The sequence below is a fragment of the Hevea brasiliensis genome, chromosome 15 (genome assembly GCF_030052815.1).
Source record: "Hevea brasiliensis isolate MT/VB/25A 57/8 chromosome 15, ASM3005281v1, whole genome shotgun sequence".
Classification (NCBI taxonomy): domain Eukaryota; kingdom Viridiplantae; phylum Streptophyta; class Magnoliopsida; order Malpighiales; family Euphorbiaceae; genus Hevea; species Hevea brasiliensis.
In genome coordinates this window covers 3,765,201-4,053,558 of record NC_079507.1, presented here as the reverse complement: position 1 = coordinate 4,053,558, position 288,358 = coordinate 3,765,201, and the positions used below count along the sequence as shown (strand labels likewise).

The following is a 288,358-nucleotide window of genomic DNA, read 5'->3' as shown; positions in this document are numbered from 1 at the left end:
TAAATTTCGCCCTCGAAATTTACCCAGTGTAAATAGTCGAGGAGCTACTACCTCTTTATTTCTTCACCTTTCCGTGTTATTCTACTTCACTTTCTCCTTAGTCTCAATCCTATCCTCAAACAGTTATGTACTCATCCTTTTTCATCTTAAATATAGTCTCCTTCTTATTTCCATTCGCTATCTCATTGTCTCTTCACTCTCTTATTCCATACCCTAACCTAAAATAAACAGGAAATACAGATCTGCAATAGTGTCACCTCGACTCTTATGAATGCAATGCATGATATGCAGTCTATCTAGGTCCAGAAACGCCTAAACCGCGCTCTGATACCACTAAATGTGACACCCCTCACCCGACTACAGTGTAGCAGAGCAAGTTATGCCACTCAGTGTGCCGGAGCACTCTATTTTATCTTAATTCATTTTTATCATAGTTTTGAATATAACTTGTGAAATATAATTCATTTATTGAAATTGTAATTTATTTGAGGTTCCGAAAATTTTATAGAAAATCCGGTAGAGTACCGGCTAAAAATGGTGAAAACAGTTCTTCGGAACCTGTAAAAAACACTTCCTATATTCATATTCCATCATCTCAACTCCATTTATCAAATTCTCAACATTTTTCACCATTCAGTTCTCAATCATCCATCACATGTGATAATCAAGTATAAATCACAAATAAACATTCTCTTTTCTATTTACAAACACAATTCTCATTATTTACATGATCATCAAAATACATTACATAAATTCAAATACATATGAGAAAATAAAAATTAGTTACAAAATACTAAAATGACACCTAGTGTCCTACCAATGCACTGTAGAAGTTGAGGTGACATGAACACTATGCAGAACTATGAACTGCCTTACCGAATCTGTGGTCTATTGGGCCCTCTGTCCAAATCTTCAGTACCTACGCGTTGCAAAAGCGACGCGCTAAGCATAAAGCTTAGTGGTGCCAATAATACAAGAAAATATAATATGCAAATAAAAACAATAATTTCCTTGCTATTGTGTTCATAAGAAATGAGTAATTACTAACTTATTGTTTAGTCGAGGGCTAATCATGTTTTATGATATTAACTTCTTCATGCATTTCGTTAATTATTTTTTTCATGATCTTGAGCTTCTTTGTATTTTTGGTAATCATTCCTGATACTTAATTTTCGTATTTTCTTTAATAATCAGTTCAATCACAGTTATACTTTTCCATACCCAAGTAACCTATACTGGATGACTGGACTGGATAACGGGTCGTTGGCACTGGACACCGCGGTGCCTCGGGCCGTCATACCATGGGACGCAGAACATCAACCATGTATGCAGTCAGTATGGCTAAAAAGCCATGATATCACATAATCGGGCATAAAAGCCATGCATACGGGCATAAAAGCCATGAATACGGGCATAAAGCCATGAATACAGGCATAAAGCCTTTCGCAAGATCTTGCTAAAAAAATACCCTATTGGCATGCCAAACTATCCAAACCAATCTTGTTAGGTATACTAGGGCATTTGATACTTTAAAATTCTTCAATCTTTGAATTTCAACTTTTGGTGTCACTATTCATTTCATTGGTCAACAAAAAAGTTGACTTTTGCATAGAAAATATGTACATTGACTTTGGCACTTCAAACATACCACATTTTTCATTTAAAACTTGTTGGCATTAAGCATTAATACCATTTCTAAGCTTTAACCAAGGGAAACAAAATTTTCAGTTTTTGAAACATAACTTTACTATTCCATTAAGCACTGTTGCAGTGGGAATTTGAGGAAATGGTAAACATGAAAGTTGTTCCTTATTTTGTCTAGTTGAATTTCCTTTTTTGAATCACTCCATTTGGAGTTTTGTAGCTCAAGTTATGACCAAAATAAGTTTACTGTTCACGTGCACTGTTCATGCTGAGATTTTGGGTCTGGCAGATTTTTGGTCCAACTTTGGTCAATAATTTGATCAAGTTAAGTTCATAATTTGGTCTAACTTTCTTCATATGAAATGTTCTACCATACCTTAGGTTTCCATCGGTTCAAGAATCGCCTAAATCCGAGTTTTCTAGAGAGAGTTATAGCCATCCAAACATTACTGCTCAAGTGAAAATCTACAGAGTTGCAGGTTTGATAACTTAACTTTGCCCAATAATTTGAATGGGTTAATGGCATAATTTGAGGTGATGTTCTTCATGAAAGTTGTTTGTCTATATCCTATCTTGCTGCTGTAAAAATTTCAGGTCAATTTGACCATTCTACAGTGAGTTATGGCCAAATGCACAGTTACTGTTCATTTGGTCATTTCTGCATCTTTGGTTGCGAGTATCTGGATTGGGGCCAACTTTTGGTCCTCTTGCTTTGGTCTTTTGGGCATGGTTTCTTCAGAAAAAAATGTGCCATTATAAGCCTAGTTTCATGTCCAATTGGCCAAACACCAATTGAACCTACACAGCCAAAGTTATGGCAGTCCAATTGGACTGAAATTTGATCACCTATTTGCACTCACAAGGCAGCATACTCATTCACTTTGCCATGCTACATTTCAGTCCAAATTATGGTCAACTTACCTAAAATGGTCACTAATTGACCATTAAAATGTTCTCTAACAATTTCCTAAGCTAAATTCAAGTTTCACTCCCAAACCCTAGCTCATTTTCAAGGATTACACCAATTACCTTAGTTAGCACACCAATTCATCATACATATATATATATATATATATATATACCTTAAACATCATCTTTAGTCCACTCTAAATCCATCAAAAACACTTAATCTTGTTCCTCCCTAGGGCTGCCAAAATTCATTGTATACATACACATAAATTCCATTCATTTAATTCACAAATTCTTGCTTATTTTAGGTCTCTAATCATGGAAAGAGAAAGATGTATGCATAATAGGCACTAACCTTTTTGAAACCAACCTTGAGCTTGTTATTCTTCAAGATTTCCCCTAGAATCATAATAATCATAATCAATTATAACTTCACTTTCCTAAATTAAATATCCAATAAAAATTGAACAGCATTTCCCCTTAAATTGGACTAAACTCCTATCATAAATCTTAAATCCACAACCACCCATTAATACCCAATCTGGCAGCTTGTGCATTCAAATTTATATATAATGATCTAACCGTTAGATAAATCCCAAATTTTAACCATATATTCAAGACATCCCTATACAATATCAGTAAAAAGTTTAGCATCAAATATTCTCTATATCATGAGATATCAAAACATTCATTCAACCCTTCAAAATCTGAATTGTTGCAGATATCAGTCTTACTGAGACAGCTCATGCAAAACAATTTATATCTCATAAACCACAAGTCTAAAATTCACCAAATTTTAACCCAGCAGCCTCAACATCCCAAATATCATTTTTACCAAATTTCATAATTTTATAAGCATCCTAACTATTTATTTTTCTCAAATTTCAGTAGCCAAAATTCAGAATTCAACCTACAGACAGCCTGTGTTCAACAATATATTTCTCCAAATCCAACCGTTAAACAATCACCAAATTTTAACCATAACTTCCACACATACATACCTCAAACATATCCAAAAAATCAGCCATAGATGTTGAGCCAAACTCACCTGGACGGAAGAGAAACATGCTGCCCTGCTGAACCCCTTTTTCTGCTACTGTTCATCTCCTTCTCCTTCTTCCTTTCTTTCTTTCTTTTCCTTTTCTCTCTCTTTCTCTCTTATTCCAGCCCGTATGAAGACGGAAACTGCTGGTTTCCTTTGTTTTTTTTATCTCATTTTAAGTCATTTTTATCTCTTTTTATTGGTTTGTCAAATGGTGATTGGAGGGGGGGCTTTTAAATGACATCACCATATGTCATAATTAAGCATTTTCCTTCATTTTCTTTTCTTCTTTTCTCTACTCATTTTCAATTCAATTTTTAGCAATATTTATTCATATTTTAGATCATTATAATTATTTACTTAACTGGACAAGTCGCCCAAAAATCACCTCTGAAGGCGAAATGACCAAAATGCCCTCCGTTTGGCTTAACGGGTCAAAATTGTCTGTACCGATTGAAAAATTTTTCTAATTATTTTCTTGGCATTCTAATGCGATAGGAACCTCAATGACCCTTCTCTGGAGTCCCAAAAATTATTTTATGAAATTTTTCCCGGGTCTAGGGCTCCTAGTTGCGAGAACCGCAACTTACCTCTGGTTACCCATCACTTGGGCACCGGCTCATTTGACTTAGTTGTATTTTATTTCTAAAATTTTTCCTAAATTTTTCTTATTAATATTTGAGTTAATTATGGTTCCTCACTTTAGTTTAAATATTTTTCCGGACGTTCTAGCTGTCCGGACCGACACCGGTCACCAGAATAGTAGACTGTGCAGAATTACTACAGTGAGGGTGTTACACAATTTACTAAATATAGTGTTGCCAATTCATACACAACTTAAGCCATAATATAAATTTTCCGATCAATGCCGTGTTGTACACCACGAAAAAGCAATCTACAACCCCACTAATCGAAATCAATGAGGGAGGTGGCTAGCTAGCTAATGAGTACTCATCCGATCTACAACCTCAACTGGTAAACCAGAGAGGGTGGAAAATAATCGATCTCACCCCATAAATGGAGGAGGAATAATAAGACACTGTCACGCTAAGTGTGAATCAAAAATCAATTTCAACATTTTATTCAAATAATTCATGAGAAATCAAATAAATTTCGAAAGTCATAATTTCATTCACAAGGTGGCAACACAATTCATGATTAACATCAAATTTTCATAAATCATACTAAATTAATTTTTCAATGACAAAATGCTCAAATAAGGTTTATTGTGCACAAACCTGACGTGAGTCGCCTCTAAGCCTTGACTCAGTCTCTCAGACCTTGCAAGTCTTTTTCAGCTGAAACACAAAATTTATAGTGTTTCAGTATCTTTACTTCATAACAATTCTAATAACTAATTCCAATATGTTTAAACTTATATTCTTGCAAATTTTCATGTTGAGGTTACTATTCATGGTACTATTCAAGTCAAAACATTGACTTTCTTATACTTAAAAGGTATGGGAACTCCAACTATACTCACATACCACATTTTGGTCACCAATTTTGTTGGTTTTGGTTGTTTTCTTAAAACTTAGGTCTTTTAGGCAAAATTGTAAATTTTTAGTTTTAGTGTCTTATGTTGCACTATTCCATTGATCACTTTGCTGTTAGAATTTGGCTAAGTGTTCTTCATAGAAATTGTTTCTTATTGTCTTAATTTTATTCCCCTCTTTGAATCACTCCAATTGAAGTTTTGTAGCTCAAGTTATAGCCATTTGAATCATGGCTGCCGGATTGGACTTACCCAGATTTTCTGGGCAAATTCTGGTTCTGGCAGTTTTAGGTCACCAAATTTTGGGTGGCCAAATGATTTGGTTAAGGGCATAATTTGGGTTTGTTTTCTTCATAAAAGTTGTAGGTCTATATCTCAGCTTTCTACTGGTAAACTTTCAGGTCATTTAGACCTGCCTAGCCCAAGTTATGGCTCATTTGGTCATTTTTGTACAGGTCAAATTGCCTAAGTCCGGATTTGGTCAATTTATTCACTAGGTTTTGGTCACTTTTTGGGCATGATTCCAAAATGAAAAATGTGTTATTTTGTGTCTAGTTTCATTCCCAATTGGCCTCACACCAATTGGGCTTGTAAATTTTTAGTTTTGGTCCCTAAAATAGACCTGGGTCATGCTGCTTGCATACTGCCCACATTCAATCCGAATCTCCACTCACTTCCAACACTTTCAACATACACCAATTGGTCACAAATGACCATTTCTCACCTTAAACAAGGCCAAACACACCTTTTGACCACTTCTCCAAATTTTTGTCTTCCAAACCCTAGGTCCAAACCATATTTCACTAATTTGTTACATTTAATTAACTCAACACACATTAACATACTCTTTCATCTCATTCAAGCATTCTAACAAGTTTAATTCAATCAAATTCATACATTCCCACATCAAATCCTAGCTGGCCGAACTCCATAACTAGCCCTCCAAAGTTGTTTTCATTTCATTTTAAGTTAACTTCTAAGTTCATTCATGCATTTAAACATAATAATTCAACTAGAAATCAAAAGTTTAGCTTACTAACCTCACTTTGAATTTTTACCTCTTCAAAACTTCTTCCTTTCTTCTTCTTTTTGTTGTCAAGTTCTCTATCAAAGCTTGAATTCAAGATTTAATGATGGAAGTTTAGATTTCTATGGTGGGATTTAGGGTTTGATCAAGCTCAAAATGAGCTTCCATGGAGTTTCTAGAGAGAGATGAAGGAGAGAGTGAGGACGGCAAGATTGGGAAGGAAGATGACAATGTTTTTTTTTTTAATTTTTGTATATTTATCTTGTTTTTTGACTTAGTCAATTTTCATTTAATTAATTATTCTTTTATTGCATCATGCATGATGTCACGAGGGTGAGGTAATAATTCATTTTCTTCTTTTTCTTTTTTTTTATTTTTTCTTTATTTTTCTTTAGTTCTTTAATTTAATTCCCAATTCTGAAATTTTCTTTTCTCCTATTTTATTTGACAATTAGGTTAAGAGTCAGCTCTCGGGGTCAATTGACCAAATTGCCCCTCGCCGGTTCGACCCGGTTTGTAAATAATTTAATATTTCTTCCGGATCCCTGATCTAATTATTTGACAGGCTTAACAGTTCTTTTTCATAATTTTCTCTTTTTCATTGTGTTCACAATAGTCTTAAGGACCGCAGTGTCACATTTTACGATTCGAAATTTGAGTTTAAATCGACTTCGCAATCTTTCCCGAGAAGGTCACCCATCGCTGTGACTCTCGGCTCGTTTAATTTGTTATGTTCTGTTTTTCTTATTTATACTTAACTAATTGGAAATTACCAATTATTTGTGTTCAGGGCTTATCTAGTTGTTTTAAGTGTAGTTCTAATCCCCTTAATTATCCAGACCGACACTGGTCACTGGAATAGTGAAATATACCAGGCTATGCAAATAGGGGTGTTACAAGTTATGTCTGTTGGCTTTGAGGTTGTGGCTAGTTTGACTCAGTTATTTCTAAGCATTTTCTTTGATCACATTTCATCTGAAGGTCGACCCAATATACCATTTTTCTCATAAATGGTGGCTCATATTTTTATCCTACCTTAGTCTTAAAGAACCTCTATGTGCTTTGTTGGGTTGATTTATTAATGTTATAGTGTTTAGTGTCTTAAGTGTTGTGTTGCCAATACTATCTTTTGTAGACAAGCCAAGGAGCAGGAGATTGTCTTAATTGTCTATGCAAACGATATTGTGATTACAGGATATGATATTAAAGGCATTCAAGCACTATATAGATGTTAAGGCCCTTTGCTAGGGATCACATTATAGGTCTATGGATAGAATATGGCGGTTGGTTTGAAGTCTGTAGGGAGAATGTAACAAGTTTTTTCTTCTTACCAACTATGAATGCTAACTTATGGGTTCATTAGAGAGCATGCAAAAATCTCAAGTTGGAAGGGCATTCAAATTAATTTGGAATTCTAGGAATGTATATGTGTACATATGATTAGTGTTTAATCAATATAACAACTACATATTTGTTTTCTCTGTCTTTGTTTATTTTGATGGTCTTTTCATCCTAGATTGCATATCTATTTTGCTGAATTTTGTTCTTTGTGAAACTTGTTTTCCTTATCATGATCCTCCTTGTCTTCCGTTCTTCCTTATTTTCTTGAATTTTTCATTGATTCTCTGTATTTTTTGGGGAATAGTTTGATTTGGAAGGAAGTAGAAAATGGTCTTTTTATCTAAAGGAAAATAAATTGCTTCAATAATAAAAATTACTTTTTGGGTCATCTCTTGCAACATAGTTATTTTATATAATTTTGGTTTTACTTTATGAACAAGGACTCAGTGATCAACCATTTTCAGGACCTGATATTAGTGGATTTTTTGGCAATGCAACACCCAAGCTTTTTGGAAGGTGGATGGATGTTAGTGCAATGTTTCCTTTTTGCCATGGGCATTCTAAAAAAGGCTTTTTTGACCATGAGCCATAGTCTATTGGAGAAGAGGTTTATCCTATACACTAGCAATTTGATAGTAACCATCTTCAGATTTCCTACTGATATGTATGTTGATATTTCATTTATTAAGCAAAGCTTAGAGTTGATTTCCTACTGATACGTATGTGTTTGCGCCTATCTTATCTCTTTTAAATTTTCTATATTGCTTTTCAAGTTTATCCTAATTATCTTATTCTGTTGGCAACTATGTGATGAACTAACTTCAGTTTCAACTTCCAATAGTGTGAAGAAGTTTGCCGTCAGACATTGAAGAGATGTTATCGCTTTATACCACACTTATATACTCAGAGTTTTATGCTCCTCATATAATGGGTACACCAGTGATAACTCCTTCCTTCTTTACTGGTATGTGATTGTGCTCATGCTCTTGAATAATCCCATTTCATTTGAATGAGTTTGGAAAAAATATGTTCTTTTCAATACTTAATGTACACAAACTGGTTGTGCAGATCTAAAAAATCCTAGCTTAGGGAACACTGAAAATTCCTACTTTTTGGGTCCACTTCTTATTTATGTAAGGTTTTGCTCTCTTTATTCTGAGATAAATCACTAGGTTATAACACAAACGTGTATGTGCTTTGTTGACTTTATATCAATGCACATAATGTGGGTTGGTTTATAAGGTTTTTTTTTTTATTTTTTATTTTTTATAAACTAATACTTATAGCTACGTGACATAAGGACCATTGTGCACTATAATGGTAAGAGCTTAGGTTTTCAACGAAATTTTTGTGATGATAAGGACTTATAGTACTTTTTGTAAGGAGTGTTGCTGTGTTGCATATAAGAGAAAGGAAAAAGGCTGATAAGTAGCTTATTCTAAGTTAATTATGGCAAGCATAGTTGTAGTTATTTATGTTTTGTTTTAAAACAAGCTGTAAAATATACATCTAAAATTGTAAAGTGAGAATTCATTAATTGATTAATAGAGAATTCACCTTTATTCTTCCCTTTCTCCTCCTCTTTTTCCTACACTCATCTCCCTTAATTCCTTAGGACTAATTTTTCATTCCTAACATGTTTCTAGAATTTCCTTTTGGGTCTTACTTGCCATTCCCATAATTGTAACCACCTCTTTTTTTCCCCAATATTACCACACATTAGGGCTAATCAAATCTCCAATCTTCGTGCTGCACGTTAGGGGTAATCAAATGAAAAGAGCAAGAATTGAAAAAATGAAATTGACAAAAAATGGTTAGATGAGCCAGTTAGATTAGATAATAGTCATGGTTTTTCATTTTAGGTTTTTGGCTATGGATTTCAATTTAAGAATCCATTAATTAACCAGTGAAGAAGTGAGACAAATAGATCTATGTGATTGGAAAATAACAAATTGATGGGGGAATTTCAGAGGACTATAATTCTACTAGTTATGATGTATGATAGTATGGCAGAAATGAGGATGTCAAGATGAATGTGTGAAAAATACAATAATAGAGATGGTAAGGAATGAATTGATGTGCATAAACGTAAAAGTGGCAGAATAGGAAAAACAGCGAGAATGGACTACCTAGGGAGAAGCATAGGAAGTAAAGGGTTCCCAATACTAATACTTGTAGGATTACAAATACTCTATATATACTTGTCTTATAGGTATTTTGAGGAGAATTTTTCTATGATTGACAATTGATTTGAGTATTAACAAAAAAGAGGAAACAAAAAAATAAAGGGAAATTACTATAAAGTATAAACCCCCTTTTTTATCATTATAAACCCCCTTCACATTATGTAAAATTTGCATTCACATTTTTGTTTATGGAAAGTGAATCAAGTAGTCCATTTTAGTCCTTTGATTACATTTTAGTCCATCACTTTTTATGTAAAAAAACTTTAGTCCCTTGCTATTCGATTTTTCAGTGATGAAAAAGTAATTTTATTTGAAAACTCAAGGACTAAAATTCAATTCAAAATAAAATATTAGGGATAAATTTTATAATATTTTAAGTGAATGAGAAATTTTTAAGAAATTTAAAAGAGGACTATTTAATTCAATTTTGAAAATGCAAGGACATAAGTTTGAATATTGGTAAAAGTTAGGGAGATCTTTTGTAATTTTCCCAAAAACAAAATAAATATTAGCATTATAATGTACAAAATAAATAAAGACCATATGTAAGAACCCTAGTGTAGGGTTTATCCTAATTAGGATGTGCAAAATTCTAGCTAGAATGTGCATTCAACCTTGGTAGTCTTGTGCACTTTAAACAGCCTAGTTATGGTTTTGCTCATTCTGGGGGCCTGAACCTTGTCCTCTAGTAATTTGTATAGCTTAATGAAAGGCAAAATAACCTTCCTACTCTACTTCTCTCTCTCTCTCTCCCTCTCCCTCTCTCTCTCTCTCTGTGTGCAAGTGCATTGAGTTTTAACGGTAAAAAAAACCTTTTTAGAAAATCACCATTTTAGATATTGTTAAAAAAAGTTGTTTGAACAAAAATTATTCAAAAAAAGCTATTTTATTTTGATGCTCTCATGAAGAACATATTAAATAATTTTCAATGAATTTTAATGCTCTCTAACTAAATATTCAAGAAAATGTTTTTTTCAATGATAGCTCTAACAACAATGTTAAATATACTCTATATATACTTGTCTTCTATTTATTTTGAGTAGAATTTTTTTATATTTAACAATTGAATTGAGTATTGATAAAATTGAGAATTTATTTCTCATTCCTCTTTGTTCTGTTATTTCTATATCACTTAGTCAATAAAAAAAAAAGGAACTAAAAAATAAAGGAAAAATTAGCAAAAGCCCCCTTGGCATTATGTAAAATTTACATTCATAATAACTTCTTAGTTCCTCATATTCAATTTTTTTAGGGAAGAAAATGTAATTTGATTTGAAAACTCAAGGACTAAAATGTGATTCAAAATAAAATCTTAGGGACTAAAGTATATGATATTTTAAGTGAAAGACTAAAGTGTTATGAAATTCAAACATTGAGGACTATTTAATTCAATTTTAAAGAAGCAAAGACATAGGTGTGAATATCTATGTAGCATGGAAATGGAAACGCGGACACGGGGAAATGCAGAAACAGCATTTTAAAAAATATAGGAAATGGAAACGTGGAGGAAACGTGTAAATATAACAAATATTAGAGTGTATATATATATCATGAAAGATGTTCAATAATAAATAAAGTCCAAATCAACATTCAAATTCAACCATAAAGATACATATTTAAAAGTTTAATACTTATAAGAAATAAACATTAACTACAACACATTCAAATGTTTAAAAAAGAAAAGATAATGAAATTTATGACATTTCCTCTACTTCACTTTCTCCTTCTCCATACTTGTAGTTGCATTTTCATTAAAAAAAAAAAAAAAAAAGCAGACTCTTAACTTTGGTTCATCCAATGAAAGGTTGGCAAATTCAAGAACTCCCACATCTTCCATACTCCCAAATTGATCACCACCAACATCTCACAATTTTGTCTTCTCATCATAATATTGGGAGGAGTTTCTCGACAGAAGATGAAGATTATTATGGATAAAAACTAAGTTCTCTGCACGTTTTGGAGTTAATTTATTCCTTCTACATGAATGAATGAAGGAATAAGTACTCTAATTTCTTTCACAACAAGAGGAGGAAGTAGGTTGTCCAAGCACTTTAAAAGCCAACCTTTAAAGTAAAGGTTCATTGGAACTAAAACATGCCCACCACTTCCTAGGATCTATAGCATACATACTTTCAATAGAATCAAGATCTGCAAAAGGCCCACTTTTCAAAGAAAAATTTGCAAATTCATCGTTTGCTCTAATTCATTAGAAAAATCCTCTTAAAGCATTTAATTCTTTCAGTTGATACTTCTCCATCCATATGAGGAGGCACTCTACCTTCTCCCTCTTGAAGCCATTTTCAACTATAAAATCTTTAAAAATAAGAAAATAAATTTAGGAAATAAAAAAAATTATAACAAGAAGATGAGTGTGTAAGTTAGAAATTTACCTTGGATTTAATGAATAAGCCAAACATTGAAGGAAAGTGTTGCTCTTTGCCCAACGATCAATAAGAATTCGACGAACCACATAATAGAAAGGAGAAAACCTATATGCTTGCTTTCTTTCATGATCAAAAATAACTTTCTTCACCTTTTCAATCATAGAATCTCACAGCTCATAAATCAAATAAAGGCATGGTATGTCTGTGTCATAAACTCTGATCATGTCATAAATGGGCCCAGTAAAAGCAAAGATGTAACCAACATTTTCCCACCAATCCTCATCCACCACTTTATAATGAACAAATCTAGCTTTGCCTTGGTCATCTTCTCGGTATTGTGCCCATTGATCACTTATAACCATTGCTTCTAAAGCACGCCTAATGAGTTTAAATCTTTTAAACATCACAACAATATAAGCAAAACGAGTGTCAGCAACTGAAAGCAATTTCAAAGGGCTAAACCGATTATAAATTGCAAGCCTCATGGAATGATTCATTATAAAATTCTTGATTTGCAAAACGTCCCTATGGATTTCAGTGATCCAGTGACACACATCATAAGTTTCTTGATTAGTTTCCAAATTTTTTGTTGCACCTATATTCTTCAAAGCAAAATTAAGAGTGTGCACAACACAATGAGTCTAATAAATATGTGAAAACATTCCCTCAATGATTTCTCCAGCACCTTTACAATTTGAAGCATTATCAGTAATGACTTGTAGCACTTTTTGTTGACCCACCTCATCAAAGTAGCAATAAATTGCTTATCTTTCACTTCACCAGAACAATCTACAGATTTGATAAACATGAGGCAAGACTCAGAAACAACAAAAAAATTAATCAAAGGCCTCCTCTGGGGATCACTCCATCCATCACTCACAATACTAACACTCTTTTCTAATCAAGTGCTTTTAATTGGTTCAAGCAACCTCTCTACGTTTGCTTTCTCTTGCTGAAGTAATGTGGTTCTCAATTTGTTATAACCACCCAAAGCATGATTAGCAGCAAAAGAATAAGAACTCACATAATAGGGGTTTCTAGCAAAATTAAAAGGTAGACCCCCCTAGTGTATCTGCATCCAATTGAGCTTTAGTTTGCAAGTCAAAAGCTCTACCAAGAGGAGAATCATTAACTCTTCCTTTCTTCAAAGCTGCTGAAATACTTGATTTAGTTATATTCAATGAAGGAACAGAAGTTATACTAATAGGCAAAGGAACTCGCCTAGATTATGAATTGGTAATTCTATTTGTTGCCTCATCCTCCTGTTTCCTCATTTCAGAAATACTATCATTCATCACTTTTTTACACACACCAATCCCTTTTCCAGTGATTTTCAATAAATAAGCCATCACTCTAGTATAAGTCTCTTGCTTTTCTTATCCACAAAAATTGCATATCCATTTACAATGACCCCCTCCTCCTCCAATTTTCTCAAGTTTAGTTACATATCTCCACAAAGGTTTAAATTCTTCCTCCCTAGTTTTCGAAGAAGTGGCACTCGTGCTATTTGCTCGGGTAGAATTAGAGTTCAAAGAATCCATTCAAATATTATCCTATCAAAATGACAAAAAGAAAATAAAATTTCATATAATTTACAAATTATTTAAACAAATTATATACTAAGGATTAAAGCACAATACAAATTATATATTAAAAGATTAAAGAATTAAATAATAGAATTGAATAAATTGACTATAAAAATTATTATGAAAAATTTTAATATTAATATATAATATAACGATACATTAGAACAAATTATATTAAACACATTATATATAAATTATTACAAAAATATAAAATATATTAATATAAAATACAAATTTTGAATGTTGGAATTTTTATTTATTTATCATTAATTAGAATTTAAACTTGAAATTTTATAATTTTAAAAATAATTTTAAAAATATATTTACATCTGTCCTTAATTTTTCCTTGAAAACTTTGATTGTAAAAATATGGCAAATCTCGAAAATTTTTAGTGAATTTGAGAGAAAAAAAATTTTTATCTTCCTTTTAAAAAAAAAATATTTATGATAACTCTTCAAATTTGGTTTGAGAAAAATCTAATTATGGAATATACATTTAGAGAAAAAAAATGATATTAAATGTGATAAATTTATGATTAATTAATGGAATAAAATTGTAATTAATTAATGAAAGTTGCTTAATAAAATTGTTTCACAAAGAAATTAAAAAAGGAAAATAATAAATTAAATGATAAGGGGAATAATAAATTAAATAATAATAAATTAATCAAATAATAGCTATATAAACCTAAATACCTAAATGTGATGGGGAATGAGAAAAGAGTGCACGATTGGGAATAAGAAAGGAGAACCAGAAAAGCCAATTGACAGAGCAGGCAAAGTGCAGATAAAAAGAAAAGAAGAAAAAGGGAGATGCCATCTTTACCTGTGATGTTGTCGTTTCTCCCCTTTTGCTTCTTTTTCTTCTTCTTCTTCTATTGATGAGGATGGATAGGGCAAATCAGAGAATGAATAGGACAGACCAGAGAGAAAAGAAGAGAAAGCAAGATGCAATGCTTACCTGCGATGCTGTTGTTGAAGGTCTGATCCTCCCCTTATTCTTCTTTTTTTTCTTCTTCTTTTTCTATTGATCTTGATTGTGAATGTGAAGTGGTGCAATTTGTTTACGATTTTAACCTACTCATTTTCCTTTTTTTTTTTAAATTTTCTTTAAAGAAACGTGTTTTTGTCGTCGGAAATGCATTTCCAATTTTCAATATTTTCGGAAATGGCCCGGAAACGTTTCACAGCCATGTCAAGTTGTTTCCTCATCAAAAATGTTTTCGACACTGGGAAACGTGACCCAGTGCCATTTATGTGCTTCATAGGTGAATATTGATAAATGTCAAGGATATTTTAGTAATTTTTCCAAAAATAAAATATTTATTGGCATTTGTTTACACAGTAGAAATGAGGATTATATGTAAGAACCCTTGCATAGGGTTATATATTATGAACTGATTAGGATGTATAAGATTCCAGCCAGTGTGTCCTATCAACCTTGGCAGTCTTGTGCACGTTGGATTGCTTAGTTGTAGTTTTGCTCATGTTGGAAGCCTGAACCTCGTCCTCTAGTAATTTGTATGGTAGAAAGAAAGGAAACATAATATTTCTACTCTAGTTCTCTCTCTCTCTCTCTCTCTCTCTCTCTCTCTCTCTCTCTCTCTTTGTACAAGTGCATCATTCTGTGTTGTTCAGCCAAAAAAGTGATGTCTGAACTATTTCTTAGTTATAAGGCAAGCGAAAGGTGTATTATTTGAAGATGATGGTGATGGACATTGTGAAAAATAGAACAGAAGAAGAATATTGAGAATGATTGAAGAGCTTGATTATTCTCTCAAGCCAATGGTGTCAATTTATAATCTGCACAGGACAACTAAATAGGAAATACAATCCTAATTAAATACATAATTATAGCCATGATTCTAGTACCTAAACATATTCGCACAATTACTACAGATACACATATCCTATCTATTTATGGTACATATCTTAAAATTCCCCCTCAAGCTGGAGCATACAAATCATATGTTCCAAGCTTGTTACAAACATATTCAATCTGAGAGCCTCTGAGAGACTTTGTCAAGATATCTGCTAATTGGTCATTTGAGCTAAAAAAGCTAGTGGCAATACACCCAGATTCAATCTTTTGTTTGATGAAATGACAGTTCACCTCTATATGTTTCGTTCTCTCATGAAACAATAGATTAGAGGCAATGTGAAGTGCAGTTTGAATGTCACAGATTAGTTACATTTGTTTAAGTTCCCCATACTTTAACTCTTGGAGAAGTTGTTTCAACCGTATAAGTTCACAAGTTGCCAAAGCCATAGCTCGATATTCTGCTTCTACACTTGACCTAGTAGCCACATCTTGCTTCTTACTTTTCCAAGAAATCAAATTACCTCCAATCATAATGCAATATCCTAAAGTAGACCGACTGTCTGAAGGAGAACCTGCCCAATCTGCATCTAGTAACCAATAATCTGTGAATGACCCTTGTTTTCATATAATAGGCCTTGTCCTGGAGCTCCTTTAATATATTTGAGTATTCGAATAACTGCATCCCAATGACTACTACATGGTGCTTGAAGGAATTGACTGACCACACCTATAGCAAATGAGATGTTTGGGCGTGTGATTGTAAGATAATTGAGTTTTCCATTAAATCTCTGGTACTTACCAGGATCCTCCAATGGCTCCCCCTGTCCAAGAACAACTTTGACATTTGGATCCATAGGAGTATCTGTGTATCTATAGTCTAACATGCCCGTCTCTGTCAGTATATTCAAAGCATATTTCCTTTGAGAAATGGTGATACTTGTCTTGGATTGTGCCACTTCAATCCCCAAGAAATACTTTAGCTTCCCGAGATCCTTAGTCTGAAAATGACTAGATAAGTGTTGTTTGAGTTTTGAGATCCCAACATGATCATTTCTTATAATAACAATGTCATCGATATAAACAACGAGATAAATGCACTTATCATGGCCATTATGGTGGAAAAATACTGAATGGTCAGCTTCACTATGAGACATTCCAAATTGTTGGACTACAGTACTGAACCGTCCAAACCATGCTCTTGGAGATTGTTTCAAGCCATATAAAGACTGTTGTAGGCGACACACCAAGCCAGACTCCCCCTGAGTAACAAACCCCGGTGGTTGCTCCATATAAACTTCCTCAGTTGGCTTGCCATGTAAAAAGGCATTCTTGATATCCAGTTGATGAAGTGGCCAGTAATGGATGGTAGTTAAGGAAATAAGAAGGCGAACCGAGACAATCTTAGCCACGGGAGAGAAGGTATCACTGTAATCGAGGCCAAAGATCTGAGTATAGCCCTTTGCAATAAGGTGAGCTTTAAGTCTAGCAATCTGGCCATCAGGCCCCACCTTGACTATATAAACCTATTGACAGCCAACAGTAGTTTTGCCCTTCGGTAGTGGCACCAAATCCCAAGTGCCATTGTTATGAAGAGCAGTCATCTCTTCAACCATTGCATTACACCATCCTAGATGTTCCAAAGCTTCTCTAACAGTCTTAGGTACATATACATTAGATAAAGTGGTGATAAAAGCATAGTAGAAAGGAGACAAATAATGATAACTCACAAAATTATAAATAGGATGAGGATTTCGAGACGAATGAATACCTTTTCGGATGGCAATGGGAGGAGTAGCATCATCTGTTAAGGCGAGACCGGAATAGGTGAAGATGAAGGAAGGCGAGAGTCACTAGGAGCTGGTGTTATACTTGTATCAAGCAAAGGAGCATCAATGGTGTTAGTGGGAGGATAAGGACAACGTGAGTAGATGTGTAGAGGCGGTGGAGTGATTGGTGGTGGAAAAAGAGTAGGAACTGGTAAAGCGGTGGGAATAAAAAACTTGGATGCAGTGTTGGAGGAAAAATAGGGAGATATTTCAAAGAAGATTACATCAACTGACACAAAGTATTTATTTGTAAGTGGATTGTACCATTTATAACCTTTTGAAAGTCTAGAATATCGCAAAAAGACACATTATATTGATTTGGGCTGAAGTTTGTCTTTGTCAGGAGTGTGATCATGAACAAAACAAATACAACCAAATACATGCAGGGACAACTGATGGGCATCTTAGTCGGGAAACAAAATAGAATGAGGACTTTGATTCTGCAAAATAGAAAAAGGCATTCGGTTAATTAAGTAACAAGCAGTAAGAATATCATCTCCCCAAAAACAAAGAGGAACATTATGGTGAATGAGTAAAGTGCAGGCAGTCTCAACTAGATGACGATTCTTTCGTTCAGCAACCCCATTTTGTTGAGGGGTATAATCACATGAAGTTTGGTGAGTAATACCCTGAGAAAATAAGAAATGAGTAAAAAGAGTAGACAAATATTCTTGTGCATTGTCATTATGAAGTATTTTAATAGAAACACCAAATTGATTACGTATTTCAGCAGAGAATTTTTGAAATATAGAGAATAATTCAGAACGAGTCTTCATTAAAAATAACCAAGTGCAACGAGAATAATCATCAACAAAAGTAAAAAAATAATGAAATCCTAAAGTTATACTGACACGACTTGGACCCCAAATGTCTGAATGGACAATTTCAAACACGTACTTAGCCCTATTATTGACTCGCTTAGGAAAGGAAACACGATTTTGTTTCCCAAGTTGACAGGACTCACATTCAAAAGAAGATAAATTAAAAAGACTAGAAACTAATTTTTGCAATTTGGCAAAACTCGGATGACCTAGACGATTGTGAAAAAGATCAACGGAAGTGGTAGAGGCAAGAGCAACTAGAGAATTTGAAGTAGAAAGATGGTACAACCCTTGTGACTCACATCCTACTCCAATCATCTTCCCCGTACTCTGGTCCTGCACAATAATAGAGTCAGCTGTAAAGATGACAGAACAATTGAGATTTTTAGTAATTTACTAATAGAGATTAAATTATATAGGCATTCTGGAGTGAATAAAACTTTAGTTAAAGGAATAGATGAAAAGATTTGTACTTCTCCTATGCCCTTAACTAAAGTCTGTGAACCATTAGCTAAAGTAACTTTAGACAAAACCAGAGGAGAAACTAAAGATGAGAAAAGACTTTTGTTACCAGATATATGATCAAAAGCACCAGAGTCTAGGATCCAAGGACTGGTGAGCAAAGACTGTGTTAGACAAGCAAAGGAATTACCAGAATGAGCACTGCTAGAAGATTGCTGTTTGGCTATTTGATATTGCAAATACTCCTTGTAATCAGCTCCAGCTAATAGGATAGCATCTGACACCTGATCCTTTCCATCAGGTAATGGAAGAATACCATTTTCATCAGATTGAGCCATATGAGCAGTTGATCGGCCCACATTATTTGTTTGTGATTACTCTTTATCACAATAAGTGCAATGGAGCCTTTTCCCTTGCCTCTCTGATAAGTACCCTGTCTCGATTGGTTTCCACTTTGTGCAGCTAAAACTGAAGATTCAATTTCGAAGAAATTATTCTTATTGAGTGACATGCGTAGAAGCCTAGCAGACACATCCTCTAAAGTGGGAACAACCGGACTAGTTAATATCTGGTCTCTAACAGAACCAAGGTCAGGTCTTAGCCCAATCAATGCCAAAACCATGAAGAACCTATCCCGCTGTTGCTCAGAAGTATTATCAGTACATGGCATGATAGAATTAAATTCATCTTTCAGTGATTCTACCTGTGCCAAATAACTAGACATATCTTATTGATTTTGTTGCAGATGAATCATATCTGATACTACCTTATAAATACGCTGCACATCATTTATATATAAGGTTTTTGCCTTAGTCCATACATTGCAATAGGTTTTACAAGACTGAAAAATATTAAGTAATTTTGGGTTTAGAGAATGCCACAAGAGACCATATAATTGAGCATCAATCTTAGTCCAATTAGCTCTATTTGTTAAAGCTATGTCTATTGTCACACCCTACCCCTCTGTAAGGCATAACATGATCCCGTAGTATACCTAATGAATTACCAAACTTCGCCTACTGATAACCTATTAAATACACTACAAGGGATTTTAAACATTTTTTTACTTCTTTTTACAGTGGTGAGCACTATTTACAGGTGTTAAAAAATTTTTAACTGAAGTGAAACCAGATAATACATTTGAAGAATTAATAATTTTTGTAAAAATTTTGGCAGAGTACCATCTGTATTTTGAATAAAACAGTTCTTCAAAAACCTGTAAAAAAGCACTTCTTATATTTTATTCAATCCCCAAACTCCAATGTTCAATCAACACAATATGTTTCTCAACATTTGCCAACTCAAATCCACAATAATTTTTTCAGTGTTTTCAAAACCTGAGATAAAAGAAATACATCACAAATTTTACAAGCCAAAATAATTTATAAATTTAGTTTACAACTTTAATGTATAATTTTAATATACAATTTTAATTTATAACTGCTCAAAATCAAGAACAATTTATACATACAGTGAACATACATTACAACACAAAATACAACATATGGTATACTCAATATATCCGATGAACTCTCAATGTAGCACTAGCAGCCTAGTCTGCTGCCCTATCAGTCTGTCTACCTGCGATAGCAATGAAAAGCTATCGCTGAGCCAATGTCTCAGTGGTGCACAACATTAATAAAATGCAACTTAAAATCATAAATTATAAGTCATATAAATAGTGGATACTTAAAACCATAGTTAAATTCAAAGACAGTGAATGTCATAAAGAATTTAAAGTCCATTTCACAATATCACAATAAATATCAATAAATCACACACACAGCTTAATCATGTTCCAAAGTTCAATTCATCCCAAAAGCCGATGGCTAGTGAGGAATAACATAGCTAGCTAGTAAATATATGAGTACTCATCCTATTCGTCCTCAACAGGCACACACCTCAACACTTCAGCCAGAGGGGGAATTCAAAGTCAATTCATCCCACTAGACAAGCTAGCGAGGAATTCAATCAATATACATGATAGCTGTGGTTTCAAACCATTTACAATGTTTTTCAAGCAATAAGTATCCATCAAATATCATTAAGACAATTTTTCACAATTTAAACAATAACAGACAAATAGTCATAATTTATTTCAATTGAAAAATTCAAAAGAAATAACTGTTGTGCACAAACCTCTGAAGCATAGCTTTTTGGCCCTGACTCAGTGTTTCCTTCCCCTTCCCTGAGTCTTTGTTAACTGAAACACACAATTTGAAGTGTTTCAATACTCATTTAAACTGTCTCTAACAATAAGGCTTAATAATTAATTTATTGAATTCTATTCTTTTCCTTAGTCAACCTAAATTGTTGACCCTCGATGCACTCTAGGTGAATTAGGTTTAATGTTACCAATATGTCACATTTTATAGCCCTTTAGTGTTAGTATATGTTACCAATTTCATTTCCAAGTATATTGCATTTTATTGTAATTTGTCGGATTTCGGTATGCTAATTTGACCTAGCCGGATGACCTAGTTTCCTCGGTTTTTGGGTTTCAGTCCAAACTACAAACTTGTAAGTCTATGTCTTATTGCACGCGATACAAAATTTCAGGTCATTCTGAGTTGTGTAGACCAAGTTATGGTCAATTTCCCAATGCTGGACAGAATGCACCAAAATGGTAACTTTAGGTCATTTTTAGGTCACTTTTGGTTCGGCTAGTTTTTGGATCTGAACTTGTGCAAGCTATTTGGCTTGGTTCTGGCCATTTCTGGGCTTTGGTGTCTTCATTAGAATTGTAGATATATGTCTAAACTATTCATGGTAAAAATTTCAGGTCAATTGGACCTATTTGGGGTGAGTTATGGCCAAAACACTAATTACTGCCCAAATGGTCAATTTTCAGGCTTTCAAGTCACTAATTCGGATTTGGTCATTTTTCAAGTCACCTTCTAGGCAGAATTTTAGTAAGCTTCCTTCATGAAAGTTGGCACTTTTTGTGCCTAGTTTCACCTCCAATTGGTCTCATACCAATTGGAGTCACACACTTAAGGTTCTAAGCCAAAACATATACTGCCCTACTACACATTGTTCATCCTTTACCAATTACACATTCAATACTTACCAAGTTAACTCTCCCATGCCAATTCTGGTTGTACCATACCATTAACACATTTTACTTCACATTTTTGGTTATTTTGGTAGCTTGTAACCACTCTCAACATACACACTATAATACAGAATTTTCCAAAGTCCCATTTACAACAATTCAACCACATGAACATACCTCATTTCCATGTCTAAACCCTAACAATTAAACACACACACATGTTGCCACCATAAGCAACATAATTCAACAAACCATTCCATGAAACTTAAACACTTCAATCTTCTTTATGAGGCTGCCACAAGTTTACACATACCCATCAACCTCCATTTGCAATTTTCAAGCTTACAAATCAAACCTTACACATGGAATTCAACTACAATAAAATCAACGTTTAAATCATCATTCAAACCACTATTTACATGCAAGAATAAGCTATTCATAGTGAGGCTCCATGGCTGCCAAAATATACATCTCCATTAATTCATCAAACATCAAAACTTCTTCCACAAATCAATTCACCACAACATCCATTCAAAGTTTAATGAAACAAGAATAAAAAATACACACTTACCACTTTTGAAGTTCTTCAAAACCTCACCAAAACTTAACTTTCTTGCTGCCTATCTACTGCCCAAGTTGTATATAACAACTTTAGTGAAGAGACCTAGAAGGATTGATGGCTTGATGATGGTGGTTTTGCCCATGCATGGTGGACGGCCATGGATGGAAGCTTGGGAGAAATGGGTTCGGCAATGGAGAAGGATAGATGAGGAAGAAGGCTGTTAGTGGAGGTGGTTGTCCCAAGTTTGATTATGTGTCAAATGTATTAAGTTAGTGGAGCACTAATTGAATAAAAGTATATTTTAATGTTAAACTTTCCAATTTTCTACATTTTCCTCCTATCTTTTACTATTTAGATTAGGTACCACTATTTTAATTTTTCTTGACATTTTCCAAGTGTAATATCATTTATTTTTAATGGACATTTAGGTCAAAAAAAAAAAAACTCAAGATGTCAAATGACCACAATGCCCCTGTTCGGGTTGCATTCCTAATTTTTCGGTAACACCAAGTTTTGTCGTTTTCTCGATTTCTCGTTTTTCTTTGTACTAATTATTTAATTTTTCTTTGATATTTCTAATGATATTTATACTTCAATAAGTCTTTAATTATGTCTTAAAAATATTTTCCAGGATTCCCCGCGGTCCAAGGCTAGTTAACGTCCACGCCGTAACTTCCCGATGCGGTCACCCATCGCTAGGGTTCTTGGCTTGTTTAACTTGGTTACATTTCATTGCTATCATTTTTCCTTTGTTTTTCTTGTATTTTCTTTTCTTGTATTTCATTATTTTATGTCTCCTCACTAATATTTAAGTGTAGTTCGAGGCATCCTAGCTATCCGGACAACACTGGTCACAGGAACAGTAGAACGCACTACCGAACATAGGGTTATTACAATTCTCCCCCCCTTAAAATAAAATTTGTCTCTAAATTTTACCTGACATCAGTTTCTGAACAGCTGTGGGTGCTGTCTCCTCATGTTCTCTTCACGTTCCCAAGTAGCTTCCTGGCCTGAATGATAGTTCCATAGCACTTTAACCAGGTGTATCTGTTCGTTCCTCAGCTGCTTCACCTCATATGCCAGAATTTCTATGGGTTCTTCCTCATATGAGAGGTCTGGATTTACCTCAATCTCTTCAACTGATAGTACATGAGATGGGTCAGATATGTACCTCCTTAACATGGACACATGGAAGACACTGTGTATCCTTTCTAGCTCTGGAGGTAATGCTAACCGAAGGACCCACTCTTTCCAGAACCTCATATGGTCCGATGAAACGAGGACTCAGTTTCCCCTTTCTGCCAAATCTCATAATCCTCTTCCAAGGAGAAACTTTGAGGAATACCTTATCACCCACTACATATTCAATATCTCTTCTCTTCATATAAACATAGGACTTCTGAAGGTTTGATGCAGCTTTAAGTCGATCTCTGATCAATCTAATCTTTTCCTCTGTCTGCTGAAAAATTTATGGCCCAATCATCTTCCTTTCACCTACTTCATCCAAACATAAGGGAGTTCTGCACTTCCTGCCATACAAAGCTTCATATGGAGGCATCCCAATGCTTGATTGGTAGCTGTTGTTATAAGCAAACTCAATCAAAGGCAAGTGTATATCCCAACTACCTTCAAACTCAATCACACAAGCCCGTAGCATATCCTCCAATATCTGAATTATCCTTTCAGACTAGCCATCTGTCTGTGAGTGGAATGCTGTGCTGAAGATCAATCTAGTTCCTAGGGCTCTCTGAAGACTACCCCAGAATCTAGAAGTGAACCTAGGATCTCTGTTAGATACAATCGATACTGGCACTCCATACAGTTTTATAATTTCATTTATATACAATCTGGCCAATCTCTCCAAACTATAGTCCATCTGGATTGGCAAGAAATGAGCAGACTTGGTCAGTCTGTCAACTATAACCCATACTGCATCATGACTATTCTGTGTCCTCGGAAGTCCCATAACAAAATCCATAGTTATCCGTTCCCATTTCCACTCTGGTACTGGCAATGGATGTAACAAACCAGCTGGAACTTGATGTTCTGCCTTTACTTGCTGACAAGTTAGGCATTTAGAGACAAAATCAGCTACATCCCTTTTCATACCTATCTACCAGTAATGCTCTTTCAGCCCTCTGTACATTTTAGTTCCACCAGGATGCATAGCAAAAGAAGACTCATGTGCTTCTTTCATAATGATCTGTCTCAAGCTAACATCATTAGGAATGCACATTCTGCCCTTATGTAGTAATAAACCATCATCTCTCACAGAAAATTCAGGTTTCTTGCCCTGCTGGACTTCTTTCAGTAGCTTCTGATATTTTTCATCACTTTGAGCAGCCATTTTGACCTGATCAATCAACACTGGCTGTACATGCCATGCAACTACTGTCTGTCCTTCATCATCAATCTCCAAACTGGCATGTTGTGCTTTCAACTCATGTACCATGGACAAAGGAGAAACTCTGAGACTTGCCATAGTCTTGCGACTTAAGGCGTCAGCCACCACATTTGCTTTCCTTGGCTGATAGTCTATTAAACAATCATAGTCTTTAATCAGTTCTAACCATCTCCTCTACCTCAAATTCAATTCCTTCTGAGTGCCCAAATACTTCAAGCTCTTGTGATCTATGTAAATGTAGCATTTCTCCCCATACAAATAGTGTCTCCAGATCTTCAGAGCAAAAACAATAGCTGCAAGCTCCAAATTATGCGTCGGATAGTTCCTCTCATGCGGTTTCAGCTAGCGTGATCCATAAGCAATGACATTCCGATCTTGCATCAGTACATAGCCTAACCCATTGTGAGAAGCATCACTATAAACTGTGTATTCTTTACCCAGTGTAGGAAAAGTAAGGACTGGAGCTTCAGTCAAACACCTTTTCAACTCATCAAAACTCTACTGGCATTTATCTATCCACTGAAATTTGACATCTTTCCAAAGCAGCTTAGTCAGTGAAGAAGCTAACATAGAAAACCCTTTCACAAACCGGCGGTAATATCCAACTAAACTCAGAAAACTGCGAATCTCTGTGATATTCCTGGGCAGCTTCCAATTAAGGATAGCTTCTACCTTGCTGGAATCTACTTTGATCCCTTCAACTGACACAACATGTCCTAAGAAGGAGATTTCTTTTAGCCAAAATTCACATTTCGACAATTTGGCGTATAGCTGTTTCTCCCTTAAAGTCTGCAGTATAATATGCAGATATCTGTCATGCTCCTCTGTATTCCTCGAATATATCAAAATATCATCAATAAACACCACCATAAATTGGTTGAGATATGGTCTGAAGATAGTGTTCATCAGATCCATAAAAGCAGTTGGAGCATTTGTTAACCCGAATGGCATTACTAGAAACTCGTAGTGGCCATATCGAGTTCTGAAAGCAGTCTTTGGAATACTCTACTCTTGCACTTTCAACTGATAATAACCATATCACAAATCAATTTTGGAGAATACAGCTGCACTCTTCAACTGATCAAACAGATCATCAATGCGAGGCAATGGATATCTGTTCTTTATTGTCACCTTATTCAATTGCTGGTAGTCAATACATAAGCAGAGAGTGCTATCTTTCTTCTTAACAAACAATACTAGCACTTCCCAATATGACACACTAGGGCGGATGAAGCCCTTTCCAAGTAGTTCTTGCAACTGTACCTTCAACTCCTTCAACTCTGCTGGTGCCATTCTGTATGGTGTTATGGAGATTGGATCCACACCAGGCATAACATTAATCTCAAACTGCACCTCTCTTTCTGGAGATAATCCTAGCAATTCATCAGGAAATACATCTAGAAAGTCATATACTGTAGGGATATCCCTCAATGCTGGACTCCCCACTTGGGTGTCTACCACATGTGCCAAGTATGCTTCACACCCCCTTTCTGATCATTTTTCTGGCTAGTGCAGCTGAAATGATGTTTGATGGCAATAGCTGCCTCTCCCCATGTATTACCATATCACTGTACTGAGGGAGACCAAAAGTGACTGTCTTCAGTCTACAGTCAATCATGGCGTGATGCCTGGCTAACCAATTCATGCCCAAGATGATATCATAATCTCTGAAGGGCATTTCAATGAGATCAGATAGAAAAGTATGTCCTTGGATCACCAAAGGACAATCCCTATACATTCTATTAACCCTGACCTCTTATCCTAATGAACTTGTTACTAGCACCTCAAAGTCCATTTTTGTACATGGAACAGCAATGCAATCAATAATGCTAGCACTCACATAAGAATGGGTAGAACCCAGATCAAATAACATAAATACATCTTGATTAAAAGTTGAAAAGGTACCAGCCACAACATCAAATGTCTTAGCCTCTTCTCTCTATCTCATTGCGTAGACTCTGACTGGAGCACTACCTTGCTCTGCTTGATTCACTGTGCCTTGGCTGCCTGCTGGACTACCTCTACCCCTGCCTCTACCTCTGCTAGGTGATTGTAAACCTCTGGTGGCAGGATTCTGAACTGACCCTTAAGCAGTAGTAGGAGGTGGCCCAACTCTACGAGTACTGGTGCAGTCTTTGGCAAAGTGCCCTATGCCTCTATAGTTATAACAGGCTCCTATGGCCTTATAGCACACCCCACCATGATTTCTTCCATAAGTTTCACATTGGCGGGGAGGATAGGAACTTCTGGTACTATGCTGACTAGATAGAGGAGGTTTCTGTCCCGAATATCTTCCCCTACCGGACTTCTTACCACCCCGGTTGTGTCCCCCAAAGTTTTTCCTCTTTCCAGTAGGACCACTGGAACTCTATTCTATTGACTTTCCTTCTCTTTCTGTCTTCTCTGATTTCTTTTTTTCAGGGACCGTTTCAGATTCAATTCTTTCTAATTCTAGTGCTTGAGAAATAAGCTCAGAGAAGTTACTATGTTTGAATCCGACCACTTGTAATCTGATACTAGGCTTCAAGCTGGCTTCAAACCTTTTACATCTCTCCCTACTGGTAGAAAGTAGACTTACTACATAATGGCTCAGGTGGGAAAATTCCCTTTCATATTCAGCCACTGATCTACTCCCCTGTTTTAGACTTAGGAACTCTTACAGCTTCTGGTCCACATAAGCATCAGGGACATATTTTTGTCTAAACTCCCATAGAAAATCATTCCATGTTAGCACAGAAGGTTCTACCAGACTATGGGGAATGGTTTTCCACCAGTCATATGCATTCCCCTATAGCAGAGACACTGAATATTCAAATCTAAGCTCCTCTGTACAATATAGCTTCTTGAACACCCTATCCATTCTCTCTAACAATTGTTCTGCCTCTAGAGGATTTACTGTCCCCTCCCCATATTTAATCAGCTTGTCATACTGCCTAGCTGAAGACTGTGGTTGTATCACTGGTGTCTGTAGTGGGACTTGAGTAGGCATGTTACCAGCCATTTGTTGGAACATTGCAGCCATCTGCTGAGAGAACTAAGCAGGGAACTACGATACTGAGGGGGCTGGTGCGGCTGATCCACTAACATTGTGTAGGGCTGTGGCATCCCCTTGTACCTCAGCCTTTATCGATTGATCGACTGAACGACCACCCTCTTCCATGGTCAATTCGAGGATCTTAGACCTCCTGAACAAATAACACAAGGAGATTTCCTCCTGTTAGTGCACATTTATAATGTAATGTACTGTATGTATCAAACAATGACATTGAGCAATTGTACTATAAAGAAAGAATATTCAAATTACAGGTGAAAACAGAATTTAAAACCTGGCTCTGATACCACTAAAACATGTCACACCCTGCCCCTCTGTAAGGCATAACATGATCCTGTAGTATACCTAATGAATTATCAAACTTCGCCTACTGATAATCCATTAAATACACTACAAGGGATTTTAAACCTTTTTTTACTTCTTTTTACAGTGGTGAGCACTATTTACAGGTATTTTTTAACTGAAGTGAAACCAGATAATACATTTGAAGAATTAATAATTTTTGTAAAAATTTTGGCAGAGTGCTATCTGTATTTTGAATAAAACAGTTCTTCAAAAACCTAAAAAAAAGCACTTCCTATATTTTATTCAATCCCCAAACTCCAATGTTCAATCAACACAATATGTTTCTCAACATTTGTCAACTCAAATCCAGAATAATTTTTCCAGTGTTTTCAAAAGCAGAGATAAAAGAAATACATCACAAATTTTACAAGCCAAAATAATTACAAATTTAGTTTACAACTTTAATGTACAATTTTAATATACAATTTTAATTTACAACTGCTCAAAACCAAAAACAATATATACATACAATGAACATACATTACAATATAAAATGCAAAATATAGTATACTCAATATACCCGATGAACTCTCAATGTAGCACTAGCAGCCTAGTCTGTTGCCCTATCAGTCTATCTACCTGCGACAGCAATGAAAAGCTATCACTGAGTGAATGTCTCAGTGGTGCACAACATTAACAAAATGCAACTTAAAATCATAAATCATAAGTCATATAAATAGTGGATACTTAAAACCATAGTTAAATTCAAAGACAGTGAATGTCATAAAGAATTTAAAGTCCATTTCACAATATCACAATAAATATCAATAAATCACACACACAGCTTAATCATGTTCCAAAGTTCAATTCATCCCAAAAGTCGATGGCTAGTGAGGAATAACATAGCTAGCTAGCAAATATAACCTTCTTCTCATGCATAGACGCACGAAAAAACAGGATGAATAGCAGATTTTGGAGGCAAATCTAGGTGATAAGTCACCTTCCCAACTCTTGCCAAAATTCTTTATGGCCCATAAAACTTAGCAGGCAGCTCAAGGACTTGTCTTACATCAATTTAAGTTTGCCTGTATAGCTGGAGCTTCAAATAAACCCAATCCCCAACACCAAACTCCCTATCAGTCCTCCTTTTGTCAGCCTGCTGTGTCATTCTGTTCTAGGCCACTTGTCAATTCTCTTTCAATAGATGCTTAAGCTGCTGCCTCTCTTTTAATAACTTCCTTACAGCTCCTACTAATGAATCAACTGAAGAATCTTCATGAAATGTGGAAGGAGCATACCCATACAATGCATCAAATGGAGTCATTTGAATAGCATTGTGAGAAGATGAATAGTACCACCATTTTGCCATAGGCAACCAAGACCTCTAATTAGTGGGCTTTAAATGGACCATGCCTTAAATTGGTTTTAACTCCCACATGCATTTTGTCTCTCAGAACACGTAATCCCATTTTTCACCTAACACCCAGAAACAGCATCCTTATCCAATGATAGCCTCTTAATTAAATCAGAGGCTCTCCCATAAATAGCAATCAACTTTTTGCATCCAAGTAAGAATTACCACTGAATACATAGAATAAAAGTGGGTACCCACATCAATAGACCTCCTGGATAAAGCATCTGCCACCTTATTTTTAATACCCTTCCTGTATAGCATTTTATAATCCAGTTCCAACAACTTGACATACCTCTTTGCTGCAGATTATTATTTAACTGTACAAAAGTGGCATTAATTTCGGAGTGTCCACCAAAGTGAGATTTGTGATAAAGAGCCAGTAGATGCTCTTTTAAATTCCTATTACTCCCTACATACAACTTATCCTTATAAAGCAAGAGGCTATCCTTATAAGAGTACCCAGGATGAGCCTGCTTATCTATTGAAAGATGAGATATTAATTCTGCTGCTTTAGGATCCCCATCATAATTGTGAGACAATTGAGTCATCCAAGTAGAGTGCAAGGAGGCATGAAAAGTGTAATTCAACATCTGCTACTGCAGGTTTTCTAGACAAAGCATCAGCAACTTTGTTATCTACACCCTTTCTACACAAAATCTTATATTGCAACCCTAATAATTTAGAAACACCCCTTCATTGCGAGTTGGTATGCAATATTTGCTCCATCAAGTGCTTAATACTGTCATGGTCAGTCTTAATAAAAAATGGACCTTACTCCAAGTAATATCTATACTTGGAGACAACAAAAGTAATGGCCGACAACTCCCTCTCACAAACTGACAAGGCCTTTGTTTTGGGACCAAATGCCTTAGAGAAATATGCAATGGGATGCCCTTTCTGTTGCAAGACTGCCTCCATCCTAGAACCACTAGCATCTATTTCAAAAGTAAATGGCTTAGAGAAATCAGGAAGTGCTAATACTGGTGCTTGAAACATGATTGTTCTAAGATTATCAAATGCATATTGAACTGCATCAGTCCATTGGAAAGCATCCTTTTTTAACATATCAGTAAGAGGTTTACTGATTATACCATAATTGTGGACAAATTTTCCATAATACCTTCTCAATTCTTTCACTGATTTAGGGGTTGGCCAATATGTAACAGCTTGAATCTTGGCAGGGTCTGTGGCAACTCCCTTTCCAGATATATTAAGGCCCAAATAATCTATCTCAGTTTTGCTAAATGGACACTTACTGAGTTTGGCATACGGCTGTTGTTGTTTTAACACTTCAAACACTAATTCCAAGTTTTGCAAATGTTATTCCCATGATGAGCTATATATGAGGATATCATCAAAGAATACTGACACAAACTTCCTCAAATAGGGTTGAAATATGTGATTCATAAGAGCCTGAAAAGTGGCAGGGGCATTTGTTAGCCCAAAGGGCATAACAGTAAATTCATAATGCCCATGATGGGTCCTAAAGGTTGTTTTATGAATATCAAGTGGACTCATCCTAATTTGGTGGTAACCTGTCTTTAAATCAATCTTAGAAAAGATTAAAGCACCATGAAGCTCATTTAAAGGATCATCAATTATTGGAATTGGGAACTTGTCTTTAATAGTGAGGTCCTTTAACTTTCTATAGTCAATGCAAAACCTCCAAGAACCATCCTTTTTCATACAAGAAGTCTTGGAGAAGAATAAGGAAAGGTGTTGGGTTGTATGACCTCATTTTGTAACATTTCATCCGCCAATTTCTCTATTTCTGCTTTCTGAAAATGATGGTACCTATAGGGCCTAATATTCACAGGTTCTGCTGTTGGTACAAAGGGAATAGAATGACTGTGACTTCTAATTGGTGGTAAGGTCTTTGGATCTTCAAAAATACACTGATACTTATTTAATAGATTCTTTAATTCAACTGAATTAGTATCAGGAGTATTTGAAACAACATTACCTACTGCAGTAATTTGAATGCAGTTAAAGGTGATCGAGATAGTTCCACACAGAATAAAGGAGTTTGAAAATCCTTCCCTTGCTTTTGTAAGAGCTGCTGATAACTCAAACAATTCAGTAGCTTGGATTGAAACCCCATATCACTAACTCCCTGCAATATTATCTCCTTCCCATCCTTCTTGAAACTAATTTTAAAATACTGGAAATCAAATAAAATGGGATTAAAGTGTTTAAGCCAATCAACTCCAGGGATCATATCAAAATTGCCCATTTCTAACAATCTGAAGTCAAAGCTGAAAGGATATTGATGAATCTTTTAGCTAAATGCTGGCAAATACAAGTACTAACAATTTTTCTACCATCTGCTACCTTAAAAAAAAATTGCAGTTACTTGTACAAATGGAACTTTCAATTCCCTAGCTACTTTGGTATCCAAGAAGAATGCTACTTCCACTGTCCACCAGAATTAGGAAAATTCCCTGTTTTGAAACTTGCCAATAACCCTAATAGTTTCAGCCTTTTGAATTCCCTTCTAAGCATGAACTGAAAGAGTTATTGCCTTATCATTGTCGGGTAGTACATCTCCCTGCATTGCATCATGCCATTCTTCCTCCTCTTCTTCGTTTCCCTACAATAGGAAAATTTCTCTTTCCTTCTTAGTCACTTGCAAGGACATTAATGTTTTCTGTTTACATTGATGGCCAAGGTTGTATTTTTCTCCACACTTAAAGCAGGGTTTGGATTGCTTAATTGAATTTGGATTAGTGGAATTAATGGAATTAGTCTTAGTGACGGCTGATTTATAGAAGATTGACTGGTAGTAGGTAAGGTTTTCTGCACAGAATTTGATTGTTTTGAATTGGAATTCTGGTCTATCATTGGAGGTTTGGGAGCATAGGGATAACTTTGAAAAGGTTGATTAAATTTATAGGTGAGAGGTGCTGAAGGTGAGAAAGTGTTAGATCTGACATTAGCTTGGTAGAGTCTAGAGTAAGGAGTGGGTTTCTTGGTAGAATTTATGAGTTGTTCTTGCAATCTTGCAACCTCAATAGCTTGAGAAAGATTAACTGGTTTCATCATTTTAACCATGGGTCTAATGTCATTCCTTGATCCACTAATAATTCTTGACAAAAAAAAAAAAGGAAGCTTCCCCTAGGTTAGGCATAACTCTTTCCAACCTGATTCTCAATCTTCAAATCTATCTCGATACTCTTCAAGAGCACTTTCTTGCCTTAATCTCATAAATTCTTCAACTACATCTCCTAATCCTTCATCCCCACACGTGCAACACAATTCCTTCTCAAAATCTTCTCTAAGAATGATCTCTATCACCCTTACCCCAATTATGATATGCATCAACTCTTTCTATCAAGAATAAACTTGCTATTCCCTTCCTCAGGAACGCCATACATCTCAAAATACTTACTACATTTCCTTAGCCAAGCCCTAGGTTCTTTGCCATTAAAAGCAATCAATTTAACTTTTGGGAAAATCTTGGACATACCTTTTGCATCCATTACAGATCCAGAGCTATTGTTATCACCTTTCTGAGTTACATTATTGTTCTCCTTTGATGTGGGAATAATTCCCCTTCCCCCAATAGTGGCAACAGAGGCACCAGCTTCCTTATTGTCACCCTGATGCATTCCTCTGCTTTTTTTAAGTAGATTTCCCCCAATTTTGGATCACAATTCTTCCAGAAGAACATTTCTGGTATCAATTTTACCTCTTTGAACTCCTTATTGCACACTTTGCTTAATTTCTTCTTTTAATTCCTTCTTATTCCTTCTGGTTTACTCTTGCAAAGCCTTAATAACTTCCTCTAAATTAGAGATCCTTGATTCCTGAGTAAATGCTCCAGATCTAGTCACCTTCACAGTGTTTCGAATCTAAAAAGAAAGCTAATCCCTCATGCAACTTAGCTCTGATATCAAATTGTTATGGACCAGATCTGATACAATCTATAGATAGAGATTGGAACTCAAAGCAGAGAAGAAAAGATGAGATGAGAAGAGAATAGAAGAGTAAGAGAGAAATGTATTATGTTATTGATTCTTGGAATGCCTTATTACAGAAGTTCGCTCCTTCATACAAGAGCAGTGTAACTGCATCATAACAGAATGGCATAATGGCCTACAACAGATTCTGTTGCTAGTAAAGTATCTTTCCCTCCAATTCCTTAATTACCCAAGACTAACACTACTTATCATTATTCCTCTTTCTTCCCCTATAGTATGTAACTGATCACTAGCGAGATGGTCATCTTTATTAATACTTCGAAGGTACACACGCATCGCTTTACACAAGTTGCTCCAGAAGTTTGTTACGTGATTTTCTTCATCACGTAAATCACATCCGCTATGATAGATTAACTTTCTGTCATTCTATATGAGACTACCACAGCTAACTAAAGCATCACTTAATTCTTCACCAGGCTACCAAGAAACACAAACCCAAAGTACACAAATAGAAACCCAAGAATCGAATCGAATCAAGCGTAAAAATGCATAAGCTAGAGAGAGCAGCACCAAAAATAGTATGAAATAAAACCTGTAGTCACAAAGGATGAGCAGGAGCACTTTCAAGAAGTCACCAAATGGGGCAGTAGCACACTAGGGTGGCGTCCCCTCTTCAAGTCAACGAAGTAGGGGGAAGTCGGAGCGAAAACGATCACCGAAAACAGCCTCACGTGTCGAATTATGGGGTGAGGTCAATGGAATAAAAAGGGCACATGAAGGCCATATGTTCTTCCAGGCGCTGAATTCTAGGGGAAGGCCAGTTGATGGCCAGCGGTGCTTCTAGGGTAGGACATGAGAACAAAAGATCATCTTATATGGGGGACCTTATTTCACATTGGGTTTGGTACACACAGATAGAGTTTGAAGACATAGGACTCTTGAGAGATTTCAAATCAGAGAACTGAAATTCTCAAAGATAAAAATATGCCTATACACTTAGCTATACAAGGAATACATAATAATTAGGAATATATAGTTGACTTTCCCTAACAGCTCTTAAGCATTGTTTTGGTGAGAATAAGCAGCTGATGCATTTCGTCATATAGCTACTGTTCTTCATGAAATGAGTGAACATGTCATTGGTTTCGATAGGGTGAGAGATGATGATGATACTTGTTCTGACTTTGGTCTCATTTTCTAACAGGAAATTGCCTAATACGGTTTGTAGTTTAATGCATCCATAATCATAAGCATAAATAAAGTCATTACGAAACTGTCATTAATTTGCAAGCACTTATTCTAGTGATTTGATATAATATGGTATTCTTGTGGTTCCACAATCCAAACAAGCTTCTATTTGAATACACTGTAGTGTTTCTGCCTTTGAGGAGGCTTGCTTTGTTGTTTTTTTTCATATGGTGAATAATTGAACTACTTGTTTTGAAAACCTGAAGTGTTTGCTTGTGTAAAGATTAATGTACAAGAGTAGTGCCTGATTTGGAAATGAATAGGCGTATGAATTTGGAAGATAAAGATTTTAAGATCTCTGTGTTATCTTCTACTCATTGCATGGTATTCAAGAGGCATGATTATTCAATTGTGTAAATTTTGATGTTGTGGCTATAAACACCCAGGGAGAGAATTTATTTACTCCTTGCATTTTCATTTTTTCCCCTCTTTTTATTAATGGGAATCTTTTAAATCTTTTTTTTTCTATATAACATGGAAGGACATGGTGATTTTATTTTATATGATTGTGGTTGCATTAAACTGTATTATGAAATTTACTGTTAGAAAGTGATTATGTTTATAGCATTTCGTTTGTTATAATTTCGTTTAATTTAACACAATTGTGAAATAAACTTTGCAGGGAATTTTGGTGGTGACCAAATGGAGATTTAAGCAACAATTGGTTAGAAATAGATCTACTATTTTGTATGTAGGTCAGAGCACATGCAACTTCATTCCACATATTGACATACATGCAAATTCATGTATATCTGATGGAGTCTTTCTTTAATATTTTGTTTTGAAGCTGGCTTTGTGTTTTAGTTGTTGCTTTGTAGGACTCTTGTAGTTGTTCCAACCATGAAAATGGTTTTAGTTTGAAATTTCTTGGACTTGGATTAATTTATTTTTATTTTTATTTTCTTGGCATTTCATAGCAGTTGGACTAACATTTTCAATGATGTTTATTCCCTATCTACAATCTAATAAGACATTAGTTTGAATTGTTGCCTGAGTTCCATTGATGGCACCTAGTGATTCTAAATTAGGCAATCGAGAAAAAGTTTCATCTCTTGATCGTAAATTAAGATAGCACTAGCAAAGTAATTTTGGGTTGTAGTCAGGGCAACGTATTTAGAGATTCCCAGCGCCATACATTCACCTTACAAATCCCTTTTGTATTCATTAAAAAAAGTCTTCCATATCCAAACCAAATTAGGAAGTTTATGGCATGATCCACATCCAAATATAAGCAGTTTCATTTTAAAAATATAGGTTTTCACGTGGAACACAGATTCATATGGTTATGGTTCTGATACTGTACCCTTGTATCAATCACATCATGGGGTGCTAGCAATTCTTCCAAGTGGTGGAGTTCTTGCTGACAACATACGATGTTGTGAGGTAAAGAGTTAGCAAAACTGTTTAAAAATCTTTAAGCTCACTCCTATATCTTTACCTACCTATTTTATCGCCAAAGCATATTGATTTTAAGAAGGAATCAATTGTTCAATTCATTATTTCAGCCTCATATCTTGTTATTACATTTGGTCTGTTTGCTTTACACACTATTGTCTTGAAATCTTTATCTCATGCAATTGGTAATTTACTTGACCCTTTTAGCTTTTTCTCTTTAAATCTAATTTGTCCTCTTTTAGTGACTTTTTTAGTGTGCATATTGTGTTGGGATTATTGTTAGATTTACATTCATATTTCAGTAGATATGCAATATATAGCTTATGCAATATATAGTTTGCAATCATCACTCTACTAGAAAAATCCATTGTAAACAAAATAGATTATAGAGTCAGCAATAAGGGGTGGGAATTTAGGGGACAAAAGAAAGAATGAAAGGAAGATAACTGTGGATATCTACTACCTTACTATGTATAGCATCACCACTCCCTTAGTTTTCAACTATCTTTTTTTGATAAATGTTATGTGCGACAAATAAGACCTCTTTGTTTATGTTTCAGCCCTTCCCTCTCTGATTGGCAATGAGATTTATGGTTTATATATATATATATATATATTGCATGTGAAGTGCAGGAGAAGTTCGTAAACTTCAAGAGACAGCTAATTGCAGGCCTATAGTAAGTTTAGTAGCTTATAAAGTTATGTGCGCAATCTTTAAGCTCATGAAATGCTGTTTGTATGGAACATTTGCTTTCCGTTACTATTTCTCAAAGTTCTATTTAGAATAAGGGTGTTTGTAAGCAAAACCTTAAAAGTGCTATTGAATGGGGTTCTACGGGTCTAGTAGTAGCACTAGCTTTGTAAGCAAGCTATCTAAACTATGGCCAATCCATAATCTTTTGGCCATCGTGTATCAAAATTTTTGCCTTCTGATACAATATTTCTTGTTTTGGAATTGGGTATTTGTAATCGCAATGAAATGGCTCTATCTTTGTTGTAATAGCCATAATAGTTTTTACTCGCAACGACAAAAGGGATGTGCAATGGTTGGGTAGTAGAGGAAACAAAGAAGAGAAGGTGGAGAGAGAGAGAGAGAGAGAGAGAGAGAGGGAGTTGGGGGGGGGGGTGTATTAGGTGGCGTACCATAAAAGTGGTATATGGGTGGATTAGGTAGTTATAGGTTGGAGTGTAAATATCCGGTCTAACTATTTATTTTCCATTTAAAATTTGTATGGATACCTATATCAATGTAACCCAAACAAACTCCAGTCTACCCATTTATGCATTTGGTGATAGATTAGTAGTAGTAGTGGCAACACCTATTTATTAGTTTATTTTTGTTCATTTAATTTAATACCCATTAGTAGGGGTGTACTGTTTCGGTTCCAGTTCAAGCTTTACCTTGCAACCGGAGCCAAACTAAAATTCGGTATGGTTTTTTGGTTCAATTCATTAATATTTCGGTTTCAATTCAATTTAGTTATCGATTCTTTAGTTCCAGATCTATTTTGTACAGTTTTGATTCTTAAAACAATTTTATGCTTTTTTTTTATATAAAAAATTATACATGAATTAGCATTTAGGGCGTATTTAATATTGCTATTGGAACTACTGTTGAGAAAATCACTTTTTTAAATATATTAATTTGAGAGTATTAAAAAATAATTTAAAATCAAATTTGATAAGTTTCAATTATAAAAACATTAAAATAATAAAATAGCCTGTTCCAAACTATTTTTTTAATAGTATCTAAAATGATGATTTTATTTATAAAAGCGATTTCGGTCCCCCAAATGCGATGCCAAACAGGAACTTAAGCTCTAAAATTAGTTTGGTTATTAAAACACAATATATTATTTAACATACCTTTTAGCTATTTTTAAATTTATAATCTTTAACTATATGATCCACATCTATTTTAGAATTATGCATATTATATAATATTTGAGATTAAGGCTTAGTTATATATAATATAGTAGTACACGTATATCATATAATATACTTTTTAGCTATTTTTTAATTATGTAATCTTTAATTATAAGATAAATATAAAACTAAGAATTAAGCATATATATATATATATATATATATATATATATATATATATATATATATATATATATAGTCGTATAAATATATAATTATATTGCAAATATATAATACATTCTAAAAAATCATAGAAAAACATGTATAAAATTAGTTTTTGGTGGGGGACCCTAAAAACCATGCATAGCCTTACCTATTAGTACTCTTTTATAATGGATTAATAATTTGCCACCTTTACACTGAGAAAGCAAAGGGCATTACACTACAAGAATTTTAGAAAAAATTTATATTCAAACAGTAATTGGTTAGGTATAGAAATTGCTTCCTTGACTTCGCAACAAGTTGAGATAAAATTCCAATAAAATAATATTGATTTTTGCACTTTCCTGAGCACTTGAAGTTTGTTAACCAAGTTATCCCCAATTAAATAAGGCGCTAGTCTCATTATTAGATTATTCTTAATTTTGAGAAATTATTCAATATACACGGCATACATACATTACCTAGAATATATGTATATGTATGAAGGGGGGAATATTAGGATTGCTCAAGATCACCTTTATGACTTATATTATTTATGAAAATACCAATAAAAATATATCTATTGTGACAAATGTATGTATTTTTCACTAATAACTTAAATAATAGAGAAAAATTCATCACTAATTACCTTTAGTGATAGCATATCCGTCACTAATACTTTCAGCAACGAGAAGTTATGATATACAAATTTGTTACTAATAATTTTAAGGATTACATATGCTCATTGATACTTTCAGCAATGAGGAAATTATTCTACACAAAATCATCACTAATAATTTTTAGCAACAATTTATGTATCATTAAATCTATAAATAATTTTAATTGCTAATATTACTATAATTGATATAAATTAAAATTTTAAAATTATTTTAATACTAATTCTACTTATACCAAAAATCATATTATGATTATATCTTCCTAATTCTATAATCTTATTAATTCATTAAAAGTTAGTTAGTCTATTCTAATATAAATAATAAACAACTTTAATGAATTTAATTTTCACTAATTTATTTTTTTAATATTCTAAATATTTACATACTTATTATATTATTATAAAATTACTATTAAAAAATTAACTATTTAGTACACATAATTATAAAACTATTATTAAAAATTAACTATTTAAGTAATAATTTTTTTTTATTTATATCAATAGACATAAAATTCTAATCCTATTCAGTGACAAATATTTTACTTATTTTAATTTTGTAGCTTTTAAAAAAAAAAAAAGAAATTAGTAATAGACATGTATTATTTTGTATGTCACAAGTATCATAAGAGGGTAGTTATATGTGAATGCGATCACTATAATTTTGTTATTATTACTAATATCAAATAATATCTTTACAAATTCAATATATTTACATAGGCTAAGATATGTTGATCTTCCTATTTCTTTTATTTTTAATAGTGATATGTCCAATAATATTTGGAATTATTAATATCATTTTTACATAAAAAAGTGCATTTTATATGTGATAGTATGATATTTAATTTTCTTAGACCTACTTAGTTTAAATTTAAATTAATTATAATTTACTAATATCCTTATGCACATGAACATATTTTTTATTTTTTAATTTATTAGTAAATCTTAATTAGATTGTTAATTTTCAGCATAAGGCTACAAGAAAATCTAATTATGTTTTTGCATAATATATGTGAGAACTTACATTTATTATTACTTTACTTTAATTTTTAAATATCTTCATCCATTTAAATTTTTAAAACTTATTATTGTATTTTTTATTATATTACATTTAATTTTATAATTAATTTAATATTACATGTTAATAAAATAACATATAATTTTTATAAAATATGATTCAACTAAAAAATTCTTAAATTAATAAATCTTTTATTTATATAATCAATTAAAATAATATTAAAATTAATAAAAAGTAATAGCATATATAAAAAGTAATAGAAAGTTATATAAAAAAATAAATAATGTGGAAGTAGCGGAAGAAACAAATTAGTTAACATATATATAATAAAAATATATCATTATTCATAAAAAGTAATCTTGTGACACCCCTCACCCGTCTACAGTATAGCCGAGCAAGGTATGTCACACTATAGACGAGTGAGAGGTGTCACATTTAGTGGTATCAGAGCACGGTTTAGGCGTTTCTAGGTCTAGATAGAGTCCATACTATGCATTGTATTTATAAGAGTTGAGGTGACACTAATACAGATCTATTTGTTTTGGTTATTTTGGTTAGGATATGGACCCAACTTCGCAGAGAGCAGTTGAGGAGGAGGTAGAGAGTCATGCTCCACCCGCGGCTGAAACTGGAGGCAGGGGGAAACCTGCTCCACCAGTACCAGAAGTGCCTGCACAGTCTCTGCAGGCTATGTTTCAGCAAATGACAGAACACCACCTCCATAGCAGAAATCTTATCTGGAAAAGATCAGAAAGTTTGGAGCTGTGGATTTCCTGAGTAAGAAATAAGATGAACCAGTGGTAGCTAAGAACTGGTTAGATAGAACCGGAAGGGTACTGAAGCAACTCCACTGCACCCCAGAGCAGAACCTGGAGGGCGTTGTGTCCCTACTCCAAGATGATGCATATCAGTGGTGGGACACAGTAACCAGTGAGATGCAGCCAGATCAGGTGACATGGAACTTCTTTCTTGCAGAATTTCAAAAGAAGTATGTGGGCAGTGTGTATTTAGAAGAGAGAAGAAGAGAATTCATCAGTTTGCAGCAGAGAAAGTTGTCAGTGGTAGAGTATGAGAGAGAATTCATCAGATTGAGCTGCTATGGAAGAGAAATAGTCCCTAATAAGGCTGAGAGGTGTAGGCAATTTAAAGAAGGGCTAAACGATAATATCAAATTAATGGTTACAGCCTTGGGGATTACAGACTTTGCAAAGTTAGTTGAAACTGTACTAAAGGTTGAAAAAGTTAGAATTAATGAGTAGAATAGAAGGGATAGATAGTAAAAGAGAGGTCCGGGTCAAACTAGTTCATCTTCTGCACCCAATAAGAGGTTCAAAGGTCCTCCTGCTCAGAGTCTTAGTCGGGCACCAGGTCAGGGTCAGTCATAGAGGCCCAGGCCACAGTTTACACTTGGAAGAGGTCAGTCCACACCATCAGTGGGCAGCTCTCTAGGGATAGTGTATAGGGGACCAGCCCCTATAGCCTCTACAGTGTGCCCACATTGTCTGAGGTGGCACAAAAGCGAGTGTTGGAGAGTAATTGGAGGATGCTTCCAGTGCGGGTCCATAAATCTTTAGATCAAAGATTGCCCCCAGAGGACTATTACATCTGCTCCGGCATGAGCTGACAGACCTGCCCCTGCAGCTCTAAGGGGTAAAAGACCGGGTAAGGCTGAGGCAGTCGGTACTTCACAGAGGCCTACATCAGAGTGAGTAGAGAGACCAGAGGCCAGAGTACTAGCCAGAGCCTATGCCATAAGGGCTCAGGAGGAGCAGGATGCTCCAGATATCATCAGGGGTATGTTCTCCCTCTACAACACATCTGTGCATGCATTGGTAGATCCACGATCCACCCATTCATATATCTGCATTAAGCTACCCGTAGAAAGGGTGATACAAGTAGAGGAAAGTGACCAAGATATTCTAGTCACTAATCCACTAGGCCACAGCATGGTAGTGAATAAGGTGTATAAAGGTTGCCCATTGAGGATTCAGGGGCATGCGTTCTTAGTATACTTAATTGAATTGTCTTTCCACAAATTCGATATGATCTTGGGAATGGATTGGTTGTCACGTCATCAGGCAATAGTTGATTGTAAACTAAAGAGGATTTCTCTGAAAACTTCTGAGAATGAAGAAATAACAATTATGGGTGAAAGGACAGACTTTTTGTGCAATGTCATCTCAGCCACTGTTGCTCAGAAATTGATGAGAAAAGGCTACGAAGCCTATTTGGCACATATGGTTGATACTAAGCAGGCTAAGCTTGACTTGTCTAACATATCCACAGTAGGTGACTTCTTTGAGGTATTTTCTGAAGAATTGCCTAGTTTGCCACCAGAAAGGGAAGTTGAATTTGCCATTTAGATAATACCGCGTACAGCTCCGATCTCAATTGCTCCTTATAGGATGGTACCCACTGAATTGAAGGAGTTGAAAATCCAGTTGAAAGAATTACTGGACAAGGGGTTTATATGCCACAATGTGTTACCATGAGAAGCTCCAGTGCTGTTCGTAAATAAGAAGGATGGGACTTTGAGGCTATGTATTGATTACCAACAGTTGAACAAAGTGACTATGAAAAACAAGTATCCATTGCCTAGAATTAACAATCTGTTTGATCAGTTGAAGGGAGCATGCATATTTTCTAAGATTGATCTCAGATTAGGGTATCATCAGCTAAGGGTAAAGGATGCAGATGTGCCTAAGACTGCATTCAGAACCTGGTAGGGGCACTATGAATTCCTGGTGATGCCGTTTGGGTTAACAAATGCACCAGTAGCTTTCATGGACCTTATGAACTGCATCTTCCATCCATACCTAGATCGGTTTGTAGTGTTCTTCATTGATGACATCCTGGTGTATTCCAAGGATAAATCAGAACATAACGAGCATTTGAGGATTATTCTGCAGACTTTAAAAGAAAAGAAACTGTATGCTAAGTTATCTAAGTGTGAATTCTGGTTGAGTGAGATTGCATTCCTTGGACACATAGTATCAGCTGATGGGATTAGAGTGGATCCAAAGAAGATAGAAGCAGTGATGGAATGGAAGCCTCCCAGAAATGCAACTAAGGTCAGAAGTTTCTTAGGGCTAGCTGGGTATTACAGAAGGTTTGTGAAGGGGTTTTCTTTTATAGCTGCTCCAATGACCAAGTTGCTACACAAGAATGTGAAATTTTATTGGAATGACAAATGTCAAGCCAGTTTTGAGAGGCTGAAGGCTATGTTGACAGAGGCACCAGTGTTAACACAGCCAGTGTTAGGAAAGGACTACGTGGTCTACAGTGATGCCTCACATAATGGGTTAGGATGTGTTTTAATGTAAGAGGGTAAAGTGGTCACCTATGCTTCCAGACAACTAAGGCCACATGAAAAGAACTACCCTACCCATGATCTTGAACTAGCAGGAATCATTTTTGCACTGAAGATATGGAGGCACTACTTGTATGGTGAAAAGTGCTACATATACACAGATCACAAAAGTCTGAAATATTTGCCAACCCAGAAGGAGCTCAACCTTAGACAAAGAAGATGGATTAAGTTCCTGAAGGATTATGACTGTATAATTGACTACCACCCTGAGAAGGCAAACGTAGTTGCTAATGCTTTGAGCAGAAAGTCCATTGCAATTTTGAGGTCTTTGAATGACTGTTTATGCTTAGCTTATGATAGAGCTATTTTGGCTGAGTTGTAAGTGAAGCCAAATTTGTTACAACAAATACAAGATGGGCAGAAGATAGATGAGAAACTAATAGCTGTTATGGGTAAGATCACAGAAGGAAAGGAGAATGAAAATGAAATACAAGAGAATGGGTGCTTGTACTATAAGGAAAGAGTATGTGTACCAGATGATGGGGGATTGAAGACAAGTATTCTAAAAGAAGCACACAGCAGTGTTTATGCTATGCACCTAGGAAGCACAAAAATGTACCATGATCTGAAGCCTCACTACTGGTGGCCTAATATGAAGAAGGAAATAGCTGGCTATATAACTAGATGCTTGACATGTCAGCAAGTCAAGGCAGAACATCAAGTTCCATCGACTTTGTTACAGCCTATAAACATACTTGAATAGAAATGGGACCGGGTCACTATGGATTTTGTCAGTGGTCTACCTCTCACCTAGAAGAAACATGATGCAATATGGGTGATAGTGGATAGGTTGATCAAGTCAGCACATTTTTTGCCAGTCAGAACTAACTACTCACTGGAGAAGCTAGCAGAATTGTATATCAGTGAAATAGTTAGACTGCATGGAATCCCACTTTCTATCATATCTGATAAAGACCCAAGGTTCACATCCAGATTTTGGAAGAAGTTGCAAGAAGCCTTGGGCACACAACTCCATTTTAGCATGGCTTTTCATCCTCAAATGGATGGACAGTCAGAATGAGTAATCCAGGTAAACATTGAAGCCTATTAAATTAGTACAAATATTGAATTGAAATGATAATAATAGCATGCAATATGTGATAGGTCCTTGAGGATATGCCAAGGAGTTGTGTTATTGAGTTTGAGGGAAGTTGGGATAGATACCTCCTACTGGCAGAATTCACATACAACAATAGCTATCAAGCTAGCATACAAATGGCTCCCTATGAAGCACTGTATGGGAGGAAGTGCAGAACACCAATGTGTTAGACTGAGTTGGGTGAAGATAAGCTCGTGGGACCAAACTTGGTAAAACAGACAGAGGAGAAGGTGAAACTGATAAAGGCCAACTTGAAAATTGCCTCAGATCGACAGAAGCCTTATGCCGACTTAAAGAGAAAGGACATTGAATATAAAGTTGGCGATAAGGTGTTCCTCAAAGTATCACCGTGGAAGAAAGTATTGAAGTTCGGAGAAAGGGTAAGTTAAGCCCTAGATTAATTGGCCCATATGAAATTATTGAACATATGGGTCCACTGGCCTATCGGCTAGCTTTACCACCAGAGTTGAACAAGATTCATAATGTGTTTCATGTATCCATGCTGAGAAGTTGCAAATCAGATCCTTCACATGTCATTTCCATGGAAGAAATAGAAATACAATCGGATTTGACATATGAAGAGGAACCGATAAGGATTCTAGCTCGGGAAGTGAAAGAACTACAGAACAAGCGATCCCATTGGTGAAAGTGCTTTGGAGATACCACAACACTGAGGAGGCAACTTGGGAAAGTGAAGAGACGATGAGGCAACAATTCCCTCAATTGTTTGCATCAGATATATTTCGAGGATAAAATTTTAATTAGAGGGGAAGAGCTGTAACACCCTCACTTTAGCTAGTCCGTACATTCGACTCTTCCGGTGACTAATGCAGGTCTAGACAGCCAGAATGCCTGGAACTATATTTAGACTAGGGTGAGGAGTCATAAATAACCCAAATAATAGTAAGAAAAATTAAGGAAAAATTTTAGAAATGAAATACACTAAGGTTAAATGAGCCATAGCTCCGGCAATGGGTGACCCTAACGGGAAGCTACTGTGAGGACAACTAGCAATCCTAAACCTGTGGGGAACCCTATGAAATAATTTTTAGGACTCCAGGGAAGGATTATGGAGGTTTCAATGACAATAGATTGCTAAGAAACCACAAGAAAAATTAAATCAATCGGTACAGACAATTTTAGCTCGTTAAGCTAAACGAAGGGCATTTTGGTCATTTCACCTTTGGAGACGATTTTTGACCAACTTGTCCATTTAAGTAAGTGAATTATATGACATAAAATATAAAAAAATATTGTTAAAAATTTAATTAAAAATGAGTAGAAAAGAAAAGAACAGAAAAAAATGAAATTAAAAACCTAATTATGACATCATGCACATGCAAGCATGATGCAATAAAAATGTGTTAGCTAATCAAAGCTTAACAAGCATATTTAAACTTTATTAAAAAGAAGAAAACAAGTCAAAATTGAAAAAAAAGCCATTAGCCACCCTCTTCACCTTCTTGGCCGAACCATAGAGAGAGAGAGTTCCACCATTGTTATCCCATTAAAGCTTCATCTTTCATTTGGTTACACCTTAAAACCCCTTATTCCTTTCAATAAAAATTATCCTTACACCTTGGGCAAGCTTAAGGAAGCAAAAATTTAACGAAAACTTGAAGATTGGCAAGCTCAAGTTGGGACTCAAGAGAGGTTAGTGCCATATTCAAGTTCTTTCCTTTCTTTAACCCTTGCTAGTGAAGTGAATTAAGTTAAATTCTTATGAAATTAAAAGAAGGTGATGAACAGTTGAAGGATCAATTTTCGGCAACCAAGAGAAGGTTAGGGTTTTGATGGTTTAATTGAAATTAAGTTTGTATATTAATGTTAATGGATGTGTATATATGAATTAGAATTGAAATTTTATGAGTTTATATGAGATTAAGAATTGGATCAATTAGGGTTTGTGACTAAATTGGGGATTTTATGCCATGAGGGTTGATTGGTGTTCTAATGGTCAATTAGTGACCATTTGAGGTGAATTGACCATAATTTAGAATGATTTGTGGCATTGGATGTGAATTAGGTGCTGTCCCAATTGTGCCATAATTTCTGGACTTGAGTCCAGTAGGTTTGGGCAGCCCTAACTGGACTCGTGTAGCTCCAATTGGTGCAAGACCAATAGGAGGTGAAATTTGACACATAATACCACATTTTTTGTGAAGAAACCCTGCCCAGAAAACTAACTTAAGTTGACCTAAAAATTGCCTTAATCCGGGTAACCAACATGCTGGCCCTGGAAAAATGATCAAATGAATAGTATTTGTTCAAATGGTCATAACTCAGTGTAGAAATGTCCAATTGACCTGATTTTTATATCAATGGAAAGCTTAGACAATTTAGAACAACTTTCATGGGGAAAATAAACCCAAATTCTGGCTATAACCCACTTGAATTACTAGCCAAAATCAGGACACCAAAACTGCCAAAATCAAATTCTGCCCAGAAATTCTGGGTAATGACCAATTCGGCTAGCCATGGGAAAAATGGCATAACTTGAGCTACAAAACTCCAAATGGAGTGATTCAAAAAGAGAATTAAAGCAGACACAATAAGGAATAACTTTGATGAAGAGAGTATAGCTAAATTTTCACTGTAGAAAGATCTAATGAAACAGTGAACTTAGGTGACCCAAAACTGAGAATTTGAGATAATGTCCATTGGGCTTAGAATTGAATTTGGCAACCAATACCAACACATATAATGTTCAAAATGTGGTATGTTGGTGTTATTAGAACTAACATACCTATTGTTTATGAAAAAGTCAACATTTTAGTTGACTAGTAAAGTGAATAGTAACTACTAAATATCAAATACAAAGAATTACACAATTAACTTTGTAACATGCCCTAATATGCCTAGTATGATTGGTTTGGATATGTTGGTATGCCAATAGGATTCTGATAGCAGTACTGCATATGACATCATGCCATTCTGTGATTTATGGCTCTTGTGGCCATTCTGCAATACTATGGCTTTTGGCCATTCTGATACTCTTGATTTTACTTGACCTTATGCCTGATGCTCATTACGGCTTATTAGCTGTTCTGTTGGATACCTAGAGAGACTTTGTGACCGATAGTGTGATGGCCTAAGGTACTTGATACCCAGTGCCAGTTTACCTGTTTATCCAGTCCGGTCAATTTGCATAGGTTACTTGGGCAACTAAATTAAGTTTTAATAAATTGTTATCAAATAATGAACATAAAAAGTACCAAGTTAATAATATTATTATTATTTACCAAAATTTCTATTTGCATAAATTATCAACAAGAGACCTGCATATTTAATTATTTCAGTTTATTTTATTTTATATTGGCACCACTAAGCTGTATTGCTTAGCGCATCGCTGTTTGCCATGCATAGGTACTGAAGACACCGATAGAGAGGTCAGCAGACCTTAAACTGGGTGAGCGTCATGATCTGTATAGAGTCCAGTGTCACCTCCACTACTGTGCATCTTGGTAGGACTATTAGGCTTTCTTTTGTATTTTGTATTTTACATTTTGTAATAGATGTTAGTTTTTGTTTTATACATTATAAACTCATGTAAATATATGTCACTGTAACTATCTGTAAACTTTATTAATCAATAAAATCTGAGTATTTCTTTATGAATTGAGCTTGAGTATGATATGAAATAAATTGTGTTTTGAAATATTAAGATTATTCAGAAATTGTGAAATTGTGTTGGTGGTTGACTGGAATTGATGATATGATTATATTTGAAGTGTTTTTAACAGGTTCAGAAGAAGTGTTTTTCTAATTTATAGTCGAAACTCTGCTGGATTTTCTATAAAATTTGCAAAAATTCAACTTAATCAAAATTTTAAATAAAGGACATAAATGGTATGAATTTCACATAAAAGCCTTTTTAATCAATAAATGAAGAACTAGTCATTGCAATAAGATAAGATAAGGTGCTCCGACACACTGTGTCATGCCTTGCTTGGCTACACTGTAGACGAGTGAGGGGTGTTGCAAATCTAATGAAAAAAAAAAAATTTGTTATCATGATGATTAGTAGATAACTTACATTTTAAGTAAAATAACTTCTTAGTCCTTCACTATTATATTTTAAGGAATGAAAAGTTTATTTTTCTCGAAAACTCAAGGACTAAAATGTAATTCAAAATTTTAGGGACTCGAGTTTATAATATTTTAAGTAAAAGACAAAGGTGTTATGAAATTAAAAAGTTAAGGTCTATTTAATTCAATTTTGAAAATGCAAGGACAGAGGTGTGAATATTGATAAATGTCAAGAGAGATTTTTTGTAATTTTCCCAAAAATAATAATAGTAATTGGCATTATAATGTATAATAGAAATAGGGAGGGTTTAGACTGATTAGGATATACAAGATTCCTGCTAGTATGTCTATTCAACCTTAGCAGTCTTTTGCACTTTGATTTGCCTAATTATAGTTTTGCTCATGCTAGGGTCCCGGACCTCTTGCTCTAGTTATTTGTATAGCAGAAGGAAAGGCAACATAATTTTCCTACTCTGCTTCAGTCTCTATCACTCTCTCTGCAATTGCATGATTCTGTGTTGGTCAGCTGGCAAAGGGATGTCTAAATCATTTCTTATGTACAAAGCAAGCTAAAGAAATATTATTTGAAGATGATGGTGATGGATATGAATTCACCAAGGGTGGATATTTGGTTACACATTATGCTACTAAACGTCGATATTCAGTTGTTATTGTTAGAGTTTCTAAAGCAGAAGGGTGATGGAAGAGGCCCAAAAGATACTTACAAGTGCTATTATTGCTTGGTGGAGGTGCAATAGTACATCCCTTTTTACTCAAGGGACATTGGCTTAAATGATGTGAATTTTACACAAAGACTATTTAAATCCAAAATGAGTATTTAGAAAATATGATAAAATCAGATAAGGTGCTCCGACACTCCGTGTGGTACGCCTTGCTAGGCTATACTATAGACAGGTGAGGGGTGTTACAATTAGTGGTATCAGAGCACGGTTTAGTCATTTCTGGGTCTAGATAGATTACATACCATGCATTGCATTTGTAAGTGTTGAGGTGACTCTAATGCAGATCTATTATTTTGGTTATTTTGATTAGAATATGGACTCAATCTCATAACGACCAGTAGATGAAGAAGTGGAGAGTCATGCTCCACCTATGACTAAGGCTGGAGACAGGGGAGAACCTGCTCCACCAGCACTAGAGGTACCTACACAGCCTCCACAGGCCATGTATCAGAAAATGACCGAATTCTTTAGATAAATGGCAAGAGTTATGCCACCACCACCACCTCCACAGCAGAAATCTCATTTGGAGAAGCTCAAAAAGTTTGGAGCTGTGGATTTCCTGGGTAAGAGAGAAGATGACTCGGTGGCAACTGAGAACTGGTTGGACAAAATAGGAAGGGTCCTAAAACAACTTCTCTGCATCCCAAAGCAGAACCTGGAAGGTGTTGTATCCCTGCTTCAAGGTGATGCATACAAGTGGTGAGACACAGTATCCAGTGAGGTGCAGCCAGAACAGATAACCTGGGACTTCTTTCTCATAGAGTTAAGAAAGAAGTATGTGGGTAGTGTATATCTGGAAGAGAGAAGAAGAGAATTCATCAGTCTACGATAGAGACAGTTGACAGTGGTAGAGTATGAAAGAGAGTTTGTCAGACTGAGCTGATATGGGCGAGAAATAGTTCCTAATGAGGCTGATAGGTGTAGGAGATTTGAAGAAGGGTTGAATGATAATATCAAGATTATGATAATAGCTTTGGGGATTACATACTTCGCAAAATTGGTTGAAGTTGCACTGAAGGTTGAGAGGGTCAGAGTAAGTGAACAGAGCAGGAAAGATAGGCAGCATAAGAGGGAAGTTGGAGTGGGGCAGTCAAGTATACCAACTGATAATAAGAAGCTTAAAGGTTCACCAGACCAGACACAGGGCCAGAGAGGCCAGTTTAGGATATCTGTAGCTAGCTCCCCGGGCACAGTAACAAGGGGATCAGCCCCAGTGCCAAAATGTAGGCACTTTGGTAGGAGACATAGAGGGGAATATCGACTGTTAAAGGGAGAGTGTTTCATGTGTGGGGCTACGGATCACTTCATAATATATTGCCCCCAGAGGAGTGATTTACAGCTCCAGTACAAGCTGATAGACTTGCCCCCACAATGCAAGGGGGTAGAAGATCTTGTAAAGCAGAGACAGCTGAGATTTCACATAAGGCTATTTCTGAGACGGTCGAAAGGCCTAAAGTCAGGGTGACACCAGGGGTGTATGCCGTAGAGGCTAGAGAGGAGCCGAACCTAAATATTGATGAAACAACACAAGGAAGTGGAGAAGCAAGGAAGTAACAGATCCCTCTACCATTTACATCAGATAAATTTCAAGGACAAAATTTTTATTTAGAGGGGAAGAATTGTAACGCCCTCACTTTACGTAGTCCATATATTCTACTACTTTGGTGACTTATGGCTGTCTAGACAAGTCAGGATGTCTGAAACTACATTTAAATGATAGTAAGCAAGCATAAAATGATGGAACAAATAATAAGAAAATAGAAGAAAAATTAAGGAAAAATAAAAGAGATGAAATGTAACTAGGTTAAACGAGCCCAAATCGTAGCGATGGGTGACCACATCAGAAAGTTACGGAGAAAACAATTGCCTACCCCAGGACTGCGGGAATCCTAGAAAATAATTTTCGAGACCTAATTAAAGGTCTACTGAGGTATAAATGACATTAAAAATATCAAAGAAAATTTAGTTAATTGGTACAAATAAAAACGAAAATTTAAGAGAATGCTGGATCAGGGATTTAATCTTTGTTATTGAAAAATTTGAAATGCAACCCGAAGAGGGGCATTTTGGTCATTTGACACCTAGAGTTGACTTTTGACCTAAATGTCCATTAAAAATAAGTGGTGTTAAATTTTAAAAATCACATGAAAAATGAAATTATATATGTACTGTAATTAAGGGAAATAAAGGGGGTATAATTAGAAATACTAAAACTTGATTATTATAATAATATTACCATTATTAGTGGGGGTATAAATATACATGTTAAGGCAGATTTCTCCACTAACCAACTCATTTCCTTCAAGCTTCCAATAATGGCTGATTGATCACTCCCAATTCTCCATGGAAAATTTTCCATGCAAAGCTTAATTCTCTCCCATTTTCAACATAAAACCATAAATTCTCTTCATTAAACTTCGTCCACACCTCTTGGGAAGGAGATAGGCAGCAAAAAGAAGGAGATATGGTGAGGTTTTATAAAGCTCAAAAAAAAGGTTAGTGTCCAATTTCCCTTCCTTGCTTAGTTAAACTTTGAATTAAGGTTATGGTGAGTCGAATTGTTGAGAAATTGGGAGAATTAGATGAGTATTTGATGGGCTCAAATTCGACAGCAATGGAAGACTATGAGAGTTTGCTTAATTCTACATGTAAATGATGAAGGAATGGAAGCGTGAAAAACACAAGATTATACCATTGAATTCAAAAATTTTCACCTAGGGTCACATGCACCATGCAAGATTTATTTTTATCTATTTGATTTCAATGATAAACAACATATTAAAACTCTTTTAATATGTTTTTGGATCTGTATTTGCCATTTAAGATTTTAAAATTAATCAGATTAATTTTAGAACCCTAGATTAAATCAAGAATGATTACACTAACCTCTTGATGCACTGCAGCGTGTCTGCGCCTTTGAGATTCGTCTTCAGGACACCAAATGTTGTCCCTCTAGCTTGTCCACACCAAGAACACCTATGGCAGCCCTCAAACAGCCTCTAAAGCTTTTTCTATTAATTAGAAATTCAAGTTCTGCCTTTTAAGAGATTAGAGATGTAAACAGGACACTAGAAACAATTTCTAGTGTTCTTAATTCAAGAGATTGATGGCTAATCTCTTTGAATTGATGAGAGATGAAGAAGAATAGCTGGAGAGCCTCAAAGTGGCGTGACAAATGAGAGGAGAGGCTGCTGGTTGCTTTTTCTTTTCATAACAACACTTAAATAGCTAGGTTAACACATTAAACACTTGCCACATGTCACCTTTTGATTAGCTCTAGGTTTAAGTGACCCAATCACATTGTGCCAAGTGTCAAACCTATATTTAATCTTGATTTTAATCATCTTACATGATTAAAAAACATTTGGCAAGCTTATGTGTAATCCCATGTATCACCATCTCATGGTGCCACGTGTCACACTGTGAAATGACCAAAATGCCCCTGTGTCTTAATTTTGAGTTCTTAACCCAAAATAATTATTTTCTTCTTCTAATTAATTTATATCAAATATAAATTAATTAATTAATCTCTATTAATTAATTTCTCATCAATTAAATTCATATTTAAACACTTTAAATATAAATTTAATTTATACTACACCTCCAATAATCTAGATTTGGTTTCAAGTCATGCTAGGGACTTTGCAATTTAATTGCAAACCAAACCTATTTAATTAATCAATTAAACTCTTTAATTAATTAATTAAATCATATTTAAATAGGTGATAACTTGTGTATGTGTGTGACTTACTAGGCTCATCACTAATTGGCAATGAGACATGATATCAACTCTTAATATCATCAGAACTCTTTCTTACCATAAATGATTTCTCTAAATCATTTTATGAACCTCATAGACCATGGTTAACACCTAGCATAGCATGCCATGGCCACCCAATTAGTAATAAGGTTTACCTTAAATGAACCTAAAATCATATGTTACCATGCACTAGAATTACTCTGTTACAAAATCCCAACTCAAGCTGGAGTCATGGTTTATGTCAAACTCCTTTTGCTATGAATATTATGTTCTCTTTTAATCCCAGTTCTTGATTAAAAAGATTTTCTCATCAGAAACTCTTTTCTGAATAAATCTATCTGTCTGGCCAGAACTTGACACATCAAGAACAATTAAATGAACATAGGATTTTATCTCTATTTACTTAGAGGATTCCATCTTGATCAACACCTACCTCCATATATAACTAGTAGGAGCCAACACATGCCCATATACCCATACATAGTACAAGTATGAAAGCAGTATCAAACTCAAACTACCTATATACAAGATAATTTGTGCTATCTCAGTCTAAAGATTATATGCACTGATATGATTTATGACAAAACATTGACAAGAGTAAACTCCATGTGCTTATCATAAGTGTCACTGGTTCGGCCTACTTATCATTTATAAGTGCCTATCATGTTTGTTATATGGCATGAGACTCACCATTCCATCTTATTTATATCTCATATAAATAACTTGGGAACAAACATGAATACAATCTTTCTGGATAAGTCATGTCCTTATTATGAAGTATCCTCGATTGTGAACCTATTTATGATACTTTGTGCTAGAAATATTGTCACTCATATTCTTAACAACTTAAGAATAAAATTTCTAACAAAATATCAATGGACCTTTTCTATTACACATAAATATATTATGTAAACGGAAAAGTGGAAATGCCTTTTATTAATAAAAATATGTACAAGATACATACTAAATGATATGCTCTAGGGCATACTACTAACAATCTCCCACTAGCACTAGAGCCATTCATTATAATATCTTAGACCTATCTTCTCAAGATGTCGGTCTAACTGACTCTGTGACATAGGCTTAGTGAATGGATCAGCTAGATTTTCAGCTGATGCTATTTTCTGCATGGCTACATCGCCTCGCCCAACTATTTCTCTGATAATGTGGCAGCACCTTTCTATGTGTTTGGATTTCTGGTGAGACCTTGGTTCCTTAGCTCGTATGTTGCTCCATTATTGTCACGCGGTGTAGTGGGCTGGCGACTCAATGAAAGGAACTCTGTAAGTTACATCACGAACTTCTTTATCCAAAGCGACTTCCTTTGCGACATCGATGCGACAATATACTCGACCTCGATGAGTGGAATCTGCGATGCGTGCTCTGTTTGGAACTCTTCCAACTGACTGCACCTCCATTACAAATGAACACATATCCAGAGGTAGACTTTCTATCATCGATATCTGATTGGAAGTCAGAATCAGTATAACCATCTAATTGCAAGTCTCCACCTCCATAAATCAAGAATAAATCCTTAGTTCTTCTCAAGTACTTAAGGATATTCTTGACTGCTATCCAGTGTTCTAAACCTGAAATTGATACCTGCTAGTCAAACTAACAACATATGCGATATCTGGCCTAGTACACAACATTGCATACATTAAACTTCCAATAGCCGAAGCATATGGAATCCTGGCCATCTTATCTCTTTCTTCGGGTGTCTTTGGAGACATCTCTTTAGAAAGATGGATACCATGTCTCACTGGTAACAATCCTCTCTTGGAATCAAGCATGTTAAACCTCTTTAACACCTTTTCCAAGTATAGACTTTGGGATAAACCAATTATTCTTTTCGCTCTATCTCTATAGATGCGAATCCCAAGAATATAGGTTGCCTCCCCTAAGTCTTTCATGGAGAATGTATTTGACAACCATACCTTTATAGTTGTCAACATACCTGTGTCATTACCTATCAACAGTATGTCATCCACATATAAGACAAGGAAAGTGATAGCATTGTCACTAACCTTCTTATATACACATGGCTCATCCTCATTTTTGATAAAACCAAAGGATTTAATGGCTTCATCAAAACGGATGTTCCAACTCCTCGAAGCTTGTTTCAACCCATAAATGGATCGCTTTAGCTTGCATACCTTGGAACCATCTTGGGATTCAAATCCCCTAGGTTGTTCCATGAAAATGTTTTCTTCAATGTATCCATTGAGAAAAGTCGCTTTTGACATCCATCCGCCAAATCTCATAATCATAGTATGCACTATTGCTAATAAAATCCTAATTGATTTAAGCATGGCAACAAAGTAGAAAGTCTCCTCATAGTCGATTCCTTGCCTTTGGTGAAACCCTTTCGCTACTAGCCTTGCCTTATAGGTCTCTACCTTTCCATCAGAACCAATTTTCTTCTTGAAAACCCATTTGTTCCCTATAGGTACAATACCTTCAGGTGGGTCAACAAGATCCCAAACTTGATTCTTATACATGGAATCAATCTCGGATTTCATAGCATCAATCCATTTTGAAGAGTCTATATCGATATAGCTTCTTCATAAGTAAGTGGATCATCTCCATGATCTACTTTTTCATGAGTAGACAACTCTTGTTCTTCTTCATGAAGAAAACCATATCTCACCGGTGGGTGAGATACCACAGTTGTTCTACGAGGAGCGACTTTAGATGTTTCATCAATGGGTATAGGTTGACTAGATGGATCTATATCCATCGATGCATTGGTTGGTAAGAATTCTCCTATTCTAACTATATTTGCCTTCCTTTTCATCCTTATTGAACATACTGTTGTTCAAGTAATGTGGCATCTCTACTTATCACAACCTTTTTGTGAAGTAGGCAAATAAAATAATATCCAAAACTATCTTTTGGATATCCAACAAATTGACCTTTTACGATCTGGTCTCCAATTTATCGGTGTTGACTTTTTGATATAAGTGGACAACCCCAAATCTTAACATGCTTAAGACTTGGTTTTCTTCCATGCCATATCTCATAAGGTGTGGAAGAAAGCGATTTTGATGGAATCCTATTCGGAATATACAAAGTCGATTCTAATGCAAATCCCCAAAGAAGATTGGCATATCAGTATAGCTCATCATACTACGTACCATATCCAATAGGGTACGATTTCTCCTTTCAGATACACCATTCAGTTGTGGCATTCCTGGAGGAGTCAGCTGAGAAACAATGCCATGCTCTCTCAAGTATTCATCAAATTCAGTACTCAAATATTCACCTCCACGATCTGATCGAAGAGCTTTAATACTTTTTCCTGTTTGATTTTCTACTTCAGATTTAAATTTCTTAAACTTTTCAAAGGATTCATGTTTGTATTTCATCAAATACAAATACCCAAACCTTGATTTATCATCAGTAAAGGTAATAAAATAATGAAAGCCCCCTCTAGCCATTTCTTTAAACGGACCACATACATCACTATGTATTAGTTCCAAAATATTTTCAGCTCTTAGCCCTTGTCCAACAAAGGGTGATCTAGTCATTTTGCCCTGAAGGCAAGATTCACAAGTTGGAGTAGGCTCAGAGCCCAATGAGGATAGAATCTCCATTTTCTCCAATTTTGCAATCCTATCTTCTGCAACATGACATAACCTTAAGTGCCAAATATATTTTGAACTTGAGTTGGTTTTTACCATGGCATTGTATTCTTTTAGATCACTTGCATTCAATTTGTGTTTGTCATTATTATCCAAATAATAAAGACCATCATTCATATAACCCGAACCATCATTCATATAACCCGAACCAACATATTTATTTCCAAAATAAATATTGCAAACATCATCTGTGAACTGAAATTCATAGCCATTTCTAGTCAAACTAGATATAGAAATGATGTTCTTAAAAGCATCAGGTACATATAAAATATTATCCAAACACAAAACATGTCCAAACATGTAAAAAGATTTAGATCCTATGGCTAAAGCTTCAACAGTTGAGCCATTGCCAATCCGGACTCTAATATCTTGAGAACGCAAGCTGCTACTATTTGCTAGTTCCTGCATATCATTAGAAATGTGAGAATTGGCACCAGTATCTAAAACCCAAGCTGTAGATGAACTATGAGTATCATCATAATCTAAATAACAAGATATGGACATACCTTCCGAAGGTGTATCCTTCTTGTCCTTCAGAGAAGCAAGATACTCTGGGCAGTTCCTTTTCCAGTGCCCATCCTTTTGGCAGTGGAAACACTTTCCTTTGCCTCCATCAGCTTTAGTCTTCCTTTTCTGTTTAGCTATTTTCTTGGAAGGACCAGGAATCTGAGGTTTCTTTTTCTTATTGCCCTTCTTCTTGTTGGACTTTCCAGCAGAAGAAGATGCAACCAAAGCTACCTCTTTTCCTTTCTTGCCTGGCATATTCTTTTGGGCAATAACCAGCATGTTGAGTAAACCAGCTAAGGTACATTCCTGTTTAGTCATATGGAAATTTGTCACAAAATTCCCAAAAGACTGAGGAAGGGACTGAAGGATCAAATCCATTTGTAGTTGGAAATCAAAGTTGAAGTCAAGATGTCCCAACTGCTCAATCAGCCGAATCATCTTGTGGACATGATCCCCAACATTCTGTCCCTCAGACATCCTCATACGGAATAGCTTTCTAGATATCTCATACCTAGCATTCCTGCTGTGCTCACCATACAACTCTTGTAGGTGAAGGAGGATCTCACTCGCACTCTGCATGTTCTCATGTTGCTTCTGTAACTCATTACTCATGGAAGCAAGCATGTAACACTTAGCTCTCATATCATGCTCCTTCCACTTGTCCAAAGTTTCATGTTCCTCTTGTGTGGCCTCTGGAGGTAAGGGACCAGGAACATTTGAATCTAGAACATATCCTATATGTTCAAGGTTCAGGACAAGTTTCAAATTTCTTAGGCAATCGCATGATTAGGTCTGTCAACCTGTTGTGATCAAGTATGCTTGCAAGGAGATTGGATGGTGGTGGTTGTTTTGTGCTCATTTTTATCAGAAAATTAACTGCAGAAAATAACCAGATTAATTAGTAAATGTATCATGTAATTAACCAAAATGATTATGGTCTTTTAATCAAATTGGTCCTCCCACTAACTTAGCGAATCCTACACTTCCAAAGTAGGAAACGGAAATCCTAGTTGGAAGGATTTCTAGTGGGTGATTGAATTCTTATAATTCTATTGATCATCCTCAGGTACATCCATTATTGGAATTACAATAAACTATAAGTGAGCAACTCCTTGCCCATCACATCTCATGTGAGGTTCAATCCTTTACCTAGCCCCTAATGCTCAAAATCTCAGGTACATCCATTATTGACTTATCTTGCATTAGTTAAGTTGATCCCATTGAGTCAGTAATTATGCAAATAATTTTAATGTCCTCAGGTACATCCAATATTGGCCACCAAACCATTTACATATTTACAACATCTCATGCTTAATAATTATTCTTAAGAAAATCTCTTAAATTAATTGCATCTCATGCAACTATTTAAAATTTCTTAAAATAATTGCCCCAATGAAGGGCTTATGTTATAATTACTTTAATTATAGCATTTCCAACTTAATCATTTGTTTGGAAGATTTTATAGCCATCCTAATTACTATTAAGGTCTCACTTTGCACATTATCCATTTAGCATGCATATATCATATAATTGCATACATTCCCATACATCTCATGCATTCATGGATAAGCGATAAATATGGTATGATCATGGACTTTCTAAGGGATTCAATTGAGCCACCAAGAATTGAATCGGGCATTCCTAGGTGCATTTCATTCATTCATTTTACAAGAGTTACTGAAGGAGTACATAATCAACACTTGATCTTGAATTCCTCCTTTGGTCCCACCAATGCTCTTGACCTCCTTGAACTTCTTGCAATCCAATATTACATAGTAATCCTTGGCATACCAAGGCGAATTTACAAGAACTTAAATAAATGAAATTACAACCCAAAAAATATTACAAACTTAATAATACATGCCCAAAATAAATTAAAATAAATTAATTAATTTACAATCCCAAAGAAACATAAAAGAAATAAATCCAATCACATTGGTCTTTTATAGTCCATGATCATCCATCATGCATATCACTATTCAACAATTAAATAAAACATACATACTTAAATTAAATTGAATATCTCATATTCAACTTAAAAATCCAGATTTGAATATGATTCAAATAAATTTAAAAATTCAGATTTGAATCTCATTCAAACAAATTTAAAAATTCAGATTTGAATCACATTCAAACAACTTCAAAAATTCAGATTTGAATCACATTCAAACATTTTTTAAAAAATCAGATTTGAATCACATTCAAATATTTTTTAAAAAATCAGATCTGAATTTTATTGAATCAATTTTAAAAAAATCAGATTTAAATATGATTCAAACAACTTTAAAAATTCAAATTTGAATCACATTCAAACAACTTTAAAAAATTCAGATTTGAATCACATTCAAATAATTTTTAAAATTCTGATTTGAATCATAATTTAATTGTGCAATAAAAATTCTAATTAAAAAATTTAATTAGACATAAGATAAGCTTTTAGATCATACAACAATTGTAAATTAAAAAGCAAACCTTGCGCCACCATGAAGAAGCATTGTTGCCGCCACCTATGGTGGCTTCACCTTGTGTGCCGCCACACATCCATTGCAACCAGCAATGGATCAATCATCTCATGATCAAATCACACAATTAAATCATATAATCAACAATCTAAATGGAAAATATAGTGGCTCTGATACCAATTGAAAGAACGGAAGCGTGAAAAACACAAGATTATACCATTGAATTCAAAAATTTTCACCTAGGGTCACATGCACCATGCAAGATTTATTTTTATCTATTTGATTTCAACGATAAACAACATATTAAAACTCTTTTAATATGTTTTTGGATTTGAATTTGCCATTTAAGATTTTAAAATTAATCAGATTAATTTTAGAACCCTAGATTAAATCAAGAACGATTACACTAACCTCTTAATGCACTGCAGCGTGTCTGCACCTTTGAGATTCGTCTTCAGGACACCAAATGTTGTCCCTCTAGCTTGTCCACACCAAGAACACCTATGGCAGCCCTTGAACAGCCTCTAAAGCTTTTTCTATTAATTAGAAATTCAAGTTCTGCCTTTTAAGAGATTAGAGATGTAAATAGGACACTAGAAACAATTTCTAGTGTTCTTAATTCAAGAGATTGATGGCTAATCTCTTTGAATTAATGAGAGATGAAGAAGAATAGCTGGAGAGCCTCCAAGTGGTGTGACAAATGAGAGGAGAGGCTGCTGGTTGCTTTTTCTTTTCATAACAACACTTAAATAGCTAGGTTAACACATTAAACCCTTGCCACATGTCACCTTTTGATTAGCTCTAGGTTTAAGTGACCCAATCACATTGTGCCAAGTGTCAAACCTATATTTAATCTTGATTTTAATCATCTTACATGATTAAAAAACATTTGGCAAGCTTATGTGTAATCCCATGTGTCACCATCTCATGGTGCCACGTGTCACACTGTGAAATGACCAAAATGCCCCTGTGTCTTAATTTTGAGTTCTTAACCCAAAATAATTATTTTCTTCTTATTATTAATTTATATCAAATATAAATTAATTAATTAATCTCTATTAATTAATTTCTCATTAATTAAATTCATATTTAAACACTTTAAATATAAATTTAATTTATACTACACATCCAATAATCTAGATTTGGTTTCAAGTCATGCTAGGGACTTTGCAATTTAATTGCAAACCAAACCTATTTAATTAATTAATTAAACTCTTTAATTAATTAATTAAATCATATTTAAATAGGTGATAACTTGTGTATGTGTGTGACTTACTAGGCTCATCACTAATTGGCAATGAGACATGATATCAACTCTTAATATCATCAGAACTCTTTCTTACCATAAATGATTTCTCTAAATCATTTTATGAACCTCATAGACCATGGTTAACACCTAGCATAGCATGCCATGGCCACCCAATTAGTAATAAGGTTTACCTTAAATGAACCTAAAATCATATGTTACCATGCACTAGAATCTCTCTGTTACAAAATCCCAACTCAAGCTGGAGTCATGGTTTATGTCAAACTCCTTTTGCTATGAATATTATGTTCTCTTTTAATTCCAGTTCTTGATTAAAAAGATTTTCTCATCAGAAACTCTTTTACGAATAAATCTATCTGTCTGGCAGAACTTGAAACATCAAGAACAATTAAATGAACATAGGATTTTATCTCTATTAACTTAGAGGAACAGATTCCATCTTGATCAACACCTACCTCCATATATAACTAGTAGGAGTCAACACATGCCCATATACGCATACATAGTACAAGTATGAAAGTAGTATCAAACTCAAACTACCTATATACAAGATAACTGTGCTATCTCAGGTCTAAAGATTATATGCACTGATATGATTTATGACAAAACATTGACAAGAGTAAACTCCATGTGCTTGTCATAAGTGTCACTGGTTCGGCCTACTTATCATTTATAAGTGCCTATCATGTTTGTTATATGGCATGAGACTCACCATTCCATCTTATTTATATCTCATATAAATAACTTGGGAACAAACATGAATACAATCTTTCTGGATAAGTCATGTCCTTATTATGAAGTATCCTCGATTGTGAACCTATTTATGATACTTTGTGCTAGAAATATTGTCACTCATATTCTTAACAACTTAAGAATAAAATTTCTAACAAAATATCAATGGACCTTTTCTATTACACATAAATATATTATGTAAACGGAAAAGTGGAAATGCCTTTTATTAATAAAAATATGTACAAGATACATACTAAATGATATGCTCTAGGGCATACTACTAACAAATGATGATTAGGCATGTAGATTTAAGTAAATAAATGTATTAGAGTTTATTGGCATGTGTGTGTTTGAAATGACAATTGAATTAGGGCTTTGAACAATTATTAAAGACTTTGGACAATTGAGCTTAAATGTGGTAGCCTTGAGGTACTTAAGGGATTGGTAATTCCATGAATTCTAATGTTGAATTATGGTGTTGATAGATTAGTGGAAGTGTATGGTAAGTTATTAGTTGAAATTTCATGTATTAACTAATTGTTTGCAAGTATATATTGTTGACCTTGACTTTGTGATTTAGGGTTCTATATTGATTATTGAGGACTTGTGTAAACTGATGGGAATTGACCAATTTGAGACTTGATGAATGAAATTAGAAGTGCTATGTATGTAATTTGTAGTTTGGGAGAAGGAGGAATACAAATTTGGAAGTGCAATTTTCTATGCAAGTTGAGTTTTGTTGAACGTAGTATACACTTTGAGCCATAGCTGACGTTATATGACCCCAATTGGTATGAGGCCAATTGGAGGTAAAATTAGACCTATAATGGACCAACTTTCATGTAGAAACCTTGCCAAAATTCTGCCTAAAAAGTGACCGAAAAATTTACCTAATCCGAATTGGCAATTGTAAACCCAGAATTTTGAGCAAATGAATAGTATTCATTCATTTGGCCATATCTCACTGTAGACAGGTCCAAATGACCTTAAATTTATACCATTGAAAAGCTTAGACATAGGGTTACAACTTTTGTGAAGATCACAGAACCCAGAAATATCATTAACCAAGTCAAATTGCTTGCCCAAATTAGGGTACCAAATTTGTTCAGAATGAAAATGTCCAGAATTGCCTTTGTTTAGGCAGTCTGTCCAGCTTTACTAAAAAGACCATAACTTGGTCTATAGAACTCCAAATGACATGAAATCAATGCCAAAATTTCAATAAGACATAGACCTACAAAATTGCTATTTTGACTAGAACTCAGAAAGCAAGGGAAGTAGGACATTTAGCTAGGTCAAAATAGCATACCAAATCTGAAAAATTGAAATACATTGTAATAAGCCTTGAAATGAATTTGGCAATAAAAGCCAACATTTTAAGAATGCAAAATGTGACATGTTGGTACTAATAGAACCAACTTATCTATTGAGTATGAAAAGTCAACATTTTGGTTGACTAGTGAAATGAACAGTAACCAATAAAAATTAGTGAAATGCACAGTAACCAATAAAAAATTAAATATAAAGAATTATACATCAAACTTTGTAATATGCCCTAGTATTGCCTAGTATGATTGGTTTGAATAGGTTGGCATGCTAATAGGGTTCTGATAGTAGTACTGCATATAGCTTCATGCCATTCTGTGTTTTATGGCCTATTATTCCATTCTGTGATATGATAGCCTACGGTTATACTGATTTTGTTGTTATACTTGGCTTTATGCCTGATTGCTTATATGGCTTATTAGCCATTCTGTCTGCACACCGGGAGACACTTTGTGACTGATGGTGTGACGGCTCGAGGTACTTGGTACCCAATGCCAGTTTACCTATTTATCCAGTCTGGTCAGTCGCATAGGTTACTCGGACAACTAAATTAAGTGCAATTAAATTCAGTCTAAATGAGTTATTACTAAATAAGGATATAAAAAGTATTAAATTAATAATCTTATTAAAGATTACTGAAATATTAGTCTGCAAAAGATATTGATAATAAAATTGCATAAACATTTATTTTATTCTATTTTAGTTTATTTCTATTTTATATTGACACCACTAAGCAGTATTGCTTAGCGCATAGCTTTTTGCTACGTGTAAGTACTAGAGACACAGCTAGGGAGCCCAGTAGACCACAGGCCAAGTGATTAGGCAGATCTCCAGGAGTCCAGAGTCACCTGCACTACATTGCATATATTGTAGGACATTAGGTGGATTTTGTATTCTGTATTTTGTAGTAGTTTTGGGGTTTTGCCACGCACTTTGTAAAATTATGAAACTTAAAGTTTATGTAATATTTGTATATTTTGTAATTAAATAATATTGAATATTTTTTGTATGTATTTGAGATTATTATGGATTGTATGAGACTGTGGAATTAATGTGACTGAATTATTAAGATTTTAATAATCTGTTGAGAATTTTTGAGTAATTTTGATACTGTGTTGAGAAATATTGAGTTTGAGAATTTGGAATATTATATTAAAATTGTTTTTGACCAGTGTATAAGAACTGTTTGTCCAAATTACAGCTGGCACTCTGCCGGATTTTCGTTAAAAATTGCGCAAACTCAGTTTTATCAAAGTTTGCAATAATAACAAAAAATGATGTGAATTTTACACAAAGACTATTTAAATCTAAAATGAGTATTTAGAAAATATGATAAAATCAGATAAGGTGCTCCGACACTCCGTGTGGCATGCCTTGCTCGGCTACACTGTAGACGAGTGAGGGGTGTTACAGATTTTACTTGTTGTTGCTGGATCTTTAGGATTCCTCCTTTCTTATATATTATAGTGGATTCTCTTATTAAAATGGCAAATGTAAAATATTATCTCTCTTTCTTCTCTTTTTATAGGATAGTTACTAAATCAATTTTTTTTGTAAATAAATTTACTGATGAATACTAAACTTCAAATATTCCTATATATCAATTGTGAACTTTTAAGTAATGTCATGTTCTTCGCTCATTGTTCAATGCAGAAAGTTCTAAGCATATTCCAGATGTTGAAGAGGTTTCAGGACCAAAGGGCACAGAGCTTTCTGGAATCCCTACTGAACTGAAATGTGGTGATTGGATTGTTAAAATGGTTCCCTGGATTGAGGGTAGAATTATTTCCATGGGGCACCTTCCTTCAGGTAATGATCATATTTTGGTGAGAGCAGTAGAGGCACAAATTTTAATTGTATCTTTCTGTTCATGTGAGACTATACATTCATTCATCTTGTTTTAATGGCAATCAATCAATGGCATTATATTCCGATCCATTTAGAAATCTTCACGAATTTTGAGATTGATAAAATTAAGAATTTCTTGTCTCGGTATTATTTAATTATACATCATATGATGAGAGGTATTTGATTCCTATTTTATTGATGATGACAATAGGAACACAATGGCTTCATAGTAGGATTGGGATTGATGGATATGAAGAATATAGTTGTACTGAGTACCCGTTAGCAGGATTCTATGAAGAATACAAGATTGTTGAGTAAGTTGCTATGAATATCTTTTTTCTAATGCAAACATGATTTTGAAATGCATTTTTTTTCTATTACTTATTTCTACGTAATGAACATGGCTATCTATGTGATAAGTTGAAGCATGTGAGGTAATTACTGATGAAAGTCATGATATACTATTGTACAAGGGAATTATTTTTAGATTGGTGGCATAGGCAACAAGAAGGTGAAGGAAAAAATAAAATAAAATTAAGCAATCAGGAAGCTTGGAATTAAAGGAGGGGTTTTAAGTAACGGAGTTGGAAATGGTTTCGAACTTGGAAACAACATAGTGGAATCAGGTTGAATCATTCCAAAACAAACCAAATGACCCACTAATCTCATGAATTTTTTTAAAAACTATCAACAAGATGACTTATATTTAAATTTAAATTACTGGTGTAAAACTTTTTGTAAATTGGTGATGTTTTTGTTTTGCCTCACACTATATTTCCTTCTTCCTTTGAAATTGTTATCCTCCTTCCCTTAGAAGATAATCAAACTTATGCTTGAAAATAATTACAATATGCCCCCCTTGCTCCTGCTTTATGTTATGTAGTTGCTACACATTTAGACATCTATTCAATTTCACTTGAACGTGTAATGCATCTATGCACTTCCTTATAATGAAAAAAGTAAACATGTAAAAGAAAGTCTGATATACCTCATTTTGCTTCTGCATGTTAATCTTTATTATTTAATAAATCTTTTTTTTAAATGACCTTTTCATCCTTATCAATCAAGGAATAACATCTGAAATCATAAGTGTACTTGCTTTTATAGTCAAGTCCTAAAAGTTTTTTTTTCTTAATATAAATTTTAACAATTAAGTCCTTTTATTTCAAAAATTGTTCACTATTAATCTTATCCATTAATTGAACGCCAAAGGTACACATTCTCTCTCTCTCTCTCTCTCTCTTTTTTTTTTTCAATCCTAATACTTGTAAAAAGTACTTTTTTTTCTAGTTTTGTATTCCCTCCCCCCTTCCTCTTTTCTTGTTCAATTTGTAAGAGAGAAATTTCAGTAATTCTTGAAAATCATATAAAATGATCATGGCCAATTTAGTGATGGAATGCATTAATGTATAAGACAAGATAATATAGCAACAACAATTGACCAAAAGTCTTTAATTTCTGTATAATGCTAATAAATATAAAATATTTTTCTATTATTTTCCTTTGACCAAAAAAATAAAATGTTTTGCAGTGTTTGATAAATAATAAATATTATATTTTGGGAAGAAACTATTATGAAATAATTGATGCATACAACTAAGAGTAATTTGAGATAAATTATTATTGAGTTCTTGTAGTTTGTCATAATTAATGATCATGTCCCTATGGTTTAAAAACTCAACAATTTGCCTTTAATCAATGATTTCATCCATCCCTTCTATTTAACTTGAGTTTTGCGATAAGTCAAGCCAACCAAATGAGAGATTTTCTCTCTCTCTCTCTCTCTCTCTCTCTCTCTCTCTCTCCATCCTCTGTTTCATGACCTGCCCCAACACCCCCCCCCCCCACCTACTACTTCCCAACCATTGTTTTAATTAAATGTAACAGCCTCTATTTACAATTGTCGTGGGATACCGTTTGGTCATATGCTTGCAGAGGGTGTTTGGATTAGCTTATAAGTACTTAATATTTATATTCTAATATGAGCTTATAAGTATTTAAAATTGTAAGCAGTTATTTGTTTGGTTAGAGTGTTTATAAATGGCTAATAAGTAGCTAACATACTAAGTAAAAAAATCCACATAATCGACCATAACTAGTATGAGATGAGAACTTGGTCGTTCTTAATGTTATTATTGTTGTTATATGATACATGCTAGAAACAGTGTGAATTATTTTTTCAAATTATATATACCTATATATATTTATATATATAGTCATGAGGCAAAATAAAACTTATAAAATTTAAAAGTTTATTTTTAAAAAACTTTTTCTTATATTTAAAGTCTAAAAATTTTAAGAATAATAGCTTCAAAAATCATCAGGTGTTTTATATACTTTTGTTTTTATTTTATTTATCATTTTATTAGTATATGTGAACTAATTTAAAAAACAATAAAAACTAATTTATCAATCAACTTATTTATTAATAGTTGAAATAAAATTATAATTAATTAAAAATTTTATTATTCACATTATATATATATGTCAAATTATGTTACAATGATAAAAAAAACAATAATTTTTGCATCAAGCGAGGAAAATAATTAGTTTTAGTTATAATTATGTAAACTTCACAATTAAAAAAAAAGGTTATATTTTCATTCAAGTCAGCTGTCATGTAAATGAATTTCAATTTCGATTATTGAATAAATTTATATGTAACTTTTGAAATTATGATAAATTACTAAATTTAAAATATTTGAAAATAATTAAAATTTCACATAGATTTTTGTTTTTCATTAAGCCCTTTCTTTATGCTTATTTCAATCCTATTTTTTAAAAGCCAATAAAAATAAAAATATGTTGGAAATATATAAGTATGGAATTTCCATATCGAAAAAAGATGGGATGAGTGAGAAATATATAAGTGTGAATAATTCATACACCTATTGCCTTGGGTTGGATGTGGTGTCAAGTCCATGAATGTATTCTTTTATATGGAAGATTAGGAAAAATTCTTCCCAGAGATCTCTAACAAGTGCTATTAGATGCATTCTTTTACTTAAAAAAAAAAGATTTGAAATCTTAATTTTTCTCTAATTTTTTTTAAAATTATTAGTAGGTGGAGAATGGGGTATACACATTATCATCCTTAGGCCAAGTTTAGATAACATATCAAACTCCGAATCAGGAAAAGTTATTATAATATTTTGAAGCCTTCGCTTGTTTTATAGAAGATAATTTATATCAAATAAAAAATATTTTTCAAGCGGACATTAATAATAATAATAATAAATTTTAATATATATTAGTATGATATAAAGAAATGATATATTATTAATATATTGAAAGACCTTAAGGCTTATTCATGAAGGGTTGCCCGAGTAGTAATGCGCATTTAAACCTTATACTTGGACACAGGTTTGAGTAGTGGAGTCACTATTTATGGGATGGCTTTAACATAATTACACCCAGCCAAAGGTGGGTTGTGTGTTTGGGGGGGGTGGTGGGTGGTAGGGGTGGGTTGTTGTGAAGAAGAAGACCTTGAGGCTTAATCTGATAAGAGTTGATTAAAGCAACAAGATTGATTGGTTAAGATGATAAAAAGGTTGAGACATTTTACAACATGACTAATGAATATAAAGTTCTTTTTGCCTAAGAAGTGATTCAATCATTTGATTAGGTTGAGTTTTCTTGTTTTTAGTATTAAGGATGCTTTATTAATTTTAAATATTTTTACAAATTAAAAAGAAATGTCTCATTGTCTTGCCTAATTTGATTCATTGGTTAAAGGCATAATACTCACATGGTAAATGCTAAGTTTTAGTCCCTACTTTCACATTTTTTGAAAACAAAAATTCCCATTATAAATTTTACATAATTAATTTATAGATCACATTGAAGATAAATTTGAAAACATAATGAGAATGAATCACATATTCTCATTCTTATTCCTAGGCCTTGTTTACTCTACTTTCACTTTTTAGGAAGTAACTTACCCTTATGAGTGTAAACAAGTTACTCCTGTGAAGTGAAAGAAATTGCTTCATTGACTTCTCAAGAAGTTGAGATAAAATGCCAATCAAATGAAATTGATTTTAACAGTTTTCTAGGAGCCTGAAGTTTGATAACTAAATTATGCCCAATCGAACAAGGTCCTAGTCTCATGATTGGGTTATTCTTAATTCCGAGAAATTATTTAGTATGCTCAATGTCATGCATTACTTAGAATATATATAAAAGTATGAAGGGAGGAACATTAGCACTGCCTAAAATCCCCTTTATGATTTATATTATTTATGAAAATACTAATAAAAATATATCTCTAGCGACAAATGTATGTATTTGTCACTGATAACATAAATAGCGAAGAAAAATTCGTTGCTAATTGCCTATATTGACAACATATTCATCGCTAATACTTTCAGCAATGAGAAGTTATTATGTATAAATTTATTGCTAAAACTTTTAAGGATGACATATTCGTCACTAATACTTTCAGCAATGAGAAAATTATTCTATACAAATTCATCACTAATAATTTTTAGCGACAACTTATCTTTCGCTAAATAATTTCAATTGTTAATATTACTATAATTAATATAAATTGAAATTTTAAAATTATTTTAATAGTTATTCTACTTATATAGAAAATCATATTATAATTATATATTCTTATTCTTAATTCTATAAGTATTATTAATTCATTAAAAATTATTTAGGTTATTCTAATAAAATTAATAAACAACTTTAAACATTGAATTTAATTTCCACTAATTTATTTTTTTAATTATTCTAAATATTTACATACTTATTATATTAAACTATAAAATCACTTTTAAAAAATTAACTATTTAGTTAACATAATTATAAAATTATTATTAAAAATTAACTATTCAAGTAAATATTTTTTTATATCAATAGATATGAAATTCTAATCTTATTCAGTGACAAATATTTTATTTATTATAAATTTGTAGTTTTTAAAAAAAAAAATAATAATAATAGATAATTATTATTTTGTATGTCACAAGTACTATTAGAGGGTAGTTATATGTGAATGTAATCACTGTGATTTTATTATTATTGACAATATCAAATGATATCTTTACAAATTTAATAATATTTATAGAGGCTAAGATATATTGATTTTCCTATTTCTTTCATTTTTAATATTGATACATTCAATAACATTTGGAATTATTAATATCATTTTTGCATAAAAAAGTGTATTTTACATGTGATGATATGATATTTTAATTTTTTTTGATCTACGTAGTTTAGATTTAGATTAATTATAATTGATTAATATCCTTATGTGCATGAATATATTTTTTATTTTTAATTTATTAGTAAGTCTTAGCTAGGTTGTTGATTTTGAGCATAAAACTATAAGAAAATCTAGTTATATTTTTACATAATATATGTGAGAACTTACATCTATTATTACTGTAACATCCCCACTGTACGTATTCTGTACGTTCTATTACTCCAGTGGCCAAATAACAGTCCAGGCAAAGTCAAGATGTCTGGAACTACACTTCGGTGATGGTGAACAGACATATAATGATGAAATAAATAAAAAAAAATAAAAGAAAAATCAAAGAAAAATGAAAGAGAGAAAATGAAGCTAAGTTAAACGAGTCGGCAACGCAGCGATGGGTGACCGTACTAGAAATGCCGTTGCCAACCCCAGGACCGCGGGAAACACTCTGAATCTAATTTTGAGGCATAAATAAAGGTTTATTGAAATATAATTGACACTAGAAATATCAAATAAAAATTAGTAAATTAGTACAAAGAAAAATGAAAAATCGAGAAATAAACAAAAATCGGTGTTATCGAAAAATTGGGAATATAACCCGAAGTGGGGTATTTTGGTCATTTGACACCTAGAGTTGCCTTTTGACCTCAATCTCCATTAAAAATAAATGATATTACACTTTATAAATGTCATGAAAAATTAAATGGTGATACATTAGGTAAATAGTGAAAGAATTGAGCTAAAGGTGCAAATAATGAAAGTTTAACTAATTAAACAATTAATTTAGAGTTAGTGCTCCACTAACTCAAGCCTTGGGACATTTATCTAAGCCATTAGTGGGCAGAAACCACTTCATCTTCAACCTTTGACAAACCAGCCGAATTTCCACAATGGAAGAACTCCATTGCCGCACCTTGCTCTACCTCCATGCAAGCATGTTCTAGCCATCCTTTCCACTTCTTTCCTTCATTAAAGCTTGCATACTCACCTTGGGGAAGATATTGGCAACAAGAAAAGCAAGATTTGGTGAAGTTTTAATAAGCTTCAAAAGTGGTAAGTGTCCAAAACCTCTCCCTTGCTTTAGTAAACCTTGTGTTTAGGTTGAAGTGAGTATTTTGGTGAAGAGAAATGAAAGAAATAGTGAGAAATGGACTTGTTTTGGCATCCATGAACCTTTGTTGAGCTTGAGTTATTTTTACATCTAATGAATGGAAATGAAGGTTGATTAATTCAAATGAAAGTTGTAGTAAGTTTGTATCTAAGTATGTGCATGTAGTGTTTGAATTAAGGGTGTGAAATGGAACCTTGATGCCTTGAGCAAACTGCCATGTTTGGCAACCCCTAATAGCATGAATTTGTGTGTGAACATGTAGTTATTAATGAAATATGCTAATGTTAAATTGTGGGCAGCAAGTGTAAGTGACATTGAAGTATGATTATGTTGAAGTGTATGTGTAATATTGATATTGAGATATGTTGAATTTTGGTAGAAGTGAGTGTTGAACTTAATGGTGAATTGTGTGCATTGAGCAATTGAATATTCTGCCCAAAAATTGTTGCTGGAATTGTGTACAATATATATATATATATATATATATATATATATATATGGAAGTGTTATTGATTGAATATTGAAGTAATAAGGAGGAGAAGGAATATCAAATTGGAAGTGTATGTGCTTTGTGCAGGTTGTGTATTGAAGGCAGTACCTAAATTAGGCCATAAGTGACAAACTGTGAACCCAATTGGTATGAGGCCAATGGGGGGTGAAACTAGACACCAAATAGGCCAACTTTCGTGTAGAGATGTTGCCAAAATTCTGCCTAGAAACTAACATTAAAAATTACCAAATCCGGATTAGCAACCTTGCAACCCAGATTTTTGGCCATATGAACAGTAGTTCTTGGGATGACCATAACTCACTCAAAACAGGTCCAATTGACCTAAAATTTTTACCATGGTTAGTTTAGACATAGATCTACAATTCTTATGAAGACACAAAATCCCAGAAATGGCCAGAACCAAGTCAAATGGCTTGCACAAATTCGGGTACAAAAACTGCCGAACCAAAAGTGACGTAAAATTGACCAAATTTTGCACTAAAGGTGCAATCTGTCCAACTTTAGTAAATTGACCATATCTTGGTCTACACAACTCAGAATGACCTGAAATTTTGCCCCGCGTGCAATAAGACATAGAGCTACAATTTTTCTTCTTTGACCAGAAGCTAAAAACCAAGAGAAATAGGACTTTAAGCTAAACCAATCTAGCATACAAAAATTAAGAATTTGACATTTTACATACAATGATGCTTGAAGCATTTTGGCAATGAATGCCAACCTGTAAAAATGGTAAATTGCACTATATTGGCAGCATATTGAGATATAAATTGTGACATATTGATGCTAGAAATAACTTATCCATATTACCTAAAAAGGTCAACATATGCATTGACTTGTGAATTATATAATAGTTAGTAAACTCTAAAAATTGAAGAATTAAACAATTAATTTATAATGTGCCCTGGTTTGCCTAGTTGACTAGTATGGATAGGTTGGCATGCCAATAGGATTCTGACAGCTGTTCTGTAAATGGCTTCATGCCATACTATGTTTCTACGGCTTATTATGCCGCACTATGACTTTAATAGCCTACGTCTATACATATTGTGTATTTATTCTTGGCTTATCGCCAGATTGACTATATGGCTTCTTAGCCACATTATTTACACACCGTTAGACACTTTGTGACCGATGGTGTGACGGCCCAAGGTACTAGGTACCCAGTGCCAGTATATCCGTTTATCCAGTCTGGTCAGTATATAGGCTACATGGGCAATAATTCAAGTAGTATTAAATTCAAATACATAAATCCACTCTACTGACATACAGTACCACTAAAAATTCGTAAACACTTTATTTACTTTATTTTAGTGTATATTTCTTTATATTTGGCACCATTAAGCAAAATCGCTTAGCGCGTTGCTTTTGTAACGCGTAGGTATTGGAGACATAGCTGGGGAGCCCAGCAGACCGACGACCGGGTGAGACATCAGATCTCCACAGGAGTCCAGAGTCATCTGCACTGCATTGCATACATGGTAGGACTTAGGATATCTTGTATTTTGTACTTTTGTTGTATATTTGAAATTCAGCCCTATACTTTGTAATGTTATGAAAGCTCTAAAGTTTGTAATATCTTGTACATATTAAATAACATGGAGATTTTCTGGATATATTTAAATTATTATGGACTGTATTATGGAACTGTTTAATGACTGTAAAAGTCTATTGACTTTACTGAGAAATAGAGACTGTGAAATATTTGAGATTTTGATATCATCATATTAAACTGTTTTCAACAGGTTTGGAAGGACAGTTTGTCCTAAATATAAACGGCACCTTGCCAAATTTTTATTACCAGTCTTGAAACACTGATTTTATCAAAGTATGACAATAGTATCAACATGATATGAATATTACATAAAAGACTTCTTAAAATCAAATTGAGTTCAAAAAATGAAATAATCACAGACTAGGTGTTCCGGTACGCCGTGCAGCACGCCTTGCTCGGCTATACTGTAGACGGGTGAGGGGTGTTACATTTAGTGGTATCAGAGCACGGTTTAGGCATTTCTGGACCTAGATAGTTTGCATATCATGCATTGCATTGTAAGTGTTAAGATGACTCTAATGCAGATCTTTTGATTAGTTTTGTTATTTTGATCAGAATATGGACTCCACATCGTAGAGAGTGGTCGATGAGGAAGTGGAAAGTCATGCTCCATCTATGACTGAACCAGGAGACAGGAGGGAACCTGCTCCACCAGTACCAGGTGCACCAGCCACATTTTAGCAAATGGCTAAGTTCTTTAGACAGATGGCAAGTGTTATGCCACCACCTCCACATCAAAAATCTCATATGGAGAGACTCAGGAAGTTTGGAGCAGTGGATTTTCTGGGCAAAGGGGAAGATGATTCTATCACAGCTAAAAACTGGTTGGACAGAGCTGGAAGAGTCTTGAAACAACTTCATTGTACTCCAGAGCAGAATTTGGAAGCTGTTGTATCACTACTACAAGATGATGCATACCAGTGGTGGGATACAATAACTAGTGAGGTGCCACCAGAACAGATAACTTGGGATTTCTTTCTCACTGAGTTCAGAAAGAAGTATGTGGGCAGTGTATACTTGGAAGAGAAGAGAAGGGAGTTTATTACCCTACGCTAGAGACAGCTGACAGTGGCTGAATATGAAAGAGAATTTGTCAGACTGAGCTGCTATGGGTGGAAAATAGTCCCTAATGAGGCAGAGAGATGCAAGAGATTTGAGGAAGGACTCAATGATAACATTAAAGTAATAATTACAGCCTTGGGGATTACAAAGTTTACCAAGTTAGTGGAAGCTGCACTGAAGGTTGAAAAAGTTAGAATGAATGAGTAGAACAGAAGGGACAGACAGAAGAAAAGAGGTCAGGGTCAGACCGGTACATCTTCTGCCCCTAGTAAGAAATTCAAAGGTTCGCCTACTCAGAGTTTCAGTAGAGCACCAAGTCAGGGTCAGTCACAGAGGCCCAAATCTCAGTTTGCACCAAGGAGAGGCCAGTCCACCCCTTCAATGGCTAGCTCTCCAGGGACAGGGTACAAGGGACCAGCCCTAACAGTATCTGTTGCTTGCCCACATTGCCAAAAATGGCATAAGGGTGAATGTTGGAGGCTGACAGGTGCTTGTTTACGATGTGGATCTACAGACCACCTAGTCCGAGATTGTCCTCGCAGAACTGCTACATCCACTCCAAAGATCAATCGATAGGCCCGCCTCCACTCCAAGGGGTAGAAGGTCGGGTAAGGCCGAGGCGGCAGACTTCACGTAAACCCGTGTCGAGTGCGTGGAGAGAGCGTATGCGTAAAACCAGCCAAAGCCTATGCTATAAGGGCACAGGAGGAACAGGATGCTCCAGATGTCATCAAGGGTACGTTCCTCCTTTATAATACTTTTGTGCATGCATTAGTGGATCCTGGATCTACTCATTCACATATTTGTAGCAAGTTGCCCGTAGAAAAGGAAATACCAGTGGAGGAAAGTGACCAAGACATCCTGGTCACAAATCCGCTAGGCCACAGTGTGGTAGTAAACAAAGTGTATAAGGGCTGTCCATTGAAGATTAAAGGGAAAGAGTTCTCAGCAGACTTAATCGAACTGCCTTTCCATGAGTTTGATGTGATTTTGGGAATGGATTGGTTATCCCATCATCAGGCAATAGTAGATGGTAAATTGAAGAGAATCTCTCTGAAAACTGCTGAGAACGAAGAAATAATAGTAGTGGGTAAAAGGATAGATTTCTTGTCTAATGTCATCTCAGCTACAGTTGCAAGGAGATGGTTGAGAAAAGGGTGTGAAGCCTATCTGGCACACGTGGTTGACACTAGGCAGGGTAAACTTAACTTGTCTGACATACCCACAGTAAGGGATTTCTCTGAGGTATTTCCTGAGGAATTGCCTAGTTTACCACCAGAAATGGAAGTTGAATTTGCTATTGAGATTATGTCGGGTACAGCTCCCATTTCAATTGCTCCGTATAGGATGGCACCTGCTGAATTGAAAGAGTTAAAAATCCAGCTGCAAGAATTACTAGATAAGGGGTTCATACGCCCTAGTGTGTCACCTTGGGGAGCTCCGGTACTGTTTGTAAAGAAGAAAGATGGGACATTGAGGTTATGTGTTGACTACGAGCAGTTAAACAGAGCAACAGTGAAGAACAAGTATCTGTTGCCTAGAATTGACTATCTGTTTGATCAGTTGAAGGGAGCCGATGTGTTTTCTAAGATTGATCTGAGATCAGGGTATCATCAGCTAAGGGTTAAGGATGCAGATGTGCCTAAGACTGCATTTAGAACCCGGTATGGGCATTATGAATTCCTAGTGATGCCATTTGGGTTAACAAACGCTCCAGCAGCATTCATGGACCTTATGAACCGTATCTTCCATCCATACTTAGATCAGTTCATAATGGTCTTCATTGATGACATCCTGGTGTATTCCAAGGATAAAGCAGAACATGATGAGCATTTAAGAATTGTTCTGCAGATTTTAAAAGAGAAGAAATTATATGCTAAATTGTCCAAGTGTGAGTTCTGGTTGAATGAGATTGCATTCCTTGGACATGTAGTATCAGCTGAAGGGATTAGAGTGGATCCCAAGAAGATTGAAGCAGTGATGGAATGGAAGCCTCCCAGAAATACAACTGAGATCAGAAGTTTCTTGGGGTTAGCTGGATATTATAGAAGATTTGTAAAGGGATTTTCCCTGATAGCTGCTCCAATGACCAAATTACTACACAAGAATATGAAATTTGACTGGAATGATAAGTGTCAAGCCAATTTTGAGAGGCTGAAGGCTATGTTGACAGAGGCACCAGTGTTAACACAACTAATGTCTGGAAAAGACTTTGTAGTCTACAGTGATGCCTCACACAATGGGTTAGGGTGTGTACTCATGCAAGAAGGGAAAGTGGTCGCATATGCTTCTAGGCAGTTAAGGCCACATGAAAAGAATTACCCTACTCATGATTTAGAGTTAGCAGCAATTATCTTCGCATTGAAGATATGGAGGCATTACTTGTATGGAGAAAAATGCTACATATACATAGACCATAAGAGTCTAAAGTATCTGCCAACCCAGAAGGAACTTAATTTGAGACAAAGGCGATGGATTGAATTTCTAAAAGATTATGATTGTGTAATTGACTATCACCCTGGGAAGGCAAATGTAGTCGCTGATGCTTTAAGCAAAAAATCTATTGTAGCATTAAGATCTCTGAATGCCCAATTGTCCTTAACTCATGATGGAGTTATTTTGGCTGAGTTGCAAGTGAAGCCGAATCTGTTACAACCTATACAGGATGGGCAGAAGGCAGATGGGAAATTAATGGCTGTTATGGGCAAAATCACTGAGGGGAAGGAAACTGAATATGAAGTGAAAGAAAATGGGTGCCTGTACTATAAAGAAAGAGTGTGTGTTCCAGATGATAAAGAACTGAAAACTAGTATTCTGAAAGAAGCACATAACAGTGTGTATGCTATGCACCCAGGAAGCACAAAAATGTACCATGACCTGAAACTCTGATACTGGTGGTCAGGTATGAAGAAGGACATAGTTGACTATGTAACTAGATGCTTGACATGTCAGCAAGTCAAAGCAGAATATCAAGTTCCATTAGGTTTGTTACAGCCCATAAACATACCTGAATGGAAATGGGACCGAGTCACTATGGACTTTGTCAGTGGTCTACCTCTCACTCAGAAGAAGCATGATGCAGTATGGGTGATTGTGGATAGGTTGACCAAATCAGCACATTTTCTGCCAGTTAGAACTGACTACTCACTGGAAAAGCTAGCAGAATTATACATCAGTGAGATAGTTAGACTACATGGAATTCCACTTTCCATTATATCTGATAAAAACCCGAGGTTTACATCTAGATTTTGGAAGAAATTACAAGAATCCTTGGGCACACAACTCCATTTTAGTATGGCTTTTCATCCTTAGACGGATGGACAGTCAGAAAGAATAATCCAGGTAAATTTTGAAACTCATTGAGTTATTGTAAACAATAATTGAACTGATAATGATAATAATAACCGAACATATGTGATAGGTCCTCGAGGATATGCTGAGAAGTTGTGTTATTGAGTTTGAGGGAAGTTGGGACAAATACCTTCCACTGGCAGAATTTGCATATAATAATAGTTATCAAGCTAGCATACAAATGGCACCCTATGAAGCACTGTATGGGAGAAAATGTAGAACACCTGTATGTTGGACTGAATTGGGTGAAGATAAGCTAGTGGGGCCAGACCTGATAAAACAGACAGAGGAAAAGGTAAAACTGATAAAGGCCAATTTGAAAGTTGCCTCAGATCGATAGAAATCCTATGCTGACTTGAGGAGAAAAGACATTGAGTATGAAGTTGGCGAGAAAGTATTTCTCAAAGTATCACCGTGGAAGAAAGTGTTGAGATTCGGGAAAAAGGGAAAATTAAGCCCTAGGTTCATTGGCCCATATGAAATTATTGAACGTGTGGGACCAGTAGCCTACAGATTAGCCTTACCATCTGAGCTGGATAAGATACATAATGTGTTCCATGTCTCGATGCTCAGAAGATACAGATCAGATCCTTCACATGTCATCTCAGCAGAAGAAATTGTGGCACAACCTGACCTGACATATGAAGAAGAACCAATTAAAATCTTAGCACGAGAGGAAGAGCTCAGAAATAAGACAATTCCACTAGTAAAAATCCTATGGAGACACCACAACACGGAAGAGGCAACATGGGAGAGCCAGGAGACAATGAGGCAACAGTTCCCTCAGTTCTTCACATCAGGTAAATTTCGAGGACGAAATTTTTATTTAGAGGGGAAGAGTTGTAACATCCCCACTGTACGTATTCTATACATTCTATTGCTCCAGTGGCCAAATAACAGTCCAGGCAAGTCAGGATGTCTGGAACTACACTTCGGTGATGGTGAACAGATATATAATGATGAAATAAATAAAAAGAAAATACAAGAAAAATCAAAGAAAAATGAAAGAGAGAAAATGAAGCTAAGTTAAACGAGCCGGCACCGCAGCGATGGTGACCGCACTGGAAAGGCCGTTGCCAACCCCAGGACAGCGGGGAACCCTCTGAATCTAATTTTGAGGCATAAATAAAGGTTTATTGAAATGTAATTGACACTAGAAATATCAAGAAAAATTAGTAAATTAGTACAAAGAAAAATGAAAAATCGAGAAACATATAAAAATCGGTGTTACCGAAAAATCGAGAATATAACCCGAAGTGGGGTATTTTGGTCATTTGACACCTAGAGTTGCCTTTTGACCTCAATCTCCATTAAAAATAAATGATATTACACTTTATAAATGTCATGAACAATTAAATGGTGATACATTAGGTAAATAGTGAAAGAATTGAGCAAAAGGTGCAAATAATGAAAGTTTAACTAATTAAACATTTAATTTAGAGTTAGTGCTCCACTAACTCAAGCCTTGAGACATTGATCTAAGCCATTAGTGGGCAGAAACCACTTCATCTTCAACCTTCCACAAACCAGCCAAATTTCCACCATGGAAGAACTCCATTGCCGCACCTTGCTCTACCTCCATGCAAGCATGTTCTAGCCATCCTTTCCACTTCTTTCCTTCATTAAAGCTTGCATACTCATCTTGGGGAAGATATTGGCAACAAGAAAAGCAAGATTTGGTGAAGTTTTGATAAGCTTCAAAAGTGGTAAGTGTCCAAAACCTCTCCCTTGCTTTAGTAAACCTTGTGTTTAGGTTGAGGTGAGTATTTTGGTGAAGAGAAATGAAAGAAATAGTGAGAAATGGACTTGTCCATTTTTAGCAGCCATGAACCTTTGTTGAGCTTGAGTTATTTTTACTTCTAATGAATGGAAATGAAGGTTGATTAATTCAAATGAAAGTTGTAGTAAGTTTGTATCTAAGTATGTGCATGTAGTGTTTGAATTAAGGGTGTGAAATGGAACCTTGATGCCTTGAGCAAACTGCCATGTTTGGCAGCCCCTAATAGCATGAATTTGTGTGTGAACATGTAGTTATTAATGAAATATGCTAATGTTAAATTATGGGCAGCAAGTGTAAGTGACATTGAAGTATAATTATGTTGAAGTGTATGTGTAATATTGATATTGAGATGTGTTGAATTTTGGTGGAAGTGAGTGTTGAACTTAATGGTGAATTGTGTGCATTGAGCAATTGAATATTCTGCCCAAAAATTGTTTCTGGAATTGTGTACAATATATATATATATGGAAGTGTTATTGATTGAATATTGAAGTAATGAGGAGGAGAAGGAATATCAAATTGGAAGTGTATGTGCTTTGTGCAGGTTGTGTATTGAAGGCAGTACCTAAATTAGGCCATAAGTGACAAACTGTGAACCCAATTGGTATGAGGCCAATGGGGGGGTGAAACTAGACACCAAATAGGCCAACTTTCATGTAGAAATATTGCCAAAATTCTGCCTAGAAACTGACATTAAAAATGACCAAATCTGGATTAGCAACCTTGCAACCCAGATTTTTGACCATATGAATAGTTGTCCTTGGGATGACCTTAACTCACTCAAAACAGGTCCAATTGACCTGAAAGTTTTACCATGGTTACTTAAGACATAGATCTACAATTCTTATGAAGACACCAAAGCCTAGAAATGGCCAGAACCAAGTCAAATGGCTTGCAAAATTTCGGGTACAAAAACTGTCGAACCAAAAGTGACCTAAAATTGACCAAATTTTGCACTAAAGGTGCAATCTGTCCAACTTTAGTAAATTGACCATATCTTGGTCTATACAACTCAGAATGACCTGAAATTTTGCCCTGCGTGCAATAAGACATAGAGCTATAATTTTTCTTCTTTTGACCAGAAGCTAAAAACCAAGAGAAATAGGACTTTAAGCTAGACCAATCTAGCATATAAAAATTAAGAATTTGACATTTTACATACAATGATGTTTGAAGCATTTTGGCAATGAATGCCAACTTGTAAAAATGGTAAATTGCACTATATTGGCAGCATATTGAGATATAAATTGTGACATATTGATTCTAGAAACAACTTATCCATATTACCTAAAAAGGTCAACATATGCATTGACTTGTGAATTATATAATAGTTAGTAAACTCCAAAAATTAAAGAATTAAACAATTAATTTATAATGTGCCCTGGTTTGCCTAGTTGACTAGTATGGATAGGTTGGCATGCCAATAGGATTCTGACAGCTGTTCTGTAAATGGCTTCATGTCATACTGTGTTTCTACGGCTTATTATGCCGCACTGTGACTTTAATAGCCTACGGCTATACATATTGTGTATTTATTCTTGGCTTATCGCCAGATTGACTATATGGCTTCTTAGCCACATTATTTGCACACCGGGAGACACTTTGTGACCGATGGTGTGACGGCCCGAGGTACTAGGTACCCAATGCCAATATATCTGTTTATCCAATCTGGTCAGTATATAGGCTACATGGGCAGTAATTCAAGTACTATTAAATTCAAATACATAAATCCACTCTACTGACATACAGCACCACCAAAAATTCGTAAACACTTTATTTACTTTATTTTAGTGTATATTTCTTTATATTTGGCACCACTAAGCAAAATTGCTTAGCGCGTTGCTTTTGTAACGCGTAGGTATTGGAGAAACAGCTGGGGAGCCCAGCAGACCAACGATCGGGTGAGACATCAGATCTGCACAGGAGTCCAGAGTCATCTGCACTGCATTGCATACATGGTAGGACTTAGGATATCTTGTATTTTGTACTTTTGTTGTATATTTGAAATTCAGCCCTGTACTTTGTAATGTTATGAAAGCTCTAAAGTTTGTAATATCTTGTACATATTAAATAACATGGAGATTTTCTGGATATATTTAAATTATTATGGACTGTATTATGAAACTATTTAATGACTGTAAAAGTCTATTGGCTTTACTGAGAAATAGAGACTGTGAAATATTTGAGATTTTGATATCATCATATTAAACTGTTTTCAACAGGTTTGGAAGGACAGTTTATCCTAAATATAGACGGCACCTTGCCAAATTTTTATTACCAGTCTTGAAACACTGATTTTATTTAAGTATGACAATAGTATCAGCATGATATGAATATTACATAAAAGACTTCTTAAAATCAAATTGAGTTTAAGAAATGAAATAATCACAGACTAGGTGTTCCAGCACGCCGTGTAGCACGCCTTGCTCGGCTATACTGTAGACGGGTGAGGGGTGTTACATTTACTTTATTTTAATTTTTAAAATCTTTGCCTATTTATATTTTTAGAACTTATTATTATATTTTTTATTAGATTACATTTAAGTTTATAATTAAGTTAATATTATATGTTAATAAAATAATACATAACTTTCATAAAAATATGATCTAATTAAAAATTCTTAAATTAATAAATATTTTATTTATATAATCAATTAAACTAATATTAAAATTAATATTTTAATTTAAATAATTAAATATAATATTATAAAAATATTACAACATATATAAAAAATAACAAAAAATCATATAAAAAAATTAAATTACAAATTTTTATAATGTGGACATAGCAAAAGAAATAAATAAGTTGACACACACACCCACACTCACACACACGCACATATATATATATATAAAAGTGTCATCCTGATTAGTAAATGAATAATAATGACAAATAAAACATAAAAATAAAAGAAAATACATGTAAAATCAACATTAAAAGCTTATTTTGATATGCATCCATAAATAATTTCGTTTCCTTGCTATTATTACTTTTTTTTATTATATTTTTATAGTCGATGCTATTTAATTTTTTAAGTTTTTAGACTCAAAAGTCTCTTTGTAATATTATAAGAAATCAAAAATAAAAAATCTACAGAAACGTAAACAAAATTTGAGAATTAAGACTTATAAAATTTAATAGAAATAATTAAAAATAGAGTAAATCAAATAACAATTTGAAAGCTGAAGAAAGTTTGATAGTTTTCAAATAACACAAAATGTTTATTATATAAAAGTAAAATGAGAAAAAAATTAAAAATAAAATTAATTCAATCATTGAATAATTTTAATTTAAAATAAAATTACACCATTAATTTTGAATAAGTTTAGCCATTTATTGGTCATAGATCATCGGTCATCCTATTCCTTCATGTATTCCTACTTTTGAATGTCTTCTAGGAAAGCAGATTATCAAACTTGAGGTTGGCCTTTCCCATATTTCTAACCTTTAGTTGTTAAATTTAAAATTTCATTCCTTTTTATTGTCTCTAATTGTATTTATATGCTTGTAGCATCTTTAATACTAATGATGTTTTTTTCCCCTGGTTCAGCCTCCTAATGGTACCTCCTCCTATGGAACTGGGGAAGTTGGTGGACCGCTTGTGTGGACAGGGAAGCGAGCAAGTCATTTTAATTTGTTTGCCATTTCCACTCTGAATTTACATCACACTCTTATAGAGTTCTCAAAAGAACTCTAGTATTTAGAGATTCCTAGCACCATATGCCCAAAACTCCCTTTCTACATTCATTTAAAAAAATCTTCCAAATCCAAACCTAATTAGGAAGTCTATGGCATGATCCACAACATCTAAATATAAGTAGTTTCATCTTAAAAATGTAGGTTTCACGTGGAACACAGATTCATTTGATTATGGTCCTGAAACTATATCCTTGTATCAATCACATCCTTGGGTGCTAGCTATTCTTCCAAATGGAAAGGCACTAGAAGTTCTTGCTGACACCACACAATGTTGTGAGGTAATGAGAATTACAACAAACTGTTTAAAAATCTTTAAGCTCACTGTTATATCTAATTTACTGTCAACAATCTATAGCCAGCAGATTGATTTGACAAAGGAATCAATTATTCAATTCATTCCTTCAGCCTCATATCCTGTCATTACATTTGGTCCATTTGCTTCACCCATTGTTGTCCTGAAATCTTTATCTCATGCATTTGGTAATTTACTTGATGCTTTTAGCCTTTTCTCTTTGAATCTAATTATTTCCTCTTGCACTAAATTTTTTTGTGCACATGTTGTGTTGGGTTTGTTGTTAGATTTACGTTCATACTTCATCAGACATACAATATATAGCCTATGGAATGAATTTTAACCTTTGAAAATTGACTGATGAATATTTGAATGTCTTATTTTGCTCTTAATGAATGAATGTTAAGTGTGAAAATATATGTTTGCTTCATGCATTTATATCAGTTTGCAGTCATCACTGTACTAGAAAGTCCTTGTCGACAAGATGGGTTATAGAGTTTGCAATAAGGGAATGGGAAATTAGAGGACAAAAGAAGTAATGAAAGGAAGATAACTACAGGTATCTACCACCTTATTGTGTATGGCATCACCACTCCCTTGGTTTTTAACTATCTTTGTTTGATAAAATGTTATGTGTTACAAATAAGACTTCTGTGCTTATTATTCTGCCCTTCCCTCTCTAATTGGCAATGAGAATTGTGGAAAGGCTATCCTTTTTAGTAGTTTTATTAAATATATATATATTTTTTTTTTGTGTTGTGCGGGAGAAGTTTGTAAAACTTCAAGGGACAGTTAATTGAAGGCCTACAGTGAGTTCAGTAGCTTGTAAAGCTATATGCACAACCTTCAAGCGCATAAAATGTTGTTTGTGGAGAACATTTGCTTTCCTTTGCTATTTCTAAGAGTTCTGTCTAAAAAAAGCGAGTTTGTGTGCAAAACCTTGAAAGTACGATTGAATGGGGTTCTATGGGCATAGTAGCATTCATCAATGTTGTAGGTAGGATGTGCATTATTCGGTTATAACTAAATAACTGAATTGTACCGATAAAATTCGGTTATTTTGGTGAGAATAAGTTCGGTTCGGTTTAAATTTTAATTAATAATGATAAAAACTTTGGATTTTAAGTCATCAATCCGGTTACCTTTGATTTGGTAACTAAACTAATCGAAATAACCCAATTTATATTCATTAAAATTTTGTTAATAATATAATTTATAATTATTATTTTTATTATTTTATAGTAATATTTAACTTACAATATTTTCTTATATATTAAATCATATTTATTGTCTTTTTTTAAATAAAAAAGGATTGTAAATATATTTTTATTAATATTTAATTAATTAATTGATAATATAAAATTTATATTTTATTTTTTTATTAATTCGGTTTTATAACCGATAATCAATTAAATATTTTCAGTTTCAGTTAATTTTGGTTTTTCTCTTAATTATGATTGGGATTGATTAGGTTAATAATTTTAGAGTCGGTTAACAATTCAATTAGTTGAAAATTTAGTTTGGTTAATCGAATGCTCACCCCTAGTTATAGGAAGGCTTCTAAACTATGGCCAATACATAATCTGTTGGCCAATGTATACAAGAATTTAACCTTTTGACATGACATTTCTTGTTTTGGAATTAGGTATTTATAATCACAATGAAATGGTTCTTTATTTGTTGTAATAGCCATAATAGTTGCTACTCACAATGACAAAAGGGATGAGAAATAGTTAGGTAGTGCATGAAGTCGAGAAGAGAAGTGGGAGAAAAGAAGGGGGGGAGGGGGGGGGGGGGGGGGGCGGTGGTGTTGTTTGGTGGCATACCATAGAAGTGGCATATAAGTGGCTTAGGTAGTTATGGGCTAGGGTGTAAATGATCAGTCTAACAATTCATTCTCCATTTAAATTTGTGTGGATGCCTATATCAATGTCATCCAAACAAACTCTAATCTACCCATTTATGCAATTGGTGATAGATTAGTAGTGGTGGGGGCAGCACCTATTGATTGTTTTTTTATTCATTTAATACCCATTAGTATGTTCCACTCTTAGTTCGAGCTCTATCTTGGAACTTAAATTTCAATTCGATTCATCGATGTTTTGGTTCTGATTTAGTTCAGTTTTCGGTTCTTCAGTTTCAATTCAGTTATGTACATTTCTAGTTCTTGAAACAATTTTATGTCATTTTTCCGATACAAGTCATTCTTAAATTAGCATTTAAGCTCTAAAATTGATTTAGTTATTAATATACAATGTATCATATAACACAACTTTTAGCTATTTTTAAATTATATAACCCTAATCTATAAGGTTTATATATATTTGGGATTAAAGCTTAGTTGCTATATATAATGTAGTTGTACATTTGTATCATAGAGTATACCTTTTAACTGCTTTTTAATTATGTAATTTTTATCTATAAGATACATGTAAACTTAAAAATTATAAGGTGATTTAATGTATTTATAATTGTGAGGAATAGTGTTTTCATTGATTACATAAGAGGTTTACACACCAACGCCCACACTCACACACACACAAACACACACACACATATGTATATATATCTCTTATACTATCTAGGAATTCTACAATAGGTAGGAATCCTTCTTTAATTAGGATATCCTATACAGATCGACCTCTATAACACTCCCCCTCAAGTTGGAGCAAAGATATTTATCATTCCAAACTTGTTACATAAGTAGTCAACCCAAGCTCCATTCAGAGCTTTTGTAAATATATCTCCTTATTGCTTTCCTATTTTAATGTGCCGTGTTGAGATGATCTCTTGTTGAAGGTTTTTACGGACAAAATGGCAATCAATCTCAATATGCTTGGTCCCTTCATGAAATAGAGAATTAGAAGTAATATGAAGGGTAGCTTGATTATCCCACCACAATTGTGCAGGCAAAGAGGTCTTAAGGCCAACCTCATCTAATAATTAAAGTATCCACATTATCTTATACACTGATTATACTATAGCTCTGTATTCTGATTCAGCGTTACATCAAGAGACTACACTCTGCTTTTTACTTCTCTAAGACACCAAATTACCTCCAATAAATACATAATACACAATAGTTGATCTTCTTTCAGCCTTAGATCTTGCTTAGTTTTCATCTTAAAAACACTCAATATTCAAATGCCCATGATTACTAAATAACAATCCTCTCTCTTATGCTCCCTTAAAATAACACAAGATTTGTCCTAAAGCTTCCTAATAAGCATCAGTTGGGGAAGACAAACTGACTCACCAAATTGATTGAATATGTAATATTAAAACGAGTTACTGTAAGTTAGTTCAATTTACCCACTAGCCTCTTATACTTTTCTGGATTTTCAAACAACTTACCATTCTGTGTTACAAGTTGCAAATTTGGGATCATTGGTGCACTGTAAGGCTTAACACCTAATTTTCCTATTTCTATCAATAGATTAAGAACATACTTTTGTTGAGACAAGAAGATACCTTTCTTACTTCTCATAACTTCAATATCCAAAAAATACTTTAGCAAGCCCATCTTTTTTTTTTTTTTTATATTGGACTTGAATGAAGTGTTTAATGGATGAAATGCCTGCAGAATCACTTCTAGTGGTAACAATATCATCCATTTACACTACCAGTAAGTCTAGGGTAGCTTCAGATTGTCTATAGAATATTGAATGATTGCATGTACTTTTCTACATACCAATCTCTTTTACTTCTTCATTTATCTTTCAAACCAAGCTCGAGGACTTTGTTTCAAGCCATAAAGCAAACTTTACCCAACTTTCCTAGATCAATAAATCTTAGTGGTTGCTCCTTATACACCTCCTCTTAAAGATCAACGAGAAGAAATGCATTCTTGATATCTAACTGATGCAAAGGCCAATCATATGTAGCTAGTAGAGAGATAAACAATTGAATGTCTTTTGGCTATAAGATGTGCTTTTAATCTGGCTATAGAACCATCAGGATTCATTTTCACTTTAAATACCCATTTGCAACCAATAACTTGAAGGAACGGAAGCGTGAAAAACACAAGATTATACCATTGAATTCAAAAATTTTCACCTAGGGTCACATGCACCATGCAAGATTTATTTTTATCTATTTGATTTCAATGATAAACAACATATTAAAACTCTTTTAATATGTTTTTGGATCTGTATTTGTCATTTAAGATTTTAAAATTAATCAGATTAATTTTAGAACCCTAGATTAAATCAAGAACGATTACACTAACCTCTTGATGTACTGCAGCGTGTCTGCGCCTTTGAGATTCATCTTCAGGACACCAAATGTTGTCCCTCTAGCTTGTCCACACCAAGAACACCTATGGCAGCCCTTGAACAGCCTCTAAAGCTTTTTCTATTAATTAGAAATTCAAGTTCTGCCTTTTAAGAGATTAGAGATGTAAACAGGATACTAGAAACAATTTCTAGTGTTCTTAATTCAAGAGATTGATGGCTAATCTCTTTGAATTGATGAGAGATGAAGAAGAATAGTTGGAGAGCCTCAAAGTGGCGTGACAAATGAGAGGAGAGGCTGCTGGTTGCTTTTTCTTTTCATAACAACACTTAAATAGCTAGGTTAACACATTAAACCCTTGCCACATGTCACCTTTTGATTAGCTCTAGGTTTAAGTGACCCAATCACATTGTGCCAAGTGTCAAACCTATATTTAATCTTGATTTTAATCATCTTACATGATTAAAAAACATTTGGCAAGCTTATGTGTAATCCCATATGTCACCATCTCATGGTGCCACGTGTCACACTGTGAAATGACCAAAATGCCCCTGTGTCTTAATTTTGAGTTCTTAACCCAAAACAATTATTTTCTTCTTCTAATTAATTTATATCAAATATAAATTAATTAATTAATCTCTATTAATTAATTTCTCATCAATTAAATTCATATTTAAACACTTTAAATATAAATTTAATTTATACTACACATCCAATAATCTAGATTTGGTTTCAAGTCATGCTAGGGACTTTGCAATTTAATTGCAAACCAAACCTATTTAATTAATCAATTAAACTCTTTAATTAATTAATTAAATCATATTTAAATAGGTGATAACTTGTGTATGTGTGTGACTTACTAGACTCATCACTAATTGGCAATGAGACATGATATCAACTCTTAATATCATCAGAACTCTTTCTTACCATAAATGATTTCTCTAAATCATTTTATGAACCTCATAGACCATGGTTAACACCTAGCATAGCATGCCATGGCCACCCAATTAGTAATAAGATTTACCTTAAATGAACCTATAATCATATGTTACCATGCACTAGAATCTCTCTGTTACAAAATCCCAACTCAAGCTGGAGTCATAGTTTATGTCAAACTCCTTTTGCTATGAATATTATGTTCTCTTTTAATTCCAGTTCTTGATTAAAAGATTTTTCTCATCGAAACTCTTTTACGAATAAATCTATTTGTCTGGCCAGAACTTGAAACATCAAGAACAATTAAATGAACATAGGATTTTATCTCTATTTACTTAGAGGAACAGATTCCATCTTGATCAACACCTACCTCCATATATAACTAGTAGGAGCCAACACATGCCCATATACCCATACATAGTACAAGTATGAAAGCGATTATCAAACTCAAACTACCTATATACAAGATAATCTGCTATCTCAGTCTAAAGATTATATGCAATCGATATGATTTATGATAAAACATTGACAAGAGTAAACTCCATGTGCTTGTCATAAGTGTCACTGGTTCGGCCTACTTATCATTTATAAGTGCCTATCATGTTTGTTATATGGCATGAGACTCACCATTCCATCTTATTTATATCTCATATAAATAACTTGGGAACAAACATGAATACAATCTTTCTGGATAAGTCATGTCCTTATTATGAAGTATCCTCGATTGTGAACCTATTTATGATACTTTGTGCTAGAAATATTGTCACTCATATTCTTAACAACTTAAGAATAATATTTCTAACAAAATATCAATGGACCTTTTCTATTACACATAAATATATTATGTAAACGGAAAAGTGGAAATGCCTTTTATTAATAAAAATATGTACAAGATACATACTAAATGATATGCTCTAGGGCATACTACTAACAATCTCCCACTAGCACTAGAGCCATTCATTACAATATCTTAGACCTATCTTCTCAAGATGTCGGTCTAACTGAGTCTGTGACATAGGCTTAGTGAATGGATCAGCTGGATTTTCAGCTGATGCTATTTTCTGCATGGCTATATCGCCTTGCCCAACTATATCTCTGATAATGTGGTAGTGCCTTTCTATGTGTTTGGATTTTGGGTGAGACCTTAGTTCCTTAGCCTGTATGACTGCTCCATTATTGTCACAGTGTAGTGGAACTGCTGACTCAATGGAAGTAACTAATATAAGTTCTATCACGAACTTCTTTATCCAAACAGCTTCCTTTGCAGCATCTGATGCAGCAATATACTCAGCCTCTGTAGTGGAATCTGCAGTCGTGCTCTGTTTGGACACTTCCAACTGACTGCACCTCCATTACAAATGAACACATATCCAGAGGTAGACTTTCTATCATCGATATCTGATTGAAATCAGAATTAGTATAACCATCCAATTGCAAGTCTCCACCTCCATAAATCAAGAATAATTCCTTAGTTCTTCTCAAGTACTTAAGGACATTCTTGATGACTATCCAAAGGTTCCAAACCTGGATTGGATTGATACCTGCTAGTCAAACTAACAGCATATGCGATATCTGGCCTAGTACACAACATTGCATACATTAAACTTCCAATAGCCGAAGCATATGGAATCTTGGCCATCTTATCTCTTTCTTCGGGTGTCTTTGGAGACATCTCTTTAGAAAGATGGATACCATGTCTCACTGGTAACAATCCTCTCTTGGAATCAAGCATGTTAAACCTCTTTAACACCTTTTCCAAGTATAGACTTTGGGATAAACCTATTATTCTTTTCGCTCTATCTCTATAGATGCGAATCCCAAGAATATAGGTTGCTTCCCCTAAGTCTTTCAAGGAGAATGTATTGGACAACCATACCTTTATAGTCGTCAACATACCTGTGTCATTACCCATCAACAGTATGTCATCCACATATAAGACAAGGAAAGTGATAGCACTGTCACTAACCTTCTTATATACACATGGCTCATCCTCATTTTTGATAAAACCAAAGGATTTAATAGCTTCATCAAAATAGATGTTCCAACTCCTCGAAGCTTGTTTCAACCCATAAATGGATCGCTTTAGCTTGCATACCTTGGAACCATCTTGGGATTCAAAACCCCTAGGTTGTTCCATGAAAATGTTTTCTTCAATGTATCCATTAAGAAAAGCTGTTTTGACATCCATCTGCCAAATCTCATAATCATAGTATGCAGCTATTGCTAATAAAATCCTAATTGATTTAAGCATGGCAACAGGCGAGAAAGTCTCCTCATAGTCGATTCCTTGCATTTGGCGAAACCCTTTCGCTACTAGCCTTGCCTTATAGGTCTCTACCTTTCCATCAGAACCAATTTTCTTCTTGAAAACCTATTTGTTCCCTATAGGTACAATACCTTCAGGTGGGTCAACAAAATCCCAAACTTGATTCTTATACATGGAATCAATCTCGGATTTCATAGCATCAATCCATTTTGAAGAGTCTATATCTGATATAGCTTCTTCATAGGTAAGTGGATCATCTCCATGATCTACTTCTTCATGAGTAGACAACTCTTGTTCTTCTTCATGAAGAAAACCATACATCACTGGTGGGTGAGATACCCTGGTTGTTCTACGAGGAACAGCTGTAGATGTTTCATCAATGGGTATAGGTTGACTAGATGGATCTATATCCATCCGATGCATTGGTTGGTCAGAATTCTCCAATTCTAACTCTATTTGCCTTCCTTTGCCTCCTTCTTAAACAAACTGTTGTTCAAGAAATGTGGCATCTCTACTTATCACAACCTTTTGTGAAGTAGGCAAATAAAAATAATATCCAAAACTATCTTTTGGATATCCAACAAATCGACCTTTTTCTGATCTAGTCTCCAATTTATCAGTGTTCAGCTTTTTGATATAAGCTGGACAACCCCAAATCTTAACATGCTTAAGACTTGGTTTTCTTCCATGCCATATCTCATAAGGTGTGGAAGAAACTGATTTTGATGGAATCCTATTCAGAATATTCAAAGCTGATTCTAATGCAAATCCCCAAAAGAAGATTGGCATATCAGTATAGCTCATCATACTACGTACCATATCTAATAGGGTACGATTTCTCCTTTCAGAAACACCATTCAGTTGTGGCGTTCCTGGAGGAGTCAGTTGAGAAACAATGCCATGCTCTCTCAAGTATTCATTAAAATTCAGTACTCAAATATTCACCTCCACGATCTTATCGAAGAGCTTTAATACTCTTTCCTGTTTGATTTTCTACTTCAGATTTAAATTCTTTGAACTTTTCAAAAAATTCATGTTTGTATTTCATCAAATACAAATACCCAAACCTTGATTTATCATCAGTAAAGGTAATAAAATAATGAAAACCGCCTCTAGCCATTTCCTTAAATGGTCCACATACATCACTATGTATTAACTCCAAAATATTTTCAGCCCTTAGCCCTTGTCCAATAAAGGGTGATCTAGTCATTTTTCCCTGAAGGCAAGATTCACTAGTTGGAGTAGGCTCAGAGCCCAATGAGAATAAAATCCCCATTTTCTCCAATTTTGCAATCCTATCTTCTGCAATATGACATAACCTTAAGTGCCAAAAATATTTTGAACTTGAGTTGGTTTTCACCATGGCATTGCATTCTTTTAGATTGCTATACTCTGGGCAGTGGAAACACTTTCTTACTGGTCATGGAAACACTTTCTGTTGGTAATGGAAACACTTTCCTGTGCCTTTATCAGCTTTGGTCTTCCTTTTCTGTTTAGCTATTTTCTTGGAAGGACCAGGAATCTAAGGTTTCTTTTTCTTATTGCCCTTCTTCTTGTTGGACTTTTCAGCAGAAGAAGATGCAACCAAAGCTACCTCTTTTCCTTTATTGCCTGGCATATTCTTTTGGGCAATAACCAGCATGTTGAGTAAACCAGTTAAGGTGCATTCCTGTTTAGTCATATGGAAATTTGTCACAAAATTCCCAAAAGACTCGTGAAGGGATCAAGGATCAAATCCGTTTGCGCTTGAAAATCCATGTTGAAGTCAAGATGTTCCAACCGCTCAATCACCGAATCATCTTGTGGACATGATCCCCAACATTACATCCCTCAGACATCCTCATACGGAATAGCTGTCTAGATATCTCATACCTAGCATTCCTGCTGTGCTCACCATACAACTCTTGTAGGTGAAGGAGGATCTCACTCGCACTCTGCATGTTCTCATGTTGCTTCTGTGACTCATTACTCATAAAAGCAAGCATGTAACACTTAGCTCTCATATCATGCTCCTTCCACTTGTCCAAAGTTTCATGTTCCTCTTTTGCGGCCTCTGGAGGTAAGGGACCAGGAACATTTGAATCTAGAACATATCCTATATGTTCAAGGTTCAGGACAAGTTTCAAATTTCTTAGCCAATCGCATGATTAGGTCCTGTCAACCTGTTGTGATCAAGTATGCTTGCAAGGATATTGGATGGTTGTGGTTGTTTTGTGCTCATTTTTATCAGAAAATTAACTGCAGAAAATAACCAGATTAATTAGTAAATGTATCATGTAATTAACCAAAATGATTATGGTCTTTTAATCAAATTGGTCCTCCCACTAACTTAGCGAATCCTACACTTCCAAAGTAGAAAACGGAAATCCTAGTTGGATGGATTTCTAGTGGGTGATTGAATTCTTATAATTCTATTGATCATCCTCAGGTACATCCATTATTGGAATTACAATAAACTATAAGTGAGCAACTCCTTGCCCATCACATCTCATGTGAGGTTCAATCCTTTACCTAGCCCCTAATGCTCAAAATCTCAGGTACATCCATTATTGACTTATCTTACATTAGTTAAGTTGATCCCATTGAGTCAGTAATTATGCAAATAATTTTAATGTCCTCAGGTACATCCAATATTGGCCACCAAACCATTTACATATTTACAACATCTCATGCTTAACAATTATTCTTAAGAAAATCTCTTAAATTAATTGCATCTCATGCAACTATTTAAAATTTCTTAAAATAATTGCCCCAATGGAGGGCTTATGTTATAATTACTTTAATTATAGCATTTCCAACTTAATCATTTGTTTGGAAGATTTTATAGCCATCCTAATTACTATTAAGGTCTCACTTTGCACATTATCCATTTAGCATGCATATATCATATAATTGCATACATTCCCATACATCTCATGCATTCATGGATAAGCAGTAAATATGGTATGATCATGGACTTTCTAAGGGATTCAATTCTGAGCCACCAAGAATTGAATCAGGGCATTCCTAGGTGCATTTCATTCATTCATTTTACAAGAGTTGCTGAAGGAGTACATAATCAACACTTGATCTTGAATTCCTCCCACTAGTCCCACCAATGCTCTTGACCTCCTTGAACTTCTTGCAATCCAATATTACATAGTAATCCTTGGCATACCAAGGCGAATTTACAAGAACTTAAATAAATGAAATTACAACCCAAAAAATATTACAAACTTAATAATACATACCCAAAATAAATTAAAATAAATTAATTAATTTACAATCCCAAAGAAACATAAAAGAAATAAATCCAATCACATTGGTCTTTTATAGTCCATGATCATCCATCATGCATATCACTATTTAATAATTAAATAAAACATACATACTTAAATTAAATTGAATATCTCATATTCAACTTAAAAATCCAGATTTGAATATGATTCAAATAAATTTAAAAATTCAGATTTGAATCTCATTCAAACAAATTTAAAAATTCAGATTTGAATCACATTCAAACAACTTCAAAAATTCAGATTTGAATCACATTCAAACATTTTTTAAAAAATCAGATTTGAATCACATTCAAATATTTTTTAAAAAATCAGATCTGAATTTTATTGAATCAATTTTAAAAAATCAGATTTAAATATGATTCAAACAACTTTAAAAATTCATATTTGAATCACATTCAAACAACTTTAAAAAAATTCAGATTTGAATCACATTTAAACAATTTTTAAAATTCTGATTTGAATCATAATTTAATTGTGTAATAAAAATTCTAATTAAACAATTTAATTAGACATAAGATAAGCTTTTAGATCATACAACAATTGTAAATTAAAAAGCAAACCTTGCGCCACCATGATGAAGCATTGTTACCGCCACCTATGGTGGCTTCACCTTGTGTGCCGCCACACATCCATTGCAACCAGCAATGGATCAATCATCTCATGATCAAATCACACAATTAAATCATATAATCAACAATCTAAATGGCAAATATAGTGGCTCTGATACCAATTGAAGGCAGGCGTGAAAAACACAAGATTATACCATTGAATTCAAAAATTTTCACCTAGGGTCACATGCACCATGCAAGATTTATTTTTATCTATTTGATTTCAATGATAAACAACATATTAAAACTCTTTTAATATGTTTTTGGATCTGTATTTGCCATTTAAGATTTTAAAATTAATCAGATTAATTTTAGAACCCTAGATTAAATCAAGAACGATTACACTAACCTCTTAATGTACTGCAGCGTGTCTGCGCCTTTGAGATTCGTCTTTAGGACACCAAATATTGTCCCTCTAGCTTGTCCACACCAAGAACACCTATGGCAGCCCTTGAACAGCCTCTAAAGCTTTTTCTATTAATTAGAAATTCAAGTTCTGCCTTTTAAGAGATTAGAGATGTAAACAGGACACTAGAAACAATTTCTAGTGTTCTTAATTCAAGAGATTGATGGCTAATCTCTTTGAATTGATGAGAGATGAAGAAGAATAGCTAGAGAGCCTCAAAGTGGCGTGACAAATGAGAGGAGAGGCTGCTGGTTGCTTTTTCTTTTCATAACAACACTTAAATAGCTAGGTTAACGCATTAAACCCTTGCCACATGTCACCTTTCGATTAGCTCTAGGTTTAAGTGACCCAATCACATTGTGCCAAGTGTCAAACCTATATTTAATCTTGATTTTAATCATCTTACATGATTAAAAAACATTTGGCAAGCTTATGTGTAATCCCATGTGTCACCATCTCATGGTGCCACGTGTCACACTGTGAAATGACCAAAATGCCCCTGTGTCTTAATTTTGAGTTCTTAACCCAAAACAATTATTTTCTTCTTCTAATTAATTTATATCAAATATAAATTAATTAATTAATCTCTATTAATTAATTTCTCATCAATTAAATTCATATTTAAACACTTTAAATATAAATTTAATTTATACTACACATCCAATAATCTAGATTTGGTTTCAAGTCATGCTAGGGACTTTGCAATTTAATTGCAAACCAAACCTATTTAATTAATCAATTAAACTCTTTAATTAATTAATTAAATCATATTTAAATAGGTGATAACTTGTGTATGTGTGTGACTTACTAGGCTCATCACTAATTGGCAATGAGACATGATATCAACTCTTAATATCATCAGAACTCTTTCTTACCATAAATGATTTCTCTAAATCATTTTATGAACCCCATAGACCATGGTTAACACCTAGCATAGCATGCCATGGCCACCCAATTAGTAATAAGATTTACCTTAAATGAACCTATAATCATATGTTACCATGCACTAGAATCTCTCTGTTACAAAATCCCAACTCAAGCTGGAGTCATGGTTTATGTCAAACTCCTTTTGCTATGAATATTATGTTCTCTTTTAATTCCAGTTCTTAATTAAAAGATTTTTCTCATCAGAAACTCTTTTCTGAATAAATCTATCTGTCCTGGCCAGGAACTTGAAACATCAAGAACAATTAAATGAACATAGGATTTTATCTCTATTTACTTAGAGGAACAGATTCCATCTTGATCAACACCTACCTCCATATATAACTAGTAGGAGCCAACACATGCCCATATACCCATACATAGTACAAGTATGAAAGCAGTATCAAACTCAAACTACCTATATACAAGATAACTGTGCTATCTCAGGTCTAAAGATTATATGCACTGATATGATTTATGACAAAACATTGACAAGAGTAAACTCCATGTGCTTGTCATAAGTGTCACTGGTTCGGCCTACTTATCATTTATAAGTGCCTATCATGTTTGTTATATGGCATGAGACTCACCATTCCATCTTATTTATATCTCATATAAATAACTTGGGAACAAACATGAATACAATCTTTCTAGATAAGTCATGTCCTTATTATGAAGTATCCTCGATTGTGAACCTATTTATGATACTTTGTGCTAGAAATATTGTCACTCATATTCTTAACAACTTAAGAATAATATTTCTAACAAAATATCAATGGACCTTTTCTATTACACATAAATAAATTATGTAAACGGAAAAGTGGAAATGCCTTTTATTAATAAAAATATGTACAAGATACATACTAAATGATATGCTCTAGGGCATACTACTAACATAACTTTCTTAACAATAGCCAAAGGCACTAGTTTTCATGTACCATTTGTATCTAAAGCCTCTATTTCTTCTTTCATAGTAACACACCAACCAGGATGAGATAATGTCTCAATAACAGTTTTAGGGATATGGATAGAATCCAAAGAAGTAATAAAACATCGAGGAGAGGACAAATGATCATAAGACACAAAAGAGGAAATAGGATAAGTAAATGTACATTTATCTTTACAGAGAGCAATGGGAAGATCTAGAGTAAGATCATGATCAGTGATAGTAATCGCATCTTTCGATGAAGAAATTGGTGGTCTAGAGCCTCTAATCTCCTCATGATTGGAAATGAAAAGGTTGTATATAATTCATATTATATATATATATATATATATAATTATACTAAAAGTATATAATATATCTAAAAAAATCATAGAAAAACATATATATAAAATCGGTTCTCGGTTGGGGACTCCTGAAAACCATACACAACTCTACCCATTAGTACCCTTTTATAATGGCTAAATAATTTGCCACCTTTACACTGATAGTATGAAGGGCAATACCATATAAGAATTTTAGAAAGAATTTATATTCAAACATTAATTGGTTGTGTGTTGGAAGGCAATATATATGTGTGTATAGTGCCTTGTTGATGGAGGGGGATGATTTTTTTTTCTTTTTGGGTGGGGGGAGGTTGGTTTACACTAGTGTTAGACTTAGGTTACTTCTCTCTCTCTCACCATAATTCCTCTTATAGCCTTAATTTCTAATTGCTTAAGAACCATAATGCTTTGTGGGCTTTCATTTAATCTGCCTTTAAATTTTAATACTAGTAAACATTTGTGACAAAATAAGTTCGGTCAAAATTTTTCTTGGTATGTAATTTTCCTCAATGCTTTTTGGTTAAACTTAAATAGAAGACTTGTATTTGCAAATTTTGTCATAGCATGACTACTAATAGACTAATAGTTGGTAGAAATGGTAAAGGGGGGAAGCCATGGGTTGAAATCCTAACATCATGTTAGACAAAGGTCATGGCATTTGTATCCAATTTTTAGAAAAAAAAGAAAAAAGAAAAAAGAATGGTGAGTTTACTCAAAGCATTAAACAATTACATTTGACAACTTGCGTAGTTTTATGTTATCAACAATGCCATTGGAGCTATAATTCTAGTAAGAGGGTTCGTGAGGTACCGTATTAATGCATTATGTCAATATGTTGGCCACTATGGGATCTCAAGCTAGATTGTTTTTTATTTATTTATAACTATGGAAAGTCAAGTTTTAATAGTTCCCTTTTGCAAAATTTTGTCTATTGCTTTTACTATAGGCCTTTGATAGTTAGACATCATATATCCTTTCTTCTTGTTGTTGAGCCTTTTGCATTTGTAGGTTGGCAAAACGTGCACGAAGAAGGGCATTCCTTGTGATGTCATATGGATAGACATTGACTAAATGGATGGTTTTCGCTATTTCACATGTGACCAGGCATGTTTCTCTCAGATCCTTTGGATGATAGATTTGTAACATCCTCACTTTAGCTAGTCCGTATAGTCTATTATTTCGGCGACCAATGTCAGTCCGAACAGCTAGAATGTTTGAAATTATAATTAGACTAGAGTGAGGAGTTATAAATAAACCAAATAATGCTCATAAAAATCAAAGAAAATTTTTAGGAATGAAATGCACTAAGGTTAAATGAGCCGAAACCTTAGTGATGAGTAACTCGAAGGGAAAGTGACGGTGAAGGCCATTAACAACCCTAGACCCGGGGAAAACTTCATTAAATAATTTTTGGGACCTCAGGGAAGGATTATTGGGGTTTCCATGACAATAGAATGTTAAGGAAACACAAGAAAAATTTAATCAATCGGTACTCACAATTTTAGCTCGTTAAGCCAAACGGAGGGCATTTTGGTCATTTCGTCTTCAGAGATGATTTTTGACCAACTTGTTCCATTAAATAAATAATTTATATGACATAAAATATGAATAAATATTGTTAAAAATTTAAATGAAATTAAGTAGACAAAAAAAAGGAAAGAAAATGAAGATAAATAGGATTTATTACTTCATGCTTATGTAAACATTAGGTAATTAAAATGTTTGGACCAATCAAAATAAAGAACCAACATAAAATATATTAAAAATAGAGAAAAGGAGGCAGAATTCTAGACATCCTCATCTTCTTCAAAACGTCCCATATGCTCTCCCTCACTCCTCCATTAACAAGCTTTCCAAACCTTCATTTCCCTAGTTTTCTTTCAACAAAAATCCTAAGTGTCAACACAAAACCTTGATATTTCTTCTTGGTGAAGCTCTTGGGAGCAAAAGGAAGTGTAAAGGAAGAACTCTAGCAAGTTTGAAATTTCCTCCATTAGAGGTTAGTGACTAAGAGATGTCTTATGGAATGTGCTAGAACAAAAAAGGGTATCTATTAGGTACATACAAGTGTTGAAAGATATGTATGAACGAACAACTACTATTGTGCTCATAGTGGGAGGGGACACAAGAGATTTTTAGATCTCAATTGGATTACAAAAAGGATCAGCCATAAGCTCTTACCTTTTTACATTAGTTTTAGATGAATTAATGAAACATATACAAGAGAATATTCCTTGGTGCATGATGTTTGCGGATGATATTGTTATGATAGATGAGACACGAGAAGGGGTCAATAGAAAGTTAGAACTTTGGAGAAGTACTCTAGAGTCAAAGGGTTTTAAGTTAAGTAGAACAAAGACAGAATACATGCATTGCAAGTTCAGTGAAGGCCAAACTGGTGATAGGGAAGGAGTTAGTTTGAATGGAGTAGTACTGTCCCAAAGTAATCATTTTAAATATCTAGGCTCAGTCCTTCAAGTAGATGGGGGATGTGGGGATGATGTTAGTCATAGGATTAAAGCCGAATGGTTGAAGTGGAGACGTGCCACGGGAGTTTTATGTGATCATAAGATTCCCAATAAGTTGAATGGAAAATTTTACCGTACAGCCATACAATCGGCTATGTTATATGGTAGTGAGTGTTGGGCACTGAAAGAGTCATATGCGTCTAAGATGAGAGTTGCAGAGATGAGAATATTAAGGTGGATGAGTGGCCATACTAGACTAGATAAAGTCCGTAATAAGAGTATTAGAGAAAAGGTAGGAGTGGTGCCAATTGAAGATAAGTTGAGAGAAGGGAGATTGAGGTAGTTTGGTCATGTGAAGCATAGACATACGGAGGCTCCAGTTAGACAAGTAGAACACATTAGGTTAGAGGATAGAAAGAAAAAAAGGGGTAGACCTAAATTGACTTGGAGGAGAGTAGTACAACATGACCTAGAAGCATTACACATTTCTGAGGATTTAACCCAAAATCATTTAGAGTGGAGAAAGAAAATCCATATAGCTGATCCCAAATTTTTCGGATAAAGGCTTAGTTGAGTTGAGTTGAGTTGAGAGGTTAGTGACTAAACTCACTCATTCTCTTTTGATTCATGTTAAAGGAGTGGAGTGGAATGTAAATTTGCATGAAAATTAAAACTATACCATCTGCAAGCTTTTCTTAAAATTTTGGCAGTTTTGGGATAGGTAGGGTTTGAAGATTTTCCTTGAATGGAAGTGGTACTCTAGCTGCCCTTAACATTAATCTATTGATTAGGAAGGTGAAATGCAAGTGAATGCAAAAATCTAGAATGGTGGAGCTAGGGTTTGGGTATGAAATTGAGATTTTGATCATGCAATGGTGAAAGCAAGTTTTAATGGTCAATTAGTGACCATTTAGTTATGTGTGAATGAGAATTGAAGTGGTTTGTTTAGTGAGAATTGAAGTTAGTTTTGCAGCCCTTGGTGACCTGCAAGACTAGGCATGAGTCCAGTAGGTTTGGGTAGCAATAACTAGAGTTGTAGAGGTTCAATTGGTGCAAGGCTAATTGGACATGAAACTAGACATATAATGGCACAACTTTGGTGAAGAAACCATGCCCAGAAAACCAAACCAAGTTGACCTAAAGATTGCCCTAATCTGGGTGACCTGCATTCTGCCTGGGCAAAATGACTAAATAAATAGTGTTTAGTCATTTGGTCATAACTCAGTGTAGAAAGGTCTAATTGGTCTGAAATTTTACCAAAAAATAGCTGAGACATATACCTACAACTTTCATGAAGAAACCTAACCCAAATTTTGACCACAACATATTCAAAAGGTGACTTGCAATCATTGCACAAAACACTGTAGATTTGGTCAGTCCAGAAAATCTGGGAAGTTAGCAATCAGGCCAGTCATGGTATTAGGCCATAACTTGAGCAAAAAAACTCCAAATGGAGTGATTCAAAAAAAGAAATGTAATTAGACAAAATAAGGAACAACTTTCGTGTTGACAATTTTTCCAAATTCCCACTGCAAAAATGACTAATATAACAGTAAATACAAGGCTTGAAATCTGAAAATTTTGAACAACTAACATTAAGTTTAGAAGTGGTATTGGCAACCAATACCAATAATTTTAGAATGCAAAATGTGGTATGTTGGGAGCATTAAAACCAATGTACCTATTGTCTATGCAAAAGTCAACATTTTTGTTGACTAATAAAATGAATAGTAACACCTAAATTTAAATTTCAAGAATTATATAAATTATGAGTGTAACATGCCCTAGTACACCTAGCAAGATTGGTTTGGATAGGTTGGCATGCCAATAGGGTTCTGTTAGTAGTACTGCATATGACTTCATGCCATTCTGTGTTTTATGGCCTCACGTGCCATTCTGTGTTATAATAGCCTTTGGCTATGTTGATTTAGTTGTTATACTTGGGTTTAATCCCTGATAATTATTACAGCTTATTAGTTGTTCTGTTGCACACCGGGAGACACAATGTGACCGATGGTGTGATGGTCTGAGGTACTTAGTACCCAGTGCCAATTTACCCGTTTATCCAGTCCAGTCGACTAGTATGGGTTACTCGGGCAATGATAATAAATCTTATCAAATTTTAATCGAATAATACTGCAATAAATGCCAGAAATTAAGTCTACCTAAAATGTAAACATACATTCTGCATATTTATGTTATTTTAGTTATTTTATTTTATATTGTCACCACTAAGCAGAATTGCTTAGCGCGTCGCTTTTGCCACGCGCAGGTACTGGAGACATAGCTGGGGAGTCCAGCAGACCTCATACCGGGTGAGCTTTCAAATTTGCACACAGAGTCCAGAGTCACCTCACATTTGTAGTGCATTGGTAGGACATTAGGCTACTTTTGGTCTTTTGTATTTTGTAAACTTTTGTAATGTATATTATAAACTCATGTAATTATGTTTTTGATGTAATTATTTATGAACCATGTTCAGTAATAAATTTGAGTATGATATGAAATGAGTTGAAATTTGAGGTAATGAAGTCATTTGAGAAATTATTGAAAATATGTTGGTGGTTGACTGAGATTGATATTATGATTATATTTGAAGTGTTTTTAATAGATTCATAATAACTATTTTTTCAATTTATAGTCGGCACTCTGCCGAATTTTCTATAAAATTTGCGAAAAATTCATATTAATCAAAATTATAAATAAATGAATTAAAAAGGGTAAATTGTAATGAAAATATGATTTGGTGCTCCGACACACTGTGTGGCATATCTTGCTTGGCTGCACTGCAGACGAGTAAGGGGTGTCACAAGATTCATCCTTAATTAAATTGAAATGTTAGGCTACTCTATGGTTAAATACTTCTCATTTTTTTTCCTTGAATAAGCTCAATGTGATCATTCTTTCCTTGCCTCATTGCTTTTTGCTACATATTCACTATTAGACAACACTGAAATTTACCGCTTATGGATGACCATTATTCAATTTTAGAATCAAGAATGACATTTTTATGTGGAGCATATTTAGTGGATTGCATTATCCTAATCTTGGTAGTCATGTCTATGGACCTAATTGAGTTCCTACAAATACAAATGCAAAACACAAATTCATATAGATATGTCATATACATATATGTTGAAAAGAAAGTTTATGATATTCCTTGTCACACCTTACCCATCTGTAAGGCATAACATGATCGCGTAGAATACCTAATGAACTACCAAATTTTACCTACCGATAACTCATTAAGTACCCTATAAGGGATTTTAAAACAATTTTCTTACTTTTATAAGTGGTGAGCATTTTCTAATAGCTATTAAAACATTTATTCGAAGTTTTAAGACTAGTAAAAATTTTTGTCCCATTTTATTTTTCTAAAAAATTTATAAAAATTTCGGCAGAGTGCCGTCTGTATTTTCAGAAAACAGTTCTTCAAATACCTATAAAAAGCACTTCCAAAGATTTGCCTCAACAACTTCATCAATTCCACAACCATCCCAACAAGTTTCAACATCATTTCTCAATTTCCAAAATTCAACAATCATCAAAATACTATTAATCAATTTCATTCAAATTAAAATAAAATACTTCCATTCATATTTCATTAAAGATAAAACAATTTATATACATCACTCTAAATATTTACATTAGGAAAAATCCAAACCAAAATTTATTACAAGCTTTATACAACTGCTCATGACCATGTTCTATATTTACATACATTACATACATCAAAATAAATTTTTACAATCACGGTATAAAATATACCCGATAAACTTTAGAGTAGGTAGCTCCTCAATCCTCAGCAGCTCACTCTGTTGGTCCTCTAGTCTCTATATCTGCGACATCAATAACAGCCATCGCTGAGTATTAGGACTCAGTGGTGCACAATATACTAAAATAATCTTTATGCATAATTTAAATCATATTTATTTAAAAATTAAACTGAACATGCGATATCAATACAAAACATTATTTACAAGATTTTAGTTCAAACAATTTTATTTCAAAGTCTCAAAACCATTCACATAAAAACACGCAGTTATATCATGCCATTCGAAACAAATATAATCTCAATAGCCAGAGGCTAAGGAGAAGTCACAACACAAGGCTAGCTAGCTCAAATATATGGGAACCCATTCTTTTTCTTCTTCTACTGGCACATACCTCAACACTTCAGCCAGAGAATGAATCAAAATTCGAAACTGATTTCTCCCACTAATCATGCTAGTGAGGTGTTCAAATATATGGTCATGACACTGTGGTTTCAAAACTTATCTTAATAATTTACTAAACATTTATTGCCATTTCAAACATACACAAATAAACTTTCAACAATCCAAAGCAAAAGCATAATACACATTTCATGCACTTTGTAAATGAATTTTAAAGCATATTGATGTTGTGCACAAACCTTAAGTGAATCGCCTCTTGGCCTTGACTCGATCTCTCAGGTTCTTTTCCGATATTTTTTTCCACTGAAACACACAGTTTCATAGTGTTTCAGTATAATAACTCATTATAAATCCAAAAATAAATTCAAATTCACTTATACCTAGCTTTAATATGCTAAACTTGGCATTCTTTAAATTTTGAATTTCGAGGTTTCTATTCACGACACTATTCAAGTCAATTTGTTGACTTTCTAAGGCTTAATAGATATGGGAATTCCAACTTCACCCACATACCACATTTTGGTTATTAAATTTGTTGGTTCTGGTTGTTTACTCAAATTCTAAGTCTTTTAGGCAAATTTGCAAATTTTCAGTTTTGGTATCTTATGTTGCACTACTCCATTGGTCATTTTGCTGTTAGAATTTGGCTAAGTTTTCTTCATAGAAATTGTTCCTTATTGTCTTCACTTTATTCTCCTTTTTGAATCTCTCCATTTAGAGGTTTGTAGCTCAAGTTATAGCCATTTGAATCATGGCAGCCGGATTAGCTTAACCCAGATTTTCTGGGCAAATTCTGGGTTCTGGCAGTTTTAGGTCACCAAATTTGGGTGACTAAATGACTTGGTTAAAGGCATAATTTGGGTTTATGTTCTGCATAAAAGTTTTAGTTCTATATCTCAACTTTCTACTGGTAAAATTTCAGGTCATTTAGACCAGCCTAGCTCAAGTTATGGCCAAATGAACAAACACTGTTCATTTGGTCATTTTTGTACAGGTCAGATTGCCTAAGTTCGGATTTGGTCAATTTGTTCACTAGGTTTTGGTCACTTTTTGAGCATGATTCCTAAATGAAAAATGTGTAATTTTGTGTCTAGTTTCATTCCCAATTGGCCTCACACCAATTAGGCTTGTAAATTTTCAGTTTTGGTCCCTGAAAGGGACCTTGGTCCTGCTGCCTGCATACTGCCCACATTCAATCCGAATCTCCTCTCACTTCCAACACTTCCAACATACCTCAATTGGTCACAAATGACTATTTCTCACCTCAAACAAGGTCAAACACCTCATTTAACAAATTCTCACATTTTTCCTCCCAAAACCCTAGGTGCCAAACCCTAATTTTCATGCACTTCAAATCTAATACATTCCAATCACCAATCCATAGCTTACATACATCATTTAACTTAAACAAACCTTCAAATACATCAAATTTACTCATTTTAAACCTTAACTTACTACTGGCCAAATTTACATTTAGTCCTCCAACAATTATTTTTGTTTCATTTTAAGCATATTCCTAAGTTCATTCAACTATAATAACCATTAATTCAACTAAAAAATTAAGTTTAGTTTACTAACCTTAGTGCAGAAAATTTTTCCTCTTCAAACCTCTTCTTTTCTTCCTTCTTTCTGCTTGGACCTTGTTTTCTAGTTGCCCAAACAATTTTTAACCTTGGCAAAACAGTTTTCTATGGTGGGGTTTTGAGATTTGCAAGCTCAAAGATGAGCTTTAATGGTGGATTATGGGTGAGGGAGAGGGAGAGAGAGGGACGGCAACTTGGTTGAAGAAGATATTTTTTTTTTAATTTTTTTTTCTTTATGACTTTTTAATCTTATGGAAGACCAATAATTATCCAAAATTTATTTTTTTTAATTAGTGTTTATTGCATCATGCATGATATCATGCATGATGTCATCACCTTTCACTTTTCCTTTTTCTTTTCTTTTTTTTCTATTTATTTTTCCATTAGTTCTTTAATTAAATTCCTGATTCCAAAATTTTCTTTTCTCTAATTTTATTTGATAGTTAGGTCAGGAGTCAACTCTAGGGGTCAATTGACCAAATTGTCCCTCACCGGTTAAACCCAATTTGCAAATAATTCAATATTTCTTCCGGATCCCTAACCTAATTATTTGACCGGGTTAACAATTCTTTTTCGTGATTTTCTCTTTTCCACTGTGTTTGCAATAGTCTTAAGGACCGCAGCATCACATTTTACGGTTCGAAATTTGAGTTTAAATAGACTTCGCAATCCTTCCCGAGAATGTCACCCATCGCTGTGACTCTCGGCTCGTTTAACTTCTTATGTTCTGTTTTTCTTATTTATACTTAACTAATTGACAATTACTAATTATTTGTGTTCAGAGCTTATCTAGTTGTCTTAAGTGTAGTTCTAATCCCCTTAATTGTCCGGACCGATACCGGTCACCGGAATAGTGAAATATACCAGGCTATGCAAATAGGGGTGTTACAATTCTCCCCCTCCCCCCCCTAAAATAAATTTCGTCTCGAAATTTTACCTGGTATCAGTCTCTAAACAGTTGTGGGTGCTGTCTCCTCATGTCCTCCTCTCGTTCCCAAGTAGCTTCTTGGCCCGAATGATGGTTCCACAGCACTTTCACTAACGGTATCTGCTTGTTCCATAGCTATTTCACCTCATAAGCCAGAATCTCTATCGGTTCTTCCTCATATGTGAGGTCTGGATTCACTTCAATTTCTTTTACTGGTAGTACATGAGATGGGTCTGATCGATACCTCCCCAACATAGACACATGGAAGAAATTATGTATCTTCTCCAACTCTAGAGGTAGTGCCAAACGATATGCCAAAGGATCCACTCTTTCCAAAACCTCATATGGCCCAATGAAATGAGGACTCAGTTTCCCCTTTCTGCCGAATCTCATAATCCTCTTCCAAGGGGAAACCTTGAGGAATACTTTCTCACCCACTGCATACTCAATATCCCTTCTCTTCAAATCAATATAGGACTTCTGATGGTCTGATGTAGTCTTAAGTCGATCTCTGATCATCCTGATCTTTTCCTTAGTTTGCTGAACAATTTCAGGCCCAATCATCTTCCTTTCACCTACTTCATCCCAACACAAGGGAGTTCTGCATTTTCTACCATACAAAGCTTCATATGGAGGCATCTCGATGCTTGATTGGTAGCTGTTAATGTAGGCAAACTCAATCAAAGGCAAGTGTGTGTCCCAACTACCCTCAAATTCAATCACACAAGCCCGTAGCATGTCCTCCAAGATCTGAATTACCCTCTCAGACTGGCCATTTGTCTGTGGGTGGAATGTAGTACTGAAGTTCAATCTAGTTCCTAGGGCTCTCTGAAGACTACCCCAGAATCTAGAAGTGAACCTAGGATCTCTGTCTGATACGATGGATACTGGAACTCCATGCGGTCTTACTATCTCATCAATGTACAACTTGGCCAATCTTTCTAAACTGTAGTCCATCCGAACTGGCAGAAAATGAGCAAACTTGGTCAGTCTATCAATAATGACCCATACTGCATTATGACTCTTCTGTGTCTTCGGAAGTCTCATAATAAAATCCATCGTTATTCTCTCCCATTTCCATTCTGGCACTAGTAGTGGATGTAACAAACCAACGGGTACTTGATGCTTTGCCTTCACATGCTGATAAGTTAGGCATTTGGAAACAAATTCTACCACATCTCTCTTCATACCCATCCACCAGTAATGCTCCTTTAGCCCTCTATACATTTTTGTGCCACCAGGGTGCATGGCAAAAGGAGACTCATGTGCTTCCTTCAAAATGATCTTTCTCAAATCAACATCATTAGGAATACACATTCTGCCCTGGTGTAGCAGTAGACCGTCATCTCTTATTGAGAATTCTGGTTTCTTGCCTTGTCTGACTTCTTCCAACAGCTTCTGATACCTTTCATCATTCTGAGCAGCCATTCTGATCTAATCAATCAACACTGACTGTACATGCCATGCAACTGTTGTCTGCCCTTCATCATTAATCTCTAAGCTGGCATGTAATGATCTTAACTCATGTACCATAGATAAAGGAGTAACCCATAGACTTGCCATAGTCTTGTGACTTAAGGCGTCAGCCACAACATTAGCTTTCCCTGGCTGATAGTTTATCAGATAATCATAGTCTTTTATCAACTCTAACCATCTCCTCTGTCTCAAATTCAACTCTTTCTGGGTGCCCAAATACTTCAAACTCTTATGATCTGTGTAGATGTAACACTTCTCCTCATACAAATAGTGTCTCCAGATCTTAAGAGCAAACACAATAGCTGTAAGCTCCAAATCATGTGTTGGATAATTCCTCTCATGCAGTTTCAGCTGGCGTGATGCATAGGCAATGACATTTCGATCTTGCATCAATACACAACCTAACCCATTGTGAGAAGCATCACTATAAACTGTGTATTCTTTACCCGAAGTAGGTAAAGTCAGGACTGGAGCCTCAGTCAAACACCTCTTCAATTCATCAAAACTCTGCTGGCATTTATCCGTCCACTAAAATTTCACATCTTTTCGAAGTAGCTTAATCAATGGAGATGCCAACATGGAGAATCCTTTCACAAATCAACGGTAATATCCAGCTAAACCCAAAAAACTGTGAATCTCCGTGATATTTCTGGGTGGCCTTCAATTAAGGATAGCTTCTATCTTACTTGGATCTACCTTGGTGCTCTCTACTGATACTACATGGCCCAAGAAAGATATTTCCTTCAGCCAAAATTCATACTTCGACAATTTGGCATATAGCTGTTTCTCCCTCAAAGTCTGCAGTACAATCTGCAGATGTCTATCATGCTCTTCTGCACTCCTCGAATAGACCAATATATCATCTATGAATATCACAACAAACTGATCGAGGTATGGTCTGAAGATAGTGTTCATCAGATCCATAAAAGCAGTCGGAGCATTAGTAAACCCGAATGGCATGACCAAGAACTCATAATGGCCATAGTAGGTTCTAAAGGCAATTTTAGGAATACTCTGCTCTTGTACTTTCAGCTGATAATAACCTGATCTCAGGTCAATTTTGGAGAACACAACTGCACCCCTCAACTGATCAAACAAGTCATCAATGGCGGGCAATGGATATCTATTCTTTATTGTCACCTTATTTAACTGGCGATAGTCAATGCATAACCGGAGAGTGCCATCTTTCTTCTTTACAAACAACACTGGCGTTCCCTAAGGTGACACACTAGGGTGGATAAAGCCCTTGTCAAGCAGCTCTTGCAATTGCACTTTCAACTCTTTTAGTTATGCTGGTTCCATTCTATATGGTGTTATGGAGATTGGGTCCATACCAGGCATACACATCAATCTCAAACTGCACTTCTCTTTCTGGAGGTAATCCTGGCAATTCATCAGGAAACACATCCGAAAAGTCACATACTGTAGGGATGTCCCTCAATGCTGGACTCCCTACTTGGGTGTCTATCACATGTGCCAAGTATGCTTCGCACCCCTTTCTGATCATCCTTCTGGCTAGTGCAGCTGAAATGATGTTTAATGGCAGTAAATGCCTCTCCCCATATATTACCACATCACCATACAGAGGGAGACCAAAAGTGACTGTCTTCAGTCTACAGTCAATCATGGCGTGATGCCTGGCTAACTAATCCATGCCTAAGAAAATATCATAATCTCTGAAAGGCATTTCAATCAAATCTGATAGAAAAACATGTCCTTGGATCACCAAAGGACAGTCTCTATAGATTATGTTGACCCAAACCTCTTATCCTAATGGACTAGTTACTAGCACTTCAAAACCCATTTTGACACACGGAACAGCAAGTGAACTGACTATGCTAGCACTAACATACGAGTGGGTTGAACCCGGATCAAACAACACAAATACTTCTTGATCAGGGATAGAGAATGTACCAGCTACAACATCAGAAGTCTCAGCCTCTTCTCGCTGTCTCATCGTATAAACTCTAGCTGAAGCACTTCCTTGTGCTGATTGACCAACAGTACCCTAACTGCCTGAAACAGTGCCTCTACCTCTGCCTCTTCCCCTGCCAACCGATTGTCAACCTCTGGGAGCAGGACTCTGAATAGATCCTTCTGCAGTCATAGGAGTTGGACCGAATCTAGGAGCACTAGTGCAGTCTTTTGCAATATGGACCTTGCCTCCACAGTTAAAGTAGGCTCCTATTGCCCAATAGCATTCTCCCCCATGAGTCTTGCCACAAGTCTCACAGAGGCGAGGAGGTTGTGAACCCTTGCTCGACTGCTGACCAGACCTAGGGAGTCTCTGTCCAGAGTATCTGCCCCTTCCAAATCTTCCACCTCGACCTCTGCTAGGTCCCCCAAATTTCTTCTGCTTTCCAGAGGTACCACTGGGACTTTGCTCTACTGACTTTTCCCCCTTATCTTTGTCTGATTTCTCAGCTTTCTCTGATTTTTCTTTTGCTGGGGTCGCTTATGATTCAATTCTTTCCAACTCAAGTGCCTGAGAGATGAGCTCTAAGAAATTACTATGTCTGAATCCCACAACTTGCATCCGTAGGCTGGGCTTCAAACTCGTCTCAAATCTCTTGCACCTTTCCTTGCTGGTAGAAAGGAGACTCCCAGCGTAGTGGCTTAAGCGGGAGAACTCCCTCTCATATTCTGCCACTATTCTGTTGCCTTGCTTCAAACTCAGAAATTCTTGTAGTTTCTAATCAACATATGCATCTGGGACGTATTTCTGTCTGAATTCTCTGATGAAGTCATACCAGGTCAATACTGGTGGTTCTGCCAAGCTGTGGGGGATCGTATTCCACCAATCATACACATCACCTTGCAGTAGCGATACTAAGTATTCAAATTTCAACTCATCTGGGCAGTACAGCTTCTTGAATACTCTGTCCATTCTCTCTAGCCACTGCTCTGCCTCTAAAGGGTCTATTGTACCCTTAAATTCCGTAGCCCCATACTTTAATAACTTATCATACTGTCTGGCTAGAGGCTGTGATTGTATCACAGGTGTCTGGGGTGGAGCATGAGCCGGCATACCCCAGCCATTTGTTGAAACATCGCAGTCATCTACTGTTCGAACTATGCAGGAAACTGCGGCATTTGCGAGGCTGGTGCCACTGACCCACTAACATTCTGTAAAGCTGAGGCTTCCCCTTATGCCTCAGCTTCAACAGATTGCTCAACTGAGTGATCCCCTTCTTCCATTTCAATCTGAAGTAGGATATCTCCAGAATAAATAACACAAGGAGATTTCCCTCTGTTAGTTCATATTTATGATGTAATGCACTGTATGTAACAAATAATGATATTGAGCAGTTGTACTTAGCAAAGAAAAGACACAAATTCACAAGTTAAAACATACTTTTAAAATTTGCTCTGATTCCACTAAAACATATCACACCTTACCCCTCTGTAAGGCATAACATGATCCCGTAGAATACCTAATGAACTACCGAACTTCACCTACCGATAAATCATTAAATACCCTACAAGGGATTTTAAAACAATTTTCTTACTTTTATAAGTTGTGAGCATTTTCTAATAGCTATTAAAATATTTATTCGAAGTTTTAAGACTAGTAAAAATTTTTGTCCCATTTTATTTTTCTGTAAATTTTATAAAAATTTTGGCAGAGTTCCATCTGTATTTTAAGAAAACAGTTCTTCAAATACCTGTAAAAAGCACTTCCAAAGATTTGTCTCAACAACTTCATCAATTCCACAACCATCCCAACAAGTTTCAACATCATTTCTCAATTTCCAAAATTTAACAATCATCAAAATACTATTAATTAATTTCATTCAAATTAAAATAAAATACTTCCATTCATATTTCATTAAAGATAAAATAATTTATATACATCACTCTAAATATTTATATTAAGAAAAATCCAAACCAAAATTTATTACAAGCTTTATACAGCTGCTCATGACCACGTTCTATATTTACATACATTACATACATCAAAATAAATTTTTACAATCAGGGTATAAAAGATACCTGATAAACTTCTGAGTAGGCAGCTCTTCAATCCTCAGCAGCTCACTTTGCTAGTCCTCTAGTCTCTATATCTGCGACAGCAATAACAGCCATCGCTGAGTACTAGGACTCAGTGGTGCACAATATACTAAAATAATCTTTATGTTGAATTCAAATTATATTTATTCAAAAATTAAACTGAACATGCAATATCAATACAAAACATGATTTATAAGATTTTAGTTCAAACAATTTTATTTCAAAGTCTCAAAACCATTTACATAAAAACACACAGTTATATCATACCATTCAAAACAAATATAATCTCAATAGCCAGAGGCTAAAGAGAAGTCACAACACAAGGCCAGTTAGCTCAAATATATGAGAACCCATTCTTTTTCTTCTTCTACTGGCACACACCTCAACACTTCAGCCAGAGAAGGAATCAAAATTCGAAACTGATTTCCCCCACTAGTCATAGTAGTGAGGTGTTCAAATATATGGTCATGACACTGTGGTTTCAAAACTTATCTTAACAATTTACTAAACATTTATTGCCATTTCAAACATACACAAATAAACTTTCAACAATTCAAAGCAAAAGCATAATACACATTTCATGCACTTTGTAAATGAATTTTAAAGCATATTGATGTTGTGCACAAACCTTAAGCGAATCGCCTCTTGGCCTTGACTCGATCCCTTGGGTTCTTTTCCGATATTCTTTTCCACTGAAACACACAGTTTCATAGTGTTTCAGTATCATAACTCATTATAAATCCAAAAATAAATTCAAATTCACTTATACCTAGCTTTAATATGCTAAACATGGCGTTCTTTAAATTTTGAATTTCGGGATTTCTATTCACGACACTATTCAAGTCAATTTGTTGACTTTCTAAGGCTTAATAGGTATGAGAATTCCAACTTCACCCACATACCACATTTTGGTTATTAAATTTGTTGGTTTTGGTTGTTTACTCAAATTCTAAGTCTTTTAGGCAAATTTATAAATTTTCAGTTTTGGTATCTTATGTTGCACTGTTCCATTGGTCATTTTGCTGTTAGAATTTGGCTAAGTTTTCTTCATAGAAATTGTTCCTTATTGTCTTAAATTTATTCTCCCTTTTGAATTGCTCCATTTGGAGTTTCGTAGCTCAAGTTATAGCCATTTGAATTATGGCTGCCGGATTGGCCTAACCCAGATTTTCTGGGCAAATTCTGGGTTCTGGCAGTTTTAGGTCACCAAATTTGGGTGACTAAATGACTTGGTTAAAGGCATAATTTGGTTTTATGTTCTTCATTAAAGTTTTAGTTCTATATCTCAGCTTTCTACGGGTAAAATTTCAGGTCATTTAGACCTGCCTAGCTCAAGTTATGGCCCACTGTTCATTTGGTCATTTTTGTACAAGTCAGATTGCCTAAGTCTGAATTTGGTCAATTTGTTCACTAGGTTTTGGTCACTTTTTGGGCATGATTCCTAAATGAAAAATGTGTAATTTTGTGTCTAGTTTCATTCCCAATTGGCCTCACACCAATTAGGCTTGTAAATTTTTAGTTTTGGTCCTTGAAAGGGACCTTGGTCCTGCTGCTTACATACTGCCCACATTCAATCTGAATCTCCTCTCACTGCCAACACTTCCAACATACCTCAATTGGTCACAAATGACCATTTCTCACCTCAAACAAGGTCAAACACCTCATTTAACAAATTCTCACATTTTTCCTCTCAAAATCCTAGGTGCCAAACCCTAATTTTCATACACTTCAAATCTAATACATTCCAATCACCAATCCATAGCTTACATACATCATTTAACTTAAACCAACCTTCAAATACATCAAATTTACTCATTTTAAACCTTAACTTACTACTGGCTGAATTTACATTTAGTCCTCCAATAATTATTTTTGTTTCATTTTAAGCATATTCCTAAGTTCATTCAACTATAATCACCATTAATTCAACTAAAAAATTAAGTTTAGTTTGCTAACCTTAGTGCAGAAAATTTTTCCTCTTCAAACCTCTTCTTTTCTTCTTTCTTTCTTCTTGGACCTTGTTTTCTAGTTGCCCAAACAATTTTTAACCTTGGCAAAATAGTTTTCTATAGTGGGGTTTTGAGATTTGCAAGCTCAAAGATGAGCTTTAATGGCGGATTATGGGTGAGGGTGAGGGTGAGGGAGAGAGAGGGACGACAACTTGGTTGAAGAAGATAATTTTTTTTTCTTTCTTTATGACTTTTTAATCTTATGGAAGACCAATAATTATCCAAATTTTATTTTTTTTTAATTAGTGTTTATTGCATCATGCATGATATCAAGCATGATGTCATCACCTTTCACTTTTCCTTTTTCTTTTATTTTTTTTCTATTTATTTTTTAATTAGTTCTTTAATTAAATTCCTGATTCCGAAATTTTCTTTTCTCCGATTTTATTTGACAGTTAGGTTAGGAGTCAACTCTAGGGGTCAATTGACCAAATTACCCCTCGCCGGTTCGACTCGGTTTGCAAATAATTCAATATTTCTTCTGGATCACTGACCTAATTATTTGACCAGCTTAACAATTCTTTTTCATGATTTTCTCTTTTCCACTGTGTTCGCAATAGTCCTAAGGACCGCAGCGCCACATTTTACGGTTCAAATTTTGAGTTTAAATCGACTTCGCAATCCTTCCCGAAAATGTCACCCATCGCTGTGACTCTCGGCTCGTTTAACTTCTTATGTTCTGTTTTTCTTATTTATACTTAACTAATTGACAATTACTAATTATTTGTGCTCAGGGCTTATCTAGTTGTCTTAAGTGTGGTTCTAATCTTCTTAATTGTCCAGACCAACACCGGTCATCAGAATAGTGAAATATACCAAGCTATGCAAATAGGGGTGTACATTCCTATTTCTAATAAAATGAATTCTTCTGCATTTTTTGTTGAGACTATCCTTAGAATCCAAAACTGAATCCAGCTTTGCAACTTAATAATTCAAGTCTCGGGATGCAAATAAACCAAATGTGCATTGTTCAAGTCTTTAAAGGTAATTGTAGAAAATGAAGAGGGAGAAGAACTAGAAAAAGATTGTGGGGAAGATGGTAGATTATTCCCTCAAGCCTTTTGGTTATATATATATATATATATATAATGTTACATATAAAGTAAGAATGGTATGTTATATATATATAATGTTACACATAAAGTAAGAATGGTATGTTATATATATATAATGTTACACATAAAGTAAGAATGGTATGTTACCCATTTATAGTACAAAGGCACATTTATAGGCATAAGTTATGAGTGACCGTTGTCTTCATATAACAATCTTTATACCTTTGCATAGTTATCAAATGCTCAAAGCACACCAAGGTGCTAAGATGTCTTGGATCCTAGGTGTTAGGTGCAGGCGCGCACCCGAGAGAGTCAAGACACAAAAAATAAAAAGAATAATTAAAATTAAAAAAATTAATATTCTATCACACTTCAAGTAACATAATGCTAAATATTAAAAAAAAAAAGGAGACAAGGAAATTAATAATTTATAATAACGTAAGCTCTATTTACTTAATAACAATTAACAAGTAGCAACATACAAGCCGATTTATAATACCATAATCTCAATTATAATAACAAAAACTAATAATTTATAATAGCATAAACTCAATTATTATATTTATAAATTCTAATAATTTATAAAAAGTTCCACTAATAGCAAATCTGATCGCAATTACCAAGAAGATAAACCTAATTTCATTCAATCATAAACGTAAAAGCTAATAACAAATTTAACCCATAAGGCTAATAAAAAATTTAGAGTAATACAAAGTTAACATACTTTCATAATAAAGAATAAATAAAATTAGAAATTTAGACAAGAAAACCAAAAAAAGAAAATAGCGTACGAATAGAAGGAAGAGCATGGTAGAATGGGAAAAAAAAAAAGAGGGAGAGAGCAGCTGCTAGACAAAATAGAGCGAGGGAGAGAGAGGACAAAACATGGTAAAAAAAAAAAAAAAGGAGAGCAGCTGCTGGACGAAACACACACACAGAGAGAGAGAGAGAGAGAGAGAGAGAGAGAGAGTAGAAAATACGTATAAAAGAAGAAGAGAAAAAGAAGAAAAATATGTACGTACTTGGATTTGGATTGTTGGAGATCAAGGTTAGTAGCTTCTTCTTTTTCTTTTTCTTTGGTGGCCGATGGCAGGTTTTAAGCCAAAGAAACCCTATCTTCTTCTTCTTATTATTATTCTTTGGTGGTTAACGGCAAGTTTTAAGCCAAAGAAACCTTATTTTTCTTTTAAATGCGGTGTGCCTTGTTGCACCTGGGTGATGTCTTGTGCCTCCTTCTTCTTCAGGCGCCACCACTTGTGCCTTGGGCCTGAACCTCACCTTTGATAACAATGTCCTTTTGACATACTTAAGAATGCAGATTACTGCATCCTAATGGCTATTGCATGGAGTTTGAAATAATTAACCACCACACTAACAATTAAAAGAATATCTGGGAGGTAATTAAGTTTTCCAACAAGTCTCTAATATCTTCTAGAATCTATCAAGGCCTCCTGTCCAGTAATGAGTTTTACATTTGGATCCATAGGACTATCTATAGGTATGTAATCTAGAACACTAGTTTCTTTCAATATGTCTAGTGCGTATTTTAGCTATGAAATTGCAATACCAATTCTAGATTATGCAACTTTGACTTCCAGAAAGTATTTCAATTTGCCCAAGTTTTTGATCTAAAAGTAATTGAATAATGCTATATTAATTAAATAATTCCATCATGTTCATTGCCTACGATAACAATATCATTGACATAAACCACAAAATAGATACTCTTACAATGATTAATATGACAATAAATGCTCAATGATCAGCTCTACTTTGAGTCATCTCAATTTGTTGGATAAAAGTATTGAACCATCCAAACCATGCCCTTAGGGATTTTTTAATCTATAAAAGGATCAATGTAGTCTATGTAACACCCTCCCTGTATCAACTCCGTACATTCTACTGTTCCGGTGACTGGTGTCGGTCCGGACAGCTAGAACGTTCGGAAAAATATTTAAACTAAAGCGAGAAACCATAATTAACTCAAATATTAATAAGAAAAATTTAGGAAAAATTTTAGAAATAAAATACAACCAAGTTAAACGAGCCGGTGCCCAAGCGATGGGTAACCAGAGGGAAGTTGCGATTCTCACAACGAGGAGCCCTAGACCCAGGGAAAAATTCATAAAATAATTTTTGGGACTCCAGAGAAGGTTCATTGAGGTTCCTATGGCATTAGAATGCCAAGAAAATATTTAGAAAAATTTTTCAATCGGTACAGACAATTTTGACCCGTTAAGTCAAACGGAGGGCATTTTGGTCATTTCGCCTTCAGAGACGATTTTTGGCCGACTTGTCCAGTTGAGTAAATAATTATTATGACATAAAATATGAATTAAGGTTGATGAAAAATTAATTTAAAGTTAGTAGAAAAGAAAAGAAAAGAAAAATAAAGAAAATTAGGGATAATGACATCACATGATGTCATTATCTTACTCCCAACCAATCACAAGTTAACAAGCATTCTTAAAACATTTAAAAGATGCAAAATGGACCAAAAATTCTAATCATCTTCTTCTTCTTCTTCCTCAAAATGTGACCTCTCTTCCATAGCCCTCCATAAAAATTTCTTGCATCACTTCCATTTTCCCATGAATTTCCACTATAAAACCCTAGACACCTTTCATTAAAACTTGTCCATACCTCTTGGGGAAGTGTTTGGCAGCCAAGAAAAGGAAAGAAAGTGAAGTTAAGCTTGGGAAAATTCTACCCTACAAGAGGTTAGTGCACATATATACTTAAAACTCTTTATTTCCATGCTAGAGACTTGAATCAAGTATGAATTTGTAACTTAAATGAATAAAAATTATGTGTATGTCTACCATGGTTTTTGGTAGCCCTAAGGAAGGAATAGGATTGAGTGTTTTTAATGGACTTGGAGTGAACTAGAAATTATGTTTAAAGTATGTAAATATAAAGATAATGAACTAGTTAGTTAATTAAGGTATGTTGTGAAAACTCATAATGGGAACTAGGGTTTTGGAGAGTGAAATTTGGTTTTGGCTTATGAAGTAGTAAGTGAACATTATAATGGTCAATTAGTGACCATTTGGGGTAAGTTCACCATAATTTGAAGAGAGTTAGAGTGATGCAAACTGAATTGGTGGGTTGCCTAATGAGTGCAGCAGGGTGGCTGTGAGTCCAGCCTGTTTGGACTGTCATATCTTTGGCTGTGTAGGTTCAATTGGTGTTTGGCCAATTGGACATGAAACTAGACTTATAATGGCACAATTTTTCTGAAGAAACCATGCCCAAAAGACCAAAGCAAGTGGACCAAAAGTTGGCCCCAATCTGGATACCCTGCAACAGCACCTTCAGAAATGACCAAATGAATAGTAACTGTTTATTTGGCCATAACTCACTGTAGATATGGTCAATTGACCTGAAATTTTTACAGCAACAAGTTAAGACATAGAAAAACAACTTTCATGAAGAAACCTACCCCAAATTATGACCAGAACCTATCCAACAAGGCAGTGGCAGTCACTATTCATGGTACTGTAGATTTGGTAAATTCTGCAGAATTGAAATCCGGCCAGCTGTGGTTTTTGGACCATATCTGGAGCTACAAAACTCCAAATGGAGTGATTCAAAAAAAGAAATTCAACTAGACAAAATAAGGAACAACTTTCATGTTTACCATTTCCTCAAATTTCCACTGTAACAGTCCCTAATAGAACAGTAAACTTATGGTACAAAAACTGAAAATTCTGCCACTTAGTGTTAGGCTTAGAAATGGTAATGGTGATCACTTTCAACAAGTTTTAAATGCAAAATGTGGTATGTTTGGAGTGTCAAAACCCATGTACCTATTTTCTATCCAAAAGTCAATATTTTTGTTGACCAATGAGGTGAATAGTGACACCAAAACTTGAAGAATTCAAAAGTATCAAATAAGCATGGAAATGGTATTGGCAACCAATACCAACAAATTTTGAATGCAAAATGTAGGATCTTGGTGTAATTAGAATTAATATATCCATTAAGTATGAAAAAGTCAACATTTTGGTTGACTAGTAAGGTGAATAGTAATCAAAATGATTAGTAAATTAAGATGAAGAACTAGAACCAACTCTAAGCTTAAATGCTTAGAATTGTATGACAAATGTGGACTATGCATCCTAGTCAAAATTGTTAAAAAGAAATTAAGGCCATAAATTTGAAGTCCATGAAATGTTTATGGAATTACTTGAAACATGAAAAATAAGTCACCTAATTGATGTGAATAGATAGTTAGGGCTTATATGCCCATCACAAATGGAATTCATAAAATATTAATAACTCAACTTGAAATATAAAACTTGTAATTACGTAAGTAGATTCTTGAATGTATAAATGAGAAAGGAAAAATGTTTTGAATACAATGGTACATGTGAACCATTGTTTAGAATTGTGATCAATATGAATAACATAATAAATGCAATAATGAACCATATTAATGTATGAATGAGACATTAGTTTCATTATTGTAGAAAGGAAAAGTTCTTTGAGTACAATGGTATAAAAGGATAATTGATGTGAATTGTGATCATATAAATGATCAAATGAATGTATGAATTATAATTGAAAATTTATTATGAAATAATGAAGTCATAAAACACAATATATTAATATTTAATGATATTATGTGCCCTTGTATTGCCTAGACATGTGTGTCAGATTGGATAGTTTGGCATGCCAATAGGGTATTGTTTTAGCAGTACTGCGAAAGGCTTTACGCCTGTATTCATGGCTTTATGCCCGTATTCATGGCTTTATGCCCGCATTCATGGCATTATGCCAACATTCATGGCTTTTACGCCCGATTATGTGTTATCATGGCTCTTTAGCCATACTGACTGCATACGTGGTTGACGTTCTGCGTCCCATGGTATGACGGCCGAAACCGCGGTGTCCAGTGCCAACGACCCGTTATCCAGTTTAGTCAGCCTGTCATAGGTTACTTGGGCAGTGAAATTTATTGAAATAAGTTAAGAATATTAGCAATTAAAAATATTAGATATTAAATAATAGAAATGAGTAAGATAACCTAAAATAAATTAGAATAATTATTTATTAGAAAGAATCGAAATGAACTGGACCGATATCAAAATTTACTTATTATGAAAAAATCCGAGACAACCTAGCAAGTATAGAGAAAATGCTAAAAGATTAGCAAAGAAAATTATACCATACATAAATATTGCAAATGTGACTTACATGATAATATAAGCATAAATTTAACTGAGTATTTTTATTAATTATGTATATTATACATTATCACTGTGGATTTAGGAATTAAACGCTTCCAAAGCGGAACAAATCAGAACAAAAGATAATTAATATTAGGCACATTGTATTAAATCAAATTGATTCTTAAATATTCAAATTATGCTTCGTTCTTTCTTTATTTGTATATTTTATTTTCTTGTTATAGTATTGCACCACTAAGCAGCAATGCTTAGCGCGATGGAATTGTTTCCTCGCGCATGTACTGAAGTTAAAGCCTAGCGAATACTAAACAGGAATTTTGGAGTCTGGATCTGCAGAGTGTCAAAGTTTGTCACCTCCTCAGCAATGCATGTAGATAGGGCTCACATTAAGCATATCATGTATTTTGTGTATGTTATTTATTTCTTATATTGTAATATAAATTAGCAAATTGTAATTAATTTATATATCATGTAAATTATGAAATTTTGTAATTATTTTGTAAATTATGTGAATTAAGGAAATTTGAAAATTTTGCTCATGTAATTTGAGAATGTTTACATATGAATTGAGTATGAATGGAAATGTATGGAACTGAATATGAAATTGAGTTATATGAATGAGATGTGAATTATGAGATGAATGATTCAGAAATGAAATTGAAAAATATTGAGTTTGTGATGATATTGGAGTTTGAGAATGATGAGATATGAATATTGGAAGTGTTTTTCACAGGTTCCGAATAACTGTTTTCTCCATTTTTAGCCGGTACTCTGCCGGATTTTCTTTAAAATTTTCAGAACCTCAAATAAATAATAATTTTGATAAATTGCTTAAATAAATTATATTTCATAAACTATATTCAAAATTATTTAAAAAAAATAAAGTAAGATAAGTTAGGGTGCTCCGGCACCGATTGTAGCATGCCTTGCTCGGCTATACTGTAGTCGGGTGAGGGGTGTTATAGTCTACATTCTAAGCTAGGCTGTCCCTAAGCAACAAACCTTGGTAGTTACTTCATACAATCCTTTTTTACTAATTCCCCATTTAAGAAAGCATTTTTTATATCAAGTTCATGAAGTCGCAAATGATAAATAGTAGCCACTTAGATAAGGAGGTGAATGAAGGCAATCTTGTCCACTGGAGAAAAATTATCACTATAATCTTGTTAAAAAATTTTGAATGTATCCTTTAGTAACAAATCAATCCTACAAGTGATCAAATTTTCTATTAGGACGGGCCTTATCATATAATTCCAACAACCAATAGTAGACTTCCAATGAGGCAAGGGAACTAAATGTTATCATGTGTACTATTAGAATGAAGAGTAGTAATTTCTGTAGTCATTGCCTTGCACCACCTAGGATGGGATAATGCTTCACTAATGGTTTTTGGATCTTCGGTAGAGAAAAATTTGGAACAAAAGCATAATAGGGTGAGGACAGATGATGATAACCAAAGACATTATAAATGGGATGCAGATTACAAGAAGTATGAGTACCTTTATGAAGATGTTTCTGCTGGAGGCATGACCAGTGTAAGTGATGATGTTGGTATAAGAGATGAGTCACCTAGAGCATTTTGTGGACTTGTATCATAAAAGGAAACATCATTCTTGTTATTATGAGGATTTGCATGAGGTATTTGTTAATAGACCCGAGGAGGAGGTGGGATAGCATTTGGAGTAGGACTAAAAGGAACTGGGAGAGCTTCAAAGATGAAATTTTGTTTACTTCTTAAATGAGAAGTTCAGAGATGTTTTGAAGAAAGTTACATCTATTAAAAAGAAATATTTGTTTGTGTTTGGCTCATAAAAATTTGTAAGCTTCTGAAGGTGAGAATATCCTAGAAAAGCACATCTAATAGATTTTGGTTGAAATTTGTCTTTCTAGAAGTAAGATTATGAACAAAGCAACTACAACAAAACACACGGGGAGAAAGATGATATGGATTTCAATATGGAAACAAATGAGAATGAGGACTTTGATTCTTTAAAATAGAAGAAGACATATGATTAATTAAGTAACAAGAAGTAAGAATCTCTCCCCAAAAATGAAGCAGAACATGATGGTGTATGAGTAAAGTATGGGTTGTTTACATAAGTTGTTGATCCTTATGTTTAGCTACTCTTATTTTGTTGAGGAATACAAGTACAATAAATTTGATGAATGATTCCTTGAGAAGACATGAAATATTGAAAAGAGAAAAATATTTTAGTGTATTGTTACTACTTAAGACTAAATTGATTATGTATCTTAGCTTGGGGTATAAACGAACCAAGCTGAGTTGAGCTTTGAAGAGCTCAGGCTTGAATAATTTAGAGGCATCTCGCAAGTAGCTTGAATAATTTACATCCTTAATGATTTTAAGGTTTAGAGTTATAAAGTTTAAACTTTATACTTTTGATTAGCTCTCATATAAAAAATATCTTAATTTTCATAAAAAATTAAATTTAAAATACAAATAACTATATTCTATAAATACATTTAATATATTGATTATATCATAGATTTGCGAAGGTTGAGCTGGGCACATTTATTAAACATGCTTAAAAATCAATCTTAAGATCGACTCGTTTTCTAAACAAGTTGAATGAGCTTGAGCAACTTCCGAACAGCTTAGTTTGTTTACACCTTTAATCACGGGGTGAATATAGAAAATAATTTAGAATGATTTTTCATAAAAAATAATCAAATGCATCGAGAATAATCATCAATAAAGATAACAAATAGTGAAATCCCAAAGTTAAAGTGTTGAATTGACACAAATCGGACCTCATATGTCCAAATGAACAATGTAAAAAATGAATGCAACCCAGTTATTAGCTTGCTTTGGAAAAGAAGAATGACTTTGTTTTCAAAGCTAACATGACTCGTAATTTAAAGAAGATAAGGTGGAAAGAGTACGAACTAGTGTCTAGATTTTAGAGATACTAGGATGATCGAAATGATTGTGAAGAAGATCAAGAGAAGTGATGAAAGGCAATTAAAAATTTTGTTCTAGAGAGATAATATAGTCCTTTTTATTCATGTCCTATGCTAATCACGTTCCCCATACCTCTGTCCTACACAATGATAGAATTAGTTATAAATGTGATAAAATAATTAAGCTGTTTGGTGAATTTGCAAACGGAGATTAAAGTATATGGACACTTGGAAGTAAATACTACTAAAGTTAAAGAAATATAGGGGAGAGGAAATTCCTCCCTTACCCTTCAATCTTGGCTTTTGATCCATTGGCAAAAGTATCATTGGATTGAATGGGAGAAGAAATAGGGGTGGAAAAAAGATTTTTGTTTTTAGGATGTGATTAGAAGCACTAAAATCAAGGACTCATGGTTCAATGGATGAGGATTGGTTTAGACAATTCAAGATATTACCAAATTGAGAAAATGAGAATGACTGTTGGTCAGGAAATTGATAGTGCAAGTATTATTCATATTGGACTTCAATCAAGGTGATAGAATGAGTTAATTAATGAGCAAGATGACACATGATTGTATTTATAGAGATTGCTTTGTTAGTCACCTTTTTTTTTTCTTTAATCAGGTAGGAATAATATCTTGAATTTACAAGCCCAAGAAGTGTAAAAGCAATAGCAATAGAAATGGTTAAAAAAAGAAGGAGTGGGGAAGACTGAAATACCTAGAGAATGACTTTGAAATGGTTATGGATTCATGATACCTAGAGAATGAAATGAAGGAGGGCCAAAGGCTTCAATTCTTAGAGAAAATAGACTAAGATATGCTTTTGTTAGATGAGAGGAGACAAATCTACAATAATCCAAGATACCAAAACCTTCTTTTTTCTAAGGCACCCAAGATAACAGAGGATTTAGTTGAAGGTCTGCTGCTAAAAGGAGTTGCGTAATCAAAGAAATGTGACTAGTGTTGATTCCAATGGAAAAGGATGGTTGACGACATCTCATTCGCATGCATGTGTATAGGAGTCCAGAACCTTGTGACACTGTGTTATGGTCGGTGGGGGGCTTTCCAGCAGCAAGATTCTAGTGGAAAAGGCATTTGGCGGAGGATGGTGCTGCTGCTAAGTATCTCTTAAACACCCCTTGATTGAAAAACATTAGTTTCATTTCTCAAAACAATGAAATAAGGGAGAAATAAATGTTAGGAGACAAGAACCTACATCTCTAATACCATTTAGAAAATTAAGTGGGTGGAGTAATTGAAAGAGAATGTAGGGAAGAATTGCTTAATTATTCCCTCAAGCCTTTGGGTATATATACTGTTACACAAATTGAGAATGGTATGTTACATATTTATGGAACACGCATTTAGAGGCATAAACATAGCACACAATCATAAACCCAATTCACTCAATCATAGCTTAATCCCAATACTCAATCAGTCATTCACAACTAGCACTCTAAAGTAACCATATTGGTGCAAGTATTTAAATAGTCCGACCATGTTCAAAACATCTTTCTTACAACTCTGTTTTACTGGGGCAACACAGGTTTATGGACATTTTGTGAGCGATTAATGATTATCTAATCCTCTGGATGCATTTACTATTGTGCTCAATAATTTTATTAATTTCTTACCTTCTGCCAAATTCACTACGCATTAAGCAAGATCTGAATCAATGATATTAGCATAGATAGAAATGTATTTTCTATGATAAACTTACAATTGTCAATCTTGACATAGAAATTTTGTTATGAATTATTTTAGAAACATTTTCCAGATCCACAATTTTTGGCAAAAGATCTATATGATGCAAGTTTTAAAGGAACTTGGATGCCTGACCCTGGTATCAAATGTGAGGAAGGCTATTTTGTGTATGATGTTGGTTCTAAAAGTGATGCTTGGGTTCTAAAAAATGTTGAGTTGTTACTCTATTCCTACCATTTTTCAGGGGAGCTGTGGCCTAGGCCTTGTGTTGTCCCTGACTTTACGCAATCAAAGGTTCGCTCTTACTGGGCAAGTTTAGTTAAAGATTTCATTTCTGATGATGTTGATGGTATATGGAATGATATGAATGAGCCAGTTTTTTTAAAGTGACTCTCATTGTGATTTTCTTAGTGCTTGCAATTTCTTTAACTTTTCACATGGAAACAAGGGCAATGTCTGAAAGCAATATTCGTCGAGGAGATAATGAACTTGGGGGTTGTCAAGAGCACTCGTGCTATCACAATGTATTCATCCTTTGCTTTTCTCTTATTTTGTTTTAATAAGATAATGATTTCTTCCAATGGAATTTAAGAATAGTTCCATGTTGTGATTGTTTTTATTTATACTTACTGTTGATAACCAAATAAATTTTGAACTTGAAGTTCTTATTTTTAGATATATGGCATGCTAATGGGAAGATCAACATTTGAAGGCATGAAATTAGCTAATGAAAATAAGCGTCCCTTTGTTCTTACTAGAGTTGGATTTATTGGCAGTTAAAAGAATGCTGCAACATGGAATAGAGATAATGTTTCCAATTGGGGGCATTCGCACATGTCTACGCCCATGGTTCTTTAATTGATGAGTAATTTATGAAGTTTGAAAAACTAGATATTGTATTTTGGGGCTAGAAGTCTTAGGAAAGTGTGGAAAATTGAATAAGCAAGAGGCCTAAAGTTTATGAATATCCTACATGAATGCCATTAGCAAAGTTTACCTAATCAACATGATGGAGATTACACACCTTGCATCCTCTTTTCTATGGATTGTTGGATTTTAGGGCTAGCAATCTTAGTTTTATTCATAATTGAGCCATGGATTGATTTCAATTGCTTTAGGATGAAAAGGTTATCAAATGTGCAACAATGCAAAAACGGTCGAAATAAATGGCTTTCATAAAGTTTTTGCATATGTTGAACCAAGGATATGATTGTATTAGGGCTTTAATTTTAAATGTTGTAAAACTTCACTTGTAGATACTTTACTTATCTTTTATGTGTTTCTATTATCGTATCAAATAATGGCTACTATTGAATTTTGAATGTTGCATTAAAGACCTTGATGCCCTAAATGATACTCGGAAAAAAAATGCATGGTTAACAAATGACACTTTGATGCCCACGTCAATTTCAAGGAGTTGGGAGTTAAGGTTGAATTAGTGGAGATGAAAGAATTAAGAGTGTTTTTGAGGAGGAAGACTTAGCTTACTTGTGAAGGAGCGGAAACATGAAAAACATAAAGTTTATACCATTTAATTCAAAAATTTTCATCTAGGGTCACATGCATCATGCAAGATTTATTTTTATCTATTGATTTCAATGATAAATAACATATTAAAACTCTTTCAATATGTTTTTGGATCTGTATTTGCCATTTAAGATTTTAGAATTAATCAGATTAATTTTAGAACCCTAGATTAAATCAAAAGCAAATACATTAACCTCTTGATGTACTGCAGCGTATTTGTACCTTTGGGATGCGTCTTTAGGACACCAGATGTTGTCCCTCTAGTTTTTCCACATCAAGATCACCTATGGCAATCCTTGAACGGCTTCTAAAGCTTTTTCTATTAATTAGAAAATCAAGTTTTGCCTTTTAAGAGATTAAAGATGTAAACAGGACACTAGAAACAATTTCTAGTATTTTTAATTCAAGAGATTGTTTGCTAATCTCTTGTAAACAGGACACTAGAATCTCTCTGTTACAAAATCCCAACTCAAGCTGGAGTCATGGTTTATGTCAAACCCCATTTACTATGAATATTATGTTCTCTTTTAATTCTAGTTCTTGATTAAAAGATTTTTCTCATCAGAAACTCTTTTCTAATTAAATCTATCTGTCCTGACCAGGAACTTGAAACATCAAGAATAATTAAATGAACATAGGATTTTATCTCTATTTACTTAGAGGAACAGATTCCATCTTGATCAACACCTACCTCCATATATAACTAGTAGGAGCTAATACATGCCCATATACCCATGCTTAGTAGAAGTATGAAAGCAATATCAAACTCAAACCACCTATATACAAGATAACTATGATATCTCAGGTCTAAATATTATATGCACCAATATGATTTATGATAATACATTGACAAGAGTAAACACCATGTGCTTGTCATAAGTGTCACTGGTTCGACCTACTTATCATGTATAAGTGCCTATCATGTTTGTTATATGGCATGAGACTCACCATTCCATCTTATTTATATCTCATATAAATAACTTGGGAACAAACATGAATACAATCTTTCTGGATAAGTCATGTCCTTATTGTGAAGTATCCTCGATTGTGAACTTATTTATGATACTTTGTACTAGAAATACTGTCACTCATATTCTTAACAACTTAAGAATAGAATTTCTAACAAAATATCAATGGACCTTTTCTATTACACATAAATATTTTATGTAAACGGAAAAGTGAAAATGCCTTTTATTAATAAAAATATGTACAAGATACATACTAAATGATATGCTCTAGGGCATACTACTAACAATCTCCCACTAGCATTAGGGCCATTCATTACAATATCTTAGACCCATCTTCTCAATATGTCGGTCTAGCTGAGTCTGTGACATAGGCTTAGTGAATGGATCAGCTGGATTTTTAGCTGATGCTCTTTTCTGCATGGCTACATTGCCTCGTCCAACTATTTCGCTGATAATGTGGTAGCGCCTTTCTATGTGTTTGGATTTCTGGTGAGACCGAGTTCCTTAGTCTGTATGACTGCTCTATTGTTGTCACAGTGTAGTGGAACTGTTGACTCAATGGAAGGAACTACTGCAAGTTCTGTCACGAACTTCTTTATCCAAACAGCTTCCTTTGCAGCATCTGATGCAGTAATATACTCAGTCTCGATAGTGGAATCTGTAGTCGTACTCTGTTTGGAACTCTTCCAACTAACTGCACCTCCATTACAAATGAATACATACCCAGAGGTGGACTTTCTATCATCGATATTTGATTGGAAATCAGAATCAGTATAACCATCCAATTGCAAGTCTCCACCTCCATATATCAAGAATAAATCCTTAGTTCTTCTTAAGTAGTTAAGGATATTCTTGACAGCTATCCAGTGTTCCAAACCTAGATTGGATTGCTACCTGCTAGTCAAACTAACAGCATATGCGATATCCAGCCTAGTACACAACATTGCATACATTAAACTTCCAATAGCCGAAGCATATGGAATCCTTGCCATTTTATCTCTTTCTTCAGGTGTCTTTGGAGACATCTCTTTAGAAAGATGGATACCATGTCTCACTGGTAACAATCCTCTCTTGGAATCAAGCATGTTAAACCTCTTTAATACCTTTTCTAAGTATAGACTTTGGGATAAACCAATTATTCTTTTCGCTCTATCTCTATAGATGCGAATCCCAAGAATATAGGTTGCCTCCCCTAAGTCTTTCATGGAGAATGTATTTGACAACCATACATTTACAGTTGTCAACATACCTGTATCATTACCCATCAACAGTATGTCATCCACATATAAGACAAGGAAAGTGATAGCACTGTCACTAACCTTCTTATATACACATGGCTCATCCTCATTTTTTATAAAACCAAATGACTTAATGGCTTCATCAAAACGGATGTTCCAACTCCTCGAAGCTTGCTTCAACTCATAAATGGATCGCTTTAGCTTGCATACCTTGGAACCATCTTGGGATTCAAAACCCCTAGGTTGTTCCATGAAAATGTTTTCTTCAATGTATCCATTGAGAAAAGCTATTTTGACATCCATCTGCCAAATCTCATAATCATAGTATGCAGCTACTGCTAACAAAATCCTAATTGATTTAAGCATGGCAACAGGCGAGAAAGTCTCCTCATAGTCGATTCCTTGCCTTTGGCGAAACCCTTTCGCTGCTAGCCTTGCCTTATAGGTCTCTACCTTTCCATCAGAACCAATTTTCTTCTTGAAAACCCATTTGTTCCCTATAGGTACAATACCTTCAAGTGGATTAACAAGATCCCAAACTTGATTCTTATACATGGTATCAATCTCGGATTTCATAGCATCAATCCATTTTGAAGAGTCTATATCTGATATAGCTTCTTCATAGGTAAGTGGATCATCTCCATGATCTACTTCTTCATGAGTAGGCAACTCTTATTCTTCTTCATGAAGGAAACCATATCTCACTTGTGGGTAAGATAACCTGTTTGTTCTACGAGGATCAACTGTAGATGTTTCATCAACGGGTGTAGGTTGACTAGATAGATATATATCCATCTGATCTGTTGGTTGGTCAGAATTCTCCAATTCTAACTCTGTTTGCCTTTCTTTGCCTCCTTCTTGAACAAACTGTTGTTCAAGAAATGTGGCATCTCTACTTATCACAACCTTTTGTGAAGTAGGCAAATAAAAATAATATCCAAAACTATCTTTTGGATATCTAACAAATCGACCCTTTTCTGATCTAATTTTCAATTTATCAGTGTTCAGCTTTTTGATATAAGCTGGACAATCCCAAATTTTAACATGCTTAAGACTTGGTTTTCTTCCATGCCATATCTCATAAGGTGTGAAAGAAACTGATTTTGATGGAATCCTATTCAGAATATACAAAGCTGATTCTAATGCAAATCCCCAAAAGGAGATTGGCATATCAGTATAGCTCATCATACTACGTAGCATATCCAATAGGGTACGATTTCTCCTTTCAGATACACCATTCAGTTGTGGCATTCCTGGAGGAGTCAGCTGGGAAACAATGCCGTGCTCTCTTAAGTATTCATCAAATTCAGTACTCAAATATTCTCCTCCACGATTTGATCGAAGAGATTTAATACTCTTTCCTGTTTGATTTTCTACTTCAGATTTAAATTCTTTAAACTTTTCAAAGGATTCATATTTGTATTTCATCAAATACAAATACCTAAACCTTGATTTATCATCAGTAAAGGTAATAAAGTAATGAAAACCACCTCTAGACATTTCCTTAAATGGACCACATACATCACTATGTATTAGCTCCAAAATATTTTCAACCCTTAGCCCTTCTCTAACAAAGGGTGATCTAGTCATTTTGCCCTGAAGGAAAGATTCACAAGTTGGAGTAGGCTCAGAGCCCAATGAGGATAGAATCCCCATTTTCTCCAATTTTGCAATCCTATCTTCTGCAATATAACATAACCTTAAGTGCCAAATATATTTTGAACTTGAGTTGATTTTCACCACGGCATTGCATTCATTCAGATCACTTGCATTCATTTTGTGTTTGTCATTATTATCCAAATAATAAATACCATCATTCATATAACCCAAACCAACATATTTATTTCCAAAATAAATATTGCAAATACCATCTGTGAACTGAAATTCATATCCATTTCTAGTCAAACTAGATATAGAAATGATGTTCTTAAAAGCATCAGGTACATATAAAATATTATCTAAACACAAAATATGTCCAAACATGTAAAAAGATTTAGAACGTATGGCTAAAGCTTCAACAGTTGAGCCATTGCCAATCCAGACTCTAACATCTCGAGAACGCAAGCTGCTACTATTTGCTAGTTCCTGCATATCATAAGAAATGTGAGAACTGGCACCAGTATCTAAAACCCAAGCTGTAGATGAACTATGAGTATCATCAAAATCTAAATAATAAGATATGGACATACCTTCCGAAGTTTATCCTTCTTGTCCTTCAGAGAAATAAGATACTCTGGGCAGTTCCTCTTCCAGTGCCCATCCTTCTGGCAGTGGAAACACTTTCCTTTGCCTCCATCAGCTTTAGTCTTCTCTTTCTGTTGAGTTATTTTCTTGGAAGGACTAGGAATCTGAGATTTCTTTTTCTTATTGCCCTTCTTCTTATTGGACTTTCCAGTAGAAGAAGATACAATCAAAGCTACCTCTTTTCCTTTATTGCCCGGCATATTCTTTTAGGTAATAACCAGCATGTTGAGTAAATCAGCCAAGGTGCATTCCTATTTAGTCATATGGAAATTTGTCAAAAAAATTCTCAAAAGACTCAGGAAGGAACTGAAGGATCAAATCCGTCTGTAGTTGGAAATCCATGTTGAAGTCAAGATGTTCCAGCTGCTTAATCAGCCGAATCATCTTGTGGACATGATCCCCAATATTCTGTCCCTCAGACATCCTTATACGGAATAGCTGCCTAGATATCTCATACCTAGCATTCCTACTGTGCTCACCATACAACTCGTGTAGGTGAAGGAGGATCTCACTAGCACTCTGCATGTTCTCATGCTGCTTCTATAACTCATTACTCATGGAAGCAAGCATATAACACTTAGCTCTCATATCATGCTCCTTCCACTTGTCCAAAGTTTCATGTTCCTCTTGAGTGGCCTCTGGAGGTAAGGGACCAGGAACATTTGAGTCTAGAACATATCCTATATGTTCAAGGTTCAGAACAAGTTTCAAATTTCTTAGCCAATCAGACAGATTAGGTCCTGTCAACCTATTGCGATCAAGTATGCTTGTAAAGATATTGGATGGTGGTGCTTGTTTTATGCTCATTATTATCAGAAAATTAACTGCAGAAAATAACCAGATTAATTAGTAAATGTATCATGTAATTAACCAAAATGATTATGGTCTTTTAATCAAATTGGTCCTTCCACTAACTTAGTGAATCCTATACTTCCAAAGTAAAAAACGGAAATCCTAGTTGGATGGATTTCTAGTGGGTGATTGAATTCTTATAATTCTATTGATCATCCTCAGGCACATCCATTATTGGAATTATAATAAACTATAATTGAGCAACTCCTTGCCCATCACATCTCATGTGAGGTTCAATCCTTTACCTAGCCCCTAATGCTCAAAATCTCAAGTACATCCATTGTTGACTTATCTTGCATTAGTTAAGTTGATTCCATTGAGCCAGTAATTATGCAAATAATTTTAATGTCCTTAGGTACATCCAATATTGGCCACCAAACCATTTATATATTTACAACATCTCATGCTTAACAATTATTCTTAAAAAAATCTCTTAAATTAATTGCATCTTATGCAAGTATTTAAAATTTCTTAAAATAATTGCCTCAATGGAGGGCCCATATTATAATTACTTTAATTATACCATTTTCAACTTAATCATTTGTTTGGAAGATTTTATGGTCATCCTAAGTACTATTAAGGTCTCACTTTGCACATTATCCATTTAACATGCATATATCACATACTTGCATACATTCCCATACATCTCATGCATTAATGGATAAATAGTAAATATGGTATGATCATGGAGTTTCTAAGGGATTCAATTCTGAGCCACCAAGAATTGAATCAGGGCATTCCTAGGTGCATTTTATTCATTCATTTTACAAGAGTTGCTGAAGGAGTACATAATCAATACTTGATCTTGAATTCCTCCCACTGGTCCCACCAATGCTCTTGACCTCCTTGATCTTCTTGCAATCCAATTACATAGTAATCCTTGACATACCAAGGCGAATTTATAAGAACTTAAATAAATGAAATGATAACCCAAAAATTATTACAACTTTAATAATACATGCTCAAAATAAATTAAAATAAATTAATTAATTTACAATCCCAAAGAAATATAAAAGAAATAAATCCAATTACATTGGTCTTTTATAGTCCATGATCATCCATCATGCATATCACTATTTAACAATTAAATAAAACATACATACTTAAATTAAATTGAATATCTCATATTGAACTTAAAAATCCAGATTTGAATATGATTCAAAAAAGTTTAAAAATTCATATTTGAATCACATTCAAACAAATTTAAAAATTCAGATTTGAATCATATTCAAAAAAATTTTAAAAATCAAATTTGAATCACATTCAAACAATTTTTAAAAATTCAGATTTGAATATTATTCAAACAACTTTAAAAATTCATATTTGAATCACATTCAAACAACTTTTAAAATTCAGATTTGAATCACATTCAAACAATTTTTAAAATTCTGATTTGAATCAAAATTTAATTGTGTGATTAAAACTCCTAATTAAACATTTTAATTAGTCATATGATGAACCTTTGATCATGCAACAATTGCAGAATTTAATAACAACCATGCACACCATGATCTTTCCAAACCATGCGCACCATGTTGGAGTTCATCAAGCATGCCGCCACACATCCATTGTAACCAGCAATGGATAAATCATCTCATAATCAAAACACACAATTAAATCATATAAACAACAATCTAAATGGAAAATATAGTGGCTCTGATACCAATTGAAGGAGTGGAAGCATAAAAAACACAAAGTTTATACCATTGAATTCAAAAATTTTCATTTAGGGTCACATGCATCATGTAAGATTTATTTTTATCTATTTGATTTCAATGATAAACAACATATTAAAACTCTTTTAATATGTTTTTGGATCTATATTTGCCATTTAAGATTTTAGAATTAATCAGATTAATTTTAGAACCCTATATTAAATCAAGAACAAATACACTTACCTCTTGATGCACTGCAGCGTATTTGTATCTTTGGGATGCGTCTTTAGGACACCAAATGTTGTCTCTCTAGCTTGTCCACACTAAGATCACCTATGGCAGCCCTTAAACAGCTTCTAAAGCTTTTTCTATTAATTAGAAAATCAAGTTTTTCCTTTTAAGAGATTAAAGATGTAAACAGGACACTAGAAATAATTTCTAGTATTTTTAATTCAAGAGATTATTTGCTAATCTCTTGGAATAGATGAGAGACGAAGAAGAAGAGAAGGGAGAGGAGCCTTTGGGTGGCGGTACAAAGAGGAGCAGCAGCTTGTATTATTTGTTCTTTCATAACAACACTTATATAGTTAGGTCATCACTTAAAACCCTTGCAACATGTCACCTTCTGATTGGTTCTAGGTTTAATTGACCCAATCACATTGTGCCAAGTGTCAAACCTATATTTAATCTTAATTTTAATCATCTTACATGATTAAAATACATTTGGCAAGCTTATATGTAGTGCCATGTGTCACCATCTCATGATGCCACATGTCACCCTGTGAAATGACCAAAATGCCCCTGTGTCTTAATTTTGAGTTCTCAACCCAAAATAATTATTTCTCTTCTTCTAATCAATTTATATCAAATATAAATCAATTAATTAACCTTTATTAATTAATTTCTCATTAATTAAATTCATATTTAAACACTTTAAATATAAATTTAACTTAAACTATACATCCAATAATCTAGATTTGGTTTCAAGTCATGCTAGGGACTTTGCAATCTAATTGCAAAACAAACCTATTTAATTAATCAATTAAACTCTTTAATTAATTAATTAAATCATATTTAATTTGGTGATTACTTGTGTATGTGTGTGACTTACAAGGCTTATCACTAATTGGCAATGAGACATGATATCAACTCTTAATATCATCAGAACTCTTTCTTACCATAAATGATTTCTCTAAATTATTTTATGCACCTCATAGACCATGGTTAACAGCTAGCATAGCATGCCATGGCCACCCAATTAGTAATAAGGTTTACCTTAAATGAACCTATAATCATATGTTACCATGCACTAGAATGTCTCTGTTACAAAATCCCAACTCAAGCTGGAGTCATGGTTTATGTCAAACCCCATTTGCTATGAATATTATGTTCTCTTTTAATTCCAGTTCTTGATTAAAAGATTTTTCTCATCAGAAACTCTTTTCTGATTAAATTTATCTATCCTGGCCAGGAACTTGAAACATCAAGAATAATTAAATGAACATAGGATTTTATCTCTATTTACTTAGAGGAACAGATTCCATCTTGATCAACACCTACCTCCATATATAACTAGTAGGAGCCAACACATGCCCATATACCCATACATAGTACAAGTATGAAAGCAGTATCAAACTCAAACCACCCATATACAAGATAACTATGCTATCTCAGATCTAAAGATTATATGCATTGATATGATTTATGACAATACATTGATAAGAGTAAACTCCATGTGCTTGTCATAAGTGTCACTGGTTCGACCTACTTATCATGTATAAGTGCCTATCATGTTTGTTATATGGCATGAGACTCACCATTCCATCTTATTTATATCTCATATAAATAACTTAGGAACAAACATGAATACAATCTTTCTGGATAAGTCATGTCCTTATTGTGAAGTATCCTCGATTGTGAACCTATTTCTGATACTTTGTACTAGAAATACTGTCACTCATATTCTTAACAACTTAAGAATAGAATTTTTAACAAAATATCAATGGACCTTTTCTATTACATATAAATATATTATGTAAACGGAAAGTGGAAATGCCTTTTATTAATAAAAACATGTACAAGAGACATACTAAATGATATGCTCTAAGGCATACTACTAACAACTTGTCATGTCCTAGTCTCCTTGTATCTCTTACTATAATCGGTACTCTTATCTGGTTTGTTGCTTTAAAAGCACTTTCAAATAGGTATAGTGTCTAGCAGAATGGGTACTACATTAGTTTATTATGGAAAGTCAACTAAACTCTATATAATAGGATTCCTATTTACGATGGATAACTAAATTATACAAACGTAGTTATAAGGACTCTGAATATATATATGTGTGCGTGTGCACATGCGTGTATGTATATAAAATTCTCTTTGAAATTAATGAAATAATATTTGTTCCTTGCAAAGGAAACGTTCCCAATTGGGTTTAAGCATTTGAACTCCCAATTAATATAGTGAGCTTGATAGTATATAACCAAGCTCTTAGCTTGGTTATGTCTGTTGGCTTTGAGGTCGTGGCAAGTTTGACTCAATTATTTCTAAGCATTGTCTTTGACCACATTTCATCTGAAGGTCGACCCAATATACCATTTTCTCATTAATGGTGGCTTATATTTTTATCCTACCTTAGTCTTAAAGAACCTCCATGTGCTTTGTTGGGTTGATTTATTAATGTTATGGTGTTTAGTGTCTTAAGTGTTGTATTGCCAATACTATCTTTTGTAGACAAGCCAAGGAGCAGGAGATTGTCTTAATTGTCTATGCAAACGATATTGTGATTACAGGATATGATATTAAAGGCATTCAAGCACTATATAGATGTTAAGGCCCTTTGCTAGGGATCACACTATAGGTCTATGGATAAAATATGGGTTGGTTTGAAGTCTATAAGGAGAATGTAACAGGTTTTTTCTTCTTACCAACTATGAATGCTAACTTATAGGTTCATTAGAGAGCATGTAAAAATCTCAAGTTGGAAGGGCATTCAAATTAATTTGGTATTCTAAGGAATGTATATGTGTACATATGATTAGTGTTTAATCAATATAATAACTACATATTTGTTTTCTCTGTCTTTGTTTATTTTCATGGTCTTTTCATCCTAGATTGCATATCTATTTTGCTGAATTTTGTTCTTTGTGAAACTTGTTTTCCTTGTTATGATCCCCCTTGTCTTCCGTTCTTCCTTATTTCTTGAATTTTTCATTGATTCTCTATATTTTTTGGGGAATAGTTTGATTTGGAAGGAAGTAGAAAATGGTCTTTTTATCTGGAGGAAAATAAATTACTTCAATAATAAAAATTACTTTTTGGGTCATCTCTTACAACATAGTTATTTTATATAATTTTGGTTTTACTTTATGAACAAGGACTCAGTGATCAAACATTTTCAGGACCTGATATTAGCGGATTTTTTGGCAATGTAATGCCCAAGCTTTTTGGAAGGTGGATGGATGTTAGTGCAATGTTTCCTTTTTACGATGGGCATTCTGAAAAAGGCATTTTTTACCATGAGCCATGGTCTATTAGAGAAGAGGTTTATCCTATATACTAGCAATTTGATAGTAACCATCTTCAGATTTCCTACTGATATGTATGTAGATATTTCATTTATTAAGCAAAGCCTAGAGTTGATTTCCTACTGATACGCATGTGTTTGCGCCTATCTTATCTCTTTTTAAATTTTCTATATTGCTTTTCAAGTTTATCCTAATTATCTTATTCTGTTGGCAACTATGTGATGAACTAACTTCAGTTTCAACTTCCAATAGTGTGAAGAAGTTTGCCATTAGACATTGAAGAGACGTTATCGCTTTATACCACACTTATATACTCAGAGTTTTATGCTCCTCATATAATGGGTACACCAGTGATAACTCCTTCCTTCTTCACTAGTATGTGATTATGCTCGTGCTCTTGAATAATCCCATTTTATTTGAATGAGTTTGGAAAAAATATGTTCTTTTCAGTACTTAATGTACACAAACTGCTTGTGCAGATCCAAAAAAATCCTAGCTTAGGGACCACTGAAAATTCCTTCATTTTGGGTCCACTTCTGGTTTATGTAAGGTTTTTCTCTCTTTATTCTGAGATAAATCACTAGGTTATAACACAAACGTGTATGTGCTTTGTTGACTTTATATCAATGCACATAATGTGGGTTGGTTTATAAGATTTTTTTTTTATTTTTTATAAACTAATACTTATAGCTACATGACATAAGGACCACTGTGCACTATAATGGTAAGAGCTTAGGTTTTCAACAGAATTTTTGTGATGATAAGGACTTATAGTACTTCATGTAAGGAGTGTTACTGTGTTGCATATAAGAGAAAGGAAAAAGGCTGATAAATAGCTTGTTCTAAGTTAATTATGGCAAGCATAGTTGTAGTTATTTGTGTTTTGTTATAAAACAAACTGTAAAATATACATCTAAAATTGTAAAGGGAGAATTCATTGATTGATTAATAGATAATTCACCTTTATTCTTCCCTTTCTCCTCCTCTTTTTCCTACACTCATCTCCCTTAATTCCTTAGACTGATTTTCCATTCCTAACATGTTTGTAGAATTCCCTTTTGGGTCTTACTTGCCATTCCCATAATTGTAACCACCTCTTTTTTTCCCCAATATTACCACACATTAGGGCTAATCAAATCTCCAATCTTCGTGCTGCACGTTATGGGTAATCAAATGAAAAGAGCTAGAATTGAAAAAATGAAATTAACAAAAAATGTTTAGATGAGCCAGTTAGATTAGATAATAGTCATGGTTTTTCATTTTAGGTTTTTGGCTATGGATTTCAATTTAAGAATCCATTAATTAACCAGTGAAGAAGTGAGACAAATAGATCTATGTGATTGCAAAATACCAATTTGAAAGGGGAATTTCAGAGGACTATAATTCTACTAGTTATGATGTATGATAGTATAGCAGAAATGAGGATGTCAAGATGAATGTGTGAAAAATACAATAATAGAGATGGTAAGGAATGAATTGATGTGCATGAAGGTAAAAGTGGCACAATAGGAAAAACTGAGAGAATGGACTACCTAAGGAGAAGGATAGGAAGTAAAGGGTTCCCAATACTAATACTTGTTGGATTAAAAATACTCTATATATGCTTGTCTTATAGGTATTTTGAGGAGAATTTTTCTATGATTGACAAATGATTTAAGTATTAACAAAAAAGAGGAAACAAAAAAATAAAGGGAAATTACTATAAAGTATAAACCCCCTTCACATTATGGAAAATTTGCATTCACATTTTTGTTTATGGAAAGTGAATCAAGTAGTCCATTTTAGCCCTTCGATTACATTTTAGTCCATCACTTTTTATGTAAAAAAACTTTAGTCCCTTGCTATTCGATTTTTCAGTGATGAAAAAGTAATTTTATTTGAAAACTCAAGGACTAAAATTCAATTCAAAATAAAATCTTAACAATAAATTTTATAATATTTTAAGTGAATGAGAAATTTTTAAGAAATTTAAAAGAGGACTATTTAATTCAATTTTGAACATGCAAGGACATAAGTTTGAATATTGGTAAAAGTCAGGGAGATCTTTTGTAATTTTCCCAAAAACAAAATAAATAGTATCATTATAATGTACAAAATAAATAAAGACCATATGCAAGAACCCTAATGTAGGGTTTATCCTAATTAGGATGTGCAAAATTCCAACTAGCATGTGCATTCAACCTTGGTAGTCTTGTGCACTTTAAACTGCCTAGTTATGGTTTTGCTCATGCTGGGGGCTTGAACCTCGTCCTCTAGTAATTTGTATAGCTTAAGGAAAGGCAAAATAACCTTCCTACTCTACTTCTCTCTCTCTTTCTCTCTCTCTCTCTCTCTTTGTGTGTGTGTGTGTGTGTGTGTGTGTGTGTGTGTGTGCAAGTGCATTGAGTTTTAACGGTAAAAAAAAAAACCTTTTTAGAAAAGCACCATTTTAGATATTCTTAAAAAAAGTTGTTTGAAAAAAATTATTCGAAAAAAGCTATTTTATTATTTTGATACTCTCATGAAGAACATGTTTAATAATTTTAAATGAATTTTAATGCTCTCTAACTAAATATTCAAGAAAATGTTTTTTTCAATGATAGCTCTAACAACAATGTTAAATAGACTCTATATATACTTGTCTTCTATTTATTTTGAGTATAATTTTTTTATATTTGACAATTGAATTGAGTATTAATAAAATTAAGAATTTATTTCTCATTCCCCTTTGTTCTGTTAGTTCTATATCACTTAGTCAATAAAAAAAAAGGAACTAAAAAATAAAGGAAAAATTAGCAAAAACCCCCTTGGCATTATGTAAAATTTACATTCATAATAACTTCTTAGTTCCTCATATTCAATTTTTTTAGGGAAGAAAATGTAATTTGATTTGAAAACTCAAGGACAAAAATGTGATTCAAAATAAAATCTTAGGGACTAAAGTATATGATATTTTAAGTGAAAGACTAAAGTGTTATGAAATTAAAACATTGAGGACTATTTAATTCAATTTTAAAGAAGCAAAGACATAGGTGTGAATATCTATGTAGCACGAAAACGAAAACGCGGATACGGGGAAATGCAGAAACAACATTTTAAAAAATATAGGAAACGGAAACGTGGGGGAAACGTGTAAATATAACAAATATAGGGGTGTGTGTGTGTGTGTGTGTATATATATATATATATATCATGAAAGAAGTTCAATAATAAATAAAGTCCAAATCAACATTCAAATTCAACCATAAATATACATATTTAACAGTTTAATACTTATAAGAAATAAACATTAACTACAACACATTCAAATGTTTAAAAAAGAAAAGATAATGAAATTTATGGCATTTCCTCTACTTCACTTTCTCCTTCTCCATACTTGTAGTTGCATTTTCATAAAAAAAATAATAAAAAAAAACAGACTCTTAACTCTGGTTCATCCAATGAAAGGTTGGCAAATTCAAGAACTCCCACATCTTCCATACTCCCAAATTGATCACCACCAACATCTCTCAATTTTGTCTTCTTATCATAATATTGGGAGGAGTTTCTCGACAGAAGACGAAGATTATTATGGATAAAAACTAAGTTCTCTGCACATTTTGGAGTTAATTTATTCCTTCTACTTGAATGAATGAAGGAATAAGTACTCCAATTTCTTTTCACAACAAGGGGAGGAAGTAGGTTGTCCAAGCACTTTAAAAGCCAACCTTTGAAGTAAAGGTGCATTAGAACTAAAACATGCCCACCACTTCCTAGGATCTGTAGCATACATACTTTCAATAGGGTCAAGATCTGCAAAAGGCCCACTTTTCAAAGAAAAATTAGCAAATTCATCATTTGCTCTAATTCATTAGAAAAAATCCTCCTAAAGCATTTAATTCTTTCAGTTGATACTTCTCCATCCATATGAGGAGGCGCTCTACCTTCTCCCTCTTGAAGCCATTTTTCACTATAAAATCTTCAAAAATAAGAAAATAAATTTAGGAAATAAAAAAAAAAAATTATAACAAGAAGATGAGTGTGTCAGTTAGAAATTTACCTTGGATTTAATGAATGAGCCAAACAATGAAGGGGAGTGTTGCTCTTTGCCCAACGATCAACATGAATTCGATGAACCACATAATAGAAAGGAGAAAACCTATCTGCTTGCTTTCTTTCATGATTAAAAATAACGTTTTTCACCTTTTCAATCATAGAATCCCATAACTCATAAATCAAATAAAGGCATGGTATGTCTGTGTCACAAACTCTGATCATGTCATAAATGGGCCCAGTAAAAGCAAAGATGTAATCAACATTTTCCCACCAATCCTTATCCACCACTTTATCATGAACAAATCTAGCTTTGCCTTGGTCATCTTCTCGGTATTATGCCATTGATCACTCATAACCATTGCTTCTAAAGTACACCTAATGAGTTTAAATCTTTTAAACATCACAACAATATAAGCAAAACGAGTGTCAACAACTGAAAGCAATTTCAAAAGGCTAAACCGATTATAAATTACAAGCCTCATCGAATGATCCATTATAAAATTCTTGATTTGCAAAGCATCCCCATGGATTTCAGTGATCCAGTGACACACATCATAAGTTTCTTGATCAGTTTCTAAATTTTTTATTGCACATATATTCTTCAAAGCAAGATTAAGAGTGTGCACAACACAAGGAGTCTAATAAATATGTGAAAACATTCCCTCAATGATTTCTCCAACACCTTTATAATTTGAAGCATTATCAGTAATGACTTGTAGCACTTTTTGATGACCCACCTCATCAATTACTTCTTTTAGCAAATTAGCAATAAATTGCTTATCTTTCACTTCACCAGAACAATCTGCAGATTTGATAAACATGGGGCCAGACTCAGAAACAACCATAAAATTAATCAAAGGCCTCCTCTGGGGATCACTCCATCCATCATTCACAATACTAACACCCTTTTCTAATCAAGTGCTTTTAATTAGTTCAAGCAACCTCTCTACGGTTGCTTTCTCTTACTGAAGTAATGTGGTTCTCAATTTGTTATAACCAGGCGGCACATAACCACCCAAAGCATGATTAGCAGCAAAAGAATAAGAACTCACATAATAGGGGTTTCTAGCAAAATTAAAAGGTAGACCCCCCAGTGTAGAACATTCTAGCAATCTCTGCATGTAATTGAGCTTTAGTTTGCAAGTCAAAAGCTCTACCAAGAGGAGAATCATTAACTCTTCTTTTTTTCAAAGCTGCTGAAATACTTGATTCAGTTATATTCAATGAAGGAACAGAAGTTGTACTAATAGGCAAAGGAACTCGCCTAGATTGTGAATTGGTAATTCTATTTGTTGCCTCATCCTCCTGTTTCCTCATTTCATAAATACTATCATTCATTACTTTTTTACACACACCAATCCCTTTTCCAGTGATTTTCAATAAATAAGCCATCACTCTAGTATAAGTCTCTTGCTTTTCTTGTCCACAAAAATTATATATCCATTTACAATTACCCCCTCCTCCTCCGGTTTTCTCAAGTTTAGTTACATATCTCCACAAAGATTTAAATTCTTCCTCCCTACTTTTCGAAGAAGTGGCACTCGTGCTATTTGCTTGGGTAGAATTAGAGTTTAAAGAATCCATTCAAATATTGTCCTATCAAAATGACAAAAAGAAAATGCAATTTCATATAATTTACAAATTATTTAAACAAATTATATACTAAGGATTAAAGCACAATACAAATTATATATTAAAAGATTAAAGAATTAAATAATAGAATTGAATAAATTGACTATAAAAATTATTATGAAAAATTTTAATATTAATATATAATATAACGACACATTAGAACAAATTATATTAAACACATTATATATAAATTATTACAAAAATATAAAATATATTAATATAAATACAAATTTTGAATGTTGGAATTTTTTTTATTTATCATTAATTAGAATTTAAACTTGAAATTTTATAATTTTAAAAATAACTTTAAAAATATATTTACATCTGTCCTTAATTTCCTTCAAAACTTTGATTGTAAAAATATGGCAAATCTCGAAAATTTTTAGTGAATTTGAGAGAAAAAAAATTTTATCTTCCTTTTAAAAAAAAAATATTTTTGATAACTCTTCAAATTTGGTTTGAGAAAAATCTAATTATGGAATATACATTTAGAGAAAAAAAATGATATTAAATGTGATAAATTTATGATTAATTAATGGAATAAAATTGTAGTTAATTAATGGAAGTTGCTTAATAAAATTTTTTCACAAAGAAATTAAAAAAGGAAAATAATAAATTAAATGATAAGGAAAATAATAAATTAAATAATAATAAATTAATCAAACAATAGCTATATAAACCTAAATACCTAAATGTGATGGGGAATGAGAAAAGAGTGCACGATTGGGAATAAGAAAGACAAACCTGAAAAGCCAATTGATAGAGCAGGCACAGCGCAGATAAAAAGAAAAGAAGAAAAAGGGAAATGCCATCTTTACCTGTGATGCTGTCGTTTCTCCCATTTTGCTTCTTTTTCTTCTTCTTCTTCTATTGATGAGGATGGATAGGGCAAATCAGAGAATGAATAGGACAGACCAGAGAGAAAAGAACAGAAAGCAAGATGCAATCCTTACCTGCGATGCTGTCGTTGAAGGTCTGATCCTCCCCTTCTTCTTCTTTTTCTTCTTCTTCTTTTTCTGTTGATCTTGATTGTGAATGTGAAGTGGTGCGATTTGTTTGCGATTTTAACCTACCCATTTTCCTTTTTTTTTAATTTTCTTTAAAGAAACACGTTTCTATCCCCGGAAATGCATTTCCAATTTTCAATATTTTCAGAAATGGTCCAAAAATGTTTCCCAGCCATGTTAGTTTGTTTCCTCATCAAAAACGTTTTTGACACTAGGAACGTGACCCAATGCCATTTATGTGCTTCATAGGTGAATATTGATAAATGTCAAGGATATTTTAGTAATTTTTTCGAAAATAAAATATTTATTGGCATTTGACTGCATAATAGAAATAAGGATTATATGTAAGAACCCTTGCATAGGGTTATATATTATGAGCTGATTAGGATGTACAAGATTCCAGCTAGTGTGTCCATTCAACCTTGGTGGTCTTGTGCACGTTGGACTGCCTAGCTGTAGTTTTGCTCATGTTGAGGGCCTGAACCTTGTCCTCTAGTAATTTGTATGGCAGAAAGAAAGGAAACATAATATTTCTACTCTAGTTCTCTCTCTCTCTCTCTCTCTCTCTCTCTCTCTCTCTCTCTCTCTCTCTCTCTCTCTCTCTCTCTCTCTTTGTGCAAGCGCATCATTCTGTGTTATTCAGCTAACAAAGTGATGTCTGAACTATTTCTTAATTACAGGGCAAGCGAAAGGTGTATTGTTTAAAGATGATGGTGATGGATATTGTGAAAAATAGAGCAGAAGAAGAATATTGAGAATAATTGAAGAGCTTGATTATTCCCTCAAGCCAATGGTGTCAATTTATAATCTACACAGGATAACTAAATAGGAAATACAATCCTAATTAAATACATAATTATAGCCATGATTCTAGTACCTAAACATATTCACACAATTACTACAGATATACATATCCTATCTATTTATAGTACATATCTTAACATTCCCCCTCAAGCTGGAGCGTACAAATCATATGTTCCAAGCTTGTTACAAACATATTCAATCCGAGAGCCTCTGAGAGACTTTGTCAGGATATCTACTAATTGGTCATTTGAGCTAAAAAAGCTAGTGGTAATACACCCAGATTCAATCTTTTGTTTGATGAAATGACAGTCCACCTCTATATGTTTCGTTCTCTCATGAAACAGTAGATTAGAGGCAATATGAAGTGCAGCTTGATTGTCACAGATTAGCTACATTTGTTTAAGTTCCCCATACTTCAACTCTTGGAGAAGTTGTTTTAACCATATAAGTTCACAAGTTGCCAAAGCCATAGCTCGATATTCTGCTTCTACACTTGACCTAGCAACCACATCTTGCTTCTTACTTTTCCAAGAAATCAAATTACCTCCAATCATAATGCAATATCCTAAAATAGACCGACTCTCTGAAGGAGAACCTGCCCAATCTGCATCGAGTAACCAATAATCTGTCAATGACCCCTGTCTTCATATAATAGGCTTATCCTAGAGCTCCTTTAATAGATCTGAGTATCTGAATAACTGCATCCCAATGACTACTACACGGTGCTTGAAGGAACTGACTGACCACACTTGCAGCAAATGAGATGTCTAGGCGTGTGATTGTAAGATAATTGAGTTTTCCAACAAATCTCTGGTATCTAATAGGATCCTCCAATGGCTTCCCCTGTCCAGAAACAAGTTTGACATTTGGATCCATAGGAGTATCTGCGTGTTTACAGTCTAACATGCCCATCTCTGTCAGTATATCCAAAGCATATTTCCTTTGAGAAATAGTGATACCTGTCTTTGATTATGCCACTCTAATCCCCAAGAAATACTTTAGCTTCCCTAGATCCTTAGTCTAAAAATGACTAGACAAGTGTTGTTTGAGTTTTGAGATCACAACATGATCATTTCTTGTAATAACAATGTCATCAATATAAACAACGAGATAAATGCACTTATCATGGCCATTATGGTGGAAAAATACTAAATGGTTAGCTTCACTCTGAGACATTCCAAATTGTTGGACTACAATATTGAATCGTCCAAACCATGCTCTTGGAGATTGTTTCAAGCCATATGAAGAATGTTGTAGGCGACACACCAAACCAGACTCCCCCTGAGTAACAAACCCTGATGGTTGCTCCATATAAACTTCCTCAGCTGGCTCGCCATGTAAAAAGGCATTCTTGATATCTAGTTGATGAAGTGGCCAGTAATGGATGGCAGCTAAGGAAATAAGAAGGCGAACCGAGGCAATCTTAGCCACAGGAGAGAAGGTATCACTATAATCGAGGCCAAAGATCTGAGTGTAGCCCTTTGCAACAAGGTGAGCTTTAAGTCTAGCAATTTGGCCATCAGGCCCCACCTAGACTATATAAACCTATTGATAGCCAACAGTAGTTTTGCCCTTCGGTAGTGGCACCAAATCCCAAGTGCCATTGTTATGGAGAGCAGTCATCTCTTCAACCATTGCATTACACCATCCTGGATGTTCCAAAGCTTCTCTAATGGTCTTAGGTACAAATACATTAGACAAAGTGGTGACAAAAGCATAGTAGAAAGGAGACAAACAATGATAACTCACAAAATTATAAATAGGATGAGGATTTCGAGATGAACAAATACCTGTTCGGATGGCAATGGGAGGAGTAGCATCATCTGTTGAAGGCGAGACCGAAATAGGTGAAGATGAAGGAAGGTAAAAGTCACCAGGAGACGGTGTTGTATCTGTTTCAAGCAAAGGAGCATCAATGGTGTTAGTGGGAGGATAAGGACGACGTGAGTAGATGTGTAGAGGCGGTGGACAGATTGGTGGTGGAGGAAGAGTAGGAACTAGTAAAGCGGTGAGAATAAAAACCTTGGATGTAGTGTTAGAGGAAAAACAAGGAGATATTTCAAAGAAGGTTACATCAGCTGACACAAAGTATTTATTTGTAAGTGGATTGTAGCATTTGTAACCTTTTTAAAGTCTAGAATATCGCAAAAAGACACATTTTATTGATTTGGGCCAAAGTTTGTCTTTATTAGGAGTGTGATCATGAACAAAACAAATACAACCAAATACACGCAGGGATAACTGATGGGCATCTTGGTCGGGAAACAAAATAGAATGAGGACTTTGATTCTACCAAATAGAAGAAGGCATTCAGTTAATTAAGTAATAAGCAGTAAGAATAGCATCTCCCCAAAAATGAAGAGGAATATTACGGTGAATGAGTAAAGTGCAGGTAGTCTCAACTAGATGAAGATTCTTTCGTTCAACAATCCCATTTTTTTGAGGGGTATAAGCACATAAAGTTTGGTGAGTAATACCCTAAGAAAATAAAAAATGAGTAAAAATAGTAAACAAATATTCTTGTGCATTGTCACTACGAAGTATTTTAATAAAAACACCAAATTGATTACGTATTTCAGTAGAGAATAATGAAATATAGAGAATATAGAGAATAATTTAGAATGAGTCTTCATTAAAAATAATCAAGTGCAATAAGAATAATCATCAACAAAAGTAACAAAATAATGAAATCCTAAAGTTATACTGACACAACTTGGACCCCAAATGTCTGAATGGACAATTTCAAACATGGACTTAGCCTTATTATTGACTCGCTTGGGAAAGGAAACATGATTTTGTTTCCCAAGTTGACAGGACTCACATTCAAAAGAAGATAAATTAAGAAGACTAGAAACTAATTTTTGTAATTTGGCAAGACTCGGATGACCTAGACGATTGTGAAAAAGATCAACGAAAGTGGTAGAGGCAAGAGCAACTGGAGAATTTGAAGTAGAAAGATGGTACAACCCTTATGACTCACATCCTACTCCAATCATCTTCCCCATACTCTGGTCCTGCACAATAACAGAGTCAGCTATAAAGATGACAAAACAATTAAGATTTTTAGTCAATTTACTAATGGAGATTAAATTATATGGGCATTCTGGAGTGAACAAAACTTTGGTTAAAGGAATAGATGAAAAGATTTGTACTTCTCCTATGCCCTTAACTAAAGTTTGTGAACCATTAGCTAAAGTAACTTTAGACAAAACTAGAGGAGAAACTAAAGATGAGAAAAGACTTTTGTTACCAGATATATGATCAAAAGCACCAAAGTCTAGGATCCATGGACTAGTGAGAGAAGACTGTGTTAGATAAGCAAAGGAATTACCCGAATGAGCACTGCTAGAAGATTGCTTTTTGGCTATTTGATATTGCAAATACTCCTTGTAATCAACTTCAACTAATAGGATCGAATTTGACACCTAATCCTTTCCATCAGGTAATGGAAGAATACCATTTTCATCGGATTGAGCCATATAAGCGGTTGATCGGCCCACATTATTTGTCTGTGATTACTCTTTATCACAATAAGTGCAATGGAGCCTTTTACCCTGCCTCTCTGATAAGTACCCTGTCTCAGTTGGTTTCCACTTTGTGCAGCTAAAACTGAAGATTCAATTCCAGAGAAATTATTCTTATTGAGTGAGATGCGTAGAAGCCTGGCAGACACATCCTCTAGAGTGGGAACAACCGAACTAGTTAATATCTAGTCTCTAATAGAATCAAGGTCAGGTCTTAGCCCAATCAATGCCAAAACTATGAAGAACCTATCCCTCTGTTGCTCAGAAGTATTATCAGTACATGGCATGATAGAATTAAATTCATCTTACAGTGATTCTACCTGTCCCAAATAATTAGACATATCTTGTTGATTTTGTTACAGATGAACCATATCTGATACTACCTTATAAATACGCTGCACATCATTTATATATAAGGTTTTCGCCTTAGTCCATACTTTGCAACAGGTTTTACAAGACTGAAAAATATTAAGTAATTTTAGGTCTAGAGAATGCCACAAGAGACTATATAATTGAGCATCAATCTTAGTCCAATTAGCTCTATTTGTTAAAGCCATATCTATGGCATTTTTAATTAATTGGTCATCATACCCCTACCCCATAAACCATAATTCCACTGATACAACTCAAGACATATAATGACTTCCTACTAACTTAATAATAATAATAGCTGGTGAATTACTAATGGAAGAAAATATGGGTTTGAGAATCTCAGAACCTCTGTTGGAGGCTGTATTGGAGGACTCCTCAATCTCAGACATGTTGGCAAGAGAAGCACACTAAAATGTTACTTAGAAATACGTTAGAAAAGCCTAATGTATGAAAAGGTAGTGATAAAAAAGTGAGAAACAGGTGACAGGACTAGCGTGGTTGAGATCGCCTGAGGCCGGCGAGTCAACGAGAAGAAGCGTGTGTACCAGAGTCTTTCACCGGTGGTCAATGGAAAGGCCGATCTTGGGCTACGTAATCCACTGGGTTATGCTGTGACAGCCACGGACTGTCAAAAAGTGACCAAAAAAAAGAGGAAAAGTTCCTCCCTATGAGGACTTTGTTTTAGATTTCAAATCAGACCCATCGAGGGCTCTGATACCATGTGAAAAATAGAACAGAAGAAGAATATTGAGAATGATGGAAGAGCTTGATTATTTCCTCAAGCCAATGGTGTCAATTTATAAACTGCACAGGACAACTAAATAGGAAATACAATCAGAATTAAATACATAATTATAGCCACAATTCTAGCACCTAAACATATTCACACAATCACTATAAATACACATATCCTGGCTATTTATGGTACATATCTTAACAGATATTAATTCACCAAGGGCACTTATCTATTTACATGTTACATTGTTGAACTTCAATCTTCAATTGTTATTGTTTTTCTGAAATAGAAGGGTCTTGGAAGAGGGCCAAAAGATGTCTGCACGTGCAATTATTGCTTGGTGGAAGTGTAATGGTAACATCTTTTTTACATGAGGAACATTGGCTTAGAGTTAGCATTGCCTATGATCTGCCATTGAAATATTTTGCAAAACTTATTTAATATGTTCAAAAGGTTGATTCAAGGGGCATGGATGGAGATGTTGTGCAAATTATAATGCCTTTAGAAAATGATATTTCTGAGCCGGTAGGAACAAGTAAGCAACAATATAAGAGTCACTTAGGTAAATATTTCTTTTTTGGAGCTGTTAGCTAGATAGCTAGTTAGAATACCCCTCATCCTCCTTTGCCTTCTCTTAGTTTTATCTATTTTAATATTACTATAGCTTTTTTTATTGACAATGTTTTGATGCATTAAATCGATGGCATATCTATCTTCTTCCAATAATTGTTTTGTATGCTAAATATTTGGTGTGAAGTGATCATTCTTTTTACTGTATTCTTTCATTATATTTCAATTGTCCAAGTTCTATCTTAGTTCCTGCATAATTTATTTTATTTTTTGTTTCTTAAGTTGCCACTACTATGATATTATGATGAATAGATATGTTCTGACACTTCAAATTATTCTTGTTCTTGTTGTTCCTTCTTCCCCTTCTTTTATCCCCTGGTTCTTTTAGCAACAAGATTTAGATTTTGCTATGGCTATATACTGTATTGTTGGCTTTGGCTTAAGATAGAATCTTTTATGAGCTTTTGTGTTTGATGGATTTGGGGGTTGAATTTATAGGATGTATCAGGTTTTTATAGTTAAATGTTGTTAAGAAAGGTGGAAATTTAGCACTTATCCTATATTGGAAATCAATTAAGAAATTAATGGCTGAACATAAAGCTTAAATTAAGTTGTCTAATTCTCTGCATTTTCATTGAGACTAAAATGAAAATTTTGGAAGTGTGGAGACTTAAAGTAATATCTTGTAAATTTGGAAAAAATTTTGTTATCTAATAAATGATTTTTATATGTGGATGAATATGCCTCAGAAATAATGTGTATTAGCAGCTCTACCAGCACAATTTTACCTATTATTTCTAGACCTTCAGGAGTCCTCTCTTTATTTATGTTATAGTTGTTTCTCTTATTAAAGTGGCAACTGTAAAATAAAAAAAAAATAAAAAAAAAAATCAATTCTCACTCTTGCTTCTCTTTTTATAGGATAATTAGTAAGTCAATTTCTTTCGTAAATAAATTTACTAATGAATCCTGAAATTTAAGTATTTCTATGTATCAATTATGAACCTTTTAGTTAATGTCATATTGATTGCTCATTGTTCAATGCAGAAAGTTCTAAGCATATCCCAGATGTTGAAGAGTTTTTGAGACCAAGGGGAGGAGAACTTTCTAAAATCCTTATTGAACTTAAAAGTGGTGATTGGATTGCTAAAATAGTTGTAACATCCTCCCGGTAGCAACTCCGTACATTCTACTGTTCCAGTGATCGGTGTCGGTCCGGACAGCTAGAACGTCCGGAAAAATATTTAAATTAAAGTGGGGGACCATAATTAACTCAAATATTAATAAGAAAAATTTAGGAAAAATTTTAGAAATAAAATACAACCAAGTCAAATGAGCCGGTGCCCAAGCGATGGGTAACCAGAGGGAAGTTGCGGTTCTCGCAACTAGGAGCCCTAGACCGGGAAAAAAATTCATAAAATAATTTTTGGGACTCCAGAGAAGGGTCATTGAGGTTCCTATGGCATTAGAATGCCAAGAAAATATTTAGAAAAATTTTTCAATCGGTACAGACAATTTTGACCCGTTAAGCCAAACGGAGGGCATTTTAGTCATTTCGCCTTCAGAGACGATTTTTGGCCGACTTGTCCAGTTAAGTAAATAATTATTATGACATAAAATGTGAATAAACATTACTAAAAATTAAATTGAAAATGAGTAGAGATGAAAAGAAAAGAAAAATACAATATATGCAATTTATGACATCATTGTGATGTCATTTAAAATTGTCCACCAATCACCATACAACCAATACACTTAAAACAAATAAAAGAGGCTGAAAATAGAAGAAAAAAATCTGCATCTTCAACCTTGGGCAGCCTAAAAAACGTTGAGAGAGAGAGAGGGAAGAGGTTCCACCATTAAAGCTTCCTTGTAAGCTTGATTTCTCCCTTCATCCCACCATAAAACTCCATCTTCCCTTCACAAAAATTGGTCATCACAATTTGTGCAATACTTGGGCAGCAAAAAGAAGTTAAAATAAAGAAGTTTTTCAAGCTTGGATTGGCACACAACAAGGTTAGTGCCCAATTTATTCTCTCTCTCACTCAATTCATGTTTAAGGACATGATTTAAGTTGAAATTGTAAGTTTAATGTATAAATTGAACTTTGAGAACTTGGAGACTTGAACAAAAATTAGGGTTTGCTCATGAAATTGTTAAAGAACATTCTAATGGTCAATTAGTGACCATTTAAGGCAAGTTAATCATAATTTGAAGTGAGCTAATGCATGGCAAATTGAAATGGGAAGGCAGCCTAGAGACAGCAGAAATGAGGCTGTGAGTCCAGCCTATTTGGACTGCCATATCTTTGGCTGTGTAGGTTCAATTGGTGTTTGGCCAATTGGACATGAAACTAGACTTATAATGGCACATTTTTGCTGAAGAAACCATGCCCAAAAGACCAAAGCAAGTGGACCAAAAGTTGGGCCCAATCCTAGTACCCTGCAAGCCAACTCTGCAGAATGACCAAATGAACAGTAACTGTTCATTTGGCCATAACTCACTGTAGAAATGGTCAATTGACCTGAAATTTTTACAGAAACAAGATAAGACATAGAAAAACAACTTTCATGAAGAAACCTACCCCAAATTATGACCAGAACCTAACCCAAATGGTAGTCACAGTCACTGTTCATGTTACTGTAGATTTGGTAATTCTGCAGTTTTTCCAATCCGGCCAGCTGTGGTTTTTGGACCATATCTGGAGCCACAAAACTCCAAATGGAGTGATTCAAAAAAGGAAATTCAACTAGACAAAATAAGGAACAACTTTCATGTTTACCATTTCTTCAAATTCCCACTGCAACAGTGCCCAATGGAACAGTAAATTTGAGCTACAAAAACTGAAAATTCTGCTTCCCTTGGTTTAAACTTTGAAATGGTATAAATGCTTAATGCCAACAAGTTTTGAATACCAAATGTGGTATGTTGGGAGTGCCAAAACCAATGTACATATTTTCTATCCAAAAGTCAACATTTTTGTTGACCAATGAGGTGAATAGTGACACCAAAACTTGAAATTCAAAATTTAAAATTAGAAATGCATCTAGGGGACTTTAAATTGCAATTGGCAATTAATACTAGCAAATGTAAAACTCAAAATGTGGGATCTTGGTGTAATTAGAATTAATATATCCATTAAGTAAGAAAAAGTCAACATTTTGGTTGACTAGTAAGGTGAATAGTAATCAAAATGATGAGTAAATTAAGATGAAGAACTAGAACCAACTCTAAGCTTAAATGCTTAGAATTGTATGACAAATGTGGACTATGCATCCTAGTCAAAATTGTTAAAAAGAAATTAAGGCCATAAATTTTGAAATCCATGAAATATTTATGGATTACTTGAAACATGAAAAATAAGTCACCTAATTGATGTGAATAAATAGTTAGGGCTTATATGCCCATCACAAATGAAATTCATAAAATATTAGTAACTCAACTTGAAATATAAAATTTGTAATTACATAAGTAGATTCTTGAATGTATAAATGAGAAAGGAAAAATGTTTTGAATACAATGGTACATGTGAACTATTGTTTAGAATTGTGATCAATATGAATAACATAATGCATGAATAAATGAACCATATTAATGTATGAATGAGACATTAGTTCTCATTATTGTAGAGAGGAGAAGTATTTTGAGTACAATGGTATAAAAGGATAATTAATGTGAAATGTGATCATATAAATGATCAAATGAATGTATGAATTATAATTGAAATTTATCATGAAATAATGAAGTCATAAAACACAATATATTAATATTTAATGATATTATGTGCCCTTGTATTGCCTAGACATGTGTGTCAGATTGGATAGTTTGGCATGCCAATAGGGTATTGTTTTAGCAGTACTGCGAAAGGCTTTATGCCTGTATTCATGGCTTTATGCCCGCATTCATGGCTTTATGCCTGTATTCATGGCTTTTATGCCCGATTGTGTGTTATCATGGCTTTTTAGCCATACTGACTGCATACGTGGTTGACGTTCCGCGTCCCATGGTATGACGGCCCGAGGCACCGCGGTGTCCAGTGCCAACGACCCGTTATCCAGTTTAGTCAGCCTGTCGTAGGTTACTTGGGCAGTGTAATTTATTGAAATAAATTAAGACTATTAGTAATTGAAATATTAAAAATTAAATAAATGAGTTAATAAGACTCCAAAAGAATTAGTTACAATTATGAAATGATCTAAACCACATAAAAATTGTTAAGTAAAAATGATAAAAGAGTTGCAAAAATAGGTATAACTTAACTAAATATTTTAAATGTACCTTCTATTGCCATATGAATATAAATTGAGTATTTTCATTAATTCTGTATATTGTACATTGTCACTGTGAATTTCGGAATTAAACACTTCCAAAGCGAAACAAATGAGAATAAAAGATAATTAATATTAGACACATTGTATTAAATTAAATTGATTCTTAACTATTCAAATTATGCTTCGTTCTTTCTTTATTTGTATATTTTATTTTCTTGTTCTATTATTGCACCACTAAGCAGCAATGCTTAGCGCGATGGATTTGTTTCCTCGCGCAGGTACTTTGACTAAGATTTTTGGAGTCCAGATCTGCAGAAGTGTCTGACGTATTCAAGGTTGTCACCTCCTCAGCAATGCATGTAGATAGGGCCCATATAGATCATATTTTATATTTTGTATAAAATGCTTAGATATTGTATTGTAATGTATATTATGAACAGGTAATTAATAGGAATGCGATGTAAATTAATTAATTAGCTTTTTCATATGTAATTAATTTATATATCATGTAAATTATGAAATCATGTAAATTAAAGAAATTTGAAAATTTTACTTATGTGATTTGAGCATGAATGAGATTGTATGGATTCGAAGACAGATTTGAAATATATAGATAATGCATGGAAATGAATATGAAATTGAGATATATGAATGAGATGTGAATTATGAGATGGTTATGAAAATAATTGATGAGATTTGATTTGTAAAATATTATTGAAACTTTCAAACAGGTAAATAGTAAAACACGTCAACTGGTAATAAAATAGGGGAAACTCCGCTGGTTTCTCCGTCGAAAAATAATTAATATTAAAATATAACGAGATCAAAATATGAAAGGAATAAAGTAAGATAAGATAGGGTGCTCCGGCACCGAATGTAGCACACTTTGCTCGGCTACACTGCAGTCGGGTGAGAGGTGTTACAATAGTTGCCTGGATTGGGGGTAGAATTATTTCCATTGAGCACCTTCCTTCAGGTAATGATCATATTTTGGTGAAAGCATTCCTTTTAAAACCGGGGCTGAGACCTCCATTTTTTCATATAATTTTATCACATAAATATTTAACCATTTAATTAATTTTAACAAATCATTTAGTCATGAGAGTTAATATGTGTCGAAATTATGTAATGATTGTTTTATAATATTAGATATCTTATCATAATATATATATATATAAACATGAAATTATAAATAAATATGATTAAAATAATTATAATTTAATCAGATAAACTCCCATATGTGACTATTCATTTTCTTTTTAGTGATTTTTCATTTTAAGAAAAGTTATTGAATTATTTTTCTTTAAGAAAAAAAAAACTTGCATTTAAAAATCTAATAGGGTAACATATCAATGGTTACAAGCCTAGCAATGAACAAAGTCGCATATCCCATATGAATAGTTTCAATCCTGTTATATGGAAATGCATGTGAAATCTATCATTAATGGTTATAATACACTGTTGTACGTATAATAGAAATTAATTAAAATTAAAATTGAGAGACAGCTAATTTAGCCAATGCATGAGCAATAGAATTAAACTCTCTTTATTATGTGGATGATGAAATTTGTATAATTGTAATACAAACACTATATAATATCTATAAATTAATAAGTATTATAATACATATGATAAATTATTGAATGTTTTCAATGTATGTGTGCATTTACTCACAAAATAGTGATTACACACGCCTAAATTTAAGGAACAATTGTTTTTTGTTTTTAATAATACATAGTGTACGCTTATAGTCTATATATATATATTTATATAAAGCAAAGAGGTATTCCCAATGAAATGACACGTGACACGTTTCTTGAAAAACTTGTCACGTCTCACATTCTATAAATACTCTCTTTTATACTAACTATTATTTAATTTTTAATTTTTCTTTTAATTATCATAATTATTTACAATATTACCTTAACATTTATTATTTAAATTATTATTTTCTTTAAAATTTAATTTCAAATCACAATTTAAAATTTTAATTAATTTTTAAAGAAAACAATAATTTAAATCATAAATGTTAAGGTAGTATTATAAATAATAATGATAATTAAAAGAAAAAAAATAATAATTAGTATAAAATAGATGAAATGTGAAATGCTCCATTCAATGTACCTTACATCAATTAATACTCTCATGGTTGCACTATTGTTGGAGTTATTATGGTTCTCTTTCTCTTATTGCCTTAATTTCTCTTCTTTTTTAAGAACCATAATGCATAGTGGGCTTTTATTGAATCTACCTTTAAATTTTAGTCCTAATTAACATTTGAGGTAAAATAAATTTGGGCAAAATTTTTCTTGGTACATATTTTTCCTCGACTTGTATTAGTTAAACTTAAATGAAGATTGGTATTTGCAAATTTTTTGAATAGCATGACTACTAATATACTAGGATAAATTTTGACAATTATTCCTGAACTTATCTAGTTGTAACATTACAGCTCCTCAACTTAAAAATGTAATATAAAACCCTATCAACTTAAAAATGTAACATAAAACCCCATCAGCTTTCAAATTTTGCACAGTAAAATCCCTCTAACCTCCAATTATCAATTTTTCAGTTAGACGCTGACCTGGACAATTCCAGCATAAAACTTAGTCAGTATTTCTCTTTTCTCTCTCAAGCTATATGTAAATTGAATTCTTTTTCTCTCTATAGACAGAATAATTTTTTAAGCGTAAAGAGAATAATTTTACACTTTGCATAAGAGAGAAGAGAGCAATGTTGACTAAATGTCATGCGGGAGTTATTCACATCAGTTTCTAATTGAAAAATCAGTAATTGAAAGTCAGAGAGATTTCACTGTGCAAAATTTGAAAGTTTAGGGGGTTTTATGTTACATTTTAAAGTTAAAGGACTGTAGTGTTACAACTATATAAGTTCAAAGACAGTTGTTAAGATTTATCCTAATATATTAATAGTTGATAGAAATGGTGAGGAGGAGGAGTCATGGGTTGAAATTCGAACAAAGATCATGGCATCTGTATCTAATTTTAGAAAAAAAAATATTGCATGGTGAGTTTTACTCAAAGTGTTAGACAATTATATTCGATAACTTATGTAGTTTTTAGGGGATAAATTTCAACAACTGTCCCTGAACTTATATAGTTATAACACTACAGTTTTTTTAAAATATAACATAAAACCCTCTAAACTTTTAAATTTTGCATAGTAAAATCCCTCTGACTTTCAATTACTGATTTTTCAGTTAGAAACTGATGTGAATAGCTCCCGCATAACGCTCGGTCAATATTTCTCTCTCATCTCTTATGTAAAGTGTAAAATTATTCTCTTTACGCATGAAAAATTATTCTGCCTCTAAAGAGAAAAACGATTCAATTTACACATGGCTTGAGAGAGAAAAGAGAAATAATAACAAAGCTCCATGCTGGAACTGTCCAAGTCAGCGTCTAACTGAAAAATTAGTAATTTAAGGTTAGAGAGATTTTACTGTACAAAATTTGAAAGTTGATGGGGTTTTATATTATATTTTTAAGTTGAGGGACTGTGATGCTACAACTACATAAGTTCAGGGATAATTGTCAAAATTTATCCAGTTTTTAGGTAACTTCTAGTTATTTCTTTTTTCTCTTATTTTTTGAATATCTTTTTGATAGTGATTTATGCTGCATATCTATATTTAGGAGCTATTTTTATGCCCCAGTGGGCCTTAGGTTATGAACAATGCTGTTGGAGCTATGATTATGATAAGAGGGTTTGTGAGGTACGGTGCTGATGCATGTCAGTATGTTGACCACTATGGGATCTCAAGCTAGATTGTTTTTATTTATTTATAACTATGGAAAGTCAAGTTTTAATAGTTCCCTTTTACAAAGTTTTGTTTATAGTTTTTACTATGGGCCTTTGATAGTTAGACATCATATATCCTTTTTTCTTGTTGTTGAGCCTTTTGCACTTGCAAATTGCCGAAACATTTAGGAAGAAGGGCATTCTTTGTGATATCATATGGATGGACATTGACTACATGGATGGTTTTCACTGTTTCACATTTGACCAGGTATGTATCATTTATATCCTTGGGATGATAAATTCATCCCTAATTAAATTGAAATGTTAGGTTACTGCATGGCTAAATGCTTCTCATTTTTTTTCCTTGAATAAGCTCAATGTGATCATATTTTCCTTGCCTCATTGCTTCTTGCTACATATTCACTGTTAGACAATATTGAAATTTGTCACTTATGGATGAATGAAGAATGATATTTTTCCGCAGAGCATATTTAGTGGGTTGCATTACCCAAATAAAGGACGCGCTGATTTCCTAAGACAATAGGAATTTGCAATTTGAGATGATCTCTCCAAATTTTGACCAATCTTCTATAGTCGATAGAAAAGCAAAACACACCTCCTTGCAATCAATCTCTACATATGATAACCTTAATTACATATAGATATATATAATTGTATTAAAATTATATATATATATATATTATAGGCCGCACTTGTCCCTCGGATCGACCCCTTTCTTGTCCGACGTGGGATTGAGAAAACCCTTGTCTACCTCTGTCCCATTGAGGCCTGACACTCTCCCCCACCCGATTCTAGCAACACCCTTGTCGCCATCGGCACCCTGCCTACCCCTATCTCGTTGGGGCGCTTGGTGTGATTCAGATCGTCTGGGGCCTGCTCTGATACCACATTGTCACGGGACGGGAGTTCTAGCCCCGTGCGGCACCTAGGTCCCCCTTGGCCAGGGCCCCCAGGTCAGCCTCCCCCTATCTGGCAAGCTCGCATAAGCCCAAATAATAAGCATCTTCGAGGTTTCTTGCACGCACTGCATGCATTCACACTAGTTAGCTCCATAGGGCAAGAGACAGCTTGTGACGGCCTTGCCAACTGCCAAGAATAGGAGTGGGGAACTTCCGAACCGTTACATTCTCCCCCACCCAATCCCGCAAACGCCCTCATTTGCGTGCATTCGCGTCGCTTCCCTGCGCAACTTGATCACACTCCCTCGCACATAGGAGTCCATATGCCATATATATATATATATATATATATATATATATATATATATATATATATATATATATAATTTTAATACAATTATATATATCTATATGTAATTAAGGTTATCATATGTAGAGATTGATTGCAAGGAGGTGTGTTTTGCTTTATAAAATCCTTTTTTTATTAAATTCTAATTCAATATCATTTTTATACGGTTATAATTCGATTATAGATAAATAATCAAAACTGAACCAAAACAATAAATATAAATTCAGTTTAATATAGTTTGATTCTTACAATAATAGTTTTTTCAATTCTGATATAATTTGGTGTTATTTTTTGAAACCCTAAGACCATGCATTACCTTTATATCAAATGATTTATAGGTTATAATAATATTTTTATACAAATTTGTGTTAAATTTAATTACTTAAATTAAAATTAATTTAATTAATCTTGAAAAATTAATATTCAATAAAAATAATTCTAACTTAATTAAAATGTTTTGTATATTTTAATATTTAAGTAGTTTTTTTATTGCTTAGTTTAAATATATAGTAATTGTAATTCAATATAAATAATTTATGGTGTTTAATATATTTTAAATTATAAAAAAATTGTGATAAAAAGTTAAATATTTATATTTTAATAAATATTAAATATTATAAATTAAGAAGAACTTGTATTCATCACAAAAGTTTTTATACCTATATCGAAAAAAGTTCAAATCTTAATAAAATAAGAATTAAGAAATATTTTTTTTCTTTTTTCTGCATCATGTAAAATTTATTTTATAGAATCATATTATAAATATAACATAAAATTTCAATCCTTTAAGGCCTTTATATGAAATATAATATAAAAAAATGCATAATATGAAAACGAAATTATAGAAATGCCCGCAAATTGATTTAAAATGTTAGAAGTAAGGATTGCTCCTCGTATCTCCGCCCCATGGAAGATTGAAGACAGGGGGTATATTCATAGATTTATTTCATTTTTTTTTTAGTTTATCATTATATAATATAAATTTATTTATTAAAAAATAAATTATAAATATATATTTTACACATAATTTTAATAATATATTAACATTTTTCTATTAAAATCAAAATATTTAAATACATAGATGCATAAAAATAAATTAATTTTTGTTATTTTTACAGAAGAATTTCCTTTGATTCTATAAGCAGTACAAACCATAGCCACTTGTAAAATATTTAAAGTTTGATATTCAGATAGACCATCTAAATTCTACTCATAAATAGCTTCACCATCATATTTAACTAGAGTAATTTAACTTCTTTCATCAAATTGTACATCAGGAAGAGTGGGTCTTGAATAATAATTTCTAGTCTTAAATAAATTATATTATAATATTAGTTTATTAATAATGCATTCCATGTAGTTTTTTACTATTATTTTTATTTTTCACTTATCAATTTTTTTTATTTGAGTTAATTACTTCTTATAAAATTTTATATTTAATTGAAATTAAGTATAATTAGGATTAAGAATTTTAAATTTATATGTACTCTAAAATTAAGATTTTAAATTTATATAAATTTTAAAAATTAATTTAAATAATAAAAATATAATTATAATTAATATAAAGGATGAAAAGCATTATTGGCAATCCCAATTTCTCCAAAGATAGATGTATAAATTATAATTTAATATTATAAATTAACTAAAATAATAATTTATTAATAAAAATTAAATTATAAATTCAATGATTAATCAATTTAAAAAAATGGTCTTAAAGGAAAATTACCATAAAAAATAAAGTTAAACATTTGAATTTCGATTGGAAATACAAAAGCTTTTATAAAATATAAATGTTAGAAAAAAAAGGTGAATTTCTTTGTACTTAGTTAATTATTAAAAAAAATAGATCAATTTTTTTAAATGAAGTAATCATTTATATTATTTATGAAAATACCAATAAATATATATATATATATATATATAATGATAAATGTATATATTTGTCACTAATAACTTAAATAGTAAAGAAAAATTCATCACTAATTACCTTTAGTGATATACTTTCAGCAACGAGAAGTTATGATATACAAATTTGTTACTAATAGTTTTAAGGATTACATATGCTTATTGATACTTTCCGCAATGAGAAAATTATTCTACACAAAATCATCACTAATAATTTTTAGAGATGATTTATGTATCGTTAAATCTATAAATAATTTTAATTTCTAATATTACTATAATTGATAAAAATTAAAATTTTAAAATTATTTTAATAGTAATTCTACTTATACCAAAAATCATATTATAATTATATCTTCTTAATTCTATAATCTTATTAATTCATTAAAAGTTATATAGTCTATTCTAATAAAAATAATAAACAACTTTAAACACTGAATTTAATTTTCACTAATTTATTTTTTTAATTATTCTAAATATTTACATACTTATTATATTAATTTATAAAATTACTATTAAAAAATTAACTATTTAGTTGACATAATTATAAAATTATTATTAAAAATTAACTATTTAAGTAATAATTTTTTTTTATTTATATCAATAGATATGAAATTTTAATCCTATTCAGTAACAAACATTTTACTTATTTTAAATTTGTAACTTTTTAAAAAAAAAAAAAGAAATTAGTAATAGACATATATTATTTTGTATGTCATAATTATCATAAGAGGATAGTTATCTGTGAATGTGATCACTATAATTTTGTTATTATTACTAATATTAAATAATATCTTTGCGAATTCAATATATTTACATAAGTTAAGGTATATTGATCTTTCTATTTCTTTCATTTTTAATAGTGATATGTCCAACAATATTTGGAATTATTAATATCATTTACATAAAAAAGTACATTTTATACGTGATAGTATGATATTTTAATTTTCTTAGATCTACTTAGTTTAAATTTAAATTAATTATAATTTACTAATATCCTTATGCACATGAACATATTTTTTATTTTTTAATTTATTAGTAAATCTTAATTAGATTGTTGATTTTCAGCATAAGGCTATAAGAAAATCTAATTATGTTTTTGCATAATATATGTGAGAACTTACATTTATTATTACTTGGCTTTAATTTTTAAATATCTTCATCCATTTATATTTTTAAAACTTATTATTATACTTTTTATTATATTACATTTAATTTTATAATTAATTTAATATTACATGTTAATAAAATAGCATATAACTTTTATAAAATATGATTCAACAAAAAAAATTCTTAAATTAATAAATCTTTTATTTATATAATCAATTAAAATTAATATTTTAATTTAAATAATTAAGTATAATATTTATAATGCTATAATTACATTACAGCATATATAAAAAGGAATAGAAAGTTATATAAAAAATAAATAATGTGGAAGTAGCAGAAAAAACAAATTAGTTAACATATATATAATAAAAATATATCATTATTCATAAAAAGTAATCTAATGAAAAAATTAAAAAATATATAAAAGTGTTATCGTGATAATTAGTAGATAAATAATAAAGATAAATAAAGAAATAAAGATAAAAGAAAACACATGTAAAATCAAAATTAAAAGCTTATCTTGGTATACATCCATAAATAATTTCATTTCCTTGCTATTATTACACTTTTTAATATGACTGACTACAATTAATTCTATTAATAATAAAGAAAATATTTTTATATATTCTAAAATTTGTAATTTTGGACGATTAAAATTAAAAAAAAATTATATCATCTAAAATTTATAATTTCAAACAATTTAAATTATATAAAATCTCTAAGAATCTTTATTGATAATTATTAGGTTCTCTTTATAAAAGCTTTAGTGATATAAAATTATAAAGTAGGCGCAACGTCTTCTTCCTCAATAGTTTGTATACTTTGTCCATTTTCTAATTTAACAATTATATTTTTAGCATTCAAAATACTATTTCTATCTTTTTGAGTAATATAACTATCTTAACATCCTTTTGGTGATCCAGTGAAATTAAAAACTAAAATATATGCTATTCTAACATTAGAATTTACTTTGGCTCTATAAGCAGTACAAGCCATAGTCATTTCTTGTAAAATATTTAAAATTTGATATTTAGATAGATCATCTAAATTTCACTCGTACTTCACCATCTAAAGTTGATATTTGACTTCTTTCTTCAAATTGTACATAAGGGGGTGTAGGACTTGAATAATAATTTATAGTCTTAGATAAATTATATTATAATATTAATTTATTAATAGTATGTTCTTTTTAGTTTATTACAATTATTTTTATTTTTTACCTATTAATTCTTATTTTAGTTAATTACTTCTTATAAAATTTTATATTTAATTGAAATTAACTATAATTAAGATTAAGAATTTTAAATTTATATGAACTCTAAAATTAAAATTTTTAATTTATGCAAACATTAAAAATTTATTTAAATAATAAAGATATAATTATAATTAATTTGAAGGATGAAAGTCATTATTGACAATTCAAATGCCTCCAAAAATAGATATATATATATATATATATATATATATATATATATATATATATATATATAAATTATAATTTAATATTATAAATTACCTAAAAAAATAATTTATTAATAACAATTAAATTATAAATTCAATAATCAATCAATTTAAAAAATGATCTTAAAGAAAAAAACACCATAAAAAATAAAGTTAAACATTTGAATTTCAATTGAAAATACACAAGCTTTTATAAAATATAAATATTACAAAAAAAATGAATTTTTGTGTATTTAGTTCATTATTAAAAAAATGGATCAATTTTTTTTGGTCAAATGATGCAATGATTTTGGGAAAAAAATTGATTTTACAACTATAATTAATATTTTATAAAATTTTATTTTAAATTATATTAAAAGATTTAATTAAATAGAATTTAAATATAAATAAAATTAAAAATTTTTAAACTCATATAAATTTTAAAATTTTATAAATAATTAAATTTTCATTTATAAATAAAATAAAATCTAAATTTAAGTAGAAAATCAATCTAATCAACTAAGTTAAAAACTTTTAAAGTACAATAATTATTAAATTATTTTTTAATTAATCACCAACTGATTAAATTTATTTTAATATTTTAATATTATTAATAATATAAAGAAAAATTTACTTATTTTAGAATTAATTTTAATATTTATTGATCAATTAAATTTAATTATTTATTATTATAATTAATTTTAAATTACATATTTCATTTTTAGGGTATCTTTATCCAATGTTGTCCTCCTCTGTCTCAATGCCCCAAAATCGTGAACCATCTGAAAATTCTTCAGACTCTTCGAATTGAATATTAGCTCCTAACCTATCCTTGTTTAAACTTCCTTTATCAAAACTGGATTCGCAGAGAAAATGAGTACAGAGGAACCTCATCTCTCTCCGATTTTTGAATTTCTGGAACAAGAATATCTCAGACAAATCTGCTCCGTCCAGTTGGGGTCTGAATTCTACTTTCTTGGTGGGGAACATGACTTGAGGACGAATTAGCTCCTCTTGATCAATTTTTGTTGACGGCAAAGGTTCGATGAAAAGGGGTGTGTCTATGAACGCCGGAAAATGTGATCCATGTGCAGTTGTGGCTGATGGTATGATTTTTGTTCTTAGTAGCAGCCTTGTTTTTAACGTCACTGTACCTGGTTATACCGAGAAAGGGATGCCCATCGATAATTCTATCAGATTTTTTGAATGCTTTGATCCTGAGAGCGATAAATGGATGGTCCTTGATGATCCGCCAATAGATATTCCGACCTTGTGGCGCTTCTTCTTCGTTGGCGGAAGGAGTATTTTCTTTGTTGGCGGTGACGCAGACGGTTTCAGGGTACTTTCAGGCTTCAATCTCAACACCTTAGAATGGACAACCTTGACGAAGATGGAGAAGGAGAAGATTACTGCTGAGGCTTCAATCTCTGTTATCTGCTTACTGGGTCATCTCCTTGTGGTTTGGGATTTCCTGCTACTATTCCAGATGATTACTCCCGCGCTGTTAAATTGTTTATCCAAAAATTGTTTATTCTGCCAGTCTTGAGATCAAAACTTCATTAATTAATAATGGTGATATCATTAACTGCCATATCCTTAGCCCAGTAAGTTTTTAATTTTGTGTTTTTGTTACTATAAATGATACATCTTTGATTGTTTAGAACCATTCAACTTATTACTGTGCTGAAATGGCTTTGCCTTACTGTAATTATTTTCTGATGGGATCATTTTGGTTTTAGCCGGTATGAGGAAATTTCCTTTGTTAAATCCTTCAGTACTTCTTTTTTGCTTGTGTTGTAATTTTTGTTTGGCTTTTGTTGGAATTTGATAATGGTCGTTCGCGGAGAGAAGCATGAGAGCATGAAGAGAAAACAAGAAGATAACCGGAAGCATGAGAGCATGAAAAGGAAACAAGAAGATAACTGACAAAGTAAGGTTAGATTATTGTTTCTTTCCTTCTTGCCTTCCCCTTTGTTAGGGTTTGAATCCCTAACAAGGCGGTTATAGGTAATTGGGAAAGAAAAGAATTAGGAAGAAGAGAAATAGAGAAATCGACCATGATCTGCATAGAGGAACCTTGGGGTGGAAGGCAAATCTGGTAACTATGGTTTGGTGAACGAGTTGAAATAGTTTTTGTGTGGCTTTTATCTCCCATGTATATTGGACTACAATCCATGAAGCTTTTTATTTCTATATCTCGACTCTTTCCTTCAACTTGGAAAAATTTTAGTTCTTGTGATAGGTATTTAAAGTCTGACTGAAGTCTGATCTGTTGAGTTACAATCATATTGGAAGGTTAGTGAATTCAGTTGCAGACTGGGCAGCTGAATTAGCCATAATGGTTGTTCTTTCCCCAAATTGGTTTTCTAGTCCTGCTCCCCAACTTTCCATCATTTTGTTGAAAGGTGTATCACTTTCTTATGTGAAGTGAAGTTATGATGTTTTTAAACTGTCAAAAAATCCAGGCCTTTAACTTTTTGCAATTGTATCCAGTCTTATTTTTCAACAATTGCTGCCCAATTTCAATGGTTTGTTGCAATTGTAGCCCCATGGTCAAAGCCAAAAAAATATATTATTTTATTAATGGGTCTTGCATTTCTTAAAACCTAATAATAAAAAATAAAACCTTTATGACTTTTTCAATTTTAGCCAAATTTAAAGGTTTGTATTAATTATGGCCAATTGACCCAAATTAAATAATTTTCTTTTACTTAATATAAAAGTAATATAGGTTGGTTTATAAATTTTTCTTTGAATTAATACTTATAGCTACATTACATAGGGACCATTATGAGCTACAATGGGAAGAGCTTAAGCTTTCAATGGAATGGTTGCAATTCTAAGGACTAATAACACTTCACGTGAGAAAGAGTGTTAATGTGTTACATATAAGAGAAGAAAGGGGTTTGGGGGGGAGCGGGAAGAGCTAATAAGTAGCTTATTTTAAGTTAATTATGGCTTTTTAGGATGTTTTGCCTTTTTTATCATTTCTTTAAGTTTTTTTTTTATGCTTTTTAGAATCCTCAAGCACAGTTAGCTATCGTTAGCTAGGGTTTGTTGTATAACAAACCGTAACATATACAGATACAATGGTAAAGTGGGAGCTCATTGATTGATTAACAGAGAATGCACCACTATTCTTCTTATGTTCTTCTCCTCCTTCTTTAACTACTGTCATCTCTCTTAATTCTTTATGTAGAAACGTATTTTTGAGAGAAATTTTCTATGCATTTCTAGGCAAAAGACTCTTTTCATAGCTTCTATTTATATACAAGAATAAATCCTAGAATAGGAAACTAGATACAATAGGAAACATAATTCATAAAATCTAAGATTCCCATAATTATGGGATTCTAACACTCCCCCTCAAGTTGGTCCATGAATATTACATATGCCCAACTTGTAAATCAGAGTGTAAAATAGCTTGTTGCTTAATCCTTTAGTAACACATGAATTGGTTGTTCCTTTAAAGTCACATGAGAGACACTTAAAGAACCATTCGTTATTTTCTTTTTTATAAAGTGTCGATCAATATTTATATGTTTGGTCCGATCATTGTGAGCTAGATTGTGCACTATACTAATAACAACTTTTATAAACCAATAATTTCTGACAATTTCAATTCTTCCGTCAACTTCTGTAACCATGATAACTCACAAATGCCTTGTAACATAGCTCTATATTCTGCTTTTGCACTTAACCTTGCTATCACATTTTATTTTTTGCTTCTCTAAGTAACTAGGTCACACCCTACAAATGTACAATAGTCCAACAAGTAATATGACCTTACCTCTACATTGGTATAATCAGTGTTGCTTTCATAGTATCCAAAAGAGATCATAGCCTTATTGAATCATTCAAACCCTAGTCTTGGCAGCTACTTTAGACCATAATGCCTTCTTTAATCTATAAACTTTCCATTTAGTTTTTCATCATCAAACCCTAGAGAAATTTGCATATACATCTCTTCAAGTCTCCATGTAAAAAGACATTCTTAACATCAAACTACTGAAAGTCCCACTCAAGATTTTTGCACAGGACAACAAGATTTTGATGTCGTTCATCTTTGCAATAGAAGCACTTGTCTTTTGATAACCTACTCTATATGCCTAAATAAATCCTTTCGATACTAATCTAGCCTTATACATTTCGATTGAGTTGTATGCTCTATGTTTTACTATGAGCACTCATTTACATCCAACTGGTTTCTTTCCCAAAGTAGGATTAACAAAAATCTCATGTCTCAATTTTTGCCAAAGCTCTCATCTCCTCAACTATTGCTACCTTCCATTTTGAATCGAGGTTTACATCCTTTCAATTTCGTATGAAGGAGACAAAGAATCTTAGGAAACAAAATTGGAAATAGGATGTTCTTTACAAGCTTTGACTTCTGTTCTCACAACAATGGGTACATCAAGATCAACAATAGAGGAATTGGGGTTAGAATCAAGCCGTAATAGTACTCATACAATTGTGCTGATGTTCTTTTCATTTGCTGTAGCACTATTCCTAATCAAGGAATAGACGAATTGCAGCATGAACTGCCTAAAGGAATCTGGTTGAGATTTGATTTTGATTATTAACATCTGATATGCTTATTACATTAATAGTGCTTCTTTTCTAAAGATGCATTTTTCTTGTCTTTCATTTTTTTTTTTATAATAGGATTTGCCAACTTTATACTTGCAAGGTAGATCAATAATTCCTTTAGGGCCCCCTCATCAGCATGTTGGTGAAGCTTTGATGACTTGACGCTCATTGTAGCATTAGATGAAAATGGTAATTTGATGCATATTAATTTTCGTGAAGAAAAATCTTAAAAATTTGCATATATTAGTGGTTTTTAAGGAAAAAAATGAAAATGAAAATTAAAGAAAAAAAAAAAGACTAGACCAAACAGATCATTGGACCAATTCCAGGTTTCACCGGTTAGCTCTCTCATTCAGTCTTGTCCAAATCTTTAAAACACTAGTAATAACCAGTATAAAAGTTATGCTGTTTTTTTTTTTGTTGATAAACAATAAATAAGATTTGTTATTTTTCTATCTTTAAATAGTAAATAAGATTTGTTGTTCATCTATCTTTAAGGTTTCCCAAGAGATGAAAATCCAAGTTTCAAATTCCCCATTGGTAATGAAATAATATTTGCTGTCTAAAGCTTGATCTAAGTTGTTGGATCACAAAATCCTGTAAAAAAACATACTATGAAAGTCAAATTCAGCTTCTTAAGGAATTGGGTAGATTTCCATGGGATAGTAAAATTACTAAAATTTAATTCCTAACATTTAAGTTTTTCTATATAATATTATGGCAAATATTTCTTTGCATTTCGTAGCAATTCTTGCATATTTTCAAAAATTGTAGAATCTTGTTATTTTGATGTCATCCTCTGACTTATCCTTACATGATCATGATAGGATTCTAATGTAAACTTTTGTTTGGATTAGAAACATGGTTGTGATGTCATAGACTGACAATAGAGACTTGCAAAAATAATAGAGAACAGATTATCTCTTTCCCAAACATACCCCCTAAAGCAAATTTCAAGATAGTTTCTGACTTTGTTATTTCATTAGCAGAAAAAGAGACTAATATACGTATGAATGTATTTCCATGGGCTTCTATTAGCTGACTTTTTTTTTTAATTCTTTTTTGTCTTGATATGCTACCGGTGTTGGTGTAGGCTAAAATGAATCCTAAACTTATGTTGCTAATTCTAAACTAATGTCCGTCAATTGACACAGATTATCCACTTAATTTACTTAGCATGAATCAGGCAGCTTAAATTGTGGTGGTGAGCAGTGCTTGAGAATCTAGATATCAGGTCTCCTGTGTTGATAAACAAATCTGTTACTGAAAATTTGTATACTTTTATAAGAAATAACTGTTAGTCCTCCATGTATAGATGATGAATGTTGATGGCTTTAATAGATTAAATTAACGCAAATGCAAAGCATCTACTTTTTATGAAGTGCTCTAGCTTTGTAGATTTATTGTAAACTTTAAATTATCTATATGGCAATTCTTATTATGAGAATTTGATATTGCCTTTCTCGGGAAAGCTTTAGATTTTGAAAAGTATAGATATAGGACTCCCCTTAGTAGTTCTATAATCTTAGTTCTGCCTATTTAAGTGTCCTTAGTGATGTAGGATTTACTTGATATTTTAGGATTACCTATTTTGGAAAGCAGTATAGGAAGTAAAGTCTTAATTTCGCTTGGGAATTTGTGTTGATTTGAGATTCCTAATTAGAATTGGATTAATATTTTCTTGTTTGGGGTTCCAAATCCTAGTACTTGTATGATTACAAATGTTCTATATATACTTGTCTTCCTAGTATTTTGACGAGAATTTTTCTATGGTTGACAATTGATTTGAGTATTATAAAATTGAGAATTTTGTTTCTTATTCCCCTTTTTCCCTTTTGTTCTATTGGTTCTACATCACCTAGTTAAGAAAAAAGAGGGAACAAAGAAATAAAAGGAAAATTACTATATAGTATAAAACACCTTGACATTATGTAAAATTTACATTCACATTCTTTTTTTTGGAAAGTGAATCAAGTAGTCCACTTTAGTCCTTCCATTAAATTTTAGTCCCTCACTTTTTAAGTAAAATAACTTCTTAGTCCTTCACTATTATATTTTCAGGAATGAAAAGTTTATTTTTCTTAAAAACTCAAGGACTAAAATGTAATTCAAAAATTTAGGGACTAAGTATATAATATTTTAAGTAAAAGACAAAGGTGTTATGAAATTAAAAAGTTGAGGTCTATTTAATTCAATTTTGAAAATGCAAGGATAGAGTTGTGAATATTGATAAATGTCAAGAGAGATTTTTTGTAATTTCCCCAAAAATAATATAGTAATTGGCATTATAATGTACAGTAGAAATAGGGAGGGTTTAGACTGATTAGGATATACAAGATTCCTGCTAGTATGTTCATTCAACCTTAGTAGTCTTGTGCACTTTAATTTGCCTAATTATAGTTTTGCTTATGCTGGGGGCCCGAACCTTTTGCTCTAGTTTTTTGTATAGCAGAAGGTGTGAATATTGATAGATGTCAAGGATATTTTAGTAATTTTTTCAAAGATAAAATATTTATTGGCATTTGATTGTACAGTAGAAATAGGGATTATATGTAAGAACCCTTGCGTAGGACTGATTAGGATGTACAAGATTTCAGCTAGTGTGTCCATTCAACCTTGGTAGTCTTATGCACGTTGGACTGCCTAGTTGTAGTTTTGCTCATGTTAGGGGCCTGAACCTCGTCCTCTAGTAATTTGTATGGTAGAAAGAAAGGAAACATAATATTTCTACTCTAGTTCTCTCTCTCTCTCTCTCTCTCTCTCTCTCTGTGCAAGTGCATGATTCTGTGTTGTTCAGCTAGCAAAGTGATGTCTGAACTATTTCTTAATTATAGGGCAAGCGAAAGGTGTATTATTTGAAGATTATGGTGATGGATATGAATTCACCAAGGGCGCTTATCTATTTACACGTTATGTTGCTGAACTTCAATCTTCAATTGTTACTGTTTTTCTGAAACAGAAGGGTCTTGGAAGAGGGCCAAAAGATGTTTGCACGTGCAATTGTTGCTTAGCGAAGGTGCAATGGTAACATCTTTTTCACTCGAGGAACATTGGCTTAAAGTTAGCATTATCTGCCATTGAAATATTTTGCAAAACTTATTTAATATGTTCAAAAGGTTGATTCAAGGGGCATGGATGGAGATGTTGTGCAAATTATAATGCCCTTAGAAAATGATGTTTCTGAGTCGGCAACAACAAGTAAGCAACAATATAGGAGTCGCTTAGGTAAATATTTCTTTTTTGGAGCTGTTAGCTAGATAGCTAGTTAGCCTGTCCCTCATCCTCCTTTGCCTTCTCTTAGTTTGATCTATTTTAATATTACTATAGCTTTTTTTATTGACAATGTTTTGATGCATTAAATCGATGGCATAACTATCTTCTTCCAATAATTGCTGTGTATGCTAAATATTTGGTGTGAAGTGATCATTTTTTTTATTGTATTCTTTCATTATATTTCAATTGTCCAAGTTCTATCTTAGTTCCTGCATAATTTATTTTATTTTTTGTTTCTTAAGTTGCCACTACTATGATATTATGATGAACAGATATGTTCTAACACTTCAAATTATTCTTGTTCTTATTGTTCCTTCTTCCCCTTCTTTTATCCCCTGGTTCTTTTAGCAACAAGATTTAGATTTTTCTATGGCTATATACTGTGTTGTTGGCTTTGGCTTGAGATGGAATCTTTTATGGGCTTTTGTGTTTGATGGATTTGGGGGTTGAATTTGTAGGATGTATCAGGTTTCTATAGTTAAATGCTGTTAAGAAAGGTGGAAATTTAGCGTTTATCCTATTTTGCAAATCAATTAGGAAGTTAATGGCTGAATATAAAGCTTAAATTAAGTTGTCTAATTTTCTGCATTTTCATTGAGACTAAAATGGAAAATTTGGAAGTGTGGAGACTAAAAGTAATATCTTGTAAATTTGGAAAAAATTTTGTTATCTAATAAATGATTTTTATATGTGGATAAATATGCCTAAGAAATAATGTATATCAGCAGCTCTACCAGCACAATTTTACCTGTTATTTCTAGACCTTTAGGAGTCCTCTATTTATGTTATAGTTGTTTCTCTTGCTAAAGTGGCAACTGTAAAAAAAAAAAAAAAAAATCAATTCTCACTCTTGCTTCTCTTTTTATAGGATAATTAATAAGTCAATTTCTTTCGTAAATAAATTTACTAGTGAATCCTGAAATTTTAAGTATTTCTATGTATCAATTGTGAACCTTTTAGTTAATGTCATATTGATTGCTCATTGTTCAATGCAGAAAGTTCTAAGCATATCCCAGATGTTGAAGAGGTTTCGAGACCAAGGGGTGGAGAACTTTCTAAAATCCCTATTGAACTAAAAAGTGGTGATTGGATTGTTAAAATAGTTGCCTGGATTGGGGGTTCAATTATTTCCATGGAGCACCTTCCTGCAGGTAATGATCATATTTTGGTGAAAGCATTCCTTTTAATACCGGGGCTGGGATCTCCATTTTTCATTTCCTTTCCCAACACCACCCCCTCTATCCGCCACCCCACCCTTCTCCCAAAAAATAATGATAAAGATATTGATATTGATAATGATAATAAGAGGAAAAAGTTGAAGCTTTTTTGGATCTCTAAACAAAAGTTCACCTTATATGATCCTCAATCATTATATGCATTTGAGATTATATTATGCACTTTTTGTATGCCGTTATGGCCTATAAAGTGGGGTCTGAGGAGGTTGAATTTGGTGAATTCTATTCCTACCTTTCACCATCTTTATTAAATAACTCTTTCAAAGCTTGAACCCGAAATTTGGGTCTTGAATGTATAACTTTTATCATAGCATCAATCAATGGACCTGATACAATGTTTACATTAAAAATAGAAAGGGTTTATTCACATTGTAAAGGGAATTTCATAATAGACGTGAGGAACTAGAGTGTGAAATTTTTTTGGTCCCCTCCCCTTTTTGTTGGTTTTGGGAAAGGATTGGATTTGTTGATGTGCTAGGAAAGAAAATTGACATTCCAACTTCTAATTCTTAAATTTTAACAATCTACAAACATCATAAACTAAGAGATACCCTTTAGAATGTGCTTTGGCAACTAATCCACAAGCAAAACAAAATGCAATGGGAATTTGGCCAAAGGCTAATCCAAGATAAACCCGTCCAATCAAACATTAGTGTCTAGACCTTCATATATATATATATATATGTATGTATGTACAAGTATTTAATAAATGCTCCTCTTTCATTCCAGTATTTAATAAATGCTCCTCTTTCATTCCAAAATTCACCAAAGTATATTTTGGAACCTCTTCATATGCCTAGACTAATAAATTCCATAAGAAGATGGAATGTTTCTCTTTCTTTCTTTTGCACCCCCCACAAACCCCCCCCCCCCCTCCCCGGCGACTTGATTTTGAAATTTTGACTTTCTTATTCAAAAAGGGATAAATTACAAATTAGTCATTGAGTTATGTCAACAACTACATACTAGTCCCTGTATTTTTTTTGAAAAAAAATTTAGTTCTTGACATTTTATTCTATTAATAGATTAGTCCCTACCATCCAAATTGACCTTCAATTCTGATATATTCTTTTCAATTTGAAATAATTTAGTTACTAAAGTTTTGTTTTATTAACAAAATAGTCTCTACATCAAAATTTTATATTTAATTAATTAGTTATTTTATATTTAAATAATTACTTATTTTACAAAAAATAAATATTTTTTATAATTATATTATTTAAACATGAAATACTAAAAAATATTTAATTGATAATAATATGCTTTGTCAAATAGTAAAAAATAGATAATAACAGATAATATGTTTCATTAAATTCTTATTTTTTTTTATATTACATCCTATAATTAAAAAAAAAATTATTTTATAGTAATATTTTTCAATAAATAAATATAAAAATTCTTTTAACAAGATTTTCAAGAAAAATATGGTACAAAAAAATTTATTTTTATATAATCTAATATAATTTGACAATACATAATCATACATAAATCATTTAAAGTTATAGTTTATTTATAACTTGTAAGTATTTTCAAAAATTATATCTTAAAATAAATTTTAATTTAACTTAGTTGTTTGAAAAATTAAATTATATCATATTCTAAATGAAAATTTAATTTAAAATGTAAAATTCAACAATAAACTTTATTTTATAATTTTTTAAGAATTATTTTAAAATTTGGATGTATAATTAGAAAAAAATTATTTAAATACTTAATTAAATATATAAGTTTTTAAATATAAAATAAATAATTACTTAAATATAAAGTTTGGTTTTAGGAACTATTTTGTTAATGAAACAAAACTTTATGGACTAAATTATTTCAAATTGGGACAATTTTGATGGTAGGGACTAATCTATTAATGGAATCTAATCTAAGGGGCTAAATTGTTTCTCATAAAAAATACATTGACTAATTTGTATTTTTGAAATATCTTAGAAACTAATTTGTAATTTACCCTTACTAAAAGTGCTTTAGCAGTCGATATTCTTGGCAAAAAATCAAATGGGTTGGGAGATATTGTGTCTTGTTTTTTCACCATTATGTTAAGATCCCTGAAGTTTTCTATCTGACTAGTAAATTATTGTTTATAGCGCTTGATAGCAAATATTGGAGTTTATAGTGCTAGATAAAAAATTATCTACATGGGCATCTGAACAGTTAGCCAAAATTTGTACCTGTTAAATGGCATTGAGTGTTGCAAATAGTTAGGGTCAAGGGAAGTGTATATTGAGTTGTCAGCTTCACACTGCTAAACACACATGGGTGTGTGCTGATGATTTTTCATAAATATATGGAGTTCAATAGAGGTACAAATTATAATTGTATCTTCTTTTCATATGAGACTATACATTTGGTTATTCTTCTTGTTTTCATGGCAATCAATCAATGATATTATATTCCGATCCATTTAGAAGTCTTCACGAGTTTTGAGAATGATAAAACTAAGAATTTCCTGTCTTAATATTATTTAATGATACATTATTAGATGAGGTATTTGATTCCTTTTCTGTTGGTGATGACAATAGGAACACAGTGGCTTCATAGCAGGATTGAGATTGATGGATATGAAGAATATAGTGCCACTGAGTATCGGTCAGCAGGATGCTCTGAGGAATATAAGGTCATTGAGTAAGTCTCTATGAAATCAGTCCAACTTTTATTTCTGTTTTCCAATACAAACCTGATTTTAAAGTACATTTTCTTCTTCTATACTTATTTTCACTTGATGAAATGGCTATCTATTTGATAATATGTGATAAGGTGAAGCATGTGAGATAATCACTTGGGAAAATCATGATATGCTGTTCTACCAGGTTAATATTTTTAGAATGGTGGCATAGACAACAAGAAGCCAAAGGAAAAATAAAATTAAGCAATCAAGAAGCTTAGAATTATGGGAGGAGTTTTAAATAATAGAGTTAGAAATGGTTTCGGAATTGGAAAGCACACATTGAAATCAGTTTGAATAAGTCTAAAACGGACCAAATCAGCTACTAATTTCATGAATTTTTTAAAAACCATAAACAAGATGACATATATGAATTTAAAATACTAGTGTAAACTTGTTGTGAATTGGTGATGTGTATGCTTCTCATTGCACATTATTTTCTTCTTCCTTTGAAATTGTTAACCCGTCCTACATTCTCCTCTCTCCCCTTGCGAGTTTATCAAACTAAACACTGCTTTGAACCACGAAGGACAAGGATCTTAGGAATCTATTATATCCAGAAAGGGTCAGAATCCTATCAAGTTTTCTGATAGTTGTCCATGGCTCCATGCATGAAAATAATTACAATAGTTCTCAATTGCTTCTGCTTTATGTCATGTATTTGCTGCACACTAAAAAAAATTTTCTTGTAGGCGGGATTTTGAGCATGCAAGAGAGGATGAATCTCTGATATTAGAAGGTGATATTGGTGGGGGATTGGTTATTCAACGGCAAATATCAATTCGATATTGACTCTAGCATTATAGCCCAGAAAGTAGGAGCCGGTTTTGGTGGATTTTCCAGGTTAGATTCAAAGATTCTTTTTTAATGATTTTGTTCATGATTTCTGACTGCATTAGTAATTCTTTAACCGTTTGTATCTAACAACTGTAAAATCCCTTTCATTTTACCCTCTGTGCAACCTATCAACAACACTTGCAAATGAATCAAGCTAATTGGGAGATACAACTCAACTCAACACTCAACTCAACTAAGCTTTTATCCCAAAAATTTGAGATTGGCTATATGGATTCGCTTTCTCCACTCTAAACGATTTTGGGTTAAATCCTAAGCAATGTGTAATGTTTCTAGGTTATGTTGTATTACTCTCCTCCAAGTCAATTTAGGTCTACTCTTTTTTTTCTTTCTATCCTCTAACCTAAGGTGCTCTACTTGTCTAATTGGGAGATAAGATGCCAAAATAATGAATTTACTCTGCATTGTCATCAAATATCCATTGAATTCTTTGCTTAATGCTTAGCTCACCATGTTTCTCATATTTATACATAAATTCTATAGGATAGCAGCATTACGTATCTGTGCCACGGTTGATCCCGCATTTAGACATCTATTTGATTTTACTTGAATGTATAATGCATAGGTACTTATAACAAAAAGGGTAAACATGTATGCTACTCTTTTGCTTCTGTATGTTACTCTTTATTGTTCAATAAATCTTTTTTTTTTTTCAAAATTTTCAACTTTTCATCCTCTTCAATTGTGGAATAATATCTGAAAAAATAGAAATACTGTTTTCATAGTTAAGTCTTACAAGGTTTTTTTTTTTTAACACAAATTTTAATAGTCGAGTCCTTTTATTTCTAAAATAGCTCATTACTAATCTTATTTTTGCTTACATTATAAAGGTAGAGAGAGAGGGAGAGAGAGAGAGAGAAAGAGAGGGGGTAAATTTTGTAAATTTGGGGTGATTATGAGGGTTATAATATTTTTTTAAGCGTCTCTAATGACTACTATGGACAAAAGAACTAACTCATTAGTGAAAACAAAGTGCAGGGACTAACTCATCTAAGTTCCAAACTAAAGGGACGAAATAATAATTTACCAAAAATTGAATTGAAAATATTAAGAGATTTTTGGTCATATTCTCTTTATTGTAACATGATGAATTCAATTGGAATAAGGGGAAAAAAGAAGTTTTAAAAAATAAGAGTTCAACGATCTATAATTTATGGATATGCATTGCTTGCAATCTTTTGTTACTAACCAAGCTCAATAATAATCATTTGATACCTGACATGACATTCCAAGTGATTCCAAGAAATGAAATAGATTTTGCAAATGTAACAGCAGCCAAGTGTTATTCAGTGGCATTTATTATTTTAATGTGCTATCAAGTTGATGAGGACATTGGCAAATGATAAAATATGAGTTTCTTGGTGTTTATTTTGCAAATAAATTCTTGCAATTCAGGTCACAATGCATTTTATTGTCTTTACAAATTGGCAATTGTTCACATGAGAAAGTTGATCATAACACTTCATTTTTGTGTATTTGCTTGTTTAAGTCATCTTTATTTTTCTTCTTTCTTGGTGTTTCTCTTGTATGCTAGGTTTTTTTCCTCTTTCTTTTGATCACTATTATTTTATATGGGAAAAAAAAATGATGATGCCTTCTTGTTTGTTGCTGCTGTTAATTTTGTGATTTTTGTTGGTTTTGCTTGAGAGTACATCTAACCTTTACCCTCTTACATCCCATGGAAACTCGTCTTATTCACTTCTGTCGATAGATCAAAGCATGAAATTCGACTTCTAAGGATCAATTTTATGAATGGAATCTTTTGTCGAATGGTAGTTTGTTTTGCTTATACATAGTACGAATTTTTTTTTTTGTTGTGGGAACCCAATATTTATCTATTTATTTATTTATTTATTTATTTTAATTATCTAACAATAATTTTAAATATTTATCTAGAAATAAAATAAAATAAGATAAAGAATATTTTATTGGATGGCCTGTTTATTTATATATATATATATATATATATATATATATATATATATATATATTGAAATTAAATATATATCTGTAATCTGAATAACCCAATTCAATAATAACTCTTATCCTATTCTACACCTAATAGAACTCCTGAAATATATATATCCTAATCATCTCTTCTGCTAAACTTTGCTCTCAAAGGCTGTTTGTCACCTCCTTTTTCTACTAAATACTCTCAACAGGTATTTTTATCATCTTATATATATATATAATTTACGATTTATAATCTGATGTGCGCAGAGAATTCCTAAATTTTTACTTATCTATTCATCACATTCGATTCTGTTTTCAAGGTAAAAATTCTCGTTCTTTGTTTATTTTTCTTTTCTTTGACTATTGGTATTGAATTGGATTGATCATGAGTACTGTGAGATAATAACATTGCATTTATATATATATATATATATATATATATATATATATATATATATTGGTGGACATATTAGGGACGCACAGGGACGCACGCACAGCAACAATGAAATCAAAATTCGAAACTGATTACCCCCACTAGTCATGCTAGTGAGGTGTTCAAATATATGGTCATGACACTGTGGTTTCAAAACTTATCTTAACAATTTACTAAACATTTATGCCATCTCAAATATACACATAATTTTCAACAATTTAAATCAAAAGCATAATAAATATTTCACCACAATGATGTCACAATTCAATATTTCAAATTATTCAAAACAATATGCAGAAGAAATTTACAGAAATTTTAAATTGTGCACAAACCTTAAGCGAGTCGCCTCTTGGCCTTGACTCGATTCCTCGGGTTTTTTCCCGGTATTCTTTTCCACTGAAACACACATTTTCACAGTGTTTTAGTATCATAACTTAGCATAAATCCAAAAATAAATTTAAATTCACTTTTACCTAGCTCTAATGTGCTAAACTTCACGTTCTTTAAATTTTGTGTTTCGGGGTTACTATTCACTACACTATTTAAGTCAATTTGTTGATTTTCTAAGGCTTAATAGGTATGGAAATTCCAACTTCACTCACATACCACATTTGGTCACTAAATTTGTTAGTTTTGGTTGTTTACTCAAATTCTAAGTCTTTTAGACAAATTTGCAAATTTTCAGTTTTGGTGTCTTAAGTTGCACTGTTCCATTGGTCATTTTTCTGTTAGAATTTGGCAGAACTTCCTTCATAGAAAATGTTCCCTATTGTCTTAAATTTATTCTCCTTTTTGGATCACTCCAATTGGAGTTTTGTAGCTCAAGTTATAGCCATTTGAATCATGGCTGCGGGATTGGACTTAACCCAGATTTCTGGGCAAATTCTGGTTCTGGCAGTTTTAGGTTACCAATTTTGGGTGGCCAAATGACTTGGTTAATGACATAATTTGGGTTTGTGTTCTTCATAAAAGTTTTAGATCTATATCTCAACTGTCCACTGGTAAAATTTTAGGTCATTTAGACCTGTCTAGCTCAAGTTATGGCCAAATGAATAAACACTGTTTATTTGGTCATTTTTGTACAGGTCAGACTGAGAAAATCCGGATTTGGTCAATTTGTTCACTAGATTTTGGTCACTTTTTGGGTATGATTCCTAAATGAAAATTGTGTCATTTTGTGTCTATTTTCATTCCCAATTGGTCTCATACCAATTGGACTTGTAAATTTTCAGTTTTGGTCCCTCAAAAGGACCTTGGTCCTGCTGCTAGCAGCATGACCACATTCAATCTGAATTTAACCTCAATTCAAACACTTCCAACACACTTTGTTTGGTCACAAATGACCATTTCTCACTTTAAACTAGGTCAAACACATCATTTCACCATTTCTCCAAATTTTGTCTCCTAAACCCTAAGTGTCCAAAACCCTAGTTCACCAATTTATTGCATTTAACTAATTCAAGGCATTTAATCATAATTGTAGAAAGAGATGATTCTCATTCATTTCAATTAATCTGTACATGGGTATATATATACAATTGATTCCTATAATTGTGTTCTACTAATTAGGAAAAAATCATAAATAAGAAATCCTAAATAGGAATACAGAATACAGAATATACAGAGAAATAATATAGTGATTGACTTTCCATAACATAGTGATTGACTTTCCATAACACTCCCCCTCAAGTTGGAGCATAGATGTTAATCATGCCCAACTTGTTACAAATGTAGTCAATCCTAGCTCCATTCAGAGCTTTTGTGAAAATATCTTCTAACTGCTCTCCAGTTTTGATGTGTCCTGTTGAGATGATCTGTTGTTGAATCTTTTCACGAATAAAGTGACAATCAATCTCAATATGTTTGGTCCGCTCATGAAACACCGGATTAGAAGCAATATGAAGAGCAGCTTGATTATCACACCACAATTTCGCAGGCAGGGAGGTCTTAAAACCTGTCTCATCTAGTAATTGAAGTATCCACATTACCTCACATACTGATTGTGCCATGGCTCAGTATTCGGATTCAGCACTAGATCGAGAAACTACACTCTGCTTCTTGCTTCTCCAAGACACCAAATTTCCTCCAATAAAAACGCAATATCCAGTAGTTGACCTCCTGTCAACTTTAGATCCAGCCCAGTCGGCATCTGAAAAACATTCAACATTCAAATGCCCATGATTGCCATATAGCAAACCTCTTCCTGGAGCGCCCTTCAGATAACACAAGATTTGTTCCAAGGCTTCCCAATGAGCAACAGTTGGGGAAGACATAAACTGACTTACCACACTAACGGCATAAGCAATGTCAGGACGAGTGACTATAAGGTAGTTCAATTTTCCTACCAATCTCCTGTATCTCTCTGGATCTTCAAACAACTCACTATCCCCTGCTAACAGTTGTAAAGTTGGAGTCATTGGTGCGCTACAAGGCTTGGCACCTAATTTTCCTGTCTCTGTCAATAGATCGAGAACATATTTTCTTTGAGACAAGAAAATACCCTTCTTACTTCTTATAACTTCGATACCCAAGAAATACTTTAACAATCCCAAGTCTTTGGTCTGAAACTGAGTTTGGAGGAAGGTTTTAAGAGATGAAATACCTGCAGAGTCACTCCCAGTGATGATAATGTCATCCACATAGACTACTAAGAGAATTAGGCCAGCCTCAGATTGCCTATAAAATACTGAGTGATCACACTTACTCTTTTGCATACCAAATTCCTGTACTGCTTCACTGAATCTCCCAAACCATGCCCTAGGACTTTGTTTCAAGCCATAAAGAGACTTCCGAAGCCTACAAACTTTACCCGACTCCCCCTGAGCAACAAACCCAGGTGGTTGCTCCATATACACCTCCTCCTGAAGATCACCATGAAGAAAAGCATTCTTGATATCCAATTGATGCAGGGGCCAATCATATGTAGCTGCTAAAGAGATAAACAAGCGAATAGAAGTAAGTTTAGCTACAGGAGAAAAAGTATCAGAGTAATCAACCCCATATGTCTGAGCATATCCTTTTGCTACAAGGCGTGCTTTTAACCTAGCCACAGAACCATCAGGATTTACCTCATCAGAATACCCATTTGCATCCAATAGCTTTCTTACCAGTGGGCAAAGGCAATAGTTCCCATGTACCATTAGCATCTAAAGCCTCCATTTCCTCTTTCATAGCATCACACCAGCCAGGATGAGACAGTGCCTCATTAACAGTATTAGGGATAGGAACAGAGTCTAAAGAAGTAACAAAACACCGAGAACAAGAAGACAATTGATTATAAGAAACAAAAGAAGAGATAGGGTAAGTACATGAACGTTTACCTTTACGAAGAGCAATGGGTAAGTCTAGATCAGAATCATGATCAGTATGAGGGACAGGATCGCCCAACGAAGTAGCTGGTGGAGGATCTGAGTCAGGAATCTCCAATCTCCTGGAATAAACATGAACAACGGGAGGTCGAGTAGGTATAGAGACAGAAGGAACAGGCTGTGGGAGAGGACTAGACATTGGTTGGACAGTATATATTAAGAGATCATCCTCCTCCCCCTGACTCTCATACACAGATGATAGAGGAAAAAATGGAGTGGACTCAAAAAATACGACATCTGCAGAAACAAGATATCGATTAAGAGTAGGAGAGAAACAACGGTACCCTTTTTGGAGCCGGGAGTACCCAAGGAAGACACATTTGAGAGATTTTGGATCCAATTTAGTAACCTGTGGACGAACATCACGCACAAAACAGGTACAACCAAAAATACGGGGTTCAATAGGGAACAAAGATTTTGTAGGAAATAAAGTAGTATAAGGAATATCCCCACTAAGGACAGAAGACGGCATACGATTGATAAAAAAACATGCCGTAGAAACTGCATCTGCCCAAAAGTGTTTAGGTACTTTCATCTGAAAAAGAAGAGCACGAGTTACCTCAAGGAGATGACGATTTTTCCTTTCGGCCACGCCATTTTGGGATGGGGTATCCGCACAGGAAGACTGATGAAGAATGCCATTTTGTGTCATATAAGACTGAAATTGTGCTGAAAAGTATTCTTTGGCATTATCACTTCTTAATATGCGCACAGAAATATTAAATTGAGTTTTGATTTCATTAAAAAAGGCACAAAAGATAGAAAACAACTCAGAACGATTTTTCATTAAATATAACCAGGTAACACGAGAGTAATCATCAACAAAAGTAACAAAATAACGAAATCCAGTTTTAGATGTAATAGAACAAGGACCCCAAACATCAGAATGAACTAACTCAAAAGGGGATGAAGTCCGTTTATTGACTCTAGACACAGAAGGCAAACGATAATGTTTTGCAAATTGAGGACACAGCTTCTTCATGGTAGACAAAGAAGGATGACCCAATCTACAATGAGCTTCAAGAGGTGTTAAGGTACTGGAGCAAACAAGCGACCGCGGTATATGATTTTCCAGAATGTAGAGACCGCCTGACTCGCGTCCTCTACCAATAATCTGCTTCGTCGTAAGATCCTGAAACAAACACTGATCAGGAAAAAAGGAAACAGAACAATTTAAGGTACGAGTAAGTTTACTAACAGAAAGTAGATTAAAAGAGAATTTTGGTAGACACAAAACAGAAGACAAAGAAATTGACGAAGTCGGGTTCGCAGTTCCAGAACCCATGACACAAGAAGTAGAACCATCAGCCAAAGTAACAGTAGAGGAAGTGAGATTAGACTGAAAAGTAGATAAAAGACTATAATTACCTGTCATGTGATCTGTTGCACCAGAATCAATAACCCATTTGGATGAAGAAGACACAAGGCATGTAGTGGATTTACCTGACTCAGCGATCGCAGTGACAGGGGAACTGGTAGGCTTTAGAGATGCCTGATACTGGGAAAATTGTGCAAAATCCTCTGCAGATACCAAAATAGTTTTCTCAGAGGAAGATACTGTAGAATTCTCTGATGCCATATTTGCCATCTGTGATCGCTGATTTTTCCTCTGAAGTTGCGGACAATTATATTTTGTATGGCCAGGCTCATGGCAATAATAACAAATGACTCCTCTTGAGTCCTGATTAGAACTAGCCTCTCCATTACGCTGACATTGCTGTTCGTAATTCCTCCTCTACTTCCTCTTCTATTAGCCTGTTGTCCATTTGGATTACGGCTAATAAGAGCACTACTGGCAGGCTGTGAAGATTGAGTACTCTCTGTACGAAGGACCCGTGTGAACGTTTCATGCAAAGAGGAAATCTCGAATCGGAGAGAATCGAGATTTAGCGCCTCATACTCTGAAGGAAGACCGCAAGAAAACTCATAACAACATTGCTCTGTTGGGCTCTTTGAACTTTTACATCGGACTAAAAGGCAACAATACATTAAGTTCCTCATATACCCGTTTAAAATCCATAAAATAAGCCGTGAGAGACTTATCCTCTTTCTCAAAGACGGTAGAATGCCTTACAAACATCATAAATACGGAGATATTCCTTTACCAGAATACAAAAAATCTAAGTAATCCATCAATTCCTTAACAAATTCACAGTGATTAATTAAACTAATTACCTCACTATGAATCGAGTTCCGAAGCTGCAAAAACAACCGAGCATCCTCCCTTAGCCAAGTTTGTTGTGTATCATCAGTGGGTGGATCTTTAGTAAGGTGATCATCCTTATCAATGCTACGCAAATAGACCCTAACAGTCTTACTCCACCTGTAATTCGAACCATTAAGTTTGTGTTCCGTGATCTTAGTCATCACCGGAATCACATCAGAAATAATATTCTTATTGTCTGCCATTTGTTGAGACAAAGAAAACTAACCGAAACGCTCTGATACCATGTAGAAAGAGATGATTCTCATTCATTTCAATTAATCTGTACATGGGTATATATATACAATTGATTCCTATAATTGTGTTCTACTAATTAGGAAAAAATCATAAATAAGAAATCCTAAATAGGAATACAGAATACAGAATATACAGAGAAATAATATAGTGATTGACTTTCCATAACATAGTGATTGACTTTCCATAACAATAATCATTCAACACAATCAAGCTCACATACACTTTTAAATTCACCAAATTCATGCATACATATATCAAAACCCTAGTTGACTGAAACTCAACTTGGTCCTTCACAATTGTTTTTATTTTATTTTAAGTTTATTTCTAAGTTAGTTAAGCTATAAACACAACTAATAAACTAAATTTTGCAACTTAAATCACTAACCTCAACTTGGATGCTAATTCTTCAATTTCCTTCTTCTTTTCTTCTTTCTTTGGTGATCAATCTTCTTCTCAAGTGACTAAATCAAGTTCTAATAAGTTAAGTTGGGGTCAAAATAGGTTTAAATGGTTGAAAGAAAGCTTGGATTCAAGCTTTATGGTGTAACAATGGTGGTTTGAGGGAGAGGGAAGAGTGGCCGGCTTGGTTGGGAGAGAAGATGAGAGTGACTTCTTTTTTTTTTTTATGTTATTTTTGTCTTACTTAATAGATTTTTAACTTAGTCAAATTTGGTAGGAAAAATAATTTTAATTATGACATCATCATTGATGTCACCCATGATGTAATAACCTTTTTCTTTTCCTTTCTTTTTTTTTTATTTTTTCATTAGTTCTTTAATTTAATTTTTGATCCCGAAATTTTCTTTTCTCTGATTTTATTTGACAGCTAGGTCAGGAGTCAGCTCTGGGGGTCAATTGACCAAATTGCCCCTCGCCAGTTCAACCCGATCTGCAAATAATTCAATATTTCTTCTGGCTCCCTGACCTAATTATTTGACTGGTTTAACAGTTCTTTTTCGTGATTTTCTCTTTTCCACTGTGTTTGTAATAGTCTTAAGGACCGCAGCATCATATTTTACGGTTCGAAATTTGAGTTTAAATCGACTTCGCAATCCTTTCCGAGAAGGTCACCCATCGCTGTGACTCTCGGCTCATTTAACTTCTTATGTTCTGTTTTTCTTATTTATATTTAACTAATTGGCAATTACTAATTATTTGTGTTCAGGGCTTATCTAGTTGTCTTAAGTGTGGTTCTAATCCCCTTAATTATCCGGACCGACTCCGGTCACCGAACTAGTGAAATGTACCAAGCTATACAAATAGGAGTGTTACAATCTCAAATCATAACGAGATTCAGAAACTTTAGCTGCTCTACCAAAATCACCCCAGGTCAACACGTCATTCATGAAAACAAGAGAATCATCATCATTATCATCATCCCCATCTCCTTTTTCTAATTCACCAAGCAACCACTCATTACTTTTATTAATATTTGCCAAATCAACAAGTGTTGTGATATCCCCAAAAGTGTGTCGGCGTAGCAACGCTTTATTGTACTTCACATATACCAAATTGTTTAAGCGTTCTTGAAATAGCCGATTTCTTTTCTTGCTATGAAGCTGTCATTTATTTTACAGCAACAAATAAGTTAAACTTCAAACTCAAAAGGCTCAAGATAAAATAACAAATTAAGAAATTTATATATATATATACATATATATTACTTACATGCTCAAATATACTCTAATTTCTTTCACAACCACTCGCACTATATGGGAGACTTAGAACCTTTACAACAAACTTTTGTAGGTTTGGAGTTGAAGAACCATATGTTTTCCACCAAGCAGCTATTAAAATAGAGAACCAATGATTGTTAAATTCATGATATAAATTAATAAATGAGCAAAATGAAAAATTAATAAGAATTAAATTAATAACCTGGAGATTTGGTTGTTCTTCCTCTAATAGCAGAAGGAAAACCAAAGGTCCCTGCAGCTGCCTTGTATCTCTCAATTTCATCAAGAATCATGTCAACTTTTGCTAAATTTTTTTCTATTTTATGAATGCACGAAAGCAATCCTGTATTGACCTCTTCATCAGATTCAATTCTCATCTTATTTGGATAAAAAAATTAAGGATTCAAAAAGTATCCGGCAGCATGCAAAAGACGATGCAATTGAAGTGACCATCTCGCATCAATAATCTCAAAAATGCTCTTGTATTTCTCTTCATTGCCATTGAGTGAGTTGGCAATGGCTTCTTTAGCCCTATCTATGGCTTCATAAATATATCCTATGGCTGGTTTTTTTTTCATTATCAACAAGTCGAAGCACATGAACAAGAGGACCGGAAACCTTAAGAGCATAAACAACATGATTCTAGAAGGCAGGACTCAAAACCGTCCTTTCACACTTTTTTCCTTTCACCTCTTTAGCCCATTCATCAGTTGTCTAACTTTCCGAAGTAAACATTTTTCTAATGTTGGCTTTCTGAAGATGAATCCTTCCCAGTGTAATAAAAGCAGTAGCAAATCTAGTTTGCCCTGGCCTTAACAATTCTACTCTATTAGTAAACTTCCGCAACATATTTAGAACTCCTAAAGAGCCATATATGAAACCAGTAAGCTCAACAGTTTTGCGGAATGTTTATTTGAAAACACGGATCTTAAAGATATCCTCCAACATCAAATCTATACAATGCGTTGCACATGGAGTCCAGTATAGATGAGGAAAATTTGCTTCCAATATTCTCCCTGTCATAAACAAGTAGAAAAATTCATTCCATTAATAATAAAAATAAAATGATATTTTTTCTTAGTAATTGAAAAAATTAAATAAAAATTTTACCTGCTGCAACATTATTTGATGCATTATCTGTAACAACTTGAACTACTTTTTCGGGACCAATTTCCATCAATTCTTTCTCAATCAAACTAGCCAACAATGCCGCTGTCTTTGATTCATCACTTGCATCAACTGATTTAATAAATACACTTCCCTTTGGACTATTAGCCAAGAAATTAATCAAGGTTCTCCCTTTTCTATCCGTCCATCCATCACACATCAATGTACATCCATAATTTTCCCACTCTTCTTTATGAGACTCGAGAAGATCATTTATGATTTGCACTTCTTTGTTAAGTAATCGAACTCTAACCTCATGAAAACTTGGAGGTTTCATTTCTCTCCCATAATTTTCAATTGCTCGAATCATTTCCCCTAAGCTATCATAATTCACAGCATTAAAAGCTATTCCCACATCATACATCCATCGTGCTATGGCAACACAAGCACGCTCCCTTAACTCCTTTTTAGCTTGATTATTTTCATCAATGGTAGTTTGCCTCATATTTTTTCCTATAACAATAGGTTTAGAGGAAAAATAACAGTCAATAGGCCCTCTACTACTTTATGGTTGTAAAACTTTTGGTTTTTTTGAAGCGCTAGTACTTGTAACCTCCAGTACTTGCCTTCTTCTTTCACTGCCAATTTCTAGCATCAACTCTTCCTCTTCCTCATTTTCATCTAATCCCAGTACTTCAACATCATCAAATTCAGGTGGTCTTTCCATATTCATAATTAATTTTTGCTCTCTTTTTTTAGCAATGAATTCCTGCATTTGATTCCTTACATCTTCTGGACATTTTGGACACCGAACTACATTTTTGTAACTTCCAGCAAGATGTTGCTTGATTCTATTAATTCCTCCTTTATAAACTTTCATACAGTACATGCATTGAAGATCATTGGTATTATTTTCACTAACTTGAATTACATGTGCCCATCCTGGGTCCGTTCTTTGACTACTAGCAGAAGATCCAGATGTATTATTCTTATAACCCATTTATAATCTAACAAAAAAATTAACAAGAATAAAAAATAAATAAATTAACAACAAATTAACAATACCCAATATAAATTAAATAAGTAATTAACAAGAATGATAAGTAAAAAGTAAAATAGTAAACTAATGAACAACAAATTAACAATGCCCATATAAATTAAACAATTAATTAATAAGAACAAAAAGTAAAATCATCAAATTAATAATAAATTAATAATACCATATAAAATAAATAACTAATTAACAACTAATGTCTAATTAATAAGACAAAAGTAAAACTAATTAATCTAACAACTAATTAACAATAATAAGTAAAAAGTAAACTAATTAACAACAAAGTAATAATGTCCACATAAATTACACAATTACTTACCAAGAACAAAAAGAAAATAATCTAATTAACAATAAATTAATAATACTCATATAAAATAAACATCTAATATCTTATTAACAAGAAAAAAGTAAAATTAATCAAACTAAAACTAATTAACAAGAATAACAAGTAAAAGGTAAACTAATTAATAACAAATTAACAATACCCATATAAATTAAACTATTAATCAACAATAATAAGAAGATAAAAAATCAAATTAACAATAAATTAAGAATACCTATATAAAATAATTAATTAATTAACAAATAATGTCTAATTAACAAGGTAAAAAGTAAAACTAATCAAATTAACAAGAATAACAAATAAAAATTAAACTAATTACCAACAAATCAACAATACCCATATTAATTAATCAACTAATTAAACAAGAATACAAAGTTAAATAATCAATTTACCAATACCCATAAAATTTAAATAATTAATTAACAAGAATAAAAAATAAAATAATTAAATTAACAAACAAATAAATAATTAATAATAACTAATTAATAATAAGGAGGAGAAGAAAAAAAAATAAAAAATAAAAAGGGACTGTTGAAAGAAGAAGGAGAGGAGGGGAAAAAAAATAAAAAATAGTGCCTGTACGCAGTAGCAAAGAAGAAAAGTGGAGGGAGAAAGCAAAAAAGAAAAAGACGTGAGAGAGAGATCGAACAGAGGAAAGAAGAAGAAGAAGAAGAAGTCGTGAGAGAGAGAGATCGAAGCAAGGAAGAAGAAGAAGAAGAAGAAGAAGAAGAAGAAGAAGAAGAAGATAAGAGAGAGAGAGAGAGGGCGTACCTGTTCTGTCTCGAAAGGAAGAGGACCCTGCGATGATCCGTCCCTGTCGTCGTGAAATCGAGGAAGAGAGCGGCTCTGCTGTCTTCGTGAGGTTGAGGAAAAAAGCGGCTCTGTTGTCTTAGTGAGGAAGTGGTGTGGCTGCATCAGGTAAGTAAGTGGTAGGTCTATTGATTTTTTTAATTTATTAAAAAAAATTACCATTGCTGTGAAGAGGCGTCGCCTCTCGCCTGCGTCGCCTCTCGCCTCTTCGGCCTGAGGCATCGCCTCCCCTAAGTCCAGCCAAGCGTTCCAGTCAAAGCAACAGAGGGGCGCCTCGTCTCGCCTGGCATCTCGCCTGGGTGCCTCGCTCGCCTTTGATAACACTAATTTCTGCAGTCCAACAAGATTGGAAAAATAAATCTGGCTGCTACTGGAAAGGACCTCATGGATGATGATAAATAAGGAGACGTGACAATCGAGCTTTTTGCTGCTTTTGACATGGAAACTAAGGCTGTTGCTGAAAGGTCCTCAGAGCTTGAAAACAGTCAAACTTTGGGCTTGCCCGTGGACTTTCTTTAAGTAGATGACTGGTAGGTTTAGTGCTAAAACTCGTACTTTTTGGAATGGCTAAGAAAATCTCTTTTGCTTTTGCTTGTGGTTTATGATCATTATGCAGTATGCACATAATTTCTTTTTGCTTCTCCACAGTTATACTTTATCAGCTTTGCGCATTTGAATTGGATCAATTTGAGTCATTAGCTATGAAGGTTCTAATTAAATATTAATAACCACTTGTCTTATTTCTCTTGTCACCATTTGGCTTCAATTTTTAGAAGATTTGTACAATCACTTTGATACATAAATACAACAAGGATGGTAGAAAGGAATTTATATCACATGTTACTTATTTAACTTGTTCTTTTCAGGTTGCTCATTCATTGTAATTTTGAGTCTTTGTTTAATTTTTGTTGAAGTTTCTTGTGGTTCTATAAAGCTATATATGTTTTCACTCAATTCAATTGCTATTCATACATCATTAGAGGACCTTTTTGTAAGTTTGAAAATGCTAAGAGGTTAATTTATTGACTGTAGACACCATATTTCGGCCGACCATCAAAGTCATAACTTGAGAAATTGCGATTCAGTCGATCTCTCTTGTTAGCGTTTCAGCCGATCTCTCCTTCACGTTATTTTTCCGATCTCATCAATAAGACAAATATTTTTCGATCTCTCCTTCATGTTATTTTTTTTCGATCTCATTAATGAGACAAATATTTTCCGATCTCTCCTTCACAATATTCTTCCGATCTCATCAATAAGTCAAATATTTTCCGATCTCTGGGATCAGTTTGGATTAACCCTCGGGCCATTCAATCATCTGATCTGGTATGTTTATTTTTTAATCTCACTATGTTCGATGTTCCAAATCGGGTTGATAAGTGTTTTACCCGATCTCTAAGTAATTCAGGGACCCAATAAATCCAAGTCATTTTTTTTCAATCTATCCGATCTCTTTTAACAATTAAGTTTGATGGTCGGTATTCATTCATATTTAGTTTGACATTTTTCGATCTTATTGGAAGCTGATCATAAAAACTTAAATTTATTGAAATTCAAGGGAAATTGTATAAGTCAATTGGCAAGAGGGTCTTCCCCACCCTGTTCTTCAATTACATTCCTCTCTTCCCCCTCGCCCTCATGCTCTTCCTCGTTGTCGTCTTCGACCGTCGGGACGAGCTTCTCTATCCAAGTGAAGTCCTCCTCAGGATAGTGCTTCCTCAGTTCGGCCAGGAGGTCGCTATGAGCATTTACATAAGCTCCAGCTTCTCTCGCCACAACCTCCTCATCCTTCACTTTAAGCGCTTTAGTGAATTGAGCAAGGTCAGCAGAACGCCTAGCCCGACCGTCTACAAGCTCTCTCTCCAGTTCGGCAATCCTTTCTTCATAAGACTTCGCCTGATCTTCCACCTTGGCGATGTAATCATTGGCAGTGGAGAGTTGGGCTCTAGCGGTCACTGCTTCTTGAACAACTTTAATGATCCCGTCTCAAAAGGTGAGCCTTTTTTCTGATTACATGTTGATTCGCGATAGTCTCCAAACCTAGACTCATCGTCTGAGTTAAGAGATCGTCAATGCTGTCCTCGGCCATCCTATTTCGATCTTCCTGAAAACAGATAGTAGCGCCCAGGACCTTAGCCAGATTAGGATTGCCTAGAACTGAGCGATTCCTTTCCAAAGAATGAATGAGGATCTGAGCACCTCGGGAGAGCGTCCTAACAGCTGGATGGGAAGGCCCCCCTTCTATAGTTGAAGAGACCGGAGGAGGCGGAGTTTCGACCTGCCGAGGCAGAGAGGGAATAACCTCTACCTCCGGGGTCGGCTGCTCTAGAGGTCGGAATGGAGAGCTCGATGCTTCTACCTGGTCCCGTCTCGGTGTCAGGGTAGCAGAGGCAGCAGCTTTCTTCATCTCCCGTACTTTCTGAGCTCTTTTTCGCTTGCGGCTCTCTTTTACAGACTCGCTTCCCACCATACCTGCACAAAGAATAAGTTAGTGAGATCACTAAGGCTAAGAGACCAAGGGTCTAGATTATACCAGTCACGGAACCGAGGTCAGAGAGTTGTAGCTTGTAATCCTCATGGGCGATCAGCCACATCATCCACCACTTCAGTTTAGCCATGACTGCATCCAAACATGAATATTTGTGAACAGTAGCCTGATTTTTCAACTCCTTTACCATGGCGTCTTTATCTTTATTTAGGGCGATCTTCTTGGGCACTTGGGGGACTAAGTAATTCCAATTACGCGGGATCCACTTAAAGCCATTCCTATCATTGCTTCTAAGTATGAAAAACTAATCTTTCCAGTTCTTCAATGAAGAAGGGAGATCGGTGAAGAGCCCGTAGTTCGGCTTGGCCTAGAAAAACCAGAATTCATCATCCCTTCTCCGGGCAAGCCTATGCAGTTCGGCAAAAACTTTGACCGTAGGCTCTAACTTCTTAGCTCGACAAAGACCTCTGAATGCTACTAGAGTTCGCCAGGAGTTCAAATGCATCTGAGCTACACTCACATGGTAGAATTTTAGAATAGCTTTATAAAATCCATCCAAGGGAAAACGGAGTTCGGCTTTTAGCTGCTCCTCATACACCATGATGAGATCTCCTTCCTCAAAGAAATGATCGGTCCGATGATAGCCATGGCATCTGATGAGTTCGTAAGAATAGATCGAGAGATTGTATTCTTGACTGATAGATTGGAGATCGGTCTCTTTAAGGATTGATAGAAGTTCATCAACAGGCAGGTTCTCTTTCCTCGAAGATGATGCTTGCTTCGGTCTAGTAGCTTGACCAGTAACGAGAATAATGGTTGTGCTAGATCGCCCGCTCGGCCCAACCACATCGCTTTCTTCATACGTCCACAAAATCTGAACGGAAGGCGGACTGGCAACTCTCTGACCCTCGGTACCACTCATCTTCACAAAATAAAAATAAAATTGGTCGGAAGAAGATTAAAGCCCTTACCGGAGTATAAAACAGCGCCGGAAAACTCTAGAAAAAGGGAGAGAGTGTTGAAATCGCCAACAAGAGTCTAAGAATGACATAAGGGGGCAAGTGGCTACCCCCCTCCTTATTTATACCCGCTTGGGCATTAAATGCTCACATAAACCCAAGTGACGCATTGGTTAATGGGACCGAGCCATTCCAATAATACATCAAAAGAAAATTCCAGAAACATAATAAAGAGATCGGACAAATAAGATCGGTTACCAATAGATCATCAGATAAGATAGGCAGAATGGGGATCCATCTAGGGATTAGATCCAACAGTTATTAGAGATCGGAATAATAATAAAAAACAGAATAAGCAGATTCAATTTTAAATAATAGATTTCATTTCAAAAGGGTCAGATTACATCATTTGGGCGATCTCTCAAGGTCAAACTACATCATTTGGGTGATCTCTCAAGGTCAGACTACATCATTTGGGTGATCTCTCAAGGTCAGACTACATCATTTGGGTGATCTCTCAAGATCACCAATTACAAATGTCCCTACATTACATTCTATCTAACTCGGACTACTCCTAGAACCCAAAATGTCGCATAATAGGCCTATGTCAAAGCCTAGTCTTGTGGCTAAATCAAAAGATGTGTTTGATCAAAAAGCCAGTAACAAGTACTAGATAGATGTCCAGCTCAGATGGGGTGACTATGACTCTCAAGACACTGGGCGATGTCATTGTCGGTGTCATCAACCAAAACCGAACTACAGTCGGGGACCCCGATATGGTTGGGAGCCAAATGAACTTCAAGAGGCGATCACCAACATCAAGATTGAAATTAGCAGTCCACTTGTTTGAGATCAGTCCACAAATCATATTAGTAAGCGGATTGGAGATCGGCACGGTAGTCATTTTGGACCCTGATCGGTAAATTAGTCCGGTTCTCTCGCTGTCATCAGGCGATGCTCTAATAATTATGTGATCACCGAAATTATCCATTTTCAAGCGACAAGCAAAAAACATAATAAAAAAAAGATTGGAGCGGTTGTCATGACAGCAAACTTCATGGGAAAAATTAAGAACTGGAAAGCGGTACATTGGAAATTCACCAAAGGTGAGCGTGAAAATTACGGGTTCCTTTCCCGTATGTATAGGGCCTCGGTATTTATTGTATGCAGAACCCGAAGTGGATTCATCGGAAACTGAGGAATTTATTGCTTTGACCAATATGGGTCGATCAAGAGGAAAGTTCAAAAAATGAGAGAAATCGGGTAAAAAAAGGAATAACATATAGAGATCAGAAGTGATAGAGGAGCCCAACCGCTTCCAATCACGACCTTTGATTCACAAGTTTAGCCCCTTGCCGTCGAATTCTAAGCAGTTAAAGCAGTCCAGTATAGCCCAATTTACATCATTGATCACAATTGTAAGGACAAATTTCAAGCTCTTAGATCAAAAGCAAATAACAGAATCAGCGCCTTTTGTTCCCAGCCTTTGGATCCATCTTGTAAGGCAAGACCCTTGACCGTTGGATTAAGGGGTGAAAGGACAGAAATTCTGAACGGAATCCCAACAATCAATTTTGATTCTCTTTAATTCTAGAACGTCGAATTGTGTCCTATTGAATCTAGGCCTTCCGTCTCCTCCTCTTGAAATCCTGACCCTCTATTCTGAGCGCCCATTCCCTATAAAACCTGCATGCGATACTGTAGGAGGGGGTGGTGATTATCATGGAAGAAAACTCTGAATTTCAATATAGCCTTATTATCTTAAATTCTTCAGAAACTTTAGAAACCAGTTTTCTTAAGTATCTCAAGGAAAGGGCTATAAACCTGTTGATTCACACTTTCAGTATTCACACATTCCCTAGCATATTCGACCTCATTCCCATCACTGAGATTGCGATTCTCATCACTTTAGGTCGGCTCAAGTCTCTCCTCTGCTCTAGTCTTAAGCCTCCTAAGATTTGCTGAGGTCGGTGTTGGCTCACCCGTCATCCCAGCTTTCTACAGGTATGTGTTTGACCTGTCATTTGTTAAATACCTTTGGTTTGTTTTCATGAGTGTCTTCTTTCTTTAGATATCTATCACATCGAGTCTTAAAAGAGATTTCCTTAGCTCACACCAGTTTTTTTTTATCTTTCGCAAATTTTATTTTCATCATCGCATCATTTTTTTATTTCCCTTGAAAACAAATGTTCGGGTCATCAACGTTTCATAATTACTCCAAAGAGTACAGGTAGAAGACAGAAGAGTGGAAACCAAAACAAGTTCGAGCCTTGGGCGAGTGACAAAGAGGACAAACTCTGAAGCCAAAGAGTCTGGATACAACAATTGTGCGAAAGATCGGCAAGAAATTCGGCCCAACGTCCATTCATTTACGAAAATCCCATAGACTAGGAAAAACCTTTCTCAAGGGTTTCTGCGTCTAGTAATTTTTCCAATATTAGAGATCGGGAGAGAGTTCTTACCCGAGCTCTCAGCTCATATTTTTAATAAAATATGTCAAGAGATCAGGAGAGAGTTTTTACCTGAGTTCTCAACTTAAATTTTCATAAAAAGATGTCAAGAGATCGGGAGAGAGTTCTTACCCGAGTTCTCAGCTTAAATTTTCATCAAAATACGTCAAGAGATCGGGAGAGAGTTCTTCCCCAATTTTTCAGCTCAAATTTTTAATAAAATATGTCGAGATCAAGAGAAAGTTCTTACCCGAGTTCTCAGCTTAAATTTTCATCAAAATATGTCAAGAGATCGGGAGAGAATTCTTATCCGAGTTTTCAGCTCAAATTTTTAGCAAAATATATTAAGAGATCGGGAGAGAGTTCTTACCCGAGTTCTCAGCATAAGATTTAACAAAATATACTAAAAGATCGGGAGAGAGTCCTCCTTTAAATTCTCCACTAAAATTCTAATATAATGTCTCTGATCGGGAGAAAATTCTTCCCTTTCTAACCCCAAATGCTTTTATTATGAAACTCTTTATATGCTTTTAAACAACGGGTCTGTGGGAGAGTTCTTCCAAAGTATCCCGAATATTACGCTGAGGCCCGATGGAGAGTCCTCCTCAAGGCACTCATATTTATAAGGTAAAATTCCCCCTAAAAATAACAACTTCACTACCCATCCTCAAAATACCCATTATGCAACACTTGTTCACTGAAAGGTCATCCTATATAGTCATGTACTTGGGCAACCTGTAATAGTGAAATATTAAATATCTCTTTTGTTAATACAAAGGGTTAACATTACAACTCTAGCCCCAAACTATCAATTTTAATTTATGAATAGCACATCATTAAGTCTGCCTGCCCTCGTTGAGGGACGAGGTGGGGTGCCTAACAAATTTCTCACCCGTATATGGACCCCGAACCTAGAATCTCTGTTTTTGAAGTAGTTTTAAATTTATTTTTGCAAGAGATTTTCTTTAATTTCTCTCAAAATTAAAGTAGCGACTCCTCACTTTCTCCACTTCGGTAAGAATCGTCCGGCGACCGCAAAACCCTTGCGATATTGACTGATAGTGATTGATTTATAAATAAATACATGATAAATGTTCTGTTTGTCATTAATGGTCCTTGGGAATTCTGCCCTTTTTCAGCTAAGGAATGTTGGAATAATTCATTGTGTTTTGTTCTTTTTCATTATGCCTTGTGCAATGGTTTCTGTTGGGAATATACAAGTATGGAATTCTCGCATCGGAAGAAGATGGGATGAATGAGAGACATATAAGTAGGAAGGACTCATAGACTCATTGTCTTAAGGTTTTGGGTTGGATGTGGTGTCAAGCCCATGAGTGTATTCTTTTATAAGACCTATCAAGAAGGATTCTCCTTAGGTGCTTTGGGCTTCTCAGATCTCTAACAAGTGGAGCCTTGGTTTGGTAGGGGATGGGTATGAAAATGGTGATCATTGATTCTCATAATGCTCTGACACGTGGATGAAAGAGTCAAGTGATTCCTGGTAGGCCCAATGGAGCAGGAAGACACTCTTCTGGTAGACTCCCTAGATCTCTAACAGTTTCCTTTATTACTTACTTATAATCTATTTACAGATATAGGTCTATAGTCTATACATATATGTTTTATGAATGTTATGTTTATCATGCATAGTTGTACCCTTTACCCCAAAGGAATGATTGAATATTCTATCATTGCTTGCTTTTTAAAAAAAAAAAATTACATTTAAATATTTTTCCTCATGCAGAACTTTATAGCCCTATTTAATTGAGATTGATAGTTTATTTATGTGTTATTGTGCTCTATATGACATCTCTTGTCTCAGGTATCATGCTCACATACTGTTTGATCATCCCTCTTCACCAAATCCAGTGGCACATGTTCAAATATGCAATGCATTGTCTAGGTAAATTGAATGCACACCAAGATTGGCGTGTTGACTTGAGAAAGGATTTTTTGGACTAGAATTCTTTTTAACCCATTATTAGCACCACTAGATGTGTGCATTAGCTTTTTTGATAACTCTGTCATGCTTATGTTCGGGCTTGTTGAAAAGTTAGTCTCAGCAGCATATGATATCATTCGTCAAATGCATCTCCAAAATTTTGGGTCTTCTTGGTGGCATTGATTCTAAGGACACAATTAGTTCTTTTGGCCATAGGTCATTCGTTGATCTTACCAAAGAGCTTTTTCAGATGCTTGCGACTATTGGACCTTATCTTTACCGTGATATAATATTGCTGCAGAAGGTACATATTTTCTTATATTCATTAAAATCTTTGCCATGAATGGTCAGATGTTGATCATTTGCTTCCTCGCATCTGCGGCTAGAACATCAAGATTAGTGGAGAATCAAAAGCAAATGGAAGAATCAGCAAATAGAATACCGGATGAAAGCACGAGCAAAGTCGCCTCGAACTCTGAGAATCTGAGGTTTTTTATTTTATGAAATGTGTTATTTGTTATGTATGGATGTGGTTCATAATTGTTATTGGTTTCTCTGTGTTTAGGTGAAATCAGTGTTATTAAAGGCGATAAAAGGCACCAGGCGAGGCGCTAGGCGAAGCGAGGCGAGGCGAGGCCATGGCGCCTCGCTTGGCTGAGGCGAGGCAACTTGAAGGAGGTGCGCCCCCGAGATTGCTGAGGAGAGGTGCGCTGGGCAACCAAGGCGTCACCTGATTGAAGAAAATCTATTTTCCCTTTTTCTATTTTTTTTAAACAGCATAAAAATACAAAAAAAAAAAGGAACCCTAAACTCACGCCCCCAACAGACTTGTAGAACTACACCAGACCAAGTATTTTTCCTTTCTCTCTCTCTCTCTCTCTCTCTCTCTCTCTCTGCCTTCTTCACCTTCTTTCCTCTCCTTCTCCTCTATTCTTCTTCTGTATTCTTCTCCCCTCTCACCTGTTGTTTTCCTCTTACCAACAAACTTGGAGAATGCCATTTTTTCTCTTCTCTCCTACTTATTTTCCCTTTTTTTTTCTTTTTATTTTTTTTCTTATCTTTTCTATGCTTTCTTCTCTTACAAACAGTTATGCCATTTTTATCAAGCAGTAGCACTTTTTTTTTGTTAAATTGTTGTTTCATATTGTTTATTATATAGGTACTGTGATATGCATTGTGTTATTGTCAATTGTTATATGATTTTTATTAAATGGATAATGCAAATCTCATTTAGAATGGTTAATTAATTTAATTTTAAAATGGTTTAGGTTCCATTAATGGGAAGTTTGATATGCTCCTCTTGGTTTAGGATAAAAAGGTATTGTGCATTTGCAAATGGTAATTTAATGTGCTTTTTTACTTATTAAACCAGTTAAATGAATGAATTTTTATGTTAGAAGCATATATATATATTAGGCAATTTAGGTTACAACGCCTTGCTTCAAAAAGACCCTCGCCTCGCCTCTCGCCTAAGGCCATGGGATACCTTATCGCCTTAGTGTTGCCTTTCGCCTTAATAACTTTGGGTGAAATCACTTGCCTTTAGATTGGCGTGTATAGAAAATAAGAGCCATCTGATTTTAAGTTATTCACCGTTGATTACTGCAACAGAGGAATCATCATGGTTAAACATGTGGTGAAGGGTGCCTACTTAAATTGCCTGTTTATTTCTGTTGTTTATCAATTTGTTAATTTTCTGTGTCTTAACTATCATGTTTACATTGTCATAAAAAAAAAAAAAAAAAGACTATCATGTTTACATTCTTAACTAGTAGACATGCTTATAAATACACACTAATATTTTGTCTCTGCCCATTGTGTCACCAGCTTTCGCACGGGATCCTGCACATCATTGAGTTGCCAACTCAATAAACATCCAAAGAAAATAAATTGGGGACTAAAATAAAAAGGAAATGGGACTCACCACCAATTTTTATGCTGGTGCCGTTGGATCACTTAAAATTATTAGTCTGTGTTATCAAAGATGGGTCCATGGTTTAAATTTTGTTGGATCTTTTCTTGGTGAAGTAGCATTAATGGTATAATGCATACTATGTCCAGCCTTTCAGTTAGTAGAAAGAATATTTAAGGGGTGTAATCAATATCAGACCTTAGTCCTAATTTCTCAACTTATGAAGTTTTGCACTTCTGTTAATCATTGTAGATAGGAGGAGGTAAGGATGCCGTTATTGGCTAGAAAAACAAAATTTGATCAATTATCATATAGTTATTAGGTGGCTTTAGCTGCATGAATCATTTATCTGTTTATTTTTGTAAATTCTTTTATTGAAGGGTTAGACTTACCCTTGATCTACAATCTAACTCTATTTGTTTAAAATGTGGAAGGATTTATTATGTTCTATTTTTTGTTAATATTGTTATTATAATTATATTCTTTATTTGTTGGGCAGGTGAAAGCTTCAGCAAAACAGTCAATACCTGCTGGATCAATTAAAACACCTAAACAAGATCTTGCAAAAGAAGACTCCAAATCTGGAAAGCAGTGGGCAGAACTCCTATCACTTCGTCCGGTGACAAAGATATCCCTTCTCATTTTTTAGAAGGAAGGCAAGGAAATGTTACTAATGTTTCTTCTGCAATCACATCTAATGGTAATGCAGTTTCCACAACAGCAAGAGGCTTGACATCATCTGCAAGAACCTCTGATGGTCATGGTGGTGAATTAAAGGTAGATAATGGAGCTGCCAAATCTGTGGTAAAAGATGATGTTACTAAAGGTGGTGATATTCAAAAGCAGCCTCCTAGACTTGTTCACGCTCCCAAGCATGATAGTTCTCTTGTGACAACAAAGTCTGGTGATAAGCTGCAAAGGAGAACAAGTCCTGCAGAAGATCCTGACAGATTAAGCAAACACTGGAAAGGTGATAGTGAATTGAGAGATTTAGAGGGTGAAGTTCGCTTCTCTAGCAGGGAGAGGCCCATGGATGCTCGATTAGTGGATCTTGACAAGACAGGAACTGATGAACAAAGTATGCATAGAAGCATATATAAAGTTATGGATAGATTAAAAGATAAAGGCGATGAGAGATATGACAGGGAATATAGTGAAAGATCAGAGCATCCTGATAAGTCTCGTGAAGATGATATTTTATTGGAAAGATCAACAGACAGGTCAATGGAAAGATATGGAAGAGAGCATTCAGTAGAGAGAGGGCAGGAGAGAGGTGCTGATAGGAATTTTGACTGGCCCTCTGACAAAGCTAAACATGAACGAAATAAGGATGACCGAAGCAAGCTGCGGTATGGTGATACATCCATGGTAAAATCTCATGATGACGACCGATTTTATGGGAAAAACTTGCCACCTCCACCACCCTTGCCTCCTCATGTGGTTCCCCAATCTGTTAATTCTGGTAGACGGGATGAAGACGCTGATAGAAGTTTTGGAACTACCAGGCATACTCAGAGGCTTTCTCCTAGGCATGAGAAGAAAGAAAGGCGACACTCAGAAGAAATTCTTTGGTTTCACAACATGATGCAAAGCATAGGAGAGAAGATGATTTTTGAGAGAGAAAGCGAGAGGGACTGTCAATGAAGGTATGTATTAGGTGTTGACTATTTATTCTATTTTCATTTAGGATTATTTGATGGGATTTGGTGACATGCAGAAATGGACTGCATTTGACCCAGTTTAACTTTCCATTCCTCCCTCTTCTTGTGGGGTGGGGTTACTGTAGTTTGGTTGCTTGCTGGATTGCATTGGCTTGAATTGGGTTGGTGTTAAGCCCATAATGAATTAATGTGTGTTGATGTTTGTGGCTCCTTTGTTCTTGTTTTTGGTTCACAAGTATCCTAAAAGTAGACAACGATGCATGGAATTTGAACAATGTATAGCTTGGCTTGTTTAATAAATAAGCAGAGCTTGAGCCTAGATGACAAAGTGTCCTAAGATGCTAACTTTTTTTCCACTTTTTTACTGCACTTAGAAGACTGAAGGTTTTTGCTTATCTTAGCAATGATAAAGATGGAGGAGAGGGAAAGAGAAAGGGAGAGGGAGAGAGAGAAAGTGAACCTTTTGAAGGAGGAAATGGATATTAGTGCCGCCTCTAAGAGATGTAAACTTAAAAGAGAGCAGTTATCATTGGGGGAAGCTGGTGAGTATTCTCCAGTTGTTCCACCACCTCCACCTCTTCCTATTGGTATGTCACAATCTTATGATGGGAGAGATAGGGGAGATAGAAAAGGAGCCATGATCTAGCGTGCAGGTTACTTCTATGAACCTCCAATGAGGATTCATGGTAAAGAAGCAGCCAACAAGATGACTCGTCATGATGCAGATCTGTATACTTGAATCTCATTCTTAAGAATGCATTCATGATTTATGCGTATGCACCATATTTAAGAATACAAATGCATATTCTGTTAAACTATGCTCAAGCTGTGCTTATGATGGCTATCTTCCTATGAAAATCTAGTTTTTGTTTTCTTCAAAGAGATCCAAGTAGTACTTGGTCTTGAACTGGACCCATTTGGACAATTGCCCTAAAAACTGGGGCATGGCTGGACTTGGCTTGAACATGTGGCCTCAAATCCGATTATGGTCTTTAATGGACAGTGTGTGTGTGTATATATATATATATATATATATATATATATATCATGAAATTTATGTTAGGCTTGATTATATTTTTGAAGCGTATTAATTACCTGAAATTCTAGTCCTTAATCCGGTTATAGGATGTATGACCGAGAATGGGATGATGGCAAGAGGCAAAGAGCAGAACAAAAGTGGAGGCACAGGAAGCAGGGTGTTGGAAACAGATCAAGACTAACTGTTTGGGTGCATCAAAATGGGTTTATGTGATTGCTTGAGTTCCTTTTAGCACTTACATTTCCTGTTAAATTGTACCAGACTAGCTATTATGGCACATGATTTTGGTGGTTCTTGTATAGAAGTTTGTTAACTGAGATTGATCAATGCCATTTCTGTGCGATACTTTATATTCTGAGCACTGTAGACTATAGAGTAGTTTTATCTTATTAAATGTTTCTCTTCTAAATTCTATACCAAGGGTAAAAAAAAAAAAATTTGAGAAACATTTTAAATGAATTACGATATCACTGTCAATGGTATGAGGGCTTTTGTTTTGCTGCTTACGGATTGATCATATCAATGTTTCATCAAATCAAAGGTTATGTAAAAATGGCATTGTCCACTAAGAATCATTTATAATTTTATAAATAAAACTTCTAATCTCCTATACGACAGATCTAAATTAATCAAAAAACAACCATAGTAAACTAATCTCCTGCCGATTCCTGGTTACAATGATATGTTTTACTGAATCACATTCTTCAAAAGCTATGGATTAATGTCTTCTTCTACAATCGCCATGGATATGCAGGATTACTCGCACTGCTCCATTCGGTGCAATTTGGCACGTAATAATAAGGTTGACAAGACGGATTGAATGCATTATTAGGATTATATACTTGCATCTGCCATTGATTGTTCTTTTCTGCATTTCAGTCTTTCCCAAGAACCTCACATCCATAGCCATTGCTAAATCCAGTAGGGTTTATCGAGTAGTTGTTGATAGGAATACTTGGAAGATTAAGTGAAGCATCAAGTAGGACCTCCCAGTTATCATTTCCACCATCTTCTAATTGAATCAATGGACCCATCTCTTCCTCATTTCCTCTTTCTTCCAAATAAACTATTATTTTATTCAGATTTCACCCACCTAGAGCTAGCTGCGATAACCATTTGCTTATTATTGTCTCCATCATCTTCAGTCGAACTTGATTTATTAGACTCCACCCACGAAGATGGAGACGTAGCAGACGAAGAAGACTGTTAACTGCCACATCCCATTGAGGAAAGTCTCGAGAACTCGAATCTGTATCTCAGGAATTTTTTCTTTGAAAGGGTACTCGTAAGAGCCACACAACCCCTTTGCCTTGCACCAGTCATAGAATTCGCAGAGCCGCTCCGCTTGCAAGGCTGCTATACAGGCAAACCTCAATTGATGTAAGACGAGTCCTTGAGCTGCCTGCCAATTTGTATGGGCCAAACAGAATTTTGGCAAGAGTTGGGAAGGTGACTCATCACCTGGATTTGCCTCCAACATCTGCTAGTCATCCTGTTTTTTCATGTGTCTATGCTTGAGAACAAGGTTGGAGATGGTGTTGTTGTTGCTACTGATTGGCCTATTATGGAAGATGATCACATTCAAGGGCTCCTGAGCAGGTATTGTAGACTAGAGTTGTCATGAGAGGGGACCAGCATGTGGAACAAGGGCTTATAAAATGGCTTAATCTGTCGGTAAAAGATGCCACCTGGGAGGATAGTGCTTTACCGAAGGCCTTACCGAAGGCCAGTTCCCTGAAGTTCCACTTTCTTGGGACAAGAAAATAATAGAGGGGGTATTATCACATATTATAGGAGGAAATATAAGAATAAGATGTGATTAGGAATTCTAGAAGAGTTGAGGAGTTAGTAATTGGCAGGAAGCGTAACTAATTCTGTTGTGTTAGCTAGAATAGTCAGCTGAGGTAGTTACAAGGTAGTTATTGTGTACAAATACTTCAACTGTAACCTTGTTGTAATTCATTCCAAGAATTAGCAAGAACACAATATCTCTCTTCTATTCTCTCTTCTTTCTATTCTTACCTCCATTTCCCGATTTCTTTCTCTTAGGGTTTCATAAACCCTAACAAGCTTCCAGTGTTGCAAGAAGAACTACAGCAGGTAGCCCCTGAAGAAGTATTGCAGTCAAGCGTTATCACCAGGAACAGTCTACCAGTCTCACTAGTTCTCATCAAATGGCTTCACTATTCAGCAGCATGGGAGGATGCCTCTTTCATCATGTCCCAATTTCCAGATTTTGCACCCTTCTTGGGGCAAGAAGGTGCTAAAGATTGTTACATATGAGAGGCAAAAGTACAGAAGGAAGAAGTCTAGAGAATGGTTAAGAGGATGAACTGCTATAGAGGTAGTTAAGAGGACTCACTTAGACAAGAACAGCTGTAACTACTTCAGTTAGAATAACTGAAGCTAGCTGAAGCTGTATAAATAAGTAGAAAGAACACTTGAAATGATAACTGAAGTTCTCATCTCTCTAATTCTTTCTTCTCTCTATCTCTGCTATTATCTCTCTCTAAATTCTCTATTTCTTTTCTTCCTAATTCTTTTCTTTCCCAATTACCTATAACTGCCTTGTTAGGGATTCAAAACCTAACAAAGGGGAAGGCAAGAAGGAAACAAACAATAATCTAATCTTACTTTGTCAACAAACATTAATTGAATCTGACTTTGTCAGTTATCTTCTTGTTTCCTCTTCATGCTCTCATGCTTCTCTCCTAGCACAACCATTATCAAATTCCAACAAAAGCCAAACAAAAATACTACACAAATAAAAAAGAAGCACTGAAGGATGCAACAGAGGAAATTTCCTCATATAAGCTAAAACCAAAATCATCCCATCAGAAAAGAATTACAATAAGGTTAAGCCATTTCAGCACAGTAACAAGTTGGATGGTTCTAAACAATCAAAGATGTATCATTTATAGTAACAAAAACACAAAATTAAAAGCTCACTGGGCTAAGGATATGGCGGTTAATGATATCACCCCTATTAATGAATGAAGTTTTGATCTCAAAACTGGCAGAATAAACAATTTTTGGATAAAATTCGGACGCACTGCAGTTGGTTTCCTCGAAGACAAACAATTTAACAATACGGGAGTAATCATCTTGAATAGTAGCAGGAAATCCAAAACCACAAGGAGGAGACCCAGTGAGCAGATAACAGAAACGCCAATTCCCCAAGTGCAAAATAAAACTGCTACAATTCAACTTATGAAAAGTGTCAACTTCTGAGTAGAGTCACTCTAATTGAAAAGATGCTCACACTACTATTGATCTTAAACTAAGTCAGCAACCTATATAGTGATTCAACGACAATAAAACAAGCACAGCCCTGCACAATGAGGAGAATGTAGCCTCACTTATTCCAACTTCTAATCCATTTGTATCATGGAGAAGTGACATGATTTCTAATTCTGCTCGAGCACCTAACTGGAGTAACCATACAGAACTGAGATATATTGATTGAAGAGGTCACAAACACAAAATGTTACACTCACATAGATACAGCTGAGCTAGACAAAAACCCAAAGCTGGTAAAAATAAAATATAATAATAATAAACATCCAAGAACCATTCTTTTTCTTGACAAGATGTACTGGAGAAAAATAAGGACTGATGTTGGGTTGTATGACCTCATTTTGTAACATTTCATCCATCAATTTCTCTATTTCTGCTTTCTAAAAATGAGGGCACCTATAAGGCCTAATATTCACAAGTTCTGCTATTGGTACCAAGGGAATAGAATTATTGTGACTTCTAAATGGTGGCAAGGTCTTTGGATATACTTATTTAATAGATTCTGCAATTCAACTGAATTAGTGTCAAGAGTACTTGAAACAACATTACCTACTGCATTAATTGAAAATGTAGTTGAAGGTGATTATGACACTTGCACACATAATAAAGGAGTTTGAAAATCCTTCCCTTGCTTCTGTAATAGCTGCTGATAACTCAAACAATTCAGTAGCTTGGATTGAGACACCATATCACTAACTCCCTGCAATATTATCTCCTTCCCATCTTTCTTGAAACTGATTTTAGAATACTAGAAATCAAATAAACTGGGATTAAAGTGTTTAAGCCAATCTACTGCTTTATCTGCGGTAGTAACCAATTTAAGCCAGAATTACATAATTGAATCTTGATAATTAAATCTAAAAGTAGAGATAAGAATTCCACATATCTACCCATAAATCATTGCAACAATATTAGCTTGCTGGGGAGAAAAAAACAATGATAGAAATGCCTACACTTGGTGGACAACTGAAAGTTTTCATTCAATTCAATCACGGTAATTGTTCTGTCTTATGTGCAATTGAGGGTGGAATAAAGAAAATAAGTGGAAAAACAATAACTAGCCAATTGAAAGCCAACCAATGTTGATTTTTTTAACTGCCCAACCAACCAAAACTAGCTAAAAATTGAAAACTAGTTACTAAAAATTACCTAACTAAATTTGAAGAATGTTCTAGATCCTTGAATGTAGACTCCATCAGATATACATGAATTTGCTTTAGCTGAATGCCTTCTTCCTATTCTCACACTTCACACTTCCTACAACAGAAAAATGGTTGTCTCCTCCTACACTTCTTACACCAGATAAAAGGAAGTTGCACAAAAAGATACATTAATATAATAAATTCTAATTACAAAAAGAAATAATAGCTTATTAAATTCTAGAAGCACATACCTAAAAAAATAAATCATATGTGCATAATGTTTTGTATATGGTCACCAAAAACAATGGAAAACACTGTGTTGTTACAATTTCGATAAATTCGTCCTCCTCATAATTCTTGCTATCAGTTTGATGTACAATGAGATTTTGCGACTTATCTCTATCACAGTAGTGATGATGAAAAACCCTGAGAAAGTGAAGGAGATCATAGCCATTATCTGTTTTTAATCTAGACCGCCCACGCATATCATTAAAAAGTCGTCGCATTGGTGTATCCACAGGAATATTAGAAGACCAATCAACAAATTTGATACTTGATGCAATATCTTCAACCCACTCCAGATGTAATATTTTTGTCATTTAGATATGTGCGTGACAGTCGTCCAATGTGTAGCTTGAACCCAACATTCCTCATAAAACATGAATCTCCTTCGCCATGGCCACAATGTTGGATGATTCTTCACGAATTCCACTGGAATAACAGTTTTATATCTACTAGTCATGTATAATATATTAACGCTGTCAATTAGGTTAATCCAATCAGAAGGTAACTCTTGAATCTCTTTACCAAGTATGGTATAACAAATCATGCTAGCCAACTCAGTCACATCAGCATTTTTTGATTTCTCTTTGAAATCACTATTCTTTTTCTCTGACTTATCATCATGCACAATAAAAACTTTAATGATGTCTCTCACATGTGCACCAAAATAGCACTTCATTCCAAATTTCAACAAAAAGTTCTTATGATTATGAAGATAACCGTGAATTCCATTCTTATCACGAAATTCTATGACAGCTGTTATCATGCCCTGCACCAATTGCACCGTATCTAATGTGGGCCATTCTAAGTTCCAATTAATAGATGCTTTAGCAGAATCCAAATTCCATGTGTGGTGCTTACTTGACCACCTAGCATCAGTGTTGTGTTTAATCAACCATTCTTCAAGATTACAATCGTACGACTCATTTACACATATATTCTTCCTTTGAGTAGTCATCACCTGAGGAAAATTAAAGAAAACCTGTTATAGCAATTCAATTTAAATTAATTTTAATTTCAAACTGTTATTTTCCAATGAAATAAATAATTCACTAGTTAGATATTAAACTCAAAAAAGTAATCCAACACATTGAAGAAGCCCCAACTCAATGAAACAAGAACTCATTGTACATATTCATTTCAAAATATCAAAAGATCCCAACAATTAAGAAAGGTAGATTTTAAAAATATGTAGTAAAAACATTATATGAAATATGGGTGGATGCATGTTTTATGCATATGCAAAACAATTATTTCCCCAAATTCAACAACTTTTAGGTTGGGAAACAAAAAAAATAACGATCAGAAGCCTTAAAGCGCAAATGGATCCTTCCCATTTATAAACCAAACATCCAATTTGAAAATAAGCATCTAATGACTAAACAAGTATCTTCAATATATAGGGCCACAAATCATAAGCTCAAACTATCAAATCATCTAATTATATATTTTGCTCCATCAAACTATTAACCACTTCTATGTATGGAAGATATAGGGGTCTGTCCAGGAACATCAATAATTATTAGTGTTCAAGACAAACCAAACTAAAGATTTACAAAAATTATTTCTAGCGTTCAATAGTAGAATAGACCAAATAACCGATCTTCAAAGAATAAACAAACCAAACCAAACAGAAAATAGAAAGTTTGGCTCAGTTCGATTGCCGTAAACCACAATCTTTACAAAATTACATAAAAATCAATTTACTCCTAAGAAATAAATATAAATAATACATCAAAATCCATACAAAAATCCATAAAATTATAAATTCATCCAAAATCTATAAAATTGTAAATCAATACTAAATGAGAGTGCACATTCTAGGGCTAAGTATTCGATTCGAACCGAACCGAACCGAACCCAACGACAAAACCGAATAGACCGAATTACATAATATTATGAACCGAACCGAAATATACAAGAAACCGAAACAGAACCGAACCAAAATATTTCGGTTCGGTTCGATCGGTTTGGGCTTTAAATGGGCTTCTGTTTTGGACCTGGTTTCACTTTATTTAAACCTGATTTTTGCCTTTTTTTTTTATTCTATTTTTACCCTATTTTGGACTGAATTTCACATTAATCAATAAAATTAAACATATAATACACAAAATCCCTATAAAAATAAAATAATTTAAAAAAGAAAATTCATCAAAAAGCAAATACAAAAGTCCTTAACAATCCAAAAACATAGCTGAAGACAACAATGCTCTCTTCAGGTTTAGTGGTTTGCCTCTGCTAAGATGCATGAATTATTTACATTCCTCATATAAGCTTACACCGCTAACCTACTACTTTGTCAGTGGGTTAATGTGATATATAAACAAGAAACCTGCTAATAAAATTACAGTCTAAATAGGGCATCAGGGTGGGTGAGTAGCAAAAAAAAATAATAAATAAAAAATAAATTTCAAATCAACAAGATGTGAGAAATAGCCAACTAAACGCAACTTCATCTGTTTTGGCATAGTCAACGAAGAGTCAAATCCCTCGCATGCTGTGGACAACCTTATACTTGTATCATTGCACCATAAAATAATGAATGGTAGTATTTAGCACATTCTGCAACCACGATTTATTGATGCACTTTTGAAGAAGCTGTATTAATCTTTTTTAAGCAATATGTCATTATTGATTTTCTTTTACATTAGTATCAGTCCTCACCTTAATATGGATACCAGTCCTAACCCCATATGTAAATACCCAGTCATCAAGGCAATCCAAGACACTACATTTCTTTGACCCATAGAATCGAACAGTTTACAAGCAATAAGAAGTTCATTGCATTTTGCATAAAAATTGATCAAGGAATTTATCAGAGGGAAGAGTTGAACCTACCGTGGATTGAGGAAGGAGAAGGAGAAGGAGAAGGAGAGCGAAAGACCCTCTCCAAGCCGGCGGCAGTTAGAATAACGATTCGAGAGAGAAGAGTGGAAAGGACTAAGTAATTGTTTGATTGAGCCACACTGCCACTGCAGGTTGATAAACACCGCTGATGTCGTGATGAGGACTGATCTTGGAAGAGGAGCTTGAAGACCAACCGAAGAGAGGAGACAATGAGAATTAATGACCAGACCAAAAAGCAGTGAGCGCGGAGGAGGAGCAGAATGGTGCGGCGCCTGGTCTGGAGAAAATTACTTAAGTTAGCCCTAACTCCCAAGGCCAAAACGCAGAGTTTTGATGAATTTCGATTCGATTTGGTTTAACTGAACTTTTTGTCCATCAAAATCGAACCAAATCAAAATAATCAAAATTTTATAAAATTAAAACCGAACCAAAATTAATCACTCTTAAAACCGAACCGAATTACCAAAATAAAATGATTCAGTTCGATTAATTCGGTTTGAACCGAATAGTACTCGGCCGTAGCACATTTCATAAAATTATAAATTTAAACTACATAAAAGTCCATAAAATTAAAACACTACACGTTATCAATTTACTACATAAAACTCCACACAACACAATATTACATAGAAGTCTATAACCATAATGAATTAAAATCCATAAATAAAAGTTTATAAAGAAAAACCAACATCGTAACATCAAAAAATGACTAGTCCAACGTCATAGTATCGCAAAAGTTATTAATCTATCTAATCTACTGTTCCGTTATAATAGGTAAGAAAATGGAATTGAAAATACTGAAAAACTGAATCAATTAAACTGAAATGATGAGATTCAATTCGATTTATCAATTCCCTATCCTAATGTTTAAAAAAAAATATTTAAAATTTATTCTATTTTTTAAACCTTTTTACTCTATTTAATAAAAATAAATAAATAAATCTATATGAATTTTTTTAATTATATTTAAATATTTTAATTTTAATAATTTATCTTAATTTTAGAATTTAATTATAAATTTATTCCATAATCAAAATTGAAATTCTTACAATTAAAATATTATTTTATAAAAAAAATTATAAATCCATACATGTGAATCTCACAATTAAAAGAAAAATTAAATATCAACTTCTCGATATTACGAAAATACATTATTTTATAATTTATACTTTGTACTGCAGAATAATAATTAAATCTTAATATTAAATTAATTAAAATTGATTGCATAGTTTTTTACTTTAATGCTTAATATTAATCGCTAATATTTAATTGCATTTTAATAATTTATATATCTAATTTTTAATTTTTTAAAATCATTAATTATTCAATATTTTTTAGCATTGATTCTCATTAGTAGAGTTAAAATAGAATGACAATTGTTTTAAAATCTGACTTGATTAATTTTTTGTGACTTTGATATTGTGCAAGATAGCGACAAAAAAAAAATTTACCTTGAATTCTTGTAATAGTATATTATTATTTTTTATTAAAATTAATTTTTTTATGTATTAAGGTATTTATGCCTAAAATTTACATTCCTAACTTGTAATTTATACTTTTAATAAATAAATTTATATTATATAATCATAAATTAAAATAAAAAGAAAAATTCTAGTTAGAAAGTTTATCCCAATTTTCTAAGGACTAATTACAGAGGGACTGATTCCCACACTCAACGCGTAGTCATTCCAAAGTTGATAAAAATATGTTATAAATAAATTTATCATTCATTAACATGTTAATTCAATATGTGGGCATTTCTGTATTTTTATTTTTCATCATGCAATTTATTGATGAGCCTTTGGCATTGGTTTTGATTCAAATTACCATGGCAATCTTAGTTAGGTTGTTGATTTTGACTATAAGATTATAAGAAATCCTAATTATGTTTTTAAACATATTTATGTGAAAAGATAAACACCCCCTCAATATTAATTTTAAATTATTATATGTTTTAGATTTTCAAAATGATAAAAATGAGAGAGATATAAAAGGAAAAGAAAAGAAAATTAGCTATTCAAGAGTATTAATTATATAATTAATATGAATTAATTAGATTAAATTTATATTTATATTTTAATATATAATTGATACGTTTATAATATACATAATATAATCTATAATTTTAAAAATAAAAATATTTATTAAATATATTAAATAATATATTAAGTAAGTTAAAATTATTTATATTAAATAACATCACAATATAAAATTTCAAAATATTAATATAATGAAAATAAAAATTGCATAATGATAATAACTAAGCTACAAAAATATATTTTAAAAATTATCCTATTTTTTAATTTTATAAATAATTTTCTTTCATATTAATCTAACTTTACAATCTCACTATATAAATTAATTTTATTTTAAATTATAACAAATATAATATAGGCAAATCAATTTACAAAAATAAAATAACAAAATTTAAATAAATTTAATTCAATGAACTAACTTGTATTTCTTATTAATTTATTTTAATATTTAAATATCTTCATCTATTTATATTTTTAAAAGTTTTATTTTATTTTATTTAAGTTTATAATTATGTTATCATAAAAAATATAATAATTTTAAATAAATAAATATTTTTATCTATATAATTAATTAAAATAATATTAAAATTAATTTTTTAATTTAAATAATTGAAACATTTTTAACACTATGATAATATTATATCAAAATTACATAAAAAAAATTAAATCATAAGTGTGTGTATATATATATATATATATATATATATATATATAACAAATATGCCTTCTTCCTATAGAGTACCATTAGTTATGGTTGCCCAGAAATTAATGGGAGCAGATTTAGAATAGAAATAAATAATTTTATATTAAATATTAGTAAATTAAAGATTAGCAGAGAAAAAAGAAACATGCTACAAATCCAATTATTTGTAGATAATACAATCTCTTTGGGTAATCCACAATAGTTCGAAAAATAACACCAAATTATATCAGAATTAGAAAAACTATTATTGTAAGAATCGAACTATATTAAACTGAATTTATATTTATTGTTTTTGTTCAGTTTTGATTATTTATCTATAATCGAATTATAACCGTATCAAAATAATATTGAATTAGAATTTAATAAAAAAAAGGACACTATATATATATATATATATATATATATATATATATATATATATATATATATATAAAATTTTAATACAATTATGTATATCTATATGTAATTAAGGTTATCATATGTAGAGATTGATTGCAAGGAGGTGCATTTTGCTATTCTATCGACTATAGAAGATTGGTCAAAATTTGGAGAGATCATCTCAAATTGTAAATTGCTATTGTCTTAGGAAATCAGTGTGTCCTTTTGTTTGGGTAATGCAACCCACTAAATATACTCCGTGGAAAAATATCATTATTCATTCATCCATAAGTGGCAAATTTCAACATTATCTAACAGTGAATATGTGGCAGAAGCAATGAGGCAAGGAAAATATGATCACATTGAGCTTATTCAAGGGAAAGAAAAAATGAGAAGCATTTAGCCATGCAGTAACCTAACATTTCAATTTAATTAGGGATGAATTTATCATCCAAAGGATATAAGGTAAACATACCTGGTCAAATGTGAAACAATGAAAACTATCCATGTAGTCAATGTCCATCCATATGACATCACAAAGAATGCCCTTCTTCCTAAATGTTCCGGCAATTTGCAAGTGCAAAAGGCTTAACAACAAGAAAAAAGGGTATATGATGTCTAACTATCAAAGGCCCATAGTAAAAACTATAAACAAAACTTTGTTAAAGGGAACTATTAAAACTTGACTTTCCATAGTTATAAATAAATAAAAACAATCTAGCTTGAGATCCCATAGTGGTCAACATACTGACATGCATCAACACCGTACCTCACGAACCCTCTTATCATAATCATAGCTCCAATGGCATTGTTCATAACCTAAGGCCCACTGGGGCAAAAAAATAGTTCCTAAATATAGATATGCAGCATAAATCACTATAAAAAAGATATTCAAAAAATAAGACAGAAAAGAAACAACTAGAAGTGACCTAAAAACTACACAAGTTATCAAATATAATTGTCTAACACTTTGAGTAAAACTCACCATGCAATTCTTTTTTTTTTTTTCTAAAATTAGATACAAATGCCATGATCTTTGTTCGAATTTCAACCCATGACTCTTCCTCTTCACCATTTCTATCAACTATTAGTATATTAGTAGTCATGCTATTCAAAAAATTTGCAAATACCAACCTTCATTTAAGTTTAACTAATAAAAGTCGAAGAAAAATATGTACCAAGAAAAATTTTGCCCGAATTTATTTTACCTCAAATTTTAATTAGGACTGAAATTTAAAGGTAGATTAAATAAAAGCCCAGTATGCATTATGGTTCTTAAAAAAGAAAAGAAATTAAGGCGATAAGGGGAAACATTGGGGGGGGGGGGGGGGAGGAAGAGAGAGGGGGGGGAGGGGGGGAGAGAGAGAGAGAACTAATATAACTCCAACAATAGTGCAACCATAAGAGTATTAATTGATGTAAGCTACATTGAATGGAGCATTTCACATTTCATCATTAAATGGGGGAAGAGAGAGGGGGAGAGAGAGAGAGAACTAATATAACTCCAACAATAGTGCAACCCTCCAACAATAGTGCAACCATAAGAGTATTAATTGATGTAAACTACATTGAATGGAGCATTTCACATTTCATCATTAAATAATTTTCTATATATATATATATATATATATATATATATATATATATATATATATATATAAAGCAGAGAGTTATTCCCAAGAAAATGACACGTAGCATTTTTCTTGCAAACTTGTCATGTGCCACCTCGCATAAATACTTCATTTTATACTAATTATTATTTAATTTTTTTTATTTCTCTTTTAATTATCATTATTATTTATAATACTACCTTAACATTTATAATTTAAATTATTATTTTATTTAAAAATTAATTAAAATTTTAAATTATGATTTAAAATTAAAATTTAATATTGTAAATTAAATAATAATTTGTATAAAAAAGAGTATTTATGAAATGTAAGACGTGACAAATTTTTCAAGAAAAGTGTCATGTGTCATTTCATTGGGATTACTTCTTTGCTATATATATATATATATATGGAATATAAGCGCACACTATGTATTATTACAAAAAAAAAAATGTTGCTTTTTAAATTTAGGAGTGTGTAATCACTATTTTGTGAGTTAATGCACAGATACATTGAAAACATTCAATAATTTATCACATGTATAATAATATAGTGTCTGTATTACAGTTATACAAATTTCATCATCCACATAATAAAGAGAGATAAATTTCAACAACTATCCCTGAATTTATATAGTTGTAACACTACAGTCCTTTTAACTTTAGAATGTAACATAAAACCCCTTAAACTTTCAAATTTTACACAGTAAAATCCCTCTGACTTTCAATTGCTGATTTTTCTGTTAGAAACTGATGTGAATAGCTCCCGCATAGCACTTAGTCAACATTTCTCTCTCCTCTCTTATGCAAAGTGTAAAACTATTATCTTTACACATGAAAAATTATTCTTTCTATAGAGAGAAAGGACTCAATTTACACATAACTTGAGAGAGAAAAGAGAAATACTGACTAAGCTCCATGCTGGAACTATCCAGGGCAGCGTCTAACTGAAAAACTAGTAATTGAAGGTTAGAAGGATTTTACTGTACAAAATTTGACAGTTGATGGAGTTTTATATTACATTTTAAAAATGAGGGACTGTAATGTTATAACTAAATAAGTTCAAGGATAGTTGTCAAAATTTATCATAATAAAAAGAGCTTAATTCTATTGCTCATGCATTAGCTAAATTAGACCTCTCTCAATTTTAATTTTAATTAATTCTATTATATGTACAACAGTATATTATAACCATTAATGATAGATTTCACATGCATTCCCATATAACAGGATTGAAACTATTCAGATGGCATAGGCGACTTCGTTCATTGCTAGGCTTATGACCATTGATTTTTTACCCTATTAGGCTTCTCAACGAGTGAAATTAAATTTGAAAAGTTAACGGTAAATTAAAATATAGTATTTGAAATTTTATTTGACTAGAGAATAAAAATTTTGGATATATTCATGATTTAACGTAAATGTTTGATATTTTTAGTTCATTAATTAAATTTTAAATTTTAAAAATATACATTTTATATTTATTTTTAATTGAAATTTTATATTTAAAAAATACTTTTATTAATTAAAATTAACATAATTATTTTTTAAATTATCTTTTAGTTCATGAATTTGCTTTAGCTGAATGCCTTCTTCCTATTCTCACATTTCACACTTCCTACAACAGAAAAATGGTTGTCTCCTCTACACTTCTTATACCAGATAAAAGGAAGTTGCACAAAAAGATACATTAATATAATAAATTCTAATTACAAAAAGAAATAATAGCTTATTAAATTCTAGAAGCACATACCTAAAAAAATAAATCATATGTGCATAATGTTTTGTACATGGTCACCAAAAACAATGGAAAACACTGTGTTGTTACAATTTCGATAAATTCGTCCTCCTCATAATTCTTGCTATCAGTTTGATGTACAATGAGATTTTGCGACTTATCTCTATCACAGTAGTGATGATGAAAAACCCTGAGAAAGTGAAGGAGATCATAGCCATTATCTGTTTTTAATCTAGACCGCCCACGCATATCATTAAAAAGTCGTCGCATTGGTGTATCCACAGGAATATTAGAAGACCAATCAACAAATTTGATACTTGATGCAATATCTTCAACCCACCTCCAGATGTAATATTTTTGTCCTTTAGATATGTGCGTGACAGTCGTCCAATGTGTAGCTTGAACCCAACATTCCTCATAAAACATGAATCTCCTTCGCCATGGCCACAATGCTGGATGATTCTTCACGAATTCCACTGGAATAACAGTTTTATATCTACTAGTCATGTATAACATATTAACGCTGTCAATTAGGTTAATCCAATCAGAAGGTAACTCTTGTATCTCTTTACCAAGTATGGTATAACAAATCATGCTAGCTAACTCAGTCACATCAGCATTTTTCGATTTCTCTTTGAAATCACTATTCTTTTTCTCTGACTTATCATCATGCACAATAAAAACTTTAATGATGTCTCTCACATGTGCACCTAAATAGCACTTCATTCCAAATTTCAACAAAAAGTTCTTATGATTATGAAGATAACCGTGAATTCCATTCTTATAATGAAATTCTATGACAGCTGTTATCATGCCCTGCACCAATTGCACCGTATCTGATGTGGGCCATTCTAAGTTCCAATTAATAGATGCTTTAGATCCAAATTCCATGTGTGGTGCTTACTTGACCACCTAGCATCAGCGTTGTGTTTAATCAACCATTCTTCAAGATTACAATCGCATGACTCATTTACACATATATTCTTCCTTTGAGTAGTCATCACCTGAGGAAAATTAAAGAAAACCTGTTATAGCAATTCAATTTAAATTAATTTTAATTTCAAATTGTTATTTTCCAATGAAATAAATAATTCACTAGTTAAATATTAAACTAAAAAAAGTAATCCAACACATTGAAGAAGCCCCAACTCAATGAAACAAGAACTCATTGTCCATATTCATTTCAAAATATCAAAAGATCCCAACAATTAAGAAAGGTAGATTTTAAAAATATGTAGTAAAAACATTATATGAAATATGGGTGGATGCATGTTTTATGCATATGCAAAACAATTATTTCCCCAAATTCAACAACTTTTAGGTTGGGAAACAAAAAAAATAACGATCAGAAGCCTTAAAGCGCAAATGGATCCTTCCCATTTATAAACCAAACATCCGATTTGAAAATAAGCATCTAATGACTAAACAAGTATCTTCAATATATAGGGCCACAAATCATAAGCTCAAACTATCAAATCATCTAATTATATATTTTGCTCCATCAAACTATTAACCACTTCTATGTATGGAAGATATAGGGGTATGTCCAGGAACATCAATAATTATTAGTGTTCAAGACAAACCAAACTAAAGATTTACAAAAATTATTTCTAGCGTTCAATAGTAGAATAGACCAAATAACAGATCTTCAAAGAATAAACAAACCAAACCAAACAGAAAATAGAAAGTTTGGCTCAGTTCGATTGCCGTAAACTAAAATCTTTACAAAATTACATAAAAATCAGTTTACTCCTAAGAAATAAATATAAATAATACATCAAAATCCATACAAAATCCATAAAATTATAAATTCATCCAAAATCTATAAAATTGTAAATCAATACTAAATGAGAGTGCACATTCTAGGGCTAAGTATTCGATTCGAACCGAACCGAACCGAACCCAACGACAAAACCAAATAGACCGAATTACATAATATTATGAACCGAACCGAACCGAAATATACAAGAAACCGAAACAGAACCGAACCAAAATATTTCTGTTCGGTTCGATCGGTTTGGGCTTTAAATGGGCTTCTGTTTTGGACCTGGTTTCACTTTATTTAAACCTGATTTTTGCCTTTTTTTTATCAGATTTTTACCCTATTTTGGACTTAATTTCATATTAATCAATAAAATTAAACATATAATACACAAAATCCCTATAAAAATAAAATAATTTAAAAAAGAAAATTCATCAAAAAGCAAATACAAAAGTCCTTAACAATCCAAAAACATAGCTGAAGACAACAATGCTCTCTTCAGGTTTAGTGGTTTGCCTCTGCTAAGATGCATGAATTATTTACATTCCTCATATAAGCTTACACTGCTAACCTACCACTTTGTCAGTGGGTTAATGTGATATATAAACAAGAAACCTGCTAATAAAATTACAGTCTAAATAGGGCATCAGGGTGGGTGCGTAGCAAAAAAAAATAATAAATAAAAAATAAATTTCAAATCAACAAGATGTGAGAAATAGCCAACTAAACGCAACTTCATCTGTTTTGGCATAGTCAACGAAGAGTCAAATCCCTCGCATGCTGTGGACAACCTTATACTTGTATCATTGCACCATAAAATAATGAATGGTAGTATACTTTAAATCAGAGTCTCACACTAGCATCTTCTTATAGAAAGTTGAGCTATAATAGCTTGGTCTGTTCTTTGATATCTAAACACACAATTTTTAGCACATTCTGCAACCACGATTTATTGATGCACTTTTGAAGAAGCTGTATTAATCTTTTTTAAGTAATATGCCATTATTGATTTTCTTTTACATTATTATCAGTCCTAACCTTAATATGGATATCAGTCCTAACCCCATATGTAAATACCCAGTCATCAAGGCAATCCAAGACACTACATTTCTTTGACCCATAGAATCGAACAGTTTACAAGCAATAAGAAGTTCATTGCATTTTGCATAAAAATTGATCAAGGAATTTATCAGAGGGAAGAGTTGAACCTACCGTGGATTGGAGAAGGAGAAGGAGAAGGAGAAGGAGAGCGAAAGACCCTCTCCAAGCCGGCGGCAGTTAGAATAACGATTCGAGAGAGAAGAGTGGAAAGGACTAAGTAATTGTTTGATTGAGCCACACTGCCACTGCAGGTTGATAAACACCGGTGATGTCGTGATGAGGACTGATCTTGGAAGAGGAGCTTGAAGACCAACCGAAGAGAGGATTGACAATGAGAATTGATGACCAGACCAAAAAGCAGTGAGCGGGGAGGAGGAGGAGAATGGTGCGGCGCCTGGTCTGGAGAAAATTACTTAAGTTAGCCCTAACTCCCACGGCCAAAACGCAGAGTTTTGATGAATTTCGATTTGATTCGGTCTAACCGAACTTTTTGTTCATCAAAATCGAACCAAATTAAAATAACTAAAATCCATAAAAATAAAACCAAACCAAAATTAATCAGTCTTAAAACCGAACCAAATTATCAAAATAGAACGATTCAGTTCGATTAATTCGGTTTAAGCTGAATAATACTCGGCCCTAGCACATTTCATAAAATTATAAATTTAAACTACATAAAAGTCCATAAAATTAAAACACTACACGTTATCAATTTACTACATAAAACTCCACACAATACAATATTACATAGAAGCCTATAACTATAATGAATTAAAATCCATAAATAAAAGTTCATAAAGAAAAATCAGCATCGCAACATCAAAAAATGACTAGTCCAGCATCATAGTATTGCAAAAGTTATTAATCTATCTAATCTATTGTTCGGTTATAATGGGTAAGAAAATAGAATTGAAAATATTGAAAAACTAAATCAATTAAAATGAAATGACGAGATTCGATTCTGATTTATTAATTTAAACTAAACACTGCTGAGACTTAATGCACACCTCTATCCAAATGTTTAAAAAAAAATATTTAAAACTTATTCTATTTTTTAAATCTTATTACTCTATTTAATAAAAATAAATAAATAAATAAATTTATATGAATTTTTTTAATTATATTTAAATATTTTAATTTTAATAATTTATCTTAATTTTAGAATTTAATTTTAAATTTATTCCATAATCAAATTTGAAATTCTTGCAATTAAAATATTATTTTATAAAAAAAATTATAAATCCATACATGTGAATCTCATAATTAAAAAAAAATTAAATATCAACTTCTCGATATTACGAAAATACATTATTTTATAATTTATACTTTGTACTGCAGAATAATAATTAAATCTTAATATTAAATTAATTAAAATTGATTGCATAGTTTTTTACTTTAATACTTAATATTATTCGCTAATATTTAATTACATTTTAATAATTTATATATCTAATTTTTAATTTTTTAAAATTATTAATTATTCAATATTTCTTAGCATTGATTCTCCTTAGTAAAGTTAAAATAGAATGATAATTATTTTTAAATTTGACTTAATTAATTTTTTGTGACTTTGATATTATGCAAGATAGCGACCAAAAAAAAAATATCTTGAATTCTTGTAATAGTATATTATTATTTTTTATTAAAATTAATTTTTTTTATGTGTTAAGGTATTTATGCGTAAAATTTACATTCCTAACTTGTAATTTATACTTTTAATAAACAAATTTATATTATATTATAAATTAAAATAAAATGAAAAATTCTAGTTAGAAAGTTTGCTCTGTCCCAATTTTCTAAGGAATAATTACAGAGGGACTGATTCCCACACCCAACGTATAGTCATTCCAAAATTAATAAAAATATGTTATAAATAAATTTATCATTCATTAACATGTTAATTCAATATGTGGGCATCTCTGTATTTTTATTTTTCATCATGCAATTTATTGATGAGCCTTTGGCATTGGTTTTGATTCAAATTACCATGGCAGTTTTAGTTAGGTTGTTGATTTTGACTATAAGAATATAAGAAATCCTAATTATATTTTTAAACATATTTATGTGAAAAGATAAACACCCCTCAATATTAATTTTAAATTATTATATGTTTTAGATTTTCAAAATGATAAAAATGAGAGAGATATAAAAGGAAAAGAAAAGAAAAGAAAATTAGGTATTTAAGAGTATTAATTATATAATTAATATGAATTAATTAGATTAAATTTATATTTATATTTTAATATATAATTGATGCGTTTATAACATACATAATATAATCTATAATTTTAAAAATAAAAATATTTATTAAATATATTTAATAATATATTAAGTAAGTTTTAAAATTATTTATATTAAATAACATCACAATATAAAATTTCAAAATATTAATATAATGAAAATAAAAATTGCATAATGATAATAACTAAGCTACAAAAATAAATTTTAAAAATTATCCTGTTTTTTAATTTTATAAGTAATTTTCTTTCATATTAATCTAACTTTGCAATCTCATTATATTAATTAATTTTATTTTAAATTATAACAAATATAATATAGGCAAATCAATTTACAAAAATAAAATAACAAAATTTAAATAAATTTAATGCAATGAACTAACTTGTATTTCTTATTAATTTGTTTTAATATTTAAATATCTTCATCTATTTATATTTTTAAAAGTTTTATTTTATTTTATTTAAGTTTATAATTATGTTATCATTAAAAATATAATCTAACAAAAATATAATAGTTTTAAGTAAATAAATATTTTTATCTATATAATTAATTAAAATAATATTAAAATTAATATTTTAATTCAAATAATTAAAACATTTTTAACACTATGATAATATTATATCAAAATTACATAAAAAAATTAAATAATTTTATATTAAATATTAGTAAATTAAAGATTAGCAGGGAAAAAAGAAACATGCTACAAATCCAATTATTTGTACATAATACAATCTCTTTGGGTAATCCACAATAGTTCCACACGCATACTTAGTAATTTTTGGTTGCACAATAGAATTCCAAGTTGCAAAGTGTTATAGCACACACTTATTTTGATAGAAGTTTTACAAGTACAATTGATAATACAAGAAACTAAGAGGTTACTTTTACTTCATACTGGTGGGAAATTATGAGAGGAGATTGCCTTGAAACAGATCTATCTTCATACTACAGCTCTAAAACTGTTCTTGTTCCCCAATGGACGAAACACTTGTAGACCTTATTGACAGTTAAATTGATTGACTAACCCAATACCAAAACATTTATCAACAAGCATCAATTCTCCTAAAAATGAAAAACCAAGATCAAATTAATATGTATATAATATTTCAATATCATCTCATGATCATGGATGTAATTCTACAAGGCCTCTCAAACAAAAGAATTGAATATTATTTTAAGGCATCTAACTTTCAAGAAAAAAAAAGAAGAGAAGGACCCAAAAAAAAAAAAAAAAGGCATTGGCCCTACAATATCAACAAATAAGGGGGTAAATTTTAATAACTATCCCTTAACTTATATAGTTGTAATACTATAGTCCTTAAACTTTAAAATGTAACATAAAACCCCATAAACTTTCAAATTTTACACATTAAAATCTCTCTAACTTTCAATTACTGAAATTTTACACAGTAAAATGCCTCTAACTTTTAATTACTAATTTTTTAGTTGAAAATTGATATGAACAGCTCACGCATGGCTCTTAGTCAATATTTCTCTCTTTTCTCTTATTCAAATTGTAAAATTATTCTTTCTGCACCTGAAAAATCATTCAGTTTACAACGAGAAAAAGGATTCAATTTACACATAACTTGAGAGAGAAAAAAGAAATATTGATTAAGCTTCACACTAGAACTGTTCAGGTCAACGTCTAACTGAAAAATCGACAATTAGAGGTTAGAGGGATTTTACCGTGCAAAATTTGAAAGTTGAAGGGGTTTTATATTACATTTTTAAGTTGAAGGACTATAATATTATACGAGATAAATTCAGGGACGGTTGTCAAAATTTATCCATGTGTTATTTCATTTTCCAATTTGGCCCCCTAAGATTTTGAATATTTTTTTGATATAGCCTCTATTTTTCCTTTTTTTTTAATCCAACTCCTCAAGTTTTGGAAATTTCTTGTTATATAGATGTGTCCCTACTTTTCCTTTTTAATTTGATTTCCACTCCCTCAAATGAAGAAGGAAAAAATGTTATTATTATTATTATTATTATTATTTTATCTTATTAAAATAATTTTCATTATGGTTACCATCTAAAAATAAAAGTAAAATTGGTAGTTTTATAATAATAACTATTTTTACATAGACAAATATTTATATTTCATTCATTTAATTAGATTTAATTATGTGATGTCCTTCATAATAATTATTGTTTGATGTGAATAAAATATTTATAGTTTTTAAAAGAATTTTAATAAACATTTGAATATTCAAATTTAGATTTGAAAGCTTAAAATAAAGTTTCTCACAGCCTTTATTTTTATCGGTCCCAAACCTGATTGTTATTATTATTTGAAAAATACATGAATCCATTTAATTTTATCTATTTTAATTAATAATCTACGTAAAAAAATTTATTTTTTTAATAATTTATATTTTAAAATTTTAATAATTTCATAAATAATTTAAATTCTATTTTATATAAAATAAAATATATAAATATTATTAAAAAAATATATTTTATATTTAATTAAGTATTTATATAAAGAAGTTCAAATAATGAATACCCAATATATAAAATCCGAATCCAACTGGAACCCGTAACAGGTATTATTCTTCAAATCTGAACCTATTCCAAACTTGATTATATAATTCTCAAATCCATCGTATTAGAATTCGGTCTGCTATCTGCTATCTGCAAAAACCCAACCCACTGCCATCCCGATTCCCTACCACTCATTTATTCAGCATCTTTCCCGAAGTAAAATGTCCCTAAAAAAATGAGCGAAAAGAAACAATGTACAACAAATACTTCAAATTATGATAATAAGACACCGTAACTTAAGTTTCTCAAGCTCTCAATAAAATGTATCAGAAGTGCGTTCTCACATTAACCCAAACTAAAAGAGTTTCTTTCTCGAATATCGCTCTAAGGTCAAAAGATGATAACTTTTTAACATGCAAAATCAGGGATAGAAGCATTTAACATGGGCCGACTAGTTTTATAAGTAAATTTATGACTAAATTAGAACTCCTAAAAGGTTAAGACATGTTACAAAATGCATTTAGAGCCCATTCATCATCTAGCAAAGAGTGGTTAATTAACACAAACATTGTTTTTGATCATCTTGTTCATCTTTTTTTAGTTTAAGTTTTCTTTTATTTTGCACATGCTTTCACTTAAAAAAGAAAAAAAAAAAGAATTCGTAAAATGTAGAAGCAAAACAAACTACCATTCAGCAAACGATTCCATTCACAAAATTAATCCCCAGAAGTCGAATTTCATGCTTTGATCTATCAACAGAAGTGAATAAGACAAGAGTTTCCATGGGATGTGAGAGGGTAAAAGTTGGATTTACTCTCAAGCAAAACCAACCTAAACCACAAAATTAACCGCAGCAACAAACAAGAAGGCATTATCATTTTTTTTCCCGTATAAAATAATAGTGATCAAAAGAAAGATGACAAAACCTAGCATACAAGAGAAACACCAAGAAAGAAGAAAATTAAAGATGACTTAAACAAGCAAATACACAAAAATGAAATGTTATGATCAACTTTCTCATGTGAACAATTGCCAATTTGTAAAGACAATAAAATGCATTGTGACCTGACTTGCAAGAATTTATTTGCAAAATAAACACCAAGAAACTCATATTATCATTTGCCAATGTCCTCATCAACTTAATAGCACATTAAAATAATAAATGCCACTGAATAACACTTGGCTGCTGTTACATTTGTAGAATCTATTTCATCTCTTAGAATCACTTGGAATGTCATGTCAGGTATCAAATGATTATTATTGAGCTTGGTTAATAACAAAAGATTGCAAGCAGTGCATATCCTTAAATTATAGATAGTTAAACTCTTATTTTTTAAAACTTCTTTTTTCCCCTTATTCCATTTGAATTCATCATGTTACAATAAAGAGAATATAACCAAAAATCTCTTAATATTTGCAATTCAATTTTTGGTAAATTATTATTTCGTCCCTTTAGTTTGAAACTTAAGATGAGCCAGTCCCTGCACTTTGTTTTCATTAATGAGTTAGTTCTTTTGTCCATATTAGTCATTAGAGACACTTAAAAAAAAATATTATAACCCTCATAATCACCCCAAATTCACAGAATTTACACCCCCCCTCTCTCTCTCTCTCCCTCTCTCTCTACCCTTATAATGTAAGCAAAAATAAGACTAGTAATGAGCAATTTTAGAAATAAAAGGACTTGACTATTAAAATTTATGTTAAATAAAAAAAAACCTTTTAAGACTTAACTATGAAAACAATATTTCTATTTTCTCAGATATTATTCCACAATTGAAGAGGATGAAAAGGTGAAAATTTTGAAAAAAAAAGATATACTAAACAATAGAGAGTAACATACATAAGCAAAATGACGTATGTCAGATTCTTTTACATGCTTGCTCTTTTTGTTACAAGTACCTATGTATTATACATTCAAGTAAAATCAAATAGATGTCTAAATGTGGGATCAACTGTGGCACAGATATGTAATGTTGCTATCCTGTAGAATCTATGTATAAATATGAGAAACATGGTGAGCTAAGCATTAAGCAAAGAATTCAATGGATATTTGATGACAATGTAGAGTAAATTCATTATTTTGGCATCCTATCTCCCAATTAGCTTGATTCATTTGCAAGTGTTGTTGATAGGTTGCACAGAAGGTAAAATGAAAGGGATTTTACAGTTGTTAGATACAAACTGTTAAAGAATTACTGATGCAGTCATAAATCATGAACAAAATCATTAGAAAAGAATCTTTGAATATAACCTGGAAAATCCACCAGAACCGGCTCCTACTTTTTGGGCTATAATGCTGGAGTCAATGTCGAATTGATATTTGCCGTTGAAGAACCAATCCCCCACCAATATCACTTTCTAATATTAGAGATTCATCCTCTCTTGCATGCTCAAAATCCCGCCTACAAGAAAATTTTTTCTAGTGTATAGCAAATACATGACATAAAGCAGAAGCAATTGAGAACTGTTGTAATTATTTTCATGCATGAAGCCATGGACAACTATTAGAAAACTCTATAGGATTCTGACCCTTTCTGGATATAATAGATTCCTAAGATCCTTGTCCTTCGCGATTCAAAGCTGTGTTTAGTTTGATAAACTCGCAAGGGGAAAGAGGAGAATGTAGGACGGGATAACAATTTCAAAGGAAGAAGGAAATAATGTGCAATGAGAAGCATACACGTCACCAATTCACAAAAATTTTACACCAGTATTTTAAATTCATATATGTCATCTTGTTTATGGTTTTTAAAAAATTCACCAAATTAGTAGCTGATTTGGTCCATTTTAGACTTATTCAAACTGATTCCAATGTGTGCTTTCCAATTCTGAAACCATTTCTAACTCTGTTATTTAAAACTCCTCCCATAATTCTAAGCTTCTTGATTGCTTAATTTTATTTTTGCTTTGGCTTCTTGTTGTATATGCCACCATTCTAAAAATATTAACCTGGTAGAATAGCATATCATGACTTTCCCGAGTGATTATCTCATATGCTTCACCTTATCACATATTATCAAATGGATAGCCATTTCATTATGAGAAAATAAGTATAGAAGAAGAAAATGTACTTTAAAATCAGGTTTGTACTGGAAAACAGAAATAAAAGTTGGACTGATTTCATAGAGACTTACTTAATGACCTTATATTCCTCAGAGCATCCTGCTGACCGATACTCAGTGGCACTATATTCTTCATATCCATCAATCTCAATCCTGCTATGAAGCCACTGTGTTCCTATTGTCATCACCAACAGAAAAGGAATCAAATACCTCATCAAGTAATGTATCATTAAATAATATTAAGACAGGAAATTCTAAGTTTTATCATTCTCAAAACTTGTGAAGACTTCTAAATGGATCGGAATATAATGCCATTGATTGATTGCCATGAAAACAAGAAGAATAACCAAATGTATAGTCTCATATGAAAAGAAAGATATAATTATAATTTGTGCCTCTATTGAACTCCATATATTTATGAAAAATCATCAGCACACACCCATGTCTGTTTAGCAATGTGAAGCCGACAACTCAATATACAGTTCCCTTGACCCTAACTGTTTGCAACACACAATGCCATGTAACAGGTACAAACTTTGGCTAATTGTTCAGATTCCCATGTAGATAATTTTTTATCAAGCACTATAAACTCCAATATTTGCTATCAAGCGCTATAAACAATAATATAATAGTCACATAGAAAACTTATGGGATCTTAACATAATGGTGAAAAAACAAGACACAATATCTCCCAACCCATTTGATTTTATGCCAAGAATATCGACTACTGAAGCACTTTTAGTACGGGTAAATTACAAATTAGTTTCTAAGATACTTCAAAAATACAAATTAGTCAATGTATTTTTTATGAGAAACAATTTAGCCCCTTAGATTCGATTCCATTAATAGATTAGGCCCTACCATCAAAATTGTCCCAATTTGAAATAATTTAGTCTATAAAGTTTTGTTTCATTAACAAAATAGTTCCTAAAACCAAATTTTATATTTAAGTAATTATTTATTTTATATTTAAAAAGTTATATATTTTATTAAGTATTTAAATATTTTTTCTAGTTATGCATCCAAATTTTAAATTAATTCTTAAAAAATTATAAAATAAAGTTTATTGTTGAATTTTATATTTTAAATTAAATTTTCATTTAGAATATGATATAATTTAATTTTTCAAACAACTAAGTTAAATTAAAATTTATTTTAAGATATAATTTTTGAAAATACTTACAAGTTATAAATAAACTATAACTTTAAATGATTTATGTATGATTATGTTTTGTCAAATTATATTAGATTATATAAAAATAAACTTTTTCGTACCATATTTTTCTTGAAAATCATGTTAAAAGAATTTTTATAATTATTTATTGAAAAATATTACTATTAAATAAAATATTTTTTAATTATAGGATGTAATATAAAAATATAAGAATTTAATAAAACATATTATTTGTTATTATCTAGTTTTTACTATTTGAAAAAGCATATTATTATCTAATTAAATATTTTTTAGTATTTCATGTTTAAATAATTATAATTATAAAAAATATTTATTTTTTTATAAAATATGTAATTATTTAAATATAAAACAAATAATTAATTAAATATAAAATTTTGATGTAGAGACTATTTTGTTAATAAAACAAAACTTTAATAACTAAATTATTTCAAATTGAAAAGAATATAACAGAATTGAAGGTCAATTTGGATGGTAGGGACTAATCTATTAATAGAATAAAACCTCATGAACTAATTTTTTTTTCATAAAAAATACAGGGACTAGTATGTAGTTGTTGACATAACTCAAGGACTAATTTGTAAGTTATCCCTTTTTGAATAAGAAAGTTGAAATTTCGAAATCGAGAGAGAGGGAGGGGGCAAAAGAAAGAAAGAGAAACCTTCCACCTTCTTATGGAATTTATTAGTCTAGGCATATGAAAAGGTTCCAAAGTATACTTTAGTGAATTTTGGAATGAAAGAGGAGTGTTTATTAAATACTTAGATACATGTGCTTGTAGCACATATATATATATATGAAGGTCTAGCCACTAATGTTTGATTGGACGGGTTTATCTTGTATTAGCCTTTAGCCAAATCCCCATAGCATTTTGTTTTGCTCGTGGATAAGTTGCCAAAGCACATTCCAAAGGGTATCTCTTAGTTTATGATGTTTGTAGATTGTTAAGATTTAAGAATTAGAAGCAAGAATGTTAATTTTCCTAGCACATCAACAAAGATTTAAGAATTAGAAGTAGGAATGTCAATTTTCCTAGCACATCAACAAATCCAATTCTTTCCTAAAACCAACAAAAAGGGGAGGGGACCAAAAAAATTTCACACTCTAGTTCCTCACATCCATTATGAAGTTGCCTTTACAATGTGAATAAATCCTTTTTGTTTTTAATGTAGACATTGTGTTTGGTTCATTGATTGATGCTATGGTAAAAGTTATACATTCAAGACCCAAATTTTGAGTTCAAGCTTTAAAAGTAGTTATTTAATAAAGATGGTGAATGGGAGGAATAGAATTCACCAAATTCAACCCCCTCAGACCCCACTTTATAGGCCATAGCGGCATACAAAAAGTGCATAATGTAATCTCAAATGCATACAATGATTGAGGATCATATAAGGTGAACTTTTGTTTAGAGATCCAAAAATGCTTCAACTTTTTCCTCTTATTATCATTATCAATATCAATATCATTACTTTTTGGGAGAAGGGTGGGGTGGCGGGGAGAGGGGGTGGTGTTGGGAAGGGTAATGAAAAATAGAGGCCCCAGCCCCAGTATTAAAAGGAATGCTTTCACCAAAATATGATCATTACCTGAAGGAAGGTGCTCCATGGAAATAATTATACTCCTAATTCAGGCAACTATTTTAACAATCCAATCACCACTTTTTAGTTCAATAGGGATTTTAGAAAGTTCTCCTCCCCTTAGTCTTGAAACCTCTTCAACATTTGGGATATGCTTAGAACTTTCTGCATTGAACAATAAGCAATCAATATGACATTAACTAAAAGGTTCACAATTGATACATAGAAATACTTAAATTTTAGGATTCACTAGTAAATTTATTTACGAAAGAAATTAACTTGCTAATTATCCTATAAAAAAAGAAGCAAGAGTGAGAATTGATTTTTTTTTTTTTTTTTACAGTTGCCACTTTAATAAGAGAAACAACGATAACATAAATAAAGAGAGGACTCTTTAAGGTCTAGAAATAACTGGTAAAAATTGTGTTGGTAGAGCTGTTGATACACATTATTTCATAGGCATATTCATCCACATATAAAAGTCATTTATTAGATAACAAAAATTTTTCCAAATTTACAAGATATTACTTTTAGTCTCCACACTTCCAAATTTTCCATTTTAGTCTCAATGAAAATACAGAGAATTAGACAACTTAATTTAAGCTTTATATTCAGCCATTAACTTCCAAATTGATTTGCAATATAGGATAAGCGCTAAATTTCCACCTTTTTTAACAGCATATAACTATAGAAACCTGATACATCCTATAAATTCAACCCCCAAATCCATCAAACACAAAAGCCCATAAAAGATTCTATCTCAAGCCAAAGCCAACAATACAGTATATAGCCATAGCAAAATCTAAATCTGATTGCTAAAAAAACCGGGGATAAAGAAGGGGAAGAAGGAACAATAAGAACAGGAATAATTTGAAATGGTAGATCATATATGTTCATCATAATATCATAGTAATGGCAATTTAAGAAACAAAAAATAAAATAAATTATGCAGGAACTAAGATAGAACTTGGAGTTGGACAATTGAAGTATAATGAAAGAATACAGCAAAAAGAATGATCACTTCACACCAAATATTTAGCATACACATAATTATTGGAAGAAGATAGTTATGCCATCGATTTAATGCATCAGAACATTGTCAATAAAAAAACCTATAGCAATATTAAAATAGATCAAATTAAGAGAAGACAAAGGAGGATGAAGGGTAGGCTAACTAGCTAACTAGCCAACAGCTCCAAAAAAGAAATATTTACCTAAATGACTCCTATATTGTTGCTCACTTGTTGCTACCGACTTAAAAACATCATTTTCTAAAGGCATTATAATTTGCACAACATCTCCATCCATGCCCCTTGAATCAACCTTTTGAACATATTAAATAAGTTTTGCAAAGTATTTCAATGGCAGATCACAGGCAATGCTAACTCCAAGCCAATGTCCCTCGAGTAAAAAAGATGTTACCATTGCACCTCCGCCAAGCAATAATTGCATGTGCAGAAATCTTTTGGCCCTCTTCCAAGACCCTTATGTTTCAGAAAAATAGTAACAATTGAAGATTGAAGTTCAGCAACATAACGTGTAAATAGATAAGCACCCTTGGTTAATTCATATCCATCACCATCATCTTCAAATAATACACCTTTCGCTTGCCCTGTAATTAAGAAATAGTTCAGACATCACTTTACTGGCTGAACAACATGGAATCATGCACTTGCATAATGAGAGAGAGAGAGAGAGAGAGAGAGAACTCAACTCAACTAAGCCTTTATCCCAAAAATTTGGGGTCGGCTATATGGATTCTCTTTCTCCACTCTAAATGATTTTGGGTTAAATCCTCGGAAATGTGTAATGTTTCTAGGTCATCTTGTACTATTCTTCTCCAAGTCAGTTTAGGTCTATCCCTTCTTTTCTTTTTATCCTCTAATGTAATGTGCTCTACTTGTCTAACTGGAGCCTTTATATGTCTACGCTTCACATGACAAAACCACATGAATCTCTCTTCTTTCAACTTATCCTCAATTGGTACCACTCTTACCTTTTTTCTAATACTCTCATTACGGACTTTATCCAGTCTAGTATGACCACTCATCTACCTTAACATTCTCATCTCTGTAACTCTTATCTTAGACACATACAACTCCTTCAATGCCCAACACTAACTACCATACAAATTACTAGAGGACTATTATGTTTCCTTTCTTTCTACCATACAAATTACTAGAGGACGAGGTTCAGGCCCCCAACATGAGCAAAACTACAACTAGGCAATCCAATGTGCACAAGACTACCAAGGTTGAATGGACACACTAGCTGGAATCTTGTACATCCTAATCAGTCCATAATATATAACCCTACACTAGGGTTCTTACATATAATCCCTAGTTCTACTGTACAGTCAAATGCCAATAAATATTTTATTTTTGGAAAAATTACTAAAATATCCTTGACATTTATCAATATTCACACCTATGTCTTTGCTTCTTTAAAATTGAATTAAATAGTTTTCAATGTTTTAATTTCATAACACTTTAGTCTTTCACTTAAAATATCATATACTTTAGTCCCTAAGATTTATTTTAAATCACATTTTAGTCCTTGAGTTTTTGAATGAAATTGCATTTTCTTCCCTAAAAAAATTGAATATGAGGAACTAAGAAGTTATTTAACTGAGGGACTAAAAATGTAATGGAAGGAATAAAATGAACAACTTATTCACTCTCCCCCCCCCCCCCCCCCCAAAAAAAAAAAAGAATGCGAATGTAAATTTTACATAATGCCAAGGGGGCTTATGCTAATTTTCCCTTTATTTTTTAGTTCCTTTTTTCTTTATTGACTAAGTGATATAGAACTAACAGAACAAAGGGGAATGAGAAATAAATTCTCAATTTTATTAATACTCAATTCAATTGTCAAATATAAAAAAATTCTACTCAAAATACATGGAAGACAAGTATATATAGAGTCTATTTAACATTGTTGTTAGAGCTACCATTGAAAAAAAACATTTTCTTAAATATTTAGTTAGAGAGCATTAAAATTCATTTAAAATTATTTAACATGTTCGTCATGGAGAGCATCAAAATAATAAAATAGCTTTTTTTGAATAATTTTTTTCAAACAACTTTTTTTAACAATATCTAAAATGGTACTTTTCTAAAAAGGTTTTTTATACCCTTAAAACCAATGCACTTGCACAGAGAGAGAGAGAGAGAGAGAGAGAGAGAGAGAGAGAGAGAGAAGTAGAGTAGGAACGTTATTTTGCCTCTCCTTCAGCTATACAAAATACTAGAGGACGAGGTCTAGGACCTTAGCATGAGCAAAACCATAATTAGGCAGTTTAAAGTGCACATACTAGCTGGAATCTTGTACATCCTAATCAGGATAAACCTTACTTACTTGGAACGCAATACAAAGCAGTTCGCGGTACGGAAATGGGAACGCGATGCGCCACTTAGTTAATTTTTGGGTACTTTAAGAGTAGGCTTAGTCGGTTCGCTCTTTGGGGACGCTATACGTTTGAGTAATACTTTGGGTCCATTGAGCCTAAAATAATGATCTTTTTAAATTTTTTGTCATTACAAATCTTTTATCTTGTGCAATTTTGTATTTAGTTTTGTTAGTTTTAAATTTTATTATATTTTGTAATTTAATAATATATTTTATTATTGTATCTAATTTAATTGTATATTTTTATATGTTTTTATAAATGTAATTAGAAATTTAGAATCTCTAATGATAAATAATTAATATTATTTATATAGGCATCAAGTTTCCATTGATTTCTACTAATATGTAAATTTGTAATTTCTTTTTTTTTTTTATTTGTAAAATGGTAATTCCTGTTACTAAAGTTTTCTCATAATATGTTTTTTAGTATTACTTTTTTTCATATTATAAATAGTGTAAAAAGAGTTCAACTTATTTTAAAATTAAGTTTATAATTATTTATTCAATTAAAATAGACAATATTAATTATAAAAAAATTATTTTTATTTATAAATCATTAAAATTAAAGTGATATTAAAATTTAATATTATAAATATTATGAAAAAATAAAAACAAATTTGTTAGTTCATAGTATACCAATCATAGATGTAATAATTTATTTATTTTTAAAAAAATTAATTAGTACTTTTATTCTTTATAATATTTTTAAATAATAATAATAATAATAATAATAATAATAATAATAATAATAATAATAATAATAATAATAATAATAATTTATTTTATGAATTTAGTTATTTACCTTAGAAATGATAGTGGCAATGTTTACCTTTTTTTTTTTAGAAACAAAATGCACGGACAGCTAGAGCCACTAAAACTAGACAAAAGTGTGTTTTTTTTTTTTAATAAATTAATTGCTAGATAGAGGCATAAAGCCTAGAAGCTAGAGTGGCCACGGTTTAGGAACCGCCGGTTTAGGTTCAATGAAATCATAAACCTGAACCAAACCTGTCACACCCTACCCCTCCGTAAGGCATAACATGATCTCGTAGTATACCTAATGAATTACCAACTTCGTCTACTGATAACTCATTAAATACACTACAAGGGATTTTAAAACTTTTTTTACTTTTTTTTACAGTGGTGAGCACTATTTACAGGTGTTAAAATTTTTTTTAACTGAAGTGAAACCAAATAACAATTTTGAGTATCAATAATTTCTGTAAAAATTTTGGCGGAGCGCCATCTGTATTTTGAATAAAACAGTTCTTCAAAAACCTGTAAAAAGCACTTCAAATATATTTCTCAATCTTAAACTCCAACATTTAATCAACACAATATGTTTCTCAACATTTGTCAATTCAAATCCACAATAATTTTTCAGTGTTTTCAAAGACTAAGATAAAAGAAATATATCACAATATTTACAAGCCAAAATAATTTATAAATTTATTTTACAACTTCAATGTACAATTTTAATTTACAACTGCTCAAAACCAAGAACACTATATACATACAGTGAATATACATTACAATACAAAATGTAAAATATGGTATATTCAATATACCCGATGAACTCTCAATATAGCATTAGCAGCCTAGTCTGCAGCCCTGTTAATCTGTCTACCTGCGACAGCAATGAAAAGCTATCACTGAGTAAAATTTACTCAGTGGTGCACAATAACAATTTGAAATACGATATACAAATCTTTTATTGACAATTTACAATTCAAATAATTCACAATTCCATTTCACAATTTACAAAGTGCATATAACACAAATTTGATCAAACCATTGAATAACATAATTTTTTTTTCAATCAATAACACAATTTGATCAAATAACTGAATAACACAGTTTTGCCAATCAATAACACAATTTGATCAAATAACTGAATAACACAGTGCTGCTAATCAATAACACAATTTAAGCCATGACACAAGTTTTCTGCATATACCATGTTGTACACCACGACAAGACACACTCACCCCAATAATCGAAATCAATGAGTGAGGAAGCTAGCTAGATAATGAGTACTCATCCATACTCACCTCAGACTGGTAAGTCAAAGAGGGAGGAATATAATCACACTCACCCCAGACTGATAAGTCAAAGAGGGAGTAATACAATCACACTCACCCCATAAATGGAGGAGGAACATAGTAACAGTGTCATGCCAATTGTGAATCAAAACAATTTTAAATCACAATATTTTATATAATTCACAAATCACATTTTATCTCAAAATTTCCATTTGCAAAGTAGGCAACATAATAATTTCCAAATAAGATTCTCAAAGCCAAAACAATAAAAAATTATTCATAACTCATTTCTCCAAATAAATTTGCTAGTAAAAGCAGTGAATATAAAAGTATTGTGCACGGACACAATTTAAAACTATAATGTTCAATTAAATTTTTAAGTAGAAAATGAGAAGTCAAAATTATTATGCACAAACACAATTTAAAACAATAACATACAAATAATCATAATTTATTTCAATTGAAAAATTCAAAAGAAATAGCTATTGTGCACAAACACAATTTAAAACAATAACACAAAAATAATCATAATTTATTTCAATTGAAAAATTCAAAAGGAATAGCTATTGTGCACAAACCTCTGATATATGCCTCTTGGCTCTGACTTAGTATTTCCTTCCCTTTCCCTGAGTCTTTGCTAACTGAGAAACATAATTTGAAGTGTTTCAGTACTCATTCAAACTGTCTCTAACAATAAGGTTCAATAATTAATTTATTGAATTCTATTATTTCCTTAGTCAACCTAAGATGTCGACTCTCGATGCATTCTAGGTGAATTAGGTTTTAATATTACCAATATGTTACATTTTATAGCCTTTTTGTATTGGTACATGTTACCAAATTCATTTCCATGTATATTGCATTTTATTATAATTTGTCGAATTTCGGTATACTAATTTGACCTAGTCGGATGACTTAGTTTTCTCGATTTTTGAGTTTCGGTCAAAACTACAAACTTGTAGATCTATGTCTTATTGCACGTGGGGCAAAATTTCAGGTCATTTTGAGTTATGTAGACCAAGTTATGGTCATTTTACTATTGCTGGTCAGAATGTACCAAAATTGGTCACTTTAGGTCATTTTAAGTCATTTTAGGTTTGGCCAGTTTTTGGACCTAAAATTGTGCAAGCTATTTGACTTGCTTATGGTCATTTCTGGGCTTGGTGTCTTCATAAGACTTGTAGATATGTGTCTCAACTATTCATGGTAAAAATTTCAAGTCAATTGGACCTATTTTGAGTGAGTTATGGCCAAAACACTAACTGCTATCCAAATGGTCAATTTTCAGGTTTTTAAAGCACTAATCCGGATTTGGTCATTTTTCAAGTTACCTTCCAAGCAGAATTTTGGTAAGCTTCCTTTATGAAAGTTGGCATATTTTGTGCTTAGTTTCACCTCCAATTGGCCTCATAGCAATTGGAGTCACAAAAATTCATTCATAACCTACAATGCATACTGCCCTTACTAAGCACACTTTGCATTAAAATTTTACATTTCTAATGAACACCACACACATTGTATCTAGGTCAATTGTCCAACAATACTTTAATACAACCAATATCCATCCACAATATACTTAATCAAGTTTCCAACAATTTAATCAATGTCCAAATACCAATTCAACTCAAGTAAGTCCCCATCACATTCAATTAATCAACTCCTTATCTAACAACAATTCAATTGCTCAAACCTAATCCAACTAACCAAGATCAATAACATACAGCCCATTGTTCTTAATCAACATTAAATATACATGAAATTAAGGTCTTCCTAAGCATATCAAGGCTGTCCCAAAGTTGTCCACATTTACACATATACATCAAGCTTCTAATTTCAATTCACAACCTCACTTCACATACACAATTCAAACTATACCTATGGTAATCAAACTCTTATACATTTAAACACTTTAATAAAAATAATTCCCCAACAAATACATGTAAAAACAAACCAAACTCTTTTAATTACCATGGCTGCTGAAATAGAAGTCCACCAATTACCCATCCAATTCTTCAAATTTCTCCATAAATCAACTCATTATAACATTAACTCAAAGATTAATTAAGAAAGGGAAGGAAAATTAACACTAACCTTGATTTGAGCTCGACAAAACTTCACCAAATTTCTTCCTTTTTGTTCCCTATAATATGCCCAATAGGTGTGGACCAAGTTTAATGAAGAGAATTTATGGTTTTATGTTGAAAATGGGAGAGAATTAAGCTTTGCATGGAAAATTTTCCATGGAGAATTGGGAGTGATCAATCGGCCATTGTTGGAAGCTTGAAGGAAATGAGTTAGTTAGTGGAGAAATCTGCCTTAACATGTGTATTTATACCCCCACTAATAATGGTAATATTATTATAATAATCAAGTTTTAGTATTTCTAATTATACCCCCTTTATTTCCCTTAATGACACTTTATGCATAAATTTCATTTCATTTCATTTTTTTATGGCATTTTCAAAATTTTAACACTACTAATTTTTTTCATGGATATTTAGGTCAAAAGTCAACTCTAGGTGTCAAATGACCAAAATACCCCTATTCGGGTTGTATTCCCGATTTTTTGGTAACACCGATTTTTGTCTGTTTCTCGATTTTTCATTTTTTTCTTTGTACTAATTTATTAATTTTTCTTTGATAATTCTAATGTCATTTGTACTTCAATAGATGTTTATTTAAGTCCTAAAAATATTTTCCAGGGTTCCCCGCGGTCCAAGGCTAGTCAACGGTCCACGCCGCAACTTCCCAGTGCGGTTACCCATCGCTATGGTTCTTGGCTCGTTTAACTTGGTTACATTTCATTGCTATTATTTTCTCTTTATTTTTTTTTCTTTTCTTTTCTTGTATTTCATTATTCTATATCTCCTCACTAATATTTAAATATAGTTCTAGTCATCCTAGCTGTTCGGACAGACACTGATCACCAGAACAGTAGTACGCACTACCGAATATAGGGGTGTTACAAAACCGCCAAGGGACGGTTTGGAAGATGATTTCTGAACCGCCAGTTCCAGTTTGAACCCCGATATAAAACGGTTTGAAGGGTGGTTCGAAAAAGAACAATTCAAGACAGTTTGGATGACGGTTTGGAAGCGGTTTAGGGATGGTTTAAGGGTAGCTTAGACAAAAAAAAATTAGAGAAAAATTTTATTGATTCAAAATTTAAGTTATATTTGTAAAAATATTTTAATTTTTCTTAGAAATCTTTCAATCAAAATAAAATAAAAAAAAAGAAAGAAAATAATTTATCTTTAAGAAAAATTTAATAAATAAAGACTTGAACCTGATTAAAAAACTAGAGATGAAATTATTTTTTTTTTAAAGAAATTAGCAAAAAGTGTATGAACTTAATTTTACCTATATATCCCTTTAGGATTTAAAAGAATAAAAATTTCTCGTTCTATTACTTGCCTTTTTTTAAAAATTATATAATAATTGATAATTAAAAAGTATAAAAGAGAAAAAAAATTAAAATAGAGGGTATTGAAAATTTTATTGAGGATTTAAAGTAATAACAAAGTAATTGAGATAGTATTGAAAATTTTAGTAAGTATATAAAATAATAAAGTAGGAAAATTAAGAGAGTATTGAAAATTAAAATGAGTGTAGAAAATAATTATTTAGAGAATTTGAGAAAAATTAAAAAAATATTAAGAATTGAAGAAAATGCAGAGAATAATTGTGTAGAGAATTAATGATATATATAAATGAATTAGGAGTGAGGTAACATATTTATTGAATTTTTTTATATTTAAATCGCCAGTTTAATCCGGTTTGAAATCGTCGGTTTAATTCGATTCAAAATCATCGGTTCAATCCGGTTTGGAACCGCTGGTTCACGGTTCTTAAAAAACATGAACCTAAATCAAACCACAGAATGACGGTTTTTGTCTGGTTCGAAGCTGGTTCCGGTTTTGATCGGTTTTGGCCCAGTTTTGACCAAACCGATTCCAATTCGATTCCGGTTCAAAACCGGACTGTGGCCACCCCTACTAGAAGCTTCTTGCTCAGAGACATGTTATGGAGAGAATTTGTCTCCTATTCAACTTCATCTTCATCAACGCTGATTTTTTCCTTTCATCCTGTCCTCTGCTGTTCATCTCATCTTTTGCTTTTCAGTTATAAACAATTCCAGACTTCAAATTGTTTTCTTCTTGTATATTCTTGGTCGAAAGTCGAATCGAAACTCCTTCTATCCTTCATGCTTTTTTTTCCCCCTTTTTAAATGGTGATTTGTTGAGATCTTCACCATCCTATTGGTGATGATTCTGTGTTCGCCGCAAGCTCCCAAGTCCCAACAATGGCAGAGGCAGATTCTTCACAATGGTGATTTTGTTGGTTATGATTTGAGGTAGAAGCATTGTACCCACTGTTGAGAAGAAAAATAGAGAAAAAAATCAATATTTGGACCACAATTCTTCAAATTCTTTGTATTTCTTTTCCTTCAATTTTAGACTTTGATTTTCTTTTCACGGTGATGCTTAATATTGAGTGAATGGATTTGCTAGATTTGACATTTCAGAACGCGTCCCGCAGCGTTTTGGGACGCAAACATCTCGCGATCTGAAATGTGGTACCCAGGTGAAGGCGATGAATCTGATAACTATGGGATAAACCCTACACCAGGGTTCTTACATATAGTCTTTATTTATTTTGTACATTATAATGCTAATAATTATTTTATTTTTGGGAAAATTACAAAATATCTCCCTGACTTTTACCAATATTCAAACTTATGTCATTGCATTTTCAAAATTGAATTAAATAGTCCTCTTTTAAATTTCTTAAAAATTTGTCATTCACTTAAAATATTATAAAATTTATCCCTAAGATTTTATTTTGAATTAAATTTTAGTCCTTGAGTTTTCAAATAAAATTACCTTTTCATCCCTGAAAAATCGAATAGCGAGGGACTAAGAAGTTATTTTACATAAAAAGTGATGGACTAAAATGTAATTGAAGGACTAAAGTGGACTACATGATTCACTTTCCATAAACAAAAATGCGAATGCAAATTTTACATAATGTCAAGGGGGTTTATAATGATAAAAAAGGGGGTTTATACTTTATAGTAATTTCCCTTTATTTTTTTGTTTCCTATTTTTTGTTAATACTCAAATCAATTGTCAATCATAGAAAAATTCTCCTCAAAATACCTATAAGACAAGTATATATAGAGTATTTGTAATCCTACAAGTATTAGTATTGGCAACCCCTTACTTCCTATTCTTCTCCCTAGGTAGTCCATTCTCTCTGTTATTCTATTGTGCCACTTTTACCTTCATGCACATCAATTCATTCCTTACCATCTCTATTGTTGTATTTTTTACACATTCATCTTGACATTCTCATTTCTGCCATCCTATCATACATCATAACTAGTAGAATTATCGTCCTTTGAAATTCCCCTTTTAATTTGGTATTGTGCAATCACATAAATATGTTTGTCTCACTTCTTCACTGGTTAATCGATGGATTCTTAAATTGAAATCCATAGCCAAAAACCTAAAATGAAAAACCATGGCTCTTTTCATTTGATTACCCCTAACATGCAGCACGAAGATTGGAGATTTGATTAGCCTTGACGTGTGGCAATATTGGGGAAAAAAAGAGGTGGTTACAATTATGGGAATGGCAAGTAAGACTTAGAAGGAAATTCTAAAAACATGTTAGGAATGGAAAATCAATATTGAGGAACTATAATGTTCAATGGCAGCCATGTACAACTATAATTCATTCAAATTAAAAGAAACCTAATGTACCCTAAGGCTGCCAAAATTTGGTGACATTCAACCATGCAAAATTTATTTAAATTAGCTTAATTTCACACTCAATTCATGTTCTCCATGATATATATACAAAGTAATTAAGATTAATTGGCACTAACCTTGATTTAGCTAATTCTCAAAGCTTGAGAACTCCTCTTTTTCTCTTTCTTTTTGCTGCCTAAGACTTGTTCTAGGTGTAAGGATAAATATTTGATAAGAGAAGCTAGGGTTTTGGGGTGATTTGGGTGGTGAACTCAAGCTTGGTGAAGCTTTAATGGTGGAAGGGAGAAGGAGAGAGTTTCGGATGGAAGAAGAAAGGAGAAAGAAATCTGATTTTTTTCTTTTATTTCTGCCCATTTAACTCATTTTAAGTGAGTTATAGCCATGTGTCACCATGTGATTGGGTGGAGGCACACTAATAACATCATGTGATGTCATAATTGCCCATTTAATTCATTTTCTTTTTCTTTTCTTTTCTACTCATTTTCAATTCAAAATTTAATAATATTTATTCATATTTTATATTATAATAATTATTTACTTATTTTCTCCCGGGTTTAGGGCTTCTAGTTGCGAAAACCGTAACTTTCCACTGGGTTACCCATCACTCGGACACCTGCTCATTTAACTTGGTTGTATTTTATTTCTAATTTTTTTAAAATTTTTCTTATTAATATTTGAGTTAATTATGACTTCTCATTTTAGTCTAAATGTTTTTTCAGACGTTCTAGTTGTTCGGACCGACACCGGTCACCGGAACAGTAGAACGTACGGAATTGCTATAGTGAGGGTATTACAGAAACATTTCTTTTTAATTTGTAAAAGTATTTAAAATTAATAAACATCCCCAATACTAAAAAAAATCACAACTTAATCAAATGATTAAATCCTAAAAAAAAATCACAACTTGATCAAATGATTAAATCACTTCTTAAGCAAAACAAAAAAAAAAAAAACTTTATAATCATTGGTCGTGTTGTAAAACGTCTCACCCTTTCTTGACTAATAAGTCTTGTAGCTTTATCCAACTCTATTGGATTGAGCCTCAATATCTTTTTTCCCCCTATTTTTAGGCTAGGTAAGCCCTCCCCATGAATAGTGTCTCCACTACTCAAACTTGCATCCAAGTATAGGTTTAAAATGTGTATTACCACTCGATCAACCCTTAATAATTAAGCCTCAAGGTCTTTCAATACATAAATAATATAGAATTTCTTTATGCCATATATATATATATATATATATATATATATATATAGATGTATATATATATATATATATATATATATATATAGATGTATATATATATATATATATATATGTATATATATATATATATATATGTATATATATATATATATATATACATCTATATATATATATATATATATATACACATCTATACACACACACACACACACACACACACACATATATATATATATCATTATTAATGTCCACTAAAATTATTTTTTAATTGATATTCAATGTTTTTACTAGTCAAGAAAAAATAATTATTTCTTTTAAAAATACCTTTTACATATAAATTAGAGAAAATTAAGATTTTAAAATCTTTTTTTTTTTCAAAAAGTATATCTATTAGTTTAGCTTCCTTCTTAACTTATATCTATTTGCATTGGCCTTTAAAAATAGGATTGAAATAAACATGAAGAAAGGGCTTAATGCAAAAAAAAAAAAAAAAAAAAAAAGTGAAAATTTTAATTATTTTCAAATATTTTAAATTTAGTAATTTATCTTAATTTCAAAAAGTTAGTTATGAATTTATTCAATAATCAAAATTGAAATTCATTTACATGACAGTGGACTTGAATGAAAATATTGTTTTTTTTTAATTGTGAATTTCACATAATTACAACTAAAATTAGCTATTTTTCTCACATAACATGCAAATTATTTTTTTTATTTTTATAATATATATATATATATATATATATATATATATATATATATATATATGTTACATTTTTATGATGTTAATAATAAAATTTTTAATTAATTATAATTATATTTCAAATGTTAACAAATAAATAAGTTGATTGATATATTAGTTTTATTTTTTTTTTAAATTAGCTGATCTACATGAACAAAATGATAAATAAAGTAAAAAAAAAAAAATACATATACCACGTGACGGTATTGGAACTGTTATTCTTAAAATTCTTAGACGTTAAAAAAGAAGAAAAATTTTTGAAAAATAATTTTTTAAAATTTATAAATAATTTTTTACTTCATAATTATTTAAATATATATTTAATTTAAAAAAAAAATTCACCCTCTTTATAATTTAGCCAAACTCTAGTTAAAAAAAAAAAATTGTTTTTTTAAAAAATATATAATATGATGAGCAAAATTTTGTAATATCCAAAATTGTATACTTAAGGATTTTAAAATGGAAATGCTTTTTGGCACAAAAAAATGGCACAAATGGATATAAATTGTCTAATTCACCCTCCCTTCATATGAATGGAGGGAATATTTGGAGGAAAAATGGTGAACCAAACTTGGCACCATTATTGCTTATTAAAGTTAAATAGTCTGCCAACTTACTCATAAATAGTGCTTGTGATAGTTCCAAAAGAATAATTAGTGAAGCCATGCAAATTGTGGGCCCCAAAAAGAGCCGCCGTTTTGCATTAAATGAAAAAAGTTTAATTAATATTATAATGAAAGCAATATATCAAAATGAAATAATCTCAAATGGAACAAGAATAATAATCTTGTTTTGAATTTATTGATTCATATAACTCTTTCAAGATGAAAGTGATGAACAAAATAATGCGTAGGAAGGTAGTTGCTGATGTATTCAGATGTAGTGAAGATGACAGCATTTTCAATGAAGAAGATAACACAGTTGATGAAGATACTGACATGAATGAAAACTCCATGAATGATTAGTATGATTGGTATTCATCCAAGTGTTAAGAAAGTCAAAGTTATGGAGAGGTCAATAGTAAATAATTGGTACATGAAAGAATTTGTTTATGAGGTATTTTATCGGGGAAATGGCTAGTATTTTAACTGCTCTTGCAGAAAGTGGGAATCAAAAAGAATATAACGCTGCCACATCTTCACCTTGATAGTTGTGAAAAATATACAATTTATCAATGAACGATACTTGATTAGAAGGTGGAGAAAAGATGTGGTTCGCCCATATAGTAAGATTTTTTTGATGGAGCATATCCACAAATGCCAAATGATTATAAGAAATACAAAGAGCTAGAGAGGTCATTTGGTGAAGTATCTGATTTGGGTTTGTCTAACAATGAGATGATGGAGTTTATAAAGCAATGGTTAAACGAGTTAAAGCAATCTTTGATGAATTGGCAGGGTGAGGAACACAATCGGAACACACAACATACTAAACATGGGAATTTGGAAGAGAATGATGGTGTTAGTGAGGGGGATGTGACTAGTAGCGATCCAAAGATTCTTAATAGTCGAGGAAGGCCGCGGTAAAATAAGTACAAGTCAAGTAGAGAAAAGAAAAAGAAAAGTATTTCTGGTGGAAGCAAAGGAAATGGAAGCCATGAAAGAGGAAGGGGTAGAGGACGAGGATCAAACAATAGTAGGGGTAGCAATCCTGATCAGGTACATTTATATCTGATTATGCTTAATTTTTTGTAATTTTTTTAATAGTTTTCACTACTAATATTATCTTACATATATTTTATAGTTTTAATATGATCTTTACACATAAAGTCTAGACAATAAGGTAGACAAACCTATAAAAGCAATGCCAGTACATCTAGGATGCCAAGGCATAGTTAAAGACATTTTTAGAAGGGGTGGTTCCAATGTCATCACTAATGAACATAACTTGGATATATGTATTGATATTGAGGGGTATGTTATAGATTTTGGCTTTTTCTTTTAGATGAGAAAGGTTTTGTTTATTGCTCTCAAGTGGCGGAAATTATTCTCATTTTTATTATGGAGCTATATGAACAGATAAGTTAGTTGGATTTTAATGTTAACTTTATTCCTAAATGAATATGAATGTTTAATAGTTGTTCCTTATGCTTTGTTGGCAGTAGCTTTTTTTTTTATTTATTTAATGAATCTTTAAAAAGTTATCATCAAATTCATAAAAGTGATTAGAATAAACAACTGGTGGAAATTTGGACTTGAGAAATTTTATTTCTTACAATACAAGAGTGAGAGAAAAAAGTCAAAAGTACATGCTTATTCAAGAAACTCCTAAAATGGATCTGCAAGAACTTCTGGAGCAGAGAAATCTGCAACTGGAGCTTCAAAAAGATATTTTTAGACTATCAACTCCAAAGCCTATATTGGTTTTGACAATACCAAAGATATGCTTAGGTTATGTCTATTATCTAAAAGTTCTTTATTAAAGTTTGCAATTTTGTAATTATGGTGCCCCAAGGATTGTTTAGTGTCATGTGTTGGTTTTGGAAATTGGCGTCATACTTTTGCTTGCCGCACTACTCACACCCTAATGACACAATTCATTTAGGAGGTATTAATAAATAAGTTGTAGTTATGCTTCGAAGTTGATTTCATCATATTGTGCTATTGTATATGAAATTTACATGTTGCATAATATAAGCATAAAGAAATGTAAACTGTAGGGGCTTCTTTTCATCAGATGAGTGTATTTACCCTCCAATGTTGGTTTGCAATGCATCATTTAGAATATCATTTTATATGCATTTAAAGAAACAAGTGTTACAATTAGAGAACACTCCAAAAAGAAACTCAAGCTAAATAGGATGAAACTTAGGATAAAAGCATAAAATCAGTATAAGAGTTCCAACCTATAATAGCTAGCTAATATATGCATGGAGAGTAACTAATGCTTCCTCACTCGTCATGATTCAGAGATAGGCTATTCTCATTGTAGCTAAATTAAGTTCTTTAACTTGGTTGGAATATTAAATGCTTTTGGATGGCCTCTATAGATTATCTTGAAGAACTATTAATACTAAACAAGTAACAATGCTCTTGACAAAAGGACTTAGAGGTGTAAATTAAATGGGTTTGACTGCCATTTAAATATGCTAACAATTGAGAACCAAAGTAACAATTTAGTAAGAAAGAAGAAATGTTGAACTATAATTAAGTCACCAATAGTAGATTTTTATCAATATGAGGGTGCAAAAGTTTTTTTTTTTTCCCTTTTATCCTTGTGATGTCCAATGTCACCCCATTATTAATAAATTGGTATCACATCAACAAACTCCAAATCAATAGAAAATCACAATAAATGAACATAAAACTATTTGTTTTACACAACCGAAGTTAATAAACTATAAAAATTAATCTAAGTGGCCCTCTAATTGTTGTGTATAACACACAATAATCATGATGATTTTTTACAATAGCAAAGTGCACTTCATCCACCTTTGTAAGTTTATGCGCATTAATGAACTCAATCCACTGTCTTTCTAATCTTGCCTTGTCCATTGTACCATTACTCTTCATTTTTGCTATATATTGAGACCTCCAAAATTTCTTCTCTTCAAGGTCAGAAAGATAAACCCTTTTGCTATTCAATCCAATGCATTGCCTTGCAAATTCAATAGGGATATGCTGATTTATCCAAAAAAATTGTTTCAGGGTATAAAGATATTGTTTTTTTTTGAAAAAATAAACTTAATTAGCACATATTGGAGGTTTCGAAAATATTTAGCAAAATATGGTGGTTTTTTTATTTGCAAGCTAAGTGGATTTGGTTAAAAAAAGCTGTGCGGCAAATACTAATTATCAATTTATAGGCAGCTGCTATATTGAATAAAAGCAGCAGGTGCCTCCCATCCCAAATATTATAATATTCTCCAAATACATTAGCCAACAAAAGTTTGAGAATATTGTCTTACTACTTTGTACTTTGCACCAATAGTGTTCATTCGTGTTGCAAAGCGAGGGTGATCCAGTAGTGGTTCTACCATTTCCAACATATCTGCCAAAAAAGGAAAACAAGAAAATTTTATTTTTTGTTAATATAAATGTCGTAGTATCATTTTAAGTTAATAAATTATTATTTCCAGATAAAGGATGAAATCAAATTACAAGTGGCATAAGTATGAACCCTTAACTCCCAGTGATCTCTTCTGGATATTCGCAAAAATACTCAATGTTGTCACAATTTTCTTCTTGCTCATCTTCCACCCCTTCACGGAAATGTGAACTATCTCTCTTAGTAATTTCATCCACTTCTATGGTTAGAGGTTTTTAAGCATAAATTACCTCTGCTAAAGCAAACACATGGGTCAGAGTCAATTAGCCTAACACCTTAATTTGATTTAATTTATTTTTTTAATCAAATAAAATGAAATGAGAGTTAACATTCAAGCAAATAAATGACATGCAAGTTATTCTTTTTTTCAAAAAAAAAGACATTTCATATTTTGAGGTGTATTTGAATGAAAATGAAAAAAAATGAAAGCAAGCAATACATTTTTACCTTCAACAATTTGGACAGCAATTTGAGGTTGACTGATATTCCTGATAGGATATTCAATCTCAACTCTTCCAGAGTCTAATATGTCAACAACAAATTCATTCGGAGGAATAAATGTAAACTTGCACACTTGTCCTTTATGGACTTTGAAAAAAGAAAAAAAATTTCCCTTAGTCCCTCTTTCATAATCAAATTTCCCAAGCCTGCATTGACTTAGATAACCCAAATATCATTTGTTGGCATACACAAATGGAATGTTGCTTGATGATCTGTTGTATAATCCCTCAAGTGTTTGGAAGGAATAAGTTTCAAATGCAAAAATAACAAATGGAAAAAATAATTAAAACAATATTAGAATATGATAAATAATAAGAAAACATCAAAGTAGAATGCTCAGAAGGTGCTTACAATAGCGCTATATTCAATCTTGTCATGAGTTATTCGCACTTGGAATGAATTCTGCTTATCCATTACAGTACTAGGAGACTAAGAAAAGTTTGAAGTCTATTACTCATGAAAGGAGAGAGTTTGAAGTCTAACATTAGGCACAAGGATTTATTCACTAGGGACATGGAGATTGCTTTTGGAAGTCTAATAGTTCACCTAGTAAAATGTGGCAATGCAATTAATGAGAGCCTTTTTCATTTATAAGCATGTTGGTATTCGCGAATGACTCGATGAATATTTTGAAGGCGCAATGAAAGCGGTTTGAAAGGTTGGATTTCAAAATTTTTCTAGGGTTTCATGCAAACATACAATATGTTTTATGATCCTAACCAACCTTAATCATCCAAGGCTTGTTAAAACACACTTTTAACATGCATGATTCTTTTATTTGCCATCAAGGATTGAGGTTTAACCTTTAAACCTACCAAACCCTTACTAAAAGATGGATTAAAGAAGACTAACCTCAAAGGCGTAGAATCACACTTCTTATTCCCTTTGGTAGTCTCCAAGAGCTTCAATTGAGGCCCCTTTAGCTTGTCCACCACAAGTTTCCACCAAGATCACCTTAGGCAACCCAAATCCTCTCTTAGATGCTTGCCAACCACTAACAATTAGGGTATGTGTCTTTAGGTGATGTTTGCATGGATGTAGGTGGCTAGAAACAATTTCTAGAATTTTTTATCCAAAGGAAAACAAGCTTTTCCTTGTGGATCTATGGAAGAAAGTTGAGAGAGAAGGAGAGTTCCTCTTTGTGCCGTCCAATAAGAAAAAAAAGGAGAGAGAAATCCCATAACATGGTCTTCCTTCTTATCTTGTATTTATTCATTAAATGGTTCCACATGCCTTGTTATAATTTAATCTAGCTTTTTATGTGTCTTAATCTCATTATGACACTTGTCAAGCCTAGATTAAATCATCAACAATTGATCTTCCATCAATCAAAGACAAGTAGCACACATCTATAAGTGTGACGTGTCACTATCTCATGGTGCCACGTGTCACTATCTCATGGTGCCACGTGTTACCTTGTCAAATTACCATTTTGCCCTTTATTGAATTTTGAGTTCTCAATCCAAAATAGTCTCAAATTAATTTATATCACATATAAATTAATCAATCAATTAATTTCCATTAATTAATTTCATAATTAAATTCATATTTAAACTCTTTAAATATAATTCAATTTACATCCATTATTCAAGATTTGGTTTTAAGTCATGCTAGAGACTTTGTAATCTTATTACAAACCAAATCTATTTAATTAATTAATTAAACTCTTGAATTGATCAATTAAATCATGATTAACTTGGTGGTTAACTTGTGTAGGTGTGTAACTTACTAGGCTCATTACTAACTGGTAATGAGAAATTATATTAACTCTTAATATCATTGGAACTCTTTCAAATTGCAAATGATTTCCCTAAATCATTATAGGCATTTCATAGACCATGGTTGACACCTAGCATAGCATGCCATAGCCACCCAATTAGCAATATGAAATATCTTAAAATGAACCTTTAATCATACATCACTATGCACTAAAATCTTTCCGTATTATGTCCCAATCCCATTAAGGGTCATGGTTGAGTCAAACCCCTTATTATGCAATCTTATGCACTCATTTGAAATCTGATTCTTGACATATAAGACTTTACCATCAGGAAATACCTTTTCTGATAAAATCATTTGTCCTAGCCAGGAACTTAATCTTGTCAAGAACAACTCAAATTCGCATAAGACTTTTAACCCTATTTACTCAAGGCTACGAATCCCCTCTTGACTGAACACCTGTTCCAACATATGACCAATCTAAGCCAACACACATTGAAATATCCATACACAGTACAGATATGTAAGTGGTATCAAACTCAAACCACCCATATAAGAGACAACCGTGTCATCTCAGGTCTGAGGATTATATACACTAGTATGACACAGATAACATTTTATTGACTCGAGCAAACGCCATGTTAATGTTATCTGTACGTCACAAGTTCGACCTACTAATCTTATAAGTGTCCACTGTATTTATCCTGATATCTCATATCAGATAGCGTGAGGCTCACCATTCCATATACATTAGTATCTCATACTGATCAATGGAGATAAAAAGAGGTGACAGCTCTTTGGATATAATGTGCCCACCAAAATATCCTTTAGTTGCAAACTTTGATTTATAGCAAATGTCCCATATATTCTGTCACTCATATTCTTATCCCATAAGAATAGAATATATAATATATTGCTAATGGATAATTTCAAATAAATATGATATTATACATGCGCAACATTTAAATGAAATGTTCATTGCCATTAATATATATATAATGTTATTTACAAGTTACAAGATTAGTGCATGCTCTATGGCACACATAACTAACATATTTGTCAATCAAATCTATTAACTTTTATATGAGATGTTGCTATACTCAGCATATATAATTTGTATCAAATCGAATTACAATTATATCCATGCATGGTCATCTATGATATCATATAAAAAGTATATCATGTTAATGAAATTATTTTAACTTTTTCTATATGATGATACCATTAATCAAAGTATTAATTTAATGATGGCCTCATACTCATGAATCAACGGTAGGTCATATTTTCTAAATTGATTCCCTATACTACATATTTTTGGCTGTGATATGTTATTGAATTGGCTTACAATTTTGTGAAATACACACACACACACACATATATATATATATATATAATATTTTAAATTTCTGCTACTTCCATTTTTTACCCTCCTAAAAATGTGAACACTGTTCACTTTATTATCTTCTTTCCGAAAATTACCTAATAATAATAATATTATAGCATTAAAAAATAAACTTTTAAGTTTAATCGATTAACTTCAATAAAGAATAGTAAGTTATAAGAAAATATGTTCTGATATGTTGAAGTTAGACTATAAATAGCTAGTCAATAAAAAGTTTGATTAACTTGATAAGAAAATATCAAATTTAATAGAAAATAGTAAGTTTAATCGATCTTGTGGGGTGTGACTTGTTTGAGACAAAGCAAAATATGTGAAAATCTGCATATGCAATTATGCCTTATAGTGCTTTATGAGGGGAATGGGCTTTATGTAGGGATGACAACGGGTTAAGTACCTGCGAAAATTAGGGCACCTCAACTCGAATCCAATCTTATATATACTATCTAAATAGAATTCGACCCGTTTATATTTATATTTTTCAATCCGAAATCAAACCTGAACCCATTTAATAAAACCTGTACTTGATTAATTATCTGTTTATGCAACAAATTCGGGCCAGATACCCACAAAATTTACTCGAACCCATTTAAAAAAAATCAAAAGTGTTAGGTACCCACCACAAACCCACTTAATACCTGCTATATTAATCGGGTTAGAGTTATGAGTACTTGTGGGTATATTTTTTTATTACCTGAATCCAATCCAAACATGTTTATTGCAGATTCAAATTCGGATTAAATGGATCGGATCAGGTCAAGTACCAAAAAAAAAATCTGACCTATTGCCATTCCTATTTATGACTTGTGGTTTTTTTACCTACAGTTGGAATGGTGATGAGAAACTGAGAATAAAATGATATATGCTAGAATCGTAGTTACAAAAAAAAAAAGCAAAAAACTCATTGAGAGGAACGTGTGGGAGTTAGATTCAATTGATATGCTAAGTGTATTTTTTTAAGAGTGGAATAATCATGGCATTTTAAAATGCATTGCCATCTCATAATGGATTACAAAATTAACTATGGTTTAATTGTATTTAACTTAAAAATATAATCAACTGTTGATTTTAATTTTTGTTGATCTAATGGTTTATATCACTTGATAAAAATATTGATAAAAATAAAAAGAAGATATTTTACTATCTTAATTAGCACAAGTGAAATAAGAAATTTATAACAAAGGATAAACCTTTGCCTTTCTAATTGTACTCATTGGCCAGTGTTAGAAAAGGGGATTGCACCCATTCAAGTCGACAATATATACTATTGTGAAACGGCATAGTTTGATATTCAATATTCTATATATATATATATATATATATATATATATATATATATATATATATATTTGTCTTTTTGGTCAAATTGGCACCATATATACTATACTGTATAAGATTAATAGTGTCTTTGAATCGTGCACATAATATTAATTGATTGTTGTCAGTATTTTTTCATACTTCAAAATTATTTACTTAACCTAGTAAAATCGGTATGTTCAGCATCAATTTTTAAAATCTTATTTTTAAAACTATTTTTCTTTAATTAATTTATTATATTGCTTTAATATTTTTTTTTATTGTAAAAAATAATATATACAAGTATTTGCTGTCTACATTCATAAAAAGAGTTAAAAGAATAAATTAAATATGATGTTTTAATTTAATTTTTCTCATGGAAAACATCATATTTCAATTTTTCTTTTTCGCCCCTTAAATGAGTTTGGGTACCAACTGTTGCCAATACTCAAACATTTTTATCTAAACGGGTTTGGGGTAGTGGATAGTACACAAGGTCTTAAATCCAAATTATATCCAAACCCATTTTTATCTAAACGGGTTTCGAGTTACGAATATACAAGGACTTAATCCAAATTCCGGCCAAATCTGTGATGGATGGTAAATTAAATATCCCAAATCCATTTAACTAATATCCAAATCGACTTTAAATGGATTGGAGCAAGTTTGGTACAAGAGAAAACCTACACCATGCCCATTCCTACCAATGAGTAATTCGAACCAGATAGGTTCAGTTTAATTAATTTCGATTGTAACTATATTCGGTTAGGTTTTTGGTAAGATTTATTTTCCTAATATAGTATTTACTACTAATTCTGTCGAGTACAATTTGAACAATTGAATAGAATTGATCGATGCATACCCCTACTCACGCCCATTTCTCATACACAAATTAAAAGATGGGAAATTGCCTCGTCATATTGGTTTACCATAATTATCCCCTACAAAGATATAAAAAGATTATTCAATTGAGTCATATCAGATACAGTGCCATATAAAGTTGCCACAAATTGCCATTCCAAACGAAAAATGATTTTTGGGTGTTATTAGATTATTAAGAATAAAATAAGGGTAATTAGCATCTAAAATAACTTTATCTACAATATATTAATAGTTGATGAACTTGGCAATAATGATTAATAATTAATTATGCATCCATAAATGTAAAAAAAAAAAAAAAAAACTAGGTGAATTACAAGTATGAAAATATGCATATGATATTAAGGTTTAGCCATTTAGGCGTATGGTATTAAGATATATATGTATACTAATAAATTTTGTTAACTTGACTAATGTTTTCTTTTTCTACCAAAGTTGAATTAAGCATAACACTTAGTGGTACTAATTTTTTAATGTTGACACCTCACCTTAATTTAGAATCTTTACTAAAACATATTTTGATTTATTTTATTAATTATACATAACAAACCATGTAATTGAAGACATAACATATTTCTTTGATATAAAAAAATAATAATAACACACTATGTGTTACCTAATCTTAATTAAATTTATCAAAATTAAGGGAAGAAAAAAAGAATGCCTATGACCACCAGCAATGAAGGTGGGAACTTGGACATAGTATTCGGTCATATGTATTAATTAACCCACTACATTGGTAAAAGAATATGAAATAAATGGTTTACCATTATCAACCACCTTTTGTCTACCTTATTCAATCCCTCCATAGCATGTTAGAGTCCTTTCATTTTCCATGGAATGAGGTCTATATATACTATTCTGTAGCTTCTTTTATCTATCACTAAGTTAATAAAGTCCTCTTGAAATCGTAAGTAATGGACAAAACACCAGTTAAGAGGTCCTTAAAACCAAGTTCCCTTCCAGCTTCCCCAGCAACGTTGGAGACTTTGTTCACCAACTGTCGAGAAAGACATTTTAGCTGTCAAGGAGAAACTGAAGGAGATTATCAGGAGATGGATAAAAGATTCAGGGAAGGAGAGCACACGAGCAGCACTTTTGGATGAATTCCCTCTTCTGAAGTCCTATGATATGTTCCTTGAATAAGAGAAGATTGAACTTGCTAAGCCCAAAGTTGTTGTCAACATTTCTGACGATGAATCATCTGCATCTGACAAATCTGTATCAAAGAAATATGAGTAGGAGGAATTTTAAGAGAAAAAAAAATCAGTATTCTAGTGTCTGGTACTTCATGATATGAAGTTAATAATTGTAGACGGTATACCACTTCTGTATCATAATCTTCTCGACTCTGGTGCATGTCTGCGCCGCCACCAGCTTCCTCATGTCGCCGATAGAATCATTATTTAATCTTTCAATGAGACTAACAATTGATTAATACTAATCTAAATCCAGATACAAATAAATAATCCAACAATCTCTCACTTGGATAGCAGTAATCAATTTATTAAACTAAAAGTACAGATTAATAAAATACAAAACAATATCCAAAAACAAGTAAGCAATTTAACCTATAAAATCCAGTTAATGTAATGACAAACAAAATAACATTGAATCCGATAGGAAAAACAATATTATATATATGTGCCAACAAAATCTCAAAAATAAAACGATGAATTTAAATGGAATATGTGACAAGATATGTCTAAAAATAATGGTCTAAGCATTCCATACAAATGCTAACCCAAATGTAACATAAAACAGAGTCCCACCAAATCAAAGCATCATCAAAAGTTTTCACTACACCCATACACGCAACATGCTTCTAAAAAACACTGATGGGCAAAGCTTTGGTTAATGGATCCACAATCATTTGGTCCGCAGTAATATGTTCAATCCGAGTATATGATTCACGAATCTTCTCTCAAACAAACAAGAATTTGACATCAAAATGTTTAGTTCGACTAGAATTCCTGTGATTTTGAGAGAAGCAAACAGTAGGAGCATTATCGCAATAAATGGTCAAGGGCCTTGAGATGCTCTCAACAATAAGCATACCAGAAATCAATTTCTTTAACCAAACAGCTTGACAAGTGGCCTCATAACAAGCAACATACTCTGCTTCCATAGTGGAGGTAGCGGTAAGTGTCTATTTGGCACTTTTCTAAGAAACAGCTCCTCCAGACATCATGAAGATGTAACTAGAAGTAGATTTTCTTTTATCTGCAGAATCTGCAAAGTCAGAATCAGAGTACCCAATGACTTCCAGATTACCAAATATTTTGTAAGTCAACATATAATTCTTAGTATTCTGCAAAAATCTCATAGCTTGCTTTGTAGCTTTCCAGTGACTCCATCCAGGATTACTCAAGTATCTACCAAGGACACTAATAGCAAATGCTATATCAGGACGAGTGCATACTTGAGCATACATCAAGCTCCCAACTTTAGAACTATATGGAATCTTTTCCATTTCAGTCTTTTCCTTATCATCCTGAGCACACTAAGCTTTAGAGAGTTTCTCACCTGAAAGAATAGGTGCAATAGAAGATGAGCAAGTGTGCATGTTAAATCTCTTAAGAACTCGATCAATATAAGTTTCTTAAGACAAACCCAATATGCCTCGAGACATATCATGGTGAAACTGAATACCCAGAACATATGTGGCCTCACCAAGATCTTTCATGTCAAAGTGAATAGAAAGCATGTATTTTGTCTTGTTCAAGAGATTGATGCTATTACTGGTAAGAAGAACGTCATCAACATACAACACTAGAATAATGAAATGGCTCCCACTCACCTTTTGAAAGATGCATTGATCTGAAGCATTCTCCTCAAAACCAAGAGAAGTCAAAACTTGATCAAACTTTAGATACCATTGTCTAGAAGCCTGTTTCAACCCCTAAATGGATCTTTTCAACTTGCACTCTAAGTGTTCTTTATCAGCTTCTAGGAAACCATTTAGTTGAACCATATACACATCTTCATATAAGTCTCCATTTAAGAAAACTGTTTTAACATCTTTCTGGTGGAGTTCTAAGTCATAATGAGCAACTAAAGCCATAACCACATGAAAGGCATCTTTAGTGGACACTGGGGAAAAAGTTTCTGTATAATCTATACCTTCCCTCTAAGTATAACCTTTTACTACTAGTATGGCCTTAAACCTTTCTATTTCTCTCCTTAGAAATGTGACTCAAACGTCTATGCCATAACATCGAAGAGTTCTCTTTAACTCTTTGACATTTGTGCCCAATAACAACATTGATAGGAACATCAACAGATTAAAAAGGAATTGAATTTAAATCCAACATATATAAACCATTGCATAAAATAGAGAAACTAACAATATCAGATTTAAAATAAATAACAATTTTTTTTATTACCCTGAAGAAACACAGAACTATACTTATCTAAAATAGGTGCTGGAATTAAATTTCTCCTTGAAGAAGGAACATAAACAGTATCATTTAATTCCAACACATGTCCAGAAGATAAATTCAAAGAAACAGTCCCTATGAGTTCTACTACTGCAACTCCATTTACTCCTAAAACAGTCTTCTCCTTTTCACTTGGCTTTCTCATGTTTTTTTTTTTTTTGAACCCCTTGCTTCTCGTGCTTCTTCTTAAGCTTAAAACAGTCCTCTAACTTATGGCCAAGCTTCTTACAATAGTTGCACTTGCCCTTTGAAAGGCTTCTTCTTAACTGTTAAATTATGATCATGCTTACCACCATTCTTGTTCTCAAATTTAGCTTTAGGCTTCTTGTCCTTCTGAAATTTCTCATTAGTCTTGCTACTAGACCCTTTAAAAAACATAATTAACAGAAAGAGTATTCCCTTTCCTCTTAGATTCCTCTTCTTGTCACACAATGGCTATTAACTGATCAACTGTCCACTCCCCTTGTTGGGAGTTGTAAGAAGTCTTGAGAATTTTGAATTGGGGTGGAAGAGATTCAAGAATGTGCCAGACCAGAAAACTTTCTCTCAAATCAAGATCAAAAGACTTGAGCTTGTTGAAATAACTTATAAGTGTCATGTTGTGTTCTCGTACACCACTGGCACCATCATATTGGGTGTGCTCCAGCAAAGAAAGATAATGACTCTTTTTAGCCTTGTCAAACTTTTTAAACTTTTCAACAACAGTCTGCAGAAATTCCTTGGCAGTCTCCTTATTAGGAATACCTTGTCTTATGGACTTATCTATATTATACTTTATCACCATTAAGCAAACCCTATTAGAATTTTGCCACTTTTCATGATAAGTCTTTTCAGCAATAGTGGATTCATTAGTAAGTTCAGTAGGTGCATCAACCCTTAAAGCTAAATCCAGTTAGGCTATTGCTAGGTACATGCTCAGAGATTTTTTCCAATCATCAAAATTGGAGCCATTCAGAGTTTTCACATTAGATAATTCCATAGAAACAATAGCTGGAATAGAGCAACAGAGGAAACGTGAATTATGTATATAACATAATCACAAAACTAAAGTTTTCTTTCAGATCCAGCTAAGAAAGTAATTGTGTACAAAACTGTTATTTATTATAATCCCGCCTAAGGGTCCCGGATTACAATAAAATCAAGAAAACTCATTGAACTCATCAATATATATATATATATATATATATATATATATATAAGCCAACATCTTTAACACTTTTATACCTATAGGGTATTAAAAAAAATATTAAAGACAATCAACAAATAGCATTACAACCAACAATAACATATTGTATTAATAGTGTTATATCGATGGGCATATCCATTATTAATATAATCCAAATAACTCCTGAAATCCAGGGAATAAATTTTAACCAAATTAACAGAACAATTTTATGTCTAGTCCTACGATAGGTGAGCTCATAATCATAAAAGTGTTTACCATAATCCGAATTTTCATGGAGACTATGTTATGAACATAGTAACAATGTTACTACTCATGAATATGTTCTCAATATGCCTGGAAATAATTAGTCCAACTAAACCAACAGCTATTAATAAACACATAATATTATTATAATTAATAAACACATAACCAAATAGAATTGTAAATATTTTATGCTCTTGACTTTTATTAAATTAATTACATGTGACAGTATGCAGGTTTCATATGGGTTACGAAATTTAATCATAATCAATATACGAGTATATTATATACTATTTCGAAAACAAACATATAACCATGTGAATTTTAAAATTTAAAAAATATAGTGTTATCAAGGCGAAAGGCGACACTAAGGCGATAGAGTACTCTATGGCCTTAGGCGAGAGGCGAGGGCCTTTTTGAAGCAAGGCGCTATAACCTTAATTGCTTAAATTATATATATATATATATATATATATATATATATATATATATATATATATATATATATATATATATATATTCATACTTTTAAATAGTTGATAAGTAAAAAAGCATATTAAAAAAAAAAATTAACAATAATAAGAAGTAAAAAGTAAACTAATTAACAACAAATTAATAATGTCCATATGAATTACACAATTGCTTACCAAGAACAAAAAGAAAATAATCAAATTAACAATAAATTAATAATACCCATATAAAATAAACAACTAATATTCAATTAACAAGAAAAAAGCAAAATTAATCAAACTAAAACTAATTAACAAGAATGACAAGTAAAAGGTAAACTAATTAACAACAAATTAACAACACCCATATAAATTAAACAATTAATTAACAATAATAAAAAGTAAAAAAATCAAATTAACAATAAATTAATAATACCTATATAAAATAAATAATTAATTAACAACTAATGTCTAATTAACAACTAATGAGTAAAACTAATCAAACTAACAAGAATAACAAATAAAAATTAAACTAATTACCAACAAATCAACAACACCCATGTTAATTAATCAACTAATTAAACAAGAATACAAAGTAAAATAATCAATTTAGCAATACCCATAAAATTTAAATAATTAATTAACAAGAATAAAAAATAAATAATTAAATTAACAATAAATAAATAATTAATTAATAATAAGGAGGGGAGGGGAAAATAAAGAAAAAAATAAAAAGGGACTGCTGAAAGAAGAAGGAGAGGGGAGGGAAAAAAAAGAAAAAATAAAAAACAGGTGGTCTACGCAGCAGGGAAAGAAGAATAAGTGGAGAGAGAAAAAGCCAAGGAGAAAAAGACGTGAGAGAGAGAGATCGGAGAGAGGAAAGAAGAAGAAGACGTTAGAGAGAGAGATCAGAGAGAGGAAAGAAGAAGACGTGAGAGAGAGAGATCGGAGAGGAAAGAAGAAGAAGAAGAAGATAAGAGAGAGAGAGAGAGAGAGAGAGAGGGCGTACTTGTTGGTCCTGTTCTGTCTCTATCACGAGCGTGACGTCGAGGAAAAGAGCGGCTCTGCTATCTTCGTGGTGCAGCTTTTTTTTTCATTTAAAAAAAAAACTTACTATTGCTTTGATGAGGCGTTGCCTCTAGCCTGTGTCGCCTCTCGCCTCGTCGGCTTGAGGCATCTTCTCTCCAAAGCCTAGCCAGGAGTTCCAGTCGAGGCCACAGAGAGGCATCTCATCTCGCCGGGCTCCTCGCCTTGCCTGGCGCCTCACTCGCCTTTGATAACACTATATATATATATAAAAGTAAATTCAACGCAATGGATGTTCAATGTTGTGGATGCCCACAAACTTATATATACATATAAGTATTTAACGAAAAGAAAAATATTTACCAAATCATGAAATTAAATTCAATATTTATTTGCCAAAACTAATATTCAAACATCCAACAATGAAATTAACAAAAAAAATGTAATCTCTAATCATGGGTCTGATACTAATTGTTAAAAATAAATTAAATCGTTATAGATTATATGGTTAGAGAATATGTGTACCTGGAAATACGCTTGTATCTATGATTTTCTATGAACAATGAAGAACGGAAGCGAAATGATAGATTCATAACTCTTAATATCCAAAACATTCAAATTCTATATGAATTCTATCTGATATTAAATGGGGTTATCAGAATATATATATATATATATATATATATATATAGGATTGAGAGTTGAGGGCTCTTTGGGCTTATGGACAGTCTGACCCATTGCAAGCTTACCCAACACTACAAGAATTATAGTTTTTAACAACCAATTATCAACGAGAGAATTAAAATTTCCTTGTTAATGATATATAAATAACGACTAATAATATAATTGATCGTAATTATATAAAATTTTAACCATTGTTATAAAATACTCTAGTTAAAGAATAAAATATTGGTCGTTATATCCAAAATTTTAAATGAATTATTTTTAAGTCTTTCACGAGGACAAAAGGTCCTTGTAAATGAATTAACTTCTTTTTTTAGATTTTATTTTTCCCTCCAGCTGATATTATTAATTCCCATTTCTAAGAGGTTTCTAACTCCTAAAGCCCTAAATTGTGTTTCTAAACGTAACTGCCACCATCCCTCTTATTACGTTTTCTTTCTTCAACTTCCAATACAAATTCAATCAAATCGATCGGAAACACCATACCCAAGGAAAACACTCTTTACGTTGCTGCACTACTTGCAATGATACCTACGTACTGCTTCTTGTGTCGCTGAAATCCTAGGTGAGGACTCATTATTAGGTTGGTAATAAGTGTAGTTTTGTGGTTGTTGGTCATATTGCCATTGATTTTGAGGTGGGTGTTACTGGTAATATGAGTAATAAAAGTGGTTATAGGATTTGTTCTTGTGTTTGATGGTAACAATATTGAATTTGGTATTGTGGGTATTGTAGGGCTTGCACTTGTTCTTACAAATTTGGATTAAGGTGTTGCTATTCAGATTTTGGAAGAGAGGAAGTCCATTGATTTTTGCAAATACCCCTTGTTTATTCCTACTGATCTTGATTTGGAAGCCTACATTGCTCATAGGGTTTATTAATTTGGAATTCTCTCCTGAATCAGCAATCTTACAAGTAAGTTTTTCTTATCTATCAGGTGGTGTCATTATATTTGATTAGGAGCTATTTGCCTTTAGGTCTCTATGTGTTTGATAGATTGCTAGAATGAAATTTTATGGAGGGTTAATAATATGAAAGAATAGCTAAAAGCAAATAGAGTAGAAATTTATTAAAATTTTATTTTAGAACAATATCTGCATAAATTCTGCTGCAAATCCTATACTAATTACATTGAAATTCTGGTTCAAATTTTGCTACAAATTAATATGTAATTCCTGCTCCAATTTTGCTACAAATTCTACAGTAATTCCTGCTTAAATTCTGCTGCAGTTCTGCACAAATTCTACTACTTATTTTATTGCAAAATTTGCAGCAATTCTGCAGTAATTCTTACTTATTCTGATGTAATTTCTGCTCAAATTCTGTAGCAATTTCTGCACAAATTCTACTACTTATTTTACTGTAAAATTTGTAGCAATTCTACAGTAATTCTTACTTATTCTGATGTAATTTCTGCTCAAATTCTGCTGCAATTTCTGCACTAATTTCATTGCAATTCCTGCTCAAATTCTGCTACAAATTAACATGTAATTCCTTCTCAAATTCTATGGCAATTTTGCACAAAATTTTGCAGCATATATTTATTGCAAAATATGTAGCAATTCTGCAGCATTTCTTATATTTGATTGGCTGTTCATATTTTGGAAGAGAGAAAGTCCATTGATTTTTGCAAATACCCCTTGTTTATTCCTACTGATCTTGATTTGGAAGCCTACATTGCTCATAGGGTTTATTAATTTGGAATTCTCTCCTGAATCAATAATCTTACAAGTAAGTTTTTCTTATCAATCAGGTGGTGTCATTATATTTGATTAGAAGCTATTTGCCTTTAGGTCTCTATGTGTTTGATAGATTGCTAGAATGAAATTTTATGGAGGGTTAATAATATGAAAGAATAGCTAAAAGCAAATAGAGTAGAAATTTATTAAAATTTTATTTTAGAACAATATCTGCTTAAATTCTGCTGCAAATCCTATACTAATTACATTGAAATTCTGGTTCAAATTTTGCTACAAATTAATATGTAATTCCTGCTCCAATTTTGCTGCAAATTTCACAGTAATTCCTGCTTAAATTCTGCTGCAGTTCTGCATAAATTCTACTACTTATTTTATTGCAAAATTTGCAGCAATTCTGCAGTAATTCTTACTTATTCTGATGTAATTTCTGCTCAAATTCTGCAGCAATTTCTGCATAAATTCTACTAATTTCTGCTCAAATTCTGCAGCAATTTCTGCACAAATTCTACTACTTATTTTATTGCAAAATTTACAGCAATTCTGCAGTAATTCTTACTTATTCTGATGTAATTTCTGCTCAAATTCTGCATCAATTTCTGCACAAATTCTACTACTTATTTTACTGCAAAATTTGCAGCAATTCTGCAGTAATTCTTACTTATTCTGATGTAATTTCTGCTCAAATTTTGCTGCAATTTCTGCACTAATTTCATTGCAATTCCTGCTCAAATTCTGCTACAAATTAACATGTAATTCCTTCTCAAATTCTATGGCAATTTTGCACAAAATTCTGCAAAATATATTTATTGCAAAATATGTAGCAATTCTGCAGCATTTCTTATATTTGATTGTGCTATAAATTCCTGCTCAAATTGTGCTATAAATTCAACAGCTATTCCTACTCAAATTCTGCTGCAGTTTTGCACAAATTCTGTTGCTTATTTTATAGCAAAATCTGCAGCAATTCTTGCTCATTCTAATGCAATTTCTGCTCAAATTCTACCACAATTCTTGCACTAATTTCATTGCAATTCCTGCAGTAATTTTGCTATAAATTAATATGTAATTCTTGCTCAAATTCTACTATAAATTTCGCAGCAATTCCTGCTCAAGCTATTTAATTCCTGCTCAAATTGTGCTATAAATTCCACAGCTATTCCTGCTCAAATTCTGCTGCAGTTTTGCACAAATTCTGCTGCTTATTTTATAGCAAAATCTGCAGTAATTCTTGCTCATTCTAATGCAATTTCTGCTCAAATTCTACTGCAATTCTTGCACTAATTTCATTGCAATTCCTGCAGTAATTTTGTTATAAATTAATATGTAATTCTTGCTCAAATTCTGCTATAAATTTCGCAGCAATTCTTGCTCAAGCTCTGCTACAGTTCTGAACAAATTCTGCTGCATATTTAATTGCAAATCTGCAGTAATTTTGCAACCAGTTATGGAGATAGCATCCTCCCTCAGTAATCTGCATATTTAATTGCAAATTTGCACAACTAATAGTTTCACAAATGTTATTTTGCTTGGCTAGAAATAGCATCCTCCCTCAAGTTCTCTGAGATGTTTGAGTCCACTAAATCAAGTGCATTCTCTTTGCTTGTCATTTTGCTGCAAACCCAGTACACTATGTCCTTGTTCTCTCCAAATTCTAGTTCTACTAGCCTTTTTCCTGTGACCAACTCCATTAGGACTACTCCAAAACTGTACACATCACTCTTCTCATTTAGCTTGCATGTGTACGCATATTCTGCATTCCATAGTGCGTAAAATACCAAAATATGCAAGTTCCCAAAAATTATCTATAGGAAAACATGATAATTTTGATTATGTACAGTAAATTACACCAATTTGGACTGCAGAATGTGACTAGCTAGGCAAGCATTACCGAACAAGCCTTTAATCATAAAATTTTCAAATAAGTTTGAAAACTCAACCATATTAGAATTAATTTTAATATTATGAGATATTAAATTTAAATTTAATAAAGTTTAATGCTAATAATTTAAAATAAAAAAGGGTAATGTTAATTAACAAAAATGAAGAGAAGAAGAAACGAAAAATAGAGGATGAAGGAAAATGAAAAATTGAGGGAGATTGAGAGTACAGTTGATTGATTTAGGAACAAAAAGGAGTGGCTTTTATTTTACCAAGTGTCTCCCTTTCATTGATCAATGCACAATTATTCCATAAGTTCTTCTGTATTTAGAAAATTCACTTTTATAGTTCTTTGTCTTTCAAATTCCTCCATTCTGACCCTACTTTTAAATTTCCACTTCATATAATATTTTGGCACCATCCTTTTTGTGATCAATGTTATTTAATTTTTTTTAATATTTATTTATTTAATAATGTAACCTAAATTTTAAACTAAATTTTTTTCTTGTCAAATATGTTTGCTTATTTTTATAAGTTATATTTCTAACTATCAATTTATTAGATAATGGCTCCTAGTAAAGGATGGATGGATCTTGTTGGTGATCGTCTTAATGATGTATATCTACGTGGGGTTGAGGAATTTTTAGACTATGCTTTTAAGAAGACTGGGAGGCGTGGGGAAATACGTTGTCCATGCGTCAAGTGTAGTAACACGTATTCCGCCACACGAGAAGTGGTAGGGACACATCTCAAGGTGTATGGAATAATACATAATTATACATTTTGGTATCACCATGGAGAAAGGGTAGGTGAATCTGAATCTAATTTAGAAAGTGTTGAACAAAGTGAAGATGAGCCTAGCAATGAGATGCATGACATTTTAAGGGATTTATATCCAGAGTTTTGTGGTCAAGATACAAATGATATGGATACGAATATCTTCGCTTGTGATATTCATAAAGAGGAACTGAATGAGGAAACGAATAAATTCTATAGGTTACTAAGAGATTTTGAGCAACCATTATACCAAGGTTCTAAGAGCTAAAAGTTATCTTGCTTAGTCAAATTGCTCCATATCAAGAGCCTTGGTCGATGGAGTAATGAGTCATTTACTATGTTGTTGCAATTATTGAAAGATGAATTATTACCTCAAGGATCTAATTTGCCACAATCGTATTATGATGCAAAGAAAGTAATTCAAGATCTTGGTCTCTCATACAAAAAAATTGATGCATGTGTAAATAATTGCATGTTATATTGGAAAGAGGATGAGAGGCTAGATTTTTGTAAGATTTGCGGCTATTCTAGATGGAAGACTGATAAATATAATGGGGAAGACAAGGTTAAAACCAATGGGAAGAGAATACCAAAAAAAATTCTGCGTTACTTTCCACTAAAGCCAAGACTTCAAAGATTGTTTATGTCTACAAAGACAGCGTCTTTGATGAGATGGCATAAAGATAAGAGGGTAGATGATGGAGTGATGAGACACCCTGCTGATTCAATGGCATGGATTTCCTTTGACAAACTACATCCAAATTTTGCCTCAGACTCTCGCAATGCGAGACTAGGCCTTGCTAGTGATGGATTTCAACCTTTTGCCAATTCAAAAAATGCCATATAGTGTTTGGCCAGTTTTACTCATTCCATACAATTTGCCACCTTGGATGTGCATGAAACAATCAAATTTTATTTTATCAATGCTTATTCCAGGTCCTGAGGGTCCCGGAGATGCAATTGATATCTATCTTCAACCTTTAGTAGAAGAACTAAGAGAGTTATGGGAAACTGGCATTGATACATTTGATGCATATGCACAACAGAATTTCAAGTTACATGCAGTTTTACTATGGACTATCAATGATTTCCCTGCATATGCGAACTTATCAGGTTGGAGTACTAAGGGAAAGTTGGCTTGTCCTTGTTGTAATAAGGACACTTGTTGGATGAGGTTGGCTAATGGAGGCAAGCAATGTTATATGGGTCATCGACGATATCTTCCTCTTAATCACAAATGGAGAAATGATAACGAATCTTTTGATGGCACAAGGGAGCGAGGGTTACCACCCAAGCCACTTTCAGGAGATGATATACTTGATCAAGTGAAAAATCTTGAAGGGGTCATATTAACTAAGGCTCCTCATATGAAGAAAGCAATCTCACATGATGGTAGGGGGGACAATTGGAATAAAATGAGTATATTCTTTGACCTTCCATATTGGAGGACCTTATTGCTACGTCACAACTTAGATGTCATGCACATTGAAAAGAATATATGGGATAATATACTAGGGACAATCATGAACATAAAGGGAAAAACTAAAGATGGCATCAAAACTCGCCTTGACTTGCAAGCATTAAATATAAGGCTATATATATGCATTGAATGTATCGATGTCTTACTTGTTTTATACTTGTTATATTCATTATTTCGTTAAATTATCCACTTTCATTTTTGGTTGCCCAAGTAACCTATACTGAACGACTGGACTGGATAAACGGGTAAACTGGCACTGGGTATCTAGTACCTCGGGCCGTCACACCATCGGTCACATATGCATCTCCCGGTGTGCAACAGAACAGCTAATAAGCTGTAATGACAATAGGCACAAGGCCAAATATCAATACAATGTCAGAATGGCTAAAAGCCATGAAATCACAGAATGGCATAATGCCATGCGATCGCTAACTGAACCCTATTGGCATGCCAAACTATCCAAACCAATCTTGTTAGGTATACTAGGGCATTTGATACTTTTGAATTTTGTAATTTTTGATTTTCAAGCTTTGGTGTTACTATTCACTTCATTGGTCAACAAAAATGTTGACTTTTGCATAGAAAATAGGTACATTGGTTTTAACACTCCCAACACACCACATTTTGCATTCAAAACTTGTTGGCATTAATCACTAATACCATTTCTAAGCTTAAAACTAATGGAGCAGAATTTTCAGTTTTTATACACTAACTTTACTATTCCATTAGTTACTGTTACAGTGGGAATTTGAGAAAATGATAAACATGAAAGTTGTTCCTTATTTTGTCTAGTTGATTTTTTTTTTTTGAATCACTCCATTTGGAGTTTTGTAGTTCAAGTTATGGTCCAAAAACCACAACTGGCCGGATTGGAAAATTTCAGAACTGACCATATCTACAGTGCAGTGAACAGTGATTGCAACTGCTTTGTTGGATAGGTTCTGGTCATAATTTGAGGTAGGTTTCTTCATGAAAGTTGTTGGTCTATATCTTAACTTGTTGCTGTAAAAATTTCAGGTCAATTGGGTCATTCTACAATGAGTTATGGCCAAATGAACAATCACACTATTCATTTGGTCATTCTGCAGAATCTGGTTGCAGGACATCCGGATTGGGGAAAGTTTTTGGTCCACTTGCTTTGGTTTTTTGGGCATGGTTTCTTCACCAAAATTGTGCCATTATGTGTCAAGTTTCATGTCCAATTGGCCAAACACCAATTCAACCTACACAACCAAAGTTATGGCAGTCCAAACAGGCTGGACTCACAGCCTCACCTGCTGCTCTCACTAGGCAGCATACCAAATCAGTTTGTAATACTATACTTCACTCCAAATTATGCTCAACTTACCTCAAATGGTCACTAATTGACCATTAGAATGTTCATTCACCATTACATAAGCAAAGTCCAAGTTTCTCTGCAAAACCCTAATTCTAATTGACCAAGCCTCCAATTCATGCATCCCACTCCTAATTTGCTATACTAATCATATAATTTATAAGAGGGGCAGCAATATGTCACTTTAAACCAAAGATTTCTCCTAACCCTAACTCATGTCAAGGCTGCCAAAACTTCATGGAATATAACCATGCTTCATTAATTCAATTTCTGTCAAATTTTTAACTTAACTTAGCTCAAATTCATGATTAAAAAGATGTAAAAGCAAAGGTTATGGCACTAACCTCTTTGGTGATTTCTAAGCTTGTTCACACCTCACTTTCTTCCACTTTCTTTTGTTTTCTTGGCTGCCAAACACTCTAGCAAGGTTGGGTGACAAATTTTAGTGAAAGGACCTAAGGGTTTTGGGGTGAGAAATCAAAGATTGAAGGTATAAGAGAATGAGAGTTATGGAGGAAGAAGGAGAAACTCATGGCTGGCTGAAGAAGAAGGAGAAAACACCAGAATTTTTGGGTCCATTTTGTCTCTTTTAATTGTTTTAAGAAGGCTTGTTGAATGGTGATTGGTGGAGGGTATGTAAATGACATCATGTGATGTCATTATCCCTAATTTCCTTCATTTTTCTTTTCTTTTCTTTTCTACCAAATTTCAATTTAATTTTTAGCAATATTTATTCATATTTTATGTCATAATAATTATTTACTTAACTGGACAAGTCGGCCAAAAATTGCCTCTGAAGGCGAAATGACCAAAATGCCCTCCGTTTGGCTTAACGGGTCAAAATTGTCTGTACCGATTGAAAAATTTTTCTAAATATTTTCTTGGTATTCTAATGCCATAGGAACCTCAATAACCCTTCTCTGGAGTCCCAAAAATTATTTTATGAATTTTCTCTCAGGTTTAGGGCTCCTAGTTGCGAGAACCGCAACTTCCCACTGGGTTATCCATCGCTTGGGCACCGGCTCATTTGACTTAGTTGTATTTTATTTCTAAAATTTTTACTAAATTTTTCTTATTAATATTTGAGTTAATTATAGTCCCTCACTTTAGTTAAAATATTTCTCCGAACGTTCTAGCTGTCCGGACCGACACTGGTCACCTAATAGAGAATGTACTGAGTTGCTCTGAGGAGGGTGTTACAACTCTTCCCCTCTAATTTAAATTTCGTCCTCGAAATTTACCTGATGCAAACAGTTGAGGGAACTGTTGCCTCATCGTCTCTTCACTTTCCCAAGTTGCCTCCTCGGTGTTGTGGTGCCTCCAAAGCACTTTCACCAGTGGAATCTGCTTATTTCTCAACTCTTTTACTTCCCGAGCCAGGATCTGTAGAGGTTCTTCTTCATATGTCAAATCCGGTTGTATTTCAATTTCTTCCCTGGAGATGAAATGTGAAGGATCTGAGCGGTATCTTCTGAGCATGGACACGTGGAACACATTGTGGATCTTGTCCAGCTCTGGTGGTAAAGCTAGCCTATAGGCCACTGGACCCACACGTTCAATGATTTCATATGGGCCAATGAACCTAGGGCTTAACTTACCTTTCCTTCCAAACCTCAATACCTTCTTCCACGGTGACACCTTGAGGAACACTTTGTCGCCAACCGCATATTCTATTTCTTTTCTCTTCAGGTCGGCATAAGATTTCTGTCTATCTGAGGCAACCTTCAGATTGGCTTTGATTAGTTTTACTTTCTCCTCAGTCTGTTTCACCAGGTCTGGCCCTACCAGTTTGTCTTCTCCCAATTCAGTCCAGCACACTAGAGTTCTACATTTTCTCCCATACAGTGCTTCACATGGGGCCATTTGGATACTAGCTTGGTAGCTATTATTGTATGCAAATTCTGCCAGTGGGAGGTATCTATCCCAACTTCCCTCAAACTCAATGACACAACTCCTCAAAGATATCCTCAAGGACTGACATATATTTCATGTTATTATTATCATTTTAATTCAATATTTGTATCAATTCCATTGGTTTCAATTGTTTACCTGGATTACTCTTTCTGATTGCCCATCCGTCTGAGGATGGAAAGTCAGGTCTTGAAGTGGAGTTGTGTACCCAAGGACTCATGCAACTTCTTCCAAAATCTCGATGTAAACCTTGGGTCTCGATCGATATGATGGAAAGTGGAATTCCATGCGCCTAACTATCTCACCGATATACACCGCTAACTTCTCCGGTGAGTAGTCACCCTAATCGGCAGAAAGTGTACTGACTTTGTCAATCTATCAACTATCACCCATACTGCATCATGTTTCTTCTGGGTGAGAGGTAGACCACTTACAAAATCCATGGTGACCGATCCCATTTCCATTCGTATGCGTATAGGTCAGAGCAAACCCGAAGGAACTTGATGTTCTCGCCTTGACTTGTCGACATGTCAAGCATTTAGTCACATAGTCACCTATGTCCTTCTTCATACCAGTGCCACCAATATCAAGCTTTAGATCATGATACATTTTTACTTCCGGGTGCATAGCATAAACATCGGCATGTGCCTCTTTCGAATCTGGCTTTTAATTCCCCATTGTCCGTACACATACTCTTCCTTTGTAGTATGTACATCCATCCGCTTTCACCTCATAGTCGCTTGCTTTTCCTCCGAGATTTTGCTCATGATAGCCATTAAATTTTCATCCGCTTTTGCCCATCTAAAATCTGTTTGTGTTTGGCCTCACTTGCAACTCACCAAAATAGCTCCATCTCGAACCAAAGATAGACGGCATTCAATGATCTCAAAGCTATGATGGATTTTCTGCTCAAAGCATCAAGAACTACATTTGCCTTCCTGTGATGGTAGTCAATCACACAATCATAGTCCTTCAGAACTCAATCCATCGCCTGCTCTAAGGTTGAGCTCCTTCCGCTGGCAAGTATTTTAGGCTTTTGTGGTCTGTGTAAATGTAGCACTTTTCACCATACAAGTAATGCCTCCATATCTTCAAGCATAAGATAATTGCTGCAAGCTCTAGATCATGGGTAGGGTAATTCTGCTCATGTGGCCTTAGCCGCTGGAAGCATAAGCGACCACCTTCCCTCTTGCATCAATACACACCCTAACCCATTATAAGAGGCATCACCAGAGACCACAAAGTCCTTTCTCGACACCGTGTTAACACCGGTGCCTCTCACAACATAGCCTTCAAGTTCTCAAAACTAGTCTGACAAATGTCATTCCAGTCTAATCTGACATTCTTATGTAACAACTTTTTCATTGGAGCAGCTATTATGGAAAATCCCTTCACAAATCTCTGTAATACCCAACTAGCCCCAAGAAGCTTCGACCTCGCTTGTATTTCTCGGGAGGCATCCATTCCATCATCGCTTCTATTTTCTTGGGATCCACCTAATCCCATCACCGACACTATGTGTCCAAGGAATGCAATCTCATTCAACCAAAAGTCACACTTGGACAACTTAGCATACGCCTTCTTTTCTCTCGTGGGTTTGCGAACAATCCTCAAATGTTCATCATGTTCTTCCCTGGTCTTGGAATACACCAAAATATCATCAATAAAGACCACTACGAACCGATCTAAGTGTGGATGGAAGATACGGTTCATAAGGTCCATGAATGCCGCTGGTGCATTTGTTAGGCCAAAGGGCATCACTAGAAACTCATAATGCCCATATCGGGTCCTGAATGCAGTCTTTGGCACATCTGTATCCTTCACCCTCAACTGATGATACCCTGGTCTGAGATCAATTTTAGAAAATACTCCTGCTCCCTTCAACTGATCAAACAGATCATCAATTCTAGGCAACGGATATTTGTTCTTCACAGTCACTTTATTCAACTGCCGGTAATCAATGTAAAGCCTCAAAGTCCCATCCTTCTTCTTTACAAACAGCACTGGAGCTCCCCATAGTGACACACTGGGGCGTATAAACCCCTTATCAAGCAACTCTTGCAACTGAGTTTTCAACTCCCTCAATTCAGTGGGTGCCATCCTATAAGGAGCAATGGAAATGGGTACTATACCCGGCAGTGTCTCAATAGCAAATTCAACTTCCCTTTCTGGTGGCAAACCAGGTAATTCTTCAGGAAACACATCTGGGAAGTCTTTTACTGCGGTATGTCACTCAGGTTTGGCTTAGCCTGCCTAGTATCCACCACATGTGCTAGGTAGGCTTCACAGCCTTTTCTCATCAGTTTTCTTGCAACTGTGGCTGAGATAACATTGGACAGGAAATCTGTCCTTTCACCCACAACAGTGATCTCATTACCCTCAGAAGTTTTCAGAGAAATTCTCTTCAATTTTGCAATCAACTATCGCCTGATGACGTGACAACCAGTCCATTCCCAAAATCACATCAAACTCATGGAAAGGAAACTCAATCAAGTCTGCCAAGAATTCATACCCCTGAATCCTTAATGGGCAACCCTTGTACACTTTGTTCACTACTGCACTGTGGCCCAATGGATTAGTGACCAGAATGTCTTGGTCACTCTCCCCTACTAGTATCCCCCTTTCTACGGGTAGGTTGATGCAGATGTATGAATGAGTGGATCCTGGATCCACCAATGCATGCACATATATATTATAGAGGGAGAACGTACCCCTGATGACGTCCGGGGCATCTTGCTCCTCCTGAGCTCTCATGGCATAAGCTCGCAGTGGTCCATTATCGCCTCTCTGCTGGCTCGATGCGTGCCTCGTGATGGTCCTATCAAGGCCGATTTGCGATTTCCTACCCCTTTGTGGTGCAGAGCAAGTCTGCTCGCTTGTGTTGGAGCAAATGAGTAGTTCTCGTGGGACGCTTCTTCAACCGATGCTCTGACCCACACCTAAGCAGCACCAGCCACTCTCCAACACTCCTTATGCCATTTCGCATAATGTGGACATGCAGAAGATGCCGGAGCTGGTCCTCGAACCCCATCTCGGAGAGCAGCCCACCGATGGTGTGGACCGACCTCTCCTGTGGGTAAATCGTGGCTGGGCCCCGAGACCGACTCGACCTTGTGGTTGACTTGAACTCTGTGCAGGTGGACCCTTGAACTTCTTCCCAAATGCAGGGGATGAACTAGAGTAACCCGGGCCCCTCTTCTGCTGTCTCTCCCTTCTGGTCTGCTCACTTATTCTTACTTTTTCAACTTTTATTGCAGCTTCCACTAACTTGGTGAAGTCTGTGATTCCCAAGGCAGTGATCATGATCTTTATATTATCATTTAATCCTTCTTCAAATCTCTTACACCTTTCGGCCTCATTAGGGACTATCTCCCTTCCGTAGCGGCTCAATCTGACAAATTCCTTTTTATACTCGGCCACTGTCAGCTGTCTCTGCCTCAGGTTAATGAACTCTCTTCTTCTCTCTTCCAGGTATACACTACCCACATATTTCTTCTTAAATTCGGAGAGGAAGAAGTCCCAAGTTATTACTTCTGGCTGTACTTCACTAGACACCGTATCCCACCATTCATATGCATCATCTTGCAATAGAGATACAGCAGCTTCTAGATTCTGCTTTGGAGTGCAGTGGAGTTGTTTTAAACTCACTGCCTGCCTGCTCAACCAATTTTCTACTGTAATGTAATCATCTTCTCTCTTGCCAAAGAAGTCCACTGCCCCAAATTTTCTCAATTTTTCCAGGTGTGATTTCTGCTGTGGAGGTGGTGGTGCTGGCATTACCCCAGCCATTTGTCTAAAAAATTCGACCATTTGCTGAAACATGGCCTGTGGAGGCCGAAAGGTGCTCGCTGAGTCCGGGCGGAGTTCTCCCTACCCCAGCCAATTCATCGCAGTGGAGCATGACTCTCCACTTCCTCCTCAACTGCTCTCTGTGATGTAGGGTCCATATCCTATTCAAAATAAGAAAAACAAACAGATCTGCATTAGTGTCACCTCGACTCTTACAAATGCAATGCATGGTATGGACTCAATCTAGGCCCAAAAACGCCTAAACCGTGCTCTGATACCACTAAATGTGACACCCCTTACCCGTCTACAGTATATCCGAGTAAGATATGTCACACGGTGTACCGGAACACTCTACTTTATCTCAATCATTTTTATTCTTCCTTAATTTATTTTTATCATAGTTTTGAATATAATTTATGAAATATAATTTATTTAAGCCATTTATCAAAATTATAATTTATTTGAGGTTTCAAAAATTTTATAGAAAATCCGGCAGAGTACCGGCTAAAAATGGAGAAAACAGTTCTTCGGAACCTGTGAAAAACACTTCCAATAATCATTTCCAAACAATCCCAACTCCATTTCATCAACAAAGTATCAATATGTTTTTCAACAATCTTTCCATTACTCAAACATTCATTTCTCATGGTACTCATATATATATGCAATAAATAAATACTCAAATTTTTCCATTCATAACCACAATTTTCATTATTTACATGAACATCAAAATACATTACACGAGTTTCATTTACACAAAGGAAAATAAAAGTTAGTTATAAAATACCAAAATGAACCTAGTGTCCTACCAATGCACTGAAGATGGTGAGGTGACACAGACACTATGCAGAGCTGCAGGAGGTCTCACCCAGCCTGTGGTCTACTGGGCTCTCGGTCAGTATCTCCAGAACCTACGCGTGGCAAAAGCAATGAGCTAAGCAATAATGCTTAGTGGTGCCAATAATAAAATGAAAAGAAATAACAGAAAATAAATATGCATTGAATGTATCGATGTCTTACTTGTTTTGTACTTGTTATATTCATTATTTCGTTAAATTATCCACTTTCATTTTTGGTTGCCCAAGGAACCTATACTGAACGACTGGACTGGATAAACGGGTAAACTGGCACTGGGTATCTAGTACCTCGGGCCGTCACACCATCGGTTACATATGCATCTCCCGGCAGTAATGTAACAGCTAATAAGTCAGAATGACAATAGGCACAAGGCCAAATATCAACACAATGTCAGAATGGCTAAAAGCCATGAAATCACAGAATGGCATAATGCCATGTGCAGTACTGCTAACTGAACCCTATTGGCATGCCAAACTATCCAAACCAATCTTGTTAGGTATACTAGGGCATTTAATACTTTTGAATTTTGTAATTTTTGATTTTCAAGCTTTGGTGTTACTATTTACTTCATTGGTCAACAAAAATGTTGACTTTTGCATAGAAAATAGGTACATTAGTTTTAACACTCCCAACATACCACATTTTGCATTCAAAACTTGTTGGCATTAATCACCAATACCATTTCTAAGCTTAAAACTAATGGAGCAGAATTTTCAGTTTTTATACCCTAACTTTACTATTCCATTAGTTACTGTTACAGTGGGAATTTGAGAAAATGATAAACATGAAAGTTGTTCCTTATTTTGTCTAGTTGAATTTCGTTTTTTGAATCACTCCATTTGGAGTTTTGTAGCTTAAGTTATGGTCCAAAAACCACAACTGGCCGGATTGGAAAATTTCAGAACTGACCATATCTATAGTGCAGTGAACAGTGATTACAACTGCCTTGTTGGATAGGTTCTGGTCATAATTTGAGGTAGGTTTCTTCATGAAAGTTGTTGGTCTATATCTTAACTTGTTGCTGTAAAAATTTCAGGTCAATTGGGCTATTCTACAATGAGTTATGACCAAATGAACAATCACTGTTCATTTTGTCATTCTGCAGAATCTGGTTGCAGGACATCCAGATTGGGGCAAGTTTTTGGTCCACTTGCTTTGGTCTTTTGGGCATGGTTTCTTCACCAAAATTGTGCCATTATGTGTCAATTTTCATGTCCAATTGGCCAAACACCAATTGAACCTACACAGCCAAAGTTATGGCAGTCCAAACAGGCTGGACTCATAGCCTCACCTGCTGCTCTCACTAGGCAGCATACCAAATCAGTTTGTAATACTATACTTCACTCCAAATTATGGTCAACTTATCTCAAATGGTCACTAATTGACTATTAGAATGTTCATTCACCATTACATAAGCAAAGTCCAAGTTTCTCTCCAAAACCCTAATTCTAATTAACCAAGCCTCCAATTCATGCATCCCACTCCTAATTTGTTATACTAATCATATAATTTATAAGAGGGGCAGCAATATGTCACTTTAAACCAAAGATTTCTCCTAACACTAACTCATGTCAAGGCTGCCAAAACTTCATGGAATATAACCATGCTTCATTAATTCAATTTCTGTCAAATTTTTAACTTAACTTAGCTCAAATTCATGATTAAAAAGATGTAAAAGCAAAGGTTATGGCACTAACCTCTTTGGTGATTTTGTAAGCTTGTTCACACCTCACTTTCTTCCACTTTCTTTTGTTTTCTTAGCTGCCAAACACTCTAGCAAGGTTGGGTGACAAATTTTAGTGAAAGGACCTAAGGGTTTTGGGGTGAGAAATCAAAGATTGAAGGTATGAGAGAATGAGAGTTATGGAGGAAGAAGGAGAAACTCACGGCTAGCTGAAGAAGAAGGAGAAAACACTAGAATTTTTGGGTCCATTTTGTCTCTTTTAATTGTTTTAAGAAGGCTTGTTGAATGGTGATTGGTGGAGGGTATGTAAATGACATAATGTGATGTCATTATCCCTAATTTCCTTCATTTTTCTTTTCTTTTCTTTTCTACCAAATTTCAATTTCATTTTTAGCAATATTTATTCATATTTTATATCATAATAATTATTTACTTAACTGGACAAGTCGGCCAAAAATCGCCTCTAAAGGCGAAATGACCAAAATGCCCTCCGTTTGGCTTAACGGGTCAAAATTGTCTGTACTGATTGAAAAATTTTTCTAAATATTTTCTTGGCATTCTAATGCCATAGGAACCTCAATAACCCTTCTCTGGAGTCCCAAAAATTATTTTATGAATTTTCTCTCGGGTTTAGGGCTCCTAGTTGCGAGAACCGCAACTTCCCACTGGGTTACCCATCGCTTGGGCACCGGCTCATTTGACTTAGTTGTATTTTATTTCTAAAATTTTACTAAATTTTTCTTATTAATATTTGAGTTAATTATGGTCCCTCACTTTAGTTAAAATATTTCTCCGAACGTTCTAGCTGTCCGGATCGACACTGGTCATCGGAACAGTAGAATGTATGGAGTTGCTACAGGGAGGGTGTTACACATTGGATGTACCCAATAGAACGAGCATTATATTCATTTAAGTCATGTATTCGAAATAGAGCTTGTGTAGAGGGTTCAATTGCAGAGGCATACATTGCAAATGAGTGCATGACTCTTTGCTCAAGGTACTTGCATGGCATTGAGACAAAGTTCAATCGAATGGAGCACAACTATGATGGTGGCAGTAATAAAAATAAAGGAGGCTTATCAATTTTCTCCAAAGTAGGATGAGGATTAGGTGCTAGTAAAACTCGTGATCTTGATACACAGGAGTGGGAGCAAGCTCATATTTATGTATTAAAGAATTGTGATGAAGTCCAGCCATACATCGAGTATGATATTTTTTTTTGCTTATTCATATTGTATTTACTTTTTTTTTTTAATTTATCACAATCGCCTATAATCCTCTTTTTTTTTTTTGCCCCTTAGAGAGTATTCACAATTGCCAGCAACCAATTTAGTAGGTATGTCAGAAGGTCAATGGAATAAAAATTTTGTTAGATGGTTTAAGACGAAAGTAAGTACACTTTAAGTTTTGTATGTATTTTGAGTAATTAATTATTTCAATTGTTTGTAACCATTAGGAATTGATTTTTCACTTTTTCAAACAAATTTTTTTTATAGGTTGCGTGGTTGCATAAAAATGACTCAAGTCCAATGATGGGAGCCCTACTCTCATTATCATGCGGTCCTGCTCGATATGTGACATCTTTTTATGGTTACATTGTCAATGGGTATAGGTTTCATACTAAATATCATGACCAAGGTTTGAGGACACAAAATAGTAGAGTTGTTGTAATTGGAGATATTGGTGATGAAGTTAACAACATAAATTACTACGGTGTCTTAACTGAGATTATTCAATTGCAATATCTTGAAGGAAGACGTGTGGTGTTATTTCGTTGTAATTGGTGGGATGTTTATGATCGAGTGAGGGGGGTTAAGATTGATGAATATGGGGGGGTTAGTGTTAATTGTAAACGAACTTTGAAAACAAATGAACCTTTCATTTTAGCTAACCAAGCATCACAAGTCTTTTATGTTCCAGACAATATTCACAAAGGCTGGCATTGTGTGATAAAGGCACATCCTCGAGATTCTTATGACATCCCATTAGAAGAAGACATTGACCCCGTTGACTTGAATCAATTAGGTGAAGCATATCAAGTCGATGAATCACAATCTTGAATCTGGAGAAACAACTACAGCTGATGCAAATGACCAAATTAGTTGGAAGAGGATGGATATAGAGCCACAAATAATTGATATATCTCCAACACAGAAGAAAAGAAAACATGGATCATGAAGTTTATTTAATTATTATTGTTTGAATGCTAGTGTATAATGTTTCTTTTCAAAATAAACTCTATAATATATACATAATTTATTTTGGATGTTTATGTGTAATTAAGTTATTCAATGTAGTTTACATTTCATTTTGTCTTTTTCCCATATTTTATTTATGTTGTTTCCCATATTTATTTATGTCATGATATATTTTATTAGTTTGAAAAAAAATTCACATATATTTGATGTGCTAATATTCCAGGTAAATGACGCTAGAAATGGTGTCACAAAAAGAAAGGAAATAGGACAAATATAGTGAAGAGTTCATTTATACCACCGGGTGCATTAAGAAGGGCAAGGGGACATGGACATCAATCAAGATCATTTTTACCTATGACATCCACCCAAAGTCAAACTGCATCAATTGCACGTTGTTCGTTAGAGCCACATAATGACATCTCTCTTTTTCAAGATGTTGATCATAGGGAAGAAGATGGTGGAGTACAAGAACAAATACCTGAACAAGTGCATGAAGGTTCAACTCCTATTTTTCTATTTCATTCAGGGTTATGAATTTAGTTTACATTAATAATTTACTTTTTATTTTTAATATTGATAGATTTTGATACTGCAGAATGTAATACAACAAGGCAACATCAAAGTAATAATAATCCAGCTCAGGAAGAAACACAAGAAGGTTCAAATAATTATTGTCATATGCATTATTAATAATTTATATTTATTATTGATGCATTATTTCTATATCATTAATGAAGTTCTAAGGACTTTTTTATTTAGGTATTTCCAATATACAAAAGAAGAGAAAAACAAGAGGAATGAACAAGGGTAAAAAGATTGCAGCACTTAAGGATGGAGAAAAACTGGATGTGGTTTTTTATATTAATCGAGTTGTTGGAGAAAATCATGCAGAATGGTCAAGACATTTGGGCAAGATAGTGCGTGACCCAAACATTTGTCCAATAAGAGTGCACTCATGGAAGCAAATTGGAGAAGATGCAAAAGATCATATGTGGGATTCAGTCAAGGTACCTTTACTTTTAATAAAACATTGGATTAATTTAATTTGCATCTATTCATTCATTCTTTTTTTTTTGTAGGAGAAATTTAAAAATGTTGACATTGAGCTATATCGAGGAAAGACTTTAGAGCATATGAATCATTTGTGGAATAATTGGAGAGGGGATTTGAAACGCCACAATATAAAGCCTTGTGGTTCTTTTCCAGAGTTGTTGAAAAATGTTCCTCAAGGGATGCATCAAGAAGATTGGGAGTGGTTAGTTAAGAACCATTTTTGCACCCAAAAATTTAAGGTATGACATTTTATTTTACCAATATTAGAAATTATGTAAATTAAATATAAGTATTTTTATCTTTAGTTTTATTATTTTTTAGAAGGGTTAACATAATGTTTTTAAATACTTTTTTTAATGTAGGAAACAAGTGTTCGAAGCTCTGAAAATAGGAAAAATTTAACTATGCTTCATCGTACTGGTAGCAAACCTTACAAACAAATTATCTATGATTTAGTAATGTTAGTGAAATTTTTTCATGCTTTTGCATTTTAGAGATTAAATATATTATGCTATTGTGTAACAATATCGTATTTTGTAAAGGGAGGCAAGGATGGCAATCCACCAGACATTGGAACTATATTCTTTGAAACTCATAAGAAGGGTGCAAATTTGGTTGACTTTAATGTTCAAGAGAAATATGTATGTTATATTACTTTTATTGCAAATCTTTGTCTTTTCATAAATTGTTTTATTTGTGTCATTGATTAATCATAATTATTATAGGATCAAATACGTGATGTCATCCAATCCAACCCTTCTTTGTCTCATATGGAGGTTGTAGAACAATGTTTTGAAACACGACATCGTGATCAAGTTATTGGTTATGGGGGTGGAATAAAGGCAAAAGAAGTTAAGAAATCTCATTCCAACGTTGGCCTTCAAGAGGAGAATCGATTGCTTAAGGATCGTTTGTCTGAAGTAGAAACTAGGATGAAATACCTGGAGGACTTATTATTGAGCCAATACTCTAATGCTCCATCTAGAACTTCTCTATCTACAGATCAATCCACATGATTGTGATAAGGTAAATTATCTTCTTTTTCATCTACTATATTCTTTATATTGTTTTTAATATAGGTCATATTTTAAGTTGTACATTTACAAATGGAAATAAATATTCACTATTATATAGTTATTGAAGATAAATGTATATAATTTAATTAAAGAGCACAGAAATCGGATTGAAAGTTGATGAATATTTTTGAATTTATGTTTTATGCAAGTTATGAATTTGAATTATTTGTTTGAAATTTTGAAAATATTCAAAATACAAATGGAATTTTGCCGAATTTTTTATTTGATATATTATACTTAAACTGTTTAGAAATAAAATATTAACAAATTTTAAGTTAAATGTGAAACTCATTTCAAGCTATTAGTGGATTTCATAGTTGTTGCAATCTAATTATATTTTTATATTTTGGTGCAGATGTGATTATGCAAATAGTGAAAGCATTGAAGTAATTTTTTTGGGTGAAAGTGTTCAAAAGTAACTTAGAAGATATTGTTGAATTTTATTTCAGCCTTCACGTATTTATAGTTTTCTTATTGACATAAACAAATTAAGTGTAAATAATTAATATTAAATCGACATTTGAGACGGTTGTTATGACATTTTTCATATTGATGTATGAATGTTATTTTATTTATGAAGCATATTATTTATTATTATTAATTGCTTATTAAATTTTTTAGTGTTTTAAAAGTTAACAAAATTAAATCATCATTATTAATGATGATTTTTGTATTCATATTGATTGTTAATCACCTCTTTTTGTTATTGTTAATATGTTTTCACAACTATTTTTATGATTGTTAATCATTTTTAACGACCATTTTGCATCGTTGTTATCAATTTTTAATGTTCATCCTCAATTATTTTCAACGACTACTTTTTACTATCATTAGTAATTTTTAACGATCATCATTTGCTCTCGTTAATACTTTTTAACGAGATTTTTTTTAATTGTTAATAACCATTAATGAGCATTATTTGCTGTTGTTAATATTTTTTAACAACCAATTTTTTCATTGTTAATAGTTTTTAGAGGCCGTTACATTGTAAAATAACGATCTTTTAATTTAAATTTGATGACCATTTTCTTCGTTGTTAATAACATTAACGACAGCTAAAATAGTCGTTAATACTATAATTTTAACAATCGCTTATTGTGTCCTCGTTATTAGTATCAACGACAAGTTATATAAATTCCTCGTTAAACTTTTTAACGACGGAGCCTATAACGACGACTTAACGACCAACTTTTGTGGTTGTTAATTATTATTAACGACCACTTTTTAACTTTTAATGATGATTTTTCCTCTCTTTAAATATTAATTTTCTTGTAGTGCAATCACATGACCCAATCCATTTAGATATTGTCAATTACTAAACTTATTATTTGATATCATTATTTAATCTGTCAATGAGCCTAACAATTGATTAATGCTAATCCACATCCAAATACAAATAAATAATCCAACATGTTAAAGAGCTGAAAGGTGGAAGAAGGAAGGGATTGTACAGTCCAAGCCGTTCCCATAATACGAGAGAGCTGAATCTGAAGGCAAATCTTAATCTGGTAGAAAGGGAGAGAAAGGGTAGAGTGTGTAGGGCTCATTTTTATTGATCTAGCAGAATTAAAATCTTAATCCTTCAAACCGCCGGCTGAAAGGTTTGATGTGTATGGGTTTCTTCCTTTTGGTAGAGATAAGTTTGAAATATGTTGTTAGGTGAATATTCATCCTTGGCGTCGATGCTAGATAGGTTAGTTTTATGGCCTTCATATGCTTCTATCGTTAGATTATCTATAGTGTGAGGCTTCTCGAAATGGCCTTCTGAGTGTTGTGTCACTCCACAAAATTAGTCTCCCGAAGAAGTCCAATTTTTTTCTACGAGGTTGCCTACCGAGGGAGGTTCAGTAGGTGTAAATCCTTGTGGAGCAAAGGGAATGTGCATTACTGGGAGGCAATGTTTGTGGGAGTCAATTTTCTGGGCAAACGGGCCAACCGGGCGAGCAGGAGAGTTGCCGAGAGGAGCCCGCCAAAACGAGGTTCCTCGCCAGAAATCTGCCAGCCCATGCGATGAACCTCATTTCGCGCCTGGTCTGCCCGCTTGCTGCTCCCACGCGCCCGCACGCCCAAAGCAGCTCAGCGCCAGACTTAGCCCGTGAACCTCGTTTTGGGCCTCCCATCGCCTGGCACGCCCAGTAAGCGCCCAGCATGCCTCCAGCCCCTTTGAACCTCATTTTGGCATGCAGTAAGCAGACTTAACCTCATTTTGGCCTGCTCCTCCCGGCATCCAAGAGTCTCAACAAGCATCCAAGCCATACCAAAGCTCTTTAGTGTGTTCTTGTACACTTAGCCCACTTTATTACTCTCTTGTAAGCCTTAGGCTTGTAAAGCTATTTTCATTGAGTAGTAAAGTTACTTTTCCTTTGCCAAACTCTTTCCAAGTGTGTTCCTTGTTCTTTACTCACTCTCTCACCATTTTTACCCTTTGTCACCCTTGTTAGTCTATTTATATAGACTTTGAGTGTGGGAAGGCTGACTTAGTCTTGGGGGAAGACTAAGGCCGCACGGTTTGAAGCAAGTTTGAGGTGAGCAAACTTCTTACTCCGTGACAAGTGATCCCAGACTACCCAGATGCAGAAGCTCTCTTTGCCTTTACTGATGGCCTACAGACTTGGGCCCAAATGGAGATAGAGAGGCGAGGAGCACGAGATCTAGCTACTGCCATCTCCATAGCTGAATCCCTCATGGAGTTCCAGAGGAGCGAAAGGAGCAGACTCAGTCCACAGAAGGACAGGAGCGAGGGAGGCAACAGCCAAGGCAAGGATGGAAGCTCCAAATCCTACAAGCTGAAGGAAGGGCACCCCAGGAGTCAAAGAGAAGATCGAGGTATGGAACGCCCTTTTCTTAAGTGCTTTCTTTGTGATGGACCACATAAAGCTCGGGAGTGTCTAAAGAGGAGTAAGCTCTCAGCATTGGTCGAGGAAAGGGAGGAGACACCTTTCCAACCCAGGGAGGCGACCATGGGATCCTTGCAGTTGAGTGCCCTGAAGGTCCAGGAGAAAGGGACCGCGAGTGTGGAGAAGGGGCGACCTTTTGTCCAAATCAAGGTGGAAGGACAAGAGTTGCGGGCATTGTTGGACACCGGGGCATCCCACAACTTCCTAACGGTGGAGGAAGCTAAGAGGTTAGGCATCCCTTATGAGAAGGAGATGGGATGGTTGAAGGCAGTCAACTCCACACCCAACCTGATACACGGTGTAGCCCGAGAGGTCAAGGTACACATTGGAGACTGGCATGGTACCTTAGATTTCTTTATTGTCTCCATAGATGATTCTCAGTGCATACTTGGGGTCGAGTTCGTGGACCGAGCTAAGGCGATCCCGATGATATTCGCTAATAGCATGTGTATCACGGAGGGAGGTGGTACATGTGTGGTGCCGTTGTTGCGAGGGAAGGCGTCCAACACCCTTGCAACCATGCCTGTTGAGATGCATGATCCTTCATCAGCTGTTCAGGGAGAGAAGTATTTTGGGAAAGGAGGAGGTACTCCGAAGAAGGATCCGAAGGAGTGTAAGAGGGGACACACTTCGAAGTTGTGGAAGGGGCGACCACCCAGGGAGAAGGTGGGCCGTGCAAGGGAAACTGTAGTAGCCAGAAGTCCAAGGTAGGAGTCATCGCCGAGGCAGGAGGGTCCAAGGCGTCATCGCTCGCGGAAGAGCAGGCGAAAGTGCAAAGCCGAGGGAAGAGCTGGTGCACTTAGCCACAGGGACGAGGGAGGTGCTACAGGAGCACAATTAGAGCAAGCCCGAAGCAACCATATGGGACACACCGGGAGGCATGGGAGGAGGTCCAAACGACGAGGGCATCGTGCGGATTGAGTGGGGGAGAATGTCACTCCACAAAATTAGTCTCCCGAAGAAGTCCAATTTTTTTCTGCGAGGTTGCCTACCGAGGGAGGTTCAGTAGGTGTAAATCCTTATGGGGCGAAGGGAAGGTGCATTGCTAGGAGGCAATGTTTGCGGGAGTCAATTTTCGGGGCAAACGGGCCAACCGGGCGAGCAGGAGAGTTGCCGAGAGGAGCCCGCCAAAATGAGGTTCCCCGCCAGAAATCTGCCAGCCCACCGAAATTTGAATTTTGGCCGCCCAAACCACCCCAACTTGGCATGAAGGCTATAAATAGGGGGTTTTGGCCTTCATTTAGGCATCCAATGGTCTCAACAAGCATCCAAGCCATACCAAAGCTTCTTAGTGTGTTTTTGTAAATTTAGCCCACTTTATTACTCTCTTGTAAGCCTTAGGCTTGTAAAGCAATTTTCATTGAGTAGTAAAATTACTTTTCCTTTGCCAAACTCTTTCCAAGTGTGTTCCTTGTTCTTTACTCACTCTCTCACCATTTTTACCCTTTGTCACCCTTATTAGTCTATCTATATAGACTTTGAGTGTGGGAAGGCTAACTTAGTCTTGGGGGAAGACTAGGGCCGCACGGTTTGAAGCAAGTTTGAGGTGAGCAAACTTCTTACTCTGTGACAGTTGACAGCAGTGAAGGATCGTCCAGCTGGAGATGTATGTGGCTAGGGTTTCTCAGTGGAAGAGAACGTCTTCAGATCTTGGTATGAATTATTTAGTCATTTTTTAGTGTGGTCCAATTTAAATTGCATTTGTCTATTGCATCATTTATACATTATAAATAACTATTTATTATGCATGAAATTTATTTCAAAATTTCCGTCAACTCCTTTTTCTTACCAAATTTAACTATTAAGATTTTCTTTAAATTAATTAATTAATACTAATTTTGGATAAATTAATGTTTTATTTTATATTATATTATAAATAACATTTAAATTATTATTTTTAAAAAATATATTTACATGTTTGGAAATTTAAATTCTGTAATATACCTTTTTTTTCCTTCATTTTTTTAAATTTTTTTATTAATAAAAATAAAAATATATTAACACCTTCATATAATTATTATTTTGTTTCTAAACTTTATTATAACTAGTTTAAAAAAATAAAAATATATTAACACCTTCATATAATTATTATTTTATTTCTAAACTTTATTATAACTAGTATCGTTTTCTGTACCCTTTATATATACTTGCAATTTAATATTTTACGTATTATGATATAATATTATATATAAATTATTATTATTATTATTATTAAAATATAATAATTTTCCATTTTTTGTGATATTTATATAGTATATGTACTCATATTTTTCAGATTAAATTAATAAAAATTAAAATATATCAATAAAAATAAAAAATTATAGAGATAAAATTTATAATAAAAAATTTATTATCACAATATAATTTTATAATTATAAGTGTTTAATAAATATATAAATTTAACTATTGTTATTTTATTAGTTTATAAATGTTGAGCTTTTCAAAATTAATTAGTTTTTATCATTTTGTAATTTTTATAAAACATATATAATTAGTTTGAAAAATATAAACTTTTTCTAATACTATTTAAGAGTTTATACACATAATAATAAAATAAAATCAATTTGATATAATTTCATATCATGTTTATTTTTTTATTTCAAGTTATTTTCAATTTGATTTTTAAATTTTGTTTGTCAAAATTAATTGTGCATATCTATATTAATAAGTGTCAATATTATTAATTTTTATTTGATATATAATATTTTATATAATTTTGTATTTTTTTATGATATAGAAAAAAATTATAAAAATAAGATTGAAAAATATATTAATACCAATAAATTACTTATAAATTATAAATTAATAACCAAAATATTCGTTTTATATAAAAAATAAAAATTGATGCTAATAGAATAAAAAATACTAAAAATAATATATTATTATTTTTAATTAAAATGATTATAGTAAAAAAGTGTAAATAATTTTTTAGTTTATAATAAAATATTTTACCAAACTAATTATTTAGTTTATAATAAAATATTTTATCAAATTAACTTATAATGTATTTTTAAATAAATTTTATAATTACTTTTTTAGGAATATACATTAAATTTCAATGAAGTAAGTTTTTGAATTCAAATAAGTAAAAATTTTATTAAATGATATAATTCTTATATTCATATACTTTTTTTAATCAAATTATTAATTTATATTTATATTTAAATATATACTTATTCACTATTTATCAAGTTAGGATAATAATTATAGTATTAAAAAAATTAAAAAATATATATTTTTTAATCGTTGTCGCAAGGATTTTTGCGGTCGCTTATACGAGTTCTCACCGAAGTGGGAAAAGTGAGGAGTCGCCACTTTAATTTTGAGGGAAATTAAAGAAAACTATTTGTAAAAATAAGAAAACCACTTTGAAAACAGAGATTCTAGGTTCGGGGTCCAGATACGGGTGGGGAAGGTGTTAGGCACCCCACCTGTAACACCCCTATTTGCATAGCCTGGTATATTTCACTATTCCGGTGACTGGTGTCAGTCCGGATAATTAAGGGGATTAGAATCACATCTAAGATAACTATATAAGCCCTGAACACAAATAATTAGTAATTATCAATTAGTTAAGTATAAATAAGAAAAACATAACACAAGAAGTTAAATGAGTCGAGAGTCACAGTGATGGGTGACCTTCTCGAGAACGACAGCGAAGTCGATTTAAACTCAAATTTCGAATAGTAAAATGTGACGCTGCGGTCCTTAGGACTATTACAAACACAGTGGAAAAGAGAAAATCATAAAAAAGAATTGTTAAGCAAGTCAAATAATTAGGTCAGGGATTCGGAAGAAATATTGAATTACTTGCAAACTGGATCGAACCAGTGAGGGGCAATTTAGTCAATTGACCCCTATAGCTGACTCCTGACCTAACTGTCAAATAAAATTGGAGAAAAGAAAATTTCAGAATCGAAAATTAAATTAAAGAACTAATGGAAAAATAAATTAAAAAAAGAAGGAAAATGAAAAAGTGAAAAGTGATGACATCATGCATGACATCATGCATGATGCAATAAATATTATAATTAAAATTTAATTAATTTAATTTATGGTCTTCCTAAAGGATAAATCCATAAAAGAAAAAGAAAAGAAAGAAAAAAAATAGTCATCTTCTCCCTTTTAGCCGTCCTCCCTCTCCCATCTCTCCCTCATTTCACCATGAAAGGAAACTACATTAAAGCTTGCTTCAAGCTTTTAAACCTCTACTAAACCCTAATTTCTCCCATAACCACTTCATAAAAGTTTGTGTTTGGGCTTTGAGAAGAAGATTGAAGAAGCAAAGAAAAAGAAAAAAGAAGAGAATTGAAGAATTGGACATCAAAGGTTGAGGTTAGTCATTTAAACTTGGAATTTGTAGCTTAGTGTTTATGTTTAGTCTAATTAACTTAGAAATATGTTTAAAATGAAATAAAAACAAGTGTGGAGGACTAGTCATGGATTTTGGTCAGCTAGGATTTGCCATGGTAATGTATGAATTTGCTTAAATTAATTATGTTAGGAAGCTTAATTGAGTGATGGAGTAATGTTAGTATGCTTAGAATTAATTAAATGTAATAATTAGTATAGTTAGGGTTTTGGCACCTATGGTTTGGAAGACAAAAATGTGAGAATTTGTTAAATGATGTGTTTGACCTTATTGGAGTTGAGAAATGGTCATTTGTGACCAATTGAGGTATGTTGGAAGTGTTAGAATTAAGTTTAAATTCGGAGTGATTAGGGTAATGCTGCAGGCAGTATGACCAAGGTCCCTTTTAGGGACCAAAACTAAAAATTTACAAACCCAATTGGTATGAGGCCAATTGGGAATGAGATTAGACACAAAATGACACATTTTTCATTTAGGAATCATGCCCAAAAAGTGACTAAAACCTAGTGAACAAATTGACCAAATTCGGATTAGGCAATCTGACCTGTACAAAAATGACCAAATGAACAGTGTTTGTTCATTTGGACATAACTTGGGCTAGATAGGTCTAAATGACCTGAAATTTTACCAGTGGAAAGCTGAGATATAGACCTAAAACTTTCATGAAGAACACAAATCCAAATTTTTCCCTTAACCAAGTCATTTAGTCACCCAAAATCGGTGACCTAAAACTACCAGAACCCAGAATTTGCCCAGAAAATCTGGGTTAGGCCAATTCGGCAGCCATGATTCAAATAGGTATAAATTGAGCTAAAAAACTCCAAATGGAGTGATTCAAAAAGAAGAATAAAGTTAAGATAATAAGGAACAATTTCTATGAAGAAAAGTTAGCCAAATTCTAACAGCAACATGACCAATGGAACAGTGCAACATAAGACACCAAAACTGAAAATTTACAAATTTGCCTAAAAAACTTAGAATTTGAGTAAACAATCAAAACCACCAAATTTAGTAACCAAAATGTGGTATGTGGGTGAAGTTGGAATTTCCATACCTATTAAGCCTTAGAAAGTCAACAAATTGACTTGAATAGTGTCGTGAATAGTAACCCCGAAATTCAAAATTTAAAGAACTCTAAGTTTAGCATATTAAAGCTAGGTATAAGTGAATTTGAATTTATTTTTGGATTTATAATGAGTTATGATATAGAAACACTGCAAAACTGTGTGTTTCAGTGAAAAAGAATACCGGGAAAGAACCCGAGGGATCGAGTCAAGGCCAAGAGGCGACTCGTTTAAGGTTTGTGCACAACATCAATATGCTTTAAAATTCATTTACAAAGTGCATGAAATGTGTATTATGCCTTTGCTTTGAATTGTTGAAAGTTTATTTATGTATGTTTGAAATGGCGATAAATGTTTAGTAAATTATTAAGATAAGTTTTGAAACCACAGTGTCATGACCATATATTTGAACACCTCACTAGCATGACTAGTAGGGGAAATCAGTTTCAAATTTTGATTCCTTCTCTGGCTGAAGTGTTGAGGTGTGTGCCAGAAGAAGAAGAAAAAGAATGGGTTTCCATATATTTGAGCTAGCTAGCCTTGTGTTGTGACTTCTCCTTAGCCTTTGGCTATTGAGATTATATTTGTTTTAAATGGCATAATATAACTGTGTGTTTTTATGTAAATGGTTTTGAGACTTTGAAATAAAATTGTTTGAACTAAAATCTTGTAAATCATGTTTTGTATTGATATCGCATCTTTAGTTTAATTTTTGAATAAATATGTTTTCAATTCCGCATAAAGATTATTTTATTATATTGTGTACCACTGAGTCCTAGTACTCAGCGATAGCTGTTATTGCTATCGCAGATATAGAGATTAGAGGAGCAGCAGAGTGAGCTGCTGAAGATTGAGGAGCCACCTTCTTTGAAGTCTATCTGGTATATTTATACCCTGATTGTAAAAATCATTTTGATGTATGTAAATGTATGTAACTGTATGGACATGTAAAATTGGTTATGAGCAGTTGTATAAAGTTGTATAGAGTTATATAAAGCTTGTAATTAATTTTGGTTTGGATTTTTCCTAATGTAAATTTTTAGAATGATGTATATAAATTGTTTTATCTTTAATGAAATATGAATGGAAATATTTTGTTTTAATTTGAATAAAATTAATTGGTAGTATTTTGATGATTGTTAAATTTTGGAAATTGAGAAATGATATTGAAATTGGTTGGAATGGTTGTGAAATTGATGAAGTTGTTGAGATAAATCTTTGGAAGTGCTTTTTACAGGTATTTGAAGAACTGTTTTCTCAAAATACAGACGGCACTCTGCCGAAATTTTTATAAAATTTGCAAAAAAATAAAATGGGATAAAAAATTTTACTAGTCTTAAAACTTTGAATAAATGTTTTAATATCTATTAGAAAATGCTCACCACTTATAAAAATAAGAAAATTATTTTAAAATCCCTTGTAGGGTACTTAATGAGTTATCGGTAGGTGAAGTTCGGTAGTTCATTAGGTATTCTACAGGATCATGTTATGCCTTACAAAGGGGTAAGGTGTGACACCACCTCGTCCCTCAACGAGGGTAAGCAGATTTAATGTTATGCTCTTCATAAATTAAAATAGATAATTAGGGGGTTGGAATAGTGATGATGTTAATCCTTTGTGCGAATAAAAGGAATATTTGATATTT

At 33.2% G+C, this 288,358-nt stretch overlaps 6 protein-coding genes, 1 long non-coding RNA gene and 2 pseudogenes across 7 annotated transcripts; 6 read left to right on the top strand and 3 right to left on the bottom strand.

The window, feature by feature from the left end:
* The first annotated feature begins 49,249 nt into the window (after positions 1-49,249).
* LOC131169172 (uncharacterized) lies at positions 49,250-177,837 on the top strand (annotated as a pseudogene).
* On the top strand, positions 163,581-172,056 carry LOC110649715 (uncharacterized). Its single transcript, XM_058136531.1, has 2 exons — positions 163,581-164,466; positions 171,725-172,056. The coding sequence occupies exon 1, from the start codon at positions 163,908-163,910 to the stop codon at positions 164,406-164,408; it is 501 nt and encodes a 166-aa protein (XP_057992514.1). The 5' UTR covers positions 163,581-163,907; the 3' UTR covers positions 164,409-164,466; positions 171,725-172,056.
* Positions 177,838-186,094: 8,257 nt separating the features above from the next.
* LOC110640199 (uncharacterized) lies at positions 186,095-186,935 on the bottom strand. Its single transcript, XM_058136393.1, has 2 exons — positions 186,488-186,935; positions 186,095-186,393 (listed from the first exon to the last, which is right to left on the bottom strand). The coding sequence occupies exons 1-2, from the start codon at positions 186,906-186,908 to the stop codon at positions 186,287-186,289; spliced, it is 528 nt and encodes a 175-aa protein (XP_057992376.1). The 5' UTR covers positions 186,909-186,935; the 3' UTR covers positions 186,095-186,286.
* Positions 186,936-196,657: 9,722 nt separating this feature from the next.
* Positions 196,658-201,495, top strand: LOC110640198 (THO complex subunit 2-like; annotated as a pseudogene).
* A 4,681-nt stretch (positions 201,496-206,176) lies between these two features.
* On the bottom strand, positions 206,177-208,993 carry LOC110640202 (uncharacterized). The gene is made up of 2 exons (XM_058136392.1): positions 208,702-208,993; positions 206,177-206,824 (listed from the first exon to the last, which is right to left on the bottom strand). The coding sequence occupies exon 2, from the start codon at positions 206,819-206,821 to the stop codon at positions 206,177-206,179; it is 645 nt and encodes a 214-aa protein (XP_057992375.1). The 5' UTR covers positions 206,822-206,824; positions 208,702-208,993.
* A 6,152-nt stretch (positions 208,994-215,145) lies between these two features.
* Positions 215,146-218,465, bottom strand: LOC131173909 (uncharacterized). Its single transcript, XM_058136640.1, has 2 exons — positions 218,149-218,465; positions 215,146-216,178 (listed from the first exon to the last, which is right to left on the bottom strand). The coding sequence occupies exon 2, from the start codon at positions 216,063-216,065 to the stop codon at positions 215,190-215,192; it is 876 nt and encodes a 291-aa protein (XP_057992623.1). The 5' UTR covers positions 216,066-216,178; positions 218,149-218,465; the 3' UTR covers positions 215,146-215,189.
* Positions 218,466-262,783: 44,318 nt separating this feature from the next.
* LOC110654321 (uncharacterized) lies at positions 262,784-263,842 on the top strand. Its single transcript, XM_058136389.1, has 2 exons — positions 262,784-263,249; positions 263,355-263,842. Exons 1-2 carry the CDS (start codon positions 262,784-262,786, stop codon positions 263,840-263,842), a joined length of 954 nt encoding a protein of 317 aa, XP_057992372.1.
* Positions 263,843-276,540: 12,698 nt separating this feature from the next.
* Positions 276,541-277,798, top strand: LOC110644109 (uncharacterized). The gene is made up of 5 exons (XM_058136387.1): positions 276,541-276,747; positions 276,832-276,909; positions 277,011-277,258; positions 277,331-277,543; positions 277,667-277,798. Exons 1-5 carry the CDS (start codon positions 276,606-276,608, stop codon positions 277,796-277,798), a joined length of 813 nt encoding a protein of 270 aa, XP_057992370.1. The 5' UTR covers positions 276,541-276,605.
* A 47-nt stretch (positions 277,799-277,845) lies between these two features.
* Positions 277,846-278,956, top strand: LOC131173944 (uncharacterized). The gene is made up of 3 exons (XR_009144277.1): positions 277,846-277,945; positions 278,030-278,330; positions 278,736-278,956. It is a non-coding gene; the product is annotated as an uncharacterized LOC131173944 (long non-coding RNA).
* The last annotated feature ends 9,402 nt before the right edge of the window (positions 278,957-288,358 follow it).

Excerpts from the sequence above, each read along its gene's own strand:
- LOC110649715 (XM_058136531.1), top strand. The coding sequence starts at position 163,908 with ATGAAAAGGGGTGTGTCTATGAACGCCGGAAAATGTGATCCATGTGCA.
- LOC110640199 (XM_058136393.1), bottom strand. The coding sequence starts at position 186,908 with ATGTATGATGTGGGAATAGCTTTTAATGCTGTGAATTATGATAGCTTA. Across the intron at positions 186,394-186,487 it reads ATCAAATAATGTTGCAGCAG|GGAGAATATTGGAAGCAAAT; the intron begins GTAAAATTTTTA and ends TGTTTATGACAG.
- LOC110640202 (XM_058136392.1), bottom strand. The coding sequence starts at position 206,821 with ATGACTACTCAAAGGAAGAATATATGTGTAAATGAGTCGTACGATTGT.
- LOC131173909 (XM_058136640.1), bottom strand. The coding sequence starts at position 216,065 with ATGGAATTTGGATCTAAAGCATCTATTAATTGGAACTTAGAATGGCCC.
- LOC110654321 (XM_058136389.1), top strand. The coding sequence starts at position 262,784 with ATGGCTCCTAGTAAAGGATGGATGGATCTTGTTGGTGATCGTCTTAAT. Across the intron at positions 263,250-263,354 it reads TGAGCAACCATTATACCAAG|ATGAATTATTACCTCAAGGA; the intron begins GTTCTAAGAGCT and ends AATTATTGAAAG.
- LOC110644109 (XM_058136387.1), top strand. The coding sequence starts at position 276,606 with ATGACATCCACCCAAAGTCAAACTGCATCAATTGCACGTTGTTCGTTA. Across the intron at positions 276,748-276,831 it reads ACCTGAACAAGTGCATGAAG|ATTTTGATACTGCAGAATGT; the intron begins GTTCAACTCCTA and ends TAATATTGATAG. Across the intron at positions 276,910-277,010 it reads TCAGGAAGAAACACAAGAAG|GTATTTCCAATATACAAAAG; the intron begins GTTCAAATAATT and ends TTTTTTATTTAG.